This window comes from Clavelina lepadiformis, chromosome 1, assembly GCF_947623445.1.
Source record: "Clavelina lepadiformis chromosome 1, kaClaLepa1.1, whole genome shotgun sequence".
NCBI classification, from domain to species: Eukaryota; Metazoa; Chordata; class Ascidiacea; order Aplousobranchia; family Clavelinidae; genus Clavelina; species Clavelina lepadiformis.
Window position 1 is genome coordinate 3239180 of NC_135240.1, and position 286724 is coordinate 3525903.

A 286724-nucleotide genomic window follows, 5' to 3' on the forward strand; every position below is an offset into this window, starting at 1 on the left:
TCCGCTTATCCTCAAAAAGCGCAAACATGTACACAATGGGGTTGTTTATGCTCTGGTTAAGTCATTGCATAAAATTACATTTATTATGACTTTTATTTGATGATCAATAGTTGTGAGAAATGAAAATAATCAGAACGATGGTTTGATTTATTGCTTTTGACTGTGGGAGGTCTTAACCAGCTTTTGTTTCTTAGCATTTGGACATTTCGACTCAATTTAAATCCTCATATTCATTTCAAAGGGCCGGACTGTCTGTGGCCTTTCCGCTTGACTAAAGAGATCACAATATTGCAAAGTTCATTAGTTCATAATTATAATTAATTATAATTGGCCTACCATTAGTCTTTTTTTTCATAAAATTAAATGGTCCTCCGAGCACGCTCAAATATAACGAAATGTCGACTTTTTCCGCATTTCGAGTTAGTTGTTTATACTTTCGACAAAACGTATAGGTGAGACGTTGTATTTATTTCCAAAACATTACCGAATTTAAGAAACTTACTGAAATTCCGAATTAAAAAGGGTTTTTCAACCAATTGCCCATCCAGCCCTACGTACCTTTTTGATCGCCGACCACGCGTTTATTCAATGCCGTTCGATCCAGCCCTAGGCGGTTTTACATGCCCGCATTCCTCGCATGTTGAGTGAAATTCGAAGTTGGGGTCTGTTAAGTTCAAACGTGCACCAGAAAGATTGCAACTGAACCGCACATGTAAAAAGGCTAATTATTAAAGCAAAGGTGCGAGTTTTGTAGGCCTAGCCTTCTATTAGTGTTACTTAGGGCCTCTTTTCTAAAAAAATGAATTGTACTCGAAAGATACTGAAAAATGTCCAAATGTCCTCTTTAGTTTGCGTTTTCTTGCTAATATTTTCAACACAATTATACTTTTATGACACTTTTCGGCATAAGGCCTAACTCAAGAGACATTTCGGTGACAGCATGAGGTCTATCACATAAACTTTTAAAACATCAGCATCAGCATAAGCATCCTTTAAACGTAAAACTCTATTTACATTGTACTAGCTGGCGAAATTGTATCGTTTTGATATGCACACAATGTTTTCAACGAAAAGTCTGCTTTGACACTCGAATGCAAACTTCTGTCGGAATCGCACCGCTACGGTTCTTTCTTGCAAACTTTATTTGTTATGCTGTCGCCAATGTCTATAAGGAAGTTGCTTCCAAAAATTTTTTTTTGGGTTTTTCAAGCGCTTCCGTAGTGTCCCTGTAAAACGACAATAAATTAGTTGTTTTTTGCGCCCAGTAGCGACAACTACGGTAGCCTGTAAAGGCCACAACAATTATAATTTGGGTTCCGCAAAATATTTATGATCACCACAAAAATATTTCACGTTAGCGCAAAATTTTTATGATCACCACAAAATATATATTTTTTCTCAGCAAAATATTTTAGAAATTCACAATATATATTTTGTCTCCCTCTAAAATTATTTTGTGCGTTGAAAAAATATTGCGACTTCGAAATATTTTGCAAAGTCGTAATATTTTGCGAAGTCGAAATATATTTCGCTGTGAAACTTCCACTACCGCAACAAATATAAATTCATCGCACAATATTTCAGAATCGCATCGCAACATTTCAAAATGTGTGCTTACCGTATGGCAGGCGTAGTTGATGAGGTGTTCGGGAAAGGAATAAGGTTACCAGTCACAGCCACAAATAGTGAGAGATAGTAAGCTTTTGCAAGCCTTAGCAAGCTTAGGTGTAGACTACACGTTAAACATTGTAAGGTCTTTTGCAAGTTCAGTATGCAAACAAATTGTCTAGGGCTTGGCTGTATAGGTTAGGCCTACCGAATGTAAGGTGTGGGGCTATAGGCTATGTTGTTTTTTTGTCGCGAAAACATTACAATAATTTTTTCTTGTTCACTATAGGACAGGCCAAAGCTGTTCATAACAGCAAAAATTTCAACTAACTTTTTAAGAAATTTGTTTTATAAAATGAAGTGTACCTTCTTAGTGTGAAAGCTGATCTTCATTGCAATGAATTGTGTTGAGTGCCATAATGAAATACCTGACATTTTTATGATATGTTCACACTGTGGTCACCTCGAAACTCAAGGTCACTAAAAAAGTTGCGCCACCAACAGGCACGAAACCTGGAGAATATTGACCACCAGCTTTCTATCCGCTGATTTCGGGGTGATGGTACATAACGATGCGAGTTAATTTTATCTCGAAAAAAGCACTGCGCTGCTGCCAACAATCCATTTTCTGTACCCAAATCTGATACTACTTCAATCGGACAGCCTTGGAAGTGAGTGACAGCTTTAATATACATATTAGCGACAACATGTGGACATTTTTTTGATCGTGTAACATTAAGCCACAGCACTTCTCGACTAAATCCATCAATTGCACCATGTATAGAAAATCCGAATGGTTTCAGCTTGTCGTGTACCATCTGTGTGCCATGCATAGTTTGGGCCAGGGTTGTGATACTCTCTTCGCCTTAAACGGTGAGCTCTTCGAGCCTCACACCCATTCGGATCAATATTACGTAGTACATCAGCTACATACAACCTTGTTACTCTTAAACCTTCCATTTGTAATGTGTGCCAAACTGACCGATATCCACGAAAAGAAGACGGTCCATCTAACAACTCCTCGATACGTTTTTCTGCCTGAAATAAAACGGCGATGTCTTTTTTCCAGCCACATCTTCAATATTGTGCAATCGTCTCTTTAAAGTTCTCATACTGATTGCGCAGTTATGAAGACTGTGTAGCAATTGTAAAATTTCTCCTTCTCATATCCTGAATGGAAATATTCAGATATTATTTGATCTTGATCCAAAGTAGTAGCTGCAAAACATAAAAACAACAGGTGGACTTTTGAGACATGACTTGGCACGTTGTATCATATATCTTTTACTAAATAATAATTAGTTATTAATAATAATACACAGACACATAGTCGATTTAGGTAAAACATTTCTCGTTGGTGTGAAAAAGAAAACAAAAAATATGTTAGTCTACAGCCAAATTTTCATTAAAATATTTATATCTTTACTTGAAAGGTACGCTACTCACCGTGACCACAGTGTGAACATATCATAAAAATGTCAGGTATTTCATTATGGCACTCAACACAATTCATTGCAATGAAGAGCAGCTTTCACACTAAGAAGGTACACTTCATTTTATAAAACAAATTTCTGAAAAGTTAGTTAAAATTTTTGCTGTTATGAACAGCTTTGGCCTGTCCTATAGTGAACAAGAAAAAATTATTGTAATGTTTTCGCGACAAAAAAAAACAACATAGCCTATAGCCCCACACCTAACATTCGGTAGGCCTAACCTATACAGCCAAGCCCTAGACAATTTGTTTGCATACTGAACTTGCAAAAGACCTTACAATGTTTAACGTGTAGCCTACACCTAAGCTTGCTAAGGCTTGCAAAAGCTTACTATCTCTCACTATTTGTGGCTGTGACTGGTAACCTTATTCCTTTCCCGAACACCTCATCAACTACGCCTGCCATACGGTAAGCACACATTTTGAAATGTTGCGATGCGATTCTGAAATATTGTGCGATGAATTTATATTTGTTGCGGTAGTGGAAGTTTCACAGCGAAATATATTTCGACTTCGCAAAATATTTCGACTTTGCAAAATATTTCGAAGTCGCAATATTTTTTCAACGCACAAAATAATTTTAGAGGGAGACAAAATATATATTGTGACTTTCTAAAATATTTTGCTGAGAAAAAATATATATTTTGTGGTGATCATAAAAATTTTGCGCTAACGTGAAATATTTTTGTGGTGATCATAAATATTTTGCGGAACCCAAATTATAATTGCTGTGGCCTTTACAGGCTACCGTAGAAATGATTACACATAACACAACAAACAATTTAAAAAAATTCTGGACATTTAAGAATATTTTAGCATTCCCCCCCGGACGCAGTTTGAACACTAACATTCCGAACATGTCCGGGAAACTCCGGACGTATGGCAACCGCCATTAGCTATACTGCTATAGCTTAACACTAGAACGGCCGAGGTGTCGAAATCGACATTTTTTGAATTTTGATGTATATTTTGTTTTAGTAAAAGCAGTTGCAACGATATAAAATTTTCAGTAGCTTCCTAACTTTCTTGAAAGAGTTTGGATAAGTAACATTTACCGAAATTTGATTTTCGATTTATTTTTTACAACCTGTTATACCAGGGGTGTAATTTGATGGTGCTATGATAACTTGCTTTTTGTTTGGAAAATTGCTTTATTCTTTAGTCAACAATTTGCCATTTCTACGTGCGATACAATGAAAATTGGATGAGTGAAACTGGGCTGGTAGCTGAAGGCCTTATGTCTTGGTCGATATTGCAAAATTTAGAATATGTATGAAACGATAAGAGCGTATACTCACTGAAGAAATGTGAAACTAAATGAATTTGAAAATAAAAGTTACATCATTCTAGTGGGCAATAAATCACCCGGTATATAGTTGAGTAGTAGGTAGATTGTTAGCGCATAGGTTAATTCAGTAATAGTAGGCTAGTAGGAAAAGAGTAAAATATGAACCTCATTTATCTGATGTTCGTTGTTCTGAACTGTAAAAATATGGGATGCCTATTCTTATTTCTTAGCTTGTATGCCAACTACTACTATCTGTTCTGCCTACTGCCTAGCTTGTATGCCAAACATGTGCAACCAGTGGCCCGCGGGCCGCACTGCGGCCCGCCAGGTTGTTCCGTGCGGCCCGCGTGGTGCTCAGCAAAATGTTAGAACTTCATACTAGCCATCACTATTTCATGCAGTTTACATCAAAGCAATGGAAATTTTCGCACGCTGTGTATAGAAATATTACCCTTTGTGATGCAACAATGCTGCGTTGCATATTTTCGCAATACGCTTGATTGAATTTAGTTTCCTCATCTTCCATCTACAATTATTGTCACAAGTGTGTCGTGGACTGCATTAAATCTATTTCTTAACTACATAAACTGCATAGGAAAGTCGTTTTACGATACTAATTTTTTCTGAAAAAATCATGTGGCCCGCGTTGTCATTTAAAATTTTGTATTTGGCCCTCCAGTGAAAAAGGTTGCACATGCCATGCCATGTGGCATGGTTACAATGTATGCCAACTACTACCAGGTTTTGTTCCTAGCTTGTATGTCAACTATTATCAGTTGTTGTTCTTCGCTTGTATGCCAACTATTACCATCTTTTGTTTCTGGCTTGTATGCCAACTCTACCAGGTTTTGTTCCTGGCTGGCTGGCTTGTAAGTTGTATGCCAAATTGCCAACTACTCTCATTGTGATTCTGACTTTTTGATGGCTATACAATGACTACTTCAAAATTTTACCACGGGCATCGTATTGGTTAATCCGGCCCTGGGCTGTAAGGGAACTGTTTCTAAACGAACTGGTAGCTGATCTCAACTACTTCGGCTGTCGTATGAATTTTATGAGGCATTGTATTGTTTTCGTGAAAAATCACTCCAGTTGACCGAAAACCCTGTAACGTGGGGAAAATTTTTTCCACCTTTGTAACACGGGTAAGTATATCAATATTTTCATCCATCTTGACTTAATAAAAGAAGACATGACATGAAGAACTGGAAGCTACCAGTGCAGGTGAGCAGGCATGTTTGTTGTATATTGCACAAACAGTTAGTGGTGACATGCAATTAGTTTTTACGCTGTTGGTATTAATATTTCTTAGTATACAGCATATATTTTTTCAGGAATTGACAGATTTACAAAAATCGGTACGGGAATTGACAATAGATAATGACAGACTGCAGCACGAAAAAGAATAGCCTATCTTGTTAAAGAGCGTAGTGTTGCGGAGAAGAAATTAGCTGACCAGGCTGCTGAGGCTAAACACTTAAACGTGAGTATTTCCGTTTACCATGGTATGTTACCAAGAGCTTATACTTCAGTGTGCTATGTTAACGGCCAATTTTGAGTGATTGATGTGTCCCGCTTTCGTGAAGTGAATTGTTCTTTTTAAATATATTCATCTTCGTAGTTACGCAGGTAATTACATATATTTACCTACTGGGTAGTTATATGTCGTTTAATGACACTTTGATTATAAAGCGATTAAAATAAAATAAAAGTTAAAATAAAATAAAGCGTTAAAATAAAGTCAAAATTTGTCAAATTATGGGTTTTGACACAGTTTTTGTGTTTCTTGAAAGTTATTTTTGTAAAAATCCTCGTGGAAGCATTGTAAATCAGGAACTGCGACACAATAAAACCATATTAACCCATAAAAGCAGGAAATAAGTCACATTGCCCACTTGGATCAGCAGTAACTTTATCGCAAATTGTCCATTGTTTATTCATTGTTACGTATTTAAGTAATCCTTATGCCACGTAAAGGGGTTTAAATGGATGTTGTTGAAGTCAAATCATGCTGTAGGTGTGGTATCACTTGACGGGGAGTATTGTTTCCAGTCCAATTGCTCAACAGCCAAGCAGGAGAGATGAGCTAGCACTGTGTGTACGTGACGCATAGACAAAACCTACAACCAATGTAATAAGAAATTGACGACTTCAACTTTATCAATGTTTATCTTGAACAGAATTTATACAAACGTTTTCTTAAACTCTTAGATATTGCAAAATTATAGATTTAATATCTTTTCCATCTAAAATTATTGTTACTTTTAAAGTCTTTATCATTAAGTTTGTCTCACACCCAAACTATAAAAGCTTCTATTACTTTGTAATCAATTCAACACAATATAATTTTGCAAAGTACCTTTATTTTGCCTTCATTGTGGAAGAGTCCTATTTCCAAATTCAAAGAAGTTATTGGCAACATCTGAAGTTAATATAAAATGAAAGCTGGACAGCAATTCATTAGCATAAAATTTATTCAAGACTATAGAACTACATGTTAAACTTAATTTCTGTCAGTGACCGAAAAAGAGTGATCAAAAAAATTTGAAGATACCAACTAAATAATTATATTTGACCTGAAACTTCATCTTAAAGTGCTGTGTGATATGATCTTCGATGCCACCGATAAAATTCTCCACTTCTTCAACTGAAATTAAATCAGAACCAGATGAAGGAACACTGCAAAATTATATCATATCTTAAATCCTTCAACTTGGCACGATATATCCATTAATTAATTATTCATGCTATAGTATGTTCAATATGAATTAATAACATACATTATTACATCAGGGTCATGCAAACTTTTTAGGCTCATGAGCTACATTTACAAAAACGAGGTCAAAATGATTGACCAATAAGAGAAGTTCTTATATCATTTGCTAAACAAGGCCCATTTACTGGTTAGGTACTTCAATCATAAAATATTTAAGTGTTTTGAGCTAGTACCTAAAAATCCTAACAATGTTTATTGGCATGCAATCGATGTATTCGGCACCACTGTTATATATTTTTCAGTAAACGCAAACACTTACTTGGTCCATAATTTGGAAATTGATTCGGCCGTGAAAGAAGTTTCGATTGTGTTAATCCCAATGTCTGGTACCGGTATTTTCCATGATATTTTGGTGCTTTTAGATTTTTTATGCTTTAAAGATATATTTGCCCACATTGCTTGCATCCAAGTCAATGATAAACAACTGAATTCAATTTTTGGAATGTTGCAATCAAATTCTGTCTGCAGAAAATAGATCATAAATTTTAAATGGAAATAAAAATCTTGAGCAAACATTTATGCATATAAACAAGCGGTTCTCACCAAAGAATGCTCAAAACACACAGCAAGCAACGCTAAAATCCAACTCACGTGAACAACATCAACGCATTTAGCTCGACGCACACGACAGGGTTAGAAATTCTAATTTGGGTCGAGGGTGGAGAGACGCTCTGCATTAGTCGACGTCCTGAAGGTTTCCATTCAGTTTCTATTGTGTATTTGCGTAGGGCCCGAAATTCTCAACGTTTCGGCGGCGCCGTTTAGCGGTGGTTGAAATAGCACTCTGTATGAACAAAAGTTGGTTGAAGTGGATGTTAACCCTTTGCACTCCACCTACATCCCTGGGATGATAAACAAAATTATGTAATGCTATCCACCTACATCCCTGGGATGAATTTTGTGTAAAGCGGTTTTTACAGGTCCATCTACATCCTACGAATGTTAGAAAATTTTTTATCGATTTCGGAACATGCTAGTTTGTTTTTATTACGGTTATCCCCCTAACTCAGCTTAAATTCAAGTTAAATTTGAACTGGAGTCTGGAAAACAGTTAGTAAAACTGGGGTAGTAAGAAGCATTTCTTGCATCAGTAATAATGGATTTTGTTTGTTATTGTATTTTATTACTACCTTACAGACGACAGTTGTAATTTGACTAATTGGTTTGCAATGCAGTTTTGTAATGTAAAGGTACTTTGTTTTGTAATGCAAAGGTAATGTACCTCTGCTACCAGTGTTAGGCAGAGGAATTTTGGTTTCACTGGTCAAGAAACTCTTTGCATTCAGGCTGAACCTTCACACGAAGGTAAAGTTTGGCCAATAGACGTATTCAGTCTATTTATATCAGATGACATCATTAGTCTAATGGTGAGAGAAACGAACTGTTACGCTTGTCAGGTCATTGCAGGACAAACTGTAACACGCCATTCACAATTAAATTCCTGGAAACCAACCTCCTCATCTGAAATCAAGACAATCATAGGAATTTTTTTTATATGGGAATACACAAACTTCCCCAAATAGCACCGTATTGGTCGAAAAGCAAGCTGTATGTTCTTTTTCAATATAATAAAATTACAAAAAATTTCACCATTTGTCTGTGTTGAACAAGTATTGTGAAACAGGAAAAAAGGCAAAAAAATAGTAAAAGTAATTTTTTTCGTAAGAACCACCAGTGGGTCACAACTTAGTAGCAAAATTTTACGCATGACACAATAATAAGTCGCATCAAAGTGAACTTTAAAAAAACAGTAATTTTGTTTGTACGACCCACTGGTGGGTCACATCGCAGTGAACGTGTTAATTATCTTCTTTCCGCCAGGGTAAGCATTGAAGAGCAAGATGTTAATGGAATGACCCCAGTCATGATTGAGGCGGGAAGAGAGAAGAATGTTGATCTTTTGCTGAAAACAGCGAGCAAGAGTAACTTCCTGCATGTGGTTAATGTTGCTGAACGTCCTGATCGTAACAACAGATCTGCCGTTCATTACGCTGCTATGAATGGCCATGCTGTAAGTAGAGTTAAGCAAATATGGTATTTTATGTTGTACATTTTTTATGAATATTCTTTATTTTAAACATGTTTACTGAAATATCCTGTGATAATTTATGAAACTGAATTGTTTTATCTGTTACTGTAAAGCGCCTTTGAGAGTTTTTTTTATCGGTTGTGAGGTGATTTAAAAATGTTTTTTATTATTAAAACGCTCGTATTTTGTGTAATTTAAGCGTAATATATTTTACTTTCTATATTACTTACCATAACATACTCGGTCATAAAGTATAGTGTGTTTCCAAGGCAATTTTAATTGTAAAATGCTTTGTTAAGGCTGTCATAGAAGTGTTGGCAAAGTACAAAACTGACTTGAACAAGACCTTGAGTGTTTCAAAGGCTCGTGCCACCCCGCTCACGCTGGCTGCTGCGAATGGTCATGTCCAAACTTGCATGTTATTGGTGGAGGTATTTAAAACGTGATGTTACCTTATCATAACTTGTATGTATGTAGTCGTACATGTCACTTTAAATAAGTGCTTCCCAACGTTTGTGTTACGCGGTTGATTTAGGAGGGTTGCCAGCTTTACGATGCACAGTCATGTTTCAGAACTTGAATTGGGGTAACTTATACCGCATGAAACTCTGGTCTCTGGGTTGGAGCTTTTTGTTTCTTAATTTTTTGTGCTATATCATAGTAATAGCTACAATTTTTTGTTTGTTATAAAAAAGATGATCATTTGTTACAAAATGAGCACAAGGGAAAAATAAAATGTGGCAGTGTCGTTCACACAATAATGAAACATGGCTTAATCAATTTTTGTTGTCTACTTGTTACCTGATTAGACACTTTGCCTCGTGTTGACACAGCTTAACCGTTTTAAATGAAACAGTAACAGCTTGCCAAATGCAAGACAGAATAATCCTTGGAAATCATAAAATAATACTACTGTCAGAATTCCACTTTAACAACAACACAATATAGTGTTAACGTATCAAAAAAACTAAAACAAGTGAGTAACGAAATTACACAACTAAAGCAAATGTGTTATGACAGTGTTGACTGTTGTAAAGTTGTTTGGATTTACCCTGAACGTTATAATGGACTTTAAAAACAAAATATCTCGTTAAACGTAAACATTATAAGCGGTTATACAGCAGCATTTCATGTGCATTTTAAGGTACAAGATTTACCTTGTTTAACATGTGGTGGCAGAACTGTTTTTTTATGCTTAAAATTTGCTTTGTTTACTTTCTAGTTTGGTGCACTCATAGAAATAAGGGACGAGTTGCAAAGGACGGCATTGATTCATGCAGCAATGAATGGACATTATCCTGTAATCACCTATCTTCTACATAAAGGTAAGAGGATGCCTTTAGGTTGTAAAGTTTTGCTATAATCATGTACTACATCTCACAGTGAAACTACAGTACCTTGTAATTTTGTATAACTTATCATTAATCTTATCAAATATTGCCTTTAGTCACGTTGATGATTTCAATTTCAGACACAGTTACGTTGTTTGGTTGTAGGTGCCGATCAAAATGTTGCCGATTCATCAAACAACTCAGCCATTCATTATGCAGCAGCTTATGGATGGTACCACTGTGTGCTGGTACTTCTACAAGCTTCTGCCAACCCCGATGTGTATAATGACAGAAAGGTTCGCCAAAATCACTTTGTTCGTATTCACAGAGTTAAATGGAATGCATGCTGTCATGCTTTATAGGCTGTGTTGGCTGTTTTGTTCATGTTACCACTCATTAACTGCTCCAAACATTACACAACAAATTCCAGTCAGTAGTTGTGCGTTAAGAATTTTTTATAAACTGGCAAAAGTCTGGATATTCACAACAATAAGAACAATTTTTTATTGTTTTAGATGCCCCCAATAGGAGTGACCTTGTTGAAAGATCACAGAGAAACTGCCCACTTGGGCCACTTGTTGGCAGAACATCACGCCGATGCCTATTTCCGTGATGAGCGTGGCCGCACTATAGTAGCAAGACTACTTGCTGAAGAACCATTGACACGGGGCCTTTTTGATCGGGTGACTTATTTGATCGATACTTGATAAGTTGATACTCGATAATATGACATTTAAGAAGGAAGTCAGCCTAAAAATTGCAGCACCTAGAGTCTAGACTTTCCAAACCACCATGTTTTTATTAAAGACAAAGACAAAGAAGCTTGAAGACCAGGCCTGTCCTTTGCTTGAAGCTTTGGTTATGGCATCTAAGTCTGACGTGAGTACGATTGTTGGAAAAACTCGTCGAAATTATCGCAACCCAAATGATGAAGGAAAATCCGCCGCCCATTATCTCAGTAAATCAGCCATTGACAAGGTAAGTGCCTACAATCTATTTTTGTAACGTTAAAGGGTTATTTGGAAAATGGAACTGTGCATTTTCTGCCTGAGAAGTAAAGTTTTTAGCACCAACTTTAATAGATGAAAATTATTTGCTTTGAAAGGTATTTGCTGTTAACAAAAGTAAATTTCTCAAAGGAATGCAAAGTCCTGGCATGTCTTCTTCGCCACAAGCCAAAGTTGGATCTATTGGATAGCCAAGGTGCTTCACCGTTAATCACGACGCTGTTGAATCGAAAAGGTCGCGCCGAACAGATGCTGTTGGATGCTGGCGCTCAGCCAAACTTTTGCTCAAACAACCCTAAGCACAAATATCCTATCGCTCCTTTAACTCTTGCTGTTGCCAGACATGGGTATGTTGTGCTGGTTGTGTAATGACCTGTTTTTACCGACTTACAAACAGTAGTATTGTACGAAATACTTCACAAATACTTCTTAATGTATTATATATTAATTACGGCTCGGGTTCCAAATAGCGACTGTCAATAGAGCGACCACACGACAGCGACCTCACTTCTTTTATTAAATCCAAGGCTTAGGCGCACACGCACTCTTTCACCCCCTCCACATATACCTTCCATCCCCCACACCTCTCTACACACGTATGCACGCACAAACAGGCAAACACTGCGTAGTGAAAGATTGAAACCAAAAGGGACTTTAAAACAACCAAAAGTCTTGCAATAAAAATCAAGCCACGTTTATTTCTAAATTGTGAGCAAGGGCTCGAAGGAACTGCCGCAGATCATACTGGCCTCGATTTTGCTGTACAACAGTGATTCGTGTGTTCATTGTCACCTATCTTTTCATTCGCTGAGTCAGGTCTCTGCCTTGTAGTAGCTGGGTTCGGTTTGCCCCTTGAAGGGCTTCCTCCCGTCTTAAAGCTTCGATGAATCGAAAGATGGAAGGATGATGAGTTTCCGTTGATCCCTGAAACACATTGTGCCAACTCTCTAGCTGGTTGTTGGTTCGTGGCAGTCCCGCATCTTGTCTGGCTTTCACACTCCGCATATGTACGGGAAACAATGGCTGTCGTCTGTCTCCCCGTCTGTTTCTTCGGCCCACGTAGTGGTCTTCGAAGTAATTTACGAGAGGCATTACTTCTGCTTTCCTTTTCCGTCTGATGGTTTGACGCAGATTTGTGGAAGAGCCAACAGCTGCTGCAACTTCTTCATTAACTTCGGTCAATGCATCCTGCACGATTCTTCGTGGTGGATCCCGTGCTCTTACTGCAGCTGTTTTTACACTGTTTTCAACTCTCCTGGCTGCCACTTCCGTAGGGTTTGGTGGATGCGTGTGGACGCCACTGCTCACTGGGGGCTGTTGTTGCTCACGATACTGAAGGCTTGTCGTTAGGCGACCTTTACAACCTGTTTTAGCACATCTCCAATTGATTGTATTTAACTTTGTTTTGTCTTTCCTGTACAAAAAGCCTTCATAACTTATCATGTCACTTCCTTTTCTTGAAATTATAAAATCCATTGGGGCAAATTTTTCAAACGACCTTAAAATTAATGTGACACGTCATAGTGTTGCCTTCCATTTATAAATGCCTCATTCGACTCAGTGAACACGAGTTAAGTCTAGGCTTACCATACGTCCCGTTTTAGCCGGGACAGTCCCGCTTTTAAAGGCTTTGTCCCGGCGTCTCGATCAGTCAACTAAAAGTCCCGCTTTGGCATTTACTGAGCCAGCATTGCCCCACACTACACGAATATTAGCATGATGTGATTGGTCTGTTTAGCTAACTTCCTGAAGAGTGATGCGTGTTCTCGTTTCGTTGTGTTAAATGTGAAAGTAATTGTTACATCATTGTAGCGGGTAATTGGTCCAGTGGTGAGTTGATTGTTAGCGCATTCGCTTGTTCACTGTTCAGTAATAGTAGGCTAGGAGGAGGAGATGATCCTTTTGCAGTTGGGTTATTGAAAGAACTTATTTCGTACGGTTCCGGTACTTGTTTGCATTTTCTTCTGCAAAAACCATTTGAATGTGAAAGCCCTTATCACCTGCAAAATTAAAACTGACTTTTCCTGCTGTGGTTTTTATGAGAAAATAAAGTTGAATATAGACTTCTGGAAGAAAGTATTGTCTACAGAAAAGTATGATTGGACGATTATGTAAATTTACAAATGCTTGAACATTGTTTTGTTTCCTAGCAAAATCCATTATTTTAGTTTTTCTTGGTGTCTTACTACTTTAGTTGTCCCTGACGATAGGAATCCAAAATAGTCTCATACTTCTAGTAAAATGTAAACCACATTTATCTGATAGGGCTTGTTGTTCTGAAGCGTCCCGCTTTTCAATCAAAAAAATATGGTAAGCCTAGTTAAGTCGCTATCGTAACAGTCCTGTTTTAATGCGGTCGGCATTTATACCATCGCTGTTTGGAATGTCGCTCACTTGATTACGTCGCTATTATGAAGTCGCCATTATGACAGTCGCTGTTTTGACAGTGGCTATCCGGCCTGGATGCCATTAATTACGCAGTACATGGATGTATGTGTTTTTCTAACATTTCAGTCCTGGCGATCGCAGCCTGCTTCCGGCTATCCGAGCTCTTCTTCAAACAATATCAGACATCAAACTCGTGCCACCCGATCCCAGGAATGGAAGAACTGCGCTCATGTTTGCGGTTGAAAAGGGAGAAGGTGGTTAAACTGATGTAAACCTAAGCATGGGCAATGAGCATAAATCCCTAATCCTGTAACTGCCTGAGATTGTGGAATATAAAACCCAAATTCAGGACCATAATTATTCTGTTCCATCTTTCTGTTCCAGTCAATAGCCACTTTTACATACGATAAAAGCATTATTGTACAAAGGCTTCGACAAAGTTTTCTTTTATAGAAATTGACCTGGTGAATGCCTTGCTTGAGAAGCAAGCGTCATTGAAAGAATGTGATGCCCAGTGCAGGACACCTCTTCATCTTGCTGTCAATGCAAGTGGCCCATCATCTGCCCTCTTTGACATTCCTGATCTGCTGATAGAGAAAGGCGCCAGTCTCACAGTTGCTGATAAATTTGGACGGGTTCCTCTTCATTACGCTTACGTGAAGATTGGCAATTAAGTTTAGCTTCTTAGACACTTGCATTATCTCATTTTATTTTCATGAGCAATAAATTTGTACAGGTCCGGTTGATAATGATATGATGAAATCATATGTATAATGCATTAATGCTATTGCTAAACATGAGAGTTATGCATTCAAATACATCTCCATTGTGTAACATTAAATGAAGCAACAAGAGAAACTATTGTATTACGGTTGATAACAACGCATGTATTTACAGCAATGAGCATCTATGCCATTGAGCTTATTATTTCTCAGAGAATTGGTTACTTCGGAGAAAGGGTGTGATCCCATTGAACTCACGACACTGCTCACTTCAGGAATGTCCGGTGAGGAGGTGGACACCGCTGACGCTTCAGGTCGAACTCCTCTTCACGAAGCTGCTCGTCAAGGTACGATGATATGCTGCATGCATCTCGTCGAGAGAGGGGCAAACATCAACAGACAAGATTCGGATTGCAACTCTCCAATGAGCCTCGCTGTCAAAGCCGGCCATAACAGGTGAGGTTAAGTTCTTAAGCACTGGTCTTTTTCTATGAAGTCTATTGAAAACGTGATATTTTAAAGTAATTGTGCCATGTTGTGGAAAATTATTTGGTTGTCAGTTGTCGCATCATTCACTTTGCTGTTTTGCATTCACCGCTTAACTGGGTGTCTTGTTTTAAGCGAAATGTACTTCATGCGTATCTGATCAAAGTATTGTGAACTCTATGAACTCATGTTTAGATTTGCTTTTAAATCGAGGAAATGGTTGTTGTTTGTCTGTAAAAGCTGATGAGCACTAAAAGAATTCTTTGACATATTTTTCCAGTTGTGTGATGATGTTGATCCGGAAAGGTGCTAACGTCAACACAAACGTAATCACAATCCCACGTCCACTAAGTGGAGCTGATACCCAGGAAGAAACTTCCCACAGGAAATGGAGACTGAAGTCTGCTATTGCCCCGCCACCCAAGCCCACTTGTGAACCGGCTTTCAAGGTGAAACTACTTAATAAAACATTGCACCAAATTTTTGGAAAAATAACAACTGTAGAAGTGTTCATGTTGTATTGGACACTAACATGTATAAGGTCCTTTCCCAGAGTATAAGATTACTAGACGTACAACGCGCAGAATATAGTGTTAATGTTCAATACAGTATGAAGATTTTTGCGCTTACTGTCTTTTTTGCCAAAATTTGCCCCATTCAATTCTCCCAAAGTTATACTTAATACATGTTAAGCTACAGGGGAGCTCTCAGCCATGCACATTCCAACCTTGTGTTTGTTACAGGTTGTTGTGGAGAAAGGCTGGCAAGGTGTTACTTATGTTATGCTGGATAGGCTTGAAGCTTGTGGAGTGAAGTATGCGTCAGCAGTAGAAGTGAGCACCAATTTACCATTAATGTTTAAATAATAGTTTTATTTTTTAGTCTTTAATGTCTCATTAAATGTTACTTTTAAACTTCTGTTTTTATTTTGCATTGAATACCAACCACATCTGTCCACGACTTTGCGCCATTGTTTACATTTTCTTTGCAGTCGGCGATGCGAGCTCGAAAATACCAGGTCGTTTTATCTCTACTTCGCAAACAGAGAGTTTCTAGCAAGCTGTGTGAAAAGAATGACCTGAAGCAGAACCTTCTCCACGTTCTTGCAATAAATCGACCAACCAACACTGATGTTCAGATCAAGGTAGAAATGATTTTTAGATTTCCATTGCTCACCCTGCATCGGAGATGAAGAAAGTTGTCATGTTGAATTTAATTCCATGATAACTGATACAAATCTCCAATAGCAAATGTGACATATTAGAACAAGGGCTATGGTGTAAGAAAACTTATAGCCACTACTCTTATGTCAACAAGCATATGTTGGGCGTAATAACCTTTGTTTCCTCTTAAGCATGGTTTCCTCTTAAGCATCGGTTCACACTAGTGTTCTTCAGGTGGCAAAAGTCTTAATTGAATGCGGTGTGCCAAGTTACACAACTGATGAGCGTGGATGCACACCATTTCATTATGCTGCTTTTACGAAGAACCTTACACTCATCAAGGTTTTCATTGGTATGCACTATGCAGTGTTAGTTACCGTGATGCCCTGTATTTTAAAGATAGCTAACCTTCACGGTCTCTCATTTATTTGTTTTGCAGAGCGAAATCCTTCTTCGTTCCGAGGCATGATCGCACTCACTGATTTGGCAGGTAGAAATGCTTTTGCCGCTCTGCTGTGGAACTCTGCAATTAATGATGACACAACTGCTAACATATTGAAGTAAGTCTTAAATTAAAATTGTAGAAAATTTAGTATTTTGTAGAAACTTTATTTCAAATTAAACTGTGCATGTATAACAGCTCGTAAATCAAAACATGCCATTTTAAACTTGTGTTTCTATCGACATTTCAAAGCAAAATTTACCCGGTTCTCTTAGACTCTTCCTGGAGCATGATCGTGGAAGTGGAGCGATAAATTGAACTTGTCGATTCCCGATCCCACTCATCGAGGTTTCTTCTCCTGACTGCGATCCGGCTATTGTCGTGAACGATTACTTCAGCGGCGAAATCGAGAGCATCGTCATCAACCCACTGACAAGAGCCATTCAACTGAAAGCTCATCGGGTGAGGCGTCTTAGTGTCTGAAATGAAAACATTAACTTTTCATTTTTATTCCTATTTTTCTTATTTGTTTTAGTATTTATTTAACCATCTCATATGTTATTGCAACAAAGTTTTTTCTGCCCATGTATTATGCGCTTCATGGTCAGTATTGGTTTTTTGTTTGCCGTTGCACACCTTCTTAACAATATGTTACATTGTTACTATCATGGTAATTTACTGTACAGGTGATTGACCTCCTGTTGGATTACAACGTTGACATCAATATTCAAGTCGATGGAATCAAGAATCAAACACCACTCATGCTGGCTGTACAACATGTGGGATTAGCTTACAGAATCTGATTATTGTCAATAATAAACATCTGTGGATGTATTTATCGACCAAGCATTGCTTTCTCAGTATTTTTTTTTCGATTTATGTAGTCAATGCAACAGTTAAATGTTGTTCATTGTTGTTAATTTTAGAATGATGAAGATGTCGTTAAAAAGTTGCTTAACCACAAAACGCCAGTCTTGCTGTCAGCATTGGACAGTGACGACCGAACGGTCCTTCACCACGCTGCTAAACCAGTTGCTTACGGCTGCTGGGAAAACATAACCAATTAACCATACTGAAGTAAGTCAGTAAGTGTGCTTGCTCAGGTCAAGGCTTCACCTTGATTCACCTTGCTTCAATTTATTAAAATTGCTGTTTCTCAGACGAAATAGCTTTTTCATTGCTTTCTCAGGCTTCTCGTTGATCAAGGGGTGATCAAGGGATCCCCCAAGTTGGCAGATTCGGAGGCACCGCACTCTCGTATGCTCTTGAAGGAGGATCTGGAAGAATGTCTGACGAATTACAAGCTGTCATGAACATCGATCGTGAAAAATGGGTCAGTTGCTCTTTTAGAATTGTTTGTCAGCCATTAATTTTCTATAATTTTGTGTAATTCCACATTTTCAAAGAACTTTTTGCCAAAATAGCACAGAAAATTTTTTTCTCCCATCATTCAGGTAAAGCCAAGCTGCATCACAGCAGAGGTGTCTGACAACATCATCTGGAGCACTTCAACTCCTAATTTTGAGGAAGATGCTGTCACCATCCTTAAGAGGTTTAGGAAAGATGAAATGAAGAATGATTCAGAGCAACCCACACCACATCCAGATCTTCTATCCGGTTTGAGAGAAGCAGGGTCAGTTGGTCAAACTTTGATCGGGGAGCGGGGTAATTGGCAGGCTTCCCTATTTAACACCCCCTCTAATGCCATCAAGGAATTTGCAAAGTACTTTAAACTGAAGACGATGGAGAGAGATCATGGCGAGAGAGAGATGGAGAGATGGAGAGAGATGGCACACAATTGCAAATCTTAAAATATTGCTATGTGTAGGTAGCAGCCTTGTTCTAACAGCTAACTAACTGAAAAATGACGAATTATCTTGTCATTAAGGTGGAGCAATATCTCTTGGAGAAAAAGTTAAAAATACAGATTTAACCGGTGTCACCAATACTTACAACGAGTATGTCGTTTACAGCCCTGAACAGGTAACTATCTACATTATGCTTGCTGCAGTGTATTAAGCTTAGTAGCAATTTATTGCGATTTACACTACCACATCGATTCATTTACATGATGCTGTGATTGAGTCAATTTTCATCCAAGTTTACATCCGATACTTGGTCAGATTCGATGTTGAAGATGATGAGAAGCAATCTTCATCCAGGAATGATCCATTTCCTGCACAAATCAGCTCTTCTAAGTCCACAAAATAGGCTTGCAATCTTGCTGCAGCGCCGTTTGGTATCGCATTTGGAATTTTGATTTTTATTTCTAATTTCTATTTCTAATTTTGACGTTTTATTCCCAGTTTATGTACATAAGTTTTGTAGCGTTTTAACGAAACCTTCATGTGCTATAGTGATGTATCATTCACACCAGAAACGGTTGAATGTTGAATCGGTCGGAACCAAATACAATCTCTCTCTCACTTCCAGGTGCTCAACTTGCACGGGAATGGTCTAGGCAAGTTGAAGGGAATCAACACGTTGTCGCAGTTGAAACGCTTGATTGTCAGTTTTAACGAGCTGAACAGACTGGACGACATTGCTTAGATGCCGCAACTGGAGCAGGTTGATGCCAGTTTCAACAAAATCAACTCTTGTCAACTCTTGCTGACATTGTACTTCAGTTCGGTGCATACATAATTGCTTATATAAGTTATGAGATTTTAATTGGGTCAATTCACTCACTGTGATGGGTAATTGGATGAATAACTGCCACTTGGGGCGGGGAAGCATCGTAAGCAGCATATTGCGTTCCTTGCCCTGTGAAAGATGAAATAAATGCAAGTATTTAATATAGATAATTAAAAGTCACATCTTTTTGTAATATGTTGGACATGGGGTCATTCCATGTCAAATCACCCAATGGGTTTAACCCCTACAGTCTTAGCATAATTAGCACAAATCTAAAATATTAGCTCAATCGGACCAGTGGTTTTGGAGATATAGGCCTTCGAATTTTTGCAAAAACGGACGTGGCCGCCAAATTTTCGGCCCTGATATTTTGGTAACCGGTTGACCAATTTTGATGAAACTAGTGTCATTGGAAAGGTGATTTCACAAGGAATCCAAATCTGTCTTCTTTTCCTGATAAGAGCAAGTTAAATGCGTATGACCTTGTGGATCACGTGACCTTGAAATTAAATTAAGTGCAAATTATACCCCAAGAGCCAAGATGTTACCTACAACATATAAAAAATCCCGAGATGTAATATTTTTGGTTTAATAATAAAATACATTTTAGTGGGCATGCCTGACCATAAAAGGACCATTTTGAACCTTCTAAATCTAATGCATTAATGCTGCTGCTATCCATCCATCTGCTGCTGCTACTAATTCTATGGATATGGCAGTTTTGTGTCGGATAGCGGGGATTCCGGTTGTTCGGGGTACGGATTAACGAGGTCCCACTGTATACGGTCTTTGAAATATTACTGGTAACCAACTATGAAATTTTAATGCAGCCGAAATTCGCTAAACGCTAGATGACGCAGCAGAGTTATTTTCATATACAGTACTGACAAATCTTGGCAGAGCTGTGAGAACGATAACTTGCGTTTAAAATGTCTATTATATAGAATAGATTGTTGCTAAAAATTTAGATTCTGACATTTCATATACGTAAACTCAAACGAATCTTGACATTTTCCAAAAATGTTTGAATATCTATAATTATAATTATGAACAATAATCATATTCATATAACGCACCATCACCACGCACCGCACCACTTATGCTACTTGATGAATACTATACGGTGGATTTTGAATAATATTATTTATATTTGTGCTTTAAAATCTAATGTGCTGCAACACTTTATTTTTCTGATAGTTAAGTTATAAACAGAATAATGGTTCCAACCTTTATGTTAAACTTCTGAGCAAGATTAGCATAGCGTACTAATATGTGTCTTGCATGCTCAAAAAATGGGTTCCAAATCATTTTCGTGGTACATGAGTCCGGCTTATTTTCAATATAAGTGCTGTCGGCATTTTGTGCGTAAAAGATAAGTTTTTGCCCATTTTCAAAATTTGGAGCTGAAAAAGTATTAACTGCAGTTGAATAGTTGAGTCAGGTAATAAAGCATGTAATTATAACATATAATTATAGTTGTATAACTATACATTATCATTATCATATATAATCACAACTTAACTTCGTGAGAAGGTATCTTTGTTTTATTTCTTGTTATCGCTTATTAGCAATTTAATTGTTGTCGTAACTCGTAACTGTATGCTACGCCTACACATCGCGACATTTGTGCTTAGTCATTAAAAGTGACCTTGACGTTTGCACTTTTTAACACGACTGACGTAATATGTTCGTACGGTTCGATATCTCTCTGTCTGCGCGCTACTCGCGTATCAGCACGAGTTTATAAAGCGAAGCGATGTGAACGGAAATATTCAACACAATATACACGAACATTTCAGAATGTGTGACCGATAAAGGTAAAGCGTTGGCAATGGGAATTATATTCAGTTAAAACTAGGATGTTATGAAATCACCTGGTAACGCACTAAACAACGTTTTCACATAAAGTTATTTAGGGCAGTTTCCAAATATTAAACGACAATAATTGTGGTTTCATCAAGTTGCAACTGCAGCTAGATTGCAGCTTGCAGAAATGCTAGTTGCAGTTTTATTATGAACAATGTTTCAGTAACTAAATGGCGCATGTTTCCACAATTCATATAGTGGTATTGGATGTGGCTCCCAAGCCACTACATTCCTCCCCCGCTACGGAAGGAAAAAAAAATTGGCAATTAAAAAGTAACATCCTGATTACGTGGGTAGCATAAAAACAACACAATGATTAAGATTACAGATAACAGAGTAATTACAGTTTTGCAACCACCCTCTGCTACCAGTTGGTGGGTGTCTCACACATCAATCGGTGTTTCAGATAAACTTTGAACCGTTCGTAAGCCTGGGTTTCAAGTGGCATTGAGTTTCTCAGGCGGAGGAAAAACCGCAGCAAGTCGGTTGCCAGGACAGCCGCTGTGGCTCCTATCATTGTGAAGATTTTGGTCTCACAACTAATCTGTGGAACGAGGTCGAACATTGCTTCAAGTCGCTGGAACCATATCTCCAGGTCCTCTGCCGAAGTGGTTGGTGGTGATGAAAATGCTAGGACCTTTGTTGAAATGTCGGTTAATTGTGAAATGTCTAGTGCCAATATCTCATAATATTTGTAAATCGGATGAAGTACTGTTTGTTTCAAAAACGCCATCTCCCGCTGCCTGGGCAGGGGGTAATCCGAGCCTTGTTCTCCCGGTCTGATGATTGACGGTTGTGGAGCGGGAGCTGGCTGTTCATCCGGTGAGTCTGGTGAATCAGGAATCGGTGGGTCTGGCATTGCGAGGTTGATAAACGCACGCGCCGGCCAAGGAGAAACCAGCGCATCCGACGTTTCACTGTCCATTTGTACGTCAGATCTTGGTTCCGGGGGTTCCAACATGTTGGAATTGTTTGTCAGCAACGGCAAAGAATGGCAAATCTGTATAGAAACCAGAAGGTTAAGGGTAATTCTTTGAACAACTCAGGTCATGCGTAGGAAGGAGAGCATGCTATGCGACAAAAATTGGTAAAGCTACAATTGCAAGACATGGCGACGTATTAAGGAAAAGGTTAGTAATTAGTAGGCATGCGATACGCAAGATAAACACTAAAAATTGTCGGTCGACAACGACAAAAGGGAAATGGCAAAAGGTTACATGCATACGACATTCGGGGCCCCGAAAAAAACGTTTATACAGGTAATAAAACTTAAAGTGTGTTTGTGTCCGCGAATTCATCACGGGACGACGCAGCGGGCGGCGCGTCATCGGAAGGTCGAGAAGACGACGGTTGGTCACGAGAACGTCGAAGCAAGGGCGACGGATGAGTTTGTTGTGGAAGTGCATCTCGATGGCTGCGTCCAGCGCGAATACGGGATACAAGGGATCTGGCATAACGCAAATGCTGCGGAGATGATCGGATAAACCCGATGGTATGGCAGATGGCCCACATCATGGCAAGTAGCTGGAGGACGAAGATGAGGGCTGAGAGAAATGGATTCGTAATCTGTGACAATGCAAGCAGCAACGTTTGTTTCACGTCGTGCGCGAACGTGTCTGCGACGTAGGATCCGTTGATCATAGTTTCATCAGTAGTAGTAAGACTTGTTATGACATGTCGCATTTTCTCCTTAAGCAGGTTGGCTTCAGACATAGAGCTGAGCAGCGATTGAAAGTCAGTGAACGAGTCGGAGTCAGGTAGCTCGTTGAGAATCTTCTCGTAGTCAGGAGCGTTGTAGCTGAGGTGTATAGTCGACAAAGGTAAGTTGAGTTGGTGCACCTGGACATGTTCGTGCGATAAGGTGTAGTTGTGATAAAGGACAGTGTCCCCATGAACTCGGAAGACAAAACTTCTAGCTGGTCGATACGATTCCAGCAGATGAACTCCCGGTAAGACAATGTTGTCGGAGATGAGTTGGCCGTACTGACTGTGGCCGTTTTGATCGCGATAGAGGATGAGAGGGCGTTGACTGAACGCGTTGCGGTACGCAAGTGACGGTAAGACGGTACCGTTGATAGAGCGACATGTTGCTCTGGACATAAAATCTCCAAGGTTGGAACCCAAGGCTTGTTGTCCAAGAGTAGAAGACAGTATCTCAGTAGGGAAAATCTTCCCAACTGCTTTGTAGAGCGTGTCAATCAGCTTCGTGAGTTGACAATGTAGGAACTTGTTGTCTTCGTTGAACGTAGTGAGAGCTTCGGAAATGTAAGCGAAACATGTAAGCAGCAAACAAATGAACATGTTGTGTTTGTAATCAGAGAAACGTTTCGGTGGAAGGATTTTCCAACCAGTCCAAGAAGTCTTGAATGTGGCAGAAGAGGTTGTAGCGTCGTCATCTCCGTCAGAAACTGAACTACTTTGATCTGGAGCCATTGCTGTAGTTGTTGTTAATCAGCTTATTTACAAGAATAAAGTTAACAGTGTCAGCTTCATTGAAACACGTCGGGTCAACGTCGGTGGTCATCAAAATGCGGAGGTACTGCTTATATTATACTCACCAATTAAAACAAGTCTAACGAATTACATTTTAACACGACTGACGTAATATGTTCGTACGGTTCGATATCTCTCTGTCTGCGCGCTACTCGCGTATCAGCACGAGTTTATAAAGCGAAGCGATGTGAACGGAAATATTCAACACAATATACACGAACATTTCAGAATGTGTGAACGATAAAGGTAAAGCGTCGGCAATGGAAATTACATTCAGTTAAAACTAGGAAAATATCAGTTAAAATATTAAACCACAATAATTGTGGTTTCATCAAGTTGCAACTGCAGCTAGATTGCAGCTTGCAGAAATGCTAGTTGCAGTTTTATTATGAACAATGTTTCAGTAACTAAATGGCGCATGTTTCCACAATTCATATAGTGGTATTGGATGTGGCTCCCAAGCCACTACAACGGTACCACGTTAGCACACGATCAACCAAGCGTTCCGACGAATCAATTATTAATACACCTATGTCAAACGAAAACAGAGAGCAATCAGCAGATTCTCCCGATAATGGCAATGCTGGAAACTCTGGTCAGAGTGCTAATTATCAGTTACCGAACGACAAGTGATCACCCACATGACAATGACTTTGCGAAAATATTTGTTTTTACACGTTAAACTTCTTACCTTTTGGAAACTCAATCCCGAAGTGTGGATTTCCCACCTTAAACATAAATTTTCCCTTTATCAAATCACTTCAAAAACTAATCGTTACTTGTTAGCGGTAGAGGCAATTCCGGCTACAGACCTGGGGCTACTTCGTTTACCTTCTCATAACTGTTACGACATAAGAATCAATGAAATCTTGAAAAACTTTGATAAACGTGACGATCAGTTAGATTTTTCATTGGCCGATCTGACACTTTATGATTAATCTCCCAAACATGTAATGCGTAAATTAATGAGTGCAGTAGGTCAAGAAAATCTTACTCCGCCAGTTGTTAAACTAATTCGTGCTAAATTTCTTAAGGCGTTACCACCAGACGTCGCAATTGCGTTAGCCAGCGTGGAACTTGATAATATTCAAAATCTTGCAAACAAAGCACGCGAATTATTATTACCTTAAACAACGAAAAACTCCTCCAGGGAATCTTTTTGTTGCTATCACTAATACGCATGACATTTCTCACCCACTACAGCCACAAATACAACAAATTAGAATTTCTAAACCACCTCATTACACACGATCTAACGCTAACAATGCAACAAAAAGTTCCGGACAAAGAAATAATAATTTCATAAGTCACCAAACCAACGCAATTCATTTAACTAAACATGGCAACAACGATCGATTTTAGTCGAGATAATCGCCGACCACAGATTTCTTCAATTCCTAACAAACGCAATGATAATTTCTCATATTCATCACCCACCTTTCAGAAACCAGACTATCAACGCAGCAATTACCTTTGCGCGTCTAAAGCTTCTAATAACTTATAATATTACCACACTCGCTTTGGAAGGGATGGGCGCCACTGTCACCAATCATGCTCCCTGTGGGAAAATCATTTGCGGACAACAAAAAACATTTGGCGATCAAAGCTACAATAACCCGGTTAGCCCGGTCAATCGCACCTACTTCCAAAAGAGACTGTCCCTTGTTAACTGTTTATGATCACGCCAATTGCATTCATTTTTATGTAGATAATGCTGCAGCAACTTCTCTTTTGTCGGCTAGTTTAGCTGATAAATCAAACATCAAACTCCGCTTATCTTCAAAAAGCGCAAACATGTACACAATGGGGTTGTTTATGCTCCGGTTAAGTCATTGCATAAAATTACATTTATTATGACTTTTATTTGATGATCATTAGTTGTGAGAAATGAAACTAATCAGAACGATGGTTTTATTTATTGCTTTTGACTGTGGGATGTCTTAACCAGCTTTTGTTTCGTTTTAGCATTTGGACATTTCGACTCAATTTAAATCCTCCAATTCATTTCAAAGGGCCGGACTGTCTGTGGCCTTTCCGCTTGACTAAAGAGATCACAATATTGCAAAGTTCATTAGTTCATAATTATAATTAATTATAATAGGCCTACCATTAGTCTTTTTTTTCATAAAATTAAATGGTCCTCCGAGCACGCTCAAATATAACGAAATGTCGACTTTTTCCGCATTTCGAGTTAGTTGTTTATACTTTCGACAAAACGTATAGGTGAGACGTTGTATTTATTTCCAAAACATTACCGTATTTAAGAAACTTACTGAAATTCCGAATTAAAAAGGGTTTTTCAACCAATTGCCCATCCAGCCCTACGTACCTTTTTGATCGCCGACCACGCGTTTATTCAATGCCGTTCGATCCAGCCCTAGGCGGTTTTACATGCCCGCATTCCTCGCATGTTGAGTGAAATTCGAAGTTGGGGTCTGTTAAGTTCAAACGTGCACCAGAAAGATTGCAACTGAACCGCACATGTAAAAAGGCTAATTATTAAAGCAAAGGTGCGAGTTTTGTAGGCCTAGCCTTCTATTAGTGTTACTTAGGGCCTCTTTTCTAAAAAAATGAATTGTACTCGAAAGATACTGAAAAATGTCCAAATGTCCTCTTTAGTTTGCGTTTTCTTGCTAATATTTTCAACACAATTATACTTTTATGACACTTTTCGGCATAAGGCCTAACTCAAGAGACATTTCGGTGACAGCATGAGGTCTATCACATAAACTTTTAAAACATCAGCATCAGCATAAGCATCCTTTAAACGTAAAACTCTATTTACATTGTACTAGCTGGCGAAATTGTATCGTTTTGATATGCACACAATGTTTTCAACGAAAAGTCTGCTTTGACACTCGAATGCAAACTTCTGTCGGAATCGCACCGCTACGGTTCTTTCTTGCAAACTTTATTTGTTATGCTGTCGCCAATGTCTATAAGGAAGTTGCTTCCAAAAATTTTTTTTTGGGTTTTTCAAGCGCTTCCGTAGTGTCCCTGTAAAACGACAATAAATTAGTTGTTTTTTGCGCCCAGTAGCGACAACTACGGTAGCCTGTAAAGGCCACAACAATTATAATTTGGGTTCCGCAAAATATTTATGATCACCACAAAAATATTTCACGTTAGCGCAAAATATTTATGATCACCACAAAATATATATTTTTTCTCAGCAAAATATTTTAGAAATTCACAATATATATTTTGTCTCCCTCTAAAATTATTTTGTGCGTTGAAAAAATATTGCGACTTCGAAATATTTTGCAAAGTCGAAATATTTTGCGAAGTCGTAATATTTTGCGAAGTCGAAATATATTTCGCTGTGAAACTTCCACTACCGCAACAAATATAAATTCATCGCACAATATTTCAGAATCGCATCGCAACATTTCAAAATGTGTGCTTACCGTATGGCAGGCGTAGTTGATGAGGTGTTCGGGAAAGGAATAAGGTTACCAGTCACAGCCACAAATAGTGAGAGATAGTAAGCTTTTGCAAGCCTTAGCAAGCTTAGGTGTAGACTACACGTTAAACATTGTAAGGTCTTTTGCAAGTTCAGTATGCAAACAAATTGTCTAGGGCTTGGCTGTATAGGTTAGGCCTACCGAATGTAAGGTGTGCACAGGAAAAAAAAGTGACTGAATGCGTTCCAAAAAAATGGTTATGAATATCCCGGTATTTAGCCACTACCAGCTGGATAAATACAGTCCTTCTTGCGGCTAAATACTAGTCTGAAACGACTAAATCCTTTCCAATCGTGTTTGGTTATGAATATGAGTTTCCGGAGGAGGTGTGAATTTTTTATTGCAGATTCTTAAAGAAGATTTCCTCCTCTTCACGATGGTGACCTTGAAATCGATCCCCCCTGGCCGGAAAGTTCCGAAATTCACAAAAACGCGACAGGTACTAAGAAATGCGATAAGACCCGAAAACGTAAAAATTGCCGTATTTATTAAATGTTTCACGTCAATTCTGCTGAGCGTTTCCGGAGGAGGTGTGAATTTTTTATTGCAGATTCTTAAAGAAGATTTCCTCCTCTTCACGATGGTGACCTTGAAATCGATCCCCCCTGGCCGGAAAGTTCCGAAATTCACAAAAACGCGACAGGTACTAAGAAATGCGATAAGACCCGAAAACGTAAAAAATGCCGTATTTATTAAATGTTTCACGTCAATTCTGCTGAGCGTTTCCGGAGGAGGTGTGAATTTTTTATTGCAGATTCTTAAAGAAGATTTCCTCCTCTTCACGATGGTGACCTTGAAATCGATCCCCCCTGGCCGGAAAGTTCCGAAATTCACAAAAACGCGACAGGTACTAAGAAATGCGATAAGACCCGAAAACGTAAAAAATGCCGTATTTATGAAATGTTTCACGTCAATTCTGCTGAGCGTTTCCGGAGGAGGTGTGAATTTTTTATTGCAGATTCTTAAAGAAGATTTCCTCCTCTTCACGATGGTGACCTTGAAATCGATCCCCCCTGGCCGGAAAGTTCCGAAATTCACAAAAACGCGACAGGTACTAAGAAATGCGATAAGACCCGAAAACGTAAAAAATGCCGTATTTATTAAATGTTTCACGTCAATTCTGCTGAGCGTTTCCGGAGGAGGTGTGAATTTTTTATTGCAGATTCTTAAAGAAGATTTCCTCCTCTTCACGATGGTGACCTTGAAATCGATCCCCCCTGGCCGGAAAGTTCCGAAATTCACAAAAACGCGACAGGTACTAAGAAATGCGATAAGACCCGAAAACGTAAAAAATGCCGTATTTATGAAATGTTTCACGTCAATTCTGCTGAGCGTTTCCGGAGGAGGTGTGAATTTTTTATTGCAGATTCTTAAAGAAGATTTCCTCCTCTTCACGATGGTGACCTTGAAATCGATCCCCCCTGGCCGGAAAGTTCCGAAATTCACAAAAACGCGACAGGTACTAAGAAATGCGATAAGACCCGAAAACGTAAAAAATGCCGTATTTATTAAATGTTTCACGTCAATTCTGCTGAGCGTTTCCGGAGGAGGTGTGAATTTTTTATTGCAGATTCTTAAAGAAGATTTCCTCCTCTTCACGATGGTGACCTTGAAATCGATCCCCCCTGGCCGGAAAGTTCCGAAATTCACAAAAACGCGACAGGTACTAAGAAATGCGATAAGACCCGAAAACGTAAAAATTGCCGTATTTATTAAATGTTTCACGTCAATTCTGCTGAGCGTTTCCGGAGGAGGTGTGAATTTTTTATTGCAGATTCTTAAAGAAGATTTCCTCCTCTTCACGATGGTGACCTTGAAATCGATCCCCCCTGGCCGGAAAGTTCCGAAATTCACAAAAACGCGACAGGTACTAAGAAATGCGATAAGACCCGAAAACGTAAAAAATGCCGTATTTATTAAATGTTTCACGTCAATTCTGCTGAGCGTTTCCGGAGGAGGTGTGAATTTTTTATTGCAGATTCTTAAAGAAGATTTCCTCCTCTTCACGATGGTGACCTTGAAATCGATCCCCCCTGGCCGGAAAGTTCCGAAATTCACAAAAACGCGACAGGTACTAAGAAATGCGATAAGACCCGAAAACGTAAAAAATGCCGTATTTATGAAATGTTTCACGTCAATTCTGCTGAGCGTTTCCGGAGGAGGTGTGAATTTTTTATTGCAGATTCTTAAAGAAGATTTCCTCCTCTTCACGATGGTGACCTTGAAATCGATCCCCCCTGGCCGGAAAGTTCCGAAATTCACAAAAACGCGACAGGTACTAAGAAATGCGATAAGACCCGAAAACGTAAAAAATGCCGTATTTATTAAATGTTTCACGTCAATTCTGCTGAGCGTTTCCGGAGGAGGTGTGAATTTTTTATTGCAGATTCTTAAAGAAGATTTCCTCCTCTTCACGATGGTGACCTTGAAATCGATCCCCCCTGGCCGGAAAGTTCCGAAATTCACAAAAACGCGACAGGTACTAAGAAATGCGATAAGACCCGAAAACGTAAAAAATGCCGTATTTATGAAATGTTTCACGTCAATTCTGCTGAGCGTTTCCGGAGGAGGTGTGAATTTTTTATTGCAGATTCTTAAAGAAGATTTCCTCCTCTTCACGATGGTGACCTTGAAATCGATCCCCCCTGGCCGGAAAGTTCCGAAATTCACAAAAACGCGACAGGTACTAAGAAATGCGATAAGACCCGAAAACGTAAAAAATGCCGTATTTATTAAATGTTTCACGTCAATTCTGCTGAGCGTTTCCGGAGGAGGTGTGAATTTTTTATTGCAGATTCTTAAAGAAGATTTCCTCCTCTTCACGATGGTGACCTTGAAATCGATCCCCCCTGGCCGGAAAGTTCCGAAATTCACAAAAACGCGACAGGTACTAAGAAATGCGATAAGACCCGAAAACGTAAAAAATGCCGTATTTATTAAATGTTTCACGTCAATTCTGCTGAGCGTTTCCGGAGGAGGTGTGAATTTTTTATTGCAGATTCTTAAAGAAGATTTCCTCCTCTTCACGATGGTGACCTTGAAATCGATCCCCCCTGGCCGGAAAGTTCCGAAATTCACAAAAACGCGACAGGTACTAAGAAATGCGATAAGACCCGAAAACGTAAAAAATGCCGTATTTATGAAATGTTTCACGTCAATTCTGCTGAGCGTTTCCGGAGGAGGTGTGAATTTTTTATTGCAGATTCTTAAAGAAGATTTCCTCCTCTTCACGATGGTGACCTTGAAATCGATCCCCCCTGGCCGGAAAGTTCCGAAATTCACAAAAACGCGACAGGTACTAAGAAATGCGATAAGACCCGAAAACGTAAAAAATGCCGTATTTATTAAATGTTTCACGTCAATTCTGCTGAGCGTTTCCGGAGGAGGTGTGAATTTTTTATTGCAGATTCTTAAAGAAGATTTCCTCCTCTTCACGATGGTGACCTTGAAATCGACCCCCCCTGGCCGGAAAGTTCCGAAATTCACAAAAACGCGACAGGTACTAAGAAATGCGATAAGACCCGAAAACGTAAAAAATGCCGTATTTATTAAATGTTTCACGTCAATTCTGCTGAGCGTTTCCGGAGGAGGTGTGAATTTTTTATTGCAGATTCTTAAAGAAGATTTCCTCCTCTTCACGATGGTGACCTTGAAATCGATCCCCCCTGGCCGGAAAGTTCCGAAATTCACAAAAACGCGACAGGTACTAAGAAATGCGATAAGACCCGAAAACGTAAAAAATGCCGTATTTATGAAATGTTTCACGTCAATTCTGCTGAGCGTTTCCGGAGGAGGTGTGAATTTTTTATTGCAGATTCTTAAAGAAGATTTCCTCCTCTTCACGATGGTGACCTTGAAATCGATCCCCCCTGGCCGGAAAGTTCCGAAATTCACAAAAACGCGACAGGTACTAAGAAATGCGATAAGACCCGAAAACGTAAAAAATGCCGTATTTATTAAATGTTTCACGTCAATTCTGCTGAGCGTTTCCGGAGGAGGTGTGAATTTTTTATTGCAGATTCTTAAAGAAGATTTCCTCCTCTTCACGATGGTGACCTTGAAATCGATCCCCCCTGGCCGGAAAGTTCCGAAATTCACAAAAACGCGACAGGTACTAAGAAATGCGATAAGACCCGAAAACGTAAAAAATGCCGTATTTATTAAATGTTTCACGTCAATTCTGCTGAGCGTTTCCGGAGGAGGTGTGAATTTTTTATTGCAGATTCTTAAAGAAGATTTCCTCCTCTTCACGATGGTGACCTTGAAATCGATCCCCCCTGGCCGAAAAGTTCCGAAATTCACAAAAACGCGACAGGTACTAAGAAATGCGATAAGACCCGAAAACGTAAAAAATGCCGTATTTATTAAATGTTTCACGTCAATTCTGCTGAGCGTTTCCGGAGGAGGTGTGAATTTTTTATTGCAGATTCTTAAAGAAGATTTCCTCCTCTTCACGATGGTGACCTTGAAATCGATCCCCCCTGGCCGGAAAGTTCCGAAATTCACAAAAACGCGACAGGTACTAAGAAATGCGATAAGACCCGAAAACGTAAAAAATGCCGTATTTATGAAATGTTTCACGTCAATTCTGCTGAGCGTTTCCGGAGGAGGTGTGAATTTTTTATTGCAGATTCTTAAAGAAGATTTCCTCCTCTTCACGATGGTGACCTTGAAATCGATCCCCCCTGGCCGGAAAGTTCCGAAATTCACAAAAACGCGACAGGTACTAAGAAATGCGATAAGACCCGAAAACGTAAAAAATGCCGTATTTATTAAATGTTTCACGTCAATTCTGCTGAGCGTTTCCGGAGGAGGTGTGAATTTTTTATTGCAGATTCTTAAAGAAGATTTCCTCCTCTTCACGATGGTGACCTTGAAATCGATCCCCCCTGGCCGGAAAGTTCCGAAATTCACAAAAACGCGACAGGTACTAAGAAATGCGATAAGACCCGAAAACGTAAAAAATGCCGTATTTATTAAATGTTTCACGTCAATTCTGCTGAGCGTTTCCGGAGGAGGTGTGAATTTTTTATTGCAGATTCTTAAAGAAGATTTCCTCCTCTTCACGATGGTGACCTTGAAATCGATCCCCCCTGGCCGGAAAGTTCCGAAATTCACAAAAACGCGACAGGTACTAAGAAATGCGATAAGACCCGAAAACGTAAAAAATGCCGTATTTATTAAATGTTTCACGTCAATTCTGCTGAGCGTTTCCGGAGGAGGTGTGAATTTTTTATTGCAGATTCTTAAAGAAGATTTCCTCCTCTTCACGATGGTGACCTTGAAATCGATCCCCCCTGGCCGGAAAGTTCCGAAATTCACAAAAACGCGACAGGTACTAAGAAATGCGATAAGACCCGAAAACGTAAAAAATGCCGTATTTATTAAATGTTTCACGTCAATTCTGCTGAGCGTTTCCGGAGGAGGTGTGAATTTTTTATTGCAGATTCTTAAAGAAGATTTCCTCCTCTTCACGATGGTGACCTTGAAATCGATCCCCCCTGGCCGGAAAGTTCCGAAATTCACAAAAACGCGACAGGTACTAAGAAATGCGATAAGACCCGAAAACGTAAAAAATGCCGTATTTATGAAATGTTTCACGTCAATTCTGCTGAGCGTTTCCGGAGGAGGTGTGAATTTTTTATTGCAGATTCTTAAAGAAGATTTCCTCCTCTTCACGATGGTGACCTTGAAATCGATCCCCCCTGGCCGGAAAGTTCCGAAATTCACAAAAACGCGACAGGTACTAAGAAATGCGATAAGACCCGAAAACGTAAAAAATGCCGTATTTATTAAATGTTTCACGTCAATTCTGCTGAGCGTTTCCGGAGGAGGTGTGAATTTTTTATTGCAGATTCTTAAAGAAGATTTCCTCCTCTTCACGATGGTGACCTTGAAATCGATCCCCCCTGGCCGGAAAGTTCCGAAATTCACAAAAACGCGACAGGTACTAAGAAATGCGATAAGACCCGAAAACGTAAAAAATGCCGTATTTATGAAATGTTTCACGTCAATTCTGCTGAGCGTTTCCGGAGGAGGTGTGAATTTTTTATTGAAGATTCTTAAAGAAGATTTCCTCCTCTTCACGATGGTGACCTTGAAATCGATCCCCCCTGGCCGGAAAGTTCCGAAATTCACAAAAACGCGACAGGTACTAAGAAATGCGATAAGACCCGAAAACGTAAAAAATGCCGTATTTATTAAATGTTTCACGTCAATTCTGCTGAGCGTTTCCGGAGGAGGTGTGAATTTTTTATTGCAGATTCTTAAAGAAGATTTCCTCCTCTTCACGATGGTGACCTTGAAATCGATCCCCCCTGGCCGGAAAGTTCCGAAATTCACAAAAACGCGACAGGTACTAAGAAATGCGATAAGACCCGAAAACGTAAAAAATGCCGTATTTATGAAATGTTTCACGTCAATTCTGCTGAGCGTTTCCGGAGGAGGTGTGAATTTTTTATTGCAGATTCTTAAAGAAGATTTCCTCCTCTTCACGATGGTGACCTTGAAATCGATCCCCCCTGGCCGGAAAGTTCCGAAATTCACAAAAACGCGACAGGTACTAAGAAATGCGATAAGACCCGAAAACGTAAAAAATGCCGTATTTATTAAATGTTTCACGTCAATTCTGCTGAGCGTTTCCGGAGGAGGTGTGAATTTTTTATTGCAGATTCTTAAAGAAGATTTCCTCCTCTTCACGATGGTGACCTTGAAATCGATCCCCCCTGGCCGGAAAGTTCCGAAATTCACAAAAACGCGACAGGTACTAAGAAATGCGATAAGACCCGAAAACGTAAAAAATGCCGTATTTATTAAATGTTTCACGTCAATTCTGCTGAGCGTTTCCGGAGGAGGTGTGAATTTTTTATTGCAGATTCTTAAAGAAGATTTCCTCCTCTTCACGATGGTGACCTTGAAATCGATCCCCCCTGGCCGGAAAGTTCCGAAATTCACAAAAACGCGACAGGTACTAAGAAATGCGATAAGACCCGAAAACGTAAAAAATGCCGTATTTATGAAATGTTTCACGTCAATTCTGCTGAGCGTTTCCGGAGGAGGTGTGAATTTTTTATTGCAGATTCTTAAAGAAGATTTTCTCCTCTTCACGATGGTGACCTTGAAATCGATCCCCCCTGGCCGGAAAGTTCCGAAATTCACAAAAACGCGACAGGTACTAAGAAATGCGACAAGACCCGAAAACGTAAAAAATGCCGTATTTATTAAATGTTTCACGTCAATTCTGCTGAGCGTTTCCGGAGGAGGTGTGAATTTTTTATTGCAGATTCTTAAAGAAGATTTCCTCCTCTTCACGATGGTGACCTTGAAATCGATCCCCCCTGGCCGGAAAGTTCCGAAATTCACAAAAACGCGACAGGTACTAAGAAATGCGATAAGACCCGAAAACGTAAAAAATGCCGTATTTATTAAATGTTTCACGTCAATTCTGCTGAGCGTTTCCGGAGGAGGTGTGAATTTTTTATTGCAGATTCTTAAAGAAGATTTCCTCCTCTTCACGATGGTGACCTTGAAATCGATCCCCCCTGGCCGGAAAGTTCCGAAATTCACAAAAACGCGACAGGTACTAAGAAATGCGATAAGACCCGAAAACGTAAAAAATGCCGTATTTATTAAATGTTTCACGTCAATTCTGCTGAGCGTTTCCGGAGGAGGTGTGAATTTTTTATTGCAGATTCTTAAATAAGATTTCCTCCTCTTCACGATGGTGACCTTGAAATCGATCCCCCCTGGCCGGAAAGTTCCGAAATTCACAAAAACGCGACAGGTACTAAGAAATGCGATAAGACCCGAAAACGTAAAAAATGCCGTATTTATTAAATGTTTCACGTCAATTCTGCTGAGCGTTTCCGGAGGAGGTGTGAATTTTTTATTGCAGATTCTTAAAGAAGATTTCCTCCTCTTCACGATGGTGACCTTGAAATCGATCCCCCCTGGCCGGAAAGTTCCGAAATTCACAAAAACGCGACAGGTACTAAGAAATGCGATAAGACCCGAAAACGTAAAAAATGCCGTATTTATGAAATGTTTCACGTCAATTCTGCTGAGCGTTTCCGGAGGAGGTGTGAATTTTTTATTGCAGATTCTTAAAGAAGATTTCCTCCTCTTCACGATGGTGACCTTGAAATCGATCCCCCCTGGCCGGAAAGTTCCGAAATTCACAAAAACGCGACAGGTACTAAGAAATGCGATAAGACCCGAAAACGTAAAAAATGCCGTATTTATGAAATGTTTCACGTCAATTCTGCTGAGCGTTTCCGGAGGAGGTGTGAATTTTTTATTGCAGATTCTTAAAGAAGATTTCCTCCTCTTCACGATGGTGACCTTGAAATCGATCCCCCCTGGCCGGAAAGTTCCGAAATTCACAAAAACGCGACAGGTACTAAGAAATGCGATAAGACCCGAAAACGTAAAAAATGCCGTATTTATGAAATGTTTCACGTCAATTCTGCTGAGCGTTTCCGGAGGAGGTGTGAATTTTTTATTGCAGATTCTTAAAGAAGATTTCCTCCTCTTCACGATGGTGACCTTGAAATCGATCCCCCCTGGCCGGAAAGTTCCGAAATTCACAAAAACGCGACAGGTACTAAGAAATGCGATAAGACCCGAAAACGTAAAAAATGCCGTATTTATTAAATGTTTCACGTCAATTCTGCTGAGCGTTTCCGGAGGAGGTGTGAATTTTTTATTGCAGATTCTTAAAGAAGATTTCCTCCTCTTCACGATGGTGACCTTGAAATCGATCCCCCCTGGCCGGAAAGTTCCGAAATTCACAAAAACGCGACAGGTACTAAGAAATGCGATAAGACCCGAAAACGTAAAAAATGCCGTATTTATTAAATGTTTCACGTCAATTCTGCTGAGCGTTTCCGGAGGAGGTGTGAATTTTTTATTGCAGATTCTTAAAGAAGATTTCCTCCTCTTCACGATGGTGACCTTGAAATCGATCCCCCCTGGCCGGAAAGTTCCGAAATTCACAAAAACGCGACAGGTACTAAGAAATGCGATAAGACCCGAAAACGTAAAAAATGCCGTATTTATTAAATGTTTCACGTCAATTCTGCTGAGCGTTTCCGGAGGAGGTGTGAATTTTTTATTGCAGATTCTTAAAGAAGATTTCCTCCTCTTCACGATGGTGACCTTGAAATCGATCCCCCCTGGCCGGAAAGTTCCGAAATTCACAAAAACGCGACAGGTACTAAGAAATGCGATAAGACCCGAAAACGTAAAAAATGCCGTATTTATTAAATGTTTCACGTCAATTCTGCTGAGCGTTTCCGGAGGAGGTGTGAATTTTTTATTGCAGATTCTTAAAGAAGATTTCCTCCTCTTCACGATGGTGACCTTGAAATCGATCCCCCCTGGCCGGAAAGTTCCGAAATTCACAAAAACGCGACAGGTACTAAGAAATGCGATAAGACCCGAAAACGTAAAAAATGCCGTATTTATGAAATGTTTCACGTCAATTCTGCTGAGCGTTTCCGGAGGAGGTGTGAATTTTTTATTGCAGATTCTTAAAGAAGATTTCCTCCTCTTCACGATGGTGACCTTGAAATCGATCCCCCCTGGCCGGAAAGTTCCGAAATTCACAAAAACGCGACAGGTACTAAGAAATGCGATAAGACCCGAAAACGTAAAAAATGCCGTATTTATTAAATGTTTCACGTCAATTCTGCTGAGCGTTTCCGGAGGAGGTGTGAATTTTTTATTGCAGATTCTTAAAGAAGATTTCCTCCTCTTCACGATGGTGACCTTGAAATCGATCCCCCCTGGCCGGAAAGTTCCGAAATTCACAAAAACGCGACAGGTACTAAGAAATGCGATAAGACCCGAAAACGTAAAAAATGCCGTATTTATTAAATGTTTCACGTCAATTCTGCTGAGCGTTTCCGGAGGAGGTGTGAATTTTTTATTGCAGATTCTTAAAGAAGATTTCCTCCTCTTCACGATGGTGACCTTGAAATCGATCCCCCCTGGCCGGAAAGTTCCGAAATTCACAAAAACGCGACAGGTACTAAGAAATGCGATAAGACCCGAAAACGTAAAAAATGCCGTATTTATTAAATGTTTCACGTCAATTCTGCTGAGCGTTTCCGGAGGAGGTGTGAATTTTTTATTGCAGATTCTTAAAGAAGATTTCCTCCTCTTCACGATGGTGACCTTGAAATCGATCCCCCCTGGCCGGAAAGTTCCGAAATTCACAAAAACGCGACAGGTACTAAGAAATGCGATAAGACCCGAAAACGTAAAAAATGCCGTATTTATTAAATGTTTCACGTCAATTCTGCTGAGCGTTTCCGGAGGAGGTGTGAATTTTTTATTGCAGATTCTTAAAGAAGATTTCCTCCTCTTCACGATGGTGACCTTGAAATCGATCCCCCCTGGCCGGAAAGTTCCGAAATTCACAAAAACGCGACAGGTACTAAGAAATGCGATAAGACCCGAAAACGTAAAAAATGCCGTATTTATTAAATGTTTCACGTCAATTCTGCTGAGCGTTTCCGGAGGAGGTGTGAATTTTTTATTGCAGATTCTTAAAGAAGATTTCCTCCTCTTCACGATGGTGACCTTGAAATCGATCCCCCCTGGCCGGAAAGTTCCGAAATTCACAAAAACGCGACAGGTACTAAGAAATGCGATAAGACCCGAAAACGTAAAAAATGCCGTATTTATTAAATGTTTCACGTCAATTCTGCTGAGCGTTTCCGGAGGAGGTGTGAATTTTTTATTGCAGATTCTTAAAGAAGATTTCCTCCTCTTCACGATGGTGACCTTGAAATCGATCCCCCCTGGCCGGAAAGTTCCGAAATTCACAAAAACGCGACAGGTACTAAGAAATGCGATAAGACCCGAAAACGTAAAAAATGCCGTATTTATTAAATGTTTCACGTCAATTCTGCTGAGCGTTTCCGGAGGAGGTGTGAATTTTTTATTGCAGATTCTTAAAGAAGATTTCCTCCTCTTCACGATGGTGACCTTGAAATCGATCCCCCCTGGCCGGAAAGTTCCGAAATTCACAAAAACGCGACAGGTACTAAGAAATGCGATAAGACCCGAAAACGTAAAAAATGCCGTATTTATTAAATGTTTCACGTCAATTCTGCTGAGCGTTTCCGGAGGAGGTGTGAATTTTTTATTGCAGATTCTTAAAGAAGATTTCCTCCTCTTCACGATGGTGACCTTGAAATCGATCCCCCCTGGCCGGAAAGTTCCGAAATTCACAAAAACGCGACAGGTACTAAGAAATGCGATAAGACCCGAAAACGTAAAAAATGCCGTATTTATTAAATGTTTCACGTCAATTCTGCTGAGCGTTTCCGGAGGAGGTGTGAATTTTTTATTGCAGATTCTTAAAGAAGATTTCCTCCTCTTCACGATGGTGACCTTGAAATCGATCCCCCCTGGCCGGAAAGTTCCGAAATTCACAAAAACGCGACAGGTACTAAGAAATGCGATAAGACCCGAAAACGTAAAAAATGCCGTATTTATTAAATGTTTCACGTCAATTCTGCTGAGCGTTTCCGGAGGAGGTGTGAATTTTTTATTGCAGATTCTTAAAGAAGATTTCCTCCTCTTCACGATGGTGACCTTGAAATCGATCCCCCCTGGCCGGAAAGTTCCGAAATTCACAAAAACGCGACAGGTACTAAGAAATGCGATAAGACCCGAAAACGTAAAAAATGCCGTATTTATTAAATGTTTCACGTCAATTCTGCTGAGCGTTTCCGGAGGAGGTGTGAATTTTTTATTGCAGATTCTTAAAGAAGATTTCCTCCTCTTCACGATGGTGACCTTGAAATCGATCCCCCCTGGCCGGAAAGTTCCGAAATTCACAAAAACGCGACAGGTACTAAGAAATGCGATAAGACCCGAAAACGTAAAAAATGCCGTATTTATTAAATGTTTCACGTCAATTCTGCTGAGCGTTTCCGGAGGAGGTGTGAATTTTTTATTGCAGATTCTTAAAGAAGATTTCCTCCTCTTCACGATGGTGACCTTGAAATCGATCCCCCCTGGCCGGAAAGTTCCGAAATTCACAAAAACGCGACAGGTACTAAGAAATGCGATAAGACCCGAAAACGTAAAAAATGCCGTATTTATTAAATGTTTCACGTCAATTCTGCTGAGCGTTTCCGGAGGAGGTGTGAATTTTTTATTGCAGATTCTTAAAGAAGATTTCCTCCTCTTCACGATGGTGACCTTGAAATCGATCCCCCCTGGCCGGAAAGTTCCGAAATTCACAAAAACGCGACAGGTACTAAGAAATGCGATAAGACCCGAAAACGTAAAAAATGCCGTATTTATTAAATGTTTCACGTCAATTCTGCTGAGCGTTTCCGGAGGAGGTGTGAATTTTTTATTGCAGATTCTTAAAGAAGATTTCCTCCTCTTCACGATGGTGACCTTGAAATCGATCCCCCCTGGCCGGAAAGTTCCGAAATTCACAAAAACGCGACAGGTACTAAGAAATGCGATAAGACCCGAAAACGTAAAAAATGCCGTATTTATTAAATGTTTCACGTCAATTCTGCTGAGCGTTTCCGGAGGAGGTGTGAATTTTTTATTGCAGATTCTTAAAGAAGATTTCCTCCTCTTCACGATGGTGACCTTGAAATCGATCCCCCCTGGCCGGAAAGTTCCGAAATTCACAAAAACGCGACAGGTACTAAGAAATGCGATAAGACCCGAAAACGTAAAAAATGCCGTATTTATTAAATGTTTCACGTCAATTCTGCTGAGCGTTTCCGGAGGAGGTGTGAATTTTTTATTGCAGATTCTTAAAGAAGATTTCCTCCTCTTCACGATGGTGACCTTGAAATCGATCCCCCCTGGCCGGAAAGTTCCGAAATTCACAAAAACGCGACAGGTACTAAGAAATGCGATAAGACCCGAAAACGTAAAAAATGCCGTATTTATTAAATGTTTCACGTCAATTCTGCTGAGCGTTTCCGGAGGAGGTGTGAATTTTTTATTGCAGATTCTTAAAGAAGATTTCCTCCTCTTCACGATGGTGACCTTGAAATCGATCCCCCCTGGCCGGAAAGTTCCGAAATTCACAAAAACGCGACAGGTACTAAGAAATGCGATAAGACCCGAAAACGTAAAAAATGCCGTATTTATTAAATGTTTCACGTCAATTCTGCTGAGCGTTTCCGGAGGAGGTGTGAATTTTTTATTGCAGATTCTTAAAGAAGATTTCCTCCTCTTCACGATGGTGACCTTGAAATCGATCCCCCCTGGCCGGAAAGTTCCGAAATTCACAAAAACGCGACAGGTACTAAGAAATGCGATAAGACCCGAAAACGTAAAAAATGCCGTATTTATTAAATGTTTCACGTCAATTCTGCTGAGCGTTTCCGGAGGAGGTGTGAATTTTTTATTGCAGATTCTTAAAGAAGATTTCCTCCTCTTCACGATGGTGACCTTGAAATCGATCCCCCCTGGCCGGAAAGTTCCGAAATTCACAAAAACGCGACAGGTACTAAGAAATGCGATAAGACCCGAAAACGTAAAAAATGCCGTATTTATTAAATGTTTCACGTCAATTCTGCTGAGCGTTTCCGGAGGAGGTGTGAATTTTTTATTGCAGATTCTTAAAGAAGATTTCCTCCTCTTCACGATGGTGACCTTGAAATCGATCCCCCCTGGCCGGAAAGTTCCGAAATTCACAAAAACGCGACAGGTACTAAGAAATGCGATAAGACCCGAAAACGTAAAAAATGCCGTATTTATTAAATGTTTCACGTCAATTCTGCTGAGCGTTTCCGGAGGAGGTGTGAATTTTTTATTGCAGATTCTTAAAGAAGATTTCCTCCTCTTCACGATGGTGACCTTGAAATCGATCCCCCCTGGCCGGAAAGTTCCGAAATTCACAAAAACGCGACAGGTACTAAGAAATGCGATAAGACCCGAAAACGTAAAAAATGCCGTATTTATTAAATGTTTCACGTCAATTCTGCTGAGCGTTTCCGGAGGAGGTGTGAATTTTTTATTGCAGATTCTTAAAGAAGATTTCCTCCTCTTCACGATGGTGACCTTGAAATCGATCCCCCCTGGCCGGAAAGTTCCGAAATTCACAAAAACGCGACAGGTACTAAGAAATGCGATAAGACCCGAAAACGTAAAAAATGCCGTATTTATTAAATGTTTCACGTCAATTCTGCTGAGCGTTTCCGGAGGAGGTGTGAATTTTTTATTGCAGATTCTTAAAGAAGATTTCCTCCTCTTCACGATGGTGACCTTGAAATCGATCCCCCCTGGCCGGAAAGTTCCGAAATTCACAAAAACGCGACAGGTACTAAGAAATGCGATAAGACCCGAAAACGTAAAAAATGCCGTATTTATTAAATGTTTCACGTCAATTCTGCTGAGCGTTTCCGGAGGAGGTGTGAATTTTTTATTGCAGATTCTTAAAGAAGATTTCCTCCTCTTCACGATGGTGACCTTGAAATCGATCCCCCCTGGCCGGAAAGTTCCGAAATTCACAAAAACGCGACAGGTACTAAGAAATGCGATAAGACCCGAAAACGTAAAAAATGCCGTATTTATTAAATGTTTCACGTCAATTCTGCTGAGCGTTTCCGGAGGAGGTGTGAATTTTTTATTGCAGATTCTTAAAGAAGATTTCCTCCTCTTCACGATGGTGACCTTGAAATCGATCCCCCCTGGCCGGAAAGTTCCGAAATTCACAAAAACGCGACAGGTACTAAGAAATGCGATAAGACCCGAAAACGTAAAAAATGCCGTATTTATTAAATGTTTCACGTCAATTCTGCTGAGCGTTTCCGGAGGAGGTGTGAATTTTTTATTGCAGATTCTTAAAGAAGATTTCCTCCTCTTCACGATGGTGACCTTGAAATCGATCCCCCCTGGCCGGAAAGTTCCGAAATTCACAAAAACGCGACAGGTACTAAGAAATGCGATAAGACCCGAAAACGTAAAAAATGCCGTATTTATTAAATGTTTCACGTCAATTCTGCTGAGCGTTTCCGGAGGAGGTGTGAATTTTTTATTGCAGATTCTTAAAGAAGATTTCCTCCTCTTCACGATGGTGACCTTGAAATCGATCCCCCCTGGCCGGAAAGTTCCGAAATTCACAAAAACGCGACAGGTACTAAGAAATGCGATAAGACCCGAAAACGTAAAAAATGCCGTATTTATTAAATGTTTCACGTCAATTCTGCTGAGCGTTTCCGGAGGAGGTGTGAATTTTTTATTGCAGATTCTTAAAGAAGATTTCCTCCTCTTCACGATGGTGACCTTGAAATCGATCCCCCCTGGCCGGAAAGTTCCGAAATTCACAAAAACGCGACAGGTACTAAGAAATGCGATAAGACCCGAAAACGTAAAAAATGCCGTATTTATTAAATGTTTCACGTCAATTCTGCTGAGCGTTTCCGGAGGAGGTGTGAATTTTTTATTGCAGATTCTTAAAGAAGATTTCCTCCTCTTCACGATGGTGACCTTGAAATCGATCCCCCCTGGCCGGAAAGTTCCGAAATTCACAAAAACGCGACAGGTACTAAGAAATGCGATAAGACCCGAAAACGTAAAAAATGCCGTATTTATTAAATGTTTCACGTCAATTCTGCTGAGCGTTTCCGGAGGAGGTGTGAATTTTTTATTGCAGATTCTTAAAGAAGATTTCCTCCTCTTCACGATGGTGACCTTGAAATCGATCCCCCCTGGCCGGAAAGTTCCGAAATTCACAAAAACGCGACAGGTACTAAGAAATGCGATAAGACCCGAAAACGTAAAAAATGCCGTATTTATTAAATGTTTCACGTCAATTCTGCTGAGCGTTTCCGGAGGAGGTGTGAATTTTTTATTGCAGATTCTTAAAGAAGATTTCCTCCTCTTCACGATGGTGACCTTGAAATCGATCCCCCCTGGCCGGAAAGTTCCGAAATTCACAAAAACGCGACAGGTACTAAGAAATGCGATAAGACCCGAAAACGTAAAAAATGCCGTATTTATTAAATGTTTCACGTCAATTCTGCTGAGCGTTTCCGGAGGAGGTGTGAATTTTTTATTGCAGATTCTTAAAGAAGATTTCCTCCTCTTCACGATGGTGACCTTGAAATCGATCCCCCCTGGCCGGAAAGTTCCGAAATTCACAAAAACGCGACAGGTACTAAGAAATGCGATAAGACCCGAAAACGTAAAAAATGCCGTATTTATTAAATGTTTCACGTCAATTCTGCTGAGCGTTTCCGGAGGAGGTGTGAATTTTTTATTGCAGATTCTTAAAGAAGATTTCCTCCTCTTCACGATGGTGACCTTGAAATCGATCCCCCCTGGCCGGAAAGTTCCGAAATTCACAAAAACGCGACAGGTACTAAGAAATGCGATAAGACCCGAAAACGTAAAAAATGCCGTATTTATTAAATGTTTCACGTCAATTCTGCTGAGCGTTTCCGGAGGAGGTGTGAATTTTTTATTGCAGATTCTTAAAGAAGATTTCCTCCTCTTCACGATGGTGACCTTGAAATCGATCCCCCCTGGCCGGAAAGTTCCGAAATTCACAAAAACGCGACAGGTACTAAGAAATGCGATAAGACCCGAAAACGTAAAAAATGCCGTATTTATTAAATGTTTCACGTCAATTCTGCTGAGCGTTTCCGGAGGAGGTGTGAATTTTTTATTGCAGATTCTTAAAGAAGATTTCCTCCTCTTCACGATGGTGACCTTGAAATCGATCCCCCCTGGCCGGAAAGTTCCGAAATTCACAAAAACGCGACAGGTACTAAGAAATGCGATAAGACCCGAAAACGTAAAAAATGCCGTATTTATTAAATGTTTCACGTCAATTCTGCTGAGCGTTTCCGGAGGAGGTGTGAATTTTTTATTGCAGATTCTTAAAGAAGATTTCCTCCTCTTCACGATGGTGACCTTGAAATCGATCCCCCCTGGCCGGAAAGTTCCGAAATTCACAAAAACGCGACAGGTACTAAGAAATGCGATAAGACCCGAAAACGTAAAAAATGCCGTATTTATTAAATGTTTCACGTCAATTCTGCTGAGCGTTTCCGGAGGAGGTGTGAATTTTTTATTGCAGATTCTTAAAGAAGATTTCCTCCTCTTCACGATGGTGACCTTGAAATCGATCCCCCCTGGCCGGAAAGTTCCGAAATTCACAAAAACGCGACAGGTACTAAGAAATGCGATAAGACCCGAAAACGTAAAAAATGCCGTATTTATTAAATGTTTCACGTCAATTCTGCTGAGCGTTTCCGGAGGAGGTGTGAATTTTTTATTGCAGATTCTTAAAGAAGATTTCCTCCTCTTCACGATGGTGACCTTGAAATCGATCCCCCCTGGCCGGAAAGTTCCGAAATTCACAAAAACGCGACAGGTACTAAGAAATGCGATAAGACCCGAAAACGTAAAAAATGCCGTATTTATTAAATGTTTCACGTCAATTCTGCTGAGCGTTTCCGGAGGAGGTGTGAATTTTTTATTGCAGATTCTTAAAGAAGATTTCCTCCTCTTCACGATGGTGACCTTGAAATCGATCCCCCCTGGCCGGAAAGTTCCGAAATTCACAAAAACGCGACAGGTACTAAGAAATGCGATAAGACCCGAAAACGTAAAAAATGCCGTATTTATTAAATGTTTCACGTCAATTCTGCTGAGCGTTTCCGGAGGAGGTGTGAATTTTTTATTGCAGATTCTTAAAGAAGATTTCCTCCTCTTCACGATGGTGACCTTGAAATCGATCCCCCCTGGCCGGAAAGTTCCGAAATTCACAAAAACGCGACAGGTACTAAGAAATGCGATAAGACCCGAAAACGTAAAAAATGCCGTATTTATTAAATGTTTCACGTCAATTCTGCTGAGCGTTTCCGGAGGAGGTGTGAATTTTTTATTGCAGATTCTTAAAGAAGATTTCCTCCTCTTCACGATGGTGACCTTGAAATCGATCCCCCCTGGCCGGAAAGTTCCGAAATTCACAAAAACGCGACAGGTACTAAGAAATGCGATAAGACCCGAAAACGTAAAAAATGCCGTATTTATTAAATGTTTCACGTCAATTCTGCTGAGCGTTTCCGGAGGAGGTGTGAATTTTTTATTGCAGATTCTTAAAGAAGATTTCCTCCTCTTCACGATGGTGACCTTGAAATCGATCCCCCCTGGCCGGAAAGTTCCGAAATTCACAAAAACGCGACAGGTACTAAGAAATGCGATAAGACCCGAAAACGTAAAAAATGCCGTATTTATTAAATGTTTCACGTCAATTCTGCTGAGCGTTTCCGGAGGAGGTGTGAATTTTTTATTGCAGATTCTTAAAGAAGATTTCCTCCTCTTCACGATGGTGACCTTGAAATCGATCCCCCCTGGCCGGAAAGTTCCGAAATTCACAAAAACGCGACAGGTACTAAGAAATGCGATAAGACCCGAAAACGTAAAAAATGCCGTATTTATTAAATGTTTCACGTCAATTCTGCTGAGCGTTTCCGGAGGAGGTGTGAATTTTTTATTGCAGATTCTTAAAGAAGATTTCCTCCTCTTCACGATGGTGACCTTGAAATCGATCCCCCCTGGCCGGAAAGTTCCGAAATTCACAAAAACGCGACAGGTACTAAGAAATGCGATAAGACCCGAAAACGTAAAAAATGCCGTATTTATTAAATGTTTCACGTCAATTCTGCTGAGCGTTTCCGGAGGAGGTGTGAATTTTTTATTGCAGATTCTTAAAGAAGATTTCCTCCTCTTCACGATGGTGACCTTGAAATCGATCCCCCCTGGCCGGAAAGTTCCGAAATTCACAAAAACGCGACAGGTACTAAGAAATGCGATAAGACCCGAAAACGTAAAAAATGCCGTATTTATTAAATGTTTCACGTCAATTCTGCTGAGCGTTTCCGGAGGAGGTGTGAATTTTTTATTGCAGATTCTTAAAGAAGATTTCCTCCTCTTCACGATGGTGACCTTGAAATCGATCCCCCCTGGCCGGAAAGTTCCGAAATTCACAAAAACGCGACAGGTACTAAGAAATGCGATAAGACCCGAAAACGTAAAAAATGCCGTATTTATTAAATGTTTCACGTCAATTCTGCTGAGCGTTTCCGGAGGAGGTGTGAATTTTTTATTGCAGATTCTTAAAGAAGATTTCCTCCTCTTCACGATGGTGACCTTGAAATCGATCCCCCCTGGCCGGAAAGTTCCGAAATTCACAAAAACGCGACAGGTACTAAGAAATGCGATAAGACCCGAAAACGTAAAAAATGCCGTATTTATTAAATGTTTCACGTCAATTCTGCTGAGCGTTTCCGGAGGAGGTGTGAATTTTTTATTGCAGATTCTTAAAGAAGATTTCCTCCTCTTCACGATGGTGACCTTGAAATCGATCCCCCCTGGCCGGAAAGTTCCGAAATTCACAAAAACGCGACAGGTACTAAGAAATGCGATAAGACCCGAAAACGTAAAAAATGCCGTATTTATTAAATGTTTCACGTCAATTCTGCTGAGCGTTTCCGGAGGAGGTGTGAATTTTTTATTGCAGATTCTTAAAGAAGATTTCCTCCTCTTCACGATGGTGACCTTGAAATCGATCCCCCCTGGCCGGAAAGTTCCGAAATTCACAAAAACGCGACAGGTACTAAGAAATGCGATAAGACCCGAAAACGTAAAAAATGCCGTATTTATTAAATGTTTCACGTCAATTCTGCTGAGCGTTTCCGGAGGAGGTGTGAATTTTTTATTGCAGATTCTTAAAGAAGATTTCCTCCTCTTCACGATGGTGACCTTGAAATCGATCCCCCCTGGCCGGAAAGTTCCGAAATTCACAAAAACGCGACAGGTACTAAGAAATGCGATAAGACCCGAAAACGTAAAAAATGCCGTATTTATTAAATGTTTCACGTCAATTCTGCTGAGCGTTTCCGGAGGAGGTGTGAATTTTTTATTGCAGATTCTTAAAGAAGATTTCCTCCTCTTCACGATGGTGACCTTGAAATCGATCCCCCCTGGCCGGAAAGTTCCGAAATTCACAAAAACGCGACAGGTACTAAGAAATGCGATAAGACCCGAAAACGTAAAAAATGCCGTATTTATTAAATGTTTCACGTCAATTCTGCTGAGCGTTTCCGGAGGAGGTGTGAATTTTTTATTGCAGATTCTTAAAGAAGATTTCCTCCTCTTCACGATGGTGACCTTGAAATCGATCCCCCCTGGCCGGAAAGTTCCGAAATTCACAAAAACGCGACAGGTACTAAGAAATGCGATAAGACCCGAAAACGTAAAAAATGCCGTATTTATTAAATGTTTCACGTCAATTCTGCTGAGCGTTTCCGGAGGAGGTGTGAATTTTTTATTGCAGATTCTTAAAGAAGATTTCCTCCTCTTCACGATGGTGACCTTGAAATCGATCCCCCCTGGCCGGAAAGTTCCGAAATTCACAAAAACGCGACAGGTACTAAGAAATGCGATAAGACCCGAAAACGTAAAAAATGCCGTATTTATTAAATGTTTCACGTCAATTCTGCTGAGCGTTTCCGGAGGAGGTGTGAATTTTTTATTGCAGATTCTTAAAGAAGATTTCCTCCTCTTCACGATGGTGACCTTGAAATCGATCCCCCCTGGCCGGAAAGTTCCGAAATTCACAAAAACGCGACAGGTACTAAGAAATGCGATAAGACCCGAAAACGTAAAAAATGCCGTATTTATTAAATGTTTCACGTCAATTCTGCTGAGCGTTTCCGGAGGAGGTGTGAATTTTTTATTGCAGATTCTTAAAGAAGATTTCCTCCTCTTCACGATGGTGACCTTGAAATCGATCCCCCCTGGCCGGAAAGTTCCGAAATTCACAAAAACGCGACAGGTACTAAGAAATGCGATAAGACCCGAAAACGTAAAAAATGCCGTATTTATTAAATGTTTCACGTCAATTCTGCTGAGCGTTTCCGGAGGAGGTGTGAATTTTTTATTGCAGATTCTTAAAGAAGATTTCCTCCTCTTCACGATGGTGACCTTGAAATCGATCCCCCCTGGCCGGAAAGTTCCGAAATTCACAAAAACGCGACAGGTACTAAGAAATGCGATAAGACCCGAAAACGTAAAAAATGCCGTATTTATTAAATGTTTCACGTCAATTCTGCTGAGCGTTTCCGGAGGAGGTGTGAATTTTTTATTGCAGATTCTTAAAGAAGATTTCCTCCTCTTCACGATGGTGACCTTGAAATCGATCCCCCCTGGCCGGAAAGTTCCGAAATTCACAAAAACGCGACAGGTACTAAGAAATGCGATAAGACCCGAAAACGTAAAAAATGCCGTATTTATTAAATGTTTCACGTCAATTCTGCTGAGCGTTTCCGGAGGAGGTGTGAATTTTTTATTGCAGATTCTTAAAGAAGATTTCCTCCTCTTCACGATGGTGACCTTGAAATCGATCCCCCCTGGCCGGAAAGTTCCGAAATTCACAAAAACGCGACAGGTACTAAGAAATGCGATAAGACCCGAAAACGTAAAAAATGCCGTATTTATTAAATGTTTCACGTCAATTCTGCTGAGCGTTTCCGGAGGAGGTGTGAATTTTTTATTGCAGATTCTTAAAGAAGATTTCCTCCTCTTCACGATGGTGACCTTGAAATCGATCCCCCCTGGCCGGAAAGTTCCGAAATTCACAAAAACGCGACAGGTACTAAGAAATGCGATAAGACCCGAAAACGTAAAAAATGCCGTATTTATTAAATGTTTCACGTCAATTCTGCTGAGCGTTTCCGGAGGAGGTGTGAATTTTTTATTGCAGATTCTTAAAGAAGATTTCCTCCTCTTCACGATGGTGACCTTGAAATCGATCCCCCCTGGCCGGAAAGTTCCGAAATTCACAAAAACGCGACAGGTACTAAGAAATGCGATAAGACCCGAAAACGTAAAAAATGCCGTATTTATTAAATGTTTCACGTCAATTCTGCTGAGCGTTTCCGGAGGAGGTGTGAATTTTTTATTGCAGATTCTTAAAGAAGATTTCCTCCTCTTCACGATGGTGACCTTGAAATCGATCCCCCCTGGCCGGAAAGTTCCGAAATTCACAAAAACGCGACAGGTACTAAGAAATGCGATAAGACCCGAAAACGTAAAAAATGCCGTATTTATTAAATGTTTCACGTCAATTCTGCTGAGCGTTTCCGGAGGAGGTGTGAATTTTTTATTGCAGATTCTTAAAGAAGATTTCCTCCTCTTCACGATGGTGACCTTGAAATCGATCCCCCCTGACCGGAAAGTTCCGAAATTCACAAAAACGCGACAGGTACTAAGAAATGCGATAAGACCCGAAAACGTAAAAAATGCCGTATTTATTAAATGTTTCACGTCAATTCTGCTGAGCGTTTCCGGAGGAGGTGTGAATTTTTTATTGCAGATTCTTAAAGAAGATTTCCTCCTCTTCACGATGGTGACCTTGAAATCGATCCCCCCTGGCCGGAAAGTTCCGAAATTCACAAAAACGCGACAGGTACTAAGAAATGCGATAAGACCCGAAAACGTAAAAAATGCCGTATTTATTAAATGTTTCACGTCAATTCTGCTGAGCGTTTCCGGAGGAGGTGTGAATTTTTTATTGCAGATTCTTAAAGAAGATTTCCTCCTCTTCACGATGGTGACCTTGAAATCGATCCCCCCTGGCCGGAAAGTTCCGAAATTCACAAAAACGAACGATCACTTAAATAGACACTCAAACTACAAGTAGCGACACACTTAAAATGTAAAATCTTAGTATAAACAAAAGACTAAAACTATATAAAAATTTATAATCTCAGTATAAAAACACGTATAAAAACACGAACACAAAAACACAAAAATTTGCTATTAATAACTACATATACGAGCGTGAGTGAAGTGAAAAGATGCGTCTATTATCGTATTTTACCTTTCAACATCTGGGTAAAAACAAAGTCTACGTTTAATGCGTTGTGGAAGGTTTGGAGAATGTAAAACATCATCGGTTACTAAACTGTTATTCTGAACTGCGTTCTGAATATTTTTCGGCACTATGTACACCTCTGGTCGCAGTTGATATTTATAGTAGCCGTTATTTCCGGTTCCGGACTGCAGCATGCACGAAAGTGATGGCGTTTTTTTGTCGGATCTGTTGAGCAAAAATTTTGCCCTTTATTCTCGCTCACACCTTCTTTGCGATTTTCTATCAAATAGTTTGCAGGAGGAATAACTTTTTTAACAACATAGGGGCCTGTCGTAACGCTTCTTCATTTGAAACCTACGTTGTTTCAACCTTGATTGAACTGTTTGGTGAACCAATTTCTTTCGATCTTGAAGATGAAGGATGTCTTCATACTTTGGAGTAAAAATTGATGCCTTACTAACAAGATCTGCAGGCAGTGAGCAGTGATCTATTTCCAGTGAGCAAGTAATGAGGAGAAATTCCAGTTTCCTCGTGAACACTTGAATTGTAAGTAGCGCTAACCAAGAAAAGCGCGTCATCCCAAGAAGTTGGGTCAACCTCAACATAATTTTTTTAAATCGCAATTATGGTCTGATTGTTTCTTTCAACAGCACCGTTTCCCATTGCGTGATACGGGCTGGTTCTTGTCTTTTTGCAGCCCATTAACCGTGAGAGCTCTTGAAAAAGAATACTTTCAAAATTCTGGCCCTGGTCGGAGTGAATTGTTTCTGGGACGCAATGTATCGTCACCCAACGGTGGTAAAGCAATTAATAAGCAGTATCTTTGGCATTTTGGAATTTCATTGGCCAACACTGCATGTATTTTGTGTAGGTGTCACATACGACAAGAAAATCACGGTTGTCGTTTCCTGTTTCGGGTAGACCGCTTAATACGTCGATTTCAACTTTCTGCATAGGTGGATTTTCCTCTGATGGAACTAATGGGGCAAGAACAATCCGCCTTGGTACTTTTCTTAAATCGCGCAAGCAACACTCTTTGCAGTATGTTTCGACATCTTTGTGGCAAAATGGCCAGAAAAAACGCTCCTTTAACCTGGAAAATGTCTTTTTAACGCCCATATGTCCACCTCCGTGAATTAAATCGTGAACAGACTTCAACACATCATTCTTCGCTGTTGAGGGCACCAGCAACTGAGCATAAACTTCTTCCAGAGAATTCTCGATTTTTTTTTGAATGATGGTCGGCGTTCCTGGCTCATCCACTGAAACAGTCTTTTCAACACTGGATCTTTTTGCTGCGCCTTAATAGTGTTTTCGGTTGACCATCCAGATGCTTCTTTTGCTTTTGGGGTTCAGGCAAGCGTCTTGGGTGCTGGCGTATAGGGAGCGAGTCTCCAGTTTCGATTGAGTGTTCGACCAGTTCTGTTTGTCCAATATCGTACGGGTGCAGCGAAAATACATCACGATAGGAAGAGATTACGGAAAACAGCTTTTGGCGTTCAACTTCTGACAGTTCCAATTTGTCCAAACATAACTCATCGTGCAGTGCCGACAACTCATCGTTGGAAAACTTGTTCTCTATGCAAGTCCTGATCCATAGTTTGAACCTGGTAGATTTCCCATGGTGGATTGCTGTGAGTTCCATGTATGTCAGAAGCACGTCGAAAGTTTCTTGCACGTTGCCTGTGACAACGTCGAGCAATGTGACCATATTCCCCACAGTTAAAACACTGAAGTCTTCTTCTCTCTTCCTGAGGTTTTCTTGCTGTCTTCATTTCTTTTCGCAGTTGGTAAATTTTGTCCTGAAGTTTTTCGACAGTCCTTTTTAATTGGGATACGTCCTGGTGATCTCCTGTAACCGCTGCTACTTCTGACGTCATTATACGTGGTTCATGGTGCGTCCGTTCTGCGTTTTCAATAATGTTCTTTGCTGTGGCGTAAAAATCCGGTTGTGCATTTTTAAAGTTATCGCGTAAGATTTGAGAGGCTTGTTGACGATCTCTCAGTCCTCGAACAAGTAGGTTGTACAGCACACTGCTGCGCATTTCATACTGTTCGTCGTTTGTATAAGCCATTTTTCCCAATTGAGCTATAGATTCAATAAAGGTTTCTTACAGATTCGTCAAAACCTTGAGTTCGCTGAACGGGTTGTTGCATGGCATGCTTTTGTGAAGATAGTCCTGAAACCGTGTCTTTTGCTTTTTGAATGAGTTCGTCATAACTAAGCTCGTAGAGTTCTTTACGACCATCGGTCATTGAGAATCTCATGTCTTCCGGCAAACTTTGTAGAAATGCATGTTTCTTCACCGCATCCGATGCTTTAACGCTGTCGCAGAAGGATTCGAATTCTTTGAGAAAAGACGAAAAACTATTGCCATGCTGGTAACGAGGCGGAGAGTAAAAAAATTCAACTTCAGTAAAACTTGATAAAATCTTCTGTGCCTCTAAGAGGTCGTGCCGTGCTCGCCAGTGTTACGTTTTGTTGTTCTCACTCTTAGAATTACAGGCACATGTTTTATTTTAAAAGCAGTTAGGTCAAGTTTTCGTTCACACAGCTCATTTCAGGAGCTCCAATACAAAACTGTCAGTGCAACTACTTGTCAGACACACATCGATAAAAAGACACATGTGCTTAATTAACCACGGAAACGCGCAATCGGCCGCAAGGGAGAAACGCAACAGATACAGGGCAAAAACAAGTGTAACAGAAACAACAGAAATCGTTTGCTGCCTTTGTATAATGAGGTAAGACACGGCTCGATGTTAATTCTCTATATCGCCGAACACTTCACATGCTTAACTTCCAAAGAATGTTCCTCATGTCCTGGAAATCCTATGAGTGTAAATGTTCAAGGAAGGTTCATTTCCACGTCACAACTGCTTGTGATCGGATTGAGAAGACGTGATTCAAAGTCACTGTCAGAAAAGATTGTGGTTGCCAATCGTGAGTTAATTATACCCTGTGGAGAAGGAAAAATAAGATATAAACTTCAGGCAGGGATTTGTTACCTTGAGTTTGGTGAGGAAAAACGGCACTATATTACCTACATCGTGCGTGAGGAAAGAGTAGTCCAGTGTGATGGTGGGGAAGTGGGGATAGTAGAATATGATGGTGTTCCTTCCAAGATCGATCGCTGTAAATATATATTTTTTACCAAAAAAATCAGCCAATATTCAAAAACATCATAAAGACGTCAATAAGAAAACTGCTTTCACGAAAGAAAACAAGTCTCAGCATAATACATAAATCATTAAATGGCGAAAACTACCGAAATGTATCCTTGACATGGAGATAATCACAACAAATGAGCAGGAGGAATTTCAGCCACAGTACAACTTGGAAGGTGAGGCTGATAAACACTGGAAGGATTTGTCGACGGCCGTTCTGGACAATATTGCTCAATCACTTATTGACCTTATACAGTTTTCTGTAGAAAATGCAAAGTCAAAGATGTTTGCTTATCGCCACTATCTCTTTTTACAGTGTTCAATGACAAAATTAAAGATTTACGAGTACGACTTTATGAAGTTAAGTACACGGAGAAATATCTCAGTAGCAACCTTGCATCAAATCTCCTGGAGTTTGTTCGCAGCAGACTGTGTGTACAACAAGTGAGGAAGCGATGGGTAGACAACTCTTTTATTTCCCATATCACTGTGGGCAACCTTTAAATAAAGTATTTTGAAAAGTATCAGTGTAACTGTAACGTTTACCTTGTATGAGTGTTAGAAATAGAAGCCATAATTTACCTCACTCTGCACCTCTATCACTTGGACTACAATAGTGCTTCCAAGAAGTTGAATTTCCCAATCAAAACGTCTGTTGATGAAATTAAGAGCTGTTCACAATCACATACAGTTCACAAAATGTACGATAGTATAAGTGCATACGAGCACTGGGACGTCTTTGTATATAAAGAAATTTATATGTACTTCTTCATGTAGCACAGCGATGCCGTCAGTTCACTAGATTTTTCCATGGCATGTGTAGCCTCTGCCAGTCCCATGTTTGTGCATTCTTAGATGTTATTCTAATGATGATGTATCTGGTTGGCTCCACATTCTTTTATGTTCACTTTGTCTGTTTGTATTTGAAGTGCACAGTATCATAATTGTTGTGCCTGTTTAGTATTTATGCTTCACTATAAATACTTTTTCTTAGTGTAACCATTGGTTTCGTTCAACGAGCATTACCTATTATCGAGGTATAATATGCCTATTGGGGAATGTCCTGATGAAAAAACCAAACGAACATGAAAGGGCTGCCTCAGGGGCATGGTTGGAAAATCCATCAACAGCAAATTATGATTTAAACAAATAGATATATTGGTATGTTCAATTTCAGTGATAATAATTGGAGTGATAATAATTAATGTGAGAAAACTTAAATATAGTAAAAGCACAAATGAAATCACAAATATATGAGACTTGCACAACAATAGAACATGCCTTCAATACCGACATATTGGAGCTTAACCACATTAAAATGATAAATCCTCTTGTATGTTTTAAAGGGCTGAGTTGACTTTTAAAACAGTAATTGCAATACTTACCGTATTGATTAACTTTCAAACAATTTTAACTTACCTAGAGAAAAGGATGTTTACACCAAGAAGTACTTAAACAAAACTTCCCATTTCTCTGTCATAAACTCAGTATTTTGTCAAGCCTAAAACATATACGCAATTTGACAAATGCTTACTATTTACACTAAATAAGCCTATATAACATGTTAAGAATTCAGAGCCAAAAAACACTTGATAAGTAGGCTATTTCAACATCTTGGGCAGGTAAATGCATTTACTGAGTACATATAATACAATTACATGCACATTTATTTTGGAAATCAGTCAAATTACTACATCTATGCTTTTACTTAGGTTTGTAGACTGTAACCATACAGTTGCTGACTTGATTATTGAGACAGTGCAAGTGCAACCTATTGCGATTTTGTTTTTTCAACTACATGCAACCTGTTATTAAGCTATAGCTAATGGGCTATGGTCTACAAAGAAGCTTCACTACCAGACTTCTGCATTGCATCAACCTAATAGGCCTAAAATGACAGAAGAACATTTTAGCCCATCAGCATTCAGCAATTTTACCTTTTACCTAGGCCATACGTGTCAAACTCCCGGCCCGCGGGCCACATCCGGCCCGCTTTACATTAAAACTTGGCCCGCAAAGCTATTTTATACATAGAACTATTTCTGGCCCGCGATATCATTGTATAGTAAAACTTACTTTTTTCAAGCAAGAAACAAGATTATAACAAATCGTAAAATACAGTAGTACAGCAGTTGCCCCACAATACGACAGAATAAATCGATTTATTCTAACGCTTGTAATCTGGGCTGCTTTTTTCTTTATTGTTTGTTAATTCTTTAATGCTTTTGCAAAGAGAAAAATGAAACATACCGATGTAAGAGAAGAATAATCAAAAATAGCCCAGTCAAAAATCGTCAAAAACACCAAAAATTTGGTGTTGTTTCGCTGCCTGTTCCAACTCATGTTTCTTGTCACGAAATGTTCAATCAAGTTTTATCCTTGACCGGCCCGCGGCATTAAATAAGTTTTGAGTTTTGGCCCCTGGTGCGATTGAGTTTGACACCCCTGACCTAGGCCATGCAATTCATAATGCTAAATCAAAGAAATTTCTCATTAATATTAATAATAACGTTTGACTACTGACATCGAAATACCGCAACCAAAAATACTTACATGCGATGTTAGAAACAGACAAGTCACGACTAGGCATACCACATTAAAACCATTACGCAGTTTACCATTAGCGCTTAAGAATAATTATTTAGTCCACTGTAAATAGTTTATAAAAAAATAAACGGAAACCCTGCTGTCATTTTGGAAGCTATGATTCTGCTAGGATTCTGCCAGAATGACGGTGGTCTGTAAAGGCCACAACAATTATAATTTGGGTTCCGCAAAATATTTATGATCACCACAAAAATATTTCACGTTAGCGCAAAATATTTATGATCACCACAAAATATATATTTTTTCTCAGCAAAATATTTTAGAAATTCACAATATATATTTTGTCTCCCTCTAAAATTATTTTGTGCGTTGAAAAAATATTGCGACTTCGAAATATTTTGCAAAGTCGAAATATATTTCGCTGTGAAACTTCCACTACCGCAACAAATATAAATTCATCGCACAATATTTCAGAATCGCATCGCAACATTTCAAAATGTGTGCTTACCGTATGGCAGGCGTAGTTGATGAGGTGTTCGGGAAAGGAATAAGGTTACCAGTCACAGCCACAAATAGTGAGAGATAGTAAGCTTTTGCAAGCCTTAGCAAGCTTAGGTGTAGGCTACACGTTAAACATTGTGAGGTCTTTTGCAAGTTCAGTATGCAAACAAATTGTCTAGGGCTTGGCTGTATAGGTTAGGCCTACCGAATGTAAGGTGTGGGGCTATAGGCTATGTTGTTTTTTTGTCGCGAAAACATTACAATAATTTTTTCTTGTTCACTATAGGACAGGCCAAAGCTGTTCATAACAGCAAAAATTTCAACTAACTTTTTAAGAAATTTGTTTTATAAAATGAAGTGTACCTTCTTAGTGTGAAAGCTGATCTTCATTGCAATGAATTGTGTTGAGTGCCATAATGAGCGTGGCCGCACTATAGTAGCAAGACTACTTGCTGAAGAACCATTGACACGGGGCCTTTTTGATCGGGTGACTTATTTGATCGATACTTGATAAGTTGATACTCGATAATATGACATTTAAGAAGGAAGTCAGCCTAAAAATCGCAGCACCTAGAGTCTAGACTTTCCAAACCACCATGTTTTTATTAAAGACAAAGAAGCTTGAAGACCAGGCCTGTCCTTTGCTTGAAGCTTTGGTTATGGCATCTAAGTCTGACGTGAGTACGATTGTTGGAAAAACTCGTCGAAATTATCGCAACCCAAATGATGAAGGAAAATCCGCCGCCCATTATCTCAGTAAATCAGCCATTGACAAGGTAAGTGCCTACAATCTATTTTTGTAATGTTAAAGGGTTATTTGGAAAATGGAACTGTGCATTTTCTGCCTGAGAAGTAAAGTTTTTAGCACCAACTTTAATAGATGAAAATTATTTGCTTTGAAAGGTATTTGCTGTTAACAAAAGTAAATTTCTCAAAGGAATGCAAAGTCCTGGCATGTCTTCTTCGCCACAAGCCAAAGTTGGATCTATTGGATAGCCAAGGTGCTTCACCGTTAATCACGACGCTGTTGAATCGAAAAGGTCGCGCCGAACAGATGCTGTTGGATGCTGGCGCTCAGCCAAACTTTTGCTCAAACAACCCTAAGCACAAATATCCTATCGCTCCTTTAACTCTTGCTGTTGCCAGACATGGGTATGTTGTGCTGGTTGTGTAATGACCTGTTTTTACCGACTTACAAACAGTAGTATTGTACGAAATACTTCACAAATACTTCTTAATGTATTATATATTAATTACGGCTCGGGTTCCAAATAGCGACTGTCAATAGAGCGACCACACGACAGCGACCTCACTTCTTTTATTAAATCCAAGGCTTAGGCGCACACGCACTCTTTCACCCCCTCCACACCACATATACCTTCCATCCCCCACACCTCTCTACACACGTATGCACGCACAAACAGGCAAACACTGCGTAGTGAAAGATTGAAACCAAAAGGGACTTTAAAACAACCAAAAGTCTTGCAATAAAAATCAAGCCACGTTTATTTCTAAATTGTGAGCAAGGGCTCGAAGGAACTGCCGCAGATCATACTGGCCTCGATTTTGCTGTACAACAGTGATTCGTGTGTTCATTGTCACCTATCTTTTCATTCGCTGAGTCAGGTCTCTGCCTTGTAGTAGCTGGGTTCGGTTTGCCCCTTGAAGGGCTTCCTCCCGTCTTAAAGCTTCGATGAATCGAAAGATGGAAGGATGATGAGTTTCCGTTGATCCCTGAAACACATTGTGCCAACTCTCTAGCTGGTTGTTGGTTCGTGGCAGTCCCGCATCTTGTCTGGCTTTCACACTCCGCATATGTACGGGAAACAATGGCTGTCGTCTGTCTCCCCGTCTGTTTCTTCGGCCCACGTAGTGGTCTTCGAAGTAATTTACGAGAGGCATTACTTCTGCTTTCCTTTTCCGTCTGATGGTTTGACGCAGATTTGTGGAAGAGCCAACAGCTGCTGCAACTTCTTCATTAACTTCGGTCAATGCATCCTGCACGATTCTTCGTGGTGGATCCCGTGCTCTTACTGCAGCTGTTTTTACACTGTTTTCAACTCTCCTGGCTGCCACTTCCGTAGGGTTTGGTGGATGCGTGTGGACGCCACTGCTCACTGGGGGCTGTTGTTGCTCACGATACTGAAGGCTTGTCGTTAGGCGACCTTTACAACCTGTTTTAGCACATCTCCAATTGATTGTATTTAACTTTGTTTTGTCTTTCCTGTACAAAAAGCCTTCATAACTTATCATGTCACTTCCTTTTCTTGAAATTATAAAATCCATTGGGGCAAATTTTTCAAACGACCTTAAAATTAATGTGACACGTCATAGTGTTGCCTTCCATTTATAAATGCCTCATTCGACTCAGTGAACACGAGTTAAGTCTAGGCTTACCATACGTCCCGTTTTAGCCGGGACAGTCCCGCTTTTAAAGGCTTTGTCCCGGCGTCTCGATCAGTCAACTAAAAGTCCCGCTTTGGCATTTACTGAGCCAGCATTGCCCCACACTACACGAATATTAGCATGATGTGATTGGTCTGTTTAGCTAACTTCCTGAAGAGTGATGCGTGTTCTCGTTTCGTTGTGTTAAATGTGAAAGTAATTGTTACATCATTGTAGCGGGTAATTGGTCCAGTGGTGAGTTGATTGTTAGCGCATTCGCTTGTTCACTGTTCAGTAATAGTAGGCTAGGAGGAGGAGATGATCCTTTTGCAGTTGGGTTATTGAAAGAACTTATTTCGTACGGTTCCGGTACTTGTTTGCATTTTCTTCTGCAAAAACCATTTGAATGTGAAAGCCCTTATCACCTGCAAAATTAAAACTGACTTTTCCTGCTGTGGTTTTTATGAGAAAATAAAGTTGAATATAGACTTCTGGAAGAAAGTATTGTCTACAGAAAAGTATGATTGGACGATTATGTAAATTTACAAATGCTTGAACATTGTTTTGTTTCCTAGCAAAATCCATTATTTTAGTTTTTCTTGGTGTCTTACTACTTTAGTTGTCCCTGACGATAGGAATCCAAAATAGTCTCATACTTCTAGTAAAATGTAAACCACATTTATCTGATAGGGCTTGTTGTTCTGAAGCGTCCCGCTTTTCAATCAAAAAAATATGGTAAGCCTAGTTAAGTCGCTATCGTAACAGTCCTGTTTTAATGCGGTCGGCATTTATACCATCGCTGTTTGGAATGTCGCTCACTTGATTACGTCGCTATTATGAAGTCGCCATTATGACAGTCGCTGTTTTGACAGTGGCTATCCGGCCTGGATGCCATTAATTACGCAGTACATGGATGTATGTGTTTTTCTAACATTTCAGTCCTGGCGATCGCAGCCTGCTTCCGGCTATCCGAGCTCTTCTTCAAACAATATCAGACATCAAACTCGTGCCACCCGATCCCAGGAATGGAAGAACTGCGCTCATGTTTGCGGTTGAAAAGGGAGAAGGTGGTTAAACTGATGTAAACCTAAGCATGGGCAATGAGCATAAATCCCTAATCCTGTAACTGCCTGAGATTGTGGAATATAAAACCCAAATTCAGGACCATAATTATTCTGTTCCATCTTTCTGTTCCAGTCAATAGCCACTTTTACATACGATAAAAGCATTATTGTACAAAGGCTTCGACAAAGTTTTCTTTTATAGAAATTGACCTGGTGAATGCCTTGCTTGAGAAGCAAGCGTCATTGAAAGAATGTGATGCCCAGTGCAGGACACCTCTTCATCTTGCTGTCAATGCAAGTGGCCCATCATCTGCCCTCTTTGACATTCCTGATCTGCTGATAGAGAAAGGCGCCAGTCTCACAGTTGCTGATAAATTTGGACGGGTTCCTCTTCATTACGCTTACGTGAAGATTGGCAATTAAGTTTAGCTTCTTAGACACTTGCATTATCTCATTTTATTTTCATGAGCAATAAATTTGTACAGGTCCGGTTGATAATGATATGATGAAATCATATGTATAATGCATTAATGCTATTGCTAAACATGAGAGTTATGCATTCAAATACATCTCCATTGTGTAACATTAAATGAAGCAACAAGAGAAACTATTGTATTACGGTTGATAACAACGCATGTATTTACAGCAATGAGCATCTATGCCATTGAGCTTATTATTTCTCAGAGAATTGGTTACTTCGGAGAAAGGGTGTGATCCCATTGAACTCACGACACTGCTCACTTCAGGAATGTCCGGTGAGGAGGTGGACACCGCTGACGCTTCAGGTCGAACTCCTCTTCACGAAGCTGCTCGTCAAGGTACGATGATATGCTGCATGCATCTCGTCGAGAGAGGGGCAAACATCAACAGACAAGATTCGGATTGCAACTCTCCAATGAGCCTCGCTGTCAAAGCCGGCCATAACAGGTGAGGTTAAGTTCTTAAGCACTGGTCTTTTTCTATGAAGTCTATTGAAAACGTGATATTTTAAAGTAATTGTGCCATGTTGTGGAAAATTATTTGGTTGTCAGTTGTCGCATCATTCACTTTGCTGTTTTGCATTCACCGCTTAACTGGGTGTCTTGTTTTAAGCGAAATGTACTTCATGCGTATCTGATCAAAGTATTGTGAACTCTATGAACTCATGTTTAGATTTGCTTTTAAATCGAGGAAATGGTTGTTGTTTGTCTGTAAAAGCTGATGAGCACTAAAAGAATTCTTTGACATATTTTTCCAGTTGTGTGATGATGTTGATCCGGAAAGGTGCTAACGTCAACACAAACGTAATCACAATCCCACGTCCACTAAGTGGAGCTGATACCCAGGAAGAAACTTCCCACAGGAAATGGAGACTGAAGTCTGCTATTGCCCCGCCACCCAAGCCCACTTGTGAACCGGCTTTCAAGGTGAAACTACTTAATAAAACATTGCACCAAATTTTTGGGAAAATAACAACTGTAGAAGTGTTCATGTTGTATTGGACACTAACATGTATAAGGTCCTTTCCCAGAGTATAAGATTACTAGACGTACAACGCGCAGAATATAGTGTTAATGTTCAATACAGTATGAAGATTTTTGCGCTTACTGTCTTTTTTGCCAAAATTTGCCCCATTCAATTCTCCCAAAGTTATACTTAATACATGTTAAGCTACAGGGGAGCTCTCAGCCATGCACATTCCAACCTTGTGTTTGTTACAGGTTGTTGTGGAGAAAGGCTGGCAAGGTGTTACTTATGTTATGCTGGATAGGCTTGAAGCTTGTGGAGTGAAGTATGCGTCAGCAGTAGAAGTGAGCACCAATTTACCATTAATGTTTAAATAATAGTTTTATTTTTTAGTCTTTAATGTCTCATTAAATGTTACTTTTAAACTTCTGTTTTTATTTTGCATTGAATACCAACCACATCTGTCCACGACTTTGCGCCATTGTTTACATTTTCTTTGCAGTCGGCGATGCGAGCTCGAAAATACCAGGTCGTTTTATCTCTACTTCGCAAACAGAGAGTTTCTAGCAAGCTGTGTGAAAAGAATGACCTGAAGCAGAACCTTCTCCACGTTCTTGCAATAAATCGACCAACCAACACTGATGTTCAGATCAAGGTAGAAATGATTTTTAGATTTCCATTGCTCACCCTGCATCGGAGATGAAGAAAGTTGTCATGTTGAATTTAATTCCATGATAACTGATACAAATCTCCAATAGCAAATGTGACATATTAGAACAAGGGCTATGGTGTAAGAAAACTTATAGCCACTACTCTTATGTCAACAAGCATATGTTGGGCGTAATAACCTTTGTTTCCTCTTAAGCATGGTTTCCTCTTAAGCATCGGTTCACACTAGTGTTCTTCAGGTGGCAAAAGTCTTAATTGAATGCGGTGTGCCAAGTTACACAACTGATGAGCGTGGATGCACACCATTTCATTATGCTGCTTTTACGAAGAACCTTACACTCATCAAGGTTTTCATTGGTATGCACTATGCAGTGTTAGTTACCGTGATGCCCTGTATTTTAAAGATAGCTAACCTTCACGGTCTCTCATTTATTTGTTTTGCAGAGCGAAATCCTTCTTCGTTCCGAGGCATGATCGCACTCACTGATTTGGCAGGTAGAAATGCTTTTGCCGCTCTGCTGTGGAACTCTGCAATTAATGATGACACAACTGCTAACATATTGAAGTAAGTCTTAAATTAAAATTGTAGAAAATTTAGTATTTTGTAGAAACTTTATTTCAAATTAAACTGTGCATGTATAACAGCTCGTAAATCAAAACATGCCATTTTAAACTTGTGTTTCTATCGACATTTCAAAGCAAAATTTACCCGGTTCTCTTAGACTCTTCCTGGAGCATGATCGTGGAAGTGGAGCGATAAATTGAACTTGTCGATTCCCGATCCCACTCATCGAGGTTTCTTCTCCTGACTGCGATCCGGCTATTGTCGTGAACGATTACTTCAGCGGCGAAATCGAGAGCATCGTCATCAACCCACTGACAAGAGCCATTCAACTGAAAGCTCATCGGGTGAGGCGTCTTAGTGTCTGAAATGAAAACATTAACTTTTCATTTTTATTCCTATTTTTCTTATTTGTTTTAGTATTTATTTAACCATCTCATATGTTATTGCAACAAAGTTTTTTCTGCCCATGTATTATGCGCTTCATGGTCAGTATTGGTTTTTTGTTTGCCGTTGCACACCTTCTTAACAATATGTTACATTGTTACTATCATGGTAATTTACTGTACAGGTGATTGACCTCCTGTTGGATTACAACGTTGACATCAATATTCAAGTCGATGGAATCAAGAATCAAACACCACTCATGCTGGCTGTACAACATGTGGGATTAGCTTACAGAATCTGATTATTGTCAATAATAAACATCTGTGGATGTATTTATCGACCAAGCATTGCTTTCTCAGTATTTTTTTTTCGATTTATGTAGTCAATGCAACAGTTAAATGTTGTTCATTGTTGTTAATTTTAGAATGATGAAGATGTCGTTAAAAAGTTGCTTAACCACAAAACGCCAGTCTTGCTGTCAGCATTGGACAGTGACGACCGAACGGTCCTTCACCACGCTGCTAAACCAGTTGCTTACGGCTGCTGGGAAAACATAACCAATTAACCATACTGAAGTAAGTCAGTAAGTGTGCTTGCTCAGGTCAAGGCTTCACCTTGATTCACCTTGCTTCAATTTATTAAAATTGCTGTTTCTCAGACGAAATAGCTTTTTCATTGCTTTCTCAGGCTTCTCGTTGATCAAGGGGTGATCAAGGGATCCCCCAAGTTGGCAGATTCGGAGGCACCGCACTCTCGTATGCTCTTGAAGGAGGATCTGGAAGAATGTCTGACGAATTACAAGCTGTCATGAACATCGATCGTGAAAAATGGGTCAGTTGCTCTTTTAGAATTGTTTGTCAGCCATTAATTTTCTATAATTTTGTGTAATTCCACATTTTCAAAGAACTTTTTGCCAAAATAGCACAGAAAATTTTTTTCTCCCATCATTCAGGTAAAGCCAAGCTGCATCACAGCAGAGGTGTCTGACAACATCATCTGGAGCACTTCAACTCCTAATTTTGAGGAAGATGCTGTCACCATCCTTAAGAGGTTTAGGAAAGATGAAATGAAGAATGATTCAGAGCAACCCACACCACATCCAGATCTTCTATCCGGTTTGAGAGAAGCAGGGTCAGTTGGTCAAACTTTGATCGGGGAGCGGGGTAATTGGCAGGCTTCCCTATTTAACACCCCCTCTAATGCCATCAAGGAATTTGCAAAGTACTTTAAACTGAAGACGATGGAGAGAGATCATGGCGAGAGAGAGATGGAGAGATGGAGAGAGATGGCACACAATTGCAAATCTTAAAATATTGCTATGTGTAGGTAGCAGCCTTGTTCTAACAGCTAACTAACTGAAAAATGACGAATTATCTTGTCATTAAGGTGGAGCAATATCTCTTGGAGAAAAAGTTAAAAATACAGATTTAACCGGTGTCACCAATACTTACAACGAGTATGTCGTTTACAGCCCTGAACAGGTAACTATCTACATTATGCTTGCTGCAGTGTATTAAGCTTAGTAGCAATTTATTGCGATTTACACTACCACATCGATTCATTTACATGATGCTGTGATTGAGTCAATTTTCATCCAAGTTTACATCCGATACTTGGTCAGATTCGATGTTGAAGATGATGAGAAGCAATCTTCATCCAGGAATGATCCATTTCCTGCACAAATCAGCTCTTCTAAGTCCACAAAATAGGCTTGCAATCTTGCTGCAGCGCCGTTTGGTATCGCATTTGGAATTTTGATTTTTATTTCTAATTTCTATTTCTAATTTTGACGTTTTATTCCCAGTTTATGTACATAAGTTTTGTAGCGTTTTAACGAAACCTTCATGTGCTATAGTGATGTATCATTCACACCAGAAACGGTTGAATGTTGAATCGGTCGGAACCAAATACAATCTCTCTCTCACTTCCAGGTGCTCAACTTGCACGGGAATGGTCTAGGCAAGTTGAAGGGAATCAACACGTTGTCGCAGTTGAAACGCTTGATTGTCAGTTTTAACGAGCTGAACAGACTGGACGACATTGCTTAGATGCCGCAACTGGAGCAGGTTGATGCCAGTTTCAACAAAATCAACTCTTGCTGACATTGTACTTCAGTTCGGTGCATACATAATTGCTTATATAAGTTATGAGATTTTAATTGGGTCAATTCACTCACTGTGATGGGTAATTGGATGAATAACTGCCACTTGGGGCGGGGAAGCATCGTAAGCAGCATATTGCGTTCCTTGCCCTGTGAAAGATGAAATAAATGCAAGTATTTAATATAGATAATTAAAAGTCACATCTTTTTGTAATATGTTGGACATGGGGTCATTCCATGTCAAATCACCCAATGGGTTTAACCCCTACAGTCTTAGCATAATTAGCACAAATCTAAAATATTAGCTCAATCGGACCAGTGGTTTTGGAGATATAGGCCTTCGAATTTTCGAATTTTTGCAAAAACGGACGTGGCCGCCAAATTTTCGGCCCTGATATTTTGGTAACCGGTTGACCAATTTTGATGAAACTAGTGTCATTGGAAAGGTGATTTCACAAGGAATCCAAATCTGTCTTCTTTTCCTGATAAGAGCAAGTTAAATGCGTATGACCTTGTGGATCACGTGACCTTGAAATTAAATTAAGTGCAAATTATACCCCAAGAGCCAAGATGTTACCTACAACATATAAAAAATCCCGAGATGTAATATTTTTGGTTTAATAATAAAATACATTTTAGTGGGCATGCCTGACCATAAAAGGACCATTTTGAACCTTCTAAATCTAATGCATTAATGCTGCTGCTATCCATCCATCTGCTGCTGCTACTAATTCTATGGATATGGCAGTTTTGTGTCGGATAGCGGGGATTCCGGTTGTTCGGGGTACGGATTAACGAGGTCCCACTGTATACGGTCTTTGAAATATTACTGGTAACCAACTATGAAATTTTAATGCAGCCGAAATTCGCTAAACGCTAGATGACGCAGCAGAGTTATTTTCATATACAGTACTGACAAATCTTGGCAGAGCTGTGAGAACGATAACTTGCGTTTAAAATGTCTATTATATAGAATAGATTGTTGCTAAAAATTTAGATTCTGACATTTCATATACGTAAACTCAAACGAATCTTGACATTTTCCAAAAATGTTTGAATATCTATAATTATAATTATGAACAATAATCATATTCATATAACGCACCATCACCACGCACCGCACCACTTATGCTACTTGATGAATACTATACGGTGGATTTTGAATAATATTATTTATATTTGTGCTTTAAAATCTAATGTGCTGCAACACTTTATTTTTCTGATAGTTAAGTTATAAACAGAATAATGGTTCCAACCTTTATGTTAAACTTCTGAGCAAGATTAGCATAGCGTACTAATATGTGTCTTGCATGCTCAAAAAATGGGTTCCAAATCATTTTCGTGGTACATGAGTCCGGCTTATTTTCAATATAAGTGCTGTCGGCATTTTGTGCGTAAAAGATAAGTTTTTGCCCATTTTCAAAATTTGGAGCTGAAAAAGTATTAACTGCAGTTGAATAGTTGAGTCAGGTAATAAAGCATGTAATTATAACATATAATTATAGTTGTATAACTATACATTATCATTATCATATATAATCACAACTTAACTTCGTGAGAAGGTATCTTTGTTTTATTTCTTGTTATCGCTTATTAGCAATTTAATTGTTGTCGTAACTCGTAACTGTATGCTACGCCTACACATCGCGACATTTGTGCTTAGTCATTAAAAGTGACCTTGACGTTTGCACTTGCAGCGATGATTTATCCGAATCGTGGAGAATTTCACTTCAGTTTTGCACAAAAATTATTTACATTGTACTAGCTGGCGAAATTGTATCGTTTTGATATGCACACAATGTTTTCAACGAAAAGTCTGCTTTGACACTCGAATGCAAACTTCTGTCGGAATCGCACCGCTACGGTTCTTTCTTGCAAACTTTATTTGTTATGCTGTCGCCAATGTCTATAAGGAAGTTGCTTCCAAAAATTTTTTTTTGGGTTTTTCAAGCGCTTCCGTAGTGTCCCTGTAAAACGACAATAAATTAGTTGTTTTTTGCGCCCAGTAGCGACAACTACGGTAGCCTGTAAAGGCCACAACAATTATAATTTGGGTTCCGCAAAATATTTATGATCACCACAAAAATATTTCACGTTAGCGCAAAATTTTTATGATCACCACAAAATATATATTTTTTCTCAGCAAAATATTTTAGAAATTCACAATATATATTTTGTCTCCCTCTAAAATTATTTTGTGCGTTGAAAAAATATTGCGACTTCGAAATATTTTGCAAAGTCGTAATATTTTGCGAAGTCGAAATATATTTCGCTGTGAAACTTCCACTACCGCAACAAATATAAATTCATCGCACAATATTTCAGAATCGCATCGCAACATTTCAAAATGTGTGCTTACCGTATGGCAGGCGTAGTTGATGAGGTGTTCGGGAAAGGAATAAGGTTACCAGTCACAGCCACAAATAGTGAGAGATAGTAAGCTTTTGCAAGCCTTAGCAAGCTTAGGTGTAGGCTACACGTTAAACATTGTGAGGTCTTTTGCAAGTTCAGTATGCAAACAAATTGTCTAGGGCTTGGCTGTATAGGTTAGGCCTACCGAATGTAAGGTGTGGGGCTATAGGCTATGTTGTTTTTTTGTCGCGAAAACATTACAATAATTTTTTCTTGTTCACTATAGGACAGGCCAAAGCTGTTCATAACAGCAAAAATTTCAACTAACTTTTTAAGAAATTTGTTTTATAAAATGAAGTGTACCTTCTTAGTGTGAAAGCTGATCTTCATTGCAATGAATTGTGTTGAGTGCCATAATGAGCGTGGCCGCACTATAGTAGCAAGACTACTTGCTGAAGAACCATTGACACGGGGCCTTTTTGATCGGGTGACTTATTTGATCGATACTTGATAAGTTGATACTCGATAATATGACATTTAAGAAGGAAGTCAGCCTAAAAATCGCAGCACCTAGAGTCTAGACTTTCCAAACCACCATGTTTTTATTAAAGACAAAGAAGCTTGAAGACCAGGCCTGTCCTTTGCTTGAAGCTTTGGTTATGGCATCTAAGTCTGACGTGAGTACGATTGTTGGAAAAACTCGTCGAAATTATCGCAACCCAAATGATGAAGGAAAATCCGCCGCCCATTATCTCAGTAAATCAGCCATTGACAAGGTAAGTGCCTACAATCTATTTTTGTAATGTTAAAGGGTTATTTGGAAAATGGAACTGTGCATTTTCTGCCTGAGAAGTAAAGTTTTTAGCACCAACTTTAATAGATGAAAATTATTTGCTTTGAAAGGTATTTGCTGTTAACAAAAGTAAATTTCTCAAAGGAATGCAAAGTCCTGGCATGTCTTCTTCGCCACAAGCCAAAGTTGGATCTATTGGATAGCCAAGGTGCTTCACCGTTAATCACGACGCTGTTGAATCGAAAAGGTCGCGCCGAACAGATGCTGTTGGATGCTGGCGCTCAGCCAAACTTTTGCTCAAACAACCCTAAGCACAAATATCCTATCGCTCCTTTAACTCTTGCTGTTGCCAGACATGGGTATGTTGTGCTGGTTGTGTAATGACCTGTTTTTACCGACTTACAAACAGTAGTATTGTACGAAATACTTCACAAATACTTCTTAATGTATTATATATTAATTACGGCTCGGGTTCCAAATAGCGACTGTCAATAGAGCGACCACACGACAGCGACCTCACTTCTTTTATTAAATCCAAGGCTTAGGCGCACACGCACTCTTTCACCCCCTCCACACCACATATACCTTCCATCCCCCACACCTCTCTACACACGTATGCACGCACAAACAGGCAAACACTGCGTAGTGAAAGATTGAAACCAAAAGGGACTTTAAAACAACCAAAAGTCTTGCAATAAAAATCAAGCCACGTTTATTTCTAAATTGTGAGCAAGGGCTCGAAGGAACTGCCGCAGATCATACTGGCCTCGATTTTGCTGTACAACAGTGATTCGTGTGTTCATTGTCACCTATCTTTTCATTCGCTGAGTCAGGTCTCTGCCTTGTAGTAGCTGGGTTCGGTTTGCCCCTTGAAGGGCTTCCTCCCGTCTTAAAGCTTCGATGAATCGAAAGATGGAAGGATGATGAGTTTCCGTTGATCCCTGAAACACATTGTGCCAACTCTCTAGCTGGTTGTTGGTTCGTGGCAGTCCCGCATCTTGTCTGGCTTTCACACTCCGCATATGTACGGGAAACAATGGCTGTCGTCTGTCTCCCCGTCTGTTTCTTCGGCCCACGTAGTGGTCTTCGAAGTAATTTACGAGAGGCATTACTTCTGCTTTCCTTTTCCGTCTGATGGTTTGACGCAGATTTGTGGAAGAGCCAACAGCTGCTGCAACTTCTTCATTAACTTCGGTCAATGCATCCTGCACGATTCTTCGTGGTGGATCCCGTGCTCTTACTGCAGCTGTTTTTACACTGTTTTCAACTCTCCTGGCTGCCACTTCCGTAGGGTTTGGTGGATGCGTGTGGACGCCACTGCTCACTGGGGGCTGTTGTTGCTCACGATACTGAAGGCTTGTCGTTAGGCGACCTTTACAACCTGTTTTAGCACATCTCCAATTGATTGTATTTAACTTTGTTTTGTCTTTCCTGTACAAAAAGCCTTCATAACTTATCATGTCACTTCCTTTTCTTGAAATTATAAAATCCATTGGGGCAAATTTTTCAAACGACCTTAAAATTAATGTGACACGTCATAGTGTTGCCTTCCATTTATAAATGCCTCATTCGACTCAGTGAACACGAGTTAAGTCTAGGCTTACCATACGTCCCGTTTTAGCCGGGACAGTCCCGCTTTTAAAGGCTTTGTCCCGGCGTCTCGATCAGTCAACTAAAAGTCCCGCTTTGGCATTTACTGAGCCAGCATTGCCCCACACTACACGAATATTAGCATGATGTGATTGGTCTGTTTAGCTAACTTCCTGAAGAGTGATGCGTGTTCTCGTTTCGTTGTGTTAAATGTGAAAGTAATTGTTACATCATTGTAGCGGGTAATTGGTCCAGTGGTGAGTTGATTGTTAGCGCATTCGCTTGTTCACTGTTCAGTAATAGTAGGCTAGGAGGAGGAGATGATCCTTTTGCAGTTGGGTTATTGAAAGAACTTATTTCGTACGGTTCCGGTACTTGTTTGCATTTTCTTCTGCAAAAACCATTTGAATGTGAAAGCCCTTATCACCTGCAAAATTAAAACTGACTTTTCCTGCTGTGGTTTTTATGAGAAAATAAAGTTGAATATAGACTTCTGGAAGAAAGTATTGTCTACAGAAAAGTATGATTGGACGATTATGTAAATTTACAAATGCTTGAACATTGTTTTGTTTCCTAGCAAAATCCATTATTTTAGTTTTTCTTGGTGTCTTACTACTTTAGTTGTCCCTGACGATAGGAATCCAAAATAGTCTCATACTTCTAGTAAAATGTAAACCACATTTATCTGATAGGGCTTGTTGTTCTGAAGCGTCCCGCTTTTCAATCAAAAAAATATGGTAAGCCTAGTTAAGTCGCTATCGTAACAGTCCTGTTTTAATGCGGTCGGCATTTATACCATCGCTGTTTGGAATGTCGCTCACTTGATTACGTCGCTATTATGAAGTCGCCATTATGACAGTCGCTGTTTTGACAGTGGCTATCCGGCCTGGATGCCATTAATTACGCAGTACATGGATGTATGTGTTTTTCTAACATTTCAGTCCTGGCGATCGCAGCCTGCTTCCGGCTATCCGAGCTCTTCTTCAAACAATATCAGACATCAAACTCGTGCCACCCGATCCCAGGAATGGAAGAACTGCGCTCATGTTTGCGGTTGAAAAGGGAGAAGGTGGTTAAACTGATGTAAACCTAAGCATGGGCAATGAGCATAAATCCCTAATCCTGTAACTGCCTGAGATTGTGGAATATAAAACCCAAATTCAGGACCATAATTATTCTGTTCCATCTTTCTGTTCCAGTCAATAGCCACTTTTACATACGATAAAAGCATTATTGTACAAAGGCTTCGACAAAGTTTTCTTTTATAGAAATTGACCTGGTGAATGCCTTGCTTGAGAAGCAAGCGTCATTGAAAGAATGTGATGCCCAGTGCAGGACACCTCTTCATCTTGCTGTCAATGCAAGTGGCCCATCATCTGCCCTCTTTGACATTCCTGATCTGCTGATAGAGAAAGGCGCCAGTCTCACAGTTGCTGATAAATTTGGACGGGTTCCTCTTCATTACGCTTACGTGAAGATTGGCAATTAAGTTTAGCTTCTTAGACACTTGCATTATCTCATTTTATTTTCATGAGCAATAAATTTGTACAGGTCCGGTTGATAATGATATGATGAAATCATATGTATAATGCATTAATGCTATTGCTAAACATGAGAGTTATGCATTCAAATACATCTCCATTGTGTAACATTAAATGAAGCAACAAGAGAAACTATTGTATTACGGTTGATAACAACGCATGTATTTACAGCAATGAGCATCTATGCCATTGAGCTTATTATTTCTCAGAGAATTGGTTACTTCGGAGAAAGGGTGTGATCCCATTGAACTCACGACACTGCTCACTTCAGGAATGTCCGGTGAGGAGGTGGACACCGCTGACGCTTCAGGTCGAACTCCTCTTCACGAAGCTGCTCGTCAAGGTACGATGATATGCTGCATGCATCTCGTCGAGAGAGGGGCAAACATCAACAGACAAGATTCGGATTGCAACTCTCCAATGAGCCTCGCTGTCAAAGCCGGCCATAACAGGTGAGGTTAAGTTCTTAAGCACTGGTCTTTTTCTATGAAGTCTATTGAAAACGTGATATTTTAAAGTAATTGTGCCATGTTGTGGAAAATTATTTGGTTGTCAGTTGTCGCATCATTCACTTTGCTGTTTTGCATTCACCGCTTAACTGGGTGTCTTGTTTTAAGCGAAATGTACTTCATGCGTATCTGATCAAAGTATTGTGAACTCTATGAACTCATGTTTAGATTTGCTTTTAAATCGAGGAAATGGTTGTTGTTTGTCTGTAAAAGCTGATGAGCACTAAAAGAATTCTTTGACATATTTTTCCAGTTGTGTGATGATGTTGATCCGGAAAGGTGCTAACGTCAACACAAACGTAATCACAATCCCACGTCCACTAAGTGGAGCTGATACCCAGGAAGAAACTTCCCACAGGAAATGGAGACTGAAGTCTGCTATTGCCCCGCCACCCAAGCCCACTTGTGAACCGGCTTTCAAGGTGAAACTACTTAATAAAACATTGCACCAAATTTTTGGGAAAATAACAACTGTAGAAGTGTTCATGTTGTATTGGACACTAACATGTATAAGGTCCTTTCCCAGAGTATAAGATTACTAGACGTACAACGCGCAGAATATAGTGTTAATGTTCAATACAGTATGAAGATTTTTGCGCTTACTGTCTTTTTTGCCAAAATTTGCCCCATTCAATTCTCCCAAAGTTATACTTAATACATGTTAAGCTACAGGGGAGCTCTCAGCCATGCACATTCCAACCTTGTGTTTGTTACAGGTTGTTGTGGAGAAAGGCTGGCAAGGTGTTACTTATGTTATGCTGGATAGGCTTGAAGCTTGTGGAGTGAAGTATGCGTCAGCAGTAGAAGTGAGCACCAATTTACCATTAATGTTTAAATAATAGTTTTATTTTTTAGTCTTTAATGTCTCATTAAATGTTACTTTTAAACTTCTGTTTTTATTTTGCATTGAATACCAACCACATCTGTCCACGACTTTGCGCCATTGTTTACATTTTCTTTGCAGTCGGCGATGCGAGCTCGAAAATACCAGGTCGTTTTATCTCTACTTCGCAAACAGAGAGTTTCTAGCAAGCTGTGTGAAAAGAATGACCTGAAGCAGAACCTTCTCCACGTTCTTGCAATAAATCGACCAACCAACACTGATGTTCAGATCAAGGTAGAAATGATTTTTAGATTTCCATTGCTCACCCTGCATCGGAGATGAAGAAAGTTGTCATGTTGAATTTAATTCCATGATAACTGATACAAATCTCCAATAGCAAATGTGACATATTAGAACAAGGGCTATGGTGTAAGAAAACTTATAGCCACTACTCTTATGTCAACAAGCATATGTTGGGCGTAATAACCTTTGTTTCCTCTTAAGCATGGTTTCCTCTTAAGCATCGGTTCACACTAGTGTTCTTCAGGTGGCAAAAGTCTTAATTGAATGCGGTGTGCCAAGTTACACAACTGATGAGCGTGGATGCACACCATTTCATTATGCTGCTTTTACGAAGAACCTTACACTCATCAAGGTTTTCATTGGTATGCACTATGCAGTGTTAGTTACCGTGATGCCCTGTATTTTAAAGATAGCTAACCTTCACGGTCTCTCATTTATTTGTTTTGCAGAGCGAAATCCTTCTTCGTTCCGAGGCATGATCGCACTCACTGATTTGGCAGGTAGAAATGCTTTTGCCGCTCTGCTGTGGAACTCTGCAATTAATGATGACACAACTGCTAACATATTGAAGTAAGTCTTAAATTAAAATTGTAGAAAATTTAGTATTTTGTAGAAACTTTATTTCAAATTAAACTGTGCATGTATAACAGCTCGTAAATCAAAACATGCCATTTTAAACTTGTGTTTCTATCGACATTTCAAAGCAAAATTTACCCGGTTCTCTTAGACTCTTCCTGGAGCATGATCGTGGAAGTGGAGCGATAAATTGAACTTGTCGATTCCCGATCCCACTCATCGAGGTTTCTTCTCCTGACTGCGATCCGGCTATTGTCGTGAACGATTACTTCAGCGGCGAAATCGAGAGCATCGTCATCAACCCACTGACAAGAGCCATTCAACTGAAAGCTCATCGGGTGAGGCGTCTTAGTGTCTGAAATGAAAACATTAACTTTTCATTTTTATTCCTATTTTTCTTATTTGTTTTAGTATTTATTTAACCATCTCATATGTTATTGCAACAAAGTTTTTTCTGCCCATGTATTATGCGCTTCATGGTCAGTATTGGTTTTTTGTTTGCCGTTGCACACCTTCTTAACAATATGTTACATTGTTACTATCATGGTAATTTACTGTACAGGTGATTGACCTCCTGTTGGATTACAACGTTGACATCAATATTCAAGTCGATGGAATCAAGAATCAAACACCACTCATGCTGGCTGTACAACATGTGGGATTAGCTTACAGAATCTGATTATTGTCAATAATAAACATCTGTGGATGTATTTATCGACCAAGCATTGCTTTCTCAGTATTTTTTTTTCGATTTATGTAGTCAATGCAACAGTTAAATGTTGTTCATTGTTGTTAATTTTAGAATGATGAAGATGTCGTTAAAAAGTTGCTTAACCACAAAACGCCAGTCTTGCTGTCAGCATTGGACAGTGACGACCGAACGGTCCTTCACCACGCTGCTAAACCAGTTGCTTACGGCTGCTGGGAAAACATAACCAATTAACCATACTGAAGTAAGTCAGTAAGTGTGCTTGCTCAGGTCAAGGCTTCACCTTGATTCACCTTGCTTCAATTTATTAAAATTGCTGTTTCTCAGACGAAATAGCTTTTTCATTGCTTTCTCAGGCTTCTCGTTGATCAAGGGGTGATCAAGGGATCCCCCAAGTTGGCAGATTCGGAGGCACCGCACTCTCGTATGCTCTTGAAGGAGGATCTGGAAGAATGTCTGACGAATTACAAGCTGTCATGAACATCGATCGTGAAAAATGGGTCAGTTGCTCTTTTAGAATTGTTTGTCAGCCATTAATTTTCTATAATTTTGTGTAATTCCACATTTTCAAAGAACTTTTTGCCAAAATAGCACAGAAAATTTTTTTCTCCCATCATTCAGGTAAAGCCAAGCTGCATCACAGCAGAGGTGTCTGACAACATCATCTGGAGCACTTCAACTCCTAATTTTGAGGAAGATGCTGTCACCATCCTTAAGAGGTTTAGGAAAGATGAAATGAAGAATGATTCAGAGCAACCCACACCACATCCAGATCTTCTATCCGGTTTGAGAGAAGCAGGGTCAGTTGGTCAAACTTTGATCGGGGAGCGGGGTAATTGGCAGGCTTCCCTATTTAACACCCCCTCTAATGCCATCAAGGAATTTGCAAAGTACTTTAAACTGAAGACGATGGAGAGAGATCATGGCGAGAGAGAGATGGAGAGATGGAGAGAGATGGCACACAATTGCAAATCTTAAAATATTGCTATGTGTAGGTAGCAGCCTTGTTCTAACAGCTAACTAACTGAAAAATGACGAATTATCTTGTCATTAAGGTGGAGCAATATCTCTTGGAGAAAAAGTTAAAAATACAGATTTAACCGGTGTCACCAATACTTACAACGAGTATGTCGTTTACAGCCCTGAACAGGTAACTATCTACATTATGCTTGCTGCAGTGTATTAAGCTTAGTAGCAATTTATTGCGATTTACACTACCACATCGATTCATTTACATGATGCTGTGATTGAGTCAATTTTCATCCAAGTTTACATCCGATACTTGGTCAGATTCGATGTTGAAGATGATGAGAAGCAATCTTCATCCAGGAATGATCCATTTCCTGCACAAATCAGCTCTTCTAAGTCCACAAAATAGGCTTGCAATCTTGCTGCAGCGCCGTTTGGTATCGCATTTGGAATTTTGATTTTTATTTCTAATTTCTATTTCTAATTTTGACGTTTTATTCCCAGTTTATGTACATAAGTTTTGTAGCGTTTTAACGAAACCTTCATGTGCTATAGTGATGTATCATTCACACCAGAAACGGTTGAATGTTGAATCGGTCGGAACCAAATACAATCTCTCTCTCACTTCCAGGTGCTCAACTTGCACGGGAATGGTCTAGGCAAGTTGAAGGGAATCAACACGTTGTCGCAGTTGAAACGCTTGATTGTCAGTTTTAACGAGCTGAACAGACTGGACGACATTGCTTAGATGCCGCAACTGGAGCAGGTTGATGCCAGTTTCAACAAAATCAACTCTTGCTGACATTGTACTTCAGTTCGGTGCATACATAATTGCTTATATAAGTTATGAGATTTTAATTGGGTCAATTCACTCACTGTGATGGGTAATTGGATGAATAACTGCCACTTGGGGCGGGGAAGCATCGTAAGCAGCATATTGCGTTCCTTGCCCTGTGAAAGATGAAATAAATGCAAGTATTTAATATAGATAATTAAAAGTCACATCTTTTTGTAATATGTTGGACATGGGGTCATTCCATGTCAAATCACCCAATGGGTTTAACCCCTACAGTCTTAGCATAATTAGCACAAATCTAAAATATTAGCTCAATCGGACCAGTGGTTTTGGAGATATAGGCCTTCGAATTTTCGAATTTTTGCAAAAACGGACGTGGCCGCCAAATTTTCGGCCCTGATATTTTGGTAACCGGTTGACCAATTTTGATGAAACTAGTGTCATTGGAAAGGTGATTTCACAAGGAATCCAAATCTGTCTTCTTTTCCTGATAAGAGCAAGTTAAATGCGTATGACCTTGTGGATCACGTGACCTTGAAATTAAATTAAGTGCAAATTATACCCCAAGAGCCAAGATGTTACCTACAACATATAAAAAATCCCGAGATGTAATATTTTTGGTTTAATAATAAAATACATTTTAGTGGGCATGCCTGACCATAAAAGGACCATTTTGAACCTTCTAAATCTAATGCATTAATGCTGCTGCTATCCATCCATCTGCTGCTGCTACTAATTCTATGGATATGGCAGTTTTGTGTCGGATAGCGGGGATTCCGGTTGTTCGGGGTACGGATTAACGAGGTCCCACTGTATACGGTCTTTGAAATATTACTGGTAACCAACTATGAAATTTTAATGCAGCCGAAATTCGCTAAACGCTAGATGACGCAGCAGAGTTATTTTCATATACAGTACTGACAAATCTTGGCAGAGCTGTGAGAACGATAACTTGCGTTTAAAATGTCTATTATATAGAATAGATTGTTGCTAAAAATTTAGATTCTGACATTTCATATACGTAAACTCAAACGAATCTTGACATTTTCCAAAAATGTTTGAATATCTATAATTATAATTATGAACAATAATCATATTCATATAACGCACCATCACCACGCACCGCACCACTTATGCTACTTGATGAATACTATACGGTGGATTTTGAATAATATTATTTATATTTGTGCTTTAAAATCTAATGTGCTGCAACACTTTATTTTTCTGATAGTTAAGTTATAAACAGAATAATGGTTCCAACCTTTATGTTAAACTTCTGAGCAAGATTAGCATAGCGTACTAATATGTGTCTTGCATGCTCAAAAAATGGGTTCCAAATCATTTTCGTGGTACATGAGTCCGGCTTATTTTCAATATAAGTGCTGTCGGCATTTTGTGCGTAAAAGATAAGTTTTTGCCCATTTTCAAAATTTGGAGCTGAAAAAGTATTAACTGCAGTTGAATAGTTGAGTCAGGTAATAAAGCATGTAATTATAACATATAATTATAGTTGTATAACTATACATTATCATTATCATATATAATCACAACTTAACTTCGTGAGAAGGTATCTTTGTTTTATTTCTTGTTATCGCTTATTAGCAATTTAATTGTTGTCGTAACTCGTAACTGTATGCTACGCCTACACATCGCGACATTTGTGCTTAGTCATTAAAAGTGACCTTGACGTTTGCACTTGCAGCGATGATTTATCCGAATCGTGGAGAATTTCACTTCAGTTTTGCACAAAATCGAAAATGAAAAAGTGAAACCTATATTATACAAGTACTGTACTGTACGGAACGTAAGTACTGTATTCCTATTAAGCTTACAAGTAGTTCTTATCAAGGTGTTAAGTAATACAGTGCTTAGCATCAGTTCTTACTTGGGATTTTGAAATACGATATAAACCACTGTAAGCTACGTTACACATTCTAATAGTGGAACCAAACTGCAGATTTACACAGATTTTAAAACATTTAATATTTGGTAACGAAATTTTTGCTGGATATTTCCTCCCGAACTTGTAATATTTAGCATTTGTTAAAAAGCGTTTGTTTTCTTTCTCCAGCCGCGGATGATTTTATCAAGAAGAACGGCCGACTGCTTACAGTAAACAGCGAATTTTATATGGCAAAATTGTGGACCGAATCCGGCGTATCGAAATAATCATATGAAGCAGTTGTTCGCACTGTCAGTGGTCATATTAGATGGATTCTACGTAACAGTAGTTTAAATAACAGATTTAGAAATGTCTGACTAAGCTGCAGCCGCTACTGTTAAAATGAAATCTGAAATGAACCCACAACAGTCAAACCTCAAAATTAAAAAAAAAACCTTACATTCAAAAAGGGCGCACAAAAAATATACTTCAACAAGCAAGGAATGGTGCATTTGAAAAAAATTCAATGAAAACAGTTTGCGGCCGGTAATCTACAAATCTACACACTTTGCAAGTGATGTGGACGCAATGCCATTACCATGATTGGATGTTCCAGTCGACAATTATGCATAAAGCTATTTGCACAGAGTTTTCTTGAGACAAATTTTCTTATTCTGCAGTCAGTAGGAGTCCTTAAATTCAAGTATAAGAGCAATATAGCAACAACGGTGCGTTATGAAGTGGAGTGAAAACCATTACCATATCACTGTTATTTTAGTATGTTATTTAGTATTATTTTGATTTTATTGACAACAAATACCTGATTGTTTCATCACAAAAGCTCATTGTTTGAGCAGATAATATTCAAGAACAAACGCGCGATTGTGAGGAGGAGGTCCAGATCCTGCTCAGATACGGACAACATTCCAACATCGTCGCTCTCGAGGTGAGTCCGGTGGGGTCTTCACTCTTCACTCATGTAGTCATCATCTACACCAGGGCTTCTCAAACTATGGGTCGCGTAATGAAATTTTAGGGTCGTAATTTTAGTCTAGTGCCGGTAGGTTGTAGTCTTGCCATGATGTCAATCTGAAGTGGCCAAGTTTTTCAAAAAATCACATGGAAATGACTGCATTTTAGGGCCGTTATGTAAGCGGTCCTTGATGACTTTACAACCAGCCCGGCCTGTGCACATGGAAAAGGGCTATTAAATATTTTTATTGTCATGTTAATAGGCTAATGTATTGGAAGAAGAAGTCAGAAGAACTTCCCACACTTTCTACTTTAGCCAAGGATTATTTGGGACTAACAGCAACATCAGCCCCGTCAGAAAGAATATTTTCAATTGCGGGTAACTTGTATACAGCAAGAAGAAATTTACTGGGGCCAGAAACTTTTCGCACCCTAATGTTCATCAAATGCAATCCAACAGTTTTTGAGCAAGTGAAAATGTAAATGCGAACCAAAATTTTTGTAATTTGTAGTTCTCAGTAGCTTCTTTCCTTTTGCATTTATTTTAATTTTACACACCTTATCGCTGACGCCTTACCGCTATCAGCTTTGTTTATTCGTTTGATTACGTTTCATTGCCTGTCTTAATTGTAGCCTATTCGTTGTTAGTCTTTGCCAGTCGCTCAAACTTTTGGTTGTTAACAGTCGCTTAAAATTTTTTTCTGTGTTTGTATTTTTCAGTACTCATGATTAGGAATAGTTGAAATATTCGAAACAGAAGCTGTAGTTGTTTACGGAGGTCTGACTTTATGATATGTGCAACTCCTTGAATTTTTCTGTCTCAATCATTTAAAGATGACCTTGATAAATTTAGGATAACTCGGTACGCCTCATAGGCAGCGTGATATGCTTGCATTAGCTATCCGCCCTAAATCGATCTAACGTATCATGCCTTTTGTTGGCCTGTGTAATTAGTCTATCTTGTATTGTGGACGACGGAAAATGACGGCAGGAGAAATGGTGGTACTGGCAAGTTACGGAAATCAGTGTTTCCTTCCCAAACTGTAAAATATATGAATTTAAAACCCAAATCTTCTACTGTTTTTTTTTGAAAACGAATTGTTCTTTTGATTACGATCCTGCCTCTCTAAACGATTAACCAAATACTACCTGACGTCACCAACAGCAGGATGGTATACTGATAGACAACCACGTGACGTGAGGGGTTGTGACTTGTGACCATGTGCAGGGTGCTCGCAACCATGTGACATCACGGATAGCAGGTTGCTCATGAACACCAGCAGGCTGCCATTGGTGACGTCACAATCAGCATGTGCTCAGTTCTTAGAACTCCTAGTGAGATTATACCTATCTCAAGGCATAACTGTTTTCATTAAACAAAGGACATCACGTAGGCTTTTGACCTATACAGGATATGTTTAGGCCAAGCGCCTTACCCTCACCTTATGTAATATAACACTATTTATTATAGAATCCATAGATGCTCAGAAGTCACTGCAAATTTGCGTATGTCCTACCGCATGTTTTCTATACAAATTCTACCAACATACCACGTGACAAAAGGGATTACTCATTCGAACACGATTAGTCTTATAGCAATTTATAACTCGATACTAACTATAAACTTAATATTTTAGACTGTAAACCATTCCCATTAAACTGAAGTACTGTATATCAAAAAGACATCAATGTAATGATTCACGAAATTATCACACGATTCTATGACATCACACTCACAAAGTAACACACGATCTGTAGGTATTCTCACTGACATTTCTGTGTCATCTTAAGCTCTATAAATCATTGCTCGAAACGATATCAACGAGAAGAAGCAAACAAAATAATTGTGAGGAGGATTTATGCCACTTCAGGCAAGCATGCCCTACAGACATATTACGACCTGTAAGTACGCATAGATTTTTCAATTTCAGCTCTGCATATCGGACACTTTCTGAGATATTTTTCGCACCCGGTACAGCTACAGAGGTGCCTGCATGGTATAAACAGTACCTCAGCTGGTTGATCGAGGCAAATCTTGCATCTCTTCTCTTCCTGCAATTCGCGAATACATGCTTCCATTGATGGGGTTACGTCTATAAAGAAAAATTTAAAAGTTCCGTGAAAGATTTATTTAAAGATCTACGAAAAATTTGACTTTCCGTCCATTATCTAAATTCTAAAGCCTTGTCATGTCAACTTTAACTTAACACACATCTATCACCTTCTGGCAGTATCTTGCTGCTATCATGAGATAGATGTGGATGAAGATGAAAAATGAATTACTTGTTTATAATCAGTAATAACAGGATTTTCAAGTAGATATCAGAACAATAGTAACAAGTTGTGTTTGATTTTTAAACGTTGCGCAGTTGTTTGATCTAGTTATGGTTGCGATCTGTGCGAATAAATTATTTCCAGTGGTGTTTGGCGATCATTGCAAAACAAAGTAATTCAGTGTTCCTAAATCAGTTATTCTCATCTTTCGACGGCAGGTCAACTATGAACCCTGTGCACTAAACATCGTTTGAATTGAATCAATACAATTAGATACCAGAGAAAATATAATATAAGCCATGTACACATATAATATATACGTTCTGCGTGAAAGAATTGTTTATATTGCTGTTGGCAATCATATCACGTGTTTAATGAAGTGTTTGAGCGGTAAGGATTTCGTTGAAGTTACCTGGTCTCTTGACATTAGTTGGCACAAGAGATATTGCCACAGTTGTGCCGCTATTTTCCTCACTATCACTATCAGATGATCCTGTGAGATCTATGATTATGTTTTCAACTGAACCATACATCTCGTTTCCACTTTGAAGTCGTCGTCTGGAGAATTGTGGAAAAAAGGAAAATAAAACAATACAACGAATACATGAATTGCAAATTCTAACACATTTATGCAGGTCAGGTCGTGCACACAATATAGCTATCTATTTATAATCAGCAATAAACACAATATTGTGCACCTTTTTCCGAGACCGTTAATCTCTCTGCGTTCAAATCCCATTCCCGATCCCATCGCTTCATTGGGCCGACTTCGTACGCGTTGCATTTCCACCTGGTTTATGAAATAAAGACAACAGTGCACCAACGAAACATTTCTTCGAAGGCTTTTTTTACAAATGCAAATCATACACAAATTGTTTGTAGAATAACAAATGATTTTTAACGGCAACAACATGAGCAACTACTGCACAGTCATTTTGTACTGTATGTATTTACCAAAACTTACGATTGGGACATTTTTACGGCGGCGGTCCATAGAACCGGCCATCTCCTTTGCCTTGGCTTGATCAGCGTGAACCTTGCCGCGTAGGTGTCTCACGAGGCCATTCCAAGAAGTCAGCCTCTTTTTGCAAAGTTTGCATGCAAAATCACCTTCCCCATTATTTTTTTTCTCGTGCACGAGTTTGCAATGGCGCGAGATACTCGAATTCATGACACCACAGTATCTAGGACAATTATTAACACCATCATCTCATTATTCTTAGACATGTTTCACTTTTCTTCTCTTTTACACATAAAAACAAAAAACGGAATTGAAAAGCTGAGATTATTTTAAATTCTCTTCCATTCATATACTTGAAAGCTAGGCCGAAATTATAGTACAACTTACGGACACTTTTTCTTGGGTCTAATCCGTTTCTTTTTCTCCGGTTTTACATTGTCTTCTTCTTCATCACCTTCCAATGTGTTATCCTGCAGAAATACGTCACAAACGTATGTTGCCTAAATGCAACAATTATGCAATGGATTTTTATGCTTGTCAAGGGTAAAGCACACCGTGAAAAGCCAAAACGTCCCGTCGAAATAAACAAACTTTTGCAAATATATCGGCAAATACAAATCACTGGCCCTAATTCAGATTTCTTACCCACAGCAAGGTCGGAGAAAATATTAATATATGACTTACGGTGTTTTAAGAACAGTCACAAACACTGGATTTATAGGTGTAATTTAGTTACAGTTACGTTTGTACAATTATGGTAATCACAATCACGGGTTCGTATCCTGCAGAAACATTTGCTGCCGTTTCGTTTGATTGAAATTGAGGTATGTTATTTAACACGCTGAGATCTATACAACAAATTACTTCAGGTCAAGTTGCAAGTCTAAACCTATGGAATCAATTTGGTGGGCCTGCTCGTAAGAATTAGTGGTAACAACCTGAATAATATCAAAATAAAAACTTATCTCTGAAGCCGTCTTACTTCAGAAGATCCGAAAGTAAAGTTATTTGACTCCGCTGGTCCATTGCCCGTGCCCACGACGCTGTTATCGTCGTAGTATTCTTCCTTTTTATTTCCATCACCTTCTTGTTCTTGCTGCAGAGATAAGATTAAACCGTTACAATTCATTTTTGTCAGTAAAATTGACATTGTCTTTATTATTTTATCGATAAATGCAACCAACATGATGTTTCCTCAAACGTAGGCCAGACTGCTTTGGGTCCTCTTCTTTACGATTTTTTCCAGCGCAATTCTCTTCCGCTAGAAATGATTTTCAAATTATTTAACACATGTACCTGGTTACATAAGTGCGCACTTGGTTACACAAGCTAGTGTACTATACCTGATGTCACAAAGTCGACCATCTCAATGTCAGTCATTTGGTTCATATTCAGTGTCGTTGATTTGTTTACTGATATCACCTGTACAAATTAACTTATACATTTACTTTGGCTTCTTTTTAGGTAATTGGGAAACATTATACTGTACTTTAACTGTTTTTGAGCTCTATCTGATCAAGGACTTTGTCTAAATTGAAAATAGTTAAAAAACGATAAAACTTTCGGTCCAAGCCACGTGTGTTCATTCAGCTGCCTAGCAGGCTGATTTAAAATATCATCTTACTTGCCAATGGCCTCCCAAAAGAGACTGTCCCTTGTTAACTGTTTATGATCACGCCAATTGCATTCATTTTTATGTAGATAATGCTGCAGCAACTTCTTTTTTGTCGGCTAGTTTAGCTGATAAATCAAACACCAAACTCCGCTTATCCTCAAAAAGCGCAAACATGTACACAATGGGGTTGTTTATGCTCTGGTTAAGTCATTGCATAAAATTACATTTATTATGACTTTTATTTGATGATCAATAGTTGTGAGAAATGAAAATAATCAGAACGATGGTTTGATTTATTGCTTTTGACTGTGGGAGGTCTTAACCAGCTTTTGTTTCTTAGCATTTGGACATTTCGACTCAATTTAAATCCTCATATTCATTTCAAAGGGCCGGACTGTCTGTGGCCTTTCCGCTTGACTAAAGAGATCACAATATTGCAAAGTTCATTAGTTCATAATTATAATTAATTATAATTGGCCTACCATTAGTCTTTTTTTTCATAAAATTAAATGGTCCTCCGAGCACGCTCAAATATAACGAAATGTCGACTTTTTCCGCATTTCGAGTTAGTTGTTTATACTTTCGACAAAACGTATAGGTGAGACGTTGTATTTATTTCCAAAACATTACCGAATTTAAGAAACTTACTGAAATTCCGAATTAAAAAGGGTTTTTCAACCAATTGCCCATCCAGCCCTACGTACCTTTTTGATCGCCGACCACGCGTTTATTCAATGCCGTTCGATCCAGCCCTAGGCGGTTTTACATGCCCGCATTCCTCGCATGTTGAGTGAAATTCGAAGTTGGGGTCTGTTAAGTTCAAACGTGCACCAGAAAGATTGCAACTGAACCGCACATGTAAAAAGGCTAATTATTAAAGCAAAGGTGCGAGTTTTGTAGGCCTAGCCTTCTATTAGTGTTACTTAGGGCCTCTTTTCTAAAAAAATGAATTGTACTCGAAAGATACTGAAAAATGTCCAAATGTCCTCTTTAGTTTGCGTTTTCTTGCTAATATTTTCAACACAATTATACTTTTATGACACTTTTCGGCATAAGGCCTAACTCAAGAGACATTTCGGTGACAGCATGAGGTCTATCACATAAACTTTTAAAACATCAGCATCAGCATAAGCATCCTTTAAACGTAAAACTCTATTTACATTGTACTAGCTGGCGAAATTGTATCGTTTTGATATGCACACAATGTTTTCAACGAAAAGTCTGCTTTGACACTCGAATGCAAACTTCTGTCGGAATCGCACCGCTACGGTTCTTTCTTGCAAACTTTATTTGTTATGCTGTCGCCAATGTCTATAAGGAAGTTGCTTCCAAAAATTTTTTTTTGGGTTTTTCAAGCGCTTCCGTAGTGTCCCTGTAAAACGACAATAAATTAGTTGTTTTTTGCGCCCAGTAGCGACAACTACGGTAGCCTGTAAAGGCCACAACAATTATAATTTGGGTTCCGCAAAATATTTATGATCACCACAAAAATATTTCACGTTAGCGCAAAATTTTTATGATCACCACAAAATATATATTTTTTCTCAGCAAAATATTTTAGAAATTCACAATATATATTTTGTCTCCCTCTAAAATTATTTTGTGCGTTGAAAAAATATTGCGACTTCGAAATATTTTGCAAAGTCGTAATATTTTGCGAAGTCGAAATATATTTCGCTGTGAAACTTCCACTACCGCAACAAATATAAATTCATCGCACAATATTTCAGAATCGCATCGCAACATTTCAAAATGTGTGCTTACCGTATGGCAGGCGTAGTTGATGAGGTGTTCGGGAAAGGAATAAGGTTACCAGTCACAGCCACAAATAGTGAGAGATAGTAAGCTTTTGCAAGCCTTAGCAAGCTTAGGTGTAGACTACACGTTAAACATTGTAAGGTCTTTTGCAAGTTCAGTATGCAAACAAATTGTCTAGGGCTTGGCTGTATAGGTTAGGCCTACCGAATGTAAGGTGTGGGGCTATAGGCTATGTTGTTTTTTTGTCGCGAAAACATTACAATAATTTTTTCTTGTTCACTATAGGACAGGCCAAAGCTGTTCATAACAGCAAAAATTTCAACTAACTTTTTAAGAAATTTGTTTTATAAAATGAAGTGTACCTTCTTAGTGTGAAAGCTGATCTTCATTGCAATGAATTGTGTTGAGTGCCATAATGAAATACCTGACATTTTTATGATATGTTCACACTGTGGTCACCTCGAAACTCAAGGTCACTAAAAAAGTTGCGCCACCAACAGGCACGAAACCTGGAGAATATTGACCACCAGCTTTCTATCCGCTGATTTCGGGGTGATGGTACATAACGATGCGAGTTAATTTTATCTCGAAAAAAGCACTGCGCTGCTGCCAACAATCCATTTTCTGTACCCAAATCTGATACTACTTCAATCGGACAGCCTTGGAAGTGAGTGACAGCTTTAATATACATATTAGCGACAACATGTGGACATTTTTTTGATCGTGTAACATTAAGCCACAGCACTTCTCGACTAAATCCATCAATTGCACCATGTATAGAAAATCCGAATGGTTTCAGCTTGTCGTGTACCATCTGTGTGCCATGCATAGTTTGGGCCAGGGTTGTGATACTCTCTTCGCCTTAAACGGTGAGCTCTTCGAGCCTCACACCCATTCGGATCAATATTACGTAGTACATCAGCTACATACAACCTTGTTACTCTTAAACCTTCCATTTGTAATGTGTGCCAAACTGACCGATATCCACGAAAAGAAGACGGTCCATCTAACAACTCCTCGATACGTTTTTCTGCCTGAAATAAAACGGCGATGTCTTTTTTCCAGCCACATCTTCAATATTGTGCAATCGTCTCTTTAAAGTTCTCATACTGATTGCGCAGTTATGAAGACTGTGTAGCAATTGTAAAATTTCTCCTTCTCATATCCTGAATGGAAATATTCAGATATTATTTGATCTTGATCCAAAGTAGTAGCTGCAAAACATAAAAACAACAGGTGGACTTTTGAGACATGACTTGGCACGTTGTATCATATATCTTTTACTAAATAATAATTAGTTATTAATAATAATACACAGACACATAGTCGATTTAGGTAAAACATTTCTCGTTGGTGTGAAAAAGAAAACAAAAAATATGTTAGTCTACAGCCAAATTTTCATTAAAATATTTATATCTTTACTTGAAAGGTACGCTACTCACCGTGACCACAGTGTGAACATATCATAAAAATGTCAGGTATTTCATTATGGCACTCAACACAATTCATTGCAATGAAGAGCAGCTTTCACACTAAGAAGGTACACTTCATTTTATAAAACAAATTTCTGAAAAGTTAGTTAAAATTTTTGCTGTTATGAACAGCTTTGGCCTGTCCTATAGTGAACAAGAAAAAATTATTGTAATGTTTTCGCGACAAAAAAAAACAACATAGCCTATAGCCCCACACCTAACATTCGGTAGGCCTAACCTATACAGCCAAGCCCTAGACAATTTGTTTGCATACTGAACTTGCAAAAGACCTTACAATGTTTAACGTGTAGCCTACACCTAAGCTTGCTAAGGCTTGCAAAAGCTTACTATCTCTCACTATTTGTGGCTGTGACTGGTAACCTTATTCCTTTCCCGAACACCTCATCAACTACGCCTGCCATACGGTAAGCACACATTTTGAAATGTTGCGATGCGATTCTGAAATATTGTGCGATGAATTTATATTTGTTGCGGTAGTGGAAGTTTCACAGCGAAATATATTTCGACTTCGCAAAATATTTCGACTTTGCAAAATATTTCGAAGTCGCAATATTTTTTCAACGCACAAAATAATTTTAGAGGGAGACAAAATATATATTGTGACTTTCTAAAATATTTTGCTGAGAAAAAATATATATTTTGTGGTGATCATAAAAATTTTGCGCTAACGTGAAATATTTTTGTGGTGATCATAAATATTTTGCGGAACCCAAATTATAATTGCTGTGGCCTTTACAGGCTACCGTAGAAATGATTACACATAACACAACAAACAATTTAAAAAAATTCTGGACATTTAAGAATATTTTAGCATTCCCCCCCGGACGCAGTTTGAACACTAACATTCCGAACATGTCCGGGAAACTCCGGACGTATGGCAACCGCCATTAGCTATACTGCTATAGCTTAACACTAGAACGGCCGAGGTGTCGAAATCGACATTTTTTGAATTTTGATGTATATTTTGTTTTAGTAAAAGCAGTTGCAACGATATAAAATTTTCAGTAGCTTCCTAACTTTCTTGAAAGAGTTTGGATAAGTAACATTTACCGAAATTTGATTTTCGATTTATTTTTTACAACCTGTTATACCAGGGGTGTAATTTGATGGTGCTATGATAACTTGCTTTTTGTTTGGAAAATTGCTTTATTCTTTAGTCAACAATTTGCCATTTCTACGTGCGATACAATGAAAATTGGATGAGTGAAACTGGGCTGGTAGCTGAAGGCCTTATGTCTTGGTCGATATTGCAAAATTTAGAATATGTATGAAACGATAAGAGCGTATACTCACTGAAGAAATGTGAAACTAAATGAATTTGAAAATAAAAGTTACATCATTCTAGTGGGCAATAAATCACCCGGTATATAGTTGAGTAGTAGGTAGATTGTTAGCGCATAGGTTAATTCAGTAATAGTAGGCTAGTAGGAAAAGAGTAAAATATGAACCTCATTTATCTGATGTTCGTTGTTCTGAACTGTAAAAATATGGGATGCCTATTCTTATTTCTTAGCTTGTATGCCAACTACTACTATCTGTTCTGCCTACTGCCTAGCTTGTATGCCAAACATGTGCAACCAGTGGCCCGCGGGCCGCACTGCGGCCCGCCAGGTTGTTCCGTGCGGCCCGCGTGGTGCTCAGCAAAATGTTAGAACTTCATACTAGCCATCACTATTTCATGCAGTTTACATCAAAGCAATGGAAATTTTCGCACGCTGTGTATAGAAATATTACCCTTTGTGATGCAACAATGCTGCGTTGCATATTTTCGCAATACGCTTGATTGAATTTAGTTTCCTCATCTTCCATCTACAATTATTGTCACAAGTGTGTCGTGGACTGCATTAAATCTATTTCTTAACTACATAAACTGCATAGGAAAGTCGTTTTACGATACTAATTTTTTCTGAAAAAATCATGTGGCCCGCGTTGTCATTTAAAATTTTGTATTTGGCCCTCCAGTGAAAAAGGTTGCACATGCCATGCCATGTGGCATGGTTACAATGTATGCCAACTACTACCAGGTTTTGTTCCTAGCTTGTATGTCAACTATTATCAGTTGTTGTTCTTCGCTTGTATGCCAACTATTACCATCTTTTGTTTCTGGCTTGTATGCCAACTCTACCAGGTTTTGTTCCTGGCTGGCTGGCTTGTAAGTTGTATGCCAAATTGCCAACTACTCTCATTGTGATTCTGACTTTTTGATGGCTATACAATGACTACTTCAAAATTTTACCACGGGCATCGTATTGGTTAATCCGGCCCTGGGCTGTAAGGGAACTGTTTCTAAACGAACTGGTAGCTGATCTCAACTACTTCGGCTGTCGTATGAATTTTATGAGGCATTGTATTGTTTTCGTGAAAAATCACTCCAGTTGACCGAAAACCCTGTAACGTGGGGAAAATTTTTTCCACCTTTGTAACACGGGTAAGTATATCAATATTTTCATCCATCTTGACTTAATAAAAGAAGACATGACATGAAGAACTGGAAGCTACCAGTGCAGGTGAGCAGGCATGTTTGTTGTATATTGCACAAACAGTTAGTGGTGACATGCAATTAGTTTTTACGCTGTTGGTATTAATATTTCTTAGTATACAGCATATATTTTTTCAGGAATTGACAGATTTACAAAAATCGGTACCGGAATTGACAATAGATAATGACAGACTGCAGCACGAAAAAGAATAGCCTATCTTGTTAAAGAGCGTAGTGTTGCGGAGAAGAAATTAGCTGACCAGGCTGCTGAGGCTAAACACTTAAACGTGAGTATTTCCGTTTACCATGGTATGTTACCAAGAGCTTATACTTCAGTGTGCTATGTTAACGGCCAATTTTGAGTGATTGATGTGTCCCGCTTTCGTGAAGTGAATTGTTCTTTTTAAATATATTCATCTTCGTAGTTACGCAGGTAATTACATATATTTACCTACTGGGTAGTTATATGTCGTTTAATGACACTTTGATTATAAAGCGATTAAAATAAAATAAAAGTTAAAATAAAATAAAGCGTTAAAATAAAGTCAAAATTTGTCAAATTATGGGTTTTGACACAGTTTTTGTGTTTCTTGAAAGTTATTTTTGTAAAAATCCTCGTGGAAGCATTGTAAATCAGGAACTGCGACACAATAAAACCATATTAACCCATAAAAGCAGGAAATAAGTCACATTGCCCACTTGGATCAGCAGTAACTTTATCGCAAATTGTCCATTGTTTATTCATTGTTACGTATTTAAGTAATCCTTATGCCACGTAAAGGGGTTTAAATGGATGTTGTTGAAGTCAAATCATGCTGTAGGTGTGGTATCACTTGACGGGGAGTATTGTTTCCAGTCCAATTGCTCAACAGCCAAGCAGGAGAGATGAGCTAGCACTGTGTGTACGTGACGCATAGACAAAACCTACAACCAATGTAATAAGAAATTGACGACTTCAACTTTATCAATGTTTATCTTGAACAGAATTTATACAAACGTTTTCTTAAACTCTTAGATATTGCAAAATTATAGATTTAATATCTTTTCCATCTAAAATTATTGTTACTTTTAAAGTCTTTATCATTAAGTTTGTCTCACACCCAAACTATAAAAGCTTCTATTACTTTGTAATCAATTCAACACAATATAATTTTGCAAAGTACCTTTATTTTGCCTTCATTGTGGAAGAGTCCTATTTCCAAATTCAAAGAAGTTATTGGCAACATCTGAAGTTAATATAAAATGAAAGCTGGACAGCAATTCATTAGCATAAAATTTATTCAAGACTATAGAACTACATGTTAAACTTAATTTCTGTCAGTGACCGAAAAAGAGTGATCAAAAAAATTTGAAGATACCAACTAAATAATTATATTTGACCTGAAACTTCATCTTAAAGTGCTGTGTGATATGATCTTCGATGCCACCGATAAAATTCTCCACTTCTTCAACTGAAATTAAATCAGAACCAGATGAAGGAACACTGCAAAATTATATCATATCTTAAATCCTTCAACTTGGCACGATATATCCATTAATTAATTATTCATGCTATAGTATGTTCAATATGAATTAATAACATACATTATTACATCAGGGTCATGCAAACTTTTTAGGCTCATGAGCTACATTTACAAAAACGAGGTCAAAATGATTGACCAATAAGAGAAGTTCTTATATCATTTGCTAAACAAGGCCCATTTACTGGTTAGGTACTTCAATCATAAAATATTTAAGTGTTTTGAGCTAGTACCTAAAAATCCTAACAATGTTTATTGGCATGCAATCGATGTATTCGGCACCACTGTTATATATTTTTCAGTAAACGCAAACACTTACTTGGTCCATAATTTGGAAATTGATTCGGCCGTGAAAGAAGTTTCGATTGTGTTAATCCCAATGTCTGGTACCGGTATTTTCCATGATATTTTGGTGCTTTTAGATTTTTTATGCTTTAAAGATATATTTGCCCACATTGCTTGCATCCAAGTCAATGATAAACAACTGAATTCAATTTTTGGAATGTTGCAATCAAATTCTGTCTGCAGAAAATAGATCATAAATTTTAAATGGAAATAAAAATCTTGAGCAAACATTTATGCATATAAACAAGCGGTTCTCACCAAAGAATGCTCAAAACACACAGCAAGCAACGCTAAAATCCAACTCACGTGAACAACATCAACGCATTTAGCTCGACGCACACGACAGGGTTAGAAATTCTAATTTGGGTCGAGGGTGGAGAGACGCTCTGCATTAGTCGACGTCCTGAAGGTTTCCATTCAGTTTCTATTGTGTATTTGCGTAGGGCCCGAAATTCTCAACGTTTCGGCGGCGCCGTTTAGCGGTGGTTGAAATAGCACTCTGTATGAACAAAAGTTGGTTGAAGTGGATGTTAACCCTTTGCACTCCACCTACATCCCTGGGATGATAAACAAAATTATGTAATGCTATCCACCTACATCCCTGGGATGAATTTTGTGTAAAGCGGTTTTTACAGGTCCATCTACATCCTACGAATGTTAGAAAATTTTTATCGATTTCGGAACATGCTAGTTTGTTTTTATTACGGTTATCCCCCTAACTCAGCTTAAATTCAAGTTAAATTTGAACTGGAGTCTGGAAAACAGTTAGTAAAACTGGGGTAGTAAGAAGCATTTCTTGCATCAGTAATAATGGATTTTGGTTGTTATTGTATTTTATTACTACCTTACAGACGACAGTTGTAATTTGACTAATTGGTTTGCAATGCAGTTTTGTAATGTAAAGGTACTTTGTTTTGTAATGCAAAGGTAATGTACCTCTGCTACCAGTGTTAGGCAGAGGAATTTTGGTTTCACTGGTCAAGAAACTCTTTGCATTCAGGCTGAACCTTCACACGAAGGTAAAGTTTGGCCAATAGACGTATTCAGTCTATTTATATCAGATGACATCATTAGTCTAATGGTGAGAGAAACGAACTGTTACGCTTGTCAGGTCATTGCAGGACAAACTGTAACACGCCATTCACAATTAAATTCCTGGAAACCAACCTCCTCATCTGAAATCAAGACAATCATAGGAATTTTTTTTATATGGGAATACACAAACTTCCCCAAATAGCACCGTATTGGTCGAAAAGCAAGCTGTATGTTCTTTTTCAATATAATAAAATTACAAAAAATTTCACCATTTGTCTGTGTTGAACAAGTATTGTGAAACAGGAAAAAAGGCAAAAAAATAGTAAAAGTAATTTTTTTCGTAAGAACCACCAGTGGGTCACAACTTAGTAGCAAAATTTTACGCATGACACAATAATAAGTCGCATCAAAGTGAACTTTAAAAAAACAGTAATTTTGTTTGTACGACCCACTGGTGGGTCACATCGCAGTGAACGTGTTAATTATCTTCTTTCCGCCAGGGTAAGCATTGAAGAGCAAGATGTTAATGGAATGACCCCAGTCATGATTGAGGCGGGAAGAGAGAAGAATGTTGATCTTTTGCTGAAAACAGCGAGCAAGAGTAACTTCCTGCATGTGGTTAATGTTGCTGAACGTCCTGATCGTAACAACAGATCTGCCGTTCATTACGCTGCTATGAATGGCCATGCTGTAAGTAGAGTTAAGCAAATATGGTATTTTATGTTGTACATTTTTTATGAATATTCTTTATTTTAAACATGTTTACTGAAATATCCTGTGATAATTTATGAAACTGAATTGTTTTATCTGTTACTGTAAAGCGCCTTTGAGAGTTTTTTTTATCGGTTGTGAGGTGATTTAAAAATGTTTTTTATTATTAAAACCCTCGTATTTTGTGTAATTTAAGCGTAATATATTTTACTTTCTATATTACTTACCATAACATACTCGGTCATAAAGTATAGTGTGTTTCCAAGGCAATTTTAATTGTAAAATGCTTTGTTAAGGCTGTCATAGAAGTGTTGGCAAAGTACAAAACTGACTTGAACAAGACCTTGAGTGTTTCAAAGGCTCGTGCCACCCCGCTCACGCTGGCTGCTGCGAATGGTCATGTCCAAACTTGCATGTTATTGGTGGAGGTATTTAAAACGTGATGTTACCTTATCATAACTTGTATGTATGTAGTCGTACATGTCACTTTAAATAAGTGCTTCCCAACGTTTGTGTTACGCGGTTGATTTAGGAGGGTTGCCAGCTTTACGATGCACAGTCATGTTTCAGAACTTGAATTGGGGTAACTTATACCGCATGAAACTCTGGTCTCTGGGTTGGAGCTTTTTGTTTCTTAATTTTTTGTGCTATATCATAGTAATAGCTACAATTTTTTGTTTGTTATAAAAAAGATGATCATTTGTTACAAAATGAGCACAAGGGAAAAATAAAATGTGGCAGTGTCGTTCACACAATAATGAAACATGGCTTAATCAATTTTTGTTGTCTACTTGTTACCTGATTAGACACTTTGCCTCGTGTTGACACAGCTTAACCGTTTTAAATGAAACAGTAACAGCTTGCCAAATGCAAGACAGAATAATCCTTGGAAATCATAAAATAATACTACTGTCAGAATTCCACTTTAACAACAACACAATATAGTGTTAACGTATCAAAAAAACTAAAACAAGTGAGTAACGAAATTACACAACTAAAGCAAATGTGTTATGACAGTGTTGACTGTTGTAAAGTTGTTTGGATTTACCCTGAACGTTATAATGGACTTTAAAAACAAAATATCTCGTTAAACGTAAACATTATAAGCGGTTATACAGCAGCATTTCATGTGCATTTTAAGGTACAAGATTTACCTTGTTTAACATGTGGTGGCAGAACTGTTTTTTTATGCTTAAAATTTGCTTTGTTTACTTTCTAGTTTGGTGCACTCATAGAAATAAGGGACGAGTTGCAAAGGACGGCATTGATTCATGCAGCAATGAATGGACATTATCCTGTAATCACCTATCTTCTACATAAAGGTAAGAGGATGCCTTTAGGTTGTAAAGTTTTGCTATAATCATGTACTACATCTCACAGTGAAACTACAGTACCTTGTAATTTTGTATAACTTATCATTAATCTTATCAAATATTGCCTTTAGTCACGTTGATGATTTCAATTTCAGACACAGTTACGTTGTTTGGTTGTAGGTGCCGATCAAAATGTTGCCGATTCATCAAACAACTCAGCCATTCATTATGCAGCAGCTTATGGATGGTACCACTGTGTGCTGGTACTTCTACAAGCTTCTGCCAACCCCGATGTGTATAATGACAGAAAGGTTCGCCAAAATCACTTTGTTCGTATTCACAGAGTTAAATGGAATGCATGCTGTCATGCTTTATAGGCTGTGTTGGCTGTTTTGTTCATGTTACCACTCATTAACTGCTCCAAACATTACACAACAAATTCCAGTCAGTAGTTGTGCGTTAAGAATTTTTTATAAACTGGCAAAAGTCTGGATATTCACAACAATAAGAACAATTTTTTATTGTTTTAGATGCCCCCAATAGGAGTGACCTTGTTGAAAGATCACAGAGAAACTGCCCACTTGGGCCACTTGTTGGCAGAACATCACGCCGATGCCTATTTCCGTGATGAGCGTGGCCGCACTATAGTAGCAAGACTACTTGCTGAAGAACCATTGACACGGGGCCTTTTTGATCGGGTGACTTATTTGATCGATACTTGATAAGTTGATACTCGATAATATGACATTTAAGAAGGAAGTCAGCCTAAAAATTGCAGCACCTAGAGTCTAGACTTTCCAAACCACCATGTTTTTATTAAAGACAAAGAAGCTTGAAGACCAGGCCTGTCCTTTGCTTGAAGCTTTGGTTATGGCATCTAAGTCTGACGTGAGTACGATTGTTGGAAAAACTCGTCGAAATTATCGCAACCCAAATGATGAAGGAAAATCCGCCGCCCATTATCTCAGTAAATCAGCCATTGACAAGGTAAGTGCCTACAATCTATTTTTGTAATGTTAAAGGGTTATTTGGAAAATGGAACTGTGCATTTTCTGCCTGAGAAGTAAAGTTTTTAGCACCAACTTTAATAGATGAAAATTATTTGCTTTGAAAGGTATTTGCTGTTAACAAAAGTAAATTTCTCAAAGGAATGCAAAGTCCTGGCATGTCTTCTTCGCCACAAGCCAAAGTTGGATCTATTGGATAGCCAAGGTGCTTCACCGTTAATCACGACGCTGTTGAATCGAAAAGGTCGCGCCGAACAGATGCTGTTGGATGCTGGCGCTCAGCCAAACTTTTGCTCAAACAACCCTAAGCACAAATATCCTATCGCTCCTTTAACTCTTGCTGTTGCCAGACATGGGTATGTTGTGCTGGTTGTGTAATGACCTGTTTTTACCGACTTACAAACAGTAGTATTGTACGAAATACTTCACAAATACTTCTTAATGTATTATATATTAATTACGGCTCGGGTTCCAAATAGCGACTGTCAATAGAGCGACCACACGACAGCGACCTCACTTCTTTTATTAAATCCAAGGCTTAGGCGCACACGCACTCTTTCACCCCCTCCACATATACCTTCCATCCCCCACACCTCTCTACACACGTATGCACGCACAAACAGGCAAACACTGCGTAGTGAAAGATTGAAACCAAAAGGGACTTTAAAACAACCAAAAGTCTTGCAATAAAAATCAAGCCACGTTTATTTCTAAATTGTGAGCAAGGGCTCGAAGGAACTGCCGCAGATCATACTGGCCTCGATTTTGCTGTACAACAGTGATTCGTGTGTTCATTGTCACCTATCTTTTCATTCGCTGAGTCAGGTCTCTGCCTTGTAGTAGCTGGGTTCGGTTTGCCCCTTGAAGGGCTTCCTCCCGTCTTAAAGCTTCGATGAATCGAAAGATGGAAGGATGATGAGTTTCCGTTGATCCCTGAAACACATTGTGCCAACTCTCTAGCTGGTTGTTGGTTCGTGGCAGTCCCGCATCTTGTCTGGCTTTCACACTCCGCATATGTACGGGAAACAATGGCTGTCGTCTGTCTCCCCGTCTGTTTCTTCGGCCCACGTAGTGGTCTTCGAAGTAATTTACGAGAGGCATTACTTCTGCTTTCCTTTTCCGTCTGATGGTTTGACGCAGATTTGTGGAAGAGCCAACAGCTGCTGCAACTTCTTCATTAACTTCGGTCAATGCATCCTGCACGATTCTTCGTGGTGGATCCCGTGCTCTTACTGCAGCTGTTTTTACACTGTTTTCAACTCTCCTGGCTGCCACTTCCGTAGGGTTTGGTGGATGCGTGTGGACGCCACTGCTCACTGGGGGCTGTTGTTGCTCACGATACTGAAGGCTTGTCGTTAGGCGACCTTTACAACCTGTTTTAGCACATCTCCAATTGATTGTATTTAACTTTGTTTTGTCTTTCCTGTACAAAAAGCCTTCATAACTTATCATGTCACTTCCTTTTCTTGAAATTATAAAATCCATTGGGGCAAATTTTTCAAACGACCTTAAAATTAATGTGACACGTCATAGTGTTGCCTTCCATTTATAAATGCCTCATTCGACTCAGTGAACACGAGTTAAGTCTAGGCTTACCATACGTCCCGTTTTAGCCGGGACAGTCCCGCTTTTAAAGGCTTTGTCCCGGCGTCTCGATCAGTCAACTAAAAGTCCCGCTTTGGCATTTACTGAGCCAGCATTGCCCCACACTACACGAATATTAGCATGATGTGATTGGTCTGTTTAGCTAACTTCCTGAAGAGTGATGCGTGTTCTCGTTTCGTTGTGTTAAATGTGAAAGTAATTGTTACATCATTGTAGCGGGTAATTGGTCCAGTGGTGAGTTGATTGTTAGCGCATTCGCTTGTTCACTGTTCAGTAATAGTAGGCTAGGAGGAGGAGATGATCCTTTTGCAGTTGGGTTATTGAAAGAACTTATTTCGTACGGTTCCGGTACTTGTTTGCATTTTCTTCTGCAAAAACCATTTGAATGTGAAAGCCCTTATCACCTGCAAAATTAAAACTGACTTTTCCTGCTGTGGTTTTTATGAGAAAATAAAGTTGAATATAGACTTCTGGAAGAAAGTATTGTCTACAGAAAAGTATGATTGGACGATTATGTAAATTTACAAATGCTTGAACATTGTTTTGTTTCCTAGCAAAATCCATTATTTTAGTTTTTCTTGGTGTCTTACTACTTTAGTTGTCCCTGACGATAGGAATCCAAAATAGTCTCATACTTCTAGTAAAATGTAAACCACATTTATCTGATAGGGCTTGTTGTTCTGAAGCGTCCCGCTTTTCAATCAAAAAAATATGGTAAGCCTAGTTAAGTCGCTATCGTAACAGTCCTGTTTTAATGCGGTCGGCATTTATACCATCGCTGTTTGGAATGTCGCTCACTTGATTACGTCGCTATTATGAAGTCGCCATTATGACAGTCGCTGTTTTGACAGTGGCTATCCGGCCTGGATGCCATTAATTACGCAGTACATGGATGTATGTGTTTTTCTAACATTTCAGTCCTGCTGTTGCCAGACATGGGTATGTTGTGCTGGTTGTGTAATGACCTGTTTTTACCGACTTACAAACAGTAGTATTGTACGAAATACTTCACAAATACTTCTTAATGTATTATATATTAATTACGGCTCGGGTTCCAAATAGCGACTGTCAATAGAGCGACCACACGACAGCGACCTCACTTCTTTTATTAAATCCAAGGCTTAGGCGCACACGCACTCTTTCACCCCCTCCACATATACCTTCCATCCCCCACACCTCTCTACACACGTATGCACGCACAAACAGGCAAACACTGCGTAGTGAAAGATTGAAACCAAAAGGGACTTTAAAACAACCAAAAGTCTTGCAATAAAAATCAAGCCACGTTTATTTCTAAATTGTGAGCAAGGGCTCGAAGGAACTGCCGCAGATCATACTGGCCTCGATTTTGCTGTACAACAGTGATTCGTGTGTTCATTGTCACCTATCTTTTCATTCGCTGAGTCAGGTCTCTGCCTTGTAGTAGCTGGGTTCGGTTTGCCCCTTGAAGGGCTTCCTCCCGTCTTAAAGCTTCGATGAATCGAAAGATGGAAGGATGATGAGTTTCCGTTGATCCCTGAAACACATTGTGCCAACTCTCTAGCTGGTTGTTGGTTCGTGGCAGTCCCGCATCTTGTCTGGCTTTCACACTCCGCATATGTACGGGAAACAATGGCTGTCGTCTGTCTCCCCGTCTGTTTCTTCGGCCCACGTAGTGGTCTTCGAAGTAATTTACGAGAGGCATTACTTCTGCTTTCCTTTTCCGTCTGATGGTTTGACGCAGATTTGTGGAAGAGCCAACAGCTGCTGCAACTTCTTCATTAACTTCGGTCAATGCATCCTGCACGATTCTTCGTGGTGGATCCCGTGCTCTTACTGCAGCTGTTTTTACACTGTTTTCAACTCTCCTGGCTGCCACTTCCGTAGGGTTTGGTGGATGCGTGTGGACGCCACTGCTCACTGGGGGCTGTTGTTGCTCACGATACTGAAGGCTTGTCGTTAGGCGACCTTTACAACCTGTTTTAGCACATCTCCAATTGATTGTATTTAACTTTGTTTTGTCTTTCCTGTACAAAAAGCCTTCATAACTTATCATGTCACTTCCTTTTCTTGAAATTATAAAATCCATTGGGGCAAATTTTTCAAACGACCTTAAAATTAATGTGACACGTCATAGTGTTGCCTTCCATTTATAAATGCCTCATTCGACTCAGTGAACACGAGTTAAGTCTAGGCTTACCATACGTCCCGTTTTAGCCGGGACAGTCCCGCTTTTAAAGGCTTTGTCCCGGCGTCTCGATCAGTCAACTAAAAGTCCCGCTTTGGCATTTACTGAGCCAGCATTGCCCCACACTACACGAATATTAGCATGATGTGATTGGTCTGTTTAGCTAACTTCCTGAAGAGTGATGCGTGTTCTCGTTTCGTTGTGTTAAATGTGAAAGTAATTGTTACATCATTGTAGCGGGTAATTGGTCCAGTGGTGAGTTGATTGTTAGCGCATTCGCTTGTTCACTGTTCAGTAATAGTAGGCTAGGAGGAGGAGATGATCCTTTTGCAGTTGGGTTATTGAAAGAACTTATTTCGTACGGTTCCGGTACTTGTTTGCATTTTCTTCTGCAAAAACCATTTGAATGTGAAAGCCCTTATCACCTGCAAAATTAAAACTGACTTTTCCTGCTGTGGTTTTTATGAGAAAATAAAGTTGAATATAGACTTCTGGAAGAAAGTATTGTCTACAGAAAAGTATGATTGGACGATTATGTAAATTTACAAATGCTTGAACATTGTTTTGTTTCCTAGCAAAATCCATTATTTTAGTTTTTCTTGGTGTCTTACTACTTTAGTTGTCCCTGACGATAGGAATCCAAAATAGTCTCATACTTCTAGTAAAATGTAAACCACATTTATCTGATAGGGCTTGTTGTTCTGAAGCGTCCCGCTTTTCAATCAAAAAAATATGGTAAGCCTAGTTAAGTCGCTATCGTAACAGTCCTGTTTTAATGCGGTCGGCATTTATACCATCGCTGTTTGGAATGTCGCTCACTTGATTACGTCGCTATTATGAAGTCGCCATTATGACAGTCGCTGTTTTGACAGTGGCTATCCGGCCTGGATGCCATTAATTACGCAGTACATGGATGTATGTGTTTTTCTAACATTTCAGTCCTGGCGATCGCAGCCTGCTTCCGGCTATCCGAGCTCTTCTTCAAACAATATCAGACATCAAACTCGTGCCACCCGATCCCAGGAATGGAAGAACTGCGCTCATGTTTGCGGTTGAAAAGGGAGAAGGTGGTTAAACTGATGTAAACCTAAGCATGGGCAATGAGCATAAATCCCTAATCCTGTAACTGCCTGAGATTGTGGAATATAAAACCCAAATTCAGGACCATAATTATTCTGTTCCATCTTTCTGTTCCAGTCAATAGCCACTTTTACATACGATAAAAGCATTATTGTACAAAGGCTTCGACAAAGTTTTCTTTTATAGAAATTGACCTGGTGAATGCCTTGCTTGAGAAGCAAGCGTCATTGAAAGAATGTGATGCCCAGTGCAGGACACCTCTTCATCTTGCTGTCAATGCAAGTGGCCCATCATCTGCCCTCTTTGACATTCCTGATCTGCTGATAGAGAAAGGCGCCAGTCTCACAGTTGCTGATAAATTTGGACGGGTTCCTCTTCATTACGCTTACGTGAAGATTGGCAATTAAGTTTAGCTTCTTAGACACTTGCATTATCTCATTTTATTTTCATGAGCAATAAATTTGTACAGGTCCGGTTGATAATGATATGATGAAATCATATGTATAATGCATTAATGCTATTGCTAAACATGAGAGTTATGCATTCAAATACATCTCCATTGTGTAACATTAAATGAAGCAACAAGAGAAACTATTGTATTACGGTTGATAACAACGCATGTATTTACAGCAATGAGCATCTATGCCATTGAGCTTATTATTTCTCAGAGAATTGGTTACTTCGGAGAAAGGGTGTGATCCCATTGAACTCACGACACTGCTCACTTCAGGAATGTCCGGTGAGGAGGTGGACACCGCTGACGCTTCAGGTCGAACTCCTCTTCACGAAGCTGCTCGTCAAGGTACGATGATATGCTGCATGCATCTCGTCGAGAGAGGGGCAAACATCAACAGACAAGATTCGGATTGCAACTCTCCAATGAGCCTCGCTGTCAAAGCCGGCCATAACAGGTGAGGTTAAGTTCTTAAGCACTGGTCTTTTTCTATGAAGTCTATTGAAAACGTGATATTTTAAAGTAATTGTGCCATGTTGTGGAAAATTATTTGGTTGTCAGTTGTCGCATCATTCACTTTGCTGTTTTGCATTCACCGCTTAACTGGGTGTCTTGTTTTAAGCGAAATGTACTTCATGCGTATCTGATCAAAGTATTGTGAACTCTATGAACTCATGTTTAGATTTGCTTTTAAATCGAGGAAATGGTTGTTGTTTGTCTGTAAAAGCTGATGAGCACTAAAAGAATTCTTTGACATATTTTTCCAGTTGTGTGATGATGTTGATCCGGAAAGGTGCTAACGTCAACACAAACGTAATCACAATCCCACGTCCACTAAGTGGAGCTGATACCCAGGAAGAAACTTCCCACAGGAAATGGAGACTGAAGTCTGCTATTGCCCCGCCACCCAAGCCCACTTGTGAACCGGCTTTCAAGGTGAAACTACTTAATAAAACATTGCACCAAATTTTTGGAAAAATAACAACTGTAGAAGTGTTCATGTTGTATTGGACACTAACATGTATAAGGTCCTTTCCCAGAGTATAAGATTACTAGACGTACAACGCGCAGAATATAGTGTTAATGTTCAATACAGTATGAAGATTTTTGCGCTAACTGTCTTTTTTGCCAAAATTTGCCCCATTCAATTCTCCCAAAGTTATACTTAATACATGTTAAGCTACAGGGGAGCTCTCAGCCATGCACATTCCAACCTTGTGTTTGTTACAGGTTGTTGTGGAGAAAGGCTGGCAAGGTGTTACTTATGTTATGCTGGATAGGCTTGAAGCTTGTGGAGTGAAGTATGCGTCAGCAGTAGAAGTGAGCACCAATTAACCATTAATGTTTAAATAATAGTTTTATTTTTTAGTCTTTAATGTCTCATTAAATGTTACTTTTAAACTTCTGTTTTTATTTTGCATTGAATACCAACCACATCTGTCCACGACTTTGCGCCATTGTTTACATTTTCTTTGCAGTCGGCGATGCGAGCTCGAAAATACCAGGTCGTTTTATCTCTACTTCGCAAACAGAGAGATTCTAGCAAGCTGTGTGAAAAGAATGACCTGAAGCAGAACCTTCTCCACGTTCTTGCAATAAATCGACCAACCAACACTGATGTTCAGATCAAGGTAGAAATGATTTTTAGATTTCCATTGCTCACCCTGCATCGGAGATGAAGAAAGTTGTCATGTTGAATTTAATTCCATGATAACTGATACAAATCTCCAATAGCAAATGTGACATATTAGAACAAGGGCTATGGTGTAAGAAAACTTATAGCCACTACTCTTATGTCAACAAGCATATGTTGGGCGTAATAACCTTTGTTTCCTCTTAAGCATGGTTTCCTCTTAAGCATCGGTTCACACTAGTGTTCTTCAGGTGGCAAAAGTCTTAATTGAATGCGGTGTGCCAAGTTACACAACTGATGAGCGTGGATGCACACCATTTCATTATGCTGCTTTTACGAAGAACCTTACACTCATCAAGGTTTTCATTGGTATGCACTATGCAGTGTTAGTTACCGTGATGCCCTGTATTTTAAAGATAGCTAACCTTCACGGTCTCTCATTTATTTGTTTTGCAGAGCGAAATCCTTCTTCGTTCCGAGGCATGATCGTACTCACTGATTTGGCAGGTAGAAATGCTTTTGCCGCTCTGCTGTGGAACTCTGCAATTAATGATGACACAACTGCTAACATATTGAAGTAAGTCTTAAATTAAAATTGTAGAAAATTTAGTATTTTGTAGAAACTTTATTTCAAATTAAACTGTGCATGTATAACAGCTCGTAAATCAAAACATGCCATTTTAAACTTGTGTTTCTATCGACATTTCAAAGCAAAATTTACCCGGTTCTCTTAGACTCTTCCTGGAGCATGATCGTGGAAGTGGAGCGATAAATTGAACTTGTCGATTCCCGATCCCACTCATCGAGGTTTCTTCTCCTGACTGCGATCCGGCTATTGTCGTGAACGATTACTTCAGCGGCGAAATCGAGAGCATCGTCATCAACCCACTGACAAGAGCCATTCAACTGAAAGCTCATCGGGTGAGGCGTCTTAGTGTCTGAAATGAAAACATTAACTTTTCATTTTTATTCCTATTTTTCTTATTTGTTTTAGTATTTATTTAACCATCTCATATGTTATTGCAACAAAGTTTTTTCTGCCCATGTATTATGCGCTTCATGGTCAGTATTGGTTTTTTGTTTGCCGTTGCACACCTTCTTAACAATATGTTACATTGTTACTATCATGGTAATTTACTGTACAGGTGATTGACCTCCTGTTGGATTACAACGTTGACATCAATATTCAAGTCGATGGAATCAAGAATCAAACACCACTCATGCTGGCTGTACAACATGTGGGATTAGCTTACAGAATCTGATTATTGTCAATAATAAACATCTGTGGATGTATTTATCGACCAAGCATTGCTTTCTCAGTATTTTTTTTTCGATTTATGTAGTCAATGCAACAGTTAAATGTTGTTCATTGTTGTTAATTTTAGAATGATGAAGATGTCGTTAAAAAGTTGCTTAACCACAAAACGCCAGTCTTGCTGTCAGCATTGGACAGTGACGACCGAACGGTCCTTCACCACGCTGCTAAACCAGTTGCTTACGGCTGCTGGGAAAACATAACCAATTAACCATACTGAAGTAAGTCAGTAAGTGTGCTTGCTCAGGTCAAGGCTTCACCTTGATTCACCTTGCTTCAATTTATTAAAATTGCTGTTTCTCAGACGAAATAGCTTTTTCATTGCTTTCTCAGGCTTCTCGTTGATCAAGGGGTGATCAAGGGATCCCCCAAGTTGGCAGATTCGGAGGCACCGCACTCTCGTATGCTCTTGAAGGAGGATCTGGAAGAATGTCTGACGAATTACAAGCTGTCATGAACATCGATCGTGAAAAATGGGTCAGTTGCTCTTTTAGAATTGTTTGTCAGCCATTAATTTTCTATAATTTTGTGTAATTCCACATTTTCAAAGAACTTTTTGCCAAAATAGCACAGAAAATTTTTTTCTCCCATCATTCAGGTAAAGCCAAGCTGCATCACAGCAGAGGTGTCTGACAACATCATCTGGAGCACTTCAACTCCTAATTTTGAGGAAGATGCTGTCACCATCCTTAAGAGGTTTAGGAAAGATGAAATGAAGAATGATTCAGAGCAACCCACACCACATCCAGATCTTCTATCCGGTTTGAGAGAAGCAGGGTCAGTTGGTCAAACTTTGATCGGGGAGCGGGGTAATTGGCAGGCTTCCCTATTTAACACCCCCTCTAATGCCATCAAGGAATTTGCAAAGTACTTTAAACTGAAGACGATGGAGAGAGATCATGGCGAGAGAGAGATGGAGAGATGGAGAGAGATGGCACACAATTGCAAATCTTAAAATATTGCTATGTGTAGGTAGCAGCCTTGTTCTAACAGCTAACTAACTGAAAAATGACGAATTATCTTGTCATTAAGGTGGAGCAATATCTCTTGGAGAAAAAGTTAAAAATACAGATTTAACCGGTGTCACCAATACTTACAACGAGTATGTCGTTTACAGCCCTGAACAGGTAACTATCTACATTATGCTTGCTGCAGTGTATTAAGCTTAGTAGCAATTTATTGCGATTTACACTACCACATCGATTCATTTACATGATGCTGTGATTGAGTCAATTTTCATCCAAGTTTACATCCGATACTTGGTCAGATTCGATGTTGAAGATGATGAGAAGCAATCTTCATCCAGGAATGATCCATTTCCTGCACAAATCAGCTCTTCTAAGTCCACAAAATAGGCTTGCAATCTTGCTGCAGCGCCGTTTGGTATCGCATTTGGAATTTTGATTTTTATTTCTAATTTCTATTTCTAATTTTGACGTTTTATTCCCAGTTTATGTACATAAGTTTTGTAGCGTTTTAACGAAACCTTCATGTGCTATAGTGACGTATCATTCACACCAGAAACGGTTGAATGTTGAATCGGTCGGAACCAAATACAATCTCTCTCTCACTTCCAGGTGCTCAACTTGCACGGGAATGGTCTAGGCAAGTTGAAGGGAATCAACACGTTGTCGCAGTTGAAACGCTTGATTGTCAGTTTTAACGAGCTGAACAGACTGGACGACATTGCTTAGATGCCGCAACTGGAGCAGGTTGATGCCAGTTTCAACAAAATCAACTCTTGCTGACATTGTACTTCAGTTCGGTGCATACATAATTGCTTATATAAGTTATGAGATTTTAATTGGGTCAATTCACTCACTGTGATGGGTAATTGGATGAATAACTGCCACTTGGGGCGGGGAAGCATCGTAAGCAGCATATTGCGTTCCTTGCCCTGTGAAAGATGAAATAAATGCAAGTATTTAATATAGATAATTAAAAGTCACATCTTTTTGTAATATGTTGGACATGGGGTCATTCCATGTCAAATCACCCAATGGGTTTAACCCCTACAGTCTTAGCATAATTAGCACAAATCTAAAATATTAGCTCAATCGGACCAGTGGTTTTGGAGATATAGGCCTTCGAATTTTCGAATTTTTGCAAAAACGGACGTGGCCGCCAAATTTTCGGCCCTGATATTTTGGTAACCGGTTGACCAATTTTGATGAAACTAGTGTCATTGGAAAGGTGATTTCACAAGGAATCCAAATCTGTCTTCTTTTCCTGATAAGAGCAAGTTAAATGCGTATGACCTTGTGGATCACGTGACCTTGAAATTAAATTAAGTGCAAATTATACCCCAAGAGCCAAGATGTTACCTACAACATATAAAAAATCCCGAGATGTAATATTTTTGGTTTAATAATAAAATACATTTTAGTGGGCATGCCTGACCATAAAAGGACCATTTTGAACCTTCTAAATCTAATGCATTAATGCTGCTGCTATCCATCCATCTGCTGCTGCTACTAATTCTATGGATATGGCAGTTTTGTGTCGGATAGCGGGGATTCCGGTTGTTCGGGGTACGGATTAACGAGGTCCCACTGTATACGGTCTTTGAAATATTACTGGTAACCAACTATGAAATTTTAATGCAGCCGAAATTCGCTAAACGCTAGATGACGCAGCAGAGTTATTTTCATATACAGTACTGACAAATCTTGGCAGAGCTGTGAGAACGATAACTTGCGTTTAAAATGTCTATTATATAGAATAGATTGTTGCTAAAAATTTAGATTCTGACATTTCATATACGTAAACTCAAACGAATCTTGACATTTTCCAAAAATGTTTGAATATCTATAATTATAATTATGAACAATAATCATATTCATATAACGCACCATCACCACGCACCGCACCACTTATGCTACTTGATGAATACTATACGGTGGATTTTGAATAATATTATTTATATTTGTGCTTTAAAATCTAATGTGCTGCAACACTTTATTTTTCTGATAGTTAAGTTATAAACAGAATAATGGTTCCAACCTTTATGTTAAACTTCTGAGCAAGATTAGCATAGCGTACTAATATGTGTCTTGCATGCTCAAAAAATGGGTTCCAAATCATTTTCGTGGTACATGAGTCCGGCTTATTTTCAATATAAGTGCTGTCGGCATTTTGTGCGTAAAAGATAAGTTTTTGCCCATTTTCAAAATTTGGAGCTGAAAAAGTATTAACTGCAGTTGAATAGTTGAGTCAGGTAATAAAGCATGTAATTATAACATATAATTATAGTTGTATAACTATACATTATCATTATCATATATAATCACAACTTAACTTCGTGAGAAGGTATCTTTGTTTTATTTCTTGTTATCGCTTATTAGCAATTTAATTGTTGTCGTAACTCGTAACTGTATGCTACGCCTACACATCGCGACATTTGTGCTTAGTCATTAAAAGTGACCTTGACGTTTGCACTTGCAGCGATGATTTATCCGAATCGTGGAGAATTTCACTTCAGTTTTGCACAAAATCGAAAATGAAAAAGTGAAACCTATATTATACAAGTACTGTACTGTACGGAACGTAAGTACTGTATTCCTATTAAGCTTACAAGTAGTTCTTATCAAGGTGTTAAGTAATACAGTGCTTAGCATCAGTTCTTACTTGGGATTTTGAAATACGATATAAACCACTGTAAGCTACGTTACACATTCTAATAGTGGAACCAAACTGCAGATTTACACAGATTTTAAAACATTTAATATTTGGTAACGAAATTTTTGCTGGATATTTCCTCCCGAACTTGTAATATTTAGCATTTGTTAAAAAGCGTTTGTTTTCTTTCTCCAGCCGCGGATGATTTTATCAAGAAGAACGGCCGACTGCTTACAGTAAACAGCGAATTTTATATGGCAAAATTGTGGACCGAATCCGGCGTATCGAAATAATCATATGAAGCAGTTGTTCGCACTGTCAGTGGTCATATTAGATGGATTCTACGTAACAGTAGTTTAAATAACAGATTTAGAAATGTCTGACTAAGCTGCAGCCGCTACTGTTAAAATGAAATCTGAAATGAACCCACAACAGTCAAACCTCAAAATTAAAAAAAAAACCTTACATTCAAAAAGGGCGCACAAAAAATATACTTCAACAAGCAAGGAATGGTGCATTTGAAAAAAATTCAATGAAAACAGTTTGCGGCCGGTAATCTACAAATCTACACACTTTGCAAGTGATGTGGACGCAATGCCATTACCATGATTGGATGTTCCAGTCGACAATTATGCATAAAGCTATTTGCACAGAGTTTTCTTGAGACAAATTTTCTTATTCTGCAGTCAGTAGGAGTCCTTAAATTCAAGTATAAGAGCAATATAGCAACAACGGTGCGTTATGAAGTGGAGTGAAAACCATTACCATATCACTGTTATTTTAGTATGTTATTTAGTATTATTTTGATTTTATTGACAACAAATACCTGATTGTTTCATCACAAAAGCTCATTGTTTGAGCAGATAATATTCAAGAACAAACGCGCGATTGTGAGGAGGAGGTCCAGATCCTGCTCAGATACGGACAACATTCCAACATCGTCGCTCTCGAGGTGAGTCCGGTGGGGTCTTCACTCTTCACTCATGTAGTCATCATCTACACCAGGGCTTCTCAAACTATGGGTCGCGTAATGAAATTTTAGGGTCGTAATTTTAGTCTAGTGCCGGTAGGTTGTAGTCTTGCCATGATGTCAATCTGAAGTGGCCAAGTTTTTCAAAAAATCACATGGAAATGACTGCATTTTAGGGCCGTTATGTAAGCGGTCCTTGATGACTTTACAACCAGCCCGGCCTGTGCACATGGAAAAGGGCTATTAAATATTTTTATTGTCATGTTAATAGGCTAATGTATTGGAAGAAGAAGTCAGAAGAACTTCCCACACTTTCTACTTTAGCCAAGGATTATTTGGGACTAACAGCAACATCAGCCCCGTCAGAAAGAATATTTTCAATTGCGGGTAACTTGTATACAGCAAGAAGAAATTTACTGGGGCCAGAAACTTTTCGCACCCTAATGTTCATCAAATGCAATCCAACAGTTTTTGAGCAAGTGAAAATGTAAATGCGAACCAAAATTTTTGTAATTTGTAGTTCTCAGTAGCTTCTTTCCTTTTGCATTTATTTTAATTTTACACACCTTATCGCTGACGCCTTACCGCTATCAGCTTTGTTTATTCGTTTGATTACGTTTCATTGCCTGTCTTAATTGTAGCCTATTCGTTGTTAGTCTTTGCCAGTCGCTCAAACTTTTGGTTGTTAACAGTCGCTTAAAATTTTTTTCTGTGTTTGTATTTTTCAGTACTCATGATTAGGAATAGTTGAAATATTCGAAACAGAAGCTGTAGTTGTTTACGGAGGTCTGACTTTATGATATGTGCAACTCCTTGAATTTTTCTGTCTCAATCATTTAAAGATGACCTTGATAAATTTAGGATAACTCGGTACGCCTCATAGGCAGCGTGATATGCTTGCATTAGCTATCCGCCCTAAATCGATCTAACGTATCATGCCTTTTGTTGGCCTGTGTAATTAGTCTATCTTGTATTGTGGACGACGGAAAATGACGGCAGGAGAAATGGTGGTACTGGCAAGTTACGGAAATCAGTGTTTCCTTCCCAAACTGTAAAATATATGAATTTAAAACCCAAATCTTCTACTGTTTTTTTTTGAAAACGAATTGTTCTTTTGATTACGATCCTGCCTCTCTAAACGATTAACCAAATACTACCTGACGTCACCAACAGCAGGATGGTATACTGATAGACAACCACGTGACGTGAGGGGTTGTGACTTGTGACCATGTGCAGGGTGCTCGCAACCATGTGACATCACGGATAGCAGGTTGCTCATGAACACCAGCAGGCTGCCATTGGTGACGTCACAATCAGCATGTGCTCAGTTCTTAGAACTCCTAGTGAGATTATACCTATCTCAAGGCATAACTGTTTTCATTAAACAAAGGACATCACGTAGGCTTTTGACCTATACAGGATATGTTTAGGCCAAGCGCCTTACCCTCACCTTATGTAATATAACACTATTTATTATAGAATCCATAGATGCTCAGAAGTCACTGCAAATTTGCGTATGTCCTACCGCATGTTTTCTATACAAATTCTACCAACATACCACGTGACAAAAGGGATTACTCATTCGAACACGATTAGTCTTATAGCAATTTATAACTCGATACTAACTATAAACTTAATATTTTAGACTGTAAACCATTCCCATTAAACTGAAGTACTGTATATCAAAAAGACATCAATGTAATGATTCACGAAATTATCACACGATTGTATGACGTCACACTCACAAAGTAACACACGATCTGTAGGTATTCTCACTGACATTTCTGTGTCATCTTAAGCTCTATAAATCATTGCTCGAAACGATATCAACGAGAAGAAGCAAACAAAATAATTGTGAGGAGGATTTATGCCACTTCAGGCAAGCATGCCCTACAGACATATTACGACCTGTAAGTACGCATAGATTTTTCAATTTCAGCTCTGCATATCGGACACTTTCTGAGATATTTTTCGCACCCGGTACAGCTACAGAGGTGCCTGCATGGTATAAACAGTACCTCAGCTGGTTGATCGAGGCAAATCTTGCATCTCTTCTCTTCCTGCAATTCGCGAATACATGCTTCCATTGATGGGGTTACGTCTATAAAGAAAAATTTAAAAGTTCCGTGAAAGATTTATTTAAAGATCTACGAAAAATTTGACTTTCCGTCCATTATCTAAATTCTAAAGCCTTGTCATGTCAACTTTAACTTAACACACATCTATCACCTTCTGGCAGTATCTTGCTGCTATCATGAGATAGATGTGGATGAAGATGAAAAATGAATTACTTGTTTATAATCAGTAATAACAGGATTTTCAAGTAGATATCAGAACAATAGTAACAAGTTGTGTTTGATTTTTAAACGTTGCGCAGTTGTTTGATCTAGTTATGGTTGCGTTCTGTGCGAATAAATTATTTCCAGTGGTGTTTGGCGATCATTGCAAAACAAAGTAATTCAGTGTTCCTAAATCAGTTATTCTCATCTTTCGACGGCAGGTCAACTATGAACCCTGTGCACTAAACATCGTTTGAATTGAATCAATACAATTAGATACCAGAGAAAATATAATATAAGCCATGTACACATATAATATATACGTTCTGCGTGAAAGAATTGTTTATATTGCTGTTGGCAATCATATCACGTGTTTAATGAAGTGTTTGAGCGGTAAGGATTTCGTTGAAGTTACCTGGTCTCTTGACATTAGTTGGCACAAGAGATATTGCCACAGTTGTGCCGCTATTTTCCTCACTATCACTATCAGATGATCCTGTGAGATCTATGATTATGTTTTCAACTGAACCATACATCTCGTTTCCACTTTGAAGTCGTCGTCTGGAGAATTGTGGAAAAAAGGAAAATAAAACAACACAACGAATACATGAATTGCAAATTCTAACACATTTATGCAGGTCAGGTCGTGCACACAATATAGCTATCTATTTATAATCAGCAATAAACACAATATTGTGCACCTTTTTCCGAGACCGTTAATCTCTCTGCGTTCAAATCCCATTCCCGATCCCATCGCTTCATTGGGCCGACTTCGTACGCGTTGCATTTCCACCTGGTTTATGAAATAAAGACAACAGTGCACCAACGAAACATTTCTTCGAAGGCTTTTTTTACAAATGCAAATCATACACAAATTGTTTGTAGAATAACAAATGATTTTTAACGGCAACAACATGAGCAACTACTGCACAGTCATTTTGTACTGTATGTATTTACCAAAACTTACGATTGGGACATTTTTACGGCGGCGGTCCATAGAACCGGCCATCTCCTTTGCCTTGGCTTGATCAGCGTGAACCTTGCCGCGTAGGTGTCTCACGAGGCCATTCCAAGAAGTCAGCCTCTTTTTGCAAAGTTTGCATGCAAAATCACCTTCCCCATTATTTTTTTTCTCGTGCACGAGTTTGCAATGGCGCGAGATACTCGAATTCATGACACCACAGTATCTAGGACAATTATTAACACCATCATCTCATTATTCTTAGACATGTTTCACTTTTCTTCTCTTTTACACATAAAAACAAAAAACGGAATTGAAAAGCTGAGATTATTTTAAATTCTCTTCCATTCATATACTTGAAAGCTAGGCCGAAATTATAGTACAACTTACGGACACTTTTTCTTGGGTCTAATCCGTTTCTTTTTCTCCGGTTTTACATTGTCTTCTTCTTCATCACCTTCCAATGTGTTATCCTGCAGAAATACGTCACAAACGTATGTTGCCTAAATGCAACAATTATGCAATGGATTTTTATGCTTGTCAAGGGTAAAGCACACCGTGAAAAGCCAAAACGTCCCGTCGAAATAAACAAACTTTTGCAAATATATCGGCAAATACAAATCACTGGCCCTAATTCAGATTTCTTACCCACAGCAAGGTCGGAGAAAATATTAATATATGACTTACGGTGTTTTAAGAACAGTCACAAACACTGGATTTATAGGTGTAATTTAGTTACAGTTACGTTTGTACAATTATGGTAATCACAATCACGGGTTCGTATCCTGCAGAAACATTTGCTGCCGTTTCGTTTGATTGAAATTGAGGTATGTTATTTAACACGCTGAGATCTATACAACAAATTACTTCAGGTCAAGTTGCAAGTCTAAACCTATGGAATCAATTTGGTGGGCCTGCTCGTAAGAATTAGTGGTAACAACCTGAATAATATCAAAATAAAAACTTATCTCTGAAGCCGTCTTACTTCAGAAGATCCGAAAGTAAAGTTATTTGACTCCGCTGGTCCATTGCCCGTGCCCACGACGCTGTTATCGTCGTAGTATTCTTCCTTTTTATTTCCATCACCTTCTTGTTCTTGCTGCAGAGATAAGATTAAACCGTTACAATTCATTTTTGTCAGTAAAATTGACATTGTCTTTATTATTTTATCGATAAATGCAACCAACATGATGTTTCCTCAAACGTAGGCCAGACTGCTTTGGGTCCTCTTCTTTACGATTTTTTCCAGCGCAATTCTCTTCCGCTAGAAATGATTTTCAAATTATTTAACACATGTACCTGGTTACATAAGTGCGCACTTGGTTACACAAGCTAGTGTACTATACCTGATGTCACAAAGTCGACCATCTCAATGTCAGTCATTTGGTTCATATTCAGTGTCGTTGATTTGTTTACTGATATCACCTGTACAAATTAACTTATACATTTACTTTGGCTTCTTTTTAGGTAATTGGGAAACATTATACTGTACTTTAACTGTTTTTGAGCTCTATCTGATCAAGGACTTTGTCTAAATTGAAAATAGTTAAAAAACGATAAAACTTTCGGTCCAAGCCACGTGTGTTCATTCAGCTGCCTAGCAGGCTGATTTAAAATATCATCTTACTTGCCAATGGCCTCCCAAAAGAGACTGTCCCTTGTTAACTGTTTATGATCACGCCAATTGCATTCATTTTTATGTAGATAATGCTGCAGCAACTTCTTTTTTGTCGGCTAGTTTAGCTGATAAATCAAACACCAAACTCCGCTTATCCTCAAAAAGCGCAAACATGTACACAATGGGGTTGTTTATGCTCTGGTTAAGTCATTGCATAAAATTACATTTATTATGACTTTTATTTGATGATCAATAGTTGTGAGAAATGAAAATAATCAGAACGATGGTTTGATTTATTGCTTTTGACTGTGGGAGGTCTTAACCAGCTTTTGTTTCGTTTTAGCATTTGGACATTTCGACTCAATTTAAATCCTCATATTCATTTCAAAGGGCCGGACTGTCTGTGACCTTTCCGCTTGACTAAAGAGATCACAATATTGCAAAGTTCATTAGTTCATAATTATAATTAATTATAATAGGCCTACCATTAGTCTTTTTTTTCATAAAATTAAATGGTCCTCCGAGCACGCTCAAATATAACGAAATGTCGACTTTTTCCGCATTTCGAGTTAGTTGTTTATACTTTCGACAAAACGTATAGGTGAGACGTTGTATTTATTTCCAAAACATTACCGAATTTAAGAAACTTACTGAAATTCCGAATTAAAAAGGGTTTTTCAACCAATTGCCCATCCAGCCCTACGTACCTTTTTGATCGCCGACCACGCGTTTATTCAATGCCGTTCGATCCAGCCCTAGGCGGTTTTACATGCCCGCATTCCTCGCATGTTGAGTGAAATTCGAAGTTGGGGTCTGTTAAGTTCAAACGTGCACCAGAAAGATTGCAACTGAACCGCACATGTAAAAAGGCTAATTATTAAAGCAAAGGTGCGAGTTTTGTAGGCCTAGCCTTCTATTAGTGTTACTTAGGGCCTCTTTTCTAAAAAAATGAATTGTACTCGAAAGATACTGAAAAATGTCCAAATGTCCTCTTTAGTTTGCGTTTTCTTGCTAATATTTTCAACACAATTATACTTTTATGACACTTTTCGGCATAAGGCCTAACTCAAGAGACATTTCGGTGACAGCATGAGGTCTATCACATAAACTTTTAAAACATCAGCATCAGCATAAGCATCCTTTAAACGTAAAACTCTATTTACATTGTACTAGCTGGCGAAATTGTATCGTTTTGATATGCACACAATGTTTTCAACGAAAAGTCTGCTTTGACACTCGAATGCAAACTTCTGTCGGAATCGCACCGCTACGGTTCTTTCTTGCAAACTTTATTTGTTATGCTGTCGCCAATGTCTATAAGGAAGTTGCTTCCAAAAATTTTTTTTTGGGTTTTTCAAGCGCTTCCGTAGTGTCCCTGTAAAACGACAATAAATTAGTTGTTTTTTGCGCCCAGTAGCGACAACTACGGTAGCCTGTAAAGGCCACAACAATTATAATTTGGGTTCCGCAAAATATTTATGATCACCACAAAAATATTTCACGTTAGCGCAAAATATTTATGATCACCACAAAATATATATTTTTTCTCAGCAAAATATTTTAGAAATTCACAATATATATTTTGTCTCCCTCTAAAATTATTTTGTGCGTTGAAAAAATATTGCGACTTCGAAATATTTTGCAAAGTCGTAATATTTTGCGAAGTCGAAATATATTTCGCTGTGAAACTTCCACTACCGCAACAAATATAAATTCATCGCACAATATTTCAGAATCGCATCGCAACATTTCAAAATGTGTGCTTACCGTATGGCAGGCGTAGTTGATGAGGTGTTCGGGAAAGGAATAAGGTTACCAGTCACAGCCACAAATAGTGAGAGATAGTAAGCTTTTGCAAGCCTTAGCAAGCTTAGGTGTAGACTACACGTTAAACATTGTAAGGTCTTTTGCAAGTTCAGTATGCAAACAAATTGTCTAGGGCTTGGCTGTATAGGTTAGGCCTACCGAATGTAAGGTGTGGGGCTATAGGCTATGTTGTTTTTTTGTCGCGAAAACATTACAATAATTTTTTCTTGTTCACTATAGGACAGGCCAAAGCTGTTCATAACAGCAAAAATTTCAACTAACTTTTTAAGAAATTTGTTTTATAAAATGAAGTGTACCTTCTTAGTGTGAAAGCTGATCTTCATTGCAATGAATTGTGTTGAGTGCCATAATGAAATACCTGACATTTTTATGATATGTTCACACTGTGGTCACCTCGAAACTCAAGGTCACTAAAAAAGTTGCGCCACCAACAGGCACGAAACCTGGAGAATATTGACCACCAGCTTTCTATCCGCTGATTTCGGGGTGATGGTACATAACGATGCGAGTTAATTTTATCTCGAAAAAAGCACTGCGCTGCTGCCAACAATCCATTTTCTGTACCCAAATCTGATACTACTTCAATCGGACAGCCTTGGAAGTGAGTGACAGCTTTAATATACATATTAGCGACAACATGTGGACATTTTTTTGATCGTGTAACATTAAGCCACAGCACTTCTCGACTAAATCCATCAATTGCACCATGTATAGAAAATCCGAATGGTTTCAGCTTGTCGTGTACCATCTGTGTGCCATGCATAGTTTGGGCCAGGGTTGTGATACTCTCTTCGCCTTAAACGGTGAGCTCTTCGAGCCTCACACCCATTCGGATCAATATTACGTAGTACATCAGCTACATACAACCTTGTTACTCTTAAACCTTCCATTTGTAATGTGTGCCAAACTGACCGATATCCACGAAAAGAAGACGGTCCATCTAACAACTCCTCGATACGTTTTTCTGCCTGAAATAAAACGGCGATGTATTTTTTCCTGCCACATTTTCTTCGTAGTTATGAAGACTGTGTAGCAATTGTAAAATTTCTCCATACTCATATCCTGAATGGAAATATTCAGATATTATTTGATCTTGATCCAAAGTAGTAGCTGCAAAACATAAAAACAACAGGTGGACTTTTGAGACATGACTTGGCACGTTGTATCATATATCTTTTACTAAATAATAATTAGTTATTAATAATAATACACAGACACATAGTCGATTTAGGTAAAACATTTCTCGTTGGTGTGAAAAAGAAAACAAAAAATATGTTAGTCTACAGCCAAATTTTCATTAAAATATTTATATCTTTACTTGAAAGGTACGCTACTCACCGTGACCACAGTGTGAACATATCATAAAAATGTCAGGTATTTCATTATGGCACTCAACACAATTCATTGCAATGAAGAGCAGCTTTCACACTAAGAAGGTACACTTCATTTTATAAAACAAATTTCTGAAAAGTTAGTTGAAATTTTTGCTGTTATGAACAGCTTTGGCCTGTCCTATAGTGAACAAGAAAAAATTATTGTAATGTTTTCGCGACAAAAAAACAACATAGCCTATAGCCCCACACCTTACATTCGGTAGGCCTAACCTATACAGCCAAGCCCTAGACAATTTGTTTGCATACTGAACTTGCAAAAGACCTTACAATGTTTAACGTGTAGCCTACACCTAAGCTTGCTAAGGCTTGCAAAAGCTTACTATCTCTCACTATTTGTGGCTGTGACTGGTAACCTTATTCCTTTCCCGAACACCTCATCAACTACGCCTGCCATACGGTAAGCACACATTTTGAAATGTTGCGATGCGATTCTGAAATATTGTGCGATGAATTTATATTTGTTGCGGTAGTGGAAGTTTCACAGCGAAATATATTTCGACTTCGCAAAATATTTCGACTTTGCAAAATATTTCGAAGTCGCAATATTTTTTCAACGCACAAAATAATTTTAGAGGGAGACAAAATATATATTGTGACTTTCTAAAATATTTTGCTGAGAAAAAATATATATTTTGTGGTGATCATAAAAATTTTGCGCTAACGTGAAATATTTTTGTGGTGATCATAAATATTTTGCGGAACCCAAATTATAATTGCTGTGGCCTTTACAGGCTACCGTAGAAATGATTACACATAACACAACAAACAATTTAAAAAAATTCTGGACATTTAAGAATATTTTAGCATTCCCCCCCGGACGCAGTTTGAACACTAACATTCCGAACATGTCCGGGAAACTCCGGACGTATGGCAACCGCCATTAGCTATACTGCTATAGCTTAACACTAGAACGGCCGAGGTGTCGAAATCGACATTTTTTGAATTTTGATGTATATTTTGTTTTAGTAAAAGCAGTTGCAACGATATAAAATTTTCAGTAGCTTCCTAACTTTCTTGAAAGAGTTTGGATAAGTAACATTTACCGAAATTTGATTTTCGATTTATTTTTTACAACCTGTTATACCAGGGGTGTAATTTGATGGTGCTATGATAACTTGCTTTTTGTTTGGAAAATTGCTTTATTCTTTAGTCAACAATTTGCCATTTCTACGTGCGATACAATGAAAATTGGATGAGTGAAACTGGGCTGGTAGCTGAAGGCCTTATGTCTTGGTCGATATTGCAAAATTTAGAATATGTATGAAACGATAAGAGCGTATACTCACTGAAGAAATGTGAAACTAAATGAATTTGAAAATAAAAGTTACATCATTCTAGTGGGCAATAAATCACCCGGTATATAGTTGAGTAGTAGGTAGATTGTTAGCGCATAGGTTAATTCAGTAATAGTAGGCTAGTAGGAAAAGAGTAAAATATGAACCTCATTTATCTGATGTTCGTTGTTCTGAACTGTAAAAATATGGGATGCCTATTCTTATTTCTTAGCTTGTATGCCAACTACTACTATCTGTTCTGCCTACTGCCTAGCTTGTATGCCAAACATGTGCAACCAGTGGCCCGCGGGCCGCACTGCGGCCCGCCAGGTTGTTCCGTGCGGCCCGCGTGGTGCTCAGCAAAATGTTAGAACTTCATACTAGCCATCACTATTTCATGCAGTTTACATCAAAGCAATGGAAATTTTCGCACGCTGTGTATAGAAATATTACCCTTTGTGATGCAACAATGCTGCGTTGCATATTTTCGCAATACGCTTGATTGAATTTAGTTTCCTCATCTTCCATCTACAATTATTGTCACAAGTGTGTCGTGGACTGCATTAAATCTATTTCTTAACTACATAAACTGCATAGGAAAGTCGTTTTACGATACTAATTTTTTCTGAAAAAATCATGTGGCCCGCGTTGTCATTTAAAATTTTGTATTTGGCCCTCCAGTGAAAAAGGTTGCACATGCCATGCCATGTGGCATGGTTACAATGTATGCCAACTACTACCAGGTTTTGTTCCTAGCTTGTATGTCAACTATTATCAGTTGTTGTTCTTCGCTTGTATGCCAACTATTACCATCTTTTGTTTCTGGCTTGTATGCCAACTCTACCAGGTTTTGTTCCTGGCTGGCTGGCTTGTAAGTTGTATGCCAAATTGCCAACTACTCTCATTGTGATTCTGACTTTTTGATGGCTATACAATGACTACTTCAAAATTTTACCACGGGCATCGTATTGGTTAATCCGGCCCTGGGCTGTAAGGGAACTGTTTCTAAACGAACTGGTAGCTGATCTCAACTACTTCGGCTGTCGTATGAATTTTATGAGGCATTGTATTGTTTTCGTGAAAAATCACTCCAGTTGACCGAAAACCCTGTAACGTGGGTAAAATTTTTTCCACCTTTGTAACACGGGTAAGTATATCAATATTTTCATCCATCTTGACTTAATAAAAGAAGACATGACATGAAGAACTGGAAGCTACCAGTGCAGGTGAGCAGGCATGTTTGTTGTATATTGCACAAACAGTTAGTGGTGACATGCAATTAGTTTTTACGCTGTTGGTATTAATATTTCTTAGTATACAGCATATATTTTTTCAGGAATTGACAGATTTACAAAAATCGGTACCGGAATTGACAATAGATAATGACAGACTGCAGCACGAAAAAGAATAGCCTATCTTGTTAAAGAGCGTAGTGTTGCGGAGAAGAAATTAGCTGACCAGGCTGCTGAGGCTAAACACTTAAACGTGAGTATTTCCGTTTACCAAGAGCTTATACTTCAGTGTGCTATGTTAACGGCCAATTTTGAGTGATTGATGTGTCCCGCTTTCGTGAAGTGAATTGTTCTTTTTAAATATATTCATCTTCGTAGTTACGCAGGTAATTACATATATTTACCTACTGGGTAGTTATATGTCGTTTAATGACACTTTGATTATAAAGCGATTAATAAAATGGCTATTACTAGGGCCCACAAAAGTCAATAAAGTCAAAAATTTTTAAGGACCTTGTTTGACCACGAATCAAAGAATAAAGTTGTTTTCAGCACCTAGGGGGGTGTTTCTAAGAATTTAATAGGTTAAAATAAAGTCAAAATTTGTCAAATTATGGGTTTTGACACAGTTTTTGTGTTTCTTGAAAGTTATTTTTGTAAAAATCCTCGTGGAAGCATTGTAAATCAGGAACTGCGACACAATAAAACCATATTAACCCATAAAAGCAGGAAATAAGTCACATTGCCCACTTGGATCAGCAGTAACTTTATCGCAAATTGTCCATTGTTTATTCATTGTTACGTATTTAAGTAATCCTTATGCCACGTAAAGGGGTTTAAATGGATGTTGTTGAAGTCAAATCATGCTGTAGGTGTGGTATCACTTGACGGGGAGTATTGTTTCCAGTCCAATTGCTCAACAGCCAAGCAGGAGAGATGAGCTAGCACTGTGTGTACGTGACGCATAGACAAAACCTACAACCAATGTAATAAGAAATTGACGACTTCAACTTTATCAATGTTTATCTTGAACAGAATTTATACAAACGTTTTCTTAAACTCTTAGATATTGCAAAATTATAGATTTAATATCTTTTCCATCTAAAATTATTGTTACTTTTAAAGTCTTTATCATTAAGTTTGTCTCACACCCAAACTATAAAAGCTTCTATTACTTTGTAATCAATTCAACACAATATAATTTTGCAAAGTACCTTTATTTTGCCTTCATTGTGGAAGAGTCCTATTTCCAAATTCAAAGAAGTTATTGGCAACATCTGAAGTTAATATAAAATGAAAGCTGGACAGCAATTCATTAGCATAAAATTTATTCAAGACTATAGAACTACATGTTAAACTTAATTTCTGTCAGTGACCGAAAAAGAGTGATCAAAAAAATTTGAAGATACCAACTAAATAATTATATTTGACCTGAAACTTTATCTTAAAGTGCTGTGTGATATGATCTTCGATGCCACCGATAAAATTCTCCACTTCTTCAACTGAAATTAAATCAGAACCAGATGAAGGAACACTGCAAAATTATATCATATCTTAAATCCTTCAACTTGGCACGATATATCCATTAATTAATTATTCATGCTATAGTATGTTCAATATGAATTAATAACATACATTATTACATCAGGGTCATGCAAACTTTTTAGGCTCATGAGCTACATTTACAAAAACGAGGTCAAAATGATTGACCAATAAGAGAAGTTCTTATATCATTTGCTAAACAAGGCCCATTTACTGGTTAGGTACTTCAATCATAAAATATTTAAGTGTTTTGAGCTAGTACCTAAAAATCCTAACAATGTTTATTGGCATGCAATCGATGTATTCGGCACCACTGTTATATATTTTTCAGTAAACGCAAACACTTACTTGGTCCATAATTTGGAAATTGATTCGGCCGTGAAAGAAGTTTCGATTGTGTTAATCCCAATGTCTGGTACCGGTATTTTCCATGATATTTTGGTGCTTTTAGATTTTTTATGCTTTAAAGATATATTTGCCCACATTGCTTGCATCCAAGTCAATGATAAACAACTGAATTCAATTTTTGGAATGTTGCAATCAAATTCTGTCTGCAGAAAATAGATCATAAATTTTAAATGGAAATAAAAATCTTGAGCAAACATTTATGCATATAAACAAGCGGTTCTCACCAAAGAATGCTCAAAACACACAGCAAGCAACGCTAAAATCCAACTCACGTGAACAACATCAACGCATTTAGCTCGACGCACACGACAGGGTTAGAAATTCTAATTTGGGTCGAGGGTGGAGAGACGCTCTGCATTAGTCGACGTCCTGAAGGTTTCCATTCAGTTTCTATTGTGTATTTGCGTAGGGCCCGAAATTCTCAACGTTTCGGCGGCGCCGTTTAGCGGTGGTTGAAATAGCACTCTGTATGAACAAAAGTTGGTTGAAGTGGATGTTAACCCTTTGCACTCCACCTACATCCCTGGGATGATAAACAAAATTATGTAATGCTATCCACCTACATCCCTGGGATGAATTTTGTGTAAAGCGGTTTTTACAGGTCCATCTACATCCTACGAATGTTAGAAAATTTTTATCGATTTCGGAACATGCTAGTTTGTTTTTATTACGGTTATCCCCCTAACTCAGCTTAAATTCAAGTTAAATTTGAACTGGAGTCTGGAAAACAGTTAGTAAAACTGGGGTAGTAAGAAGCATTTCTTGCATCAGTAATAATGGATTTTGGTTGTTATTGTATTTTATTACTACCTTACAGACGACAGTTGTAATTTGACTAATTGGTTTGCAATGCAGTTTTGTAATGTAAAGGTACTTTGTTTTGTAATGCAAAGGTAATGTACCTCTGCTACCAGTGTTAGGCAGAGGAATTTTGGTTTCACTGGTCAAGAAACTCTTTGCATTCAGGCTGAACCTTCACACGAAGGTAAAGTTTGGCCAATAGACGTATTCAGTCTATTTATATCAGATGACATCATTAGTCTAATGGTGAGAGAAACGAACTGTTACGCTTGTCAGGTCATTGCAGGACAAACTGTAACACGCCATTCACAATTAAATTCCTGGAAACCAACCTCCTCATCTGAAATCAAGACAATCATAGGAATTTTTTTTATATGGGAATACACAAACTTCCCCAAATAGCACCGTATTGGTCGAAAAGCAAGCTGTATGTTCTTTTTCAATATAATAAAATTACAAAAAATTTCACCATTTGTCTGTGTTGAACAAGTATTGTGAAACAGGAAAAAAGGCAAAAAAATAGTAAAAGTAATTTTTTTCGTAAGAACCACCAGTGGGTCACAACTTAGTAGCAAAATTTTACGCATGACACAATAATAAGTCGCATCAAAGTGAACTTTAAAAAAACAGTAATTTTGTTTGTACGACCCACTGGTGGGTCACATCGCAGTGAACGTGTTAATTATCTTCTTTCCGCCAGGGTAAGCATTGAAGAGCAAGATGTTAATGGAATGACCCCAGTCATGATTGAGGCGGGAAGAGAGAAGAATGTTGATCTTTTGCTGAAAACAGCGAGCAAGAGTAACTTCCTGCATGTGGTTAATGTTGCTGAACGTCCTGATCGTAACAACAGATCTGCCGTTCATTACGCTGCTATGAATGGCCATGCTGTAAGTAGAGTTAAGCAAATATGGTATTTTATGTTGTACATTTTTTATGAATATTCTTTATTTTAAACATGTTTACTGAAATATCCTGTGATAATTTATGAAACTGAATTGTTTTATCTGTTACTGTAAAGCGCCTTTGAGAGTTTTTTTTATCGGTTGTGAGGTGATTTAAAAATGTTTTTTATTATTAAAACCCTCGTATTTTGTGTAATTTAAGCGTAATATATTTTACTTTCTATATTACTTACCATAACATACTCGGTCATAAAGTATAGTGTGTTTCCAAGGCAATTTTAATTGTAAAATGCTTTGTTAAGGCTGTCATAGAAGTGTTGGCAAAGTACAAAACTGACTTGAACAAGACCTTGAGTGTTTCAAAGGCTCGTGCCACCCCGCTCACGCTGGCTGCTGCGAATGGTCATGTCCAAACTTGCATGTTATTGGTGGAGGTATTTAAAACGTGATGTTACCTTATCATAACTTGTATGTATGTAGTCGTACATGTCACTTTAAATAAGTGCTTCCCAACGTTTGTGTTACGCGGTTGATTTAGGAGGGTTGCCAGCTTTACGATGCACAGTCATGTTTCAGAACTTGAATTGGGGTAACTTATACCGCATGAAACTCTGGTCTCTGGGTTGGAGCTTTTTGTTTCTTAATTTTTTGTGCTATATCATAGTAATAGCTACAATTTTTTGTTTGTTATAAAAAAGATGATCATTTGTTACAAAATGAGCACAAGGGAAAAATAAAATGTGGCAGTGTCGTTCACACAATAATGAAACATGGCTTAATCAATTTTTGTTGTCTACTTGTTACCTGATTAGACACTTTGCCTCGTGTTGACACAGCTTAACCGTTTTAAATGAAACAGTAACAGCTTGCCAAATGCAAGACAGAATAATCCTTGGAAATCATAAAATAATACTACTGTCAGAATTCCACTTTAACAACAACACAATATAGTGTTAACGTATCAAAAAACTAAAACAAGTGAGTAACGAAATTACACAACTAAAGCAAATGTGTTATGACAGTGTTGACTGTTGTAAAGTTGTTTGGATTTACCCTGAACGTTATAATGGACTTTAAAAACAAAATATCTCGTTAAACGTAAACATTATAAGCGGTTATACAGCAGCATTTCATGTGCATTTTAAGGTACAAGATTTACCTTGTTTAACATGTGGTGGCAGAACTGTTTTTTTATGCTTAAAATTTGCTTTGTTTACTTTCTAGTTTGGTGCACTCATAGAAATAAGGGACGAGTTGCAAAGGACGGCATTGATTCATGCAGCAATGAATGGACATTATCCTGTAATCACCTATCTTCTACATAAAGGTAAGAGGATGCCTTTAGGTTGTAAAGTTTTGCTATAATCATGTACTACATCTCACAGTGAAACTACAGTACCTTGTAATTTTGTATAACTTATCATTAATCTTATCAAATATTGCCTTTAGTCACGTTGATGATTTCAATTTCAGACACAGTTACGTTGTTTGGTTGTAGGTGCCGATCAAAATGTTGCCGATTCATCAAACAACTCAGCCATTCATTATGCAGCAGCTTATGGATGGTACCACTGTGTGCTGGTACTTCTACAAGCTTCTGCCAACCCCGATGTGTATAATGACAGAAAGGTTCGCCAAAATCACTTTGTTCGTATTCACAGAGTTAAATGGAATGCATACTGTCATGCTTTATAGGCTGTGTTGGCTGTTTTGTTCATGTTACCACTCATTAACTGCTCCAAACATTACACAACAAATTCCAGTCAGTAGTTGTGCGTTAAGAATTTTTTATAAACTGGCAAAAGTCTGGATATTCACAACAATAAGAACAATTTTTTATTGTTTTAGATGCCCCCAATAGGAGTGACCTTGTTGAAAGATCACAGAGAAACTGCCCACTTGGGCCACTTGTTGGCAGAACATCACGCCGATGCCTATTTCCGTGATGAGCGTGGCCGCACTATAGTAGCAAGACTACTTGCTGAAGAACCATTGACACGGGGCCTTTTTGATCGGGTGACTTATTTGATCGATACTTGATAAGTTGATACTCGATAATATGACATTTAAGAAGGAAGTCAGCCTAAAAATTGCAGCACCTAGAGTCTAGACTTTCCAAACCACCATGTTTTTATTAAAGACAAAGAAGCTTGAAGACCAGGCCTGTCCTTTGCTTGAAGCTTTGGTTATGGCATCTAAGTCTGACGTGAGTACGATTGTTGGAAAAACTCGTCGAAATTATCGCAACCCAAATGATGAAGGAAAATCCGCCGCCCATTATCTCAGTAAATCAGCCATTGACAAGGTAAGTGCCTACAATCTATTTTTGTAATGTTAAAGGGTTATTTGGAAAATGGAACTGTGCATTTTCTGCCTGAGAAGTAAAGTTTTTAGCACCAACTTTAATAGATGAAAATTATTTGCTTTGAAAGGTATTTGCTGTTAACAAAAGTAAATTTCTCAAAGGAATGCAAAGTCCTGGCATGTCTTCTTCGCCACAAGCCAAAGTTGGATCTATTGGATAGCCAAGGTGCTTCACCGTTAATCACGACGCTGTTGAATCGAAAAGGTCGCGCTGAACAGATGCTGTTGGATGCTGGCGCTCAGCCAAACTTTTGCTCAAACAACCCTAAGCACAAATATCCTATCGCTCCTTTAACTCTTGCTGTTGCCAGACATGGGTATGTTGTGCTGGTTGTGTAATGACCTGTTTTTACCGACTTACAAACAGTAGTATTGTACGAAATACTTCACAAATACTTCTTAATGTATTATATATTAATTACGGCTCGGGTTCCAAATAGCGACTGTCAATAGAGCGACCACACGACAGCGACCTCACTTCTTTTATTAAATCCAAGGCTTAGGCGCACACGCACTCTTTCACCCCCTCCACACCACATATACCTTCCATCCCCCACACCTCTCTACACACGTATGCACGCACAAACAGGCAAACACTGCGTAGTGAAAGATTGAAACCAAAAGGGACTTTAAAACAACCAAAAGTCTTGCAATAAAAATCAAGCCACGTTTATTTCTAAATTGTGAGCAAGGGCTCGAAGGAACTGCCGCAGATCATACTGGCCTCGATTTTGCTGTACAACAGTGATTCGTGTGTTCATTGTCACCTATCTTTTCATTCGCTGAGTCAGGTCTCTGCCTTGTAGTAGCTGGGTTCGGTTTGCCCCTTGAAGGGCTTCCTCCCGTCTTAAAGCTTCGATGAATCGAAAGATGGAAGGATGATGAGTTTCCGTTGATCCCTGAAACACATTGTGCCAACTCTCTAGCTGGTTGTTGGTTCGTGGCAGTCCCGCATCTTGTCTGGCTTTCACACTCCGCATATGTACGGGAAACAATGGCTGTCGTCTGTCTCCCCGTCTGTTTCTTTGGCCCACGTAGTGGTCTTCGAAGTAATTTACGAGAGGCATTACTTCTGCTTTCCTTTTCCGTCTGATGGTTTGACGCAGATTTGTGGAAGAGCCAACAGCTGCTGCAACTTCTTCATTAACTTCGGTCAATGCATCCTGCACGATTCTTCGTGGTGGATCCCGTGCTCTTACTGCAGCTGTTTTTACACTGTTTTCAACTCTCCTGGCTGCCACTTCCGTAGGGTTTGGTGGATGCGTGTGGACGCCACTGCTCACTGGGGGCTGTTGTTGCTCACGATACTGAAGGCTTGTCGTTAGGCGACCTTTACAACCTGTTTTAGCACATCTCCAATTGATTGTATTTAACTTTGTTTTGTCTTTCCTGTACAAAAAGCCTTCATAACTTATCATGTCACTTCCTTTTCTTGAAATTATAAAATCCATTGGGGCAAATTTTTCAAACGACCTTAAAATTAATGTGACACGTCATAGTGTTGCCTTCCATTTATAAATGCCTCATTCGACTCAGTGAACACGAGTTAAGTCTAGGCTTACCATACGTCCCGTTTTAGCCGGGACAGTCCCGCTTTTAAAGGCTTTGTCCCGGCGTCTCGATCAGTCAACTAAAAGTCCCGCTTTGGCATTTACTGAGCCAGCATTGCCCCACACTACACGAATATTAGCATGATGTGATTGGTCTGTTTAGCTAACTTCCTGAAGAGTGATGCGTGTTCTCGTTTCGTTGTGTTAAATGTGAAAGTAATTGTTACATCATTGTAGCGGGTAATTGGTCCAGTGGTGAGTTGATTGTTAGCGCATTCGCTTGTTCACTGTTCAGTAATAGTAGGCTAGGAGGAGGAGATGATCCTTTTGCAGTTGGGTTATTGAAAGAACTTATTTCGTACGGTTCCGGTACTTGTTTGCATTTTCTTCTGCAAAAACCATTTGAATGTGAAAGCCCTTATCACCTGCAAAATTAAAACTGACTTTTCCTGCTGTGGTTTTTATGAGAAAATAAAGTTGAATATAGACTTCTGGAAGAAAGTATTGTCTACAGAAAAGTATGATTGGACGATTATGTAAATTTACAAATGCTTGAACATTGTTTTGTTTCCTAGCAAAATCCATTATTTTAGTTTTTCTTGGTGTCTTACTACTTTAGTTGTCCCTGACGATAGGAATCCAAAATAGTCTCATACTTCTAGTAAAATGTAAACCACATTTATCTGATAGGGCTTGTTGTTCTGAAGCGTCCCGCTTTTCAATCAAAAAAATATGGTAAGCCTAGTTAAGTCGCTATCGTAACAGTCCTGTTTTAATGCGGTCGGCATTTATACCATCGCTGTTTGGAATGTCGCTCACTTGATTACGTCGCTATTATGAAGTCGCCATTATGACAGTCGCTGTTTTGACAGTGGCTATCCGGCCTGGATGCCATTAATTACGCAGTACATGGATGTATGTGTTTTTCTAACATTTCAGTCCTGGCGATCGCAGCCTGCTTCCGGCTATCCGAGCTCTTCTTCAAACAATATCAGACATCAAACTCGTGCCACCCGATCCCAGGAATGGAAGAACTGCGCTCATGTTTGCGGTTGAAAAGGGAGAAGGTGGTTAAACTGATGTAAACCTAAGCATGGGCAATGAGCATAAATCCCTAATCCTGTAACTGCCTGAGATTGTGGAATATAAAACCCAAATTCAGGACCATAATTATTCTGTTCCATCTTTCTGTTCCAGTCAATAGCCACTTTTACATACGATAAAAGCATTATTGTACAAAGGCTTCGACAAAGTTTTCTTTTATAGAAATTGACCTGGTGAATGCCTTGCTTGAGAAGCAAGCGTCATTGAAAGAATGTGATGCCCAGTGCAGGACACCTCTTCATCTTGCTGTCAATGCAAGTGGCCCATCATCTGCCCTCTTTGACATTCCTGATCTGCTGATAGAGAAAGGCGCCAGTCTCACAGTTGCTGATAAATTTGGACGGGTTCCTCTTCATTACGCTTACGTGAAGATTGGCAATTAAGTTTAGCTTCTTAGACACTTGCATTATCTCATTTTATTTTCATGAGCAATAAATTTGTACAGGTCCGGTTGATAATGATATGATGAAATCATATGTATAATGCATTAATGCTATTGCTAAACATGAGAGTTACGCATTCAAATACATCTCCATTGTGTAACATTAAATGAAGCAACAAGAGAAACTATTGTATTACGGTTGATAACAACGCATGTATTTACAGCAATGAGCATCTATGCCATTGAGCTTATTATTTCTCAGAGAATTGGTTACTTCGGAGAAAGGGTGTGATCCCATTGAACTCACGACACTGCTCACTTCAGGAATGTCCGGTGAGGAGGTGGACACCGCTGACGCTTCAGGTCGAACTCCTCTTCACGAAGCTGCTCGTCAAGGTACGATGATATGCTGCATGCATCTCGTCGAGAGAGGGGCAAACATCAACAGACAAGATTCGGATTGCAACTCTCCAATGAGCCTCGCTGTCAAAGCCGGCCATAACAGGTGAGGTTAAGTTCTTAAGCACTGGTCTTTTTCTATGAAGTCTATTGAAAACGTGATATTTTAAAGTAATTGTGCCATGTTGTGGAAAATTATTTGGTTGTCAGTTGTCGCATCATTCACTTTGCTGTTTTGCATTCACCGCTTAACTGGGTGTCTTGTTTTAAGCGAAATGTACTTCATGCGTATCTGATCAAAGTATTGTGAACTCTATGAACTCATGTTTAGATTTGCTTTTAAATCGAGGAAATGGTTGTTGTTTGTCTGTAAAAGCTGATGAGCACTAAAAGAATTCTTTGACATATTTTTCCAGTTGTGTGATGATGTTGATCCGGAAAGGTGCTAACGTCAACACAAACGTAATCACAATCCCACGTCCACTAAGTGGAGCTGATACCCAGGAAGAAACTTCCCACAGGAAATGGAGACTGAAGTCTGCTATTGCCCCGCCACCCAAGCCCACTTGTGAACCGGCTTTCAAGGTGAAACTACTTAATAAAACATTGCACCAAATTTTTGGAAAAATAACAACTGTAGAAGTGTTCATGTTGTATTGGACACTAACATGTATAAGGTCCTTTCCCAGAGTATAAGATTACTAGACGTACAACGCGCAGAATATAGTGTTAATGTTCAATACAGTATGAAGATTTTTGCGCTTACTGTCTTTTTTGCCAAAATTTGCCCCATTCAATTCTCCCAAAGTTATACTTAATACATGTTAAGCTACAGGGGAGCTCTCAGCCATGCACATTCCAACCTTGTGTTTGTTACAGGTTGTTGTGGAGAAAGGCTGGCAAGGTGTTACTTATGTTATGCTGGATAGGCTTGAAGCTTGTGGAGTGAAGTATGCGTCAGCAGTAGAAGTGAGCACCAATTAACCATTAATGTTTAAATAATAGTTTTATTTTTTAGTCTTTAATGTCTCATTAAATGTTACTTTTAAACTTCTGTTTTTATTTTGCATTGAATACCAACCACATCTGTCCACGACTTTGCGCCATTGTTTACATTTTCTTTGCAGTCGGCGATGCGAGCTCGAAAATACCAGGTCGTTTTATCTCTACTTCGCAAACAGAGAGATTCTAGCAAGCTGTGTGAAAAGAATGACCTGAAGCAGAACCTTCTCCACGTTCTTGCAATAAATCGACCAACCAACACTGATGTTCAGATCAAGGTAGAAATGATTTTTAGATTTCCATTGCTCACCCTGCATCGGAGATGAAGAAAGTTGTCATGTTGAATTTAATTCCATGATAACTGATACAAATCTCCAATAGCAAATGTGACATATTAGAACAAGGGCTATGGTGTAAGAAAACTTATAGCCACTACTCTTATGTCAACAAGCATATGTTGGGCGTAATAACCTTTGTTTCCTCTTAAGCATGGTTTCCTCTTAAGCATCGGTTCACACTAGTGTTCTTCAGGTGGCAAAAGTCTTAATTGAATGCGGTGTGCCAAGTTACACAACTGATGAGCGTGGATGCACACCATTTCATTATGCTGCTTTTACGAAGAACCTTACACTCATCAAGGTTTTCATTGGTATGCACTATGCAGTGTTAGTTACCGTGATGCCCTGTATTTTAAAGATAGCTAACCTTCACGGTCTCTCATTTATTTGTTTTGCAGAGCGAAATCCTTCTTCGTTCCGAGGCATGATCGTACTCACTGATTTGGCAGGTAGAAATGCTTTTGCCGCTCTGCTGTGGAACTCTGCAATTAATGATGACACAACTGCTAACATATTGAAGTAAGTCTTAAATTAAAATTGTAGAAAATTTAGTATTTTGTAGAAACTTTATTTCAAATTAAACTGTGCATGTATAACAGCTCGTAAATCAAAACATGCCATTTTAAACTTGTGTTTCTATCGACATTTCAAAGCAAAATTTACCCGGTTCTCTTAGACTCTTCCTGGAGCATGATCGTGGAAGTGGAGCGATAAATTGAACTTGTCGATTCCCGATCCCACTCATCGAGGTTTCTTCTCCTGACTGCGATCCGGCTATTGTCGTGAACGATTACTTCAGCGGCGAAATCGAGAGCATCGTCATCAACCCACTGACAAGAGCCATTCAACTGAAAGCTCATCGGGTGAGGCGTCTTAGTGTCTGAAATGAAAACATTAACTTTTCATTTTTATTCCTATTTTTCTTATTTGTTTTAGTATTTATTTAACCATCTCATATGTTATTGCAACAAAGTTTTTTCTGCCCATGTATTATGCGCTTCATGGTCAGTATTGGTTTTTTGTTTGCCGTTGCACACCTTCTTAACAATATGTTACATTGTTACTATCATGGTAATTTACTGTACAGGTGATTGACCTCCTGTTGGATTACAACGTTGACATCAATATTCAAGTCGATGGAATCAAGAATCAAACACCACTCATGCTGGCTGTACAACATGTGGGATTAGCTTACAGAATCTGATTATTGTCAATAATAAACATCTGTGGATGTATTTATCGACCAAGCATTGCTTTCTCAGTATTTTTTTTTCGATTTATGTAGTCAATGCAACAGTTAAATGTTGTTCATTGTTGTTAATTTTAGAATGATGAAGATGTCGTTAAAAAGTTGCTTAACCACAAAACGCCAGTCTTGCTGTCAGCATTGGACAGTGACGACCGAACGGTCCTTCACCACGCTGCTAAACCAGTTGCTTACGGCTGCTGGGAAAACATAACCAATTAACCATACTGAAGTAAGTCAGTAAGTGTGCTTGCTCAGGTCAAGGCTTCACCTTGATTCACCTTGCTTCAATTTATTAAAATTGCTGTTTCTCAGACGAAATAGCTTTTTCATTGCTTTCTCAGGCTTCTCGTTGATCAAGGGGTGATCAAGGGATCCCCCAAGTTGGCAGATTCGGAGGCACCGCACTCTCGTATGCTCTTGAAGGAGGATCTGGAAGAATGTCTGACGAATTACAAGCTGTCATGAACATCGATCGTGAAAAATGGGTCAGTTGCTCTTTTAGAATTGTTTGTCAGCCATTAATTTTCTATAATTTTGTGTAATTCCACATTTTCAAAGAACTTTTTGCCAAAATAGCACAGAAAATTTTTTTCTCCCATCATTCAGGTAAAGCCAAGCTGCATCACAGCAGAGGTGTCTGACAACATCATCTGGAGCACTTCAACTCCTAATTTTGAGGAAGATGCTGTCACCATCCTTAAGAGGTTTAGGAAAGATGAAATGAAGAATGATTCAGAGCAACCCACACCACATCCAGATCTTCTATCCGGTTTGAGAGAAGCAGGGTCAGTTGGTCAAACTTTGATCGGGGAGCGGGGTAATTGGCAGGCTTCCCTATTTAACACCCCCTCTAATGCCATCAAGGAATTTGCAAAGTACTTTAAACTGAAGACGATGGAGAGAGATCATGGCGAGAGAGAGATGGAGAGATGGAGAGAGATGGCACACAATTGCAAATCTTAAAATATTGCTATGTGTAGGTAGCAGCCTTGTTCTAACAGCTAACTAACTGAAAAATGACGAATTATCTTGTCATTAAGGTGGAGCAATATCTCTTGGAGAAAAAGTTAAAAATACAGATTTAACCGGTGTCACCAATACTTACAACGAGTATGTCGTTTACAGCCCTGAACAGGTAACTATCTACATTATGCTTGCTGCAGTGTATTAAGCTTAGTAGCAATTTATTGCGATTTACACTACCACATCGATTCATTTACATGATGCTGTGATTGAGTCAATTTTCATCCAAGTTTACATCCGATACTTGGTCAGATTCGATGTTGAAGATGATGAGAAGCAATCTTCATCCAGGAATGATCCATTTCCTGCACAAATCAGCTCTTCTAAGTCCACAAAATAGGCTTGCAATCTTGCTGCAGCGCCGTTTGGTATCGCATTTGGAATTTTGATTTTTATTTCTAATTTCTATTTCTAATTTTGACGTTTTATTCCCAGTTTATGTACATAAGTTTTGTAGCGTTTTAACGAAACCTTCATGTGCTATAGTGATGTATCATTCACACCAGAAACGGTTGAATGTTGAATCGGTCGGAACCAAATACAATCTCTCTCTCACTTCCAGGTGCTCAACTTGCACGGGAATGGTCTAGGCAAGTTGAAGGGAATCAACACGTTGTCGCAGTTGAAACGCTTGATTGTCAGTTTTAACGAGCTGAACAGACTGGACGACATTGCTTAGATGCCGCAACTGGAGCAGGTTGATGCCAGTTTCAACAAAATCAACTCTTGCTGACATTGTACTTCAGTTCGGTGCATACATAATTGCTTATATAAGTTATGAGATTTTAATTGGGTCAATTCACTCACTGTGATGGGTAATTGGATGAATAACTGCCACTTGGGGCGGGGAAGCATCGTAAGCAGCATATTGCGTTCCTTGCCCTGTGAAAGATGAAATAAATGCAAGTATTTAATATAGATAATTAAAAGTCACATCTTTTTGTAATATGTTGGACATGGGGTCATTCCATGTCAAATCACCCAATGGGTTTAACCCCTACAGTCTTAGCATAATTAGCACAAATCTAAAATATTAGCTCAATCGGACCAGTGGTTTTGGAGATATAGGCCTTCGAATTTTCGAATTTTTGCAAAAACGGACGTGGCCGCCAAATTTTCGGCCCTGATATTTTGGTAACCGGTTGACCAATTTTGATGAAACTAGTGTCATTGGAAAGGTGATTTCACAAGGAATCCAAATCTGTCTTCTTTTCCTGATAAGAGCAAGTTAAATGCGTATGACCTTGTGGATCACGTGACCTTGAAATTAAATTAAGTGCAAATTATACCCCAAGAGCCAAGATGTTACCTACAACATATAAAAAATCCCGAGATGTAATATTTTTGGTTTAATAATAAAATACATTTTAGTGGGCATGCCTGACCATAAAAGGACCATTTTGAACCTTCTAAATCTAATGCATTAATGCTGCTGCTATCCATCCATCTGCTGCTGCTACTAATTCTATGGATATGGCAGTTTTGTGTCGGATAGCGGGGATTCCGGTTGTTCGGGGTACGGATTAACGAGGTCCCACTGTATACGGTCTTTGAAATATTACTGGTAACCAACTATGAAATTTTAATGCAGCCGAAATTCGCTAAACGCTAGATGACGCAGCAGAGTTATTTTCATATACAGTACTGACAAATCTTGGCAGAGCTGTGAGAACGATAACTTGCGTTTAAAATGTCTATTATATAGAATAGATTGTTGCTAAAAATTTAGATTCTGACATTTCATATACGTAAACTCAAACGAATCTTGACATTTTCCAAAAATGTTTGAATATCTATAATTATAATTATGAACAATAATCATATTCATATAACGCACCATCACCACGCACCGCACCACTTATGCTACTTGATGAATACTATACGGTGGATTTTGAATAATATTATTTATATTTGTGCTTTAAAATCTAATGTGCTGCAACACTTTATTTTTCTGATAGTTAAGTTATAAACAGAATAATGGTTCCAACCTTTATGTTAAACTTCTGAGCAAGATTAGCATAGCGTACTAATATGTGTCTTGCATGCTCAAAAAATGGGTTCCAAATCATTTTCGTGGTACATGAGTCCGGCTTATTTTCAATATAAGTGCTGTCGGCATTTTGTGCGTAAAAGATAAGTTTTTGCCCATTTTCAAAATTTGGAGCTGAAAAAGTATTAACTGCAGTTGAATAGTTGAGTCAGGTAATAAAGCATGTAATTATAACATATAATTATAGTTGTATAACTATACATTATCATTATCATATATAATCACAACTTAACTTCGTGAGAAGGTATCTTTGTTTTATTTCTTGTTATCGCTTATTAGCAATTTAATTGTTGTCGTAACTCGTAACTGTATGCTACGCCTACACATCGCGACATTTGTGCTTAGTCATTAAAAGTGACCTTGACGTTTGCACTTGCAGCGATGATTTATCCGAATCGTGGAGAATTTCACTTCAGTTTTGCACAAAATCGAAAATGAAAAAGTGAAACCTATATTATACAAGTACTGTACTGTACGGAACGTAAGTACTGTATTCCTATTAAGCTTACAAGTAGTTCTTATCAAGGTGTTAAGTAATACAGTGCTTAGCATCAGTTCTTACTTGGGATTTTGAAATACGATATAAACCACTGTAAGCTACGTTACACATTCTAATAGTGGAACCAAACTGCAGATTTACACAGATTTTAAAACATTTAATATTTGGTAACGAAATTTTTGCTGGATATTTCCTCCCGAACTTGTAATATTTAGCATTTGTTAAAAAGCGTTTGTTTTCTTTCTCCAGCCGCGGATGATTTTATCAAGAAGAACGGCCGACTGCTTACAGTAAACAGCGAATTTTATATGGCAAAATTGTGGACCGAATCCGGCGTATCGAAATAATCATATGAAGCAGTTGTTCGCACTGTCAGTGGTCATATTAGATGGATTCTACGTAACAGTAGTTTAAATAACAGATTTAGAAATGTCTGACTAAGCTGCAGCCGCTACTGTTAAAATGAAATCTGAAATGAACCCACAACAGTCAAACCTCAAAATTAAAAAAAAAACCTTACATTCAAAAAGGGCGCACAAAAAATATACTTCAACAAGCAAGGAATGGTGCATTTGAAAAAAATTCAATGAAAACAGTTTGCGGCCGGTAATCTACAAATCTACACACTTTGCAAGTGATGTGGACGCAATGCCATTACCATGATTGGATGTTCCAGTCGACAATTATGCATAAAGCTATTTGCACAGAGTTTTCTTGAGACAAATTTTCTTATTCTGCAGTCAGTAGGAGTCCTTAAATTCAAGTATAAGAGCAATATAGCAACAACGGTGCGTTATGAAGTGGAGTGAAAACCATTACCATATCACTGTTATTTTAGTATGTTATTTAGTATTATTTTGATTTTATTGACAACAAATACCTGATTGTTTCATCACAAAAGCTCATTGTTTGAGCAGATAATATTCAAGAACAAACGCGCGATTGTGAGGAGGAGGTCCAGATCCTGCTCAGATACGGACAACATTCCAACATCGTCGCTCTCGAGGTGAGTCCGGTGGGGTCTTCACTCTTCACTCATGTAGTCATCATCTACACCAGGGCTTCTCAAACTATGGGTCGCGTAATGAAATTTTAGGGTCGTAATTTTAGTCTAGTGCCGGTAGGTTGTAGTCTTGCCATGATGTCAATCTGAAGTGGCCAAGTTTTTCAAAAAATCACATGGAAATGACTGCATTTTAGGGCCGTTATGTAAGCGGTCCTTGATGACTTTACAACCAGCCCGGCCTGTGCACATGGAAAAGGGCTATTAAATATTTTTATTGTCATGTTAATAGGCTAATGTATTGGAAGAAGAAGTCAGAAGAACTTCCCACACTTTCTACTTTAGCCAAGGATTATTTGGGACTAACAGCAACATCAGCCCCGTCAGAAAGAATATTTTCAATTGCGGGTAACTTGTATACAGCAAGAAGAAATTTACTGGGGCCAGAAACTTTTCGCACCCTAATGTTCATCAAATGCAATCCAACAGTTTTTGAGCAAGTGAAAATGTAAATGCGAACCAAAATTTTTGTAATTTGTAGTTCTCAGTAGCTTCTTTCCTTTTGCATTTATTTTAATTTTACACACCTTATCGCTGACGCCTTACCGCTATCAGCTTTGTTTATTCGTTTGATTACGTTTCATTGCCTGTCTTAATTGTAGCCTATTCGTTGTTAGTCTTTGCCAGTCGCTCAAACTTTTGGTTGTTAACAGTCGCTTAAAATTTTTTTCTGTGTTTGTATTTTTCAGTACTCATGATTAGGAATAGTTGAAATATTCGAAACAGAAGCTGTAGTTGTTTACGGAGGTCTGACTTTATGATATGTGCAACTCCTTGAATTTTTCTGTCTCAATCATTTAAAGATGACCTTGATAAATTTAGGATAACTCGGTACGCCTCATAGGCAGCGTGATATGCTTGCATTAGCTATCCGCCCTAAATCGATCTAACGTATCATGCCTTTTGTTGGCCTGTGTAATTAGTCTATCTTGTATTGTGGACGACGGAAAATGACGGCAGGAGAAATGGTGGTACTGGCAAGTTACGGAAATCAGTGTTTCCTTCCCAAACTGTAAAATATATGAATTTAAAACCCAAATCTTCTACTGTTTTTTTTTGAAAACGAATTGTTCTTTTGATTACGATCCTGCCTCTCTAAACGATTAACCAAATACTACCTGACGTCACCAACAGCAGGATGGTATACTGATAGACAACCACGTGACGTGAGGGGTTGTGACTTGTGACCATGTGCAGGGTGCTCGCAACCATGTGACATCACGGATAGCAGGTTGCTCATGAACACCAGCAGGCTGCCATTGGTGACGTCACAATCAGCATGTGCTCAGTTCTTAGAACTCCTAGTGAGATTATACCTATCTCAAGGCATAACTGTTTTCATTAAACAAAGGACATCACGTAGGCTTTTGACCTATACAGGATATGTTTAGGCCAAGCGCCTTACCCTCACCTTATGTAATATAACACTATTTATTATAGAATCCATAGATGCTCAGAAGTCACTGCAAATTTGCGTATGTCCTACCGCATGTTTTCTATACAAATTCTACCAACATACCACGTGACAAAAGGGATTACTCATTCGAACACGATTAGTCTTATAGCAATTTATAACTCGATACTAACTATAAACTTAATATTTTAGACTGTAAACCATTCCCATTAAACTGAAGTACTGTATATCAAAAAGACATCAATGTAATGATTCACGAAATTATCACACGATTGTATGACGTCACACTCACAAAGTAACACACGATCTGTAGGTATTCTCACTGACATTTCTGTGTCATCTTAAGCTCTATAAATCATTGCTCGAAACGATATCAACGAGAAGAAGCAAACAAAATAATTGTGAGGAGGATTTATGCCACTTCAGGCAAGCATGCCCTACAGACATATTACGACCTGTAAGTACGCATAGATTTTTCAATTTCAGCTCTGCATATCGGACACTTTCTGAGATATTTTTCGCACCCGGTACAGCTACAGAGGTGCCTGCATGGTATAAACAGTACCTCAGCTGGTTGATCGAGGCAAATCTTGCATCTCTTCTCTTCCTGCAATTCGCGAATACATGCTTCCATTGATGGGGTTACGTCTATAAAGAAAAATTTAAAAGTTCCGTGAAAGATTTATTTAAAGATCTACGAAAAATTTGACTTTCCGTCCATTATCTAAATTCTAAAGCCTTGTCATGTCAACTTTAACTTAACACACATCTATCACCTTCTGGCAGTATCTTGCTGCTATCATGAGATAGATGTGGATGAAGATGAAAAATGAATTACTTGTTTATAATCAGTAATAACAGGATTTTCAAGTAGATATCAGAACAATAGTAACAAGTTGTGTTTGATTTTTAAACGTTGCGCAGTTGTTTGATCTAGTTATGGTTGCGTTCTGTGCGAATAAATTATTTCCAGTGGTGTTTGGCGATCATTGCAAAACAAAGTAATTCAGTGTTCCTAAATCAGTTATTCTCATCTTTCGACGGCAGGTCAACTATGAACCCTGTGCACTAAACATCGTTTGAATTGAATCAATACAATTAGATACCAGAGAAAATATAATATAAGCCATGTACACATATAATATATACGTTCTGCGTGAAAGAATTGTTTATATTGCTGTTGGCAATCATATCACGTGTTTAATGAAGTGTTTGAGCGGTAAGGATTTCGTTGAAGTTACCTGGTCTCTTGACATTAGTTGGCACAAGAGATATTGCCACAGTTGTGCCGCTATTTTCCTCACTATCACTATCAGATGATCCTGTGAGATCTATGATTATGTTTTCAACTGAACCATACATCTCGTTTCCACTTTGAAGTCGTCGTCTGGAGAATTGTGGAAAAAAGGAAAATAAAACAACACAACGAATACATGAATTGCAAATTCTAACACATTTATGCAGGTCAGGTCGTGCACACAATATAGCTATCTATTTATAATCAGCAATAAACACAATATTGTGCACCTTTTTCCGAGACCGTTAATCTCTCTGCGTTCAAATCCCATTCCCGATCCCATCGCTTCATTGGGCCGACTTCGTACGCGTTGCATTTCCACCTGGTTTATGAAATAAAGACAACAGTGCACCAACGAAACATTTCTTCGAAGGCTTTTTTTACAAATGCAAATCATACACAAATTGTTTGTAGAATAACAAATGATTTTTAACGGCAACAACATGAGCAACTACTGCACAGTCATTTTGTACTGTATGTATTTACCAAAACTTACGATTGGGACATTTTTACGGCGGCGGTCCATAGAACCGGCCATCTCCTTTGCCTTGGCTTGATCAGCGTGAACCTTGCCGCGTAGGTGTCTCACGAGGCCATTCCAAGAAGTCAGCCTCTTTTTGCAAAGTTTGCATGCAAAATCACCTTCCCCATTATTTTTTTTCTCGTGCACGAGTTTGCAATGGCGCGAGATACTCGAATTCATGACACCACAGTATCTAGGACAATTATTAACACCATCATCTCATTATTCTTAGACATGTTTCACTTTTCTTCTCTTTTACACATAAAAACAAAAAACGGAATTGAAAAGCTGAGATTATTTTAAATTCTCTTCCATTCATATACTTGAAAGCTAGGCCGAAATTATAGTACAACTTACGGACACTTTTTCTTGGGTCTAATCCGTTTCTTTTTCTCCGGTTTTACATTGTCTTCTTCTTCATCACCTTCCAATGTGTTATCCTGCAGAAATACGTCACAAACGTATGTTGCCTAAATGCAACAATTATGCAATGGATTTTTATGCTTGTCAAGGGTAAAGCACACCGTGAAAAGCCAAAACGTCCCGTCGAAATAAACAAACTTTTGCAAATATATCGGCAAATACAAATCACTGGCCCTAATTCAGATTTCTTACCCACAGCAAGGTCGGAGAAAATATTAATATATGACTTACGGTGTTTTAAGAACAGTCACAAACACTGGATTTATAGGTGTAATTTAGTTACAGTTACGTTTGTACAATTATGGTAATCACAATCACGGGTTCGTATCCTGCAGAAACATTTGCTGCCGTTTCGTTTGATTGAAATTGAGGTATGTTATTTAACACGCTGAGATCTATACAACAAATTACTTCAGGTCAAGTTGCAAGTCTAAACCTATGGAATCAATTTGGTGGGCCTGCTCGTAAGAATTAGTGGTAACAACCTGAATAATATCAAAATAAAAACTTATCTCTGAAGCCGTCTTACTTCAGAAGATCCGAAAGTAAAGTTATTTGACTCCGCTGGTCCATTGCCCGTGCCCACGACGCTGTTATCGTCGTAGTATTCTTCCTTTTTATTTCCATCACCTTCTTGTTCTTGCTGCAGAGATAAGATTAAACCGTTACAATTCATTTTTGTCAGTAAAATTGACATTGTCTTTATTATTTTATCGATAAATGCAACCAACATGATGTTTCCTCAAACGTAGGCCAGACTGCTTTGGGTCCTCTTCTTTACGATTTTTTCCAGCGCAATTCTCTTCCGCTAGAAATGATTTTCAAATTATTTAACACATGTACCTGGTTACATAAGTGCGCACTTGGTTACACAAGCTAGTGTACTATACCTGATGTCACAAAGTCGACCATCTCAATGTCAGTCATTTGGTTCATATTCAGTGTCGTTGATTTGTTTACTGATATCACCTGTACAAATTAACTTATACATTTACTTTGGCTTCTTTTTAGGTAATTGGGAAACATTATACTGTACTTTAACTGTTTTTGAGCTCTATCTGATCAAGGACTTTGTCTAAATTGAAAATAGTTAAAAAACGATAAAACTTTCGGTCCAAGCCACGTGTGTTCATTCAGCTGCCTAGCAGGCTGATTTAAAATATCATCTTACTTGCCAATGGCCTCCCAAAAGAGACTGTCCCTTGTTAACTGTTTATGATCACGCCAATTGCATTCATTTTTATGTAGATAATGCTGCAGCAACTTCTTTTTTGTCGGCTAGTTTAGCTGATAAATCAAACACCAAACTCCGCTTATCCTCAAAAAGCGCAAACATGTACACAATGGGGTTGTTTATGCTCTGGTTAAGTCATTGCATAAAATTACATTTATTATGACTTTTATTTGATGATCAATAGTTGTGAGAAATGAAAATAATCAGAACGATGGTTTGATTTATTGCTTTTGACTGTGGGAGGTCTTAACCAGCTTTTGTTTCGTTTTAGCATTTGGACATTTCGACTCAATTTAAATCCTCATATTCATTTCAAAGGGCCGGACTGTCTGTGACCTTTCCGCTTGACTAAAGAGATCACAATATTGCAAAGTTCATTAGTTCATAATTATAATTAATTATAATAGGCCTACCATTAGTCTTTTTTTTCATAAAATTAAATGGTCCTCCGAGCACGCTCAAATATAACGAAATGTCGACTTTTTCCGCATTTCGAGTTAGTTGTTTATACTTTCGACAAAACGTATAGGTGAGACGTTGTATTTATTTCCAAAACATTACCGAATTTAAGAAACTTACTGAAATTCCGAATTAAAAAGGGTTTTTCAACCAATTGCCCATCCAGCCCTACGTACCTTTTTGATCGCCGACCACGCGTTTATTCAATGCCGTTCGATCCAGCCCTAGGCGGTTTTACATGCCCGCATTCCTCGCATGTTGAGTGAAATTCGAAGTTGGGGTCTGTTAAGTTCAAACGTGCACCAGAAAGATTGCAACTGAACCGCACATGTAAAAAGGCTAATTATTAAAGCAAAGGTGCGAGTTTTGTAGGCCTAGCCTTCTATTAGTGTTACTTAGGGCCTCTTTTCTAAAAAAATGAATTGTACTCGAAAGATACTGAAAAATGTCCAAATGTCCTCTTTAGTTTGCGTTTTCTTGCTAATATTTTCAACACAATTATACTTTTATGACACTTTTCGGCATAAGGCCTAACTCAAGAGACATTTCGGTGACAGCATGAGGTCTATCACATAAACTTTTAAAACATCAGCATCAGCATAAGCATCCTTTAAACGTAAAACTCTATTTACATTGTACTAGCTGGCGAAATTGTATCGTTTTGATATGCACACAATGTTTTCAACGAAAAGTCTGCTTTGACACTCGAATGCAAACTTCTGTCGGAATCGCACCGCTACGGTTCTTTCTTGCAAACTTTATTTGTTATGCTGTCGCCAATGTCTATAAGGAAGTTGCTTCCAAAAATTTTTTTTTGGGTTTTTCAAGCGCTTCCGTAGTGTCCCTGTAAAACGACAATAAATTAGTTGTTTTTTGCGCCCAGTAGCGACAACTACGGTAGCCTGTAAAGGCCACAACAATTATAATTTGGGTTCCGCAAAATATTTATGATCACCACAAAAATATTTCACGTTAGCGCAAAATATTTATGATCACCACAAAATATATATTTTTTCTCAGCAAAATATTTTAGAAATTCACAATATATATTTTGTCTCCCTCTAAAATTATTTTGTGCGTTGAAAAAATATTGCGACTTCGAAATATTTTGCAAAGTCGTAATATTTTGCGAAGTCGAAATATATTTCGCTGTGAAACTTCCACTACCGCAACAAATATAAATTCATCGCACAATATTTCAGAATCGCATCGCAACATTTCAAAATGTGTGCTTACCGTATGGCAGGCGTAGTTGATGAGGTGTTCGGGAAAGGAATAAGGTTACCAGTCACAGCCACAAATAGTGAGAGATAGTAAGCTTTTGCAAGCCTTAGCAAGCTTAGGTGTAGACTACACGTTAAACATTGTAAGGTCTTTTGCAAGTTCAGTATGCAAACAAATTGTCTAGGGCTTGGCTGTATAGGTTAGGCCTACCGAATGTAAGGTGTGGGGCTATAGGCTATGTTGTTTTTTTGTCGCGAAAACATTACAATAATTTTTTCTTGTTCACTATAGGACAGGCCAAAGCTGTTCATAACAGCAAAAATTTCAACTAACTTTTTAAGAAATTTGTTTTATAAAATGAAGTGTACCTTCTTAGTGTGAAAGCTGATCTTCATTGCAATGAATTGTGTTGAGTGCCATAATGAAATACCTGACATTTTTATGATATGTTCACACTGTGGTCACCTCGAAACTCAAGGTCACTAAAAAAGTTGCGCCACCAACAGGCACGAAACCTGGAGAATATTGACCACCAGCTTTCTATCCGCTGATTTCGGGGTGATGGTACATAACGATGCGAGTTAATTTTATCTCGAAAAAAGCACTGCGCTGCTGCCAACAATCCATTTTCTGTACCCAAATCTGATACTACTTCAATCGGACAGCCTTGGAAGTGAGTGACAGCTTTAATATACATATTAGCGACAACATGTGGACATTTTTTTGATCGTGTAACATTAAGCCACAGCACTTCTCGACTAAATCCATCAATTGCACCATGTATAGAAAATCCGAATGGTTTCAGCTTGTCGTGTACCATCTGTGTGCCATGCATAGTTTGGGCCAGGGTTGTGATACTCTCTTCGCCTTAAACGGTGAGCTCTTCGAGCCTCACACCCATTCGGATCAATATTACGTAGTACATCAGCTACATACAACCTTGTTACTCTTAAACCTTCCATTTGTAATGTGTGCCAAACTGACCGATATCCACGAAAAGAAGACGGTCCATCTAACAACTCCTCGATACGTTTTTCTGCCTGAAATAAAACGGCGATGTCTTTTTTCCAGCCACATCTTCAATATTGTGCAATCGTCTCTTTAAAGTTCTCATACTGATTGCGTAGTTATGAAGACTGTGTAGCAATTGTAAAATTTCTCCATACTCATATCCTGAATGGAAATATTCAGATATTATTTGATCTTGATCCAAAGTAGTAGCTGCAAAACATAAAAACAACAGGTGGACTTTTGAGACATGACTTGGCACGTTGTATCATATATCTTTTACTAAATAATAATTAGTTATTAATAATAATACACAGACACATAGTCGATTTAGGTAAAACATTTCTCGTTGGTGTGAAAAAGAAAACAAAAAATATGTTAGTCTACAGCCAAATTTTCATTAAAATATTTATATCTTTACTTGAAAGGTACGCTACTCACCGTGACCACAGTGTGAACATATCATAAAAATGTCAGGTATTTCATTATGGCACTCAACACAATTCATTGCAATGAAGAGCAGCTTTCACACTAAGAAGGTACACTTCATTTTATAAAACAAATTTCTGAAAAGTTAGTTGAAATTTTTGCTGTTATGAACAGCTTTGGCCTGTCCTATAGTGAACAAGAAAAAATTATTGTAATGTTTTCGCGACAAAAAAACAACATAGCCTATAGCCCCACACCTTACATTCGGTAGGCCTAACCTATACAGCCAAGCCCTAGACAATTTGTTTGCATACTGAACTTGCAAAAGACCTTACAATGTTTAACGTGTAGCCTACACCTAAGCTTGCTAAGGCTTGCAAAAGCTTACTATCTCTCACTATTTGTGGCTGTGACTGGTAACCTTATTCCTTTCCCGAACACCTCATCAACTACGCCTGCCATACGGTAAGCACACATTTTGAAATGTTGCGATGCGATTCTGAAATATTGTGCGATGAATTTATATTTGTTGCGGTAGTGGAAGTTTCACAGCGAAATATATTTCGACTTCGCAAAATATTTCGACTTTGCAAAATATTTCGAAGTCGCAATATTTTTTCAACGCACAAAATAATTTTAGAGGGAGACAAAATATATATTGTGACTTTCTAAAATATTTTGCTGAGAAAAAATATATATTTTGTGGTGATCATAAAAATTTTGCGCTAACGTGAAATATTTTTGTGGTGATCATAAATATTTTGCGGAACCCAAATTATAATTGCTGTGGCCTTTACAGGCTACCGTAGAAATGATTACACATAACACAACAAACAATTTAAAAAAATTCTGGACATTTAAGAATATTTTAGCATTCCCCCCCGGACGCAGTTTGAACACTAACATTCCGAACATGTCCGGGAAACTCCGGACGTATGGCAACCGCCATTAGCTATACTGCTATAGCTTAACACTAGAACGGCCGAGGTGTCGAAATCGACATTTTTTGAATTTTGATGTATATTTTGTTTTAGTAAAAGCAGTTGCAACGATATAAAATTTTCAGTAGCTTCCTAACTTTCTTGAAAGAGTTTGGATAAGTAACATTTACCGAAATTTGATTTTCGATTTATTTTTTACAACCTGTTATACCAGGGGTGTAATTTGATGGTGCTATGATAACTTGCTTTTTGTTTGGAAAATTGCTTTATTCTTTAGTCAACAATTTGCCATTTCTACGTGCGATACAATGAAAATTGGATGAGTGAAACTGGGCTGGTAGCTGAAGGCCTTATGTCTTGGTCGATATTGCAAAATTTAGAATATGTATGAAACGATAAGAGCGTATACTCACTGAAGAAATGTGAAACTAAATGAATTTGAAAATAAAAGTTACATCATTCTAGTGGGCAATAAATCACCCGGTATATAGTTGAGTAGTAGGTAGATTGTTAGCGCATAGGTTAATTCAGTAATAGTAGGCTAGTAGGAAAAGAGTAAAATATGAACCTCATTTATCTGATGTTCGTTGTTCTGAACTGTAAAAATATGGGATGCCTATTCTTATTTCTTAGCTTGTATGCCAACTACTACTATCTGTTCTGCCTACTGCCTAGCTTGTATGCCAAACATGTGCAACCAGTGGCCCGCGGGCCGCACTGCGGCCCGCCAGGTTGTTCCGTGCGGCCCGCGTGGTGCTCAGCAAAATGTTAGAACTTCATACTAGCCATCACTATTTCATGCAGTTTACATCAAAGCAATGGAAATTTTCGCACGCTGTGTATAGAAATATTACCCTTTGTGATGCAACAATGCTGCGTTGCATATTTTCGCAATACGCTTGATTGAATTTAGTTTCCTCATCTTCCATCTACAATTATTGTCACAAGTGTGTCGTGGACTGCATTAAATCTATTTCTTAACTACATAAACTGCATAGGAAAGTCGTTTTACGATACTAATTTTTTCTGAAAAAATCATGTGGCCCGCGTTGTCATTTAAAATTTTGTATTTGGCCCTCCAGTGAAAAAGGTTGCACATGCCATGCCATGTGGCATGGTTACAATGTATGCCAACTACTACCAGGTTTTGTTCCTAGCTTGTATGTCAACTATTATCAGTTGTTGTTCTTCGCTTGTATGCCAACTATTACCATCTTTTGTTTCTGGCTTGTATGCCAACTCTACCAGGTTTTGTTCCTGGCTGGCTGGCTTGTAAGTTGTATGCCAAATTGCCAACTACTCTCATTGTGATTCTGACTTTTTGATGGCTATACAATGACTACTTCAAAATTTTACCACGGGCATCGTATTGGTTAATCCGGCCCTGGGCTGTAAGGGAACTGTTTCTAAACGAACTGGTAGCTGATCTCAACTACTTCGGCTGTCGTATGAATTTTATGAGGCATTGTATTGTTTTCGTGAAAAATCACTCCAGTTGACCGAAAACCCTGTAACGTGGGTAAAATTTTTTCCACCTTTGTAACACGGGTAAGTATATCAATATTTTCATCCATCTTGACTTAATAAAAGAAGACATGACATGAAGAACTGGAAGCTACCAGTGCAGGTGAGCAGGCATGTTTGTTGTATATTGCACAAACAGTTAGTGGTGACATGCAATTAGTTTTTACGCTGTTGGTATTAATATTTCTTAGTATACAGCATATATTTTTTCAGGAATTGACAGATTTACAAAAATCGGTACCGGAATTGACAATAGATAATGACAGACTGCAGCACGAAAAAGAATAGCCTATCTTGTTAAAGAGCGTAGTGTTGCGGAGAAGAAATTAGCTGACCAGGCTGCTGAGGCTAAACACTTAAACGTGAGTATTTCCGTTTACCAAGAGCTTATACTTCAGTGTGCTATGTTAACGGCCAATTTTGAGTGATTGATGTGTCCCGCTTTCGTGAAGTGAATTGTTCTTTTTAAATATATTCATCTTCGTAGTTACGCAGGTAATTACATATATTTACCTACTGGGTAGTTATATGTCGTTTAATGACACTTTGATTATAAAGCGATTAATAAAATGGCTATTACTAGGGCCCACAAAAGTCAATAAAGTCAAAAATTTTTAAGGACCTTGTTTGACCACGAATCAAAGAATAAAGTTGTTTTCAGCACCTAGGGGGGTGTTTCTAAGAATTTAATAGGTTAAAATAAAGTCAAAATTTGTCAAATTATGGGTTTTGACACAGTTTTTGTGTTTCTTGAAAGTTATTTTTGTAAAAATCCTCGTGGAAGCATTGTAAATCAGGAACTGCGACACAATAAAACCATATTAACCCATAAAAGCAGGAAATAAGTCACATTGCCCACTTGGATCAGCAGTAACTTTATCGCAAATTGTCCATTGTTTATTCATTGTTACGTATTTAAGTAATCCTTATGCCACGTAAAGGGGTTTAAATGGATGTTGTTGAAGTCAAATCATGCTGTAGGTGTGGTATCACTTGACGGGGAGTATTGTTTCCAGTCCAATTGCTCAACAGCCAAGCAGGAGAGATGAGCTAGCACTGTGTGTACGTGACGCATAGACAAAACCTACAACCAATGTAATAAGAAATTGACGACTTCAACTTTATCAATGTTTATCTTGAACAGAATTTATACAAACGTTTTCTTAAACTCTTAGATATTGCAAAATTATAGATTTAATATCTTTTCCATCTAAAATTATTGTTACTTTTAAAGTCTTTATCATTAAGTTTGTCTCACACCCAAACTATAAAAGCTTCTATTACTTTGTAATCAATTCAACACAATATAATTTTGCAAAGTACCTTTATTTTGCCTTCATTGTGGAAGAGTCCTATTTCCAAATTCAAAGAAGTTATTGGCAACATCTGAAGTTAATATAAAATGAAAGCTGGACAGCAATTCATTAGCATAAAATTTATTCAAGACTATAGAACTACATGTTAAACTTAATTTCTGTCAGTGACCGAAAAAGAGTGATCAAAAAAATTTGAAGATACCAACTAAATAATTATATTTGACCTGAAACTTTATCTTAAAGTGCTGTGTGATATGATCTTCGATGCCACCGATAAAATTCTCCACTTCTTCAACTGAAATTAAATCAGAACCAGATGAAGGAACACTGCAAAATTATATCATATCTTAAATCCTTCAACTTGGCACGATATATCCATTAATTAATTATTCATGCTATAGTATGTTCAATATGAATTAATAACATACATTATTACATCAGGGTCATGCAAACTTTTTAGGCTCATGAGCTACATTTACAAAAACGAGGTCAAAATGATTGACCAATAAGAGAAGTTCTTATATCATTTGCTAAACAAGGCCCATTTACTGGTTAGGTACTTCAATCATAAAATATTTAAGTGTTTTGAGCTAGTACCTAAAAATCCTAACAATGTTTATTGGCATGCAATCGATGTATTCGGCACCACTGTTATATATTTTTCAGTAAACGCAAACACTTACTTGGTCCATAATTTGGAAATTGATTCGGCCGTGAAAGAAGTTTCGATTGTGTTAATCCCAATGTCTGGTACCGGTATTTTCCATGATATTTTGGTGCTTTTAGATTTTTTATGCTTTAAAGATATATTTGCCCACATTGCTTGCATCCAAGTCAATGATAAACAACTGAATTCAATTTTTGGAATGTTGCAATCAAATTCTGTCTGCAGAAAATAGATCATAAATTTTAAATGGAAATAAAAATCTTGAGCAAACATTTATGCATATAAACAAGCGGTTCTCACCAAAGAATGCTCAAAACACACAGCAAGCAACGCTAAAATCCAACTCACGTGAACAACATCAACGCATTTAGCTCGACGCACACGACAGGGTTAGAAATTCTAATTTGGGTCGAGGGTGGAGAGACGCTCTGCATTAGTCGACGTCCTGAAGGTTTCCATTCAGTTTCTATTGTGTATTTGCGTAGGGCCCGAAATTCTCAACGTTTCGGCGGCGCCGTTTAGCGGTGGTTGAAATAGCACTCTGTATGAACAAAAGTTGGTTGAAGTGGATGTTAACCCTTTGCACTCCACCTACATCCCTGGGATGATAAACAAAATTATGTAATGCTATCCACCTACATCCCTGGGATGAATTTTGTGTAAAGCGGTTTTTACAGGTCCATCTACATCCTACGAATGTTAGAAAATTTTTATCGATTTCGGAACATGCTAGTTTGTTTTTATTACGGTTATCCCCCTAACTCAGCTTAAATTCAAGTTAAATTTGAACTGGAGTCTGGAAAACAGTTAGTAAAACTGGGGTAGTAAGAAGCATTTCTTGCATCAGTAATAATGGATTTTGGTTGTTATTGTATTTTATTACTACCTTACAGACGACAGTTGTAATTTGACTAATTGGTTTGCAATGCAGTTTTGTAATGTAAAGGTACTTTGTTTTGTAATGCAAAGGTAATGTACCTCTGCTACCAGTGTTAGGCAGAGGAATTTTGGTTTCACTGGTCAAGAAACTCTTTGCATTCAGGCTGAACCTTCACACGAAGGTAAAGTTTGGCCAATAGACGTATTCAGTCTATTTATATCAGATGACATCATTAGTCTAATGGTGAGAGAAACGAACTGTTACGCTTGTCAGGTCATTGCAGGACAAACTGTAACACGCCATTCACAATTAAATTCCTGGAAACCAACCTCCTCATCTGAAATCAAGACAATCATAGGAATTTTTTTTATATGGGAATACACAAACTTCCCCAAATAGCACCGTATTGGTCGAAAAGCAAGCTGTATGTTCTTTTTCAATATAATAAAATTACAAAAAATTTCACCATTTGTCTGTGTTGAACAAGTATTGTGAAACAGGAAAAAAGGCAAAAAAATAGTAAAAGTAATTTTTTTCGTAAGAACCACCAGTGGGTCACAACTTAGTAGCAAAATTTTACGCATGACACAATAATAAGTCGCATCAAAGTGAACTTTAAAAAAACAGTAATTTTGTTTGTACGACCCACTGGTGGGTCACATCGCAGTGAACGTGTTAATTATCTTCTTTCCGCCAGGGTAAGCATTGAAGAGCAAGATGTTAATGGAATGACCCCAGTCATGATTGAGGCGGGAAGAGAGAAGAATGTTGATCTTTTGCTGAAAACAGCGAGCAAGAGTAACTTCCTGCATGTGGTTAATGTTGCTGAACGTCCTGATCGTAACAACAGATCTGCCGTTCATTACGCTGCTATGAATGGCCATGCTGTAAGTAGAGTTAAGCAAATATGGTATTTTATGTTGTACATTTTTTATGAATATTCTTTATTTTAAACATGTTTACTGAAATATCCTGTGATAATTTATGAAACTGAATTGTTTTATCTGTTACTGTAAAGCGCCTTTGAGAGTTTTTTTTATCGGTTGTGAGGTGATTTAAAAATGTTTTTTATTATTAAAACCCTCGTATTTTGTGTAATTTAAGCGTAATATATTTTACTTTCTATATTACTTACCATAACATACTCGGTCATAAAGTATAGTGTGTTTCCAAGGCAATTTTAATTGTAAAATGCTTTGTTAAGGCTGTCATAGAAGTGTTGGCAAAGTACAAAACTGACTTGAACAAGACCTTGAGTGTTTCAAAGGCTCGTGCCACCCCGCTCACGCTGGCTGCTGCGAATGGTCATGTCCAAACTTGCATGTTATTGGTGGAGGTATTTAAAACGTGATGTTACCTTATCATAACTTGTATGTATGTAGTCGTACATGTCACTTTAAATAAGTGCTTCCCAACGTTTGTGTTACGCGGTTGATTTAGGAGGGTTGCCAGCTTTACGATGCACAGTCATGTTTCAGAACTTGAATTGGGGTAACTTATACCGCATGAAACTCTGGTCTCTGGGTTGGAGCTTTTTGTTTCTTAATTTTTTGTGCTATATCATAGTAATAGCTACAATTTTTTGTTTGTTATAAAAAAGATGATCATTTGTTACAAAATGAGCACAAGGGAAAAATAAAATGTGGCAGTGTCGTTCACACAATAATGAAACATGGCTTAATCAATTTTTGTTGTCTACTTGTTACCTGATTAGACACTTTGCCTCGTGTTGACACAGCTTAACCGTTTTAAATGAAACAGTAACAGCTTGCCAAATGCAAGACAGAATAATCCTTGGAAATCATAAAATAATACTACTGTCAGAATTCCACTTTAACAACAACACAATATAGTGTTAACGTATCAAAAAACTAAAACAAGTGAGTAACGAAATTACACAACTAAAGCAAATGTGTTATGACAGTGTTGACTGTTGTAAAGTTGTTTGGATTTACCCTGAACGTTATAATGGACTTTAAAAACAAAATATCTCGTTAAACGTAAACATTATAAGCGGTTATACAGCAGCATTTCATGTGCATTTTAAGGTACAAGATTTACCTTGTTTAACATGTGGTGGCAGAACTGTTTTTTTATGCTTAAAATTTGCTTTGTTTACTTTCTAGTTTGGTGCACTCATAGAAATAAGGGACGAGTTGCAAAGGACGGCATTGATTCATGCAGCAATGAATGGACATTATCCTGTAATCACCTATCTTCTACATAAAGGTAAGAGGATGCCTTTAGGTTGTAAAGTTTTGCTATAATCATGTACTACATCTCACAGTGAAACTACAGTACCTTGTAATTTTGTATAACTTATCATTAATCTTATCAAATATTGCCTTTAGTCACGTTGATGATTTCAATTTCAGACACAGTTACGTTGTTTGGTTGTAGGTGCCGATCAAAATGTTGCCGATTCATCAAACAACTCAGCCATTCATTATGCAGCAGCTTATGGATGGTACCACTGTGTGCTGGTACTTCTACAAGCTTCTGCCAACCCCGATGTGTATAATGACAGAAAGGTTCGCCAAAATCACTTTGTTCGTATTCACAGAGTTAAATGGAATGCATACTGTCATGCTTTATAGGCTGTGTTGGCTGTTTTGTTCATGTTACCACTCATTAACTGCTCCAAACATTACACAACAAATTCCAGTCAGTAGTTGTGCGTTAAGAATTTTTTATAAACTGGCAAAAGTCTGGATATTCACAACAATAAGAACAATTTTTTATTGTTTTAGATGCCCCCAATAGGAGTGACCTTGTTGAAAGATCACAGAGAAACTGCCCACTTGGGCCACTTGTTGGCAGAACATCACGCCGATGCCTATTTCCGTGATGAGCGTGGCCGCACTATAGTAGCAAGACTACTTGCTGAAGAACCATTGACACGGGGCCTTTTTGATCGGGTGACTTATTTGATCGATACTTGATAAGTTGATACTCGATAATATGACATTTAAGAAGGAAGTCAGCCTAAAAATTGCAGCACCTAGAGTCTAGACTTTCCAAACCACCATGTTTTTATTAAAGACAAAGAAGCTTGAAGACCAGGCCTGTCCTTTGCTTGAAGCTTTGGTTATGGCATCTAAGTCTGACGTGAGTACGATTGTTGGAAAAACTCGTCGAAATTATCGCAACCCAAATGATGAAGGAAAATCCGCCGCCCATTATCTCAGTAAATCAGCCATTGACAAGGTAAGTGCCTACAATCTATTTTTGTAATGTTAAAGGGTTATTTGGAAAATGGAACTGTGCATTTTCTGCCTGAGAAGTAAAGTTTTTAGCACCAACTTTAATAGATGAAAATTATTTGCTTTGAAAGGTATTTGCTGTTAACAAAAGTAAATTTCTCAAAGGAATGCAAAGTCCTGGCATGTCTTCTTCGCCACAAGCCAAAGTTGGATCTATTGGATAGCCAAGGTGCTTCACCGTTAATCACGACGCTGTTGAATCGAAAAGGTCGCGCTGAACAGATGCTGTTGGATGCTGGCGCTCAGCCAAACTTTTGCTCAAACAACCCTAAGCACAAATATCCTATCGCTCCTTTAACTCTTGCTGTTGCCAGACATGGGTATGTTGTGCTGGTTGTGTAATGACCTGTTTTTACCGACTTACAAACAGTAGTATTGTACGAAATACTTCACAAATACTTCTTAATGTATTATATATTAATTACGGCTCGGGTTCCAAATAGCGACTGTCAATAGAGCGACCACACGACAGCGACCTCACTTCTTTTATTAAATCCAAGGCTTAGGCGCACACGCACTCTTTCACCCCCTCCACACCACATATACCTTCCATCCCCCACACCTCTCTACACACGTATGCACGCACAAACAGGCAAACACTGCGTAGTGAAAGATTGAAACCAAAAGGGACTTTAAAACAACCAAAAGTCTTGCAATAAAAATCAAGCCACGTTTATTTCTAAATTGTGAGCAAGGGCTCGAAGGAACTGCCGCAGATCATACTGGCCTCGATTTTGCTGTACAACAGTGATTCGTGTGTTCATTGTCACCTATCTTTTCATTCGCTGAGTCAGGTCTCTGCCTTGTAGTAGCTGGGTTCGGTTTGCCCCTTGAAGGGCTTCCTCCCGTCTTAAAGCTTCGATGAATCGAAAGATGGAAGGATGATGAGTTTCCGTTGATCCCTGAAACACATTGTGCCAACTCTCTAGCTGGTTGTTGGTTCGTGGCAGTCCCGCATCTTGTCTGGCTTTCACACTCCGCATATGTACGGGAAACAATGGCTGTCGTCTGTCTCCCCGTCTGTTTCTTTGGCCCACGTAGTGGTCTTCGAAGTAATTTACGAGAGGCATTACTTCTGCTTTCCTTTTCCGTCTGATGGTTTGACGCAGATTTGTGGAAGAGCCAACAGCTGCTGCAACTTCTTCATTAACTTCGGTCAATGCATCCTGCACGATTCTTCGTGGTGGATCCCGTGCTCTTACTGCAGCTGTTTTTACACTGTTTTCAACTCTCCTGGCTGCCACTTCCGTAGGGTTTGGTGGATGCGTGTGGACGCCACTGCTCACTGGGGGCTGTTGTTGCTCACGATACTGAAGGCTTGTCGTTAGGCGACCTTTACAACCTGTTTTAGCACATCTCCAATTGATTGTATTTAACTTTGTTTTGTCTTTCCTGTACAAAAAGCCTTCATAACTTATCATGTCACTTCCTTTTCTTGAAATTATAAAATCCATTGGGGCAAATTTTTCAAACGACCTTAAAATTAATGTGACACGTCATAGTGTTGCCTTCCATTTATAAATGCCTCATTCGACTCAGTGAACACGAGTTAAGTCTAGGCTTACCATACGTCCCGTTTTAGCCGGGACAGTCCCGCTTTTAAAGGCTTTGTCCCGGCGTCTCGATCAGTCAACTAAAAGTCCCGCTTTGGCATTTACTGAGCCAGCATTGCCCCACACTACACGAATATTAGCATGATGTGATTGGTCTGTTTAGCTAACTTCCTGAAGAGTGATGCGTGTTCTCGTTTCGTTGTGTTAAATGTGAAAGTAATTGTTACATCATTGTAGCGGGTAATTGGTCCAGTGGTGAGTTGATTGTTAGCGCATTCGCTTGTTCACTGTTCAGTAATAGTAGGCTAGGAGGAGGAGATGATCCTTTTGCAGTTGGGTTATTGAAAGAACTTATTTCGTACGGTTCCGGTACTTGTTTGCATTTTCTTCTGCAAAAACCATTTGAATGTGAAAGCCCTTATCACCTGCAAAATTAAAACTGACTTTTCCTGCTGTGGTTTTTATGAGAAAATAAAGTTGAATATAGACTTCTGGAAGAAAGTATTGTCTACAGAAAAGTATGATTGGACGATTATGTAAATTTACAAATGCTTGAACATTGTTTTGTTTCCTAGCAAAATCCATTATTTTAGTTTTTCTTGGTGTCTTACTACTTTAGTTGTCCCTGACGATAGGAATCCAAAATAGTCTCATACTTCTAGTAAAATGTAAACCACATTTATCTGATAGGGCTTGTTGTTCTGAAGCGTCCCGCTTTTCAATCAAAAAAATATGGTAAGCCTAGTTAAGTCGCTATCATAACAGTCCTGTTTTAATGCGGTCGGCATTTATACCATCGCTGTTTGGAATGTCGCTCACTTGATTACGTCGCTATTATGAAGTCGCCATTATGACAGTCGCTGTTTTGACAGTGGCTATCCGGCCTGGATGCCATTAATTACGCAGTACATGGATGTATGTGTTTTTCTAACATTTCAGTCCTGGCGATCGCAGCCTGCTTCCGGCTATCCGAGCTCTTCTTCAAACAATATCAGACATCAAACTCGTGCCACCCGATCCCAGGAATGGAAGAACTGCGCTCATGTTTGCGGTTGAAAAGGGAGAAGGTGGTTAAACTGATGTAAACCTAAGCATGGGCAATGAGCATAAATCCCTAATCCTGTAACTGCCTGAGATTGTGGAATATAAAACCCAAATTCAGGACCATAATTATTCTGTTCCATCTTTCTGTTCCAGTCAATAGCCACTTTTACATACGATAAAAGCATTATTGTACAAAGGCTTCGACAAAGTTTTCTTTTATAGAAATTGACCTGGTGAATGCCTTGCTTGAGAAGCAAGCGTCATTGAAAGAATGTGATGCCCAGTGCAGGACACCTCTTCATCTTGCTGTCAATGCAAGTGGCCCATCATCTGCCCTCTTTGACATTCCTGATCTGCTGATAGAGAAAGGCGCCAGTCTCACAGTTGCTGATAAATTTGGACGGGTTCCTCTTCATTACGCTTACGTGAAGATTGGCAATTAAGTTTAGCTTCTTAGACACTTGCATTATCTCATTTTATTTTCATGAGCAATAAATTTGTACAGGTCCGGTTGATAATGATATGATGAAATCATATGTATAATGCATTAATGCTATTGCTAAACATGAGAGTTATGCATTCAAATACATCTCCATTGTGTAACATTAAATGAAGCAACAAGAGAAACTATTGTATTACGGTTGATAACAACGCATGTATTTACAGCAATGAGCATCTATGCCATTGAGCTTATTATTTCTCAGAGAATTGGTTACTTCGGAGAAAGGGTGTGATCCCATTGAACTCACGACACTGCTCACTTCAGGAATGTCCGGTGAGGAGGTGGACACCGCTGACGCTTCAGGTCGAACTCCTCTTCACGAAGCTGCTCGTCAAGGTACGATGATATGCTGCATGCATCTCGTCGAGAGAGGGGCAAACATCAACAGACAAGATTCGGATTGCAACTCTCCAATGAGCCTCGCTGTCAAAGCCGGCCATAACAGGTGAGGTTAAGTTCTTAAGCACTGGTCTTTTTCTATGAAGTCTATTGAAAACGTGATATTTTAAAGTAATTGTGCCATGTTGTGGAAAATTATTTGGTTGTCAGTTGTCGCATCATTCACTTTGCTGTTTTGCATTCACCGCTTAACTGGGTGTCTTGTTTTAAGCGAAATGTACTTCATGCGTATCTGATCAAAGTATTGTGAACTCTATGAACTCATGTTTAGATTTGCTTTTAAATCGAGGAAATGGTTGTTGTTTGTCTGTAAAAGCTGATGAGCACTAAAAGAATTCTTTGACATATTTTTCCAGTTGTGTGATGATGTTGATCCGGAAAGGTGCTAACGTCAACACAAACGTAATCACAATCCCACGTCCACTAAGTGGAGCTGATACCCAGGAAGAAACTTCCCACAGGAAATGGAGACTGAAGTCTGCTATTGCCCCGCCACCCAAGCCCACTTGTGAACCGGCTTTCAAGGTGAAACTACTTAATAAAACATTGCACCAAATTTTTGGAAAAATAACAACTGTAGAAGTGTTCATGTTGTATTGGACACTAACATGTATAAGGTCCTTTCCCAGAGTATAAGATTACTAGACGTACAACGCGCAGAATATAGTGTTAATGTTCAATACAGTATGAAGATTTTTGCGCTTACTGTCTTTTTTGCCAAAATTTGCCCCATTCAATTCTCCCAAAGTTATACTTAATACATGTTAAGCTACAGGGGAGCTCTCAGCCATGCACATTCCAACCTTGTGTTTGTTACAGGTTGTTGTGGAGAAAGGCTGGCAAGGTGTTACTTATGTTATGCTGGATAGGCTTGAAGCTTGTGGAGTGAAGTATGCGTCAGCAGTAGAAGTGAGCACCAATTAACCATTAATGTTTAAATAATAGTTTTATTTTTTAGTCTTTAATGTCTCATTAAATGTTACTTTTAAACTTCTGTTTTTATTTTGCATTGAATACCAACCACATCTGTCCACGACTTTGCGCCATTGTTTACATTTTCTTTGCAGTCGGCGATGCGAGCTCGAAAATACCAGGTCGTTTTATCTCTACTTCGCAAACAGAGAGATTCTAGCAAGCTGTGTGAAAAGAATGACCTGAAGCAGAACCTTCTCCACGTTCTTGCAATAAATCGACCAACCAACACTGATGTTCAGATCAAGGTAGAAATGATTTTTAGATTTCCATTGCTCACCCTGCATCGGAGATGAAGAAAGTTGTCATGTTGAATTTAATTCCATGATAACTGATACAAATCTCCAATAGCAAATGTGACATATTAGAACAAGGGCTATGGTGTAAGAAAACTTATAGCCACTACTCTTATGTCAACAAGCATATGTTGGGCGTAATAACCTTTGTTTCCTCTTAAGCATGGTTTCCTCTTAAGCATCGGTTCACACTAGTGTTCTTCAGGTGGCAAAAGTCTTAATTGAATGCGGTGTGCCAAGTTACACAACTGATGAGCGTGGATGCACACCATTTCATTATGCTGCTTTTACGAAGAACCTTACACTCATCAAGGTTTTCATTGGTATGCACTATGCAGTGTTAGTTACCGTGATGCCCTGTATTTTAAAGATAGCTAACCTTCACGGTCTCTCATTTATTTGTTTTGCAGAGCGAAATCCTTCTTCGTTCCGAGGCATGATCGTACTCACTGATTTGGCAGGTAGAAATGCTTTTGCCGCTCTGCTGTGGAACTCTGCAATTAATGATGACACAACTGCTAACATATTGAAGTAAGTCTTAAATTAAAATTGTAGAAAATTTAGTATTTTGTAGAAACTTTATTTCAAATTAAACTGTGCATGTATAACAGCTCGTAAATCAAAACATGCCATTTTAAACTTGTGTTTCTATCGACATTTCAAAGCAAAATTTACCCGGTTCTCTTAGACTCTTCCTGGAGCATGATCGTGGAAGTGGAGCGATAAATTGAACTTGTCGATTCCCGATCCCACTCATCGAGGTTTCTTCTCCTGACTGCGATCCGGCTATTGTCGTGAACGATTACTTCAGCGGCGAAATCGAGAGCATCGTCATCAACCCACTGACAAGAGCCATTCAACTGAAAGCTCATCGGGTGAGGCGTCTTAGTGTCTGAAATGAAAACATTAACTTTTCATTTTTATTCCTATTTTTCTTATTTGTTTTAGTATTTATTTAACCATCTCATATGTTATTGCAACAAAGTTTTTTCTGCCCATGTATTATGCGCTTCATGGTCAGTATTGGTTTTTTGTTTGCCGTTGCACACCTTCTTAACAATATGTTACATTGTTACTATCATGGTAATTTACTGTACAGGTGATTGACCTCCTGTTGGATTACAACGTTGACATCAATATTCAAGTCGATGGAATCAAGAATCAAACACCACTCATGCTGGCTGTACAACATGTGGGATTAGCTTACAGAATCTGATTATTGTCAATAATAAACATCTGTGGATGTATTTATCGACCAAGCATTGCTTTCTCAGTATTTTTTTTTCGATTTATGTAGTCAATGCAACAGTTAAATGTTGTTCATTGTTGTTAATTTTAGAATGATGAAGATGTCGTTAAAAAGTTGCTTAACCACAAAACGCCAGTCTTGCTGTCAGCATTGGACAGTGACGACCGAACGGTCCTTCACCACGCTGCTAAACCAGTTGCTTACGGCTGCTGGGAAAACATAACCAATTAACCATACTGAAGTAAGTCAGTAAGTGTGCTTGCTCAGGTCAAGGCTTCACCTTGATTCACCTTGCTTCAATTTATTAAAATTGCTGTTTCTCAGACGAAATAGCTTTTTCATTGCTTTCTCAGGCTTCTCGTTGATCAAGGGGTGATCAAGGGATCCCCCAAGTTGGCAGATTCGGAGGCACCGCACTCTCGTATGCTCTTGAAGGAGGATCTGGAAGAATGTCTGACGAATTACAAGCTGTCATGAACATCGATCGTGAAAAATGGGTCAGTTGCTCTTTTAGAATTGTTTGTCAGCCATTAATTTTCTATAATTTTGTGTAATTCCACATTTTCAAAGAACTTTTTGCCAAAATAGCACAGAAAATTTTTTTCTCCCATCATTCAGGTAAAGCCAAGCTGCATCACAGCAGAGGTGTCTGACAACATCATCTGGAGCACTTCAACTCCTAATTTTGAGGAAGATGCTGTCACCATCCTTAAGAGGTTTAGGAAAGATGAAATGAAGAATGATTCAGAGCAACCCACACCACATCCAGATCTTCTATCCGGTTTGAGAGAAGCAGGGTCAGTTGGTCAAACTTTGATCGGGGAGCGGGGTAATTGGCAGGCTTCCCTATTTAACACCCCCTCTAATGCCATCAAGGAATTTGCAAAGTACTTTAAACTGAAGACGATGGAGAGAGATCATGGCGAGAGAGAGATGGAGAGATGGAGAGAGATGGCACACAATTGCAAATCTTAAAATATTGCTATGTGTAGGTAGCAGCCTTGTTCTAACAGCTAACTAACTGAAAAATGACGAATTATCTTGTCATTAAGGTGGAGCAATATCTCTTGGAGAAAAAGTTAAAAATACAGATTTAACCGGTGTCACCAATACTTACAACGAGTATGTCGTTTACAGCCCTGAACAGGTAACTATCTACATTATGCTTGCTGCAGTGTATTAAGCTTAGTAGCAATTTATTGCGATTTACACTACCACATCGATTCATTTACATGATGCTGTGATTGAGTCAATTTTCATCCAAGTTTACATCCGATACTTGGTCAGATTCGATGTTGAAGATGATGAGAAGCAATCTTCATCCAGGAATGATCCATTTCCTGCACAAATCAGCTCTTCTAAGTCCACAAAATAGGCTTGCAATCTTGCTGCAGCGCCGTTTGGTATCGCATTTGGAATTTTGATTTTTATTTCTAATTTCTATTTCTAATTTTGACGTTTTATTCCCAGTTTATGTACATAAGTTTTGTAGCGTTTTAACGAAACCTTCATGTGCTATAGTGATGTATCATTCACACCAGAAACGGTTGAATGTTGAATCGGTCGGAACCAAATACAATCTCTCTCTCACTTCCAGGTGCTCAACTTGCACGGGAATGGTCTAGGCAAGTTGAAGGGAATCAACACGTTGTCGCAGTTGAAACGCTTGATTGTCAGTTTTAACGAGCTGAACAGACTGGACGACATTGCTTAGATGCCGCAACTGGAGCAGGTTGATGCCAGTTTCAACAAAATCAACTCTTGTCAACTCTTGCTGACATTGTACTTCAGTTCGGTGCGTACATAATTGCTTATATAAGTTATGAGATTTTAATTGGGTCAATTCACTCACTGTGATGGGTAATTGGATGAATAACTGCCACTTGGGGCGGGGAAGCATCGTAAGCAGCATATTATATAGATAACACTGGTCTACACAAAATTTCAGGTTTGGGTTTTGACAACTCATTTAAGCTAATTTTGGGGCGCTGAATCCGAAAATGAACTCAGATTTTTTCTATCACATCACGTTTTTGAGATATGAAATATCCTTAATTTTTGAAAAAAATTAATTTTTGCCCCCCCTCTGTTGTCAAAACAAGGAATTCTGATGCAATAAACACTGTTTTATCTGCAATAATCTAGCTTTAATTAGCAAACAAGCATTCTATATTATATTCACACAAATTTGCGTTGTCTTTATTAAAATTTCATGTTTTGGAATAAAAAATAGGCATACAAAAGAGCAACCATAATAACATCAAACGCTACATTATGCTGACGAACCTGTCGATAGGACAGTGACAAGGTATTATCTGAATTATAGCCTACAGTTCACACAATATGCACATAGACAACGGAGTGCAGAAATTCTGAAGACACACACAGAAATAGCAAAGTGCCAAAATAAAGATTGACTCAAAGGGACTTGGGCAGGGCGAGTTCAGAAACAGTCAACAAAAGAGCTTTCATAGAATTTAAACTCTTCACTTATAAGCTTAAAAATGCTCTTTTGAGGGACTTTCTTTTATGAGCAGCATCTGGAATTTCTCTTTTCAAACTCCAGCAATAGTCGGCCATCATATGACAATCCCACCGACCTTGATAACGTTCCTCCATAATTTTAATATCCTGGTCGAAACGTTCACCATGTTCTTCACTAACTTTCCCAAGGTTTTCTGGAAACTCATCTGCATGGCTCTTCAAGTAGTGAACTTTGATGCTCATCCTGCATCCCAAATCTTCAAAACTAAGCAGTAGCTCCCTTAAGAGATCTTTATAGTTTTCTGTTTCCCATAAAATGGAAGGATATAAGTATAGTTATAGTTCTGCAAGTGATATAAATACTGGCTGTGGCTTTTCATCACTGTGAGGAACTGGCCGCAATGCCGAATCCAGATTTGGATATTTCAAACGATGTTTACTCTTTTTGTTATACCCTTTCACACTAACAAGACAAAAATAACAATCGTCAACATGATTTCGTTGCTCTCGCCAAATCATGGGTATTCCAAATTTCATTTGTGAACCTTTTCTTTGCGACCAACTTCTCAGACATTCAACGCAGGTTTTGCACGCTTTATGAGGAGCCCAGCTTTTGTCCGGGTCCCCTAACTTGACTTTAAAGTAAGCAAGATATGGCCTTTTTACAAACGTGGTAATATTGCATTGTTGAGACTTCAACATGAAGCATCCACAAATGTAACAAAATATATCCGGATCATTACAACATTTTCTTCTTTTGCTGGAAGCAGACATTCGAGCAGATTGTAAAAGAGAACTAGAGGCTATCGGCGGGTTTGTCGTTTGCAAGTATATGTTTGATTTGAACCATTTGGTCAACCAAGGCATAACCAATCTTTGTCTCGTTATAAAACCTGATGATCTCAGGCCTCTTTTTGGGGTCTTCTTCGTCAATGCTTATATCGTGATGCATGCTGCGGCTCTTCATAGTAGTGACACTTATACGACATATACAACTTATACGAGTGAAAACTTGCACGAAGTAACTATTACCAAATGTATCTCGCAACGTTGCAGGTATCAAATTGCACGAAATACAAATTACCAAATGTAACTCGCAATGTATACGGCTATCAAATTGCCAAAAAGTATGGTATCTGGAAAATAGTTATGCATTTTGTAGACATTTCCAGATTACCTTGCAAATCACTACTTCAAGTTAGAAATTTAACTGGGCAACTCGCAAAAGGTTATTGTATTGCACAGCGTTTAACTTTTGAAATTTTAATTTTGTGTATAGTAAAGAAACGTATTGCAATAATGTTGATTATGACAGACAAGACACACAGGTTTACCTCCACTATCTGTGAATACAAACTCTTCCTCCCATTCCGTTTTAAAATTTCTATTCTCCTCTTCATACTTTCTCTTTTGGCAATAATTCCTCAACAACATTTCTTGGATAAAATCCTTTTGCAATTATTGATATAACCGTAACCCACACTGGAAACTAGGTCAGCCCTGACGTGCAGCTTAAATCTGACGGTTTACTTAACTACAGTGTACACTGTACAGGTTAGCAGTTTAGCACACTTCTTCACAATATATTACTCTTCGGAGTGTAGTTTCATTTTTACTAACAATCAGTTGACTGTTACTGCTTGTGATAGAACGCATTGTTTCATAATCTGATCAATTAACTCGTCTAGACCGGAAAAATGGATGTCTAAATGAACAATGCAAATTCATTAAAGAGCCGCAGTTTGGCCACCCCTGCACTAGGCGTTGATAACGTTTCTCTTCAGTAAGTTCAATGTGAGTTATGATATGAATTTTATCATACGAATTTTAGGGCACCTTGCGTTGATAAACTTCCTGAAAAAACAAGCTGTTTGCCCAACACAACCATATGGTGCAATTTTATATTTCATAAATACAACAAAGTCATTGATATAACATGTAAATGTGAACAAATAAAACACAAACAAATGGATGCAACATCTGGATGAATGGTTTGTAAATGTCTTTTGATGCTGATTTTTGTCCAAAGACCCCTTCAAAATATTTAGATTTCCTCAATAGGAGGTTTAAAATTTGTTTATGCATCAGTCATTAAACATTGTCAATGTCGTTTTACAGTGTCAATAGTTTCAAGACTCTGCAAATTGTTATTTTCGGAAAAGGAATGTTGAAACACTTGGCAATAATAAGATCAATCTCCATTGTGGATTTTGATATGACCTTTCAAATTGTGGCTTCGGGTAAATGACTTGAGGCAAACTTGGCAATGATAAGGTCGCTCACCAGTGTGGATTCTCAGATGAGTTTTTAAATGGTTGCTTGTGGTAAATGACTTGAGGCAAACTTGGCAATGATAAGGTCGCTCACCAGTGTGGATTCTCATATGAGTTTTCAAATTACTGCTATCTGAAAATGACTTGTAGCACACCTGGCATTGATAAGGTCGCTCACCAGTGTGCATTCTCATATGAAGTTTTAAATTACTGCTTGTGGTAAATGACTTGAAACAAAGTTGGCACTGATAAGGTTTCTCACCAGTGTGCATTCTCATATGAGCTTGCAAACTTCCACTTGTGGTAAATGTCTTGAGGCACACCTGGCATTGATATGGTCGTGCACCTGTGTGGATTCTCATATGATCTTTTAAATTACTGCTATCTGAAAATGACTTGTAGCACACCTGGCATTGATAAGGTCGCTCACCAGTGTGCATTCTCATATGAACTTTTAAATTACTGCTTGTGGTAAATGACTTGAAACAAAGTTGGCACTGATAAGGTTTCTCACCAGTGTGGATTCTCATATGAGCTTGCAAACTTCCACTTGTGGTAAATGTCTTGAGGCACACCTGGCATTGATATGGTCGTTCACCTGTGTGCATTCTCATATGAGCTTTTAAATGTTGGCTTTGAGTAAATAACTTTTTACAAAACTTGCAGTGATAATTACGCTCTCCAGTATGAGTTCTTACATGATCTTTCAAACTGCTGCTTTGGCCAAATGACTTGTCGCACACATCGCATTGATAAGGTCGCTCACCTGTGTGAGTTCTTAAATGTTGTTTCAAGTTGCTTTTGCATTTGAATGATTTATCACAAAATTTGCAGGAAAATTTCTTTTCTTGTCCTTCTTTATTAAAAACGTCTTGTGAAATCCCATCACCGATTGATTTTAACAAAACGTCAACTGGCATTCCAACTACTTGACGATCAATTGCGTTAACACTTAATATTATACAAACTTATAACCTATTTTCTGAAAAGAACTTAAATATTTGAAGGTTTTATTGATAGGAGTAAACTCATATAATGGGTAAATGTTTTAATAAAAATAATCAATATCAATAATTGTTTGCAAAATTAATTACAAAGTAAAAAAAGCAGTGACTGTCACATATAAAAACGAAATTCAAAAAGTTTCAAAGACTTTTTGGCATGAGGCCTAAGTCAAGTGACATTTCGGCGACAGATTGAGGTCTAACCATTTTTATTATCATTGTTTTTAATTTAGACAACCATAAAACCAAAATAAAGCTAAGCAATAACGCCAAAGAAATATGTTGTGTTATCTGATGAACTGTGGCAAAAGTATCCTTGTTTCAGAAAACGAAGTAATGATTTTGAAGCTGAATGCATTACTTGTGCATATGCGTATAGTTATCCAAAAACATGTTATAAATTCGTTAAACGTAAAACTCTACTTGCATTGTACTAGCTGGCGAAATTGGCCTTTTTTTAGGCGATGAAAATATGGTAGGTACAATAAACAGCCAAAATCATACGTAATATTCTTAATCAGTGATATCACAAAAACCCCTAATCTCAAACAACTTCTGTAATGAAAAAAGTTACTTTCCAGAAGTCAAACTCTTCTAAATAATCGAGAAAATAATTTAATTATATTGTATAATAATATATATTATAATATGCTGCTTAACCTTAGTCTATTCTAGACACTGTATATTAAGATGGAAAATGAATTGCGGTATCTACAGTATTATGTAGTAAAGAAATGACAACATTTAGCCAACATTTTACGGCTTAAAAATTGGTTTTCTGAAAAATGACATGCTAATTCTTTACATTCGAAGAATGGATTATTTCACGTTAACTGCTTCAATTTCATTAATTAATGTGAAAAACATTATACAACAAACATATTATACAAAAGTTTAACAAAACTACCATTAACCTACATGCAGATAAGTTAGCTATAAAAGTAAGGCTGCAAAACCTGAAGGTGCACCTAGTCGCTTGCCTTCAATTCCTTCATTGTCCATCCATTCTTCCATTCTATCAGAAAAATACGTACACTTCATTATTGCACGAAAACATTCACTGTCCTACCAGTTTTGCAAATAAAATAAATAAGCAAATATTTGAACATCGTTAAATACAAGAAAGCCAGCAAAAATATTTCTGGAAAATGTGCCATCAAATTGTAGTTAGTAGCCTAGCTTAGCCTTTTAACAAAGCCGGATCTCATCGCTTATCTAATCTGACTTCGCACGCGTTGCATTTGCATCTGGTTTATGAAATAACGCCAACCTAGCTCCGACGATATATTTCCGCTATTTATATTTATTTATATTTATTTCTATTTTATTCTATTATATGTCTATTTTATTTCTATTGAATTGAATTCTTTAAATTATATGTGTAAGATATCAGATACCGGATGTTATTTTGTTTGATGACGAAAACAAAAGACTGGTACCATACATCAATGCATTTAATGTGGTTAGTGTAATAAATTCAAACAAATATATATGTTGACGGACTCTTATTTTCATTTTGTAATTTCTTAAATACAGCTAGATGGTCTCTTTTTTATTTTTAAATACAACTAAATTTGCTAAGACTTTGTACATATACATTCTATGAGTATATTATATAGTAGATTGTATCTGTAGTATGTACAAAGACAGTTTTATGTCAAAATTAGTCAAAATTAACAGAACGTCTTAACCTGCAAATGTTTCTCTTTATATGTCTCCAGGTTAATGGACTCCAATGTTTTGAAATCACAAACTTGTGGTACACCGAGGCAAATCTTGCGTTTCCTCTCATTCTGCAATTCGTGAATACGTGCTTCCATTGATGAGGTGACGTCTTCGAAGAAGAATTCAAAAGCTCCCTGAAAGATTTATTTAATCTACGAACTATATGACTATAGGCCTACTACCTAAATTCTAAAGCCTTATCATGTCAACTTTAACTTAACACACATCTATCACCTTCTGGCAGTATCTTGCTGACCCTCGTTACTTAAAATTGTATTAAGTCATGAGATAGATGTGGACGAAGATAAAAAAGGAATTACCTGTTTCTAATCAGATGATCTAGGTTATGCCAAAAAGTTTCTTACTCGGTGACCAGGTACAACAAAGGCCAATTGAAAGACTTGCGCCAGTAACTGAAAGGTCGTTACGTTCGAGTTGGACTTCCTGAAAATGCGAAACAGCGTGATCGAATTAAATACACGCTGTTATGATTACATCCTATTTACACATACTGCCTCGATAAACAATGTCATGTAATCGCTATAAAATACACATAGTTCGTTTCCATATCTCAAACAATACTGCACCACAAAGCCTATGCATATAAAGGAATACACTTCATTGCTTTTTTTACACTAATACATAAACATTTTAACGCAACTAAAGAATATATATTCTTTTAGATTTTAGAATATTAAACAGCAGTTAACATAATTATTCATCCAATATGTTTCTAAACCGTTTTCTTATTTTCTAACGCTGCGATCTCTAACAATGCATGAGTTTTTTTTACTGCACAGTCAGTTTATACTGTGTGTATTTACCAAAACTTACGATTGGGAAGTTTTTTCGGCGGCGGTCCATAGAATCAGCCATCTCAATTGCCTTGGGTTGATCAGCGTGAAGCTTGCCGCGTAGGTGTCTCACGAGGCCATTCCAAGAAGTCAGGAACTTTTTGCAAAGTTCGCACTTGAAATCACATTTCCCATTAAATTTTTTTATCGTTCACGACTTTGCAGTGACGCGATATGTTCGCATTCATGACACCACAGTATCTAGAACAATTACTAACACCATTATGTCATTATTCTCGGACATGTTTGGCTTTCGTTTTCTTTTACACATAGAAATCAAAAACAGCATTGACAAGCTGAAGGTATTTTAAATTATCTTCCATTCATACTTGAAAGCTGTTCGAAATTATAATAGAACTTACAGACACTTTTTCTTCTTATTTAATCCAGTATTAGAAGATCCAGATTTTGTGATTTCCGACTGCGCTTGTCCATAATCCTTATTCATGAACCGGTCATTTTGTTCTGTTGCTGGGTCACTTTTATCATCTCCCTGCTGTTATAAAAAGAAAACTTGCTGTTGTTCAAATTCATTTAAATTTAGATGGTTTAAGTGTCTATATACCTGTGGCATCGTAATGATGACAAAAAGTGCACAAATAAAGGTGCTGTAATAGGCAAAATATCGGAGACCCACGTTTAAGGGCTTTAAGGGTCTGCAGGTCCATCTGAAGCCCTATCTAAAACAATGCAAAGTACAATTTTTCAATTTGAATTTGCTTCTAAACAAGCCCGGTCATCTTGCTGAGTTTTTGTATCCGCCGAGATGTAGGTCAAAAGGACTTAATGCGGTATTTTGAGAAAATTCTCGTATCTGGAATTCTCGCACCAAATGCTTCAACTTTTTAACAACTTTTTTCCTTACATTTCTCCAAAAAATGAGCCAAAAAGCCTTAACTTTGAACTAACACAAAACGTTAACTTTAGCCTGAACCTACACTCCGCTCACGCCATAACAACAGCAAACCTCCACAGATTAAGGTGACATGCGCACTGGACCGGAACCATTGATACTTTTTCTATAGTGACGTCTTGGATGCGACCTTCGTAACAATCGCCGGGTTGCCGTTTTAAAACTACTGAAAATCGTACTACACCCCCTTCAAAGGCAAATTGTCAAGTTGACTTGGCTATCACGTACAACTCTTTTTCGCTTTAAAGACAGTAAATAGGCATTATGCGTGCGATTGCCGCCATCGTTGTCCCAAAGATCAGAATCTCCAATCGAAACGCAAAAAAATCGTTTGCCGCTAGATGGCGCAAAAATCGACTTATTTTATCACGTTATACAGGGACTCAATTTGAATTGAACAATTGAAAAAAAATTGAAAGTTAAAACAATTTGAATTTCACACCTCTGTCAATGTGAACACTTACAAGCGAGGGTCAAAATGCCATTTCGGAAACATCCTAAGCGACATAGGTTCTCCAAGGGTCACCGCTTTTATGAAAGAAAGGAGTCAGTTCCACGTAGCTCAGCTGAGTCGAAACTAAAATGGAAAAGGCCATCAGGTAAGAAAGTCTGTAATAAAATGGTATTATGAATATTGCTGCTGCTGTAGTTGTATTAATTAAAGCAGTTTGGTATACCAAATGAGCTTTGACCCTACCAAATTTGAATCCAAAAAGTAGCAAAACCTGTTTTTTTTTATAACGTTTAAGTGCGTTTAAACTAAAGAAATATCCAAAATGCTAGATTCAGAGATGATCTCGCTGAAACATCCTAACACGGGTGACATTTTGGGTCACCATCTTCTACGACCTCTAGTCAAGGAGGAAAGGGTTCGATTGTTGAATTTAAATGCCTTTGTTGTGACTTTGTTAGTTAGAGTTTCGCCACTTTTGATAAAGTCTCTGGGCAGGAAAATCGTAGTATGTGGCAAAGCAATAGCAAAGTAAACCTTCAGTTGGCCTGTGGAATCATGCTTAGCGGTCTACGCCGGCGATCCGCGCAAGCTTTTTTAAGCTGCCTTGATCTTCCTTCACCAAATTTGAAGCGGCTGTCACGTTACTGCAAGAAAACTTCAGACTTGGTCTCGAAGTGCAACGAAGACGACATGAGAGACAGGCGAATTAGTCTGAAGGAGCGGAACTTGCGCGTTGGACTTCCTTCAAAGGCAAAAGTGTCGGTGGAAGCTGATTCACGGTAAGAAAAACAAACTGTTATGACACTAAAATCTATCAAACATTTTATTAGCATCCTGTGAGCTGGTGCTTTTCTTCCTATTGAAATTGAACTAACCATCACACGGTACCGTTTTAGTAAGTAAAACCTACTTTGTATATGGTACATCAGTTTTACGTCATCTTAATATAGACTTAACGTGGGTCTTGCGGCAGCTTCTAAGCAACTAACCCAACCCGCAACACAGGTTGTAAGTGTTATGGCGGAAAATGTAACACCAAAAAAGAGCATTATTGCAATTGGCATCGACTGATGTGAGGTCAAATGACCAATTCCCAATAGGGGTTCCGCCAGGTTAGCAATTTAATTTAAGTTTAATGTGAGTTACTTACTTCTCAATCGCAAATAACTGCAACATTTTCCGGTCAGCAAGCTTTCATCAACAGCTACTGTACCTTTACTTATACGAATGTCGTATACGTGTTACAGGAAACATGGAACGTACCTTGGGTGAACAACTGGCAAAGGACCTGCAGCGGGACGCGATCGATGTCGACGTTTTAACGACCGACAACGATTCCAAGTTCTTCGAAGGTTTTTCAAAGCAAATGGAAAATAGCCAAAAACAGCAGGTTTGCACACATTTCGTTCACTTGGTCGGCGCATGAAACAACTAAAACTGGGCACGCTTTTTCCGGCAAGAGACACGAACAGAACCGTAGCGGCGCGATCCCAAAAAAAGTTTGCATTGGAGTGCCAAAGCAGACTTTTCGCTGAATATAAAGTCTGCATATTAAAATACGGAAATAACATTGATGAAATGGCGCAGGGTGCGACTTGTGCTTGACGAGCACGCGAAACTAACTTGCAAGCGGGCAATAGCAAAATATTTCAACAAAACAATTCTGTCAAGAATACGTCTTGGCAGAAACACAAATAAGGTTGAAAGTGTTAACGCTACACTGGCAAAGACTTTACAAAAGGTCGACATTTTCAAGTAACTATGGCTGGGCGTGCTCACCTGGCTGTGATATGCCGTAATAATGGCCTTGGCAGTGGGATAGCAAGGGCTTGCGCAGCTTAAGGCGTTGGTTTGGAAGTGGGTTCTCCAGCAACGAAACGCTTAGCTGGTCTTCAGGCGGAACAAGTCCAGGCTGGATTGGAGAAAGACACTCCGGCAGCTCGAAGGCGACGAAAGTTCTGCAAAAGTAGGAGATTTAGACAACACGAGAAGCGTGCAGTAAGGGAGACTTATAAAAATGACTCACGTAATTATCGTGTGAAGTAGCGTTTAAGGCCAAAACATGCACGTTTTAAAGTTGTCATGGCCAAAGCAAAAGTGGTTTTGCAAGCAGCGTTTTCTTGCGTTGTTAATTTCGGCTGGCTCCAAACTTAAATGGTGCGGATTGACACAAAGACGGTCATGGCACGCGTGACTTACGTGAAGTTTGCCGGTAAGCGGTATGGGCGACTGATCCACCAGTAGCATATAAGCAAGCCGGTGTGCGCCATATCGCTTACCGCCAAAATTCATGCATCCTAGCCATAACTGGTTTTTGCCCCAACCCAGCTAAGGCAACAAGCGTTTGGAGCGAGCCGAACTTTCTTAAATGTTAAATTTTCAATTGCGTTTCCAATCACCTGCATTGTGCATTAAAATAAAGAGTTACTTGTTCTAAAGTGTCTGGTTATTCCGATTTAAAGCTGTACGCTCCAAAACTTGCCCAAAAGTGCTGTAAAAACACTCAATGCAACAACAGGGCTTTGTCTTACCAAACCAAAAGTAATATAATAAAAAAACAAGAAATTAAACATTTCTAGACACCGAACACTTCTTTTTTCCAGGTTTTTTTTGCTAGGCAGCATTACAGCAAGGTAGGCTAAAAGCAAAATTAAAGTTTGAACAAGTTTAACATTTCGCCTTGCAATTGCTATAATTTTGCTTAAAGGGTCTGTAGGTCCATTTGAAGCCCTATCTAAAACCGCACTGGACCGGAACCATTGATACTTTTTCTATAGTGACGTCTTGGATAAGACCTTCGTAACAATCGCCGGGTTGCCGTTTTAAAACTACTGAAAATCGTAGTACACCCCCTTCATACACTAAAAAAAGCCTAACAATCTAAAAAGAATCAAAAATTTTAACAGCTACGTTACACAACACGCCTTAATGTGATGTATAATTTAGGTCACCCTTAACTCATTCCTTCGTTATTCACCCTGGAAATGTTTTATTTTTCACCGGGCCCGCCAGCATTGGCTCCTATGTGACAACCCTCAGGTACAGCAACTGTTTGTTGTTGCCGTCACTGCGCGCGCCATACGTTTTATGAGTCGAACTGACGTTATCGGCGATAAGCGACGTTATCGGCCAGTTAATTGCGCGAATTAGAATCTGTCAACGTATTTCGTTTTTACGGATTTCGATAAATTAATTATCGGTCTTTTCGAACTCGGCATTATTACGTAATTAGTGAACCTGGGTCTCCGTTATATTCAGCAATACATTTGATCAATGATGAACATCACAACATCATATCATGACTTGAAAGACTAAATCACTCCGGACATACATTACCATTGGCAATTAACCCGGAGAGTTAAACTTTTCACGAAATCATAATTATTTTTAAAGGTAAAGACGTGAAAACCAGTACAAAGTGTAGTTGTTTGGTTACGTTAATCACAATGACGTGTTCGTATCCAGCAGAAACAATTGCTGCCGTTTTGTTTGATTGAAATTGAGGTATGTTATTTTACCCGCTGAGATCTATACAACAAATTACTTCAGGTCAAGTTGCAAGTCTAAACCTATGGAATCAGTTTGGTGGGCCTGCTCGTAAGAATTAGTGGTAACAACCTGAATAATATCAAAATAAATACTTATCTCTGAAGCCGTCTTACTTCAGAAGATTCCAATGTGGTTTGTTTTGATCCGGCTGGTCTATTCCCCGTACCCACGACGCTATCATCGTCGTAATTTTTTTCCTTTTCATTTTCATCACCTTCTTGTTCCTAATGCAGAGATAGGTTTAAACCGGTAAGTTTTATTTTTGCCAGTAAAATTGACATTGTCTTTATTATTTTATCGATAAATGCAACCAACACGATGTTTCCTCAAACGGAGGTCAGACTGCTTTTGGTCCTCTTCTTTGCGGTTCTTTCCCGCACAATTCTCTTCCCCTAGAAATGATTTTCAAATTATTTAACACATGTACCTGGTTACATAAGTGCGCACTTGGTTACACAAGCTAGTGTACTATACCTGATGTCACAAAGTCGACCATCTCAATGTCAGTCATTTGGTTCATATTCAATGTCGTTAATTTGTTTATTGATATCGCCTGTAGAAATTAACTTATACATTTACTTTGGCTTCTTTTTAGCGATTTGGGAAACACTATACTGTACTCTAACTGTTTTTGAGCTCTATCTGATCAACGACTATGGCTAACCTGAAAATAGTTAAAAAACGATAAAACATTTGGTCCAAGCCAAGTGTGTCCCTTAAGCTGTCTGGCAAACTGAACAGCAGTACATGTAAATGATCTTTTAGTCTTCCAGCAAAAAGGGATGCGTAATATAGTTAGTTCCCATTTTACAACACACTACACGAAATTAGAAAAAAATGACCTAATATTGGCAAATACAAAAGAAATGAGCGAAACGGAGCGTGATGTTAATTGACCGTGGGATACTAGAAGACGCTTTGATGGAAAACGTTATAAATTATACAATGGGGAGTTTAGAATTGAAAAAACAAAGATATGCGCCCTAGAAAGTTAATGATGCAAAGCCTTATACAAGTGATACAACTCGACTTGCTGTATTGTCAAGAAAACGTTCCTCAATGAGCTTGATTGAGGCGCGAGTACCAGGATGCGCGATATTACGGAAGAGTTCAAATACAGTGCGATGCGCCGCGATTCCCCGGTGAATATAACTGCAAAATTCGCGTCTTCTTTGTGACTTCTTTGTGGTCTGTCATTCGTGATGCCGCACAATGGAGTTGGCGACTTGTGACGACCTCACGACCTCAGTGCAGTTGGAAAGTAACAAGTCAATAGTTACCTTTATACTGTTTCCAGAATGGAAGCGAAGATACAGAATCAATGAAAACATCCGAATGGGCAACGGCTGCATTATGGGTCCGCGAAGGTTTCCCCTTCGCGCGTTTCCAGATTTCTGTCGAATTTTCCCACCAAACACGCGACCGATCGTTTTCGCGCGTCTTGTGGTAAAAATAGATGCCAGGTCCTATTTGACAATAAACTGCGGGGAAAAAATGACGACCAATGAACCAATGTCTAGAAATAGGTTGCTAGGTTTGATAAAACCATAAATTTTACAAAAGAAATGAGAAAAATAAGGCGTAAAGTTAATTCGCTGTGGGTTATAGACCTAACGATCAAAAACATTATCAATCATACCATGGTGAGTTTAGAACTAAAGAAACTAAGAAAGGTTCCCTAGAAATGGAATGATGCAAAGCCTAATACAACTGACACAACTCAAAAGCTTTGTTTAACTTTTCACCCAATTTTACAAAAGGCATTTGGTAAAACGTTTGAATTGGAAAGTGACCCCTAAAGAACGCAACAGAAGCTGTTTTAGCCTGCCTGCAAAATAATAACAGCCAATGTCGGCGGTTTTCATTGGTTTGCCGTGGTAAATCGCAACCACTGTTATGGAACAACAACAAAGTACGTCTTGTACTAAATGATGAATCAAAAACGCTTTGCCTACAGACCGTTTAGAAACATATTGGATGAATAATTATGTTAATTGCTGTTTAATATTCTAAAATCTAAAAGAACCTATTTCCTTTAGTTGCGTTAAAATGTTTATGTATTAGTGAAAAAAAAGCAATGAAGTGTATTCCTTTATATGCATAGGCTTTGTGATGCAGTATTGTGTGAGATATGGCAACGAACTATGTGTATTTTATAGCAAATAAATGTCAATGTTTATCGAGATAGTATGTGTAAATAGGATTAATTCTTGTAAATATTTTGTATTTCATGTAAATCATGTAAATTCAATCCCGAAGCTTGGATTTCCCACCTTGAACATAAATTTTCCCTTTATCAAATCACTTCAAAAACTAATCGTCACATGTTAGCGGTAGAAGCAATTCCGGCTACAGACCTGGGGCTACTTCGTTTACCTTCTCATAACTGTTACGACATAAGAATCAATGAAATCTTGAAAAACTTTGATAAACGTGACGATCAGTTAGATTTTTCATTGGCCGATCTGACACTTTATGTTCTATCTTCCAAAGATTTAATGCGCGAATTAATGAGTGCAGTAGGTCAAGAGAATCTTACTCCACCAGTTAATAAACGAATTCGTGCTAAATTTCTTAAGTGGTCATCACCAGACGTCGCAATTGAGAACACTGCTTCCACATCTGCAACGTGTTTCCTGTTTGCAGGGATGTACTTGGAAAAGCTAAGCCGCATCTCACCATAGCCTCTCTTGTGGCTCTGTGGAGTTGAGGAATTTTCTGTCTTGTTATCATGTGGGGCAAAATGAGGCAGTTAGCAAGATCTGTTATGAAACCTCGTCGCTTTGAACCTTGTGAACAATAAAAGCAACATTCTCTCGGAAGGTGCTTCTCCATAGAGTATAAAGAGCATGTGTTTTGTCTCTGACCGTGTTATGAAGTTTTTCCCGGTGAACTACAACTTTCAATAACTTTCATTTTAAACCTTTATTGTATTCGGCATGCTATTCTTCCAATCAAAAACTTGAAATCAATGATTTTATAGTAGGGTTCGTTTTTCCCTTTTAAAAGCTTTGTCCGTTATGGGATTCGGTGGTGGTAATGGTTTTGGGATGGCCTAAGCCAAACCCAGTCTTTCAGTTTTATTGTCTGACTCCTATGATTGTCTTTGACTCCGTTGCGTTTACTGTCTCTATATTGCTTCTTAAATCAACACCAACTTCATAAGTTCAAATATGCTATATTGTCCGAATAACTTGTCCGAATTAGTTGTATCGAATTAGCAATATTTACACCATGATCCCATTTTCTTAATAATTCAGTAATAACTTCAATTTAGCAGAACAAGGGAAATAACTCAGAGAAGAGAGAATTTCCACGAGTAAGTGAAGAGAAGAGTACTAGCAAGTCCTGAAGGGACAAGCCCTTGCAGAGCCTCGCCGGCCAGAACATCCAGCATAACTATTTGAACCAAGCTTAACGTTTTATATCATACACGTCAGCCAATCAGCTAACGCCATGTTAATTTATCGTTGCTACGTGTATGTGTGCTATCTATTATTCTACGAATCTACGTCATCCAAACATTTCATCAAGTACACTTCAAACTTTACGCCGGAAAACAACGCTACTTGAAATACTTCAACTACCGTCAGCACGCTACAAGCTTTGCACATTATTATCTGCCTGGAGAGAAATCAAAACTATTGCAATACCAATATATATAATTATTGCAATTATGAAATTGTCCGAACGCCACAGTCCGTTTTGCGCATAAACACGGAAGTGCACTGTTTATTCTTATCATATCTTTGGGAAACAATGTTACCATTGTTAAGCCATTTATCTTTTATGTTCGCAGTCTTCTAGTTTTTAGTGAAATGTTCATTAGCTAAGAGACAAGTACAGTACTTCCTCGATTATCCGTACCTCGTTTAACCGGCATTCGATTATCCGGCCGAGTGATCAATGACTTTGGGAGGTCGTTTTACTTCGCATGATTGCACTTGCAACTATCATATGCGTGAGATTACTCTGGTTTTTATTTTTCAATTGACGTTGAACCGCCGCCGTAACTACTACCGATTGAATGGTTTAGTGAGGTCCTCCGATTGGACCCGGAGCGGCTGGCAACGGCCGAAAAGACGATCTAACTTGATCATTTAGAGGAAGTAAAAGTCGTAACAAGGTTTCCGTAGGTGAACCTGCGGAAGGATCATTATCGAAACGAACGGAGGCTCCCGCTCGAGCTGCGGCGGCGTCGCCGGGAAACCGGCCGCCTCTCGCGCTTGTCGAGGTCAAGACGCGCCCGTTGAGGCGCTCGAGGATTCCCTCAGTAACGGCGAGTGAAGCGGGATGAGCCCATCGCCGAATCCGGTCGCTTTTGGAGCGCTCCGGAATTGTGGCGTATAGAATTCGTCTTGCGCGCGTCGCGGATCGCCCGCGTCCTTCTGATCGAGGCTTCGTCCCATAGCGGGTATCAGGCCCATGGCGGCGATTTGCGTGCGTGCTCGGTAAAAATACAAATTCAATTTCAATTTCAAAGTTTGAAGTGTACTTGATGAAATGTTTGGATGACGTAGATTCGTAGAATAATAGATAGCACACATACACGTAGCAACGATAAATTAACATGGCGTTAGCTGATTGGCTGACGTGTATGATATAAAACGTTAAGCTTGGTTCAAATAGTTATGCTGGATGTTCTGGCCGGCGAGGCTCTGCAAGGGCTTGTCCCTTCAGGACTTGCTAGTACTCTTCTCTTCACTTACTCGTGGAAATTCTCTCTTCTCTGAGTTATTTCCCTTGTTCTGTAAAATTGAAGTTATTACTGAATTATTAAGAAAATGGGATCATGGTGTAAATATCCTAATTCGGACAAGTTATTCGGACAATATAGCAAATTTGAACTTATGAAGTTGGTGTTGATTTAAGAAGCAATATAGAGACAGTAAACGCAACGGAGTCAAAGACAATCATAGGAGTCAGACAATAAAACTGAAAGACTGGGTTTGGCTTAGGCCATCCCAAAACCATTCCACCACACCCCAAAACCATAATATGTTGGCCATGGTTTCATTTCGATAAACCAGAGGTTTTTCGTATAGCGGACCTTGAGATGTCAAACGTATACGAAATTTTTAGAAGTAGACATTTAGGTAGTAGAGTTATTGCAATCGAATGGTTTTAACATAAAAATTAAACCCACTTAAAAACCTTAAAAAGAGTTAGATTCTCACAATTTTATCCACGTCAATTCCAATCATTAATCATTAAAGTCGAAGTCAAAGAAATACGACTCATTTTATGGTATAGCCATAGCGGTAAAATGTTCATTCCTCATAGAAAATTAGAAATTCTAAATCATCACGATATCTAATTAAGCCTAACCGCGAGATCGACCGATCGCGAGATCTTGGGCTTAACTTTTTTCCCATACAGCTGCATGACGCCACATAATGTTATAAATTGGATGAAATCAAATGAATCATGTTCAATATATGACTCTGAGTTCTGGTCGTTTATCAAAAGAACGTGTTTTAAAACTTAACTTCAGATAGCACAGCGGAAACATTTCCCGATTTTGCTGTAGGCGGCGCCTTATTTTTTTATGTTGGGTCAGTCCTCAAATCGCTACCATTAAAATTAAAGTAAAGCACTACAATAGCCACTTTAAAATTGATAACGTCCTGGATCGTTGCTTTTGCCGTCACCCGCTGCGGTTTTAATGATTGTTCACTATTTATTAATTTCTTCTTTCACTCGAATTTCTGTTATAATTCCTCCCTGCCAAAGTTTTCTCTTCTATTGACTCGTATAATTTGTTAATTGTATGCGTTTGTCCAACCGTGTACCATTTTTGAGGTCATGGTTTCTTTGCACATGCTTTAGTTGTCTTTGATAAATGGCCGCCCAGCCAATTTTTTATTATTTCAAGTCAGAAACCTTTAATTTGCGTTAGATGTTTCCGGTGGTAGCTGTAGAGTCAGGTGAACATGTTATTTAGTTTATGTCTGTATTTATAAATAGCCGCAGATCAATAACCGCATTTCTCCGCATCAGGCTTGTATGTGGAGTAAGGACGAGAATGCGATCTCTCCAATGCTGGGCTGCAAGGTCACTCAAAAGTAGTCGGGAAGCTTCAACAACACGCATCAGGTCGCATGGAGCTGGATTTTGTGTCTGGCTGGTGTTGGAATAAGCTGCATTTCGATTTCAGTGAGTTATCTCGCAAAATTGTTTCAAAATTAAAACTTGTAGAAGCAGTGCTGAGGCTGATGCACGTGACAAGGTTTGAATAGGTTTGAAACTACACCGCGGTTATTTTGCGAGTGACACAAAAAATATTGTCTACTAGTGCATCAAAAATTCAAAATTTGGCTTAAAAACGTAAAGTTTTGAAAAAATTCAGTAACTTTAAAAAATCAAAACAGTTGCTAGAACAGAGTTTAATAAACGACACTGACAGCGTTAAATTGTTTCAAAAGAGAATCTTCCTCAAAACCCCGTCTCCGCCAGTGCCCGAGAGAAGCTGGAAGTTCTTGAGGACGACCGGATATCTGATAGTCGGGTTCGAGTAGGGACCACTTGGGTATTTGGAGGTGGATAGGGGCGAGGCAGCCCTGGTTAAGTGGGACGTCGTAGCCCACCATGCACCGGAGGCAGTAGATGATGGCAGACTTGCTGATCGCTCTCGGCGCGTTCAACTTGTTTATCACCATAGGGGATGTCCCCTCGAAATCGGTTGTCGCGCTTCTCGATATGAGCTCCTGGACCAGGTGGATACTCTAAACAGAAAGCTTCGTTGAAATGTCTGTGATTGATACAGTTGTGACGTCACAAAGACACTTAACTTCTGGTTAGCGGCAACTAGCGCCCTCAAGTCGGCCAGGTTGCCATGGAGATTGTGGGTCCGGCTGCAACTAGTGAATTCTCCTGGGAGCGTGAGAAACGCGGTTACTTCTGTGAGGAAACAAGTAAAAACAAGTTCAAAAGCGTTTAAAGCAGGGGTTCCCAACCTGGGGTCCGTGAGTTTCTTGGTTGCATGTAGGCTACTTTATTTCTCTATTGTTTGTACAACGAAAGAAGAGAATCATAAATATTTTAAGACACTATTTCATTGAAATTTGCAGCAGCTCTCAAGTATATCCGATATTACAGTAAATATCCCTCAATAGTAGGTTATGCATTAAATAACAAGACATTTTCTGATTGAATTCTTGGCAAATTTTAGGTACGGGTCCGCAGGCTTGAAAATTTATTAAAAGGGGTCCGCGACTAAAAAAACATTGGGAACCACTGGTTTAAAGGTAATTCTGACTCATTACAAAACCAGAAACCAATTCGTCATTTCACACAACAACTACCATGAAACTTTTCAGCATCATATGATCCGAGAAAGCACATCATCCAGAACATTATCACATAAATCCCAATCACATCCCAGCATCAATCGCAAGCTTCTTAAAATGTTTCAGTAGCGGTTGGTTAACACAAACACCGTTGCTACACAACCATGAAATTTTTGAACATCATATGATAAACTTCGTGATCAGATCTATAACATTTATCACATCACTAAGCATATCACATGATCATACTCACGAGAGTAAACAGGAAGATGAACTCCTCCAGCACATGGATGATTGGAAACGATGCAATCTCCTTCATTGATCTCTATCGCCCACATCTGGTACTACACGCCATCCAACATGGCCCCTAGACGGCCTGGGATGTGAGGAACGTTGGAAACAAGACCACCATCGGGTCCGAAAAGAGCGCACGAGAAGTCAAGTCGTTCCTGTCGATTCATGTAATGTTACACAATAAACAATGAGTGTTCTAATGACACAGAATGATCAAAATAGAACTACACCTACTCAGTTATCAATAACATATTTGCACAAGACTATACAGGACTTTCAACGACTGAAGCACAGATAAAATGTCAAGGGCTGAGAAATCTTGGTGCAATAAATTCGCAGAAATAAGACCAAACAAATAAAAGCAGTGTTGGACGATTATCTAGACCAGTAATGTATAAATAACAAACATGTTAAAATATGACGAGTTCAAGCCAGACAAATACCTTAATGTTAGTGGGTATTGCTGTCCGTTGTAGAATCCTACCCATCTGTTCTGCAATGCTCGTGAACCTTTGATGTCAAAGGTCAGAGGTTATAATATATTGATAAGACCAGTGATCCCAGTCTAGCACACACACAATAAAAGTTAATCGGGAATGACAAATAACCCAACCTCCCTTGCAACTACCCCCATAATCATTGCATGCATTGGATATTCAATTTCCCAGTTATTGTCATTTGGGTAAATAGTCAGTCATAAAAATCGCTTCGAAAAATTCAGTCCACAAAATAACACCTATATATTTAAAATAACAGAGAATGACCCAGAACCCAGCCACACCTTACAACTACCGCAATGGTCATTGCATGCATTTGATATTCAATTTTCCAGTTATTGTCAGTTATAAAACTTGCTTCCAAAAACTGTATCTACGAAATAACACTGACCTGTGTGAAAATATAGAGAGTTGGATGGCGTTCAATTCCTTGCCAATATGCTTCGGCTTTCCCTTCCCTACCATGATGGTGACATCACCTGAATAAGTGAATTTTCACAAAATTACCATTTCTAATAACGGCAAGCTACAATGATGTTGTCAATCTATCATGTAAGAAAGAGACTACCCTCATCAAACTCTAAGTGGTGTCACCATGATGTCATAATGCAATACATGGTCATACGCAACCATGATGTCATAACGCAATACCTTTCTTAGTCATCTCTGCTTTGCAGTCAGATTCCACCAAGATTGTGCTATTCTTGTCGATGATGATCGCTGGACCGTGAATCACCTGACAGGTCCTCAATGAAATGGACGCTAATGTCGAGATGACCTCCATCGAAATAACTTGACATCTGCACAACACATGCTTTATTATGACATCACTTATTGTAATAAACAGTCGATGCATGCAGTTGACGACATGCATTTGCTCTTATGTCTGGTAAGATCTTATGCAGAGAGAATCAGAGCATACTTAGGTGTGTAAATTTTGCCATTTTAATTAACGTTTAGTGACAGTAGTAGCCTAAACTACGACCAAGATACCATTTGTAGCATGTTATCTTCACAATTGCTTTATAAGTTACCTCGGATTGATGCAATTATGCACGGTTTGTGATTTAATCACTTGTAATAAGACAATAGCACAGCATACACATAGGTGCAGCAATAAAAATTTAGCATTGATATTTAACAAAACTTTACATCATCACTAGGGCAACCAAAAGTCAATATGGTCAATTTTTTTTACCTGCTCAGAATGCTATGAAACAAGCACAAAACAAATTTCAGCTTTGTACGACGTGTGGTATAGAAGTTATTAGGTCAGATAAAGTCAAAATGTTACGTTAGGTCAAAATACGGTTAAATTGTTTCGTTAGGTCTTTTTTTAGGACAAAATCTATTGAACTTGTAATTTTGTAACCATTTTGTAATATTATTCTTCCGTTTCTCTCTAATCTTGTACCGCAACAAAATAAGGTCAAAATTTGCAAATTTTAAGGACAAAATTTAAAATTTTTAGGTCAAAAAACTGGTTGCCCTAATCATCACAAATCATATTGTTACCTGTCGTACAACATTTGCTCTGGCAACAACATTTCCAGACACAGATTGGCGTCACAGTTAGCGAATCCTCTTACTGAAGCAAGTGATGCCTGGGTGGGCCCCAGCAGATTCAGGGAGGACTTGGGCTGACAACAAACAATCCCAACCGGAAAAATTGCATAGACCAGACCTTGCTGCGACTGTGTCGATGTCAAGCTGTGATGAAAATGTTCAACTGTCATAGAAATCAAATAAAATAAGACAACATATTCTACTGTAAGTAGAAATAATGCAAAACGAGACAAGAACAAATGAGACAAGTCGTCTTTCTCCAAATTTTGAACGTCCACTTTAATTTGTAAAAGCTAAAAAGGTAAAAAACATCAAAAAGCTTGAAAGAAAACAAGATAGTAAATACAACATATACACAAAAATATAACAAAGCATGTAGAGTCCAAACAACACATACTAGTACATATCGGCACATTGAAATAAAAACAAACTTTGTCCTTATGTTGACATTAACAGGAAAATTTGTGCCATTGTTGAAGTTTTGCTTTAATTTAAGATTTGAAAACAAAATACCTGTGGTGCTTGTATGGTGACACCAGCTATAGTAGACTTGAACACATGCTCATATTCCTCACCGTATCGACTTAGATCTGTTGATGTTCCTGTGTAAATAGTGTCATAAATTTCATCACAATTTAAGTATTTGCATGTCACAAAAACATTCTTTATTACAGAACAAAGAACTGGTCAGGATATTCACAAATTCTATAAACAAGTGTCGAGCCACACGGCCACAACACCAAGCACTGGAATAAATGGCTGGGATACCACGATGACAACACAAGGACATAACTTACATAATCTTATTAATATTTATCTAGCTTGTGCATGCATGCAACGTACATGCTCACACTGATACTGGATATATTAGCGGCACCATACCTCTCATGTTGTACCCAAATGCTATGTTGGTCTTCAAATGAGGTCATAGCGTACCACATAACGCCACCTGCTGGGCCGGATAATATTGTTCTACTTTCATTGAACCTGAGCATAGAGGAGTGTGAGATGTTATATTTTATATCAGAAGATGTAATCCCAGGATGGGCAACAGTTTTGAACAAATGGGTTGCTTTGGGTGTTGAGTTTGTACAGGCAGGCACAACCATATGCACAAATAATGTCATAATTAGTTTGAGTCCTCACTTGTTTCTATTTCTAGCTACAACAGCATGAAACAAATAAACTACTATAATTACATACAGAAGTGAGGCCTACTTGAGCTCTAGTCAGACACTAGCTTAAGCGTATTTACTGTAATAAAACTAACGGAAAACTAGAAAATCAGGAAGGGGAAATTTGAGTTTTTTGGTTGGCTTTAATGGGAAAGCAGATCGAAAAGGTTAAGAACCGCTGCTTTAAATCAAAGTAAAAAGTGGTAATAAACTCATCTCTGATTAAGTATTTAAAACCATAGAAACTATAAAATAAGCAAAGACGAAAAATACAAAACCCACATTTAGCGTCACCAGTGGGTAGTAGCTTAATACAACTGCATTGTCAACTGGAAATATCAGAGTTGATCAGCTTACGAGGTTGAATAATTTCAGTCTGGACTAATTTCCAATGTAAAGAAGATCTCTCCAACCCTTAGTGAGAGCAAGTGCCATTCTTTCACCTTTCCTCTCAAGGAGAGCATTTGTGGCGACCGTCATTCCAATCCGGATGAAATCGATCTTACTTGAGTCGAATGATTCGATCATCATAATTTTAAACTCTATAAAACAAAATTAAACTATGTATACATAATTAGGCAGTCTATCGAATTAAACAATAATTCTTAGCAGTGGTTTTCGCCAAGTCGACAAATGGTTAAACTTGAGGAAATGAAGGGAAGCTAAGTTTAATTAGAGACAAAATTACGGATATATTTGTAATTAAACACCAGCCTTGAAATCAAACTACTTTTCATGATAATCTTTTTAGCCTTGTCAACGAAGCAAATTAGTAAACTTGAAACAACTATGAGACATAAAATCATCAATTAAAATTATGATAAACTTTACCATATTGGCTATATGTTTATTTTTGTCACAAACCTCTTCCATAATCCTTCAAATTCCTTCCCCTTGTGTTTACTTTTCTGATTCAAAATTTTTTTCTTCTCAGAACTTACTCAGCATTTATCATGTTAAGTGTTTCCTAAAATCTAAGCATAGTGTCGGAGTGCGTCCATTATTTTCTTTCATGCCATAATAGAAGGCACTTGCAAGGCTGCCTGTAGAGTTAGGCCGATACAAACCCAAACTAGAATAGATTCGCTGAATATCATCTGCATTCAGGTGAACACAAATACTAGGCTAACGATATCGAAACTGACTACAAAATTATTATATTTCCTATATTTATATTTTCCAGGCTAAACAAACCAGGGTCAACATTTTTCATACAGCCAGTGTATACAAGTTCTTATACAGCCTACTGAAGGCCATTTACTTAAAAATTTTGCTTTTCAAATATTATTCTTTTTAAACCAAACAATTCTTCACCAACTACACTGTAAAAAATCTTTTCTAATTATAAGTCAGTGAGACAATTGAGACTAACTATAAGCCATACTTTTCGTTGGAAGACTAACTATTAGTCTCAATTGTCTCACTGACTTATAATTAGAAAAGATTTTTTACAGTGTAGGCCTAGGCCTATACACTGGAAAAAAGTGACCGTCATTAGGCCTAGTCCAAAATTTTTATCATTGTCTAATAAGACGCCGATTTCGTTGAAAAAACATTTCCCATACTTTATTGTGGTCAAGTACCCATAAATCTGCCAACATACAGTTTGCAACGCCTTTTTATGGCTGACTACGTCCCACCGATGCACTGGAAACAATGTTGGTTAACTAAAACCCATCATACGATGTGATTGGCGCTTACTTCGTTATAAGTGTGAGACTAGTGGCTTAATCTCATTCGTGTCATGTAATATATGGAACCACTTGACACAGTCAGAATTACTGACTTAATAGTTGCTGTTACCTCGATAAATATCGCATTAATATTGAGTTGGTGACATTTCATCACTGTTTAAAAACTTTCTCATTCGTGCAATGCCGTAAATTTATGAACATTTCCACTAAATGCAAGGTTGAAAAAGGTCGAAACAACTTAAAAGTACTCCTGTGTAAGTACAGTAGGCGGACATTTTTTTACAAATTTCATTACCCAAATTTCTTTCCTCAAAATATAAAGAGGTTTCTTTTTAATGATCTGGGAATGCCAACGCGCACAAGTGCTACGATTATTTGATTCACTTTTCAAATACAAATACGACATTTATGCTAACAATCACAACAAATATGTTCAAAATAACCTAAATTTAAGCTAAAATATGTGGTTCCTAACCTATATAATAACAAATTTCATGTACTTTGTTAGAACAAATTCAAACAGAAATAAAATCAAATAAACCCACTTAAATCGATTATTTGAGGTATTAAAAGTTTAATGTTCAAATTATAACATGAAAAACTTGTGGACTCACAATATGTGAATATTTAATTTCAAACAGTTCATTTTGGCAATTTCGTAGCGTAAGTATTTAAGACCTCGTCCTCTGGAATCACTACATACTTTCTAACAAGAGACACGTACATAGTTTCACACAACATTACCAATTCTAGTCTCCCAAAATCAGGAAGAGCATCTTGAACGTATGTAGCAACAAAACACCGAATGTTATATTTGTGATAAATATATCAATTAATGTAATATAAAATTGTGTACGACATAGAATTCTCATCTATCGAATCAGTGAAGCATAAAACCGCGTGACGTAATCTATTGCTTCCCTGTTACTGTGCGTGCATTACGAGTCATCACTTATCAGTCGTATGTTTAACGCCGCAACATGTCTTTATGCTGTTGCTGTTACAATGTGTTTGTAATGAAAAGTGGTATATGGTACCTTAACCTGTAAGGTTTGCCCACTTCCTTACAAAGTCTGTTTACTCGTGTATATCTCAACAGTGAACTTTGATAGACTTCAGCAATAATGACACAGGAATGACAACTGTATAGTCGGATTATATTTGAAGTTTCTTTGAACGATTACATCAAGATAGAACATTATGACAGCAACAGCATATAGACATGTTGCGGCGTTGAACGTACGACTGAAAAGGGCTGAATAAATCAAAATGCACGCACAGGGGAAGCAGTTGATTACGTCACGCAGTGTTATGCTTCGCTGATTCGATAGACGAGAATTCTATGTCGCACACAATTTTATATTACATTAATTGATATAAGGTACCTGTACCAATTAAGGCCCACCTAACACTTTTTTGAAAATAACTCAAGAACCACAAATGAAAATAGACTGAAAAATCGTATTCTAATAGTTAGGGTATATGACTACAACATATTAAAACCACAATACCTGAAAACCCCCCAAAAAATTTTTATAGAGAAATTAAAAATTCCAAAAATTGGGCCTTATTAGGAGCATGTGGCATCCACGAAAAAAATGTCACATTTTTATTATCAGAAAAATTTTTGCAAAAAAAAGTGCATTATCCTTTTCAATACTAAGTTGGTTGTTACATGAAAACTTCAGCCGGCTGACTACAGTTCATTTAACCGGCCAAATTCTCACTTACTTTTTTTCTAAATTAACAAAACCACCTTAACTGCAAATATCAAATTTTTGTTGTGCTCTAGCGAATCGGGTGATCACGTGAAAAGGATAAAATCTGGTAAACCATCATGAATTTATATTAGTTTTTATATAGGGATAAAATTTTTCTTTTATTTGCACGGGTTTGCGAAATATGAGAAATGGGCTTTATTAGGGACCGGGCCTTATTAGGCACAGGTACCTTATTTATCACATGTTATTTTGATTTATTCGTTCAATGAAGCTTCAATATAATCAGAATATAAAGGTACAATTAATTAATTGTCGAGGTGTACAATTAATTCTAAGATTAAGAAAAGCGAAACAACGACCTGAGACTCATTCACTTCGAGGACATTAAACTATTCAACAGAGAAACATTGTAATTGAAGTGGTCCCCCTTACAGGCTAAGGAACGATAAACAATCATTTCATTACATATTATACCCCATGTTCTTCCAGAGGAACGAAGGGTTTCTATAAATGCTTACATTGGCACATGAGTCAGATAATGTTGTTTTGAGATGATGTTAATACTTGGAAATGCTAATTTAAATAGCTGGAAATAAGAAGAAAACAATAAAGGCAAATGAGGTTGGGAGATGATGTTGATAATTTTCAGTAAAGCCAAAAAACACTGGTAAGTGTCACAAAAACAATCAACAAACTCACGAAGCACAAAGGGCAGCATTCTTGCCAGTTTTAGCATTTTGGACGCGGACTGACACAGTTTTTTCTCTTTTTTGATATGGTGAGACATTATCTGAGAAGTTATATTTGCTGTCTCGAAATAGCAGCACGGAAAACTTGAAATCTTTTCATTTCGCGTTGAAAATGCTTATTTGTTTCTTGTATAGAGTAGTTAAGCATAGGAACAATAGCATGCGGCAAACATCCTTCCAGGACAATGTGCATTACATCTTGAGGGGAACAGTTAAATGGATTAAAATACGATATATCGAATAAGGCTGCCCTTATATTTGCCCCCCACTGCCTTGAAATTTCTGTCAACTCCTTGCAGTGCTCTTCGTGCGTTGCGATATCTCTCAAGATAAAGTCTTCTTCCGATGTTTTTGTTTATTTCCTCCGTAGCTGTCAAGCAATAACGAAACTTCCTGAAGACGAAACCCACACCTTCTTTTATCTCCATTATTTGATGGGCTGCTGACCTTTCAGCTAGATTACCTGCCAACGATTTTTTGATATCTAGAGATTCGTTATTTGAAGTAACGACCTCAAAATCTTTGCTACAGAAATCTCGCAACTCATCGTAAAACTTTTGCAAAACCACATCTATACCATGCTTGATAATATCTGAAGTTTTTGCAATGGCTAGAAGATAAATCCCGAAATATTTTGGCCGATGGTTTGGAGGTAAGTTATAAATTATAAATTGTACATCGTCATAGTAGAGTAAAACTTGCAGGGTGCTAGGGTAACTTGAACATAAAGGGTGCTCTTGAAATACGAAACCAGACTTACAGTTGATATAGCATCGGTGTATACTAATTTCTTCGTTTTACTTTAAAAAAAAAAGGTTTATTTTTCAATAAAGAAAGGATTGTGGTTCTTACAGGAACACATTAATACAAAACGTGGAGCGTTAGGTATTCATCTCTTTTCACTCATTCCAATCGCTTTCATTGAATATCCAAAAGTTATTTCTTGTGGCAAGCTAAAGCCAAAGTTTCTAAAGAAAATATTTTCTTGTAAATGTGCAGTTTTGAATTTTTCATACTGAACGACAATCGGATGTATTTACTTCATAATGCGATGGACGGTAGTTTGATGATCACTGGAAGTTCCTTCACTTTCGTCAGTTGATAGTTCAGTAGTAAGAAATCGTTCGGTTATACTTTTCGTAAATCGTTCGGCTGATATTATTTAAAGAAATTTTTGAAACTCAAAAAAGTCATCAATTGTAGCCTGTAAATAGAAATTAACTAATTAGAAAACTATAAAACTAATGAGGAGAATTTGGAGTTTCGTGGTTGGCTTTAATTGGAAAGTAAATTAAAAAGGTAGAGAACCGCTGTTTTAAATCAAAGTAAAAAGTGGTAATAAACTCAACCTTTATTAAATATTACATATACGTTTTAATCAACGTTTTCATCTCAACTTTATCATCCACTGCATTGATCCTTGTAATGAAAAAGTGGTATATGTTACCTTAGCCTGTAAGGTTTACCCACTTACACTACAAAGTCTTGGTACGAAGTTTCGTTAACTTTGTTGTTGTAAGGAATGTCATGGACAGAATGGTTCAGTACCGAGATACGTCAATTCTATGTGACGTCTTAAAAAATAAAATTGTATTTTTAAGGCGGTCTCATTAACATGGATATGCTATTATCGGGTATTCCTTTGCTATCGTCGTGTTCTTTATCACTTTGAAGCTAGTAAACAACCATCTTCACAGCACATTTGACTCTGAGGAGCATTTGCTGAAAAGAGGTGCTAGTTCCAACAAAGGTAAATCACTGTGTTCTATCCTAGTAGTGTTTTTATTCTGTATTTATAGAAACCTACGATGTGTAGTCTGTAAGAATGCGGTCATATTATAAAAATGGTCATTAATAAGTTCTTAACGTTGGTTCAGATGTTCTTCCTGATTAGAAGCAATACTACAACTACCTTAGCAAATCAAACTGCTAGTATTGACATGTAAAACTTAGCTTAGTTTTTAAGAACAGTTCAGATGTATTTATTAGTGCATTTGATTGTGTGTATTTATATATAACCAACAATATCAACCTTGCAAACCCTAAATTTGCCCCTTACGTTCGACATCTAGCTGGAACTTTTCAAAGTTTAGTGCTTATACGGTCATTGGTGTTTTCTGAAAATGACATCTACACCAAGGAACACCAGGAGCAATAAAATGGGAGGTAGAATACACCGACACCGTAACAGGAGTGAAAGCCACCAAAACCGTACCGGATGACGTGCCTTCGCAGACATATTATGTTGCCATGTAAGAACGATAAATTTGCAACAATTAAGTGTTTAATGTGTTTAGGCTTTGCGGATAAGAATGGAATATAAATGTTTATTGGTTGCAAATATACCCAGAATCGCCCCTCTTTCGCCAAAGTTTGAATCCACATGTGGTTTAAAAACTTCTTTCAAAGAATGAGGATTGGAATACTGTTTCATCCCAATATGGTACTTTATGGTTTCACAAAAGAAGATTTACCGGCAGAAATAGTGACTGGGTAATGGGTATGTTAAAGCCATAATTTGCTTCTTTTTACTTTGACATGTTGTTTATGAAGTTTGTTTTTAGGTAATTGCACGTTTCATGAAACCAGTTATAACTATCATAAATACCGGAGCACACTGGGTGTTTTTGGTGAGATTCAAATTCAATGTTTTAAGATTATTCGTAACACTAGCTATCTGCCTGAGGACTATCACCATGCAGCTACCATTACATTATTTGCAGGCAATTGATGTTGCTAACGCTGAGGTTTTCATATATGATCCACTTGGGAGGGAAAATACCATCGCTCCAACCATTACAACTAATTTAACGTAAGCTGAAGCTCTGATTAAAACATTGGCTTGTAATCTGTCATGGAACGGTGCATGAAATTTGCCAGTGATTGACAAAGAAGTTTTATTACTATTAAGAATTATGCAGGTGGTATACCGTGGACATATAGGATTTTAATGTAGCCGACAGTGAGTCAATAAGGACATTTGTGCTTTCACAAATAAATTTCAATGTTTGTAATATTATCACGCCTATCACTCGGGCTCACATGAGCTTACATTTCGGGTTCTGTACTGTACAAGTATTTATACTGTACTGATATATTTCAATTGTAAATAGATCCTTCCAGAAGTTTACAACATGAAATTTAATAAACTCAATGCATCTTACGAAGATGCAAAAATGGTAATACACAGCCACAATATACAACAAGATACCCACAGTTGTGGGCCCCTTTCTATCATGGTAAGTGTTCAATCATACAAGATAAACCCCCTAACTCATATCTTGTATATTGTGACAAAATATTATAAACTTGAAATCGCCTATCCACTAAAAGCTACTTCTACGTTATGTTTATGTAGGCTGCCCAGCAATACATGAAAAATGAATTTCAAGAATTTAGAGAGGCTTCCACAGATTGTAATGCAATACGCATTGCATTTGGAAATATGCTACTGAGACATTGTGGGAAGTCCATGCTTTATTTATTTGGGGTCCCATTAATTCAATGAAAAATAATATTATTTCACTTCATGTTTTGTTTTAAGATGAAGAGAACCTTGACGAATTTTGTGTTCATTGTTCGAAAACAACATCACGGAGCACTGCATGGGTAAATAGTTTTCGCCTGAAGTTGTTCAATGTAATGTCATAACAGGCTTCTATTACAGCAATATCAAACTGTTTTGCTTATTTATCTTTCAGTATGCATGTGATCAATGCTGCCGCTGGATCCACGAATTCTGCTCCGCTGAACCGGCAGAAAACGAACAGTTCTTATGCAAACATTGCACAATTTAATTCATGTACTGTAATAAAATTCTTTCCAGTTCTTAACCTGTTTGTGGTACAAATATAAGTCAGGCAAGCGTCCACTGTAAATGATTTATTGAATTGAAGGTGTTGAAGAAAGTACTTTTAAACAATTTCCTAACTACAAAAACGTTCATCTGTAAATGTGTTTTCTTGAACTCGTGCAGTCGGGAGACTTCCCAATTGAACGTGGGTCACGTGAATGATTTCACAATCCTTGGAGCACCGTGAAATGGTCTGCATCAAAAATCCTAACATGCAGTAATAATGTATGGTTAAACCACGTCATTTTTATGTCCTTCAATAGCTTACTAAGCAAATCACTATATACCTGTAAAGTACAACTAAGACAATAAGGTAATTACTAATTAACATGTGAGGAAAAAAAAGTAATTGGTAGCAGGCATTTTATCAGAAACACCACAAATAAGTAGTTCAACTATAATTTTATCATGTACTTGCATAACGTATTGTGGTTTTGCATAACTCAACATTCCTGTGGCACTCAATTTAACTTAGTGTGTAATTTGTGGGGCTTAATTTCCGTAATATAGGAAATGTATGATAATTTGGTACTATGACACCTTATCGAAAGACACTTTATCGAAAGACACTTTATCGAACGACACCTGATCGAAACGACAGATGATCGAAAGACACTTTATCGAACGACAGTTAATCGAGCCGACAGTTGATCGAACGACACTTTATCGAACCGACAGTTGATCAAAACGACAGTTGATCGAACCTCAACCTCTATTTCCTATCCGGTGTTGGAATGTCTTCCACCGGGTTCAAGATGACCTTCCACGAACGAATAATAGCATTGAAGGATGGCACAATGCGTTCAGCAAGCGTGTCTCAATATCCCATCCGACGCTTCGCAGACTCGTCAAAAAAATTAAGCGGGAACAAGGTTCCAACGAAATGTTAATTGAGCAATTGAGTGCTGGAATCGATGACCCACCTCGGAAGAAGCGCTACGACGCTGTCAACAAACGGCTGAAGAGCATAGTCGAAAATTATGACTCAACGAATATGGACATAAAAAGTTATCTTCGAGCAATTGCACACAACTTGTAATTAAATGAATGCGATTGAAATGTGCACTTCGTCAGTTGTCGTGCTTTTAACAGTGCATGTCGTCAGTTCTTTTAATAAATTGTCGTTCTTTTAACAGTGCATATCGTCAGTTGTTTCGATAAATTGTGGATCTTTTAACCCCATCCTAACCAGGCTCGCGAGTTTACTAAAAAAACTAGGTGTGGCCAACCCCACACACATTTGCAATCGTTAATTACTAGAAACCTATGCGTCGTAGACTGATGAGATTATTACAGGTTAGTAGAAACATCATCTGGCTTCCTATATATCATAATTATAAAACTAAAGAAAGTGAATTTAGTGTAAATTAGGTATTTCTAAAAGTGACACATTTCTATAAATTCTTCTTGTTACGCCGCGCCCCCGCTGTGAAAAGAATAGTTAGTCAAGTTATTGGTGCGTAAATGAGTAATACGCTTCAATGCGGAGAGAGAGCAAAATTATATAAATATCACAATATCTCAAAAATTACAAAATCCAACTTTATCAAACAAACATGGACAGATAGCTGAACATTTTTTATGAAAAGTCACCAAATTTTAATTTTTGTTATGACTTGTTATGAATTTTTGTTTGCCACGTTTTGCTATGACTGTGTGCGGGAGAAGCAACAGTCGATTCGATCAACTGTCGCTTTGATCAGCTGTCGGTTCGATAAAGTGTCGTTTGATCAACTGTCGGTTCGATAAAGTGTCGTTCGATCAACTGTCGTTTCGATCAGGTGTCGTTTCGATCAGCTGTCATTCGATTAAGTGTCTTTCGATAAACTGTCGTTCGATTAAGTGTCGTTCGATCAGGTGTCGGATAATTTACTGCACAACGCAAACTTAGTGTTTAACAGGATTTAATTAAAAAAACATGATATATTTCATTTCAAACCAGCCTTTTAAGCATGACCTCTTTATTGTCGATCAAACCTTTAGTAAAAAAAGCTGTGGTCTTTCCAGTCGTAGGCTACATAGCCTAACCCATGACTTCTGTGATGTCGACCCAGGCTTCATTTTATATGAGCCATGACCCTTCCAATCTCGAACCAGGCTTCAATTTACAGAGCCCATGAACTCTGTAATCTCGACCCAGGCTTCATTATATACGAGCCATGCCATGACCCTTCCAATCTCGAACCAGGCTTCAATCTACAGAGCCCATGACTTCTGTAATCTCGACCCAGGCTTCATTATATACGAGCCATGACCCTTCCAATCTCGAACCAGGCTTCGATTCATACGAGCCATGACCCTTCCAATCTAGACCCAGACTTCAATTTATACGAGCCATGACCCTTCCAAACTCGACCCAGGCTTCAATTTATACGAGCCATGACCTCTGTAATCTCGACCCAGGCTTCTGAATTTCAGCACCAGAACTAAAGTAGTTCAACATTTACTGACGTTTGTGTTTCCACTAATTGAATATATCAGTAATGTTGAATTTATAACAAGAGCAATAGCAGATAACATTCTTTGGTGCTTGTACTCAACAACTAAGTCAGAATATAAACCACCAGGGTTATCGTAATTCATTCCACTCGTCAGCCTTCCATTGATACCTGAACATCTTTTATGCACCCAATACTTGCACTTTCTGCATTGAATGGAATTTCTCCCTACTCTCTTCCCACAAGTTGCGCATGGATCAACAGTACTGACAACTCCCTTCGACGATTTTCTACCAATTCTCATCGCTTTGGTTTTATCGATGTTCACCTTCAAACCTTTGCTTTCCAGTGCGCTTTTCCATCTAACAAATTTCTCCTCCACCTCTTTCCAGCTATCTCCTACGAGAACTAAATCGTCAGCATACAAGAACTCTTCCATTGTTGTTTCCAAATCATGTGTCAGAGCATCCATAACAATTAGGAAAAGCAATGGGCTTATCACTGAACCCTGGTGGACCCCCACTTCTACCTTAAACCATTCTGACATTTCGCCTTCGAGTTTCACAGATGTCTCAGCTTCCTTATACATCGCCATCACCGCTCTAACTTCTGGTTCCATCACACCTTTCTTCCTCAATGCCCACCAAATCACTTCTCTGGGAACACGGTCAAAGGCCTTCTCCAGATCAACAAACACGAAATACAGCTCCTTCTCAACCTTTTCGTATTTCTCTATCAATTGTCTCACAGCAAACACGGCATCAACTGTACCTTTTCCTGGCATAAAACCCATTTGGATATCACTAATTTCAACTCTCTCACGAATTCGCTCCTCGAAAACTCTTTCCAAAACTTTCATTGCATGTTCAAGCATTTTCAAGCTTCTATATCTGGTACATTCCTTCACATCTCCCTTCCCTTTGTACAAAGGAACCAACACACTCTTTCTCCAACTTGCAGGCATTCCCTCCCCATTCATCATACCTTTACCATACCAGGGACTGGGTAAAACCTGGACACCACGCAATCCGCGGATCGTCCATGGACCGTTGAAAATGGACGATTTTTGCGTAAGCGTCCATGGACGTTTTTACGCAAAACCGACATTTTCCCTTAGTCGTCCATGGACGGTTGAAAATGGATGATTTTTGCGTAAGCGTCCATGGACGTTTTTACGCAAAACCGACGTTTTCCCTTAGTCGTCCATGGACGGTTGTTGAAAAACTTAAGGGGTCCCTACCCTTTTCAAAGAGATAGGCTTTTCAATGCAAAGTACATTAAATCAAGACGCTCTTGTCGCAAATTCACATCATAAACCTACACTGAATTTTTGCTTGCAACGATATCTAGGTTATGACTATTTGCAGTCTTAATTTGGACAAAATCCATGTACTCAGTTTTCTATAACAGCTACCTAAACTTTACAGCAAGTTTTAAACTTAAAAATTCAGCACAAATTCTCCAAAAAAGCAAAAACTCAAACCCACAAAAAATATACAACTTAGCCTAGACCTGCGACCAGCTGCCGCCAAAATAACAACAAAACTTGTTCACAGCGACGTCACATGCGCATTGGACCGGAAAACTTCATACTTTTTTTAATATGACGCATTGAGTACGAACACGTAATAATCACTGTGCTGCCGGCTCAAAATTGTCTTTATATTGGGAAGTGAGCCCTTAAATAGCGGATAGGGGAAGGCGTCCATGGACGATTTTGAGAAAAGCTTAAATAGCGGATAGGGGAAAGCGTCCATGGACGATTTTAGGAAAAGCTTAAATAGCGGATAGGGGAAAGCGTCCATGGACGATTTTAGGAAAAGCTTGAATAGTGGATAGGGGAAAGCGTCCATGGACGATTTTAGGAAAAGCTTGAATAGCGGATAGGGGAAAGCGTCCATGGACGATTTTAGGAAAAGCTTGAATAGCGGATATGGGAAAGCGTCTGTGATAAATATATCACTTAATATAATATAAAATTATGTACGACATAGAATTCTCGTCTATCGAATCAGCGAAGCATAACACTGCGTGACGTAATAGATGCTTCCCTCTTACTGTGCGTGCATTTTGATTTATTCAGCCCTTTTCAGTCGTACGTTCAACGCCGCAACATGTCTTTGTGCTGTTGCTGTCATAATGTTCTATCTTGATGTATTCGTTCAAAGAAGCTTCAAATATAATCCGATTATACAGTAGTCATTCCTGTGTCATTATTGCTGAAGTCTATCAAAGTTCACTGTTAACTGTTAAGTAATACACAAGGAAACAGACTTTGTAGTGTAAGTGGGTAAACCTTACAGGTTAAGGGACCATATACCACTTTTCATTACACGTCCATGGACGATTTTAGGAAAAGCTTGAATAGCGGATAGGGGAAAGCGTCCATGGTCGATTTTAGGAAAAGCTTAAATAGCGGATAGGGGAGAGCGTCCATGGACGCTTTTAGGATAAGCTGAAATAGCGGATATTATGAAACTGTCCATGGACAGTTATTGGTTTCGAGATCATCCATGCCCCATGGACACTTAAGAATGGCCGATTTTTGCGTAAGCGTACATGGACGATTACAGGATAAGCTAAAATAATGGATTTGAGGAAAGTGTCCATGGACTGTTATGGGATAGGCTAAATAGTGGATATGATGTAAGCGTCCAAGCATGAACAGTTTTGGGGTCATATGCTGAAATGATGAGACATGCAAAGAGTAGACCTCGCGGTGGGTTTGGGATAGACATAAAAGATAGCCTATATTTTGGAAGCTTGAGTGGTACAGTCGGCTGGATAGGCGTAAATTATGGACAGCACCGGGTAAAAGCTTGACACGACACAATCCATAGATCGTCCATGGACGGTTAACAGTTTTCAGTAGAGTATTGGCCTAATCGTTTTTTGGCATGACCAATTTTTATTTATGTGTCTTTATTGTAAATTGTTGTTATTATTCTGATTTAGATATAACATTACTGATCGGAATATATATTAGCCTACACAAAAATGTCAGTAATTTATAAAACGGCTAACCAGCTTACTGTTGGAAAAGCAACAAACATTCTCCTTAGTCCTAATGCATTGTATAGTAAAGTACATAAGTAAATCCTGACAAAAGACGTTTGTCAAGTAAACCACCAGCCAATCCTGAGTTTGGTCAGATTTACTTATTTGAGAATAAAAATGAAGAATGGATGTCAGCAAGAAAGTTCTGGAAAGCCAATGGTGTAAAGTGCTCACCAAAGTCGTCACCGGTCGTCAAAAAACGTTTCTTTTATCATGTCGATGAAAAGAATAATTATTTCAAACATATGAACTAATAAAAGATCATAATATTACTATAGCATATTATGTGACTGGAAATGCTACTAAAATCCAATTGAAGCAAAAAGAAGACAAGAAGGAAAATTCAAAACCGAAACTGGATCTTTACAGTTCAGACAGTGCAGGTGATTTTATGGTAAGTTATTGCGCAAGGATTAAATGAGTTTGTCCCGAATCGAATCTATTGAAAACTGACATTTGTGTACAATATATGTATATAAAACACAGCTACTAAGGATGTACTATTTTAAATATCACATATTTAAAAAATGAATCCTAACAATTTTGTCTTTATTGTGGAATTTATTGTGGAAAAAAGAAAATTTTATGATCTTTTTGAATATTACTTATAGGCTAACCAAAGCCAAGCGGTTAACAAAAAAGGAACAAACAAAAGGATTATTTAACACCTTGCCAACAAATACAAATATGGTTCAGTTGAACTTGAATAAGTTTTAGACTAAATAGCATCACTTGCCTAATGCAAATGTAATGAATCGTGGTAAAATGTTTGCATGGTCGCATAATTGCGTCATGGAAGAATGCATATATACTACACTGCTTATTTTGTATTTGCATAGTTTATATTTTTTCAACATATCCTTTTCAAATTTCAGCCTTCTGGTTCCAAGAAGCTGAAGCTGAAAGTGAAAGTAAAGAACAAGCAATTTAAAGGTAAGCATACTGAGCAAGTATATTTAAGAAAGCAGTTTAAAGATGGGAAAATGAATTGGGACAGGGTTTAAAGAGGGCAACTTTCGCCGCAATCGTTTAAATAGCCTGGTATGCGAAATTTGCTTGCATTATGCCTTGCATTATGCATTAAAACCTGTAAATGCTTTAGCATTTGGAGTTATCACTTGTATTTGTTTCAGATTTTGTTTCATTGATTATAGCTAGATTGAAAAAAATAGATCAGCGGTTCCCAAAGTATGAGCTGCAATGAGTTGATTCAAACCTAGTTGTCAAAAGTCAGAAATAAGTGGTGTACTGTATTTATATATATACATATTGTATATTTATATATTTTCAACATTTCAAGTTATTTCAACATTTTTCATTGTAGAGTGAAATGTCTAAGACGCAATAGTTCAGCCTGGGTCATAGATTACTTTATTATATTATAGACATTTCATCAGGTAGACAACTGCCTGTTGAAAGATAACATGCTTTATGAGTTCCCAAGGCAAGATTTGTTGATTTTGGTACTATTTTAAAGTAAAGTTATTAAGTTTCCAGTTTTTACCATGTTTTGTTAAATGGTTGATTAAGTAATATGTTAAATTTCAATAACTGTAATTTAATTGTGATTAGTTAAATGTTCGTGAAACTATGATCAGACAGAATTGGTTCATAAGTAAGTCAGTGGAGTGGCGACCAATAGCAGTTTCAACTGTTTGTAACGAACAAAAAAATTAGCAACTTACTGCCAAACATTATTCATTCTATTGTTATTTTTTTTCAAGTTAAAATACGCCGTTTGATGCAGTAAAATACGCAGTTAAATTTTGGGAACCACTAAAATAGATAATGCCGATTAATAAACTATTATTTTGCTATGCTTACAATCGTATTTAGTTGAATAATATCGAAACTATGAAGTACTACTCTACCATCAATTGCACAAGAAACTTTTTTTTTTATTAGTCGGTGTGATTAATAGGTACTATAATCGTGCTTTTCATACTATGCACTTTAAGAGAATTGATAGTTGGCTATAATTTTTAAATTCCATTACACCATTTGACGTCTTTGTTTCTATTCATTTGCAAAAGATTTATTTTGAATTTTGCATAAATGAATTTAAATTTCATTTATGTGACAAAGTTAATTTAACTTGTGCTGATGATGTCTTATCTCGAAAGTTCTTCTCAATTATAAACTTTAACCAACACTGGATATTGATGGTACAAATACAATTATGAATTAATTACATTATTTTTCTGTTTGAACACAATCAGCGAAAAATTTTACCTTTTTTTAATTACTTATTTACAGGCTAATGTTAAAGAATATTGCATCTTTCTTTATGACCCAATGGGCAAAGAATTAATGTATATGGAACAAATAAAAAGAAACTGGAAGTGAGTGGAATAAGCCACAGCCACGTGCATTACTAATTTTTATGTCATAAATGTTTATTTCATTTTATGGTTCTGATATTGTAAGTGTATTTTAGATCATTTTTACGTGCTAATGGAAAGTTTTTTCGTGGCACATGGGATAGATGGATTTTCCAGCATAGGAAACATGACAGGCAACTAGACGGTTTGAATTGTGGCCCACTTGCTTTAAAGGAATTTTTAGAAAAGATGAATTTAAATTTGTGATGATTAAGTATATAATCACTATTATCATTGGTATATATTATCAGTATCACTAATTCAAAATTTTTGCCATCACAATGTGTAATTGTGTATATTCCTAAAATCAAAGTTGATTTTAATGAGATGTAAAAAAATATCTTTTCTATCAATAAGTGGCATTTTGTAGGAAGCTCAAAGAATCGTTCATGAAAGTTCTGGTGAGGAACAGATCGATTTCCATACGGACAGCAAGTCCTGCAAGAAGTATCGCATGGACTTTGGCAATTTACTTCTTGATTCCACCGGTCAGAGGCCGTTGGGGTTTTAATTAGACCTGCAGTATTTGTAGCATGTTGTGACCTTGTTGTTGTTCAAGGTCGTTGAACTATGCCACATATATTTCCAGAAGAGCACTAAACCATACTTATGTATAAAGTTAAGGTAAAATAGATTTATGTGAAAACGACCAACTATGCAACGACCACGTCCAGCAGTGCATAGTTTTATTTTTGTATAGTTCCTATTCTACAACCAAAAAACCATACATACATAAAAATTACTTAACTCAAACACAACTAGAAAATTTAAAATCACTTTTAAAATTCTAGGTGTTTTAATTTTGCACTCGTGGTTCCAAAATACTTTTTTGTGATTACTTTCGTGTGATTAGTTAAAATTTTAACAAGTATATGTTTAAAAGACACATGTTAATTACTCCTTAATAGCAATTGTAGCATCTGTTGATCTTTTTTAATGTAGAAGTGTCAAGCAAAATTGCGAACAAGTAACCTTTACCGCGGCAAATATTGCATTTACTGCATCATCTTTTACACGAAAAGTGCTGTCTGTCCATCTCTTTGCATAAGAGATTACTTCACAAGATTTAATTGTCTATATTGTTTTTTCAGATTGAATGCAGTCTTTGTTGTCGATGGGTTCATCAGAATTGTGTCGCGGTGATAGAGCATATGTAGCAGGAATATTTTGCAGCACCTGCAAAAAAGAATCAATATAATCAATTTTAAGCAGTGAATATAATCAATTTTAAGCAATACATGAAGAAATGAAATCGAGATTATGTGTTACGCTGGTCACAGTTATAGTAAAATATGTACAATTTAACACATCAAGCTTGAGTGATGATGAAAACAACTTGGTTAAAGTCTTCAATCACATAATTTAAAAAGTTTTTGGAATTGGACTTTATTCAGACCCAGATTGGAAAGTTTGCTGTTCTTGGGTGAGAAATCCCCTCTGCAACATTATGAAAGAATAGTCATTATATGCCCAATTAATTTTATTCCTCCCCCACGTTCACATTCAAATACTGAGTGAGTTTTTACTGGATGGACGATGATGGTCACTTCTCTCCTGTCAACTCATCTTATAACAAAATTTGTCCATGGATGCTTTTTAAGCCCCTCCCAAAACAGTCCATGGACACTTTATCAAATCCACTATTTCAGCCTATGCCATAACTTTCCATGGACACTTTCCTCATATCCGCTATTTAAGCTTCTCCTGCAATCGTCCATGGACGCTGACACAAAAATCGTCCATTTTCAACCGTCCATGGACGATCCGCGGATTTCGTCGTGTCCAGGTTTTACCCAGTCCCGTTTTTTAAGCCTATCTCAAATCAGTCCATGGACACTACATCATATCCACTATTTAAGCCTATCCCATAACTGTCCATGGACGCTTTCCCCTATCCGCTATTCAAGCTTTTCCTAAAATCGTCCATGGACGCTTTCCCCTATCCGCTATTTAAGCTTATCCTAAAATCGTCCATGGACGCTTTCCCCTATCCGCTATTCAAGCTTTCCCTAAAATCGTCCATGGACGCTTTCCCCTATCCGCTATTTAAGCTTTTCCTAAAATCGTCCATGGACGCTTTCCCCTATCCGCTATTTAAGCTTTTCCTAAAATCTTCCATGGACGCTTTCCCCTATCCGCTATTTAAGCTTTTCCTAAAATCGTCCATGGACGCTTTCCCCTATCCGCTATTCAAGCTTTTCCTAAAATCGTCCATGGACGCTTTCCCCTATCCGCTATTCAAGCTTTTCCTAAAATCGTCCATGGACGCTTTCCCCTATCCGCTATTTAAGCTTTTCCTAAAATCTTCCATGGACGCTTTCCCCTATCCGCTATTTAAGCTTTTCAACAACCGTCCATGGACGACTAAGGGAAAACGTCGGTTTTGCGTAAAAACGTCCATGGACGCTTACGCAAAAATCGTCCATTTTCAACCGTCCATGGACGATCCGCGGATTGCGTGGTGTCCAGGTTTTAGCCAGTCCCAGCCTAGGATGTTCAGACATTAGCCTAAAATCCTATAGGCTAGTTAAGTTTAAATTACACTGGTCAACAAATTTTTTTTTTTTTTTTGTTGCATGAGATTTTTTAACTGATTCTACACAATCTTGGGATGCTGATTTCAAATCTGCAATCAGTTTTTTCATGAATGCTCTAGGCTAGTTTTTATGCAATCGAAAATTTAAATTTTTTCGTTTCTGGCTCATATTTAGTGTGCGCAGTCTGCATGGTACAGTACCAGTGTTTCAGATAGAAGCTTTCATCTCTTTTAAGTTGTAGCCTACTGCTGTTTAAGGGCGTTTGAAGAAACTAAGCAGTTTTATTATAGTGAGGTATTGCGGATAGATGCTGTAGGATAGGTTATAAGCTCTATTTTACACTCGTAAATGCAAAAATAAACCTGATTCATTTTGTTATATGAGTGGGGTGTACATGCTTTTTTCGTCAAAGATTAAATATAACATCGTCCGTGAAGCCTGCCTACAGAGCTTACTTTGGCATCCATCTTGGCGATCAAGATAAGAAATGGTCTCCACATATTGTGTGCCATAACTGGGAAGAAATGCTCAGAGACTGAACAAAAGGAAAGCGGAAGAGTCTGCGGAGGTTCTGCTTGATTTAACTATCCGGTCTTAGTTTACCTGCCGAATTAATGATCTGACTCCGTGGTTGCGTGCGGTTAGAAATCTCTAACCTTAACGTGTTACTACTGCTACTAGCCGAAAGCTATTACGATTAACAGATACAGTTTATCAGAAACAATCCTTTATTGTAGGAACTGTACCGGTTCCGATTATTATGACACAAGCACAAACTTAGCATTCACCAATTAAAACAAGTCTAACAAATTACATTTTAACACGACTAACTTAGTACGTTCGTACGATTTAGTATCTCTCTGTCTGCGCGTACTCGCGTATCAGCACGAGTTTATAAAGCGGAGCGATGTGAACGGAAATATTCAACACAATATACACGAACATTTCAGAATGTGTGACCGATAAAGGCAAAGCGTTGGCAATGGGAATTATATTCAGTTAAAACTAGGATGTTATGAAATCACCTGGTAACGCACTAAACAGCGTTACTTCGCTTTCGCGTTAGGAGGAGGGGCGGCGACATTTAAGTTTATTGTTATTTTTTCGTGGTCTATCAAATGAGACGGTTGCTGGCTAATTTCTGTTGCGTGGAGATATTTTGACAGATAAAATCTGTCAATGCGCGATTTGCTAATTCCGTTCTGCCACGTATAAATTTTCTTTTGGCCGTATATTTCCCGAAAATGATCTTTTAGATCATATGTTTCGCAGAGTTTCATTAGTTCGGTTTTTTTATATCGATTTCGAAGAGGGGGTGTTTGTCTAAAGTCAGGTCGTCGACAATATTAAAGTCGCCGGCTAGGACTGTGGGCAATTTTCCATCGACATACTGGTACATTTGTTTAAAAAATCTATCGTTTTCACGAATATCTCCGGAATTTACGTTTGGTGCGTAAATATTTATTACTTTTAAAAGGTGACCATGTATTGATAAAACCGCACTGATTATTCTACCCTCTACGTCGTGATTTACTTCTTTGAATGTAATTGCAGGGTGATTGATTAGAATTGCGACTCCCTTATCTTGGAATTTCTTTTTGGGTGCCGAATTGAAAAGCGCTTTTGACTCACCCCATTCCTTGCACCAATCATTTTCTTTATCAGGGGGACATTTGGTTTCTTGTAGCAGAAAAATGTGGGCCTTATCTTTCTTTAAGGTGCTAAAAAGCTCTGCACGTTTTGCCTTATCATTTAACCCGCGGCAGTTTAGGGTGCAAATTTTAAGGTAGCAAGTCATTGTTTTTGAAGTGATAAGAGTTGATTCCAGATAAAAAAAACGTTCGTTCTACTGATATAAAAAATAACGGTGTAGGTTTTAACATAAAAAACAATGTCCAGATTACAAAACACTTTACAAAAATACACGTTTTTTGAATGGGCTATTGTTCTGATGTAGTTAAACATTAATAAATCGTCGTGTTTAGAAAAGTTGCGTCTGGCACGTATTGGTGATTGCAATTGTTACACTTTTTTTGTCTCAGGCTATTTGCGCATTTTTCGTTGTTTTCTATACAGTTACATCTGTAGTAGACCAACTTACACGAATGACAAAATGTTTTTTCACGTCCTACTGGTTTCGGTATTAAATTGTTACATTCGCAGAGTATTGTACCTTTTTCCTGTTCCTCTGGAATGCTGTATTCTGTCGGGTCTTCATCTGAGTTGTCGGTGGTGTCTTCATCGTCCTTGTGTTTCCTGCTGGGAGGTTTGTCCTTTGTCGAGTTTTGGGAGCTGCCAGAGTCCCTTTCCCTTCTTATTAGACCTTTATTTGTTCTTTCAGCTGTGAGTTGGCTTCTGTTTTCTTTTGTTTCCCTGATTGAACCGTCAAAATGGTCAATTTCTTGGTTGATATTTTTGTTACCTGTTTTGGATTTGTCCTCGTTTGGCGTAGAGTGAATCATCGGGTTATCAAGTTTTGGAAATGTCTCTTCACATGGAATGTACGGTCGTTCGAGCATTGGCGAGCTTTCATCGGAAGACTGATCCGATGCTCTTGTGGTCTTTGAGTTTTCTGATTCCCACGCTTGCGAAGTCACAACTCTCCGTTGTTGCCTGTACGGGCAGTCTTTTGCGATGTGGTCGTCTTCGGCACAGCGACTGCATGTTTTTTTTTGACCTTCATAACTCAGCATGAATCTGTAATGTCCGAAGTAAATGCAAGATGGTGGCTTGACTTCTCTTAATAGAGCCTTCTTGACTGTAAAGATTCTCCTTCCGTCTTTTTTTTGTCTCATTCTATCTCGACCGTAGGTGGCTGGTTTCGAGATTCCTAGGCTTGCAAGAGCTTCTCTAATACTTTCTTGGGGGAAGGTAGGCGGTACCCATGAGACAGTTAACTCCGCATGTTCGTCACCATGAGCTATTGCACTGTTGATCCCTTCTACTTGTTCTAGTGCATTTGCCAATTTTATTGCTCCTTTCTTGTTTTCAACAGTAAAATCGACGATGCTTCCAGGGCGTTGAACTATGCCTTCAATTGCGCTTAGTGGCATTTTAATCGAAGTGAGTAGCTGATATATCTCTCCTCGTTTCATTGGTTGGGCGAACTTTGCAGTCACTTCACATTCTCTGCTGTAGTTTTCTGGAACTTTGAAAACCCACTGACTTTTCTTTTTGACCTTGTCTGCGTAGGTCATATTGTCTTACTAGTCCTGAAAAGGACTTTTTGGTAAGTAAGACTGGTTCTTGTTTTAAAGTTTTCAAATAAAACACTAAATATTGCTGTCTTTAGCTAGAATGATTCAACTTTCTAAATATCCTATTCAAGACCTTAACATGACATAATCGAACAACAAAACTAATAGCTCAGATTGAATTACCTTATTCAAAAAAAAGACCGACATGTTTCTGCCGCAGTGCTTTATACCGTTTTTCATTTTTTGCTCTTGTTTCATTCAGCATACACGCTATAATATGCTAGGTTTATTTAATGGGTCCGCCACTAGGGGACAACAAAGCTAATATTCCACATTAAGGTAAACCACGTATGAAAGGAAGAATCGTAAGATATTGTGCTCTTTTCCGACGTCTTGATAATTTTTTTATTGCGCTTTCCTATGGGAGCAAAACACTGCAGACTCCATAACTGTGTCAGCTGCAATTTAGTTGCTGTTTTTCGTTGAGAACACATGTAGCCAGAGCCTCGTACTTTAAACCGTTTTGCTTTCTATGTATCGTTCCAATTTTAGTATACGTATACGAAGAGATAAAGTCCAGCGATTACCTGCGCAGGTTTCGTCGGATTCATCTTCACCATCTATGCAGTGTTTTTCTCTGTCGCACACCCACCGTGATGAGATGCACATTCCGGCACATTCATTCACATTGCGTTGCATCGAAAACGATCCTTTCCGCATGTGGAGGTAGCTGGAAGACTCAGAGGAGGAAATTTGATTAATCATCTTCTAAGACATAGATCATAGATAGATAAAGATCATAAAGAAATACATAGATAAAGAAAGCATAATGAATGATTCTTTTAATAGAAGACTGCATTCTCATGGCAAGGTAAAGTCTGTGAAGTGTCAGTTGAAAAGCTTTGACTACAACCTAGTTTGAAGTGAATAAATTTAAGAGATGGAATTTAAACGTTTCAAAAGTGATAATCCAGTTTGGGGCTTGCTATTCAGCCCACTTCTGTGGAAGCAGAAAGAGCATTCAGTGCATGTGGACTCTTTGTTACAAAACTCCGGTCCCGTCTACAGGATTCCACAATTGATGCATTGTGCTTTATAATCAGGGTTGCCATACCGTCCTTATTTCTAAGATTTGTCCTTATTTTAAAGGTCCGTGTCTTAGAAAATATGTTTGTCCTTTTTTCTAAGAAATGTCCTTATTTTTAGGGCGGAGGTTCGTATTTTGGGCATTTTGTCACCTTTACGATACCATTTTGTACCAAAATTATGAACATGCAGATAGTCTCTTGTTTTTTTTTTAGGAACATTGGTTGCTTTCTCCTGTTGTACACTGTTTAAGGTGGTATTCGTCTTTCATTTTCTAGTCGTCCTTATTTTTGAGTTGAGACTGATGGCAACCCTGTTTATAAGGAGGGCGTTGCAGAAGCAGTGAACATTGAATTTGCGTGATATTTCTCGTAATGCGCGTGTACGTAGATCTACAATAAAACTGTGTAATGATTTTACAATCCATTTTTCATGTAAACCTCGTGAAATCGATTGTTTCACTTAGCAGTTATTATCCGGTTAGATAAATTCCAAACATACGGATATATCCGTTATCCGGATAGTAAAAATTATTGATATCCGAACTAACCCTAGTCCAAACTTTGAATACTCGACTGAAACACATGAAGAATTGCTTTATAACAAGGAAAAACTTTTAGAAAATGGTGATCGTTTGGAAACAGAAATAGCGGCAAATATTGAAGCTATAGAGAAAAGGGTTTAAATGGATTTGTAAAGCTAGCATCGGACACGATTAAGAAAAGAACACGAAAATAAATAGGGGCAAAACAACTAGGGCAAATTTTGTAATAAAAACGAAAGAACAAGTGTTATAGGATAAGAACACAAAGACTAAGAGACTAAGTACGTCTCAATCCACTAGTAATACGTCGTAGAAACAAATAGACATTATGCCTGAACGTGACGCATAAAACGGCAAGATTTGGTCGTCAGTCGTCACTATTATGATTTGCTAAAATCTTCAAACTCACAAGAAAATAGAAATTTATGTCAGGTAAAAAGAAATTCGCAAACATATAATACAAGTAAGCTGGATAAAATAACGGCAGAATAAAGCCATAAATGCACAACGGTGTAAAATTTCATACATCTCGCACATCGGACAAAAAACATACAGCCCAAGTGATTTTCTTAGTGCAAAAATTCAGTCGGAAAATAAAACATCGTGGGCCTGAATTTTTTCTTAGAAGTTGTTCTTCTCACCCGGTGCTACAGTGTGTCTCTTCATTCTGGTAAATTCCAATGGTTTTGACAAGTTTCATACGTTGTATGAATCTGTAATATTCTGGGTGTTAATGTAATATTGAATAAAGATTATTTTATTACTTAATAAAGACATTACACCAAAATACCGATCGATAAAACTATATTAAACAAGAACACATCGTACATAAAAATTCACCTACATATTTTTTAAGGAAAGATGGGCTAAGTCTACAACTAAAATTTTATTTCACTAGCATTAAACACAGCAGCTTAAATTGTAGGAAAAGTCTTTGAAAAGATTTTAATGATGATATAAACTTATAAAGGAACAGGAGACAAGGTATTTTAATTATTTTCTCAAAACAGTGCAACGTTGTATGGTGGTAAAGGTGTTGCTAGTCGCTAGAGGGCGGCCAAGATTCGCATCTGGAGTTTAAACAGTTTGACTTTTGATAGACTGAAACCAACACTAACTTACCAGATTTTAACCATATAAGGCCATATTTGCGTTTCAGAATTTGGTCACCTGTAGCGATAAAAAGCAGATTATTATAGTGAAGTAGGTCGAAGTTTATAACCGGTTAACAAATACACGAACTATACAAAACACTTCACTTATGTACGTAGCAGAAATTCACCTGAACGAATGTGCTTTGTTTTTAGGCCGATTGCGTATCGATTTTGTACACAAACGCCGAGCACAATGAATAATACAACTGCGATGACCGCTATCAAGAATGGGGCAAAGGAAGACGAACCTGCAATAAACATAGAAGTATTTAAAATAAGTTACCGACACTTCATCCAACCTAATTCTAAAGCTATTTAACTTAAATGATTTAAGAAAATGGAAGATAACAAATGTAGTGAATTCTTCAAGAACAAACTTGTGAAGTGTCTCGCATATGTGTATAAAGTTTGCGCCTCTGTACACTTTATGGACATTTCAAGGGGTGCCGAAGTAAATTTCAAACTAAAACTTGTGAAGTTACTAAGCTTGCAGCTTACAAAATTAGACAGTGACAACTCTCAAGCCATGCAATTTCACCGATGTTATATAGCTGCATTAAACCTGTATTACTTAAGTTTTGTTGGATGTGCAGTGTTACTGTATGTCCAAACAAAACCACGGTTTAATGCCGCATGTTGATATGAGACAATGGCCAGCTTGTTTTGAAAACAAATGCCAAAAACACCAACTCTATTAGGACAGCATTGTTGTGCTCGCTCAGTTATTTCAAAACAAACGGGCAAATATCTTATAGCTAGTAAACATATATTATATGTGCAGTTTTTACACGTAAGCATACCATTAAATACTTTACATGTTATAAGGGAGCTTAAAAATTAAATTGCAATTGTACCAATTAAAAGCTGGGATGAAAACTGCCTTCCTGCCTTCCTGACTCCCCGTTAAATGTGACATTGCACACGTTAAAAGTAAAATGGTAAGTTGAAAAACAACTGCGGACTATAGCTGTACGTTGAATAGTCTTGGCCAACCCATGCAAACTTATACAACAGTGATTCGCACACACACATGCTGAATTGTGAGCGGCATTCCCAAAGTCAAATACTGGGCTTATCTTGTTGAGATGGCTTTGGTGGATCAAGCAAAAAATTTGGCTTTTCCGGTTCGGGTGTAGAGGTATCAATGGACCTACTAGCAGTAGATTCTGACGGGTGCTCTGTAGATTCTGACGTTGTTTGGGTAACAGGCTCTGACGTAGTAGACTCTGTTAGCGGAGTGGAACTATTTGGAGTCTACTTACTCTGGGATGAGTTCGGAACTAAAGTTGGCGACCTTCTTCTAGTATTAACGGCTTCTACTGCGCTGCGTTCGGCTACTGTCATGGCTACAAAGTTGGTACATCATGATTACAATTACACAGCTGTTAAATTTTCGACAATCAAATTCAAAAAAAAATCGATTTTCAAAGCGTCACTTACCAGTACTGAAAGATGAACTTTCTGCATCCGACCTCACGCCATCTGTGGACACAGCATATACTTCAACCTTGTACGTACGCCCGACTGCAAGACTCTCAATGCTTAAAGACAAAATTTCGCCCGTAGATAAGGTTTCTAAAACGTAAGAGTGCAGCAGTGTGTCGGTATCCGTTTCGTACACAGTGACGTTGTAACACGTAGCACACTCTACTTCACTCCATGAAATTGTGACGTCATTTGTGCTGACCGTCGGTTTTCGCAGGGTTAGACCACGTAGAGTCGTAAGCGACACGAACAGAGCTTTAACTTTAACAGAGCAAGCTTTAACTTATCAACAAAAAAGGTAACGCGAAAAATATGTTCAAGAAATACCAAAGGCTGCTAAAGTAATCGTAGCGTTCGTATTCACTGAAAGATTATTATTATTGCCTTTACATATTTCATAATGATACCCAGTAAAACTGCGGTAACTAAAAACTTTATCAAAAATAATTGGGGATAATAACTACTGTACCACACTTACCACCTTCAAACGCTACGGTAGCAGGTAGGCTTGCACTTCTTTGATTGAGAGCCCAGACTTTAGCCAAATATCTTACGCCGGGTTTTAGGACTGACTTTGGGATCTAAGAACGACAACAAAAAACTCAAGTATAATAGCTACAAAAAGAAGTGCATTTGCGGTGGATATTTCAACGTTGAAGAAACAGCCAACTACTCAGTTATGAACGGCATTGTGTGTACGAGCAAACATACTTTACAGTTAATGAAACCAGCTATTTATGGTTAACCAGTATTCACCTGAATAGAATTTTCCATGGTCGTTACACGGTGGACCACTGTACCGTTTGAAAGTAAAATCCTGCATACATACTCAGTTGTTGAAACATCCTCTGTAGGAGCAGGCCAAATAACCTCCGTAACCTGTTTCGAAACTGTTGGTGAACCTGGGGCTGAGGGTGACGCCGAACAACTACCGCTAAAAATAGAAGATGTAGGATCAAAAAGTTTCACGTGTTTGCATTTCTTGCTATTTTTGACGTTCTGCTTTAACTTTAATTCCAGTTTGCTGAAGGCCTCCCGGCGTAATAGCCTATATACATGACTTATGCCTTTACGAGTTAACTTAAACAACAAGATTTTGAAACGTACGACTCTCTATATCATGCTAAATTACATTTATGTCACGCTTGATTCTGCTTGATCAACTTAACATAATTCGGCAACTAATCTCAGATATATTTTCGAACAAAATTTCTACAAAAGCGCCCGTTTTATATAGCTCGAAGCAAATCAAAGCAGGGTAACCGATGTTATCAACTTGCGGTTAAAATACAAACCTCGTGCCCGTGTTATCTGATGACGCTTGCTTGCATATGAATTCCACCCCACCGTGCCAGCGGCAGAAGGGATCAGAGACACAATTTCCACAGGAGATATAAGAAGCGCAGTTGGACGTCCCTACACGAAGCACTTGGGCGCCAGTGACCAATATCAGATCCTATTAAGACGGATTTTGCTATCATAAATTCGCCAACATCTGTGAATGCTAAAAGCTTAATGCGTTGTTTAAGCCTTCATAATCGATGGGTGGGCTCATTTTGACAAAAATATTCCTTTTAAGTTAAGTGTCTGCGGTTATGATCTCACCTTGTTCTTTAATGATGCCGATAAGATGTTCGAAGTTACCTGAAAGATATAGAATAAAATGAAAAACATGTTCATGCCGTACGAAGCTACGATAAGTCAATGTAATTTCGATTACCCTGTAAGTCGACCATCCACAGGACGTTGTCAATAAATGGTTATGTTAGCGAATATCACAATGCAGTATGACGGTCTCAATACACAAGACCATGTGTGTAGCTCGTGTTTTCGCGATCCCGTTGTTTATAATAAATCGAGAAAATCATTCAGTACATACGTCGTACAATAAGTGTTATGTTAGGGAACACGCCTAATAAATGCGATAGGCAATTCATCGCTTATTACTACTTCAAGACGTCGACAGACATGTGTTTTAATGCAACGGTTGACACTTCACTTTGCTTAATAAGCGCGATTGTTTCCTTGATTGAACCACTGTGTAACTTTGTCCAATGTGACGTCATATTGTTCTTCTGAAATCACTGTGAGAAGTGTTGAAAAATAAGAAGCAACAGATTTAATTGTAGTACCGTCTGCGTATGTGCATTATTATGCAATGCACTGAACTGTTCAGCGCACACAAGAAGAATAATAAACAACAGTCCTACGTGCTCACTGCTCATGGCCCAGCTGCATCCACAGTTAAATTAGGCTTTAACAACGGCTGCGTATAAATTTTACGAAACATTATAAGTTACTAGTGGCGTTAGGCGGAGTTCAATAAGTAGTTCCGTACCAGCTACTGTATCTTGCGGGTGTGGTCTGGATGACAGGGTGGTAGCGTTGGTGAAACAAAATGCTATACATTATTTATAATAATAAGATATTCCGGACCGTATTTAAGAGGTCGTGATACGGGAAGTCGCATTGTCGGCGTGGTCGCTTACCAGAGTTTTAATGTACATCGTTACAATGGCGTTCAAGTTTTTCGTAGTACTGTATTTAGTGTATTACATACATTAAGAATTCGGTGTTCTCAATTGTCTTATGTTTATTATGGCCTTGACTCACGTCTATTTTGGCGGTAGAAAGTACATCGACGTCATTGCTATCGGTGGCGGAAACTCGAATTTTCCGTATTGATCCGTTCTCTGTTTGCAAATAATATGAATATTGAATATAACTCGATGACAAACATTGTTTGGTTTAACAACAAAACGGCAGATGCTGGCAAACTTAATCAACCTACAAGTGGCACAAAACTATGCAAATCCAAAATCGTGTAAATGATACATTATAAAAACATGGTACATTGGTATATGGGTTAGACAGCTAGGTTATTTTTGCACCTGAGACGACAGTATACGATATTTACCGAAATAGCTTACGAATTAACCTAAAAACCGTATCCTAACCTACGGAAAAATACCTTTTACTAAATGAAGAATGCGTTCTTCGTCAATGGTTTCACCAACCAGAAAATCAAACACAGCATCACGAGAAACATACAAGGGTTTTCCCCTGATTGGAGGAATGGCTTTTTGAATTAATGACGTCATTCTTACAAAACTTTCGAAACGTCCGGACACGTCGTTTGTGGACTCGCCTGGGCCTGGACACTGCAAGGAATAAAACGCACACCAGTTAAAGTCAACGTCAACGTCAACGTTTAACGCTAAAGTCAACGTTTCTTACTTTCATTCTGCTGCTTAATGTCTTTCTTATAATAATTAAATAATTAATAGAAACGGTAGAAACGAGAGCAACGGATGATAGCGTCTCTTCCAGTGAAAATACAAACATAAATGATATAGAAACATCCAGCAGTCGACGTGTAGTAAAAACTTTGTTGACTTTACTATATCTTGGTACGTTTATTGTTCTTATAATTGTAAAAGAGGATAATACGTATTTCTAAGATTATAATTTTGGTGCGAGGGTTTTAATTGGAAATTAGCAGTAAACAATCAATTGTAAATCGTATGTGGCCCTTTGGCCAAAAAGGTTGGACACCCCTGTGCTAGAACTTTACAAGTTCTAAAGTCATCGCTCCAGCGGATCCTAACGTGCCTCAAATTTACCATGCGTACCTGACCGGGTAGGAACCTCGATGATGACGTGAAAGTTTTAGATAAGGAGTCGGAATTTTTATCAAAATATCGGGTGACGTTGCCCGGGAAGACGGTTCCATCTATAGTAGCATCAATCGTTTTCAGGTCGTAAGCGCAGACAGCAGATTCTTGGATTCCCCACGAGCTAAAAATAACGGTGGGCTTACATTTTTACAAATGCTTATCGAACTATGTCTGTTGCGTATACAGAAATCATAATATTCTCTACCTGGGAAAACTAAACACGCCGTAAAGAGTATTTCCTATCTTGTACGTTGCTCCTAAAAAAACAAGGTTTTAATGAACTTGGGTTTCCGGACAATGAAAATAATAAAGGAACTCGACGCAAATCATCATGTTAAGTATAAAGCAAGAAAACAACAACAGGAAACCTCTTTATATTACAAATAGTTCCAGCTTAAACTACAGATAACCGAATATGATAAGTATTTAATCAAAAATCGTAATTGCTCAAAAAACTTACTCAAATAGTCGTAGTACGTGCTCCTGCTTCCAGTGCTACTTCCTCCTGGAAAAGGACACAAAAGTCTCGCTTTCATAAAAGTCATCCAGGTTGACGTCAAACTGATTGATCCCCCCCTGTCCGCCTGCAAAACGCGAAATAATAATGATTATTGGGATATCTAAAACGTCCGATAAATCACTTTACTTGGCAAATCTCCTCAAACGCCGGGCGTTCTTGGCATGCAAGTCTCATTAATAGCATACAGTTTTTGTGAAACTTACTTTTATGACTTACTTTCAAGATTTTTCTTTAAACTTACCGCGCAAACACGACCAACCATTGCGTAGGAGTTCATCTGTCCTGCTGCGGTAAAACCATCGTGCTGAAAGTAATTTTGTTCTTCTCGAAACAGAAAATAGATTTTGTCGTTTTCAGGTTCCGAGGAGTAAGTGCTAAGGAAGTCTGGCTCTGAGATCAAAATATTTTTTGTTAGACGAAAGTGAGGTTCTGCTTCAGTTTCTGAGTAAGGCTTTTCGAGAACCTCACCATTATCAGTGAACCACGCAACGTTTTCTGTGGCCAGGTAGTTATTTATTTGTCTTGTTATGATGCAAGCTTGTCCTTGTCTCGGACAATTGGCCATGTAGAGCTCAACACCTGTAAAAATGACCAAGTTGTCCTTAAATAATGATCAGAAGCTACCGGTAATACATAATAATATGCTAAGAAGGCGCCACAGGGTTCGAACAGAGCAACGCTTCGCTGCTATTATGTCTTAACGTTCTTTGATTAACGCAGTTTATGGAATTCATTGCGGGACGCTGAATATTCTTCATAATAAAACAAGCATTAAACCTGGTCCAGGATTGAGAACTAAGGACGACACGGGACTGCTCGGTTGGTTGTTCAGCCAAACGCGTGCGTTGAGTCTTGATTGGCTCACTGGGTATCTCTAAAAAGTAGATTATCGTAATGAAGATTATACAAAAAAATATTTAAGCTACAGTAGTATCATAAAGTTGCGACAAATGGCCTCGCAAGTCGCAACACCCCCCTCCCCCTTGCAGTCAATATTCGCTGACGAGAAAAACAGCGACCGGTACTACACATTTATTTAGAGCAGGGGTTCTTAAACTTTTTAACACACGCCCCCCTTGACGGTACCTAAAAATTTCGCGCCCCCCTCATTGCAAAATAAAAAAGCATTAAACAAAACAACAATTTATTTTCAATTAACTTTCATTAATGAGAAGGATGTAGTTGTTTTGGGGAAACCAAACGATTAATTCGAGTCAGTTGACCATGACCAATTATATCGCCCAATTGACGTGATCCCAGTATTTTTATTATGTGTGGTAACACTGCACACAGATTTTCAATCGGTAATGACTCAAAAATTATACGTCGTAAACTGATCGAATATTTACAGGTTAGTAGTAAAAACATCTGACTTCCTGTATACATCGTAATTGTAAAACTAAAGAAAATGCATTTAATGTAAATTAAGTATTTCTACAAGTGATACATTTGTAAAAGTTTTTCTTGTTACGCCGACCCCCGTTGTGAGAAAAAACAGGTCACCGCAAAAAGAGAAGACAAGAGAACAGTTATTCGAGCTAGGAGTGCATGATTGAGTAAACGAAAACGATACGCTTCAATGTGGAGAAAGACCAAATATTATGACGTAACAATTGACGTATTTCGGAATCCAAATTTCAAAAATACAATTGCCATGGTGACACACTTTAAACTTTTAGTAAAAATGAACCTATAGTGAAAGTCAAGAAAGCATGTTTAGACATAGCTCATATACAGCTTGTCATCTCTCGCGCCGCCCTTACGAATGTTACACGCCCCCCAGTTTAAGAACCACTGATTTAGAGCTATAACAACTTACGTGTAGTGTATAAGCTCACTGAAACTCAGCAAGACGGTAATAAAACTGCATTTAGACAATAATATAATTCGCCTGGAGCGAAATAGGTTCCAACCTTCATATTCTGCGCCATTAATGTAAATATTCAACATACGGGCTCAACGTAGCAAACAGTATAATGCCCCGGACATTTAGAATGTAGAATGCAAGTAGAATGAAGTAATAAAAATTTGGTACTGCAACAACCGTATGTGTGCACTCAGCAAGATTGGTAGTGTCACGGGATTATTTTTATACACCGTTTTTATATCCATCACGTTATACACCGTTTTTATATCCATCACGGTATACACCGTTTTTATTCGCATTGTGTTGTCTTTATATGCATGTTCACGATATGCCGTGTTTTACTTGCTTATACTCGTGACGTCTCAGATCGTTAGCCCGAGGGCCCAATTAGTAATGTATTTTGCGTCCCACGGGGATTCCTTAGTCGCGTGGAATTTGTTTTGTGGGAATGTTGCACTCGGCTGTGTGGTGCTGAGCTAGTGTAAGATCAGTCTACTTTTGGTTTTAATACAAGAAAGACCTTTGTTTTTATTGAAAGAATGCTCGTAAAAATAGGTGAGCAGGAACTGGCTAAGTGACTAGCCGTTAGAGCGGGAAGATTCCTGGTCAGGAAAAGTTTGGTTACAGTAGCACATTGTGTAAAACATAGTAACTAACATCGTATAACGCCCACAACTGCACTTTACCGTATTATAGAGTATACTATAGACGGTTTTAAAAGCTCGTTCAACAACAGGCGTCCATAAAGTAATCAATAAAACTTTAACGCAGGTGAACGTGTCATGAAATACCTAAATAATTTATATAATTTATTGCCAATACAGCAGGTTTAAACACAGCATTGCTATAACTCAAAAAACTGTGCTGTAAAATAATTAAGTTCCTGAGGTTTACGTTATGAGTATGACTTATGAGAAACGACTCGGCGTCACGATATATGGGAAATACTTCACATTTCTTTCCAGCAATATCACCCAGCTTTAACAGCTATTTGCGCACAATGCATTGACAAAAAAAGGTAAATCCCCAAACGCTTTTACGACAATTCATTCATGCGTTTTATTTCACCAAGACCAAACGTTTCTGATAATGAAAGTAAAGAGAAAAGAACTTGGTCAAAGGCGTCACTGCTGCGATTAGAGGTCACTAAAATTAGTAGTCTAAAGTGCAAGATATGAAAAAACGTGCCATCTCCATAATATGATATCATGTGCTTAAATCAAATCATCAGTCAGTATTTTCCGTACGGAATCCATTGTCAGTTATCAGTTATCACCATCAATGTTTTCGTTATGATGTGGCTTTTTTGTCAAACAACAAAACTAATAAAATGATGAAATCAGGAGCTTCTGAAACGCTTGCGTAAGAGCACTCTATAGTCTAGACGTGTGACGCAATATGACGCGAAAACCTGTGCAACGTTGGTCAACATGAACTAAATGAAGTACTAATAAATGTATTCAGGATTTAAAACGTCCGTTTTCCTGAACATTCACTATACTTAGCTGAGTTGGACCATGAAAACGTTGAAAAACGCCAATGTTTGTAAAAGTGTAAAATAGGGGCTTGTTAAAGGAGTATAAGCAGACTACATACCGTGCAGTTACGTCAACTCAAATCGAAGAATACTTAAATACCATACTAAACGCTTGATTGCATGAACAGAGAAAGCTACTTCTAGCATACCGGGTCAGATGTGTTGATGTGCACACAAACAGGGTTGAAGACGTCGGTTCCACAAACCAATAGCTTGTCCGAATCTATTTTTTGCAAGATTGTTATGGTGTTATGACAATTTCCCGGCTGTTGAAAATGAAAAGTGATGAATTGAAGGTAAAGTAATTGCGTAGCTGGCTATTAAAAAATGTAGTTCAATTTCAATTCACGCCGACAAATTTTGTGAAACTCACATCAACCCACTGGCAAATCCTCGGTGTTGCCGGTAGAGGAATCTGTAACAGCAAAAAAACTTAAGTTTAATGGATTAGTTAGAATGTTAGATTAATCAACTCATAGGTTAAACGTTTTTGGCTGTACATTAATTGTATTGGCGGAGATGAGAGATTGACCAAAAATCACCGTTGCTGCAGTGATTATAGTTTGCAATATTAATTGCTAAAAGTGAACTATAAGTCTTCCTTCCAAAACCTCAGCACAAGTTCAAACCATCTACGTACATTGCTGTGAACGTCTTATCTTTATTACCTGGCGTTTTATAGATAACACTGGGGAACAATTTTGAAAAAAAATTTTGCGTTTGCATTGTTAGATCGAAGTCAACAAAAATTGTATTCCCCTGTGAATAGTTTAATAGTCTAACACTCTAACTCAGCGTGGTCCAACTACAGAAGCCGCTGATAAACTTTTTGCGGCCAGCGAGCTTTCACAGAATTGATTTAATTTATTTCAATTACAACAAGCATAGCATTTGGATAAAAAGTGTCAAAAATTTAATTCAAAGTTGTAGACACCAGGGCCTATACTGTTTCAACCTAATACCTATCAGGTCTCGTTAGTACAACTGGGCTTCTTAAGCGCTGATATGTAGCCTACCTAGTGTTCCAGACGTTTTTGTTTCCTTTAAATATTCCACAGTTTTCATGTTATGTATCTTTTAAATTGGAACCCTAATACTGGCTATTGCGCAACACTGAGAAATTTGGCATAATCCAATAATTGCGACAGCATCATTGGATCGCATTATCTATTTGTTTGTTACGTCATAATAGTGTGTTACGTCATAATTGTGGAAATAGTATTGGAAATGGCAAGTTGTCACGTTTTTGTAAACTGGCCCGTAAGTTAAAAGTAGTTGGATTACGCTGGACTCCAACTAATTACTGTTCTGTTCTATGAATAGGGCTACTTACGCGTTCCGCAGTGGTGTTCCCTTGTTGAATGATTAAAATATAGTCGATTCCCGCGACATACGTTTTGTTACCATCGTGAACAACCCGGCCAAGGTTGGAGTTGGCCTGGCGATTTGTATAGATCTCTTTGACAAGGCTTGATAATGCTGAAATTAGACAGCTCTGTTAGGTAATTTTGTAGTAATGCTATCATAGAACTTGATCACACAAGAATCTAATTCGATTACATTAATGACTAACTGTCTGATTCTCCTATAGAGAATTCGTCTACTAACGTTGCTATTATAAAAGGTGTCTTTTAATTACCGGTATACCTTTACCTGCCAGTAGTCACACAACTAACAGAGTAACTCGCTGGAAAGAAACTTTAAAGTAATTATCACACTGCTGAGCATTTTCCCTGAATTTAGATTTGGATTTAAGACTGGCAGTGGTGCAGTAGCTTCATTTTCAGTACTTTACACGATAAATTGTGATTGACTAGAGTAGTCCCATACAATTTTCCACTTAAATCTTACCTGTTACGTATTCTGTTAATCCCACAATGACAATGAGAGATATCAAATTCAACTTGGTTCCTTTCAAGCTTGCAGACATAGTTTCCTGGCGATACCAAAGTTCAAGGGTTTGAATACGCGACAAATTGATCAGTTTACACTTTAAATAAAGGAGAGCGCGCTTTTTTCCCCAATGCAGACCTAAAAGAGAAAGGAGATAGACTGAGATAGAGAATAGAGGACAAATGCAACAAGCTGACTGCTGATGGTCCATTTGGCCTCGATGGTCCAGACTTTGTCGGGATTTGATTACAGACTCCAGCCGTCTCTATCCTCTTGCTATTGAACTTGTGTGATCTTATAAAATACTCGTGTTGTGCGATCTTAGAAATCGGTGTTTCCAGTCGAGATGCTTTCGGCATCGACCCATTGATCTAGTAATCTTTCGAGTTAGCACAATAACCATAAATCTATCTATAAATATATGAACTAAAAATAATCAATTCCGATGCCATGTGTAGCAGCTTGCCTGCGGTATTACGTTGTGGTTAGGAAATAAGTGTTTGCGTGGCTGGAGAGAACTTTGTATCAGCAGCAGTTAAAGAGCAATTAAGCCAATTATGCAGTTATTGAGATTATGTGCTATTTAGTTTGTGTCATTCATTAAAGTTCAGTCTCGTCACGTTTCAGGTGCAAAATACAATATGCTGAATATAATACATTACTCAGATACCACTACTGTTATTGTGATATGTTATCAGCTATTAATCAAGAGGGCAATAATAAGACTCAGATGGTGGTAGGGCAATCTTTCTCTAGGTCTTGCTTAATCATAAATAGCAACTTTCTGATCAATATTCCCTCTAAGCTGCCCGCGTGCGCAAATGCGCACTGTTGACACGGTCTCCGCGCACAGAAAATCTGTGCTGCGCACATCCATCTGTCTTCATTCGTCACGCTTTAATGATTCATGCATTTTCTATATTTCCCTGCAATGATAATTATTTCCAGGCAGGAGTGGGGCAGAGGCTGAGATTGTGGTGGATGATGATGGGTTGATTGTAGATGGAGGGAAATCTGACGGGTTGGAAGGTGAAGCGGAGCATAGTGGTGCAGAGGAGGTGCAACCGCAGACGTCTCGCCCCAAAAGAAAGGCAAAATACTGCAGGTATGGTTATTATTTAGCTACCCTGAAAACATTATATCTTAGTTTATTTTGTGACGTTTATGTTTTTAAGCATATGCGAAAAGATGGTGTCAATGTCGGTCGTCATTGTACCGAGGTACATGGAATATCATATAACCAGCTCTCACGTGAAGGCAAGGACCAATGTTCTTCATGTAATAAATACGTAAAGCATCTCGTTAAACACCGACCAGGGGGAACACATAAAGATGGTCAAAATTGGGTGACATTGTCTCTCACACAGATGATCATTCACTTAATGAACCAGGGTAATGAATTTAATTTACTATGTTTTCTGTTCCAGTCATAGACACCTTAAATAAAAGGACTGGTATCTTCTATGCTCGGTATCTGGAACTTGTGTCCCATCATAATTTGCCGACCCCTGTTCTACAAGGTCATCTGAAGGTTATTTAAAGGTCAAATCACACAAAAATAGCACAAAATCACTCAAAATATTGCATATTTTCTCACTTAAACAACTGAAACACACAGTATATATGTTTTTCTGTGACTGAATTAAAATCTATTCATGGACAGTTTACCCTGGATAGTTCAACAGAAACATGTCTAAGGCGAACATTTTAGGTATTCTTGAAATAAGATAATTGAAAGTTAATTTTTTTACAATACATATTTAACATTTTTAGGTAAAAATAGCTGTGTGTGTCTGTTCCCGACCTCTCTTCTCCTCAGGAAGCTTCCCACAGTTGATGGACAGTTTCGTCAGATGTATAATACGAGCTTCCGCAGTGTTAAACGTGAACAACAGGTCAACTAGTGAAGAAAAAGCTTTGAGCATAGAAAAAAGGAAGCCACCGGTATGATCTAGTTTAGTAGAACAGGAACATATAGAATAAGATCCAATTAAGGAGTAACTGATAAAAGTTTAGCTGTACTACTTGTGGCATGACTTACAAAGTTAAGCTACCAATTACAATGCCAATATGAATACAGTAAACTGTCTAATAGAACATCAGTTTACAGAACAAGCCTCTTATTAGAGCAATTTTTACTAATGCAGAACAAACTATGAATTTTTTTGTCTTACTATAGTAGATTAAGCACGTTTTGTCGTTCCCGAGGTTGCTCTATTGAGCGGTCTTTACTATATGTAGCCTTTATACAAGCAGTCACCCAAGCTCTTTCAACTGGGTCCAGCAATGAAACTGATTCAGGTAACACAATGCTCCTACGTTTTGCCTGGTCTGCATTGCAATTTACTAAAGTCAGTATCTGAACCAAGAAGGTCTACTACGTTTCCATAACTTTTATGTGCAATCACTTAACTAGACTCCACTTAACTAACATGTGCTGTTGTCTAATCTTCCTTCTAGTTTACAAATCTCTTCGCAAACTTGCAATGAAAGTATCGCTCTGTATTGTTATTTAACTGATTTCTTATCTGCTTCATAATAGAGGGATTTAGTCGCGGTTTTTCCGTTGAAGAACCTGCTTCCATTTGATCCTGAAGAGTTGAAATCGGTGCTGTGCGGGGATCAACATCCAAGATGGACTCGCGATGACATATTTGCTTATATCGATCCAAAGCTAGGATTCAGCAAAGACAGGTTCGCCGAGTCAATAGTCAATAATGTATTTGCAGCTGTACTGCTTGGCTAGAATCGGAAGTTAAATGCGTATCTTATTCATACTTAAGCAATCTTTTCTTATTCGTTATTATTTTGTTGCTTATAAATTCCTGTTTCATTTCTGGTTTCAGTCCCGGTTTCTTGCCATTTGTCAACGTGCTTTGTCAATTGACCGATGACGAAAGAAAATCTTTTCTGCAGTTCACAACCGGCTGCTCTTCTTTGCCACCTGGCGGTCTGGAAAATCTTACACCAAGGCTGACCGTGGTCAGAAAAAAATGTTATTAATTTTTTGTTCATAGTTTTCTCATAATTTTTGCAATCAATGTAAATTCGTTTGGCAGAAAACAGAAATAATGTTGTTTTTATTTCTTGAATTTGTTAATAAGATTTTTACCAAGTTTTTAGCGTTGCTTTGACATTTCACAGATTTGCGTTATTAACTTAAAATGATAAAAAAAACTAAGCAAATGTTTGAATCCTATTATATGACAAAACTCACATCTCTTCAGGTGGGCTCCGGTGATGGAAGTTATCCATCCGTAATTACCTGCGTTCATTACCTAAAACTTTCTGATTACTCTTCGGAAGAGATTATCAAGGATCGCCGTCTTGCCGCAACTTCCAAAAAGGGTTTCTATCTGATTTAAGAGGATCTATCCGATCTGTAAACGTTGTTTTGCCTTTTCCGTATTACTCGTTTGTGATGTTAAAATCTCTCTATTAGCTGTACGTTTTAGTATGCGGTATATCCCAGCCAATTCTTGCCAGCCTTGTAAGCCTTTGCCAGTTAATCATGCTTGGAGGACTGTCTTGCTTTTTCTCTTGCACGCATGACTCTATTTTCCTGTAATTAAGTTTTACCACTGAACCTTCTGGTATAAGCAAATTTCTATGCTGTTCCATTGTTCTTACTAGATCGTTTTCACGAGTCATTATAATCTTCATCCCCACCATTAACGCGTTTTTAATTCCAACGGAGCTTAGGCTTATACTTTGGAATCTAGGCAAACTGTATAAAACGTTTCACAGACAATAACTAATGATACAAATCCGGTACCACTTGATTGGCTTTACCAGCTATTTCATATGAGGCTTCTTTGTCATAAGTGTACGTAGCTTCGATTTGTGGATGGCTTGAATCGAAAGGAAAAGCCATCTTTGGCTTCGGTTGAATGTGAATGTCGAACTGCCTGCTTCCTCGTTTAAACGCATTTCCAGATGTTACTCCTAAATCAAGAAAGTTATGCTCAGCATACACGAAATACTATACACATAAACCCCATTACAAAGAGACTAAGAGAGTGTAAGAAAAGTGTTTCTTGTGAAAATCTTCACACAGTATCCGACATATAGATGGCTATAGAAGAGAATTACCAAATCGTTCATCAATAGGTAATTTATCACAGTGTTAACTGTTCAGTTTTGTTTCCTCCGCTGAGCTTGAATGCATAAAGACTGGAATTTTATCTGCCGAATCAATTCCCCTTAAAATTGCCGAGACACTGGTGATATGATCTGGATAATGACTAATAGTTTAGTAAGTAACCATTTATTTAGCATACATATTTGTTAAACCAAACTGCTTGATGGTGGACATTTGCAAAGAATTTGAATTAACCACGGGTTACAGACACCGTTAAATAACTACAACGTAACACGCACCGTACGAGTATAACTGTAAACCAATAGGATGAATAATAATGACTACAGTACGGTATGAGCGAAAGAACGAAACCCTCCGAACCGAACTATCATTGTATCTCACCTGTGGCATTAGTACTACTGTAGTAGTTATTACTTGTTAATTACCTGCATGAGAATGGGTTATGATTATTCCTTTGAATGGTTTCTTGGTCATTTTTCGAAATTCTTCGTATAAATTCATGGCGACACTTGAGCTCTCTTGTTATTTGAATCGTAAATTTCGAAAAAATTGTTAAGGCTACCAAGAGTACCGTTTATGAACGTTTCGCTCTTTTTCTTTTATTTAGGCCAGCATTTCGTTGATGACGTAACGATCGATAGACATAGGCTATGTGTTTATTTTGCTTGGCAAAGGAATGCAAGTATGTGGTTATAATTCGCCGTTCAATTGTTTTCGCCAAAATAGCGATTTAGAACAATCGCCGTTTAAATTTATCGCCAGTAATACGTGTCTCTGAAGTTAAAAAATCTGCATCAAGATGTTGAAATTCTAAACTTCATATTTGGCAGCAGTAATCTCTCAGCTGGTCAGAAATTCCTCCCCAGCATCCAACATCCCTGTCGTGTTGAATAGTTTCTTTTACCCCATGTGTTTCATACTCAGCAACATTAGATGACTTGGTTTTTAAATTTGGTTCCGATGAAACAATATTTATATGTGGCTCTGCAATACAGTCACTCGAAGTAGATGGTCGCAAAGCAGTTGCATTAGGCCTACAGGACGTCGTTTCTGCAATGTTGCTTTTCTGTTCGCTTACAACATCAAAAAAATCAGTCACTTTTTTTGAACCTGCTACAATTTTTTTCAATTTAGCTTCTGCTTCTCTTCTAGATTTCTCCTTTTCCCAGCCGCTTTTATACTTCTTCGTTTTTATTTTTAAATTAATTTAGCGGTTGTTTTCGAAGGTTAAACAAATGCCCAAGGCTAACACCGATACACTATGTTGAATGTCAATTACAAAACATATTTGACTAATTTTATATATATGTTTTGCAAAACGCGTATTTCCAAGTGAAATATTCACGCAGCTACACTGGGAAAACCAGACGCTGTAATATGATTGAATGGTCTTATATTTGAAAATGCCTAGCGCAAATTTCTCTTATGTTGATCAGAACGCATGAACATACGAAACTTTTATACCATACGTTGTTTACGGAAACGGCGTGAAGAAACGTGAGATGAAACATTTGCCGACGTTTCCTGATTTTGCAAGCATTCGCGTGACGTGTCAGGATATTCTGTTTTCTATTTAAAGTCGTGACATAAACGTCATCATTGTTTGCTTGTACCTTCGTTTTGCTTTATAAGTTACAGAAAACATATTACTATCTTTTTGCGAATGTATTGCCAATATGAATTGTATTGTAACTATGTTTCAACGTTTATTGCTATGTGATCTACATTTTACGTGTTATATTGACTTTTGTTATCAACACTAGTGTTTTAATTATTGCTCATCGAGAATTTTTTTTATAATGATCATAAAATTCCTTTTTTTACACAAAAAGAAATTTTCTTGCGGAAGGTTATGTGATAAATATATCAATTAATGTAATATAAAATTATGTACGACATAGAATTCTCATCTATGGAATCAGTGAAGCATAACACTGCGTGACGTAATCAACAGCTTACCCTGTTCGTGCATTTTGATTCATTCAGTCTTTTCGGTTTCTACGTTCAACGCCGCAACATGTCTTTGTGCTGTTGCTGTCACAATGTTCTATCTTGATGTATTCGTTCAAAGAAGCTTCAAATATAATCAGATTATACAGTAGTCATTCGTGTGTCATTATTGCTGAAGTCTATCAAAGTTCACTGTTAGGATATACACAAGGAAACAGACTTTGTAGTGTAAGTGGGTAAACCTTACAGACTAAGGCACCATATACCACTTTTCATTACAACCCTATAGTGGTCTTTCGCTACTGCCTGCATGCGCAATATTGTTATGTGCGTTATTGCAAAATAAACTTGACTTGACTTGGCTACTAACAATCCTGCCTAACAGCCGAGAAAAAGCGATTGTTGCGTCATAATGACCAGGTTGGGTTTTACAGTGCATGGACTGTGTTTTCAATAATAGCTGGGAGATTTGTATTAGCCTAGGCTACCTAGGCCTAGTTGTTTCATTGACTTAGTGCAGTGGTGGGCCTATATTTGGGTGTGGACCTGGGGCTGCAGCCCCATCAGCCCCCGCCTTAATCCGGCCCTGAACTCACGTCACGATTTATAACGATACACAGGAAGTCATGCATTGGTGATACGTAACGCAACGCTTCCCAAAGTAGATTTCCCAAACCAGGAAGTATATATTATATTTTCCATCTGTGTGGTATAATATGCACCGTACATCACAAACTTTTAAAAGCCCGATTAAGAAGATGCCAATTGACAGCTAGTATATTCATACGTTTAAATCAATGCCTTTATAACACAATATATATACAAAACATACTAATTTTATATTTATTAGGGCATTGTTTAAATTAATAGATTGTTTATAAGATCTTTAAAAGTTTCGCGCTCACCTGTCATGTTAAATTGAGCCATCAAAAGTGAGTAGTGTCAAGCAGCGCTCTCACTTTTAGGGATTTAGTTCCAAATTGGAACTTTTAGCCCCATTTAGGGACAAGTTTAGGGATTTTGATGATCTGGGGATTTTTGAAATTGTTGATAAGTAGTCCTATAAAGTACTTATACAGATTTCACTTTTAGCATGTAAACAAGGATAATTTGTTTGTCATTTGTATATATGGGCCTATATATGTACCCCTACTAGCTATCTTTGGGGTAATGTGATAAGTAGGACGATTATTTTTTGACTTGTCAAAAATTTGTCAAATTTATACAGCGTTAGGTCAAAAATTGTCGAAATTGTTTAAAAAGTCAAAATTTTTTACCAAGTCAAAATTGTTTAAAAACTGCATTGTCTTGGTGTCATAGAGGTTGCACTGTAGGTGAATTTGTCATTTTAAATTGTACACCTTGTAACCTACTTTATACTGTTGTAAATGGCCCATTGTCTACTTACATATTAGTTTAGAGTGTTGAGACAAATGTATTGAACAGTTTTCGCTGTGTCTTATTGCAGTGTTTTTGGCAGTGATTTGTAATTAGCTCATTTCCCTTTTCGGAATAGGCTAGGTCTGTGTTCAGATTTTTGACCTTCTTTACTATAATAAATTTTAGTTTTTTGTACAATAATGCGTAATTTAACTACTTGAGTTCTTCATACGTCAAAATTTGTCAAAAAAAAGTTTTTAATGTCAAAATTTTCAATTTTTAGGTAAAAAACTTTCGTTTTTTAAGTCAAAAAATAATCGCCCTAGTGATAAAATTATAGTATAACGCGCTAATTATGGTTTAGGGATTTTTCATGCCATCTAGGGATTTTTTGGCATAGCTTTAGGGATTTTCTGGGTTTCATTTGTGAGAGCCCTGGTGTCAAGTGTGGACAGTGGACCCTTCGGCCTTCGACTCGTTTGACTCGCGCCATTTTGCGATATTTGGTATAAGTGGTTTTGATTGGGCTTGTTACAAAAGTGGAATCTTTTAGCAGGAGGCGAGATTTTTTTAGTTTTTTTCATGCAAAGCTCCTTAAGCGCTTGATCAATATTTTTAAGATTTTCCAAGTAACCTAATGTATTTTTTGTGCGTGGTGCACCCGATTCGTCTGCTTTCCGCCCATTAAAATCGTTGAAAATGCGGTAATAGTTTCCCATTCGAATGGCAGGAAGTATGCCTTTCTTACCCTAGAGTAAGATATATGCCAGACGTGGGCAAACTGCGGCTCGCGAGCCGCATGCGGCTCTCCGGCATGTTTTTTGTGGCTCTTCTAGTCGAATCGTAAAATTCCAAAAAATGTAAAGGCTACCAAGAGTACCGTTTATGAAAGTTTCTGTGTAGTTTTTCTTTATTTAGGCCAGGATTTCGTTTATGACGTAACACTAGACATCGATTCCGACATTGTTTTCAGGTATAGATTCTATACTCTATGGCAAAGGTTGTCAAAATGCACCTCACCAACATGTTTTTATGGGTCTTTTAGTTAAAAAGTAATATCCCAAAATGACTACTAATAGTATAATAACCAAATTGACAATCATTACTGATTTTGCGGCTCGCTGGTGTTTATATTTTTCCGCAAGTGACTCTTTCATTGAACAAATTTGCCCACCCCTGATATATGCATTTGGAATGGGGAGATGTTTACTTTGGCAGAAATATGATTTGTGGGAAACCCCATTGCTGAAAGCAGGTTCATTTTAATGGGCGGAAAAATAGACGAATGGGGTTCACAAACCATACTTGTGCCGAAGTAAAATTCTCCCCATTCTTAATGGGCGGAAAGTAGACGAATGGGGTGGCGTGGTAAGGTGGTATTTCACTGAAAGTATGGTTATGCAGGCTGTTGTTCAACACAGCGGTTAGGTTACACAGTGCTTGGCAACTGCTCTTGCTTATGCTCTCACTCATCAATGAAAAAAAGAGCTCAAAAAATATGTCGCTTACGCTTTTTTTAGCAATTAAAAACTAATTTCACTCCAACACGTTTCCTAAAACTTGTTGCATTCATATGTTGCAAATTTGCATTGTAAAACTTTTGTCTAACTGCAGCTGTAATTGCTTAACGTATTTATTGTAAATTTGGTAATTTCATGGAATTCGACGTGAAAGTGTTTTGTGCACTGTAAAAAATCTTTTCTAATTATAAGTCAATTTTACAATTGAGACTAACTAGAAGCCATACTTTTCGTTTGAAGACTAACTATTACTACATTCGAACAGCAGGATATCAAATAAAACTAATTACTAGTCTGCAAATGAAAACCTATTTATAAGTCTTTGATTTGCCAGACCTCTATAATAATAGCTTCGTTAAATAGCACAGAAATCGCGATTCAGACTTATTATTAGATTTTAGTTGGGGTATCTCAAAACAGAACTTGTTTAAGTTAATTCTTTAGCAAATCCTAGCTATTATATCCATAGCTATTTATATCCATTTTGTGCATTCGCTGTGTCGTTTGTGCAAAAAAATAACGATGAGCAAATAACCCTTACACTTGACGTGATATGTTTGTTGACCTACATCTACCTACAGGGATAATGGAGCGAGAAAATGACAAACAAAAATAGCCTTTGTATTACAGTAAAATTTCCTTAACAAATCCAAGTGCTTATTGTAATCACTTAAGATGCAGGACAGAATTTTTACACATAAAACACGGTTAATAAATACAAGCTCTCCTTTAGAGATCAATTCCTTGTTAGTAAAAACGAAATTAATCTGAAGAAATTATTGCTGCTTGTCAGCAAATATTCCACTCACCCACTTTGCCGATTTCATGTTCGACTGGGAATAAATAGCAACCATTTATGAGCGTAGAAACTCAAAACTATTCTTGCATTACTTAAGTGTTTCTTCCAAGTGAAACTTACTTATCAATAACTGAAAAGTGAACTTTACAACAAATAAACCATATTTGTTCCTATGCTATCTTTATCGGTGTAAAATATGTCGATTGTAAAGCGAATTTAACTTATATAGCATTAAAGAAAAATATGAAACGTTGCAACAAATAAAAAGTTTGAAACAACTGCTGTAAATAAAAATCATGATTATTTTCATGAATGCTATTGTGCGATCAAGGACTTTGAAAATCTTGTGCTTAGATCTTTGCTGGTACCTAAAGTGTATGATAAGTGCTGATTGTGACTGTGTTATATTAACCTCTCTTAAATTAAAGGCACCCAAGTGTCTTACAGAGGTGTGCGTTGGCATTGGGCCTTGTGGTTTTCTTGCCTGAACTGAGAATATGCAGAACAGTGCAAAATTAACGGTTGATATAAAAATCAGTGTCACATGGTGTTTCAAAAGTAAACCTTATATGAGTACAAATGGCAGTCACATTTGTGACAGGTTTTGTTTACTTTTAGTTGTAGTTTTTTGCCGGTATTACCAAGTATCCAGCAATAGAAGAATAAGTGTTGTAGGAAATTGTAGTTACAACCAAGGAAATATTGTAGTTAACAAACTTATTTATTTTATCATATTTATTTCTTGATGAGAGCTTTGCGAAGTTGAGCTGCATTGTACGTATACAAAGTCATTATAATAAGCACCACAAAGTATTGTAATAATTTAAAAAGCTAACATGTTTCGAAAAAACATTTGTTCTTTGTTAGAGCGTGTAACATGAATTAGTTAACTAAACAATTGCATTTTGGCGTCTTAATGATGGAGATCAAAAGCCCAACTCACATAAGTTTATACTTGAACCTCTAGCCTTACTTCACTGGGTCGCCATCAGCAGCCGAGCTTGAGAGCAAATCAAAAAAAATTCATGCGCACTTAGTTCAGTTGCATTTTTAATTTGTACAAAATGAAAAACTGGATACGAAAAAATTCGATTTTATAAATTTATGTATAGTAGCTGTGAGAGTTATGGCGTAAAACAAGCATGGATACGCTATTGCTAACCACAAATTTGTTTTGTTTTTGCCCTTGCTCCTTGAAATCATTGTTTTGGGCCAAACGTTTCACGTTATGTTCTGCTGCTCACTCTTTTTCGTATGAGACTTCAGTGAAATTTGCGAAACAGTTAGCTTTACACCAAGTATGTAATGTATATCATAAACATTAAAATGTACCATTTCACAGTTCGTATATAAATAATTATAATTTAAGCATGCTACCAATTTTGCAATAGGCTCACATAGGATGTGGTGTCAACTTAATAGTCTATTTGCATTGCTATTGAAATTGGTGTCGTCATCAAGGCCGTTGTTACTTTTTGTTTAAACTTTTTGGTTCTTTAACCCTTATTAGCACAGGGATTTTATGTAACTTAATCGGCACATATGTTGACAAATTGTCAACATGGTATTTCCTTGTGTTTTTCGATACAAATGCGCTGGTCTTAAAGTGAAGTTGTTGTGTTAGATGATTTGATGTTGATAAAACTTTAACAAAACAATTATTAATCCTAATTGGGAGGTCCGCTGTCTTCCCAGGAATAGTTTTAGCTTACTAGTTCTCAGATAAAATGCAAGAAAATCTTAACGAAAAAATTTTACCACGTGTTTTTCAAACACAAAAACGAAGAAACGTGGAGCACTGCAACAAATTGTTCAGCATTCCCAGCATTATTTGTTCTTCTGAAGTTTTCTGTTTCGTGGGCAAACCCGTCGGCTACAAGTGACACATGAAGATCGAGTATGCTCTGCACATCTGTAGCATCTTCCCCGTTTGATACCTTGAACTGCGCCATTGAAAGTGCTTGAAGTAGCAGCATCAACGAACTTTTTGGAAAGTAGTTTAGTTTCTACCGCCAATTTTCTTTGGATGACATATGGTGACATATATGACATATGACATATATATATGGATGACTTTGAGCAAGCTGAAAGCTAAGCTTTTTTAGAAAATCTGTTTTTTTTCTACTTTTCCCATTGCCTCTTATTATGAGAAATGCGTTGTTACTGGCAACATTTATCAAATTGCAATTATTAACCATTGGCCAACTATTTGTTTTCCTCAAGCAATTGAATTCTTCACAGTTTTCATCAAGAGTGTCAACTCCACCTTTATATTTGTTGTAATCCATGATAACTGTAAGTTTCCTGTGAGTTTCAGTGATGGAAACAGAAGAGTGTGAAGAAGACATCATGAGGACATTCCTGTTTCGTTTTGGTACATATGACAATAGCAGAATGTTGTTCAAATGGTCATACAATGCTTCAGTACTTTCCACCTCTCTTCTCCTTGCTGACTTGAGCTGCGATGGAACTTCACGGCGATTAGCCATTACTGTTCTAACCAATGTAAGCTTTTGAAGCAAGAGACTGTAAACAAGACCAAGAGATGTAAAATATCTGTCAATGTATATGTCACGACCAGTACCAAAGTAAACAAAACGCAAGTTCATCACTATATCATTTGCAAGATTTCTGTCAGGAGCCGAGTCGGTTTCTTTTCCGGAATGAATAATGCCATTTAGAGCAAAACCTGATGTGGCTTCACACAGCCAAAAGAACTTTACACCATATTTCCTTGGTTTCGATGGCATGAATGTTCTTCCAGCAATTTTGCCTCGATATCCGATGAGTTGTTCATCCACATTCAAGGATTCCCTAAGAATGTAGACGTTGCGCAGAGCTTGTAAGAGCTAGTTAGAGCTAAGGCAAACGTTTCCGACACAACTGCTTAGACAATATTTTTCTTCTGAGTTATATCAAGTTATCAACTGGCAATCTAACTCCTTCTAGTCAGACAGTGATTGACTAAATACACATGGACTCTCCACACAACTCTCCACACAACTCTCCTGTAAGTCCCCGGTTATCACATTGTGATAATAGCTAACTACTATGTAGTGACTTTATATTCCAAACTCCTAATGTTTCTGATTGTTGACATTTTGTCAACAGATGTGCCGATTAAGTTAAAACGCAAATAACTCATTGTGGAAACAATTTAGCGTTTTGAAATCGCTACAGCAGTAAGCTATTCAGAAGTTCACCATCGTCACAGGATCTTGCTGAGCTAGTGCATAAGCTGCGAGAGCAATGTCACACAAAAAATCGATTTTGACAAAATGTCAACGCATGTGCTATAAGGGTTAAAATTGATGTTACATAATATGTTTGATTCCTCTTTTACATGCAGCTATTTTATTTATATTGCTTTTTACTCTAACTAACTACTTAGTAGCTCATGTTAATTTTGCTGTTGTTGTCGTGGGCTTAATGAAGACAGAAAGTGAAATGGATGTAGCATCTCCAGTTGAACACCTAGCTGGGATGGAAATAGACACTTCTGATACAGCTCATCAAAATGTGGCAGAATATCAAGACAATACAACCCATGAGCCTACTTGTACTCCACCAGCTGATGAAGATGAAGCGAAAATTTACGGAGAACTTATTGTTCTTGGGTATAAATGAAATAGCTTGTGATTGGTGTTTTTATAAAGTATTAAAACATCTTTTCACTTATCATTTCAGAACAAATGGACAGCTTCCAGGTGGCGACAGAGGACGGCGAAAAAGTTGTTTTACTTTACGAAAGAAAAAGAAAGCGACAGGAGTCAAACCCTCGGACCAACATCAGGTTTTCCCAAGAGCATCTCAATCTCAAGTAATGTAGTTCTAAGCATCATTCATTTGCTATTCAGTGAATTTTATTCTGCTAGTAAGCATTACGATGCATTGATTTGGTGATTAATTTCTGTCCATCATTTTGATATATGGTACTCTTCAATTTTGGGAATTTGCGGACTTTATTTATTGAACTGCAAAAGATAACACTGGCCAACAAAAAAATTTTGGCATGGAAGGTAAGAACGATTTTAGAGTATATCAGGGGCGCTGAACTCGAAAATGCCATTAGTTTTTGCAAATTGGCTCTAGTTTTTAAGATATTAGCGAATTTCGATATTTTTGGTATCTTTTAAATTTGAAGGTAGGTTGCATTTTATATTAAGGAACTGCCTATATTAAATGTTGTTGTAAGTCTATGTGCACTAAAACCACAAGAATGAGCAAAAGCTAAAGACACAATGAGATTAGCTAAATGAGGAAATGCTGCATAAATCTATTCGTTTCCTTATATTCAACACAAAAAATGCCCCATTTATTCGTATTTTCATCAGATTCTCCTAACATATTGCAATTTGTGAGACTAAGCTTCCAATACCACATTAAAACTTACTTGAAGTGAACAATAAATAGCAGTAATTTGGTAATAACAAACCAAGTATGCCTAAGCCTACACAAGAAAGACAACAATTTGTAAAATAGACGAAATGAACAAGCAATCAATTTTTATCATTAACCACGGAGTATTCAAAGCAAAACACTTTACGAAGAAATATATCCATTTCAGGATGTGCATTAGTGAAGTTCTTAGATGCACTCTAGTTAATTACTCAAATTAGCTTAAAGTCATCTGCAGGAAAGCCCTCTTGTACGACTTTCGCCTGTAGTCTTGTTGTGGACAGCTTCGCATTAGGCACCACTGCACCAGCAGTAATCTGCCATCATGTGAGTCATCTACCTTGATATCTCTCTTCCATTAATTTGATATCTTGGTGAAACCTTTCACCTTGTTCCTCACTCATTCATATTTTCGAGGTTTTCAGGGAAGCGATCCAAGTGACTGAATAGATAGTGAACTTTTATGCTCATCCTTGATCCAAGAGCTTGAAAGTTCGTAAGCTTCACTTCTACGAGATCCACACAGTTGCTTGCTTTTACAACTGCAACGAAAGAGTACCAGGCTGCCTTCTCAACTTCAGTCATGTGTGATGGAAAAACTTGATCTTAAAGTAATTTTCGTATTTGTGGGCAATCAAAAATTCCTGCTTTCAGCTTTTCAATACTAAGACTAGGGAACACTTTGCACAGGTAATCAAAACAAGCACCATCTTTTTCTAAGGCCTTCACAAATTGTTTCATCAAACCCAATTTGATGTGCAATGTGGGTAAAATAATGCGATCACGACTGACCAAAGGTTCATTTACAATGTTTTTATCTCTGTGCACAAGCTGTTCATGTATGGGCCACTCCTTTTTAATCCAGTGTTGATCAGTGGCCCAACTATCCCAGTAACAAATAAAGCAGGGGTACTTGGTGTAGCCGCCTTGTCCTAAGAGAAAGTTGACCATTTTCAAATCAACGCATATCTCCCAGTTATGCTCAGCATAAGAAAATTTCTTCAAGACCATTTTAACACGTTGGTAGTGTTCCTTTAAAACGACTGAGTGGCCAATTGGAACACAGGCAAACTTGTTTCCGTTGTGAAGTAGCACACATTTCAAACTTTTTTTGGAGCTGTCGTTGAATAACCTCCATTCTTCTGGTTTATATTCAAGTAGACCCATAGATGAAAGAAGTCCTTCGATGTTTTTACAGTATACAAAATTATCTTCTTGAGAGAAAAATTGCATTAACATTTCTTCTCTGTCCCGTTAAAACGTTATTTTTGTTGCCAAATCAAGAATGTTATGCTGTGTGTAGATGTTAAGGCTTATGTTGTGCTTGATGGGAGATGATATAAACTAATCTAAGGTCTTATTTACCTCCCAAGAGAGTAATTTGTGCCAGACAACTAAACATTTGGGCAAAACTAAATAGCTGCTTCACATGGCTTCAGTTTTTGTTAACCTTTATAGCATACATTTCTAACTTTTCATGGTATATGTAGGAAGAAGCAATATCTCAAAAACTAGAGCCAATTCAGCAAAAGTAATAACATTTTCGGACTCAGCGCCCCTGATATACCCCTAAATCGATCTAACATATCATGCCTTTTGAAAAAAAATTTTTTTTGTTGGCCTGTGTAATAAAACATTATTTTTTATAATGTATTGTTTTGTAGCTTATGTTCGTGTTTATGCGTGAATACTCATGAATATTTCTGCTGTATTTTTAGACATTCAACAGCAAAGAACATCACAGTGTTTCATACATATTACCACGGAATGTCGTTGTTGTGCCATATATCCTTGACCCTGATACTGACATGTTTCAGGTACCGTATTTTACGAACCATAAGGTTCATAAAATAAACAAATAAACAATAAAATACTTTAACTCTTTTTTTTCCACATAGATTGATCGTGCGCCTTATAAGCCGGTGCGCCTAATGTACAGATCGTAATGCGCATGCGCGCAACGTATTTTAATGAGCTTTATACGGTAACCCATGCGCCTTATGTTATAGTCCGGTGCGCCTTATGTATGAACAAAAATCTTATAAAAGCATTTTATTGACAGTGCGCCTTATAACCCGGTGCGCCTTATTGACCGTAAAATACGGTAATTACCTTTAACATGCTTAAGAATTTGTGTATGGCTCCAGAATGTCTATTGACACCACAAAGTTATGTTTGTTACTGTAAAGAAACTGAAACTCAGTTATATAGTTCTTTCAGGTGAATAGACTAAATATGTCTTTGTGAGCTACATAAATACTGTATTTTATTGCCTAACTGGAATGTAAATGTGATCTGTGGGCTCTGTTTTCTGTTGATATGAAACATTGTTATTATTTGTTATTATGAAACATTGTTATATTTTGTAGTAACCCAAAGTTTCTCAGTATTCACTGGGGCAAAGCCGGCATAACACAGTACATGCCACTGCTAATATTTGGTCTATGACAAGAACTGTGTAAATGAGGAATTCTCTGGTCTTTGTTAAAACAGTTCCTCTTTCTTAAACTGTGTGAAATGAATTCTGAAACTAAGTTTTGAGTTATAGAGCTGGTGCAAAATCAACAGTAATTTCTCGCAAAACAAAGTCAAATTGGCTGAACTTTTGAATTGTTTTATTGAATTTTTGTTTAATTGAAAGAAATTAAAGCTGGATTGTAAATAAGTTACATTGACAGTTTAAATGTAAGTAAATTATTATTATGTCAATTATTATGTAAATTATTATGTCAATAGTTATTTGAAAGCATATACAGTATAACTATTTTAAATACTACTGAAAAATGTTGTGACATGTTAACGGTATTCATCTGCTGAGTAATGCAGGCTCGTTTGGGCTAAACTGTTTAACACCAATTTAATCCTGGAACAGTGTATGTACTTGATTGTATGTCCTCTACACTACTTGAATTCGCATCAAACTGGTTTAGTTTTCTTGAAAATTGCATACTTTGTTGTGACGTTTTTAGTGTTACGCAAGTAATTACCAGAATGGAAAAATCGGTAACATACAACTCGAACCGTGTGCTCACTGAGTCTGCAGTTGCTCATAAATTCACGCAGCTATGTCATAATGACCATGAATTTTCAAAATATTCAAAATTGGGTATTTGTTAGCTGCATGCCAGTGTTTCCTTGTATACTTGTATGCTGCGTTACTCACGAGTTTCAACGAGGGATATTCAATCATCATGTCAAAGCAAATAGGCGTGACGGTATCGAGTGCCGAAACTGAAGTTTACTAAATCTATGCTGTCCACATCGCGTTTTGCTTGCCGTTGATAGAATAGTGTAGCGTTGGCTCATTCTGGGTAACAGCAACGCGGAAGGAGGATATTCATCTCCAAGTAACTATGCTCAACTTTTCGGACACAACTACAGTACTACATTAGGAAATATTTTTTTCATTTTCGGTACTGTCGGTAACGTATAAAACTATGCATTCCACCTATCCCGAACACTGGGATATTTTAATGTGAATACAGAACGGTAGTTCGTGGTTATGTATTAGGTGAACAATCTTCTGTGGTTACCTTTTCGAATACTCACTTTTTCACAGCAATGTGCGTTGGAGAGATGTTTTTATTCGTGTGCTGTGTGCGTTGTGACATAATCGGTTTTTGCTGACATTTACTGCTGCTTTGTCATGGCCAGTCACGATGTTTCTGCGAGTTTCGGTGCAGTGTAAACGAGTAGAAGTTGGCAAGCTGACTGTTATGCGTTATTAAAGAAACTGAAGTTTCCCATTTTTAGCTTTTATACATAATATAAATGTTTTCAGGTCAATATTTAATTGTGTGAAACTTTAGTTGATGTTAATTGCGTACTCATTTCCAGACATGCAGGTTGACGTATTTCTGCCACGAAATTACACAGCAGTTAAACTATTAAACCTAAAATTCCACGAGTTAATAATATTGTAAATTTTGTTGGTTACTTTATTCGTCACAAGTTAACGTGTGATTACCGCTACGAATTAATAACGCCAGGAAGTACTGACGAACAAATAAGGATTCGGCGGGAATAAACGTGCCGGTCCTTCTTTACGTTGGCTAAGTTAATTTACCAAACATATCAGTAAGCTTAGCCGTCTCGAGGCAAGCCTGGACTTGCCCTGGAAGTCGAAGCTAACAGAAAGCGCAGTGTCAGATGTGAAGCCGAGAAATCTTATGTGCGTTTCGCAACTCAGGGCCCGAAATACGCTCTCAATAGATCTGCAATGTACCATTCCCTCTTGTGGTTTTAGGCCAATACTGTCAGAGGATTGTTACCATTCTTTTAGCTACAAATTACAAAAAATTTACTCGAATGACTCGAATATCTAAAACATTTAAAAGGTCTCCTGCCTAATGATAATATTGTTTACCTTTAAAAATCACTGGCTTGTATTTAAACAACAGTGTAAGATACAATTCTGTTAAGTTGTATTATATTATGAGTATAGCGTTCAGGCATATGCCAAATTGAATTCAATTTTTCTGAATAAATGATCAATTAAATTATTTATGTATACACAGATTGGAAGGTCTAATGAAGAACCCATTGACTTTGTAGTCATGGATATATTTCCTGGTACATCTATTTCTACCCATCAAAGAAGCCAGCAACCACAACAGAGCACAATATCCAGGTATTGCTTTATTTTTGTTGATGCATTTGTAAGTCATTTTGTTACTTTCAAGAAATTCTAAAAAATATTCATAATAAACATAGTGACAGAAGTGGGCTTGTAAAGATGTTAACCACAAAAGTAATTACCAGTACTGAATAGCTTCCCTGTCTCCAAATACTGGAATATTTAGTGTATTAATAGGAAACCTTTCCCAGGGTTAATGAAAGCAAGTTACGTGCAGGTAAGCTTGATAAATAATTAATTAATCAATACCATAATTATTTTATAAGTGGTTATACACTGCAGCACTTGTACAATGAAAGTCTTTCTTAATAATAAAGTTCAGTTGAGTTGGTCAATTGTGTTTCACTGCTGTTTTAGACTTTGTTTAAGAAATATCAATTAAAAACTTTACAATGAAACACCTTAAACAGGATTAGATTTAAATTTACTCGGCCCATTTTCCAAGACAGTTTACATTAAAATGTCAGCTAACCCCCGGCACTAGAAAAGATGTTATGTCTTTTGGAAGGATGATATCATTTTTACATCATCACACATGTTCCAAATTCTGAGCAACCAGCATTTTTAAGTCCGAAAAATACTTCAATATTGTAGGATTTTTATTGTAGGACCTAGGATTTGTGATTGATGCTGGAGAATCAGCTGACTCACTGATGCTTGTATTTATTTTAGGTTTGCCTGTAGAATAGTTTGTGACCGAAATCCTCCATACACTGCAAGAATATATGCTGCCGGTTTTGATACATCAATGAACATAGTACTTGGTGTAAGTAGGAACAATATTTTGGTGCTTCTACAGTAAATGTTTCCCTTGTTGCCAAAGTTCCTATACTGTGTTGCTGGCACCGGGTATTTTAATGGGACTCACTATTTAACAGCATGGTAATGTTAAAGTATAGGATTAATAGGAATACTGGTTCTTATACAATCTTAATATATTTTCTGTTGTATATATAACAGTACCACCAAAATTACCAAGTAACCAAAATTTATAACATGGAAGGACATGGGAATTAGAAGTTAAATTATGCTCCTTTAACCTATGGTTTTAACTTTGGCGAAAAGGAACTATTTTACATCCTATGTAACACTCTCTGAAAGGTTAAACTAAGCCATTTTTTGTATCTCATGTATATATACACTTTCACATTTCTGTAATTATTGTGGTCTGTGTTCTTATCACATTTGTTGGTTGGTTTCAGGCAGCTTTAATTTTGGTTTGTCTGTCTTGTTTTGTGTTAGACTAGCATTTTAGTATTTAAACTGAAAATTATGCTTGCCAATTGTATGCAAGTAAAAAATAACCGCGGTAATGCAGGAAAAAGCACCAAAATTGACCATTGATAAAGATGGTAAACGGATTTGTGATGGTCTGACAACTAATGGTGTTCTAATTATGCAACCCAAAAATGGGTTCAGCCAAAGTTCCGAACCAACACAATGGAAGGAAACGTCTGTGCGTGGTGATATATATCGATCACGCGAGTCACGATCAGCACAGATGCCTGGAGCAAAGGTAAGACATCCACAAAACATTTCATATCTAGGACATAGTTTAATGCTGTTTTTTCAACATACACATGCAGAGTTGCTGGAGTGTTCACTTAAAGTTTAGGATTTGTCCTACACCATGGTTTCTTTTTTGACTAGCCCACACAGTCTGTCCCATCCATCAGAACACGTGACATATTCGCTTAAATAAACAGCTCTGACAATTAGGCCAGTCACCTTGGTGTCTGGTGTTTCTTGTCTGCATTAATAGTATGACAAGCACAGTATGCGTGTTCTAACTGGCCCCCAAATGTTTGAGATTTTTAACGTCACAGTTACTTTGGTAGGCAGCCAGGACAGTTAAAATCATAAATATTATAATTATATAATTAATTAGCTTATATTTTTTATGCCCACATAATGAAAGCTATCTTGCAATTTTTTATCACTTCAGATATTTCTGTTTAAAACACATTCATGTGAAGAATATACATTAAGTTGGATTTTTCATGTATTCCTTGTTTGTTGGTATCTCAATTAGGCAATTAGAGACTACAGTAAAGAATTAATTATGGCATCAAGTTATTTGTTTGAGTGTAAAGCTTGTCTTCTATGTGTTATTTTGTCTATTTTTGCCAAGAACATGAAGCTATATGTAATGATCATCATCTTCTATAGAACCATGATTAAGATTTGGGTTTAGAATATGCTTGACTTTCACTGAAAATCTCAAATGATTAATTATTCTAGTACACATAGTTTCTCGATCAGTAAAGTTCTTACCCAAATTACTTTTTGTAGGTTGATGGTGATAGTAATGTTTTAGTCAGTGGTACGTTAATTGATTTGTGTGGGGTCACCTTGTTGTGGAGATCTTCTGGCAGTATTAATTGCATGCCGGTGAGACAATAAATGCTGCATGAATGTTACACCAAAGCGTTTTTTTTTCTGAAGCATCATTTAGGATCATACATTTAAATATCGATTTTCCCCACTCAGATGCCTCATGATATCAATCAACTAATCCATAATCTTAATTTGAAAGAATTGCTTGTCGGTCTCACCACCGTTGCTTGTCAAGGAAGAAACAGAGCAATAAGAGAAACTGAAAAGCAGCCGTGGGTGTACTTAGAATGTGGTCATGCTCATGGTAGAATAGCGTGGGGAAATCGAGGTGAAGGAGGACGAATGTGCCCTCTCTGTCGATCAGTATGTGTAATGTGTATCTTTTTATCTATAAAATTGTCTTTATTAGGTTCTTTATTTTGTTACTCTTTTAGCAATATTTTTTGTATGGATATTGTTTTCTGCTTAACAGGTTGGAAAGTATGTGCCATTGTGGATGGGCAATGAACCTGCATTTTATGTTGACACTGGCTCTCCAACCCATTTTTTTACTCCATGCGGGCATGTGTGTTCTGCAAAGACTGCACTGTAAGATAACAAGTTTTCCTAACCTTCAGAAAATTATATAACATACGTTCTTAAAACAGAATTGTTCATAAGTTTCGTTATTATTGTCAGTTGTGTGCAACACACTTGGAACAATCGTTCAGTTGTGAAACCTTTGATACATAAACTTATTTTCATCAAACAGAAATGAATGGGCGCATAAAATATAGTTACTGTCGGGTTTGTTCTAACACCTGTTACCGCCATATAGCCACTAACCAGTATACGAGTGAAGTAGTATACTGTCTTATAAGTAGTTAGTTTAGTAGAAAGTTTAGTAAAACCTCAGGTGGTATTGGGTGTATCAGGTGTTGCTACACTCAGCGTTTTTTGTAAGGTTTGACTTTCGCGACTGTAAGAAGTTTTAGGAGACTGCAGTTACGTTACCTAACTGTGAAATTAACCTTAACTGCTTAAACGAATTATATATTATTAACATATCTTTTTAGAGTCGAAATACAGTACCTACTAAATATCTTTTCTGATCTAAGTTAAATTTAAAAAACTAAACACTACGCCTCTGAAATCAACGTTTAACATACCTGTTCTTCTGGCTATTGTAACCGCCTAAACTTACTATCGGAATGTTTGACTTGCAGATGGCAAAAGGCAGTAGTTACTTTCCAAAATACAGTAATCGGTTTACGTTATGACGTGATCATGCGTTGTGTGTGATCGGCCAATGTGTGCTATTGTGCTGAAGGGTTACTGATTGAATTGCAGTGTAGCCTAAGTTAAATAAACCTGGCATACAAATTGATAAATTTCACACAAAATTATACTTAGGTACAATTGTATTTATGCTGCCTTTCAGCGGTGTAAAATTTGCTACCGGACATAGGTTGAATGGGACAACAACTCACCGATAATAATGAATTTTTAGTCAGTGGCTTGTGCAAGTTTACCAAAAACTAGAATGTTTCCCTTAGCGCCGTTCCAGGCGATTCCTTTCACACATGGAAATTTGGTTTGAAACACGTTTTCCCAAAAAATGCTGAGATGTCTAGCCAAAACTATCATGCCAAATGTCATAGCAAAATTCGTAAAAACGCTAAATTTGAAGGATTTGGAGTTGTGCATGATGGGATTGTATATCACCATACGTCATCGCTTGTTTCTTTCCTCTCCCCCTTGTGTCTGAACAATAATTGACCTTGACGTTCATGAAATTGTTAATTTTTTGGTGTGGTTGCTGAAAAAACAACTTTTGAGAGACGTTGGAAAAATTCAAGAAACCGTTTTGGACCTTCAAAATGCCTTAAAAATTACAGGCTATACTTGTTTTAAATCGTGTTATTACTCAATGTTATCTAAATGTGGCATAGCATGTCTGAAATCAAACCCATGTTTTCTGTGCAGGTATTGGTCTCGGACAGCATTACCGCATGGAACGCAAGCATACAACGCCGCTTGTCCCTTTTGCGCTACGCCATTAGAGGGTGAACCAGGATATAAAAAGTTAATTTGGCAACAACCAGTTGACTGACACATGTGCAATGCATTAAAGCAAACAGCTGTGGAAAATACGTTTTTGTAATGCAAGTATGTGTTGTTGTTGGTCAACGCTCCCCATGTGATGTGCGCAGTGAGCAAAGGCCCAAGTCCAAATAAGCCAAAATCTTGCCCATCAAGAAAGTTCATATTGAACTGTCTACCTGCCCTACACAGACTAGAATGATGTTGTTAAGGAAGTAGATGGGTTAATTTTGTCTCATTGTTTTTATAACATAGCTGTACACATATTTACTCGCGCTACTCATTTAGTTTTCTAAGTGTTCTTGCAATGACTGGTAGTCAATGAATTAAAAACTAGTTGTAAAAAAACATATGGTAACCACAAGATCAACATTTTGCATGATGTTTCCGACTTGCAAGGCATCGTTTTCATGTTTCCTATTAACGTTGAAAATAGTTTAATACATTTGTAAGGTTGTTTTGTACTCTGTGATGTTGTCATACTTTCATGGGCTATCAGGAATTGACTTGCTGTCGATGTGCATACTGTTCGGAATTCGAAATGTTCATACTGTTGCTGCTCAACACATTTGTCGTAGTCTTGTGAGATGTTTCTTTTCTTTACGTTGTATTGCTATTTTACTTTGATTGAACGAAATATACCATTTTTTATATATGTAACATCTTATTTCTCTTATTGTGTTGTTAAACGGTTGTTGGATATTTAAATGATAAATTTATTATGTAAGAAGGGTGACATATTAATGCGTGGCAAACAAATCCGTGGCATACAACGCTTGTGTGGCAAACAAATTCTGATGAAAAATATTGAAGCTCCCACAGAAGCAAAACATGACGAGCAATGGATTGATTGCGCATTTATTAAAATCATTGTAGTATTTTACGGAACATAAGGCGCACTGTTAATAAATTGCTTTGATTAGTTTTTTGTTCAAAGTGGAATTTCGATCTGGAACATTGATAAGGGGATTTCTGTGTGTGGTAACATAATTTGTAATGGCTTAGTATTTCTTTGATTTAGCTGGAGTCATGATCATGGAAATTGTATGTCTTCGTATGCTTATACATGTACATTACTTTTATGAGAACTTTGATTTAGTTCAATCTATATTTTGGTCACAGGATGGGAATTGGGAACACAATTGCATGCACAACAAAGGTTAAAATAACTTTGTGTTAAAAATGAACATATGTTTCAGTAGCTTCTACACACACTGAATTAGAAGTCTATTTTCAATATATGTTACACCACAGAAACCTCAAATTTTTTCTGACTTCGCTAGTTACTATGTTTGGAAGCATGCTACGTTTGTCCAGTCATAATCTTATTTTTGTTGTCTTCGTAAAGTTTACATTACTTAAATGCTGATGCAGTGGAGTTGTTGTTTTGTTTCTAGTGCAAGAAAGTTGTTATTTATGACCCAAGATCGAATAAGGTAGTCCAGGAAGGCAAGGCTCATGACAACCACAAAGACTCAAGGGTGGTTTCCCTTGGAAGCAGTAATAAGCTTGCCACCACTAGATTTACCAATGTGAGTATCAGAGGAGTCGTTGTGCTATACATTGCGGTCCTGGTGAACAGTTCCAGTTTTAAGTAAGACCCCAAAAAAACTAAAAATTATATAAGCATACATCCACCGGACAATGGGTACAGACAAGCTCGGTGACTAGGTCGTGACTAGGTAAGGCACTATCACTAAGTCATATTAACACATTACTCAATGACAGTATAATTGTTCCAACAGCACAGAGCACACCACAGCAGACGTTAATGGAAGTTACCTTGCATGATATTCTTAGTATGATGAGCCAATGTAAGTTAAGAAATTTCACGCTTTTATCTTACAATATTTTCTCTCCTTATCTCTGTTGCTACCAGCAGATATGAACAGCTACGTGGTTTGCGATTTTTTTGTTGCTTAGCCTCGCGGCGGCAGCAAAGCGACGCTCGTCTTGACGTTCCAAAATCCAAACAATGCGTAACATTGCCGACGAGAATGAATTGTGTTGGTTCATGCTTAGCTTTTGCGCTGTTGCGTATATCTGGACCGTATCCACATTCCACACTATAGGTCTATTGGGAATAATTTGGGACTCTTAAATTTTAAAGTATCCAAAAAAGTAACTTATAAGAACTGTTGAAACTCTCGATGCCGACTTTAAATGTTGATTGGGGGTGACACGTGACAGCAAAGATGTTAAGAAGGCTTTTGTTGGACTTACATATGAGTCAGTTATGTCGCTTGTTAAATTGTCAGTTGTAAGTTGTTGCGAACTGCTGCAATTTACCAACTTGTACTTAGTTGCGCAATTTGAATTTATTGGTCTTTCTCAAAAGCACACCACGTCGAAATAATGTAATTGCCCGAGTACTTGCACTTTTGGAGTAATGCACTTTTGGAGATGTATTTCGATACTTAGTAGGACCTGTACGCCCCATCGCTAGGTTTAGAGTAAAATGGGCCAAATTTCATCACTAAATTATTGCAGCCAGCATGACAATGTCAATATTCTCATTGTCAAATCCGGCAAAATTGTGAATGGTCAAGGCCAATAACTTTATCCTTGAAATGATTTCCTGGCACCTACGTCAATGGTATATCTCCTTCCCTTTCCAACTACCGACTGTTTGACAATCATGTAGTTTAGTGGATACGGATTTGTTTGGTGTTTTTTTATGGCTACCTTTACATTCTAAGTTATTCACTTCTCGACACTCATTGCGAACGGCAGTTCTTCTCCGTTGGTTGAACTGTCATTTTTGATTTTATTTATCCGAAAATTTGACTTCTGTGTGATTCCGGTTCACTTGAGTGCGAGTCCTTTTTTATACTCGAAAGCTGGAGTTTTATTTTTCGAAATAACTCTTACATAATGCAGTTTCGGGTACAATTGCGCACTTCAAGCGCTGCAGTATAATACGAAGCGTCAATTCTTTTGAAAGGCAAAAAAAAATACGAATACGAATGCAATATTGGCACAGCGTGAACTTTTAAGCAACAATAACTTACAAAGGAAGCACGAAAAGAAACGAAAAAAAGTTATAGAAAAGCATAAAAAATTGGGAAGTCTTTGAAAATCATAAACGTCCTGCGTCCATAAAAAAGAGCCCATATAGGTCAACCAAATGACATCAGCAACAATGACAGAGTTGGCTTACATCCATCTTGTCTTATATTGTTAATATAAGTGATAACTACAGCAAATTATTGCTGCGCTGCAAACATAATTCACAATGTTTGGTATCAAGGAATTTGTGGGAGGGAAATTAAATATATAATGTTTGGAAGAAAATTTATGTTTATAAACTCGGAAACTTTTCGCTTTCAGCATTATAAAGATATCTATGTCGTCACAGCAAGGTTGGTCCACGACCGTCGAAAAAGAAACAAAGTAAAAAGTTTACGCCAAAGTTTCGAACCAGTTCACAAGACCATAGTGTCGTGGAAAACCGGCGTCATACAGTTTTCAAAAATCTGTCCATTGCTCATTCGCATCTGGTTATAGTGGTCAGCGTGCGAGTTCGTGTACCTCTGTTGCTGACCAGGCGTGTAATGCATCGAGACTGGCTGTGGCCTGGCCATGGGTGACCTGGCCTGGTAGCCAGGCATGGTTACTGGATTGTTTAGTTGGTAAGTTGTCGCTGGGATCATAGTAGTCGTGGCTGTTGGCCTATGATGGAACTGGTTGACTACCGTACCGGTGGACCGGACTGGGTAAACGCATTCTTGTCGTCGGCTTGTTAGAACAGACCCATGGCCGGTCGTATACGGCGGATGATCGTTGTAAGGCCCACCGTTCGACTGGTAAGTGCTGCTGCAGCGCATTTCGTCACCGTTTAACATTGGCGCGGCGGAATGCATCACCCCGGTCGCAGTGGTGCAGCACCTTTGCATGTCTATGGGGTAATTTTGCGAAACTCCGCTGACACTTCCGCCGGAGTTTCTATTCTGTCCCAACGACCCCGTTTTGTTTGGGGTTGAGGAGAAGCATTGAGGAGAAGCGCCATTCAATGGGTAACTGTGCGTGGGTGCGTCATCACCGTTTAGCCCCAACAGGGGTACGTTGGTCTGATGCTGGTATTGCTGCCTTTAGTGGGTCACCATGGGCACAATTTCTTGGTCAGCCGTTTTACCGGTTACGTATTCGGCGTCACCCCGACTTCCAACTCTGCGGTTATCCGCCTGTTTCAGTTTCCTCTTGTTTCGGTAACAAACAAAAAAGAGGATTACAAGGATGAGGATAATGAAAGCTCCTAGACTTGCTCCCAGAGCAAGAATGTGTTAAGAACATGTTTCATGTTTGAAATTGTGTCATGTTCTGTTCCCAGATGAAGAAGTTTGAAGTCGGAATCCGTTTTCGGATCAGCCACCGGGGCATTGCCGCCACACGGTTGCTTTACGATTTCACAATCGTCCCCGGTTTCTTGGCCAGCGTTTGTGTTGTCCTCGTTGTCGCCTCCGTCTCCATCGCCTTCGTGCTCAGTGTCAGTGGCATCTTCAGCCGGTAGCTTGGTTGTGATGGGCAGGGTGGTCACTTCGCCACACAGCTTGTCCTCCACGATGGTCCTCCAGGCTCGAGGTTCGTCACCGTGTAGGGGTGAGCCGTGGGGCGGATGTGGAATTCTCGGGGGGACCGATCGATGATCCCCTTGGGGAATATTTGTGCAACTGACACCTTCAAACGCTTTCTAGTGCTGGGCAGAATGATCTGTACTGAACTAGGTGTTAGCGTGTATGATCAGCTAAGGTCTGAAGGCTGTGTTGCTTGCTATTGCAGTTGGAATAGAGTTGCACGGTATTTCTGGATTCAGTTCTTTTCCCTGCAGCCTTTTTCTTTTCAATCCCGTTTGAAAGTTTACTTGAAACTCATATTGCAAGCAAGCAGATACACAAGAAACGGCACTGGGTAAAACCTGGACACGACGCAATCAGCGGATCGTCCATGGACGGTTGAAAATGGACGATTTTTGCGTAAGCGTCCATGGACGATTTTAGGAAAACCTTGAATAGCGGATATGAGGAAAGGGTCCATGGACGGTTGTCGGATTAGGCTTAAAAAGCGTCCATGGACGATTTTAGGATAAGCTTAAATAGCGAGATGATGAAAATGTCCATGGACAGTTATGGGATAGGCTTAAATAGTGGATATGATGTACCGGTAGTGTCCCTGGACTGTTTTGGTTAAGCTTAAAAAGCGTCCTTGGACTGTTTTGAGATAGGCTTAAAAAGCGTCCGTGGACGATTTTAGGATAAGCTTAAATAGCGAATATGATGAAAGTGTCCATGGACAGTTATGGGATAAGCTTAAATAGTGGATATGATGTCAGCGTCCAAGCATGGACAGTTTTGGGGTCATATGCAGAAAAGATGGGACATGCAAAGACGTCCATGGGTTTTTAGGATAGACTGAAATGATGTAGTTTGGATAAACGTCCATTTAAGGGTTTTGGATTTAAAATGAAATGATGGATGTTGGAAAAACGTCCATGGACGGTTTTTGGGTTAGGAAGCTGGATAGGCGTAAATTATGGACAGCACCGGGTAAAAGCTGGACACGACACAATCCATGGACGGTTGAAAATTTTGAGTAATTATGTCGTGGCATGGCCAACTTTTTTATTTATATGTCTTTACTGTAAATTGCTGTTATTATTCTGATTTATATATAACATTACTGATCTGAATATATATTAGCCTACATAAAAATGTCAGTAATTTATGAAACGGCTAACCAGCTTACTGTTGGAAAAGCAACAAACATTCTCCTTAGTCCTAATGCATTGCAACTGAGTATCGAACACAAGCCATATTATTCTGATATTGTAAGTGTATTTTAGATCGTTTTTACGTGCTAATGGCAAATGTTTTCGTGGCACTTGGGATAAATGGATGTTTCAGCATAGAAAACATGAAAGGCAAGTTAGGCAACAAGACATTTTGAATTGTGGCCTACTTGTTTTAAAGGTATTTTTAGAAAGGATGAATTCAAATTTGTGAAGATTAAGTATATAATCAGTATTTAATTATTAGTATATATTATTATCACTAGGGCAACCAAAAGTCAATATGGTCAATTTTTTTTACCTGCTCAGAATGCTATGAAACAAGCACAAAACAAATTTCAGCTTTGTACGACGTGTGGTATAGAAGTTATTAGGTCAGATAAAGTCAAAATGTTACGTTAGGTCAAAATACGGTCAAATTGTTTCGTTAGGTCTTTTTTTTAGGTCAAAATCTATTAGGGTGGGATGCACCAAACCCGATCAAGTACAGATTACTTTTGATCTGCGATTAACTACTGTTGATCTTTACTAACGGTATGCACCAGCGACGATCAGAGATAATCCAGGATTAAAATAAGGCATTTAATCCTTGAATTTAATCCTACTGACGATGAGGTTTAAGTCTAGATCAATGTGAATAATTGATGAAAAGCAAGTTTATGGAAGTATTGGAGAGTGCTATAGGCTGTGTATTGGAAGTGCTACTAGCCTTTGAGCCAATATTATATGCAATGGCAGTAATACAGTACTACAGAAGGGTAGGCCTATCAACCGTTGAACTTATATGGCAGGTAGCAGAGGCTTGCGTTGCTTTATTTCATTATATTATTAATTGCAACCTACATAGCAGAGAGATTAAGCGTTAGCTAGATTTTTTATGGAATACAAATAAAACTATGAGACCAAGCATCGGTTAACCTTTGTTAACATAGACTAGTTACCTTACCTTATGTTACCTTGTTTATTGTGTCATTTTCTGTCAGATTTAGCAAGAAAACGTTGCAAATATTATAATGGATTGTATTGAATTTATTGAGCATTTTATTGAGACACCACCGAGAAGAAACATTTTCATAGATTATAGATTATAGATTTCATAGATTTTCATTAATTTTTCATTTCATTAATTTCATAGAGTAACACGGGCAATTGCCCCCAGACACGAGCAGTTCATAAGATTTCCAAGCAATCAGGATTTGAACAACGTGAAGTTTCATTTTAAAAATATTGCTCAGTTTCCAGGTGTGCTAGGAGCAATTGACTGCAGTCATATTCCCATTAAAAGGCCAAGTGGAGACAATGGAGAACTTTATCGCAACCGCAAAGGTTATTTCTCGATCAATGTTCAAGCAGTCACAGATGCAAATATGTGCTTTACTAATATAGTCTGTAGATGGCCTGGATCTACACACGATTGCAGAATTTTTGACAACAGCTCACTTTCCTACAAATTTGAAAACAATCTTCTTGATGGCTTTTTGTTAGGAGATGGAGGCTATGCTTGCAGAAAGTACATGATGACACCAATTTTAAATCCTGCTACACAAAAAGAACAGAATTATAATAAATCACATATTGCCACAAGAATAGTTGTTGAAAGAATGTTTGGTGTTTGGATTTCAGTGCCTAAGAATTCCACTGAGAACATCTTTAGATAATACCTTGCCTATTATTGTAAACACGGCCTGTCTACACAACTTTGCTCGACGCCGGGGCGAAATAGATGATTTCATGGAAGTCGCTGTTGGAGATCATTTTCACCATGAGCAAGTTTCTTTGTCCACCACAGTGGCTGGAAATGTAGTACGACAACAAATTATTAATAACTATTTTTAAAATGACCATAGTGGTTGGTCAATGTGATTTGCAGCATTGCAAGTACGGCTGGGGAATCATCCAAATTTCTTTATTTCCAAAGATTCATAAATTATAAAGTCATACTGCTAATTGCGAAATATTCTCCTTAAGAGTGAAAATAAAAACGTGATAATTGTGAAGTATGTTATGGTAGATTCCTATTGTGGAGTTTATAATGTATATAACGTATATGTATAGAACTGTAGAACCATTCAGAACTTTCTTCCGTTCAAATTTACCTGTACGTGTACAATTTAAACAGTCTATCGGCAGCCTAGCCTAGTTACAATTTTAAAATAATACGAACTTTATGGTAGCCTATCTATAATACCAAAGCCTGAGCTTGCCTGATATATCCCTGATAGCCTAGGCCCTAGGGCAACATCTGGGTTAGGATCTCATAAACAAATAGACACCCAGGCTAATGATGCCTAATGCCAATCAACAAACTAATGATGTCCATTGCTTATAAATCTGTCAGTAAGTTCTTGGCCTATCTATCTCTGTATTAACTTATGCTGTGATTGCTGTCTTCAACAATGGGATGTCATGCAGATGATGCAGTCTGCATATAATCTCGGTTCCAAATCATTAGGCTTTTAACGTTGATCAAGATCATGCGTCGATCACATGATCTTGACCAGATCGGACTTGGTGCATGACAATTAAGGATCCACTTAAAACCTGGATCATATGATCTTGGTTTAATCCTTAATCCTTGATCAAGTTGATCTGTTGTGGTGCATCCCACCCTTAAACTTGTAATTTTGTAACCATTTTGTAATATTATTCTTCCGTTTTTCTCTTTTCTTGTACCGCAAACAATTCCAGTCCCGCAAATTTTACTTAGAACCCAAGCCACAAAGAGAGGGAAGGCTTTTCAGCGCGTTTGGTGACGTCACGATGTGACGTCATTGCATTTGAAACTGCAAGTTGTCAATCTTAATACGCGGAAACGAAAAAAAAGTCAACACTAGAAAAGCATTTTGTCATTTTTAAATGCAGCTTTAGATTAAAAAGTTGCTGTAGACAGTGTAGAGACTATCAGTATAGCGTTTTTCAAAATAAGGTCAAAATTTAAACGTTTTAGGTCAAAATAAGGTCAAAATTTGCAAATTTTAAGGTCAAAATTTAAAATGTTTAGGTCAAAAAACTGGTTGCCCTAATTATCACTAATTCAAACTATTTGACATCACAATGTGTAATCTTGTATATTCCTAAAATCAAATTGGATTTTAATAAATTGTAAAAAATAGCTTTTCTATCAATAAGTGGCATATTGTAGGAAGCTCAAAGAATCCTCAATGAAAGTTCTGGTGAGGAACAGATCGATTTCCATACGGACAGCGAGTCCTGCAAGAAGTATCGCATGGACTTTGGCAATTTACTTCTTGATTCCACCGGTGAGAGGCCGTTGGGGTTTTAATTAGACCTGCAGTATTTGTAGCATGTTGTGACCTTGTTGTTGTTCAAGGTCGTTGAACTATACCACATATTTATTTCCAGAAGAGCACTAAACCATACTTATGTATAAAGTTAAGGTAAAATAGATTTATATGAAAACGACCAACATTTTTAACCTGACTTTAAACAGATTAACTATTTTGTTCATTGTTGTATTTGTAACTGGCACATTGTTGGTCTTGAATTTGTTAACTAAATATTTTTAAAAACTGTATACTTCTGTTATTTTGTTTCTGTTTTCACAACAAATGATTTTAATGTAAAAATGCAGATAGATTTGTTTGACAGACAGATAGACTATGATGTATTGCTGAGCTTTTGCAATATGTATGCCACAATCAAGGCCCATCTGAAGTTGACCAGCAAAAGACAGAATGGGTAAACCTTGCTCATCATATAATACATTAACTTGGCAGATTTAACCATCATTGCATACAGTTTACACTGTCATTCATGTGTTTAAATTTTAAACACAATTTTACTTCTTTAAACATGTTAAAGTGTTTAATTATGTGTTTAAGTGTATAAATTTTGTTAATTTGACAAAATTTAAACACTTTATGGGTTAAACACCACAATCCATGACACGTTTAATAATTATTTATGCCTATTCTGCACTTTTTCCACGCTTTAGGCGTTTAAATGTTAAACACATAACACAAAGATTACAAAATGTGTCAAACAAAAAGGTGTTTAGGAGGAATGTGTTTATTTTGATGAGTTTTATTGAATTATATCTTATGCTTTAAGTTGCTTTAGAAAGAATCTATCAAAAACAGTTCGGTACTATATGCTTTAGACTTTTTCGCATTACCCAATTACACGAGCTATTGTTCAGTATAAATTTGTATCTCGGACTCAATTCTTAGGTTTAAAGTCGTTTTCAAAATTTTCGTGTATGGAGTGGCTGAACACTAAATTGTATTGTTCAGGCCTTACTGTAGGCTATATTTCAAAGGGGTGAAAGGGGCCTTGGCCACCCTGCCCCCATACTTTGTGTCTATAGGTTTCTACATCGGCTGGCGGTGTCTCAAAACCAACAATTTGTATAGTTTTCTTTGTAATCTCATGAAATATTTGACCCCCTCCCCCCAATTTTTTTCCGGCTACGCCACTGGCTTTGATTGGTTTTCAAGTAAAGCCATTCACCCAGGAATGGAGGGTGAAAAACCAATTACCATACTTTGCCCATCAAAGTTTGAAATTACTCGGGCATGGCCTAACGTGGGCGTTCTCTTCTCGTCGTTTGATTGAAAGGTAAATGATAAGCGTTTAGCGTTCACCATCAGTTAGTGGAACGTCTGAATAACGTTTGTTCAAATAATGTAGAATGTGTATCTGAAAATAGTAGGTTATAACTATTTATTCCATGCTTAAATAACTCAAAATCTAAAATATTAAAATAAAAAAAACCTTTATAACATTACATTAAACGTATTTTTTTACATTAGAACAAGCAATTGTTGTTTTTATTTGTTTTTTATTCAACAAGTTTACCATTTCAAAATTATTTTAAGTTCTATGAAATAATATGTTAAGTTCCACCATTGTCAAAAATATGGGCGCGCATTTACCACCTTCAGACGGCTACAAACTGTCTCTAAAATCTGAATCCTCTTTTCAGCTAATCAGCTTACATAAAGACAGCGAATTGTTTTATGACGTTTCGTAGGGCTGTAGCTTATTGTCACAGTTTATTTTCTGTAGCCTATATAGGTAGCCTGGTGTAACGTATTTCGCTGTATGGTTCAGGTTTGTTACTACAAGCTAGGCCTATAGCCTATATTCCATGCAGGCAGAAAGGTTTACAGAGTTACAGACAATAACAAATAGGCCTACTTATAGCATGTTTTCGATAACCGGTGGTGCCATACCGTTTTAATGTTCTTGATGGGCAAGGCATTGGCCTTCGGTAAGCATTTGATTTTGATAATTTAGTAGTAGGCCTACACTGTAAAAAATCTTTTCTAATTATAAGTCAGTGAGACAATTGAGACTAACTGTAAGCCATACTTTTCGTTGGAAGATTAACTATTAGTCTCAATTGTCTCACTGACTTATAATTAGAAAAGATTTTTACAGTGTAGCCTAAGGAAATTGTTGTAATAATTGTAATGATAAATTTCCTACATTATAAAATATTTTTGTACGCAGTATAGGCTATAACAGTCTATACTAAGCTGTTTCTTCAGGCGTTTTCTGTAGAAAGTTATTGGAAAAGCTTAGAAACTTATGTTAAAGAGAAGCCATCCACCTGTGCCATCAGATAGTAAACAACCCTCATCATTAGGTTTCCTTCAGCTACAAAGACTGGCAGGTGATGCAGAATTATATATTTTTGATCCAGATGAAATTTATATTATTAACAATATTGAGTTAATTTTGAAATAAGTGCATACCAAAAAGTGTTGCTTCAGTGGTGGATTGGCTTAGCACCAACAGGTTCAAACAATGCGGACTTATTGCAAATGTCCAGTGTTACTACTTTTGTAATGTTCTTGGGTAAGACATTATTAACCTTTACTCTTCTGGTCCCGGTAAGCAGTGTCAGCGTTGGTCAATACGTTATAAAATTCCATTGTGAAATTCCACAAATAAAAATTAAGTTTTTGTGGAAAACTGCAGAGAGTGGAGGAATCATTACCGAGTCCGAGTCTTCCAAAGACGTTACTCAGGCCAAGAAGAAAGATTCTGATACCTTATCAAGAAGCTTAAATAATAATTACATCTGACTACTGTTTTAAAAGCTATATTGTTTAGTTTTATATTTGTAATCACTGTAGATTCAGAATGGACAAAAAAGGCTACTGAAGTTATTAGACAACATTTAGAAAAGGAAGAATCAAGAATGGGAATGCGGTCTACTAAAACAGGTATTTAAGACCAATGTCTGTCTTTCACCAAGAAGCAATTAGTTTAATGTAAAGATGGATGCATTAGTGCAGACATGTGCAACCCGCGAGCCCCAGGTTGTTCCGTGCGGCCCGCGTGGTGCCCAGCAAAATGTTAGAACTTCATACTAGCCATCACTATTTCATGCAGTTTACATCAAAGCAATGGAAATTTTCGCACGTTGTATATAGAAATATTGCCCTGCGGAGGCAATGGTTGATTTAACTTGCTATTCGGTCTTAGTTTACCTGCCGAATTAATGATCTGACTCCGTGGTTGCGTGTGGTTAGAAATCTCTAACCTTAACGTGTTACTACTGTTACTGGCCGAAAGCTATTACGATTAACAGATGCCGTTTATCAGAAGCAATCCTTTATGGTAGGAACTGTACAGATTCCGATTATTATTACACAATCACAAACTTAGCATTTTCCATTGTACACAAGTCTAACAGATTACATTTTACACGACTAACGTAATACGTTCGTACGATTCAAATCTCTCTCTGCGCGGTTACTCGCGTATTAGCTCGAGTTTATAAAGCGAAGCGATGTGAACGGAAACACAATATACACAAATATTTCAGAATGCGCAAACGATAAAATAAGCGTTTGGGCAATGGGGATTATTTACAGTTAAAACTCGGATGCTATGAAATCACCTGGTAACGTACTAAACGGCGCTTTCACATAAAGTTATTTAGAGAACGTTTCCAAATATTAAGCGACAATTGCAGTTTCATCAACAAACAACATTTCAATAAACAACTGGCGAATACTTTCCCACGAATGATATATTGGTATTGGTATATTGGTATTGGCTCACATGCCATTACAGCCCTTTGTGATGCAACAATGCTGCGTTGCATAATTTTGCAATGCGAGATGCATTTCGCAATGCAATGCAATGCCCTTTGTGATGTAACAATGCTGTGTTGCATAATTTCGCAATACGCTTGACTGAATTTAGTTTCCTCATCTTCCATCGACAATTATTCACAGTTTTTCAATAAATTGTTGCACAAGTGTGTCGTGGACTGCATTAAATCTATTTCTTAACTACATAAACTGCATAGGAAAGTCGTTTTACGATACTAATTTTTTCTGAAAAAATCTTGTGGCCCGCGTTGTCATTCAAAATTTTGTATTTGGCCCTCCAGTGAAAAAGGTTGCACATGCCTGCATTAGTGGAATCATTGAAAATTTTTCATTATTAGGACAAATGCATTTTGTCAGTGTTTGAAAGAAACTATGATAATGTGTTTTAGATTTTGATGCATTTTTAAGAGAATACAGTTGTAGATTGTGCTTAGAGGCTGCAACATGGTTATTGATATGATGATAAATTTTGCAGATTGAGGAAAAATTCAGAAACGTTTATCAATTTGATTACAATACGATTTAAGAGGCTTGCGTAAGCATGCTAACCACACTAGACAACAAATGTGACAGCAATGTTGAGCGGCAATGCCATGAGACTGAGGTGAGCAATCTGAGCATTCAAATCCAGCAATTAACAAAAATCTAATTTGGTTGTTTGTGTATTAGTTTATTGCTTTGTTGAGGAATAATTTGTTCAGATCTTGAGACACTTAATATATATTGAGGGAAAAATAGAGTCATTATTATTAATAGTGTAAAAATCTAACAAAACTTTTGACATAGGATCCATCATCAGAGAAAAAACTTAATCTCTTTTTGAGGTCACAAAAACAACTTTGGCGGACCCGCAAAACAAATCTTTTTCATGCAATGCAGACTGTTAATGTGAGTTGTAGTTGCTTTACAGAACGATTGAACAGAACATGTGGCTTTACAGAACAATTTGTATACATTGACATTTTTGTTTTAATTTTTTAGGCATTACGGATTACTTTAAACGCCAGAAAGAAAACACCGCCAAGTTTGCTTGTTTCTTACAATGAAGCCGGAACCATGAAAACATTCATTGTTGCTGATTCAATCCACGTCAGATGTAACAACGATTCGAGGGTGGTGTTAGGCTATTTAATGGAACTTATCGGTTGTTATTATGCTTAGCAATTGCAATACCCAAAGGTTTACCCTATTTTGGGTTTTTTACAAGCTCATCTCTTGAAGGATATTCTGTCTGGTTATCATAAGTCCTCCAAATACGTCTTCTTGAGAAGTATGTGAACAATATGAACATGGAACATTATGAGTAATGATTTTACACTAAACTTTTTGCAGCAATTATTATTACTCACGGGTGCCGGAAGAGGAAGGGCGGAAAGGCCATCGCCCCCTTTTCTTTCTTTATTTTCCAAAATGACATTCAAAAGTGTCCTTTTTTCGAATTTTGCCCCCTGACAAAAATAATTCCGGCGCCCGTGATTATACCTGCCTTGTTTCTGTTGCGTTTTTGTAATAAATGCTATTTTGGAAATTTTGACTGCCAAGTGACAATACGCATAAAATAGTAAACACCTAGTTAGTAAACACGTACAACATTTAAACATAAACACCAAAGATAATAAACACCTAGTTAGTAAACACCTACAACATTTAAACACAAAACAGAAGAAACATGTGCAATTTAAACATGTAACCATTTTAGGCGTTTCTTTTAGGCCTCACTTTTCGTGTTTAGTTAAAGTGTTTAACAAAATAACAGTGTAGTTGGTATTATAAGTTGCAACTATATTACCCGTGTAGTGAAACTATTTCGAACTGGGCAGCGGCAGATATCAGATTTTGGGGAAGTTTGTTTTCAGTTTTACTGTGGTCTAGGCCAAATTTTGAACTATTTACTTTTAGCTTGATACTTCAACACGACCATAACGATCTCTATCGCCGGTTCTTCGCATGACTTAAACCTGGCTCTGATTCCAAATCATTCAATCCTCTGTTTAGAAAGCTAGCCTTTGTGCATATTTTTTCGTGACATATTTTTTATTGGTTTTTACATCATATTGCCCAAATTTCAAACTTTTTCCAGTTTAAATAAACAGACCTAGCGTCGTTAATGCATTGCAACTGAGTATCAAACACAAGCCATGCACAAAGTTTGCTCATTTGTTTCAGATGTTACTCTATGTTTCTACATTCAGATAAATGTCCACGAGCACACAGGTCCAGCAGTGCATAGTTTTATTTTTGTATAGGCCTAATTCCTATTCTACAACCAAAAAACCATACATACACTGTTATTTTGTTAAACACTTTAACTAAACACGAAAAGTGAGGCCTAAAAGAAACGCCTAAAATGGTTACATGTTTAAATTGCACATGTTTATTCTGTTTTGTGTTTAAATGTTGTAGGTGTTTACTAACTAGGTGTTTATTATCTTTGGTGTTTATGTTTAAATGTTGTACGTGTTTACTAACTAGGTGTTTACTATTTTATGCGTATTGTCACTTGGCAGTCAAAATTTCCAAAATAGCATTTATTACAACAACGCAACAGAAACAAGGCAGGTATAATCACGGGCGCCGGAATTATTTTTGTCAGGGGGCAAAATTCGAAAAAAGGACACTTTTGAATGTCATTTTGGAAAATAAAGAAAGAAAAGGGGGTGATGGCCTCTCTGCCCTTCCTCTTCCGGCACCCGTTAGTAATAATAATTGCTGCAAAAAGTTTAGTGTAAAATCATTACTCATAATGTTCCATGTTCATATTGTTCACATACTTCTCAAGAAGACGTATTTGGAGGACTTATGATAACCAGACAGAATATCCTTCAAGAGATGAGCTTGTAAAAAACCCAAAATAGGGTAAACCTTTGGGTATTGCAATTGCTAAGCATAATAACAACCGATAAGTTCCATTAAATAGCCTAACACCACCCTCGAATCGTTGTTACATCTGACGTGGATTGAATCAGCAACAATGAATGTTTTCATGGTTCCGGCTTCATTGTAAGAAACAAGCAAACTTGGCGGTGTTTTCTTTCTGGAGTTTAAAGTAATCCGTAATGCCTAAAAAATTAAAACAAAAATGTCAATGTATACAAATTGTTCTGTAAAGCCACATGTTCTGTTCAATCGTTCTGTAAAGCAACTACAACTCACATTAACAGTCTGCATTGCATGAAAAAGATTTGTTTTGCAGGTCCGCCAAAGTTGTTTTTGTGACCTCAAAAAGAGATTAAGTTTTTTCTCTGATGATGGATCCTATGTCAAAAGTTTTGTTAGATTTTTACACTATTAATAATAATGACTCTATTTTTCCCTCAATATATATAAAGTGTCTCAAGATTTGAACAAATTATTCCTCAACAAAGCAATAAACTAATACACAAACAACCAAATTAGATTTTTGTTAATTGCTGGATTTGAATGCTCAGATTGCTCACCTCAGTCTCATGGCATTGCCGCTCAAAATTGCTGTCACATTTGTTGTCTAGTGTGGTTAGCATGCTTACGCAAGCCTCTTAAATCGTATTGTAATCAAATTGATAAACGTTTCTGAATTTTTCCTCAACCTGCATAAGTTATCATCATATCAATAACCATGTTGCAGCCTCTAAGCACAATCTACAACTGTATTCTTTTAAAAATGCATCAAAATCTAAAACACATTATCATAGTTTCTTTCAAACACTGACAAAATGCATTTGTCCTAATAATGAAAAATTTTCAATGATTCCACTAATGCATCCATCTTTACATTAAACTAATTGCTTCTTGGCGAAAGACAGACATTGGTCTTAAATACCTGTTTTAGTAGACCGCATTCCCATTCTTGATTCTTCCTTTTCTAAATGTTGTCTAATAACTTCAGTAGCCTTTTTTGTCCATTCTGAATCTACAGTGATTACAAATATAAAACTAAACAATATAGCTTTTAAAACAGTAGTCAGATGTAATTATTATTCAAGCTTTTTGATAAGGTATCAGAATCTTTCTTCTTGACCTGAGTAACGTCTTTGGAAGACTCGGACTCGGTAATGATTCCTCCACTCTCTGCAGTTTTCCACAAAAACTTAATTTTTATTTGTGGAATTTCACAATGGAATTTTATAACGTATTGACCAACGCTGACACTGCTTACCGGGACCAGAAGAGTAAAGGTTGATAATGTCTTACCCAAGAACATTACAAAAGTAGTAACACTGGACATTTGCAATAAGTCCGCATTGTTTGAACCTGTTGGTGCTAAGCCAATCCACCACTGAAGCAACACTTTTTGGTATGCACTTATTTCAAAATTAACTCAATATTGTTAATAATATAAATTTCATCTGGATCAAAAATATATAATTCTGCATCACCTGCCAGTCTTTGTAGCTGAAGGAAACCTAATGATGAGGGTTGTTTACTACCATTATGTGATGGCACGGGTGGATGGCTTTTCTTCAACATAAGTTTCTAAGCTTTTCCAATAACTTTCTACAGAAAGTACAGAAACAGCTTAGTATAGACTGTTATAGCCTATACTGCGTACAAAAATATTTTATAATGTAGGAAATTTATCATTACAATTATTACAACAATTTCCTTAGGCTACTACTAAATTATCAAAATCAAATGCTTACCGAAGGCCGATGCCTTGCCCATCAAGAACATTAAAACGGTATGGCACCACCGGTTATCGAAAACATGCTATAAGTAGGCCTATTTGTTATTGTCTATAACTCTGTAAACCTTTCTGCCTGCATGGAATATAGGCTATAGGCCTATATAGGCCTAGCTTGTAGTAACAAACCTGAACCATACAGCGAAATACGTTACACCAGGCTACCTATATAGGCCACAGAAAATAAACTGTGACAATAAGCTACAGCCCTACGAAACGTCATAAAACAATTCGCTGTCTTTATGTAAGCTGATTAGCTGAAAAGAGGATTCAGATTTTAGAGATAGCTTGTAGCCGTCTGAAGGTGGTAAATGCGCGCCCATATTTTTGACAATGGTGGAACTTAACATATTATTTCATAGAACTTAAAATAATTTTGAAATGGTAAACTTGCTGAATAAAAAACAAATAAAAACTTTTGCTTGTTCTAATGTAAAAAAATACGTTTAATGTAATGTTATAAAAGTTTTTTTTATTTTAATATTTTAGATTTTGAGTTATTTAAGCATGGAATAAATAGTTATAACCTACTATTTTCAGATACACATTCTACATTATTTGAACAAACGTTATTCAGACGTTCCACTAACTGACTAACTGATGGTGAACGCTTATCATTTACCTTTCGATCAAACGACGAGAAGAGAACGCCCACGTTAGGCCATGCCCGAGTAATTTCAAACTTTGATGGGCAAAGTATGGTAATTGGTTTTTCACCCTCCATTCCTGGGTGAATGGCTTTACTTGAAAACCAATCAAAGCCAGTGGCGTAGCCGGAAAAAAATTGGGGGGAGGGGGTCAAATATTTCATGAGATTACAAAGAAAACTATACAAATTGTTGGTTTTAAGACACCGCCACCCGATGTAGAAACCTATAGACACAAAGTATGGGGGCAGGGTGGCCAAGGCCCCTTTCACCCCTTTGAAATATAGCCTACAGTAAGGCCTGAACAATACAATTTAGTGTTCAGCCACTCCATACACGAAAATTTTGAAAACGACTTCAAGTTGCCAACTTTAAACCTAAGAATTGAGTCCGAGATACAAATTTATACTGAACAATAGCTCGTGTAATTGGGTAATGCAAAAAAGTCTAAAGCATATAGTACCGAACTGTTTTTGATAGATTCTTTCTAAAGCAACTTAAAGTATAAGATATAATTCAATAAAACTCATCAAAATAAACACATTCCTCCTAAACACCTTTTTGTTTGACACATTTTGTAATCTTTGTGTTATGTGTTTAACATTTAAACGCCTAAAGCGTGGAAAAAGTGCAGAATAGGCATAAATCATTATTAAACGTGTTATGGATTGTGGTGTTTAACCCATAAAGTGTTTAAATTTTGTCAAATTAACAAAATTTATACACTTAAACACATAATTAAACACTTTAACATGTTTAAAGAAGTAAAATTGTGTTTAAAATTTAAACACATGAATGACAGTGTACATAAAAATTACTTAACTCAAACACAACTAGAAAATTTAAAATCACTTTTAAAATTCTAGGTGTTTTAATTTTGCACTCGTGGTTCCAAAATACTTTTTTCAAGGAATTACAGTCAGTCCGGGTACTCAGTACTTTTCGTGTGATTAGTTAAAATTTTAACAAGTATATGTTTAAAAAACACATGTTAACTAGTCCTTAATAGCAATTGTAGCATCTGTTGATCTTTTTTAATCTAGAAGTGTCAAGCAAAATTGCGAACAAGTAACCTTTACCGCGGCAAATGTTGCATTTACTGCATCATCTTTTACACGAAAAGTGCTGTCTGTCCATCTCTTTGCATAAGAGATCACTTCACAAGATTTAATTGTCTATGTTGTTTTTTCAGATTGAATGCAGTATTTGTTGTCGATGGGTTCATCAGAATTGTGTCCCGGTGATAGAGCATATGTAGCAGGAATATTTTTGCAGCACCTGCAAAAAAGAATAAAAGGATTAATACAAATTTTTGTGTTTGACGCAAAAGTGAATAAAATCAATTTTAAGCAATATATGAAGAAATGAAATCGAGATTAGGTGTTACGCTGCTCACAGTTATAGTAAAATATGTACAATTTAACACATTAAGCTTGAGTGATGATGAAAACAACTTGGTTAAAGTCTTTAATCACATAATTTAAAAAGTTTTTGGAATTGGACTTTATTCAGACCCAGATTGGAAAGTTTGCTGTTCTTGGGTGAGAAATCCCCTCTGCAACATTATGAAAGAAAAGTCATTATATCCCCAATTAATTTTATTCCTCCCCCACGTTCACATTCAAATACTGAGTGAGTTTTTACTGGATGGACGATGATGGTCACTTCTCTCCTGTCAACTCATCTTATAACAAAATTTGTCCATGGATGCTTTTTAAGCCCCTCCCAAAACAGTCCATGGACACTTTATCAAATACACTATTTCAGCCTATGTAACAGATGTATTAAGAAGCTTATTGTTAGATTGTTGCTGACTGTAAATAGCGCCAGTTGTGGCTAGTCGCTACCCATAATGCCTCAGCTTGCTTGCCAATGTGCTAACATGCCAGTACGCAATTACGCATGCATTCGAGATTATGCGCCATACACGTGTGCTCACTTTTGACTTTCGTATTAAAATATGCTGTTAAAGGCCTCAAAGCCTGAGTCACTCAAAGCAGAACATTACAGCCTATGCCATAACTTTCCATGGATACTTTCATCATATGCACTATTTAAGCTTATCATAAAATCGTCCATGGACACTTTCCTCATATCCGCTATTTAAGCTTATCCTGCAATCGTCCACGGACGCTTACGCAAAAATCGTCCATTCTCAACTGTCCATGGACGATCTCGAAACCCATAACTGTCCATGGACAGTTTCATCATATCCGCTATATCAGCTTATCCTAAAATCGTCCATGGACGCTTACGCAAAAATCGTCCATTTTTAACCGTCCATGGACGATCTCGCAACCATTGCTTTAAACTTATCCTAAAAACCACCCATGGACGCTTTGTTGCAAAAGAACTCATTTAAGCCTATTTCAACAACCGTCCATGGACGATAAAGGGAAAACGTCAGATTTGCGTAAAATCGTCGTTGGACGCTTACGCAAAAATCGTCCATTTTCAACCATCCATGGACGATCTCGCAACCATTGCTTTAAACTTATCCTAAAAACCACCCATGGACGCTTTGTTGCAAAAGAACTCATTTAAGCCTATTTCAACAACCGTCCATGGACAATAAAGGGAAAACGTCAGATTTGCGTAAAATCGTCCTTGGACGCTTACGCAAAAATCGTCCATTTTCAACCGTCCATGGACGATCTCGAAACCACTGCTTTAAACTTATCCTAAAAACAACCCATAGACGCTTTCTTACAAAACAACTGATTTAAGCCTATTTCAACAACCGTCCATGGACGATTACGGGAAAACGTCGGTTTTGCGAGTTCGATTGTGAATCTTCAGGTTACCATAGGTCCCATTTTACGTAATCGTGACGGACGATTTTATTTTTTTTAAAGTAATTAACTTTTTGCCTTGTGTTCTCCGAACCTAACCGCCTATCTTTAACGATAAGTTTCGTGACCTACTTTCTTTGAAATACGTAGAATTTGTCTAATTCGTCAGTTTGACTATCTCTTTAAAAGAATAACACTACCCATTCTTGAGTTCTTGATAATGATGATGCACACACATCTTTTCAAAAAGGTAAAGACAGCAGAAAACACAAACAGCGTACAAAATATTAAGGGGCAGATTTAAAGTCCAAAGAGAATCAACTGGGATTCCGGGAAGACCAACAAGTATATAAGATACACTGAAAAAGCAGTTTAACTTAAGCAGAAACATGTTTCGATAGAGACCAACGCAACTTCACCAGGCAGGCATAAGTTGAACGTTTGAAACCTATTCACAGAGAGAAAAAAATCTGTAACCCCATGACACATTTTTAAGTTCACGAATTTGCAGTCATGTAACAATTCTTTGAAATAACGGCCCCTTGATAAAACGCTTTATAATGTACGTAGATACAAAAGGCAATATTTTTTCCAGGTTTGCATTCTTCCATACAAATTTAATTGCACTAACAAATATGACAACATATGGTGTTTTATGCGATGTATGTTTGCACAACTTTGCCGCAAAAATGCAATACTGTTGCATGATATATTGTTTCTGTATTATGATACAATGGTGATGTGAATGGCTTGATCATATTTTCGACAAGTTAGTGCACAAGACGTCGCACATAACATTATTATCGTATTCAGCTGTCCGTAATGCACGCTGCATAGCTGTCAAGGCGCGCAATCCATACAAAAGACCGACTTGGAAACGCAATTCTTGCAACATGATATTGACATGGACTTTTTCCGAGGGACGAGATTGTTTCCAGAAGCCGTCATACACATTCCGCTCCACTTGCTCAGGAAAGCAGCTCACAGTTTTGATAAACATTTTTAGAGACCTTTCCAAAAGTTGGTTACTTCATCATAATTATAATCATCATACCTGAAAGGATGCGATTAGTTATTTAAGTAAAAAAGCATAGGACACATATGCACTTGTTGTCAAATGAATAATAATAACCATCTATTCCCGGCGGTAACGTGTCGTACTTATCGGCTACAAATTATCGAATTTGTATAAAAATTTGATACGAACCACATGAAAACAGGGTTGATAGCTGACTATTTCTTATTGTATTTAGAACATTAACAGTTTACAAAGCAAAACTAGCAGACCCCCAGCGCACATGCACTCTTGTGATAACTGTGTCTTTCAACATGGTGGAGTGGAATGTTGCTCATTCATTGACCGGATTCACAAAGATTGGCGCGTTATCATTGACGTCACTGATAAGAATGTCAATCACGCATCTTCCTTTTAGCGATTTCGGCTTCCCGCCGTCGCTTGCTTCTACTACAACCTGACGAGAAATAAACATATAACTTCAGCTCAATAATAAAGCTAAGTGCTTTGCAATGATAGAATCACAAGGTTTGACCTTCCACTCGGACACGTGTTCCCTGTGTAATGGTCGAACCATCGTGATGATGCCAGTTTTGGGACCAATAGCGAACGTTCCATCTCCATTCAGTAAGGAATAGGTAATAACGCATTTCGTCGATGTAACGATTTTGTCTTCCTGCATCATTGCAGTAACAACAAAAAATTTAGGAAAATCACTATAAATTCTAATCTAAATAAAAGTAAAAATGTAAGGACATGATGTCATACCTGTTTTTGTAATGCTGAAGGCACGATTGTGTCGTCGTCAGTTGCTTGCACTGTCATGATTGTGCTTCCAACAGTGGTGTTTTCCGATATAGTTATATTCTCTGTTGGCTGATCGAATTTGGGGGAATTGTTGTTTTCATCAAGTATCACAACGTTTATGGTGCTGTTCGAACACCTGCATACGATATTATCAATTTATCAGGTGCAACCCAAACAACATTGCTAAAATTAGCAGCTCCAACATAAAACTAATATAACTGACAGAGTTAAAAAAAATACCACAAATAACATAATTTAGGCCCCTTGTCTCACGCTGTGATGACTATATCGTATCTGTCATGTTTCGTGATGTCAAGACTTTGGTTTAGAATCAAAACACTGTTTGCGTTGAGTGCAAAGGTATTTGCAACGTTCTGGGTTAATCCATCTTGCTGGTCCGTTTCTGACAGAGAGGTTCGAATACTGAGTACGGTTTCGCCGTTCAATTCAAAGTCTTTATCTTTGACACTTACCTAAACAAAGCGATAGCTTTTGTTTGCCAGTTCCGAAATAGAGACTATAAAATGAATTGATTTGCTATAAATCAGTTGCTTATTTGGCCTCGCAACCTCGTTCACATATAGTAATCATATTGGAGTGAAAAGTATTCTTTCGTTTAAAACTTGGCAAAGTATTACCTGTATTGTCATTAAAAGATGACGAAATAAAGTTCACGTTTATGATTGGTTTATTATCGTTGACGTCAACCACGTTTATGACCAGTTGGGTGCTCCCAGTCCTTTGCTCCTTACCAAGATCACGAGCTTCGATGAAGGCAACCAATCTGCGAGGCGGGGAAGTGATCCATTTATGACTTGCAAGCCAGGCTTGAAATTCACCATTTTCTTATATCGACCCAGGCTTCAATTTATACGAGCCATGCCCCTTCCAAACTCGACCCAGGCTTCAATCTACAGAACCCATGACCTCTGTAACCTCGACCCAGGCTTCATTATATACGAGCCATGACCTTTCCAATCTCTACCCAGGCTTCAATTTATACGAGCCATGACCCTTCCAAACTCGACCCAGGCTTCAATCTACAGAACCCATGACCTCTATAATCTCGACCCAGGCTTCATTATATACGAGCCATGACCCTTTCTAATCTCGACCCAGGCTTCAATCTACAGAACCCATGACCTCTATAATCTCGACCCAGGCTTCATTTGTGACGCCTGTCTTTTCATTGTGGGTTGAAATAGTGGCCTGTAGAAGATGTGACCTGTAAGTTGTGGGTTGTATTGGCAGTGGGTTGGCTCCTATGGAACGTGACCTTAGAATAGTGGCGTCTTTTCAAATTTTCATGACCTGGGTTCGAAGTCATTAAATAATCACTTCCCCTATTGCAATCGGCAACGACAACGTTGTCAAATTTTGAAAACATGTATAACAAACTGACTGACACCATCTCGTGAAGCGTATCACTTAAGCGGACATGTTATTTTTAAATTTCAAACTATTACCAGCCTTGAGTGTGGAAGCTATCCTCCCACAAATACTCCAAACTATCAAATTCGAAAGCTATTCTTACCATTGGTGTTTACACTCTTCACTATGAAGATTGACAACAAATATTAAGTTTCGCCAATATTATCAGAAAACATTATGACTATCAAAAATGCTAACCTTGTCAAAGATTCTCAGTCCAAACGCGAGGCAAGGGAAACGTCTCCAGTCAATTCGTTAACGTTTAACAAATCAAAAGTCGTTTTCTTATTCAGACTGGACAGGTAATAACGTACTGTTCCGGCAAGCCCAGCATCAATGTCATGCGCTTGGACCCGAATGATTTGTTCACCTGGTTTAGTGTCTTCTGGTGTCATAACCGAATATTCCTGTTGAAAGTATATCAAAGGTTGTTGGCTTGCAAAATTAAGTAATATAGCCTGTATCACACAAGATAGCTATGATAGGTGGAACTTTATTGAAAAGACATACAGTCTGCTCGAAAACTGGGTTGTTGTCATTTTCATCAACAATCCTTATTTGTAGATACATCAAAGAAATAGTACATTGTTGAACACATTTTCATGGATACATAGTGAAACACATTATCACTGAAACAGCGACTTATATTTTCTATTGCAAGGAGTTTTTCCCACACATAAAACATGGCGCTCCAATGCTTGATAAGCAAGCTTGGCTTGCACTGGATAAGCTAAATTTAACAGATAATATGTTGCTAGCAAATACACCATGCCTTGGAATGCATTTGCCTTTCCTATCTCAACAAAAGGTTTCCTGTCAATGCAAATGCTACATTGCATTTCCAGGTCGTCTTTATTTCCCAAACAAAGTAAAAACGGTTGGTCATGAGATTTTTTTAAACTTTCCAAAAGTCCGAAAGGGGTAAATAAAAAATGTAACTTTCCTCAACATCCAACTTGGCTACAACATTTTTCATGTACTCGAAACTGTGTGGGTCTCCACCTCCTACAGTGCATTTAGAAGAGAAAGCTTCCCAATTCTTTTTTGAATCCGCCCACAGAGTATCTGTTGTTCTTTTAGTTGCTGCTGCATATTCCTCAATGCACTGCAAGTAAAAAGAAGCACAGCTTTACTTTTCAAAGCAAACTACACAAAAAACCTTAGTAATCGTTACTACAAATGAATTTACCATATCCAGACAATAAATGTGTATTGTCTCAGTGTATGTAATAGCATGGTACGTCAAACGTAAAACTTTCAGTGACACAAAAATAATAAATTGAATTACCTTTTCTGGATGTTGCCCATACTCAGGGTATTTTTTAAGCAATTCTTCTACACTGTTATTACAACAAAGATGCTTTATTTCTGACATCCTATCATTTCTCTCATCCTCCCACTTTTTCTGTTGAGTTGCATCTACCTGCGGCACATTCTTGGACAACTTTCTTTTTTTTGGCGATTTGGGTTTGGTATTATGAATTCCCAAAACTAACGTTGCTTTTGAAAATTGGTTGTGAATTTGTTTGCGCACGGCAGCCGTTATTTCTGCCCAGGGCTGGTCTCCATTGCAAGTTAGGACCGGGTATTCTGTGATCAAGTTTCTTGCCATTTATACCTTGGTCACTCTTGGTTGGTTTTTTTGTAGTCTGATTGTAGTGTTTTCTTCTATTTTTTTAACTATATATACAAACTGAGAATGTTTCAAGTCCTCTTTTTTCACAGTTTTTAGAAAATATTTTTCGATATCTGTAAAGGGGAAGTGAGTCCCTAAGCCGACTGGATACGGTTGCATATTCCATATGTTCTGCTGTGGTTGTGCTTTCACCGATGTGAATGTTTTGGAACTGACGGTCTTTTCGTTTGTCTTGAGTTTAGTTTCCAGCAGTATTGCACTGCTTCTGGGTGGAAAAATGTCACTGGCAACATCTGACACTTCACTTTCAACGTAACTATGTGTGCTTTCACCCTCAGGAGCTGGAGATGATGTCAGAAAAGTGAAGTAACTGCTTTCAGCTGAAGAATTCAACAGCATGAGACAGCTTTGTCCAAAGATGGGCAATTTTACTTATTTAACACACAACAGTGTTGATTTTCTACACAACTAATATTTTGATATTTTAAATTTTAATCAACACGTAAGCTGATGTTATTATTTAATGGAATAAATTACCTTATTTTTTATTATATGACACTGCAACAATTTTTTAAACTGTATAACCTGATGGCATTGAAACAAATTTGGGGCTTTCATAGTCCATGCAAATTAACAATTTGTACAAAAAACTTGTGTTTCGGCTACAAACAAAATATAGTCAGTATTGGTAGGTCGATGGTAGACCATAGTAACAGTATTTAAATTTTCTATTTAGCACAACCGTAGTTTCACAGACCCAAAACAAAGAATGTTTACAGGGAATATGTTTAACTTTCACTAGCACCCCCGTGGAAAATATTGGATTCCCATTTTAGTGAAACTGTGCGACTATGAAGATTGAACGAAGCGCGTGAATATTGATCTTTTTGTGCGACATCTCAAAACTGGTAATGCAAACAAGCTACATACATTTTCCAACTGCGAACAACCACAGAGAAAACAATTAGCAATGGCAACATCTAGAAATCATGTTTAGGCAGGCATGAAATAAACCAACTGATTTTTATTGTGACTATAAAATTTGAGTCAGACTTCCGTCAGTCCAAGGATAAATATTATCACAACATACCATTATCGATATGAGCAAGTTCTTAACGTGACCTTCGCAATGATAATTAAATTATTGATGATGATTGATAACAAAAAATACAAAAATAAACTGAACGTGGGTATGGATTTTATTTGTTCAGTGTTGAACCATAGTACAGCGATACAACTTACCTATGGATATAATGCCAAAGTAGAAAAATTTTTTCAGTATACAACACATGTTCATTGCAAACTTACTTTTTTCAATACATCTGACAAGAATTGTTTCAGTTCTTGTCTTTCTCTGAAGGTTAAGGAAGGAAACTCTTCTTTTATTGTTGCTCCATCAACTGGCAAATCTTCTACTGTTATTCCTGAATCTAATATACAATTCTTTTACTTTTGCTGTCTAACAAAGCAAAACACATGCATTGCCAAGCTGCATGTAATTTCACTCTAACAACAGCAGAGACTCACATGTATGAATGCATCAAACAAATAAACTACTTTAATTACGCACAGAAGTGAGGCTTACTTGAGCTCTTGCCAGACACAAGCATAAGCGTAGGTGCAGTTCTAAAACTGATGGAAAACTAGAAAACCAATGAGAGGATATAAAAGTTTTTTGGTTGGCTTTAATGGGAAAGCAGATCAAAAACGTTAAGAAATACTGTTTTAAATCAAAGTGAAAGTGGTAATAAACTCATCCTTGATTAAATAATATAAACCATAGAAAACTATAAAATAAGCAAAGACGAAAAATACAAAACCCACATTTAACGTCACCAGTGGGTAGTAGCTCAAAACAAATGCATTGTCAACTGGAAATATCAGAGTTATCAACTTACGAGGTCGAATATTTTGAGTGATTAGTTTCCAATGTAGGCTAAAGAAGATCTCTCCAACCTTCAGTGTGTAAATATGTGTTTATTTTACTGAATTCGTAGATCTGTGAGCTATTTTATAAATGTATTTGCAATTTTCTGAAGACGTCAGTCAGTTGGCAGATGTGTGAACTGTGAACTAGCCTACTTCTGCAATGAACGCTTTCAATGAACGCTTTCAATATTGGTAATGAAGTTAGGATTAGCATTTTTCATCTCTATACATAGCCTACTAGCCTACACTGGAAAAAATGTGATTCTTCCAAGTCCAACATTTTCATCATTGACTAATAAGACGCCAATTTTATTCAAAATACGTTGCCCATCATGCCTTATTGTGGTCCAAGTACCCAGAAACCTGCCTACATGCAGTTTGCAACGCCTTTTTATTGCTAACTACGTCCTACCGATGCATTGGAAACAATGTTGGATAACTAAAACTCATTACACGATATAGTCAGAGTTACTGACCTAATAGTTGTTGTTATCGCGATAAATATCACCACCGTCATTCTGGCAGAATCCTAGCAGAATCATAGCTTCCAAAATGACAGCAGTGTTTCCGTTTATTTTTTTATAAACTATGTACAGTAGACTAAATAATTATTCTTAAGCGCTAATGGTAAACTGCCTAATGGTTTTAATGTGGTATGCCTAGTCGTGACTTGTCTGTTTTTAACATCGCATGTAAGTATTTTTGGTTACGGTATTTCGATGTCAGCAGTCAAACGTTATTATTAATATTAATGAGAAAATTCTTTGATCTTGCATTATGAATTGCATGGCCTAGGACCCTAGGTAAAAGGTAAAATTGCTGAATGCTTATGGGCTAAAATGTCAGGTTCTTCTGACATTTTAGACTTATTAGGTTGATACAATGCAGAAGTCTGGAAGTGAAGCTTCTTTGTAGACCATAGTCCATAGCCCATTAGCTATAGCTTAATAACAGGTTGCATGTATTTGAAAAAACAAAATCCCAATAGGTTGCACTTGCACTGTCTCAATAATCAAGTCAGCAACTGTATGGATAACAGTCTACAAACCTAAGTAAAAGCATAGGCCTAGATGTAGTAATTTGACTGATTTCCAAAATAAATGTGCATGTAATTGTATTATATGTACTCAGTAAATGCATTTACCTGCCCAAGATGTTGAAATAGCCTACTTATCAAGTGTTTTTTGGCTCTGAATTCTTAACATGTTATATAGGCCTATTTAGTGTAAATAGTGAGCATTTGTCAAATTGCAAATATGTTTTAGGGTTGACAAAATACTGAGTTTATGACAGAGAAATGGGAAGTTTTGTTTAAGTACTTCTTGGTGTAAACATCCTTTTCTCTAGATAAGTTAATCAAATAAATTGTTTGAAAGTTAATCAATACGGTAAGTATTGCAATTATAGGCCTACTGTTTTAAAAGTTAACTCAGCCCTTTAAAACATACAAGAAGAGAATTTATCATTTTAATGTGGTTAAGCTCCAATATGTCGGTATTGAAGGCATGTTCTATTGTTGTGTAAGTCTCATATGTTTTGTGATTTCATTTGTGCTTTTACCATATTTAAGTTTTCTCACATTAATTATTATCACTCCAATTATTATCACTGGAATTGAACATACCAGTATATCTATTTGTGTAAATCATAATTTGCTGTTGATGGATTTTCCAACCATGCCCCTGAGACAGCCCTTTCATGGTCATTTGGTTTTTTCATCAGGACATTCCCCAAAAGGCATATTATACCTCGATAATAGGTAATGCTTGTTGAACGAAACCAATGGTTACACTAAGAAGTAGTATTTATAGTGAAGCATAAATACTAAACAGGCACAACAATTATGATACTGTGCACTTTAAATACAAACAGACAAAGTGAACATAAAAGAATGTGGAGCCAACCAGATACATCATCATTAGAATAACATCTAAGAATGCACAAACATGGGACTGGCAGAGGCTACACATGCCATGAAAAGTCTAGTGAACTGACGCTGTGTTACATCGCTGTGCTACATGAAGAAGTACATATAAATTTCTTTATATACAAAGACGTCCCAGTGCTCGTATGCACTTATACTATCGTACATTTTGTGAACTGTATGTGATTGTGAACAGCTCTTAATTTCATCAACAGACTTTTTGATTGGGAAATTCAACTTCTTGGAAGCACTGTAAAAAGAGATAGTGGCGATAAGCAAACATCTTTGACTTTGCATTTTCTACAGAAAACTGTGTAAGGTCAATAAGTGATTGAGCAATATTGTCCAGAACGGCCGTCGACAAATCCTTCCAGTGTTTATCAGCCTCACCTTGCAAGTTGTACTGTGGCTGAAATTCCTCCAGCTCATTTGTTGTGATTATCTCCATGTCAAGGATACATTTCGGTAGTTTTCGCCATTTAATGATTTATGTATTATGCTGAGACTTGTTTTCTTTCGTGAAAGCAGTTTTCTTATTGACGTCTTTATGATGTTTTGGAATATTGGCTGATTTTTTTCGTAAACAATATATAGTTACAGCAATCGATCTTGGAAGGAACACCATCAAATTCTACTATCCCCACTTCCCCACCATCACACTGGACTACTCTTTCCTCACGCACGATGTAGGTAATATAGTGCTGTTTTCTTCACCAAACTCAAGGTAACAAATCCCCTATTCGCTATTTAAGCTTTTCCTAAAATCGTCCATGGACGCTTTCCCCTATCCGCTATTTAAGCTTTTCCTAAAATCGTCCATGGACGCTTACGCAAAAATCGTCCATTTTCAACCGTCCATGGACGATCTCGAAAACACTGCTTTAAACTTATCCTAAAAACCACCCATGGACGCTTTGTAAAAAAAGAACTGATTTAAGCCTATTTCAACAACCGTCCATGGACGACTAAGGGAAAACGTGGGTTTTGCGTGAAAGCGTCCATGAACGATTACGCAAAAATCGTCCATTTTCAACCGTCCATGGACGATCCGCGGATTGCGTCGTGTCCAGGTTTTACCCGGTCCCGAATACTTGTTTGCGGAAATCGGCAAAGCAAAGCATTGCGTTATGGAGGCTGTTGAACTTGCTTGCGGTTTGTTGGCGTTTGTAGTTTTCCGCAGGTGACTCTTTTATTGAACAAATTTGCCCACCCCTGTTCTATAGTATGGTGAAGTCAAATGCACTCTATCATGAGGCAAATAAGAATTTTAACTTTTTAAAGTGTTATGGTAAGATCATAGGGCCTATGTCTGTGTATGAGTGGGATCTATTTTTTTGGCATATAAAATTGGTACAAATCAAATTGAATTGATCTTTCAATTAAACAAACCAACAAGTATTTATGCGCCAATGGGTTTCACAATGTTTATTGATGGAAAATCATAATTATAACTATTAAGTTACATTTCAGTGACTGTTGTTCTTGTGAAATTCTGTTTTAAAAATTTAATCATCTGTAAATAAAGTCATTAATTATGTTTGACGATGATGACTGGGGCTCTGGTGCGACCACAACCACCTCAAATGTAAGTTGATTGTTATCTTGATTCTTGATTATCACAGTAACACACACTGACCTTGTGACAATGTTTAATCTCAGTTTCATTGAATTTATCAGGTTTTCTCCAACCAAGGGAAAAGAAGTTTTTCTTCAGGTTAGTTTTGCTAGTTTTCTTACTTTAATCTTTAATTTTCTTACTGCTTAAGTAACATTAGTGAATATATATATATGCCACAAAAATATATATCTACGTTTAATTTCTTAGCTCAAAATCAAACTATTTTATTTAGAGAAACCTGACCTGAATTAAATACATCTTAACCTAAAATTCATCATGGAAAATGCAAACACCAGTCTAGCATTCCTAGATAACGAAATATGTTTCATGGCCTCTTCATGTAGTTCCAAGTTTTTTTTACAAAAAATCTCACACCGGATTAATGCTAAACTATCGTGCAATTGCATCACCATGGAAAAGTTTAATTGTATATCTCTTAAACTGCTCATGAACTGTATGCTCTAATAAAACTCTCTTTAACATAAAAGTTACCAAATTGTGTAAAGTTTTATTAACAATAGCTATCCTAACAAAATGTTTGGCAACACCGTTCAATCTTTCATAGCATCAAAAACCAGCCCCAAAGCAAAAGAAAATGAGAACACAAATGAATGAGGACACAAATGAAACACAGGGAGTTATTCTCAAAATACCTTGAAAGGAAAATCTTCCACGACTTCAAAAAACAAATTATACACACTTATAAAGTGCAAATACAACATTGAAATACGTGACGTATACTCCTCGTATAAGTTTGGAAACTACTTCAATAACAAAGCTTATGTACCCTGTCACCTTCAGTTTAAGGTGGTGTACCAATATATGCCCACATGACATGAGCTGTACTTACATGCGTAAGGCTGCACGCCACTTCACACGATACGATACGCGCTAAGATTGAGCAGGCAAATCGATCGTCAAAAGTCACATTAAGAATTGCTCAACACGCATTGACTTAAAACACCATGAAAACTTTAAATTTTTATGCAAATGCAAAGCAGATTAATAATTATATTATTTATATATGCAAGATTCACGAAGCACTTTTTATTAAAAAATTGAATCAAACCCCAAATAAGCCTGTGAAAATGGTTCATCGTTTTTATTAAAAGTTTGTGACTAATCTGCCTATCTCATCGCATACCTGTGATTATTTGTATTTCACTATTCCTACTTTTATCCGATCAGTCAATTCTATTTTTTGCATTTTGCAACATCTGCTATCACCGCAACCTGTTTGAACAGTGCCTTTGCACCTATTACACTGGGGAACAATTTTGAACAAAAAATTTGTTGACTTTGATTTTGCACTTGATTTAGGCTAATTCCGGTGTGCTGAATTCAAAAAATGACGCCAGTTTTCTTCTATCACGTCAAGTTTTTGCTCTACAGCATACATCCAAAATATGGAAATTTTCACGACTTTAGCCATGGGTATTGTTTTTCCATTTGTAACATGAATGCACAGGCTAATCATATTGTAAGTTATATACAAGAAGAATCAACTAAATTATTAAGCGAAAAAGGCAAAGGCATCGATTTAGGTCGATGCTTTTCCCCCGTTTTTAGTTGGAGGATGCAATCATCCAACGAAACTAGATAAGAATGGTAAAATTGAAGTAAGTTGCTTTCCACTTTCAACCATGTATGTACTCGTACTTTCCAGGAAAACAGACAAGCAATAAAATAATATCTGTTCCTATCCTTGCAGAGGGATGAGTGGTGGTTCCAGGTTCATAACATTTCACACTATTGTGCAATTTTGCATTAGTAACTGTCAAATGCCTTTAAAAAAATGACGACTCGGTTACACCACACGTTTAAAAAGCTTGTCAACTGCACTCAAAACACGTGTTGCCTCGCTTTGAAGTTGTAGTTTGATAAAAGCGTGGATTGTTTTTTTTGAAAAGGAGCGAAGGTATCATACTTTCGTTCGAGAGAAAGTGCGTTTTTACCATACTTTCGAAGTGAAAGTAGCTTTGTGTATTGCCATAATATACACGGTTTACTGGAGGAGTTGAAGTTGAAGGTTTACTGGAGGAGTTGAGGAGAACTTTTTGTCCTATAACTCGCACTTTATTTGTCCTGCAGCAGCAATATCCGCTTTAAGGAACAGAATAGAGCTTTACAAATGTTTATTTGAAAACCATTAAGATACTTTCAGTTGCTTGCAGTTCTTAAAATGATTTATACAATGAACGCAAATGTCTTAAATGTTGTACTTTTTTGTTGGTTATGAGACAAAGCGGTGGGTGGCAAGCTCAAAAACTTGACGTGATAGAGAAAAACTGATTTCATTTTTGGAATCAGCGCCCAAAATTTGGTCAAAAACAATTGTTAGACCGAAGTCAACAAAAATTGTGTTCCCTTGTGTTATCGTTTACTGTAACGCCTTATCTATAACCTCAAAATTTGAGGTTATAGATTATTTGAGTTATAGGTTATAGTTATAGATATATATTTGAGGTTATTTAAAATCAAAACAGCTTTGATTTTAACGTTAACATATGTTTTTTTTCTGATGAAGGACATATGTTCATGTCCAAAACATGCTAGTTCTCATAGGATGTTAAGAAATTATCTTTCCTGCACCAGTTGCTTTGTTTTGCTTACTTTCTGCCGTGCTTGTCATGTAGGTGATGGAAAACCAAATGCAGGACATGGAAGAGGCCGACTTGGCTGTTCATCGTCTTCATCAGGTGAATTCTAAATCTGCAAAAGCAAAAACATTTATGTGCATCTGGTGCTTTCCTGAATGAAACTTTATTCTTTAGGGTTTCGGGCCACAAATGGACTTGGGACTCATTCTCGGTTTGACAACCACAACACAATTGATAACCTTGGATCAAAAAATGGTTCTGGTGCTTCCAATGATGATGATGATGCTTGGGCACCAAAAAGTGGTGGTTTTGGGATCTCTAGCGGTTTCAGTGGCAGTGGTGGTTTTGATTCGAATTCTGGAGGTATTTCTATTTTTGGTTTTATTTGTGTTTTTCTGTCTATTTCGAATTACTAAGTGTGGGCAAGTGCTAAAATCAAGTTGAACTTACATCAAAGAATATTTGCTAGTAAGTAACCCGGAGAAGGATTTTTTCAATTATACTGTACTGCCTAAGGAGTAGTAGCCAAAATAGTATTTCATATTTGGTACTAATTATAACGGAGATGACAACATTTATTTATGATGTCACTATGAAGTCAACATGCCTAATGGCTGGTGTTTCAGTCAAATGTAGTAGTAGCGGCAGACTGACATACACCGTTTGATCTTTTTGATTGAATACAACTCTGAGCGTAGGTGATTAGTTTCTGGTGACATTTATTTTTAACAAAAAACATCTCAAGTGCCGGTGCATTTACTGGTGAAGCATTCGTAATAGCACCAAGTAACCAATTATGGCTACTAATTTTGGCGATAGTGGCTTCACCACTAAATATCGTTGAAAAAGTTCTTAGTCTGGTATTGTTATTGACAACCACTGTATGAGTTTAAGTTAGCTTCTTTTAGCACTTGTCCCTTGAAAAGTTTTTGTTTGAAAGTCCAAAGTAACACACATCTTTGAATTGAAGGTTTTGGTGATAGCAAACCTCAAGGAAAAGGTTAGTTTAAATGTGGTTGAACATTAACGGTGTTAAATTTGGTAGCAGTAGTAGTAGTAGTGGAGTACTGGTCCAAATTCCCATTGTATAAAACCATTTTCGCAAATAGATTGTTTTCCAAAAGAATAATTTTTGTTATTTTATAGTATAATATTATATTTCGTTTATAATTATATTGGGCTTGTGTTTCCTACGGCTCGTACTGTACATAATTACGGTATCCGTACATTATTATTAAATATTCGTAGTAGTAGTAGTACGGTATCCGTATTAGTAGTACGGTATCCATACATTATTATTAAATAAGATAAATAGATATAAAATTTTGCGGTACACCTGAAGAAGCGAGCTTATGCTTGCGAAAGCTCGTGTAGAAAAATATAAATTTAACCTTCCGAGTGCCAAACTATATCCTGTTTGTATTTTACAATAAAAAAAATAAAGCGTAGAAAAACACAGGTGAAATCTAGAAAAAATTGTACAAAATATAATTTTGCCACATTATCTTGTTGCCATGACTACTGATATCGGATGCAAACTTTTGATATCGGATGCAAACTTTTGATATCGGATGCAAAATTTTGATATCGGATGCAAAATTTTGATATCGGATGCAAAAAAAACATTTTGTATTTTTTTAAAAGAAAATAAAAAATGAATGAAAAAAATTTAAATGAAAATATGAAAATGAAAAAACTTCTTTGTGAAGTAAGCCTACTTACTATTTTATAATGCTATATATATATGCTATAATGTCATTATGCACGCAATGCTATTTTATACATTGAACTATTTCCTGCCCACGGCATCATTTTGCAGTGTAACTTACTGTTTTCAAGCACGAAACAAGATTATAACAAATCACACAATACAGCAGCACAACAGTTGCCTCATCATACTATAGAATAAATAGCTTTATTCCCAGCCAAAAACCGTCAAAAAAAAAATTTGGTGTTTCGCTTACTGTTCCAATTCATATACTTGTGTTACGAAACGTTCAATCAAGTTTTATCCTCACGGCCCGCGGCGTTAACTAAGTTTGGAGTTTTGGCCCCTGGTGCGATTGAGTTTGCCACCCCTGAGATAGACAATTTCCTCGTATATTGAGATGTGAATGATCTTTAATCTTCTCATGCCGCTTTATTTTTTCTTCTTTACTAAGCCATTCTAGCTTTGAAATCTATTTTGCTATATTTGTCTAACACATTGCACACATCCACTAAGTATGATATTATTTAGAAATTGCTTGATTTGTTTCATCTATTTCATCAAAGAGTTCAATGAAAATATGTTGCAGTATGTTATGAGTTATGACACATGGAAAATTACTAATAGTTAAACAAACAGAAAAAACTGTAATACCGTATACAGTCTTTTGAACTTAAAAATCATTTTTCTGTGTTGGTTTTTTTAAAGATGGTGGTGAGAACAACGATCGTCCTGCACTCTACATTCCTCCCCCTCCACCTGAAGTTGATGATGCAATATATGGTAGCATGCAGAAAGGCATTAACTTTGGCAAATACGATTCGATACCTGTTAAAGTAACAGGAGTAAATCCTCCAAGATGCATCGATTCATTTGATGCTGCTGATCTACCAGAATATGTTCGGGTGCGTGTTGTTAGATTAACTGCAGATGTGAAGAAAAGTTGTTGTAAATCGTTAAATGCATATCTACTATGCAATTTGTATTTTCCTTTTTTTCAGTCCAATGTTGCAAAAGCAAAATACGAGAAACCCACTCCTGTTCAGAAATACAGCATTCCAATTATTAATAGTGGTAGAGATTTGATGGCTTGTGCCCAAACTGGTTCTGGGAAGACGGTATGTTTTGCAAAAGCTTACACCTTGTAACTTAGTAGTTAGCCTAAGTTATGAGAGTAAATACAATAATACATGGCATGCATGACTTGGATAACAACTCATTTTGAATTAGTCATTATCTTCAAAGGTTGCATTTCTACTTCCTGTCTTGGCAAGTATAATCCGAAATGGCCTGGAGTACACTTCGTTTTTGGAGAAACAACTTCCAGAAGCCATTGTGGTTGGGCCAACAAGAGAACTGGTGTATCAGGTATATGCTGACTGTTAATACTACTGTATGATGGAGTCATTTTGAATGAACAATAAGTTTATTGCACTGAAATCATTTTTCTAAACATGTTTAAACTTGTCTAGATATATCTTGAAGCTCGTAAATTTGCAAGAGGTTCAATATGTCGGCCGGTAGTTGCTTATGGAGGAACAAGTGTTGGTTACCAGTTGAGGGAATTGCAAAGAGGTTGCAATGTTCTAATTGCTACTCCTGGTCGCTTGATGGATTTCATAAATAAGGGAAAGGTATGAAATGTTTGCTGAAGTTTAGAAATTTTGAGAGGCAACATTTTCTTTTAGAATAACTGGTATTAAAAAGTGTTCTCTTTTGGCAGGTTGGCTTAGACAAAGTTCAGTATTTGATTTTGGATGAAGCTGACAGAATGCTTGACATGGGCTTCGAAACTGAAATCCGAAAATTGGCTGATTCTTTTGGCATGCCTTTAAAGACGGAAAGACACACGCTCATGTTCAGCGCTACATTTCCTGATGAAATTCAAACGTAATTGTCACTTTGCACTTGTCGTATATATGTGAGCTATTCATGTAGCAGACTCTTAGCTCCCACAATATAAGATTAGATAAATTAAAAGGTTATTTTCGCCTTGTTTTTGTAGACTTGCCCATGACTTCTTGAGAGAAGATTTTCTTTTTCTTACAGTTGGTCGTGTTGGTGGCGCATGCTCTGATATCACACAGACCATAATACAGGCTAGTACGACATCAATATGAGTTTTAAAGAAATTTTGGAAAACTCAATCCATTTTTCGTCTCAAAGTGTTTAATTTCAGCGTCAGCATCAATTTTTAGTGGAATAGGCTGCTTTATTTCTTTATATATTTCTTTGTTATTCGTGTCAGGTTGATCAGTGTGACAAGAGATCAAAACTATTGGAACTAGTTGCAAATGTAAATAAGACTCGATCCAGAACCCTGGTTTTCGTAGAAACAAGGCGCAGTGCTGACTTTCTTGCTTGCTCTTTGTCTCAGGATTCTTGCCCTGCCACCAGCATTCATGGGTATTTTGTAGTATGTTATTATAGTAAGCTAATACAGCAGTAGTATGTATTTTATGCTACAAGTTAGCAATTTTTTACAGGCTGGAGCTATAGTTTTCAGACAGAGTGTAGAAAATTTCTGCCAGTTTCAATTCCAAACTAAACAAAATACGGCTCTGGAATGCGTTTTCTTTTGCCCGATTTATTTGAAACCATATACTATAGTAGGTCAGACATGATGTTTAGAGTTCAACATTTTCTAATTTTACAAGCTTGTAAACGTTTATTATGTTTGACTCCGACGCAACAACAACAGCGTAAGTGAAGCAAACTCGAAGAACCACTCGAAAAGTCGAAATGCTAAAATGTAGTTAACGCAGCTGATGATAAATATTTCATTCTTGTTATTTACGGAAAAAACTGTTCTGTTGGTTTGCAGGTTGCAGTTGCAAAAGTACAGGTTTTCATTAAATAAAAGCCGAAAAGATTGTGGTGTAACTTGGCTTGTGCACTACAGCAATATAACTTTCCAGCTGGATAAATGATAACGTAAGCGTTTAGCTTAACTCTGTTATGAAGCTTTTGCAAGACTTGAAAATTGTGACGTTCATAAAAAACGTTTAGGTTCATAGTCAGCATATCTTGGCTTTCATCACGTTTTTTACTTGAATTACAGTAAGTTATAATTGTGCTTGCAAAAGTATGTTTGTTAATCGCTCAAACGGTTTTTTTTTCATGCCCTAGTGATCGACTACAGAGGGAGCGCGAGGAAGCACTACGTGACTTCAAAGCTGGCACTCACCCTATTCTCATTGCAACATCCGTGGCAGCAAGAGGACTGGATATTCCTAAGGTGATTAATGTTTATGTTGCATTCTTATCACTGAAAAATTAAGCGGTCTGTTGCGCAATTTTCTGTCAATTCAATAGCTACGTTCTATTGAATTTTATAGGTTGAGCACGTTGTTAACTACGACTTACCCAAAGAAATAGATGAATATGTGCATCGTATTGGGCGGACTGGCCTTTGTGGCAACTTGGGTCAAGCTACTTCTTTCTATGACAACACTAAGGATGCCCAGTTAGCAAGATCACTTGTAAAGGTTTTGTCAGAGGTTAGTGCCTATTGATGAAATGATAATCTCACATCATGTATTAAAGTAACTAGTTGTTTGGTAGGCGCGTGCAATAACCAGTTTCTCAAACACAGGCAGTGCAAGACGTGCCGCCCTGGCTGGAGAGTTGTGCGGAATCGGCAGTTGGCTCTAGTTTTGGTGCAGATAGAGGTGAATTCGGTGGACGTGATGCTCGTCGCGGAGGACGCCGAGCAAAACAAAACCAGGTAAAGTTGGTTGTCACTTTCTATCCGTTTGTAATTATTTTTGCTGTTTATTTGCGTTTTCAATTTATCTTGAACTTCAATGTTTGCTAGGGCTTTGGTGGCGGCAATGATGACTTCGGCTCACGATCAACGGGTGACTATGATTACAACGATGGCGGCGGTAAGTGTGACTTCTGCTGCGTCAATTACGATTAAACTTGGAGAAATATAAGACAGTTGTAAATTGATGTGTTATTGCAGAATTTGATGGACGTTCAGCGGCACAAAACAATGGTAAATTTTTCATCTAAGTGAAGAAATATGGCACTTTTTAATAGATACAATCTCCAGTAACATATACACTTGTCTGTAATATATTAATTCTATAATATATGCAGAACCTTCTGGATTTGGAGACGATGAGGATGACTGGGATTAAACAACGTAAATTTTGTTCGGAAACGTCTGAGAATTTACGTTTAAAATAATTTGTCCTGATTCTATACCCGTTTTCCTTTTTTGTTTTGTGTCTTGCTTTGTGGCGTTTGCATAGTATTTTACACTTATGCGTAACTTTCTGATTTTTCTTTTAACTACCCGTTTTTGCAATGCCATGACGAAACAAATTTGGAAGTGGTGTCACAGTTTTTGAAAAAACAATCTTTTTCACATATACTGAGTTATGTGCTTGATTTTTTGTTCACTGACTTTCGTAATTAATCCAAATTAATTAATGAAACCAATTAATTAAATCAATTAATTGTGATTAATCAATTGATTTTTTAATAATTAACAATTGATTGATTAATTAAATCAATTTAATCGTGAAACCTTGCAAAGGGTTTAACCACATACTTGCCAATATGCAATTCCAAATGCTTGTCTATGCAACTGTGCTGCCCCAATACAATAAGTGTTATACTCGCACTTTTTTCAAATGTGGCCTCCAAATACAAGGCTTTGGTTATATGAAAAGTATAAGCTTATTGTTTCGTTAAGTGGTGCAGTTGCAAAGCCTTGCATTTGAGGTGAAAGCTTGTAGCCTACTCGAGTTTTACTGCCTTATTTCTAGTAGTTCCATACATAAGACTTTGGCCTTATTCTCGTTCAGTTCTTTCAAATACAGTGTTCTTGGAAAATGAAACTTATGTTGTAATATATAGTCAGGGGTTGTCAGGAGTTATGTAGCTAAAACATTAAGACCAAAACATGGTGAAATCAAACGATAAATGCTATACATCAAACTCCTTGTAAAAATTTAAAATCGCAGACGTTTGGATACAAATTTCAAAACCGTTTTATGTTGAGAGTCTTTATTGTCCGCAATCGTACGTGAAATGTTAGTGAAAATTACCCCTGCACATAAATTATATATCGTGTTTGTAACGAACCACGATAGCATTCGAAAATATAAATTAGGCAGCGATAGTATTTCTTACAAACAAAATACAAAACTACTAACTGTTTGACTTGTAAACACGATAGCTTGGTATAAAATTTAAACATACCACGATAATAACTCAACTGATAAATAGCAATTTAACTCACTGACGTCACTATTTCTTGGGCAGCCACGAATTCGGATGTTGATTCGGCGAGGCTCCTAAAACAGCAGACATGGAACAACTTACCAATTAATGTAAAAAGTATTAAAAAAAATAAAAATGCTATACATAAAAAAAACAATTTGAATGCTAACATTAAGTGGCTTACTTCCTAACTCCTGGCCAACCTCGCCCATACTTTCGATTGTGCTTTAGGCGAAATTAGACCTCTGTATAGGTCTTTATCTTTAATTTAATAATTGCGGCCCTCTTGAACTGAGCTGCAAAAGAAACATTTTCACCTTAAAGTTCTTCGGAATTTTCTTTTTTTTTCATTTAATAAGCTACAAATAAAACGACAACAATTTATAACTTGTAAATCAACAGAATTTACAGAACACATAGCTACGCACCCTTTTTGGCAACTTTGAAGGACTGATGATCGTGTCCACGTCGTCATCACATGACGACCTGTGTGACAGAATGCCTTCGGTTTGAGGTCGTGGTAAATTTTTTGCCACCTTCGGCCAACTTCAAACCTCGCTGCATCCTTTTTTCCGCAAACTACTTTGCTCATTTAGGGGGAAAATTATTTCAAAATTCCTTTCCGATGAACAGGACAAGGTTGTCCAGCCCTTCCTTCAACCAGCCAGGCATAACAAGTGTTGCATCCCGATATTTTGCGAATGTTTTGTGATCTTGCACCTGCATTAAAAACATCCCTTTTTTAATAGTTTTCTACATGAAAGGAGAATGTGGTGACTTACCCGAATAATCCAACGTCCTTTCCTGGTCCGGCAGCCATGATTAAGTTCTTCCACGAGCATGTTGCGGACCGCACTTGTCCATAAGGTTCAACTTAAACAAAATAATTCAGCACTTGCACGGTCAATTTTCCTCCCGGTCAATTTTCATTCCGGTCAGTCTGTTCCCGGTTAGTTTGTTTGCGTTCAATTTACGTCACGTTCAGTTGTCCCCGGTGAGTTTGTTCGCGGTCGATTTCCATCGGTCAAATGTCATGGAACCTCAATAAGGCACGGTGAAGATTTTATGTTGCAGAAGCTGGGCAAGATAGTAATAAATACTAAAAAAATTGACAGATACACATCCTTTGAAGCGAAAAAGTGACGTCATGTCATTCGGAGAATAAAGCTGTGAAGGGATCTCAATGGAAAGAAAGGGTAACAAAAAAGTCAAAACCAAATGAAGTAGGAGTTCAAATAGTAATGCTGGAAAGAGGTGGAAAACATTTTGAATTAAAGCCTATTAGAAACCAAACATTTTTACTAAACATTGGCAAAATAGAATCTGTTCACTCAATTTTGAAAAAAGCAGTTAAAAAATACTTGCAATTTTAAAGTCCTGATGATGGGGTAAAGTATTATCTTGCATTCAGAGATTGTCGTGTTATTGATCTATTACCGGGAATAGACGAACCATTTACTACAATTATGTACAAAGAAAACGTTGGCAAAGATTACTGTAGAATTATCCTGTATCTTGTTAAAGAAGAAATAGAAGCTGCACTAGATTCTAGAACATCAGGAAGATGACTTGCTTCCCGATTTTCTCTTGACCACACTTTTTAGTGACCCACATAATTTTATTGACCTTTTATTGACCATAACCTTTGCAACTGTTTCGACTGTAAGCAACCAAGACACCATATAACTTAGTCTTCTGTTCATATGTTGACGTAAACATCAGCGCTCCCAAGGTCTGTGCTGTAAAAATTGACATATCAATTAAATTAAATATTTGTTACGCTAGGTGGTGCAAAGAGTCTTAACCCATTTCAAATTTGGCCCAAAGTTTTAGTGATGACGATGGAATCGTCGTAACCAAAAGATGGTGCATGTGCACGACTATGTACAAGATGTGTTTTGGTAGTTTCATAGCCCAAATAATCCTCTTAAATGCTATGATGCTTTTGTGTCAAAGTGATTCATGTTGGGAATCTCATAAACACCTTTGTGTTTGAATTTTAGCCAGGTTGAAGAATCAGCAGTTAAAGTCATCAATGGACAAACGATATAAACTAATGAACTTTGGCACATTGTGAGCTCTTTTGTCAAGCGGAAAGACTTCCCCCCCCCCCCACAGAGAGTCAGGGACTTTGAAATGAATTGAACGAATGAAATTGTGATTACTTGTAGGCTTGATCAATACTATATAATACAGCAGAACAATCAAGTTACGCCCCACATTGTCATAATTGGTGACCATCTTATTGCAGTGAAGTTACTGATATGGAGCTACAACCGATAAAAAAATACAAATTGCGCACAACTTATTTGCCACAAGGGAGTTTTACTGAATCGAACCCGGTGGTAAAGAAAAGTTAGATTGAACTAATGAACTTTGCCACATTGTGAGCTAGTCAAGCGGAAATGCTTCCCACAGTAAGTCAAGGGTCTCAGGGCATTTGAAACGAATTGGTAAAAAGAGGACAAATGGTAGGCTTATTATAATTAATTATAATTATAAACTAATAAACTCTGGAACATTGAGAGCTCTTTAGTCAAGCGGAAAGGCTTTCCACAGAGAGTCAGGGTCTTTGAAACGAATTCGAGAAAATAAATTAATCAAAATGTCATCAAAATGTCCAAGTCGTATAACGAATTGACCTCACTCAGTCAAAAGCAATAAATCAAACAATCGTTCTCATTTCTCACAACTATTGATCAACAAATAAAAATCATGACAAATGTAATTTTATACAACGACTTAACTGGAGCATAAACAAATCCATTATGTACATGTCTGCGCTTTTCAAAGATTTATTATGTTCAACTTGCCTAAAGAAGCAAAGTTTTAAAAAAGTTTTGTAATTCAAAACAACCAAAATTACTTCCTACCTACAAGACAACGCGCGTCCAAAAACGCCCTCTAGTATAGACTTCCTTGTTAATACTTAAATTAAGGTGAAAGGGTTTAAAACAGGAAGCACTAGCGTATTTCATTATAAATTTCGCAATATAAACGCTGTCATAACATTTTCACTAGTCGCTCAATCGCTCCACACAACATATAAAAAATTTATATGGCTGGTTACTCTTTTAATAATAGATAAAACTTAATCTGTGAAACTCCGATGAAAAAAAACAAAATGCAAATGAAACGTAGCAAATTTTTCTAATTCAAGTGTGTTATTTTATTATGTAAAACAACAAACTATCCGACGTAGAATACAAATCCCACGTTGGAATTCCTTGGAAAACCGCTGTAAAAAAGTATTTATCTTTGGACTGATTGTTCTTCAATGCTCAACACTGAAGCTCGTTTGATCGAAATATTCTTTTGTATGTTAATTCCACTGATACCTCTTTATTTGATTTAAAATTAGTTTGGTGACACTTAATCACGCGACGTTTAATACGACCCATCGTAGCCTAATTGTAAAAATTTCAGACTAATTTTGGTATTGCAATGAATAGTAAATTCTGGAATGAATAGTAAATTCGTTGTTGTTTTTTGAAAGGTCGTTTGATATAGTGAGTAAGTTTTGCAGGGGGCTGGGGAATCCGCAAATTAACGCTTTGTTAGAGACGCTTAACGTGCTGCCAGTTGAAACCGCCGGTAATTGCTGATTCCTTCCAAGAAATTGTGAGCAAGAGAAGATAAAGAAAGAGAAAAGCGTTTTATTGGCATATTTTCAAAGTAAGAACGCCAGCCAAACGGTGGAATAATTTCACGCGATGAAAATAAACTGTGAGGCTACAACAAAAAAGGAAATGTTTATACAGTCGGTAAGAAAATATAAATGCCGAGCTAGTAAGACACATTTGGTGAAAAATTTTTCTGAGGCCTTGTATATTTCTACTGAGTGACCGCGAAAATGTTAATGCTTTGTAACTGAGGAGTAATGGCCTAAACGCTAAACTATAGTCAAATGTGTCGAAAAATACAATAGAAAATGATAATAACAATACAAAATTACATTTTACTCAAAATCACTGAAAGAGAAAGAGGAGAAAGTAGACAAACAAACAAATGAAAAATTTTCTAACAAGTAAATAATCTTTTCACGGGAGCATGCATGAGGTTTTCACGTAGCTGATGTGATTTTCACGTGATTTCAGTACCGAAGCTGATGAACCCTTATCCCCAAACCTGGGTGGGGGTCGGTGATGGGCATCTAAAATTCTTTTCATACGCTAAAAAACATAGCAGCATGGAGTATTGGGTGGCTCTTAAAATGTACGAACAAATTATCTATAACGATGTAACGAAAAATACAAATACAGAAAAAAAACTGAAAAGAAATACAATATCTGTAAAACGAATGCCGCGATTTGGGTAGAAACGCATTTAAGACCGACGCACAGATGAGGGACTTTCTCAAAGGACGTTCAGAATAGAGTCGTATCAGGGTCTTATCGTAACTGTAAAACGGAAATTCGTTTTTAATGGACACACGATTTATATATACAAAAGGGATATCATTTCGGGACAGGTTAGCAATTTATTTCAAAACAACCACGCAGTGTTGCGGACTGAAAAGCTAAATGTACGCCATAAGCTATAATCATGGAATGTACATGACTGACCAAGAATATCAAAAAGAAGGTCGAGACGCGTATGCGAAACACTATTATACCAATATTGTAGAACAAAACGGAAAAAGTGAAATAATTGAAATCGCAAACTGAATTTAACCGTGTCAGGGTTGTCTTATTAACTAAATCAAGCAAAAATTCAGAGGCAAAAAAACGAAAAGTGCCCAAAAAAGAAAGAAAATAGATATAGATATATTTATAACCATAAAACGTTTAATGGACGTATACCGTGTAAGTATCGCTTACATCTAAATCGTCACATTTCAGGTTGAATCGTCTGTGGGTTGAATCGTCCGGGGTTGAGTCGTCTGTGGGTTGAATGGTCTGCGGGTTGAATTGTCTGTGGGTTGAACTTGAATCGTCTGGAGTTGAGTCGTCTGTGGGTTGAACTTGAATCGTCCGGAGTTGAGTCGTCTGTGGGTTGAATCGACCTGGAACCAGTACTAACTTATTTGATGAAAGTGGAACGCTATTTCAGTCAACACAAACTACTACTATGTTGATAAACTATGAGCTGTAGCTACCAACTCAGATCAAAGCACGTGTTGCTTTTTAATTGCGCTAATTACGTGAGGATTTAAAGCAATGTTGTGTCGATTTAATTGCGGTGATACCTCCATTCTTGCTTTTTTAACACCCTCGTATACCTTTACA

At 37.9% G+C, this 286724-nt stretch overlaps 18 protein-coding genes, 2 long non-coding RNA genes and 4 pseudogenes across 55 annotated transcripts in view; 13 read left to right on the forward strand and 11 right to left on the reverse strand.

Moving 5' to 3' along the window:
- The first annotated feature begins 8369 nt into the window (after nt 1–8369).
- LOC143448561 (uncharacterized) lies at nt 8370–21025 on the forward strand (annotated as a pseudogene).
- A 31543-nt stretch (nt 21026–52568) lies between these two features.
- LOC143472772 (uncharacterized) lies at nt 52569–55852 on the reverse strand. 7 transcript variants are annotated; one of them, XR_013120107.1, is made up of 7 exons: nt 54263–55149; nt 54002–54149; nt 53819–53888; nt 53630–53734; nt 53338–53496; nt 53117–53202; nt 52569–53028 (listed from the first exon to the last, which is right to left on the reverse strand). It is a non-coding gene; the product is annotated as an uncharacterized LOC143472772 (long non-coding RNA). The 7 variants fall into 7 exon arrangements; XR_013120138.1 differs by having other exon boundaries at nt 53113–53202; XR_013120117.1 differs by lacking the exon at nt 54263–55149 and adding an exon at nt 55790–55852 and having other exon boundaries at nt 53117–53496.
- A 722-nt stretch (nt 55853–56574) lies between these two features.
- LOC143470919 (uncharacterized) lies at nt 56575–60559 on the forward strand. The gene is made up of 6 exons (XM_076969215.1): nt 56575–56771; nt 56896–57060; nt 57222–57436; nt 59609–59736; nt 59936–60156; nt 60418–60559. The coding sequence occupies exons 1-5, from the start codon at nt 56679–56681 to the stop codon at nt 60154–60156; spliced, it is 822 nt and encodes a 273-aa protein (XP_076825330.1). The 5' UTR covers nt 56575–56678; the 3' UTR covers nt 60418–60559.
- Nucleotides 60160–66586, forward strand: LOC143470895 (uncharacterized). 4 transcript variants are annotated; one of them, XM_076969196.1, is made up of 16 exons: nt 60160–60660; nt 60971–61139; nt 61434–61523; nt 61682–61834; nt 62088–62205; nt 62293–62413; nt 62571–62757; nt 62982–63074; nt 63222–63372; nt 63485–63628; nt 63750–63928; nt 64008–64119; nt 64184–64278; nt 64419–64534; nt 64729–65068; nt 65538–66586. In XM_076969196.1, exons 1-7 carry the CDS (start codon nt 60392–60394, stop codon nt 62611–62613), a joined length of 963 nt encoding a protein of 320 aa, XP_076825311.1. In that variant the 5' UTR covers nt 60160–60391; the 3' UTR covers nt 62614–62757; nt 62982–63074; nt 63222–63372; nt 63485–63628; nt 63750–63928; nt 64008–64119; nt 64184–64278; nt 64419–64534; nt 64729–65068; nt 65538–66586. The 4 variants fall into 4 exon arrangements, with proteins under 4 accessions (XP_076825311.1, XP_076825321.1, XP_076825315.1 ...); XM_076969206.1 differs by having other exon boundaries at nt 64397–64534; nt 64729–66586; XM_076969200.1 differs by having other exon boundaries at nt 64653–66586.
- A 954-nt stretch (nt 66587–67540) lies between these two features.
- On the forward strand, nt 67541–71525 carry LOC143469056 (uncharacterized). The gene is made up of 6 exons (XM_076966613.1): nt 67541–67737; nt 67862–68026; nt 68188–68402; nt 70575–70702; nt 70902–71122; nt 71384–71525. The coding sequence occupies exons 1-5, from the start codon at nt 67645–67647 to the stop codon at nt 71120–71122; spliced, it is 822 nt and encodes a 273-aa protein (XP_076822728.1). The 5' UTR covers nt 67541–67644; the 3' UTR covers nt 71384–71525.
- On the forward strand, nt 71126–79411 carry LOC143469003 (uncharacterized). 11 transcript variants are annotated; one of them, XM_076966532.1, is made up of 20 exons: nt 71126–71626; nt 71937–72105; nt 72400–72489; nt 72648–72800; nt 73054–73171; nt 73259–73379; nt 73537–73723; nt 73948–74040; nt 74188–74338; nt 74451–74594; nt 74716–74894; nt 74974–75085; nt 75150–75244; nt 75385–75500; nt 75695–76034; nt 77562–77663; nt 77931–78052; nt 78212–78469; nt 78599–78687; nt 78977–79411. In XM_076966532.1, the coding sequence occupies exons 1-7, from the start codon at nt 71358–71360 to the stop codon at nt 73577–73579; spliced, it is 963 nt and encodes a 320-aa protein (XP_076822647.1). In that variant the 5' UTR covers nt 71126–71357; the 3' UTR covers nt 73580–73723; nt 73948–74040; nt 74188–74338; nt 74451–74594; nt 74716–74894; nt 74974–75085; nt 75150–75244; nt 75385–75500; nt 75695–76034; nt 77562–77663; nt 77931–78052; nt 78212–78469; nt 78599–78687; nt 78977–79411. The 11 variants fall into 11 exon arrangements, with proteins under 11 accessions (XP_076822647.1, XP_076822715.1, XP_076822673.1 ...); XM_076966600.1 differs by having other exon boundaries at nt 75363–75500; nt 77931–78469; XM_076966558.1 differs by having other exon boundaries at nt 75619–76034; nt 77931–78469.
- Nucleotides 79412–80429: 1018 nt separating this feature from the next.
- On the reverse strand, nt 80430–83366 carry LOC143464830 (uncharacterized). Of its 2 annotated transcripts, none has more exons than XM_076962855.1 (8): nt 83292–83366; nt 83133–83209; nt 82931–83044; nt 82336–82418; nt 81952–82171; nt 81686–81777; nt 81400–81545; nt 80430–80806 (listed from the first exon to the last, which is right to left on the reverse strand). In XM_076962855.1, exons 1-8 carry the CDS (start codon nt 83335–83337, stop codon nt 80607–80609), a joined length of 978 nt encoding a protein of 325 aa, XP_076818970.1. In that variant the 5' UTR covers nt 83338–83366; the 3' UTR covers nt 80430–80606. The 2 variants fall into 2 exon arrangements, with proteins under 2 accessions (XP_076818970.1, XP_076818962.1); XM_076962847.1 differs by having other exon boundaries at nt 82336–82448.
- An 8711-nt stretch (nt 83367–92077) lies between these two features.
- Nucleotides 92078–108772, forward strand: LOC143448567 (uncharacterized; annotated as a pseudogene).
- A 1033-nt stretch (nt 108773–109805) lies between these two features.
- LOC143464868 (uncharacterized) lies at nt 109806–112727 on the reverse strand. Of its 2 annotated transcripts, none has more exons than XM_076962911.1 (8): nt 112653–112727; nt 112494–112570; nt 112292–112405; nt 111697–111779; nt 111313–111532; nt 111047–111138; nt 110761–110906; nt 109806–110167 (listed from the first exon to the last, which is right to left on the reverse strand). In XM_076962911.1, exons 1-8 carry the CDS (start codon nt 112696–112698, stop codon nt 109968–109970), a joined length of 978 nt encoding a protein of 325 aa, XP_076819026.1. In that variant the 5' UTR covers nt 112699–112727; the 3' UTR covers nt 109806–109967. The 2 variants fall into 2 exon arrangements, with proteins under 2 accessions (XP_076819026.1, XP_076819018.1); XM_076962903.1 differs by having other exon boundaries at nt 111697–111809.
- Nucleotides 112728–119512: 6785 nt separating this feature from the next.
- LOC143448576 (uncharacterized) lies at nt 119513–120959 on the reverse strand. Its single transcript, XM_076948387.1, has 5 exons — nt 120874–120959; nt 120542–120654; nt 120083–120153; nt 119866–119928; nt 119513–119626 (listed from the first exon to the last, which is right to left on the reverse strand). Exons 1-5 carry the CDS (start codon nt 120957–120959, stop codon nt 119513–119515), a joined length of 447 nt encoding a protein of 148 aa, XP_076804502.1.
- Nucleotides 120960–121486: 527 nt separating this feature from the next.
- On the forward strand, nt 121487–135997 carry LOC143448587 (uncharacterized; annotated as a pseudogene).
- Nucleotides 135998–137030: 1033 nt separating this feature from the next.
- LOC143464937 (uncharacterized) lies at nt 137031–139952 on the reverse strand. 2 transcript variants are annotated; one of them, XM_076963011.1, is made up of 8 exons: nt 139878–139952; nt 139719–139795; nt 139517–139630; nt 138922–139004; nt 138538–138757; nt 138272–138363; nt 137986–138131; nt 137031–137392 (listed from the first exon to the last, which is right to left on the reverse strand). In XM_076963011.1, exons 1-8 carry the CDS (start codon nt 139921–139923, stop codon nt 137193–137195), a joined length of 978 nt encoding a protein of 325 aa, XP_076819126.1. In that variant the 5' UTR covers nt 139924–139952; the 3' UTR covers nt 137031–137192. The 2 variants fall into 2 exon arrangements, with proteins under 2 accessions (XP_076819126.1, XP_076819118.1); XM_076963003.1 differs by having other exon boundaries at nt 138922–139034.
- A 6824-nt stretch (nt 139953–146776) lies between these two features.
- On the reverse strand, nt 146777–148223 carry LOC143448597 (uncharacterized). The gene is made up of 5 exons (XM_076948407.1): nt 148138–148223; nt 147806–147918; nt 147347–147417; nt 147130–147192; nt 146777–146890 (listed from the first exon to the last, which is right to left on the reverse strand). The coding sequence occupies exons 1-5, from the start codon at nt 148221–148223 to the stop codon at nt 146777–146779; spliced, it is 447 nt and encodes a 148-aa protein (XP_076804522.1).
- A 527-nt stretch (nt 148224–148750) lies between these two features.
- On the forward strand, nt 148751–165770 carry LOC143448606 (uncharacterized; annotated as a pseudogene).
- An 11399-nt stretch (nt 165771–177169) lies between these two features.
- On the reverse strand, nt 177170–183020 carry LOC143460645 (uncharacterized). 2 transcript variants are annotated; one of them, XM_076958240.1, is made up of 10 exons: nt 182889–183020; nt 182307–182566; nt 181732–181836; nt 181363–181451; nt 180799–181142; nt 179935–180083; nt 179675–179762; nt 179230–179296; nt 178746–178941; nt 177170–178103 (listed from the first exon to the last, which is right to left on the reverse strand). In XM_076958240.1, exons 3-9 carry the CDS (start codon nt 181736–181738, stop codon nt 178837–178839), a joined length of 849 nt encoding a protein of 282 aa, XP_076814355.1. In that variant the 5' UTR covers nt 181739–181836; nt 182307–182566; nt 182889–183020; the 3' UTR covers nt 177170–178103; nt 178746–178836. The 2 variants fall into 2 exon arrangements, with proteins under 2 accessions (XP_076814355.1, XP_076814362.1); XM_076958247.1 differs by lacking the exons at nt 182307–182566; nt 182889–183020 and having other exon boundaries at nt 181732–181905.
- Nucleotides 183021–197634: 14614 nt separating this feature from the next.
- LOC143462917 (uncharacterized) lies at nt 197635–198094 on the forward strand. Its single transcript, XR_013118226.1, has 3 exons — nt 197635–197701; nt 197793–197878; nt 197974–198094. It is a non-coding gene; the product is annotated as an uncharacterized LOC143462917 (long non-coding RNA).
- A 7223-nt stretch (nt 198095–205317) lies between these two features.
- On the reverse strand, nt 205318–217502 carry LOC143444119 (semaphorin-3C-like). Of its 6 annotated transcripts, none has more exons than XM_076943241.1 (21): nt 217373–217502; nt 216855–217000; nt 215895–215936; nt 215671–215787; nt 212895–212991; nt 212586–212696; nt 212359–212507; nt 212058–212181; nt 211803–211854; nt 211553–211718; nt 210892–211081; nt 210534–210613; nt 209526–209564; nt 209216–209376; nt 208677–208854; nt 208402–208501; nt 207876–208010; nt 207698–207781; nt 206564–206683; nt 206404–206451; nt 205318–205994 (listed from the first exon to the last, which is right to left on the reverse strand). In XM_076943241.1, the coding sequence occupies exons 1-21, from the start codon at nt 217449–217451 to the stop codon at nt 205978–205980; spliced, it is 2235 nt and encodes a 744-aa protein (XP_076799356.1). In that variant the 5' UTR covers nt 217452–217502; the 3' UTR covers nt 205318–205977. The 6 variants fall into 6 exon arrangements, 4 of the variants coding, with proteins under 4 accessions (XP_076799356.1, XP_076799357.1, XP_076799355.1 ...); XM_076943242.1 differs by having other exon boundaries at nt 207876–207917; nt 208399–208501; XM_076943240.1 differs by having other exon boundaries at nt 208399–208501.
- Nucleotides 217392–221075, forward strand: LOC143444120 (E3 ubiquitin-protein ligase Ufd4-like). Of its 2 annotated transcripts, XM_076943245.1 has the most exons (6): nt 217392–218519; nt 218590–218806; nt 219188–219715; nt 219957–220108; nt 220261–220396; nt 220642–221075. In XM_076943245.1, the coding sequence occupies exons 3-6, from the start codon at nt 219701–219703 to the stop codon at nt 220777–220779; spliced, it is 441 nt and encodes a 146-aa protein (XP_076799360.1). In that variant the 5' UTR covers nt 217392–218519; nt 218590–218806; nt 219188–219700; the 3' UTR covers nt 220780–221075. The 2 variants fall into 2 exon arrangements, with proteins under 2 accessions (XP_076799360.1, XP_076799359.1); XM_076943244.1 differs by having other exon boundaries at nt 218590–219715.
- Nucleotides 221076–230518: 9443 nt separating this feature from the next.
- On the forward strand, nt 230519–240664 carry LOC143448622 (E3 ubiquitin-protein ligase pellino homolog 2-like). The gene is made up of 10 exons (XM_076948437.1): nt 230519–230782; nt 230853–230985; nt 233282–233380; nt 236081–236193; nt 236872–236965; nt 237518–237715; nt 238492–238590; nt 238690–238899; nt 239009–239124; nt 240502–240664. The coding sequence occupies exons 1-10, from the start codon at nt 230595–230597 to the stop codon at nt 240626–240628; spliced, it is 1377 nt and encodes a 458-aa protein (XP_076804552.1). The 5' UTR covers nt 230519–230594; the 3' UTR covers nt 240629–240664.
- An 11165-nt stretch (nt 240665–251829) lies between these two features.
- On the forward strand, nt 251830–255144 carry LOC143444127 (uncharacterized). Its single transcript, XM_076943253.1, has 5 exons — nt 251830–252041; nt 252508–252597; nt 253970–254098; nt 254281–254382; nt 254476–255144. Exons 3-5 carry the CDS (start codon nt 254036–254038, stop codon nt 254653–254655), a joined length of 345 nt encoding a protein of 114 aa, XP_076799368.1. The 5' UTR covers nt 251830–252041; nt 252508–252597; nt 253970–254035; the 3' UTR covers nt 254656–255144.
- Nucleotides 255145–256159: 1015 nt separating this feature from the next.
- LOC143470819 (uncharacterized) lies at nt 256160–259615 on the reverse strand. 2 transcript variants are annotated; one of them, XM_076969100.1, is made up of 6 exons: nt 258114–259615; nt 257850–257967; nt 257294–257383; nt 256932–257060; nt 256648–256749; nt 256160–256554 (listed from the first exon to the last, which is right to left on the reverse strand). In XM_076969100.1, exons 4-6 carry the CDS (start codon nt 256992–256994, stop codon nt 256375–256377), a joined length of 345 nt encoding a protein of 114 aa, XP_076825215.1. In that variant the 5' UTR covers nt 256995–257060; nt 257294–257383; nt 257850–257967; nt 258114–259615; the 3' UTR covers nt 256160–256374. The 2 variants fall into 2 exon arrangements, with proteins under 2 accessions (XP_076825215.1, XP_076825223.1); XM_076969108.1 differs by lacking the exons at nt 257850–257967; nt 258114–259615 and adding an exon at nt 257492–257813.
- Nucleotides 259616–261804: 2189 nt separating this feature from the next.
- Nucleotides 261805–265241, reverse strand: LOC143448630 (protocadherin-19-like). The gene is made up of 7 exons (XM_076948448.1): nt 265070–265241; nt 264054–264260; nt 263689–263818; nt 263377–263551; nt 263144–263284; nt 262892–263065; nt 261805–262647 (listed from the first exon to the last, which is right to left on the reverse strand). Exons 1-6 carry the CDS (start codon nt 265239–265241, stop codon nt 262943–262945), a joined length of 948 nt encoding a protein of 315 aa, XP_076804563.1. The 3' UTR covers nt 261805–262647; nt 262892–262942.
- Nucleotides 265242–269007: 3766 nt separating this feature from the next.
- On the forward strand, nt 269008–281105 carry LOC143466877 (putative ATP-dependent RNA helicase DDX4). 6 transcript variants are annotated; one of them, XM_076964997.1, is made up of 22 exons: nt 269008–270170; nt 270284–270437; nt 270642–270800; nt 270930–271021; nt 271806–271920; nt 272013–272049; nt 274590–274652; nt 274728–274916; nt 275524–275553; nt 276970–277166; nt 277263–277379; nt 277507–277629; nt 277734–277895; nt 277985–278151; nt 278267–278360; nt 278510–278667; nt 279391–279499; nt 279600–279761; nt 279857–279988; nt 280079–280148; nt 280229–280261; nt 280366–281105. In XM_076964997.1, exons 5-22 carry the CDS (start codon nt 271870–271872, stop codon nt 280404–280406), a joined length of 1935 nt encoding a protein of 644 aa, XP_076821112.1. In that variant the 5' UTR covers nt 269008–270170; nt 270284–270437; nt 270642–270800; nt 270930–271021; nt 271806–271869; the 3' UTR covers nt 280407–281105. The 6 variants fall into 6 exon arrangements, with proteins under 6 accessions (XP_076821112.1, XP_076821110.1, XP_076821109.1 ...); XM_076964995.1 differs by having other exon boundaries at nt 270551–270800; nt 270930–271920; XM_076964994.1 differs by having other exon boundaries at nt 270930–271920.
- Nucleotides 281106–286283: 5178 nt separating this feature from the next.
- The window catches only part of LOC143448640 (transcription factor COE3-like), a 7758-nt gene continuing 7317 nt past the window's right edge, over nt 286284–286724 (reverse strand). Inside the window, exon 12 of the mRNA XM_076948458.1 lies at nt 286284–286501. Within this exon, the coding sequence (XP_076804573.1) occupies nt 286284–286501 (218 nt within the window). The remainder of the gene's footprint in view (nt 286502–286724) is intronic.

Excerpts from the sequence above, each read along its gene's own strand:
- LOC143470919 (XM_076969215.1), top strand. The coding sequence starts at position 56,679 with ATGAATTGTGTTGAGTGCCATAATGAGCGTGGCCGCACTATAGTAGCA. Across the intron at positions 56,772-56,895 it reads CACGGGGCCTTTTTGATCGG|ACAAAGAAGCTTGAAGACCA; the intron begins GTGACTTATTTG and ends TTTTTATTAAAG. Across the intron at positions 57,437-59,608 it reads CTTGCTGTTGCCAGACATGG|TCCTGGCGATCGCAGCCTGC; the intron begins GTATGTTGTGCT and ends CTAACATTTCAG.
- LOC143470895 (XM_076969206.1), top strand. The coding sequence starts at position 60,392 with ATGCCATTGAGCTTATTATTTCTCAGAGAATTGGTTACTTCGGAGAAA. Across the intron at positions 62,206-62,292 it reads ACTCATCAAGGTTTTCATTG|AGCGAAATCCTTCTTCGTTC; the intron begins GTATGCACTATG and ends TTTGTTTTGCAG. Across the intron at positions 62,414-62,570 it reads ACAACTGCTAACATATTGAA|ACTCTTCCTGGAGCATGATC; the intron begins GTAAGTCTTAAA and ends CGGTTCTCTTAG.
- LOC143469056 (XM_076966613.1), top strand. The coding sequence starts at position 67,645 with ATGAATTGTGTTGAGTGCCATAATGAGCGTGGCCGCACTATAGTAGCA. Across the intron at positions 67,738-67,861 it reads CACGGGGCCTTTTTGATCGG|ACAAAGAAGCTTGAAGACCA; the intron begins GTGACTTATTTG and ends TTTTTATTAAAG. Across the intron at positions 70,703-70,901 it reads TGCGGTTGAAAAGGGAGAAG|AAATTGACCTGGTGAATGCC; the intron begins GTGGTTAAACTG and ends TTTCTTTTATAG.
- LOC143469003 (XM_076966600.1), top strand. The coding sequence starts at position 71,358 with ATGCCATTGAGCTTATTATTTCTCAGAGAATTGGTTACTTCGGAGAAA. Across the intron at positions 72,490-72,647 it reads AGTATGCGTCAGCAGTAGAA|TCGGCGATGCGAGCTCGAAA; the intron begins GTGAGCACCAAT and ends TTTTCTTTGCAG. Across the intron at positions 73,172-73,258 it reads ACTCATCAAGGTTTTCATTG|AGCGAAATCCTTCTTCGTTC; the intron begins GTATGCACTATG and ends TTTGTTTTGCAG.
- LOC143464830 (XM_076962847.1), bottom strand. The coding sequence starts at position 83,337 with ATGAACCAAATGACTGACATTGAGATGGTCGACTTTGTGACATCAG. Across the intron at positions 83,045-83,132 it reads TACGTTTGAGGAAACATCAT|CAAGAACAAGAAGGTGATGG; the intron begins GTTGGTTGCATT and ends TTATCTCTGCAG. Across the intron at positions 81,546-81,685 it reads ATTAACGGTCTCGGAAAAAG|ACGACGACTTCAAAGTGGAA; the intron begins GTGCACAATATT and ends ACAATTCTCCAG.
- LOC143464868 (XM_076962903.1), bottom strand. The coding sequence starts at position 112,698 with ATGAACCAAATGACTGACATTGAGATGGTCGACTTTGTGACATCAG. Across the intron at positions 112,406-112,493 it reads TACGTTTGAGGAAACATCAT|CAAGAACAAGAAGGTGATGG; the intron begins GTTGGTTGCATT and ends TTATCTCTGCAG. Across the intron at positions 110,907-111,046 it reads ATTAACGGTCTCGGAAAAAG|ACGACGACTTCAAAGTGGAA; the intron begins GTGCACAATATT and ends ACAATTCTCCAG.
- LOC143448576 (XM_076948387.1), bottom strand. The coding sequence starts at position 120,959 with ATGCAGAGCGTCTCTCCACCCTCGACCCAAATTAGAATTTCTAACCCT. Across the intron at positions 120,655-120,873 it reads AATGCGTTGATGTTGTTCAC|CATAAAAAATCTAAAAGCAC; the intron begins GTGAGTTGGATT and ends ATATCTTTAAAG. Across the intron at positions 119,627-119,865 it reads ACAATGAAGGCAAAATAAAG|GTTTTGTCTATGCGTCACGT; the intron begins GTACTTTGCAAA and ends CATTGGTTGTAG.
- LOC143464937 (XM_076963003.1), bottom strand. The coding sequence starts at position 139,923 with ATGAACCAAATGACTGACATTGAGATGGTCGACTTTGTGACATCAG. Across the intron at positions 139,796-139,877 it reads GGTCGACTTTGTGACATCAG|CGGAAGAGAATTGCGCTGGA; the intron begins GTATAGTACACT and ends AATCATTTCTAG. Across the intron at positions 138,364-138,537 it reads GCCGTAAAAATGTCCCAATC|GTGGAAATGCAACGCGTACG; the intron begins GTAAGTTTTGGT and ends TTCATAAACCAG.
- LOC143448597 (XM_076948407.1), bottom strand. The coding sequence starts at position 148,223 with ATGCAGAGCGTCTCTCCACCCTCGACCCAAATTAGAATTTCTAACCCT. Across the intron at positions 147,418-147,805 it reads ATTTCCAAATTATGGACCAA|TTGAAGAAGTGGAGAATTTT; the intron begins GTAAGTGTTTGC and ends ATTTAATTTCAG. Across the intron at positions 146,891-147,129 it reads ACAATGAAGGCAAAATAAAG|GTTTTGTCTATGCGTCACGT; the intron begins GTACTTTGCAAA and ends CATTGGTTGTAG.
- LOC143460645 (XM_076958240.1), bottom strand. Across the intron at positions 181,143-181,362 it reads TCACCATACAAGCACCACAG|CTTTTACAAATTAAAGTGGA; the intron begins GTATTTTGTTTT and ends TTACCTTTTTAG. Across the intron at positions 179,763-179,934 it reads AGCAGAGATGACTAAGAAAG|GTGATGTCACCATCATGGTA; the intron begins GTATTGCGTTAT and ends TCACTTATTCAG.
- LOC143444119 (XM_076943239.1), bottom strand. The coding sequence starts at position 217,451 with ATGTCTGCAAGCTTGAAAGGAACCAAGTTGAATTTGATATCTCTCATT. Across the intron at positions 215,937-216,854 it reads GGAACACCACTGCGGAACGC|ATTCCTCTACCGGCAACACC; the intron begins GTAAGTAGCCCT and ends TTGCTGTTACAG. Across the intron at positions 215,788-215,894 it reads GGATTTGCCAGTGGGTTGAT|CCGGGAAATTGTCATAACAC; the intron begins GTGAGTTTCACA and ends CATTTTCAACAG.
- LOC143444120 (XM_076943244.1), top strand. Across the intron at positions 220,109-220,260 it reads CTAGGATTCAGCAAAGACAG|TCCCGGTTTCTTGCCATTTG; the intron begins GTTCGCCGAGTC and ends TTCTGGTTTCAG. Across the intron at positions 220,397-220,641 it reads TTACACCAAGGCTGACCGTG|GTGGGCTCCGGTGATGGAAG; the intron begins GTCAGAAAAAAA and ends ACATCTCTTCAG.
- LOC143448622 (XM_076948437.1), top strand. The coding sequence starts at position 230,595 with ATGAAGACAGAAAGTGAAATGGATGTAGCATCTCCAGTTGAACACCTA. Across the intron at positions 233,381-236,080 it reads CTGATACTGACATGTTTCAG|ATTGGAAGGTCTAATGAAGA; the intron begins GTACCGTATTTT and ends ATGTATACACAG. Across the intron at positions 239,125-240,501 it reads TGTTCTGCAAAGACTGCACT|GTATTGGTCTCGGACAGCAT; the intron begins GTAAGATAACAA and ends TTTTCTGTGCAG.
- LOC143444127 (XM_076943253.1), top strand. The coding sequence starts at position 254,036 with ATGCTAACCACACTAGACAACAAATGTGACAGCAATGTTGAGCGGCAA. Across the intron at positions 254,099-254,280 it reads GGCAATGCCATGAGACTGAG|GATCCATCATCAGAGAAAAA; the intron begins GTGAGCAATCTG and ends CTTTTGACATAG. Across the intron at positions 254,383-254,475 it reads ATGCAATGCAGACTGTTAAT|GCATTACGGATTACTTTAAA; the intron begins GTGAGTTGTAGT and ends TTAATTTTTTAG.
- LOC143470819 (XM_076969100.1), bottom strand. The coding sequence starts at position 256,994 with ATGCTAACCACACTAGACAACAAATGTGACAGCAATTTTGAGCGGCAA. Across the intron at positions 256,750-256,931 it reads GGCAATGCCATGAGACTGAG|GATCCATCATCAGAGAAAAA; the intron begins GTGAGCAATCTG and ends CTTTTGACATAG. Across the intron at positions 256,555-256,647 it reads ATGCAATGCAGACTGTTAAT|GCATTACGGATTACTTTAAA; the intron begins GTGAGTTGTAGT and ends TTAATTTTTTAG.
- LOC143448630 (XM_076948448.1), bottom strand. The coding sequence starts at position 265,241 with ATGACACCAGAAGACACTAAACCAGGTGAACAAATCATTCGGGTCCAA. Across the intron at positions 263,819-264,053 it reads ATCTTTTAATGACAATACAG|AAACGGACCAGCAAGATGGA; the intron begins GTAATACTTTGC and ends CCTCTCTGTCAG. Across the intron at positions 263,552-263,688 it reads TACGATATAGTCATCACAGC|GTGTTCGAACAGCACCATAA; the intron begins GTGAGACAAGGG and ends TATCGTATGCAG.
- LOC143466877 (XM_076964995.1), top strand. The coding sequence starts at position 271,870 with ATGTTTGACGATGATGACTGGGGCTCTGGTGCGACCACAACCACCTCA. Across the intron at positions 274,653-274,727 it reads CTGTTCATCGTCTTCATCAG|GGTTTCGGGCCACAAATGGA; the intron begins GTGAATTCTAAA and ends TTTATTCTTTAG. Across the intron at positions 279,989-280,078 it reads GCCGAGCAAAACAAAACCAG|GGCTTTGGTGGCGGCAATGA; the intron begins GTAAAGTTGGTT and ends AATGTTTGCTAG.